The sequence below is a fragment of the Ambystoma mexicanum genome, chromosome 10 (assembly GCF_040938575.1).
Source record: "Ambystoma mexicanum isolate Mex_15411 chromosome 10, UKY_AmexF1_1, whole genome shotgun sequence".
Lineage (NCBI taxonomy): Eukaryota > Metazoa > Chordata > Amphibia > Caudata > Ambystomatidae > Ambystoma > Ambystoma mexicanum.
Window position 1 is genome coordinate 1,646,071,045 of NC_090932.1, and position 288,358 is coordinate 1,646,359,402.

A 288,358-nucleotide genomic window follows, 5' to 3' on the forward strand; every position below is an offset into this window, starting at 1 on the left:
GCAACATTTTTGCTGGTCTGGAAGCTTGGCCAAAAAAGACGGGCATTATACCAAGGCAGCAATCGGGTTTTAGAAAGGGTCTTTCCACTTCACTTAATGGTCTGGTTTTGAGTTGTTTGACAGTGCCGTCTTTCAAAAAAGAGGGAACTCCCCTGTTTGGGGCATGGCTAGACCTTTCCCAAGCCTTTATTACCGATGATAGGAACCTCCTATGAAAAAAAACTGGATGGTTGGAGTATTCCCCCCCAATTTATTAGCAATTCTGAGAGATGCACTCAAACAACTCTATGCGGGTAAGGCTGAGTAGAGCAGGCCTACTGACAAATCCAATCAGGATAGAGAGAGGGGGCCGTCAGGGGTTTTCGTTAGCCCCTTTTCCGTTTATCCTGTTTATGGCAGAGCTTGTGGGGTGGTTGAAAGAGAAAGGTTTAATATCCCCTGTAATTGGAAATTCAAACTGGTTTGCTTATGCAGATGATGTAGTCCTAGATCACTCAAGTAGGGCTGCAACGTCTCTTGCCTGCAGTAGAAAAGTACACGTGAAATAATAATCTCACTATTAATCCATCGAAGTCCAAGATACTAAGGTTTAAACAACCTAGGAGGATAGTGAAGGACTATGTCTGGAACTTGGACCAATTACCTATCGAGTTAGTCTCAGAATTAACCTATTTGGGAGCAACTACCAGTTCTTTTCCAACAAAATGCAACCTGCTACGATCAATTGAATTAAAAATAGTAAAGTCGGGAGTGCAAATGAAAAAAAATAAAACTCAATTTTGCTAATTTTCCTTACTCCTTCTAGTGAGATTCTACATAGGCAAGGTGGTTCCAATAGTTTTTTGGTTTGGACTAGAATTGTCTAGGCATGGAGATTGAATGGGACACAACTGAAGCCAAGCTGTGGAAACGCACACTGGGGTTACCGGATTCTGTCCCTATAGTCTTTGTAATGAATTAGTCCTTGCCTCACTTATTGGTTGCAAAGGAAACGGATGACTTTATATAGATCGTGTTCGATCCTCTCAAGAATTCTCTTTTTGAGGAAATCGCACTAGAGCTGTAAGTGGGTAAAAATTGTTTTTTGTCCGAGTTCCAGCAAAGATGCTTAGAAATATTAACGAAAGCGGGCTGTGAAGTTGATCATCTTCTTGCGAATTCGGATAGGGTGAAAGAAAAGATGAAGCAGAGTGATTGAATCGATAACAGATAGTATGAGGATGGCAAAGAGATCTCCCTATTTCACAATGGTTGATAAGCGACTATCAATGCTCCCTAGCTACCTAAAAAAGTCTCCGGATTTGCGTCTGGGATTAGCTATTCTAAGATTCCATCTAAATCTACTCCCGACTCTAGAGATTCTGGCAACTAGAGATGAAGGGAAAATACTTCCGAGGTGTGACAAGTGTGATAATAGTGATAAGGGAATAGTTCCTTACCTGTAACTCCATTTCTCCAGCATTGGTATCTTTCATGGATTCACATGCTTAGAATATTCCCAGTCGTCAGGCTGGGAATCCCCGGTACATTATATAGACCCTTTCCCGTAGGAAAACTTTTTCGACGCTTATGCGTCCTATCCACCTCGTTTTGTATCATGCGTGCCCGCGCCGTCAGGACGCCATGATATAAATACAGGACCCGCCCCCGCGCTCCCTCAGATTTCGGCCCCCAAAGTAGTGGGGGAACCAGTTTGCATGGCCAGGGGAGGCAGGCGGGCGCATGTGAATCCATGAAAGATACCAATGCTGGAGAAATGGAGTTACAGGTAAGGAACTATTCCCTTCTCCAGCATTGGATCTTTCATGGATTCACATGCTTAGAATAGATTACATAGCAGTACCATCCCGAAAAGAGGAGGCGTGCATGCAAACTCACATACTTTCCTCACAATGCCCGTTCCCTATGGTCATGTACCCATCAGCAATTGTTAACATAGAAAACAAACAATATTCAATCATAATTGCAACAAGATCTAACCCCTCAACCGGGGCTTACCTTATTGGAATAGGTGTCGAAGCACCGCCTGTCCCATCCGAGTATCTTCGGCATGTTGTTGTGACAGGCAGTAATGGCGGGTAAAAGTGTGTGTAGCCGCCCAGGTAGCCGCCATGCAGATGTCCCCCAGAGGGACTCCAGACCACAGCGCCGTCGACGATGCCGCCGCTCTAGTTGAATGAGCTCTTGGGCGTCGCAGAAGAGGCTTCCCAGCTTTGGAATGGCAGCACGAAATGGTAGACGATACCCATCTTGACAGTCCTTGCTTTGAAATGGCTTTGCCTTTAGCGCCCAGACCATAGGCCACGAACAATTGCCTCGTTTTCCTGAAAGGTTGCGTGCGATGAAGATAAAACTTGAGCCCTCTTCACGTCTAATGTGTGTAAAGTGCGTTCCGCTCCCGAGCATGGCTCTGGAAAAAACGTAGGTAAGACAATAGAGGAATGTTTATGGAACACTGAAGGAGCTTTCGGTATAAACTGTGGGTTAGTGGCAAGGACCACCTTGTTCTTAAAAAAATCTTAAGTATGGTGGGTCTACCATTAGAGCTTGGATTTCCGAAATACGTCGGGCTGAAGTGATGGCCACCAGGAAGGCCAATTTCCAAGACAAAAACTTTAGAGACGACGATGACATTGGTTCAAAAGGAGGTTTCATAAGAGACGCTAACACCAGATTGAGGCTCCACACCGGAGGAAATCTCTTCTCGGGAGGAAAACTCCTGAACAGCCCTTTAAGGAAGTGCTTAATCAGGCGGTCGCTGAATAATGGTGCGGAATGTCTTTGACGTGTAAACCTGGAGATGGCGGCCAGGTGTACTTTTATCGACGACACTGATAAGCCCTTTTGAGCTAAGAACAGCAAGTATGGAAGGAGCTGTTCCGGCGTAATCGATTGCGGAACCAAACCTGGTTGATCCCCACACCACTGACAGAAACTCCTCCATTTGTACGAGTATGAAGTGTTTGTGGAAGGTGCTCTTGCCGCTTGCAGAATACGACACTCCTCCGGAATCGTTAGCTGGCCAAATTCGGCGAAGTCAGGAGCCAGGCCGTCAACTTGAGGCTGTCCGGGTCGTGATGCCAGACGATACCCCCCTGTCGAGACAGAAGGGAATAGTTTCTTACCTGTAACTCCATTTCTCCAGCATTGGTATCTTTCATGGATTCACATGCTTTGAATATTCCCCGTCGTCAGGCTGGGAATCCCCGGTACATTATATAGACCCTTTCCCGTAGGAAAACTTTTTCGACGCTTATGTGTCCTATCCACCTCGTTTTGTATCATGCGTGCCCGTACCGTCAGGACGTCATGATATAAATACAGGCCCCGCCCCCGCGCTCCCTCAGATTTCGGCCCCCAAAGTAGTGGGGGAACCGGTTTGCATGATCAGGGGAGGCAGGTGGGCGCATGTGAATCCATGAAAGATACCAATGCTGGAGAAATGGAGTTACAGGTAAGAAACTATTCCCTTCTCCAGCATTGGATCTTTCATGGATTCACATGCTTTGAATAGATTACATAGCAGTACTACCCCCAAGAGGAGGTGTGCATGCAAACCCATATACTTTCTTCGCCAAAGGCCGTTCCCTATGATCATGTATACATCAGTAATAGTTTACATAGGAAAAAACGGACCACATACAGTCATAAAATTCCACAGGATGCAACCCCGCAGCCGGGGCTTACCTTACTGGAATAGGTGTCGAAGCACTGCCTGTCCCATCCGGGTGTCTTCGGCATGTTGCTGCGACAGGCAGTAATGGCGGGTAAAGGTGTGTGTAGACGCCCAGGTAGCCGCCATGCAGATGTCCCCTAGAGGGACTCCGGCCCACAGTGCCGTCGACGATGCCGCTGCTCTAGTTGAATGAGCTCTTGGCCGTCGTAGAAGAGGCTTCCCTGCCCTGGAATGGCAGTACGAAATGGTAGATGACACCCATCTTGATAGCCCTTGCTTTGAAATGGCTTTTCCTCTAGCACCCAACCCATAGGCCACAAACAGCTGTCTCGTTTCTCTGAACGGTTGCGTACGATGAAGATAAAACTTGAGAGCCCTTTTTACATCCAATGTGTGTAGCATGCGCTCCGCTCCCGAGCATGGCTCCGGAAAAAACGTAGGCAACACGATAGAAGAGTGTTTATGAAACACCGAAGGAGCTTTTGGTACGAACTGTGGGTTAGTGGCTAGGGCTACCTTGGTCTTGAAAAATCTTAAGTATGGTGGGTCCACCATTAGAGCTTGAACTTCTGAAATACGTCGGGCTGAAGTGATGGCCACCAGGAAGGCCAATTTCCACGACAGAAACTTTAGAGACGATGATGACATTGGCTCAAAAGGAGGTTTCATAAGAGACGTTAAGACCAGATTGAGACTCCACTCCGGTGGAAATTTCTTCTCTGGAGGGAAACTCCGAAAGAGGCCTTTAAGGAAGTGCTTAATCAGGCGGTCGCTGAACAATGGCGCCGAGTGCCGTCGACGAGTAAACCTGGAAATGGCTGCTAGGTGTACTTTTATTGACGACACCGACAGGCCCTTTTGAGCTAATAACAGCAAGTATGGAAGGAGCTGTTCCGGCCTAATCGATTGCGGGGCCAAACCTGGTTGATCCTCACACCATTGACAGAACCTTTTCCATTTGTACGCGTATGAGGCGTTTGTGGAAGGTGCTCTTGCCGCTTGCAGGATACGTCGACAGTCCTCCGGAATCGTTAGCCGACCAAATTCGGCGAAGTCAGGAGCCAGGCCGTCAATTTGAGGCTGTCCGGGTCGTGATGCCAAACGACACCCTCCTGTCGAGACAGAAGGTCGGGGGTCTTCTGGAATCTCATCGGTTCCGCCGCCGCTAAGTGTAGTAGGTCTGAAAACCACACCTGTCTGGCCCAGTATGGGGCCACCAGAATTACCCGACATGGGTACCTGAGGATCCATTGCAACGTCCTCCGGACAAGGGGAAAAGGAGGAAATGCGTACAGGAATTTGTTCGTCCATGGGAATGAGAACGCATCCCCCAGTGAGTCCTGCTGAGGCCATCTGCTTGCGTACTGATGGCATTTCTTGTTGTTCTTCGTTGCAAATAGATCCATGGAAGGGTGTCCCCATTCCTTGAATACTTGTTGAAGTTGTTGGTCGTTCAGCACCCATTCGTGAACTTCGTTCATTTCTCTGCTGAGAGCATCGGCTTCCACGTTTTTCACTCCTGGTAGGTGAAACGCTAAGATTTGCATGTTGTGTTGCAGGGCCCAGTGCCAGATTTTCTGTGCCTCCGTCGATAGGGACCTGGAACGTGTCCCTCCTTGTTTCCTCAAGTAGAACATCGTAGTGGTGTTGTCCGTCATGACACGCACCACCGAGTCCCTCAGTTGCGGAAGAAAAGACTTCAGAGCCCATCGCACTGCTCTCAGTTCTAGCAGGTTGATATGCAGAGAGGACTCCTGCAAAGACCACTGGCCTTGTACCTGTAACGAATCCAGATGAGCTCCCCATTCGCTCAGCGATGCATCCGTCACCACCGTCTTTTGGAACTCTGGTTCCAGTAGAGGCATCCCTTTCGTTAGATGAGTAGACACTTTCCACCAGCCGAGTGCTTGAACTAGTTGTTCGTCGACGACCAGTCTGTCGGACCAGCGACCTCTGCTCTGAGCCCAACGGTCCGCTAGAAATTCCTGGCAAGGCCTCATAAACAGACGGCAGTTGTTTATTAACGGAATGCAGGACGACATGGTCCCTAGCAGGGACATGTACTTGCGCACAGAGACCTTGGTACCGCCTCTCCATTCCGACGCCTTGTTTTGAAGTTTCTGAATTCTTTCGCTGGATGGTTTCACCAGGCTTGTGTGTGTATGAAACTCCGCTCCTAGAAAGACCAAGGTCCTCGAAGGCTCTACTGAGGACTTGTTGAAGTTTATTGCGAAGCCCAGTTCCTGTAATATGGACATTGTGGCTCGTAGACTGTCTCGTGTTTGTTCCCTGGATGACCCTCTGACTAGCCAGTCGTCTAGATATGGATAGACATGATGACCATCCTTCCTTAAATGGGCCGCTATAGGGGCCAAGCACTTGGTGAACGTCCTGGGGGAGAACTTGAGTCCGAACGGGAGGACCTTGAACTGAAAATGCTTTTTCCCGACGACGAATCTTAAATATCTCCTGTGTCGTGGGCGTATTGGGATGTGAAAATAAGCATCCTGAAGGTCTAGTGATGATAGATAGTCCATGGGTTGCACCGATCTGATAACCTCTTGGAGTTTTAGCATTTTGAATTTTTGGCTCTTTAGCCACTTGTTGAGTACCCTTAGGTCCAGAATGGGCCTCCATGTGCCGTTTGGCTTTTTGACAACAAAGAACCTGGAATAAACTCCTTGGCCTTCCTGTACCACAGGAACTCTCTCTACCGCCCCTTTTCGCAACATAAGCGCCACCTCTTGTCGTAGGATTTGGAGGTGGGGCTGTGTCGAGAATAAAGGAGGAAGACGCGGAGGCTTGTCTTTGAATTGTAGCGCATGACCCATACGAATCGTGTCTAGGACCCATCGATCTCTGGTTATGCATTTCCATCGGTCGAAGTGATGAGAGACTCGACCCCCCAGGACGTTCCGAAGGCCGTCATTGGTTGCTGGTTTGCTTGTTCTTCGTTGACGACGGACCTGAGCCTCGCCGCCTGGAGGATTGATAGTCCCTGCTTCCACGTGCCGACTGGGACGCTCGTCTGAACCCTTGTGAAGAGTACGAGGGCCTGTTAAATCCACGGTCCCTAGAGGCACCAAAGCGGGAGTTTCCAGAAGCACCTCTGAAGGGGCGAAAAGAGCGAAAATTTCTACCCGTTTGAAGGGCGCCGAGGGATCTAGCAGTATCCGTGTCTTCTTTCATCCCTTTTAGCGCTTCATCAACCTTTTCGCCAAACAAGTGCTCCCCTTCGCATGGCATGTCCAGGACTTTGTACTGTACTTCAGGACGGAAAGTAGTACATTTGAGCCATGCTTGTCGACGAAGCACTACTCCATGGTTGATTTGTTTGAAACCAGACTCTGCTAGGTCAACTGCGATATTAATAGCGTGGTTCGAGGCCTCTTCGCCGTCCCGCACCAGTAACATAGCTGCTTTCCGGTGTTCATCTGGCAGGTGTTCTAGGATAGGGGCTAATTTGTGCCACATTTCCCTATCATATCGTGACACGATCGCTAAGGAATTGGCTGCTCTTACCGTCGTCGCACCGACCGAGAGCACCTTCTTTCCAAATGCGTCCTGCCTCCTAGCCTCGCTTTCCGGTGGCGTTGAACATTTTTGCTGGACCCTGGCCTTCCTAGCCGCTGCCGCCGACACCACCGAGTCAGACAGAGGCTGTGATGTTAGACATTTTGGAGTGGACTCCGGAGCTTTAAACTTTTTCTCGATCCGTCCCTTTATGGCTGGTTCCGAGAACGGATGGCGCATCGTCTTGAGACCTTCTTGCCACACGTGGTCAAGGATTGGAATGGCAAATACCGATTTTCTCCTTTGACCCATATGGTCAAAAAGGAAACAGTCTTTCCTCTGCTCCTCAGGAATCAAGCCGAATTCCGAACACGCTTTCCCCATCATTGCATGGAAGGCTCCCACATCATCAGGGGGGGATGGCTGTGTCTGGCTCCTCGTAGACTCCAATTCTACATCCGAATTCCATGTCGGGTCCCTCGACGGTGACAGGGAGATGTCTGACCCCGAATCATCACGTATAGAGTCGGACTCCGACAGCTCACCCTCCTCCTGAGCTCGAGGACGATCTTTCGCCGCCTGGGGAGCCGATGGGTGTTTCGTCGACGGGCGAGCAGTACAAGTTTGCTCGTCGACGGAAGGTACAGACAAAAGTGACGATGACGTCCCAGGTTGAGGGAACTGCGTATCCATCCGTTGTAGTAGCTTCTGAAGAGTATTAAGCACATCCAGAGACAAAACCGTTTGGGGGGTCAGTAACGTGGATGATATAGGTACCATACCCCCGCTCGCACTCGTTGCCGTCGTCGTCGACGTGGAAGGCCTTAAGCCTAAATCCGATGGCTGCAGAACCCTGTCACCTTCCCCTTCCGCCAAGCAGGCCGTGTCTGGCTGCAGTAAGACCTCAGGGGGGATCGGGTCATAGACCTCAGGCAGCCAAGCCATAGACTGAGCCTCCGTCGACGAAGGAATCCCAACCGCTGCTTGAACGGTAATAGGCATCGTCAATGACACTGAGGTCGACGAGCAAGTCGTCGTCGTCGAGCCCTTACACTTCGTCGTCGATTTCGATGCCAACTTCCCGGCTGAAGCTTCCCGACTCACGGAAGACCTGGGACGGTCCCCTGAGGAGGATTTTGACAGCGCTAGCCTCTCCGTCTTAGATGATGAGGAGGAGGAGGGCTTTTTATGTGATGAGGAGGATCCAGCCTGTTTCCCCTTATGCTTGTCCTCAGCGCGAATTTCTGCTGGCCGCACCTTCTTCGATGGAGGCTCCGACTTGCTCCTGGAGGCCGTGGAGCCAACTTCCGAAGCCGGGTAGGCACCCGCTCCGTCATTAAGCCAGTCGACCAGCCTTCTTTTTCGGTCCTTAAGGGTTTTTTGGGAGAAACCCTGGCATATCTCACATGTATCCGCCGTGTGGTGCGGGTGGAGACAGTAGATACAGTCCATGTGGCCGTCTCCTTCATAAACCTTTTTGAGGCCACAAGTTGCACATGGGCGAAATAACGCCTTTCCAGACATAATTCTTCAGAATTTCAACTTCGCTTACGCGAAACAGACAAAAAAATAATAAACAACCTAGTTTTCACTAGTAGTAAACACGAGGATCCCACTACTTTGAAAGACGGTTGAAATCTGAGGGAGCGCGGGGGCGGGGCCTGTATTTATATCATGACGTCCTGACGGCACGGGCACGCATGATACAAAACGAGGCGGATAGGACGCATAAGCGTCGAAAAAGTTTTCCTACGGGAAAGGGTCTATATAATGTACCGGGGATTCCCAGCCTGACGACGGGGAATATTCAAAGCATGTGAATCCATGAAAGATCCAATGCTGGAGAAGGTTGGGGATCTTCCTGAACCTCATTGGCTCCGCCGCCGCTAAGTGCAGCAGGTCTGAGAACCACACCTGTCTGGCCCAATACGGGGCCACCAGAATCACCCGACATGGGTACTTGAGGATCCATTGCAACGTCCTCCGGATAAGAGGAAAAGGAGGGAATGCGTACAGGAATTTGATCGTCCATGGGAATGAGAACGCATCCCCCAGTGAGCCCTGCTGAGGCCATCTGCTTGCATACTGCGGGCATTTCCTGTTGTCCTTCGTCGCAAACAGATCGATGGAAGGATGTCCCCACTTCTTGAATACATGTAGTTGCTGGTCGCTCATCACCCATTCGTGAACTTTGTTCATTTCCCTGCTGAGGGCATCTGCCTCCACATTTCTCACACCTGGCAGGTGGAACGCCAAGATTAGTATGTTGTGTTGCAGGGCCCAATGCCAGATTTTCTGTGCCTCCGTCGACAGGGACCTGGAACGTGTTCCTTCTGGTTTCCTTAAGTAAAACATTGTAGTCGTGTTGTCCGTCATGACACGCACCACAGAGTCTCTCAGTTGAGGAAGAAAAGATTTTAGAGCCCACCGCACTGCTCTCAGTTCTAGCAGGTTGATATGCAGGGAGGACTCTTGTAACGACCACCGACCTTGTACCTGTAACGTATCCAGATGAGCTCCCCATCCGCTCAGCGATGCATCCGTCACCACCGTCTTCTGGAACTCCGGTTCCACCAGAGGCATTCCTTTCGTTAGATGAGTAGAAACTCTCCACCAACAGAGTGCTTGTACCAGTTGTTCGTCGATGACCAGTCTGTCGGACCAGCGACCCTGGCTCTGCGCCCAACGGTCCGCTAGAAATTCCTGGCAAGGCCTCATAAACAGACGGCAGTTGTTTATCAACGGAATGCAGGATGACATGTTCCCTAGCAGGGACATGTATTTGCGCACCGACACCCTGGTACCGCATCTCCATTCCGACGCCTTGCTTTGTAGCTTCTGTATTCTTTTGCTGGATGGTCTTACAAGGCTTGTGTGCATACGAAACTCCGCTCCTAGAAAGACCAAGGTCCTCGAAGGCTCTACGGAGGACTTGCTGAAGTTTATCGCGAAGCCCAGTTCCTGTAAGAGGGACATCGTGGCCCCCAGACTGTTTCGTGTTTGTTCCATGGACGAGCCTCTGACCAGCCAGTCGTCTAGATAGGGATAGACATGGTGACCGTCCTTCCTTAAATGGGCCGCTATGGGGGCCAAGCATTTGGTGAACGTCCTGGGGGAGGACTTGAGACCGAACGGGAGGACCTTGAACTGAAAATGCTTTCGCCCGACAACGAACCTTAAATATCTCCTGTGTCGTGGACGTATTGGGATATGAAAATATGCGTCCTGAAGGTCTAGCGACGACAGATAATCCATGGGTTGCACTGACCTGATAACCTCCTGGAGCTTTAGCATTTTGAGCTCTTTAGCCATTTGTTGAGTACCCTCAGGTCGAGAATGGGCCTCCATTTTCCATTTGGCTTCTTGACGACGAAGAACCGGGAATAAACCCCTTGTCCTTCCTGTGCCATAGGAACCCGTTCTACCGCTCCTTTTTGTAGCATAAGCGCCACCTCTTGTCTTAGAACTCGAAGGTGGGGCTGGGCCGAAAACACTGGCGGAAGACTTGGAGGCTTGTTTTTGAATTGCAGCGCATGACCCATGCGAATCGTGTCCAGAACCCATCGATCTGTGGTGATGCATTTCCATTGGTCGATATGATGAGACTCGACCCCCCAGGACGTCCCGAAGGCCGTCATTGGTTGCTGGTTTGCTTGTCCTTCGTCGAGGAGGGACCCGAGCCTCGTCGTCTGGAGGCTTGATAATCTCTGCCTCTACGTGCCGACTGGGATGCCCGTCTGTAACCTTGTGAAGAGTATGAGGGCCTGTTAAATCCACGGTCCCTAGAGGCTCCAAAGCGGGAGTTTCCGGAGGCACCCCTGAAGGGGCGAAAAGAGCGAAAACTTCTACCTGTCTGGAGGGCGCCAAGAGACCTAGCGGTATCCGTGTCTTCCTTCATCCCCTTCAAGGCTTCATCTACCTTGTCTCCAAACAGATGTTCTCCTTCACATGGCATGTCTAGAACTTTGTACTGGACTTCAGGTCTAAAAGTAGTACATTTGAGCCACGCTTGTCGACGAAGTACTACGCCATGATTGATTTGATTGAACCCAGATTCTGCTAGGTCCACCGCAATATTAATTGCATGGTTCGAGGCCTCCTCGCCATCCCGTACTAGCAACATGGATGCTTTGCGATGTTCTTCCGGCAGATGTTCTAGGATAGGGGCTATTTTATGCCACATCTCCCTATCGTAACGTGATACAATCGCCAAGGAGTTGGCTGCTCTTACCGTCGTGACGCCGACTGAGAGCACCTTTTTCCCGAAGGCGTCCTGTCTCCTTGCCTCGCTTTCTGGTGGGGTTGAACATTTTTGCTGTACTCTGGCCTTCCTAGCCGCTGCCGCCGATACCACAGAGTGACAGTGGCTGTGATGTTAGACATTTTGGAGTGGACTCCGGAGCTTTAAACTTTTTCTCCATACGCCCCTTAATAGCCGGTTCCGAGAACGGATGACGCATCGTCTTGAGGCCTTCTTGCCATACGTGGTCCAGGATTGGGATGGCAAATACCGACTTCCTCCTTTGACCCATGTGATCAAAAAGAAAGCAATCTTTCTTTTGCTCCTCAGGAATTAAGCCGAACTCGGAACACGCTTTTCCCATCATTGCATGGAAGGCTCCCACATCATCCGGAGGAGATGGTTGTGCCTGGCTCCTCGTAGACTCTACCTCTACATCCGAATTCCATGTCGGGTCTCTCGACGGTGACAGGGAGATGTCCGACCCTGAGTCACCTCTTATAGAATCGGACTCCGATAGCTCACCCTCCTCCTGCGCTCGAGGACGATCCTTCACCACCTGGGAGGCCGACGGGCTTTTGGTCGTTGAGCACGCTGCTTGAGCTTGCTCGTCGACGGAAGGTGCAGAAAATATCGACGATGAAGTGCCAGGCTGAGGGATCTGCGTATCCAGACGCTGCAGGAGCTTCTGAAGTGTATTAAGCACATCCAGAGACAAAACCGTTTGGGGGGTCAGCAACGTCGAGGATAGAGGGACCATACCCCCACTCGCACTCGTCGTCGACGTATTGGAAGGCCGTAAGCCCAAGTCCGACGGCTGCATAACCATGCCACATTCTCCTTCCAACGACGACCCCGGCAAGGTCGTGTCTTGCAGCAGGACCTCAGGGGGGGCCGGGTCACAGACCTCTGGCTGCCAGGCCATAGATTGAGTCACCGTCGACGAAGGAATCCCCACCGCTGCTGCCTGAATAGTAATAGGCATCGTCAGCGACACCGGGGTCGACGAGCAAGTAGCCGGCACCGAGCCTTTAGACTTCGTAGCTGATTTCGTTGCCGACTTCCCTGCTGAAGCATCTCGACTCACGGAAGACCTAGGACGGTCCCCTGAGGAGGATTTTGATGCCACTTGCCTCTCTGTCTTAGAGGATGAGGAGGAGGACTTCTTGTGTGATGAGGAAGACCCAGCATGCTTCCCCGTATGCTTGTCCGCAGGGCATTTTTCGACAGGCCGCACCTTCTTCGAGGGGGGTTCCGACCTGCTCCTGGAGGCCGTGGAGCCAACTTCTGATGCCGGATAGGCACCCGCTCCGTCGTTAAGCCAGTCGACCAACCTTCTTTTCCGGTCTTTAAGGGTTTTTTGGGAGAAACCCAGGCATATCTCGCATGTATCCGCCGTGTGGTGCGGGTGGAGACAGTAGATACAATCCATGTGGGCATCACCTTCATAGACTTTTTTGAGTCCACATGTCGCACAAGGACGAAATAACGCTTTTCCGGACATATTTTCTTCAGAATGTAACGTCGCCGAAGCGAAAATACAACCTAATTTCAATTAGCAATAACCACGAGGATCCCACTACTTTGAAAGACGGTTGAAATCTGAGGGAGCGTGGGTCCTGTATTTATATCATGGCGTCCTGACGGCGCGGGCACGCATGATACAAAACGAGGTGGATAGGACGCATAAGCGTCGAAAAAGTTTTCCTACGGGAAAGGGTCTATATAATGTACCGGGGATTCCCAGCCTGACGACGGGGAATATTCTAAGCATGTGAATCCATGAAAGATCCAATGCTGGAGAATCAGACATCTAAACACTTATCAAATTGCCCAGGTACTTGAAGTATGAGGACAAGAAGATTTGGTAGGTTTGTCAATCATGCCTCATGGTAAAATACCAATGAATTCTGGGGGAGATTATCCTCATGTCAAGAGTTTGCTCTCTCCATGGAACTTGTTAGAGCTCTGAGGGAACTTTATTTGATCAATGAATTACCTCAAAAGAGGAGAGAAGGAAGCGTAGACTAAATTAAGCTATGGTGGGATGAACTAGTGTTTTTTACTTTGCTCTTCTTGTGTTGTGTCTAATGAAGTAATTCCTGCAGACTGTAGTCTCGATGAGACTAAAGAGTTTGTGTTTTAGAAATAAGTTGCCTCTTGATGTCCCTTTTTTCCTGCTTCAGTTTTTTAGGTTTTAGACTCAGTGCTGTTTTGTTAAGTTAATAATGTAGGAAGTGGAGTGTGTATATTGTTTGTAAAGTCCTAGTTTTATTCGGATTGTATGCATTTCTTTTTAAGTAAAGTTAAATGTTGGCTACGGCACGATAAATAAAAAAGTTGGTCAATTAAATTATTTTCTTTGATTAATTCATGGCCTATCTTCCCGTCCCCACCCTGTTGCGTCTTTGAAACAGTTTGCTGATTGTATAAGCGTCTAACAAATGACCAATAAACAAATAAACATGATAAAAAAGGTTCTGAAAACAGTTTTCAGTGCAAGGTTCTGTGAAGCTGGGTGCAGTCCGTGTTGCACAGGGCAGTGTCCCACATATTGCACGCTTGCTCAATCATTTGGTGTGTAAGGAGAAGTTCAGAGGTTTCATGAACCAAAAAGTTCACAATGTTAAATGAAAGTCATAGCCTGAGACCAGGTTCTGTTGTAGGTCATAAAACAGACAATTATGTGCCATGTTCACAAGGATTTTATTTAAATAATATAGAAAATGCTTACCTTTCCGTATGCGGTTTCCTAACGTAACTAAACTAGGGTACTAGTCATAAGCCACAATATCCAAAATAAATAGTCTGTCCTCTGTCTAAAATGCTCCGGAAAGAAACCACTGTGGCTTTAGTTCCGATTGCATTGGCATGCATATTTACTGTAAGAGGTTTGTGCGGTCCCTCATATGCCTCCTTGATGGCCGTAACCACCAACCGTGCTATGGAAGCCTTGGAGGCTTGACAGCAAGGCTTTGACCCACCAAAAGGTGACAGAAGGTGCCTGATTTGCGGAAGCAGTTGGTCCTGTCCAGATCGTATCTGAGCGCACCCCTCACGTCCAGACAGTGCAATACCGTCTGAACGTCAACCTTGGGGTCCGCGAAGAATGTTGGTAGCCTCAGAGTTCCTGTAGGCTCCAATGGCCACTAGATAGGTGCGGCATGTGTCTACCTGCACACCAGAGTGTGCAAGGTGAGCAGAGAATGATCGCATGTCGTCCAACGTGCAGGTCAATGGATCGACCTTCGATTCCACCCAGTGACAAAACAAGGTCCAATTGCTTTTGTACTGGCCCCTTGTATAACGTCTAGGTTAGCTTGTGACAGATGGCTCATTGTGACTTGTTCAGAAACCACGCTGCAAGGGGGGCGGGGTGGATGACCGTGCCTCCCTGCTGAGTGTGTCGGTGTGCTGGGCCCAGTGGAAGGTGCACTGAGGCCTGATAGGACAGGCTCAGTAGTTCCGAGAACCATGGCCTTCCTGGCCACCACAGAGCCATCAGGATGATATGGAGGTGCCAGCCTCCCTGATCTTGCAGATTACCCTGTGAACCAGGTGAGTGGGAGGGAAGGCATACACGTTCAGTTTGTTCCACTGGTGCATCAAGTCGGCCAGAGAACCCCTGCCCTGTCAGGACACAAACTGGGGCACCTCCTGTTGGAACAGGTGACCAAGAGATCCACCTGAGGATGGCCCCACTTGTTGAAGATCCCCCTGAAGGACCAGTTCGTCCAACTGCCATTCGTCATTGTTCGCACCCAGCCTGCTGAGCCTGTCCACCTTCAGGTTGGACTCCTCTGGGAAGTGGAATGCTGCCAAGAGCATGTTTTTTTTATATACCAGCGCCCACTCCCAAATGCTGACTGCTAGAGTGCAGAGGGGAGGAGACCTGGTGCCACCCTGCTTGTTGATGTAATACATGCTGGTGGAACGGTCAGTTTGAATGAGGATCGTTTAGCCACTGATCATCGGAAGGAAGGGTTTGAGAGCGAGAATGTCATCAAATCGAGCCAGTTGATGTGGCCCGCCTGCTCTCGACGGGATCATACCCATGGACATTGGCTGCCAAAGGTAGCTCTCCAGCCCTCCATGGGGAAGTCCTTGGTGATGGTGACTTGAGGTGCTGGAGGATGGAAAGGCCTTCCCATCCGCAGGTTGTCCGTGCTCCACCAGACTAGGTCCTGGTGGAGATGTGGGATACTGATCTGTTCCGCGTGGGATTTCTTCTGCTGACTAGTGCAACTGCAGTCACCTCATTTGAGCCTCGCATGCGGCACTGCCAGGAAACATGCCACCATGATGCCCAAGGGGTGTTGGTACCACCATGCTGAGGTCACGGCTCTGCTTAGAAAATAAATGCCCTGTTGATAGCTGCAATCTTGTCCGCTGAGGGGAAGATCCTCTTGGAGCTTGTATTCCAGATAAGGCCCAGGAAGGCCAGACTCTTTGTGGGCGCCAACTGACTTTTTGAGATTGATGGAAAATCCCAGCACGTGTAGTGTATCCATGAGGGTGGAAGTAGTGTGCTGGACTGCCTTCGGAGAACTTGCCCTGATTAGCCAGTCGTTTAGAAATTGGTAGATGCGATGCCCCTGCGCCCGAGTAGAGCTGCAACAGCGTTCATCAGTCAAGTAATGACCCTGGGGGCCGAAATGAGGCCAAAGGGTAGAACCTTGTATTGGAAGTGAAAACCCATCATCCTGAACCTCAGTTAGCTTGCCCCCCACCTGAGACTCGTGAATCTGGATGGGTGTCTCAAGATTTCTTGTCCTCAGAGGCTGGGGCTGAAGAGGGGGACTGGAAAAAGCCCTTGTGAGCCGCATTGTGCTGCTTGCGCCTGTGCTTGCTCGGCGATCTGTCTGGACCGTCTCTCCTGGAAGGCCCTGAAGCCTCTGAAGGATTAACGGGCGGAAGAGGTCCTCCTCCTCATCGATGACCACCAATGTGTCGTGCTGGTCCGTGCAGCCACAGGAGTGCTGGGTGCAGGAAGCTGTGGCGTACCGATTATCAGCGATGGAGGCGGGGCTGCCGTGAATGGGACAGGCATGGGAGTTAGTGTCGTAGGGACTGGCATGGGCGCCTGGGGCTGCGTTGGACCCAAAGGCAGCGTGGCCATGGCAGCTAGCGGCTGTACTGGAGGGAGCATGCCCAAGGATGGTACCCACCTGTGGGGACCTCATGAAAGTTAGAAACTTCTCAGAAAACCTGTCTTCACAGCCCTGAGGAGTGCTTGATGGAATAGGCATAGGTGCAGGCCCCTGAGGTTGCTGAGACCTAGGCAAGCCCTGTCTCGCTGTATGGGGAGAGATGTATTTGCCCTGCGAAATCGAGCAAGTTTGCCAGGCGTTGAACCAGTCCCACCTGGAAACTCGCTCCCCTACCTGGTCTCCAGAGGGAGATTGAGCGAGCTGCCATTTTGTCTGGCCCGGTGGCCATTTTGTCTTGCAGCATGCCACGTGCCTCTGTTGCGGTACTTGCTGTGCTGGGCGGTGGAGGTTGAAGCCTACCCTGCACCTCAGGACGAGGCCTGGTAGGCGGAGTGCTCTCCGCTGAGGAGCCAGTAGTGCTGCATACAGGCGGCCCCTCAGTCATCAGTCCGGTGTTAGGTCGTAGCCCATCGGATTGAGACCTGGTAATAGAATATTGCGGTCCCTCAGCGGAATCATTGGTAGGATCTTCGAAACTTCGGCCTGGTGGCCGGTAGCTGGTACAGCCTCAGTGCTTGTGCTGGTCGTAGGACCTGTTAGGTCCCTCCCACTAGTACGCTTCCTGGGAAAGGCGACGCAGCAAAGAACTGTGCACCTACCTTTGGCCTGGTCTTCTGTTTCACAAACGCTTTTAGGTCCTCTGGAGGCGTCCTTCTGAAGAGCTCCCTCCACCTGGCTAGTCTGGTTGTGAGGGCGTGCAGTTTCAAGAGTGTTGCACGAAATACAGCCGCCCTAGGTCAAGGCCAAGGCAGAGGGTGTGGGGGGGGGGGGGACGTTGGGAAGGGACCCTAGCTGGCTGGACAACCGCTGAAGCACGCCACCATTGACCTGTCTGACAATTGAAAGAGAAAAAAGAAGACAAAAGTACTTCTGCGCGGAAGAGCGTGTGGAATTACTAGGCCAGAGGCCTAACCCAGGAGCGCTGGTGAAAGTGGTCCGTTCCCGTCGACACGGAAAAGAGGACTGAGGAGTGGCACTGATGGACGGAGTAAGGGGAGCACATGCTCCCAGAGCCGCGTCCTCATCTATATTTTAAAGGGGACGATGATTTTTCTGGTGAAAAATGTTCCATCCCTAGCGAGGGACGCCCATACAGTATGGAGGCAAGGTGGTGGGACGTAGGAGTACTATTGATCACTACTTTGCGTAAACAGTTCGCTTTGTTTATTCATTATGTAAGAGGAAAGAAAGTAAGACTAAGCATGGTGGATGAGAACAGAGTCTTTGTAGCCATGTTACTTTCAGGTTAGCTGGTATAAAGCAAAAGAGTGATATGATAGAATGTCAAGAAGTTTGGGGTCATCTCATGGTTTGAGCACCACTTACATAGATTTATGTAATAACAGGTCACAGAACTAGGCACATTCCCCAACAAAATGAAATATGGCGTACACAATGGGATTTAGACACACTAACCTAAACTTTACTGAAAAACATGGAGACAACGAAGAGTTTTAAAGTAGCAATACTGTAAATATGCATTTAACATATATTTTTTGGAATGGAATTGAAGGACTGTCTTTAACAAAATACAGTTACATTATACTGGTCTTTGCCAGACAGGATACAGTTAGCTTAATGAAAGTATCATCCCGATTACTTCTGGTTTGCAATTATTTCAAAACGAAATAAAGTGTCTTCCTAGCACTCCCACACAGGCCTTTGTCACTTAAGAGTGGAGGAGATGATTGCTGCTGTACACTGTCCATTAGCCCCCTTGAACTTGCAAAATAAGGCAGAGGGAGTCCTGAGGGCAAGAAAGGACTGTCAGGGTGAGCTGTGCTTTCATTGAACACAGCAATTTAAATATCTAGCTGTGCTACACAAGTGTCAATTTAATTAGCAAAGCTACAGAATTGCATAGCAAATTGCTATGCGACACAGCTTACTATATGCCTGGGAGGAGCATGGTTATTACTGCCTGTGACTGTCCCTTGCCATACAGAGATCTAATTGGGAATGACCATGGGGTCCTCTGCAAACCACCCCCAGCCCATGTGTCTCTAGTTTCGGGAGGAACCAGCCTCACTTTGTCCACACACAAGACACATTTTTCTCTATGAGATACCCTGCTTTGCTTTGTCCAAGAAACAAACGTGCGCTCCAATGCCCCAGACTGCCAACCACACCCCAAAACCAGCTCTATTTGAAGTATTGTGATTTTCGGGCACATCTATGGTGCCTTACAGTCCGGTCTACGATTGACATACCCATTAGAAAACATGGAAAAACAAGGATTCTATTCCAAACGTTACCATTGAAACAGGATTATGCACATTTGCAACTGATTAAACAACGTATAAGAGTGACATGGGACAAGTTAACATGAGCAATATTTTGAACACCCTTCCCATTCTTAGTTTGGCAATTCTTTATGGACAACTCTCTAGGATGCTGGGCACAAGAAAATTGTAAGAGAATAAAAATGATTAACACAAAAAACTCAAAATATATTTACCATTGAAAACCTTTATTGTTATACCTCAAATAGATACAATATAATGAAACATCATACAAATGATGTACAATATTGCTAGGACAGAACAGCAAAGCCATGTAGCCTGGGAAAAGAAAGTATCTTGATTTCCAAAAAACAAAACCAGGCACAAATCATGGATCATGCTTTAACGAGGTTGTAACAGTCAAAAAAAGCGTCTTAATTCACATTCCCTATTTTGAATATGAATATTATACAGTGGGTTTGATCACACAACTGGTAGAAGTACAATGTCCCACAACTAAACATTTTAAAAATAAGAGAAACACCACAGTAATAAGTTGTTGCACTCCTAGCTTTGTTTGGCATGAGTGCATATACTGCGACTCTTTGGGGATCCAATCCTTTTAAAACACACAAACCGAAAGAAAAAAAAACTACATCGGAGATTTGCTGAGGAAATATGAGAGGGTGAGGTTACATTATTAAGGTTTTACATAGTGCTTGATGAGCAGTGACCCAGTTAATGGCCACTCTGCGAATCGTGTTGATGCAACATGATACATCTTCTGGGGTACCAGCCCCCTTCTACTTTCCAGTCAGTGTTAATGCCTTAAAATCAACATAGTGTTTAGCATACCCACACATTGAAGTACATGAGGCGATAGCCCTCTGGCATACAAGATTTGCACGTCTGGTGACCTAAATTGGAAACTCGGTTATCCCATTTTGACAACAAAGGTCACATTTCTTTATCAAGTCTGTTGGAAGAGGACAGTCATAAAAAAACAATCCCGATTCCTCAAAGACAGCATCCACCTCAGTTTTGTTTCTGTGGCACAAAGCATATCCCACCTAAGGCCTATGAAGCTGTGCTTGAAGAAAGACGGAATACTGCACAAGAGACCACATGGATGGGCATTAGATGTAAACTTCACAAAAACAGCAAGGCAACAAACAGGAAAACGTAACATCTATATACCAGCAAATCTTCAGGAAACGATACAAGTGAACACGCATATTTCACATTTGTAAACGCTAGCATTTACAAAATACTTTTTGTAGCAGACCTTACAGTGGTAAAGTAAATACACAGTACACAAAAACACTTAAAAGAACACAATTTTAGCATTTAGTTTAACCCACTTTTCAGGTCGAGGCAAGCCCAAAGAAATATATTGGTACAAAAGTGATACAAAAAGTGAAGCCTTTATGTAGGTAAGGACAACAATGGCTTAGTGAGATTCCCGCCCCAAAAAAAGAAACAAAAACCTTCATATTATATACAGATCCTAAATTTGTGTAGCACTTTGTGTTCTAAAAAGAAACTTTCAGGAGAAGCCGGCTCACAGTCAGTTTATGAAGTCCAAAGAAAGTGCTCAGAAAACACAACACAAAATGTTAGGAAAACATGCCACATCCCAAAATGTGCACAATTTATTTTTCGATTAAGCTTAGAAAAGGAAATGTACATGACTTTAAAAAGAATATTAACAAATAACTTTTCTTTAAAAGTAAACATCAAATAAAATAACCCCCCAAAAAAGATACGAAGCATACAACAAAAGTGCTCAAGTGGATGATAATGTAAACTCACCCAGAAAAACACATATAAAACAACTTTAAATATAATCTCGATAGTATGTACAGAAATTAGTTAGTGGGAAATGCTTATTTTCTTTCAAGTACATTTTTGGTGAACTGCTGATCAAATAAAGGCTCAGTGACCAGCCCGAACTCTTCAGAAACTGCAGCAGACACCTGGTATACAAATCTTTTTGCTTTTTATCAAACCACAAATGAGCTCCTCTGTACCTCCCTTTCAAAGATGTTAACGACTGCCTCAAAGAAGTCAATGAGTGGCAAAAAAACTAAAATGCAAATAATTCAGAGACAATGTTCTTATTACACCAGTAGTGGCAAGAACATTCTTATGTTTTGAAACCCAGCCATTTTCTAACCGAAAAAGTGGTACCAGCCCAGTCCAGTTCCAATAGCATGTTAACAGCTCAACTGTTAATTAACAAAACAAAAACATGAAAGCTAAATACAACACAGTAAAAGGTTCACGCAACAAATCTAGTACAGCCAATCTGAGTTGGGTGAATACAAATAAAGATTTTATAGCATATTTGGTTGATGGGGTTAGAAGTATAAAAAACATTTAAAAAGGTCAAACGGGAACTGCAGATTAAATATATTTTTGTCACCATTACAAAATCATTAATGGGCAGAGGGGTTTTATAAAGAAAAACTGCTGACATTTTAGAAGATTGTACTTTGCGAAACATGAAGTCACTTCAGATATCATCCTGATAGTCACGTCAAAATAAGACCCTCCAAATAAGACCCTCCATTTGAAAGTGCTGCTGGACAGTGTCACCTATCTTAACTGTGACCAATTATACTAGGACAGCTGTAGTTTTAATGTTTCTTTTATCGTCACAAAAGAAAGGATGCTGCTCCACAAAACGGCTTCCACTTTCCTACTAAGTAACATTTTAGTTTATATTTAGAAGAGATTTTCTTTTGTTATGGAATAGCTACACTTCGAAATTGATTCTTTCAAATGGGAAAGTGTTAGGGAAGAAATCACACCGAATTTCTACTCTAAACATTTTTTTTATAATTTTACTTACATGGTACACATTGTATTGTTTTTTTTTACAATACTAACAATCAATGTACTTAGCTCTTGCCCCTTCCACAGTGCAAGTAAACCTCTCATTATGAAATTCTTAATTTTGATAAGAGAAACTGACTGCACTGAATCAGATCACAAAGCTCCAATTAATTGCAATCATGTCTTGGAACCAAGATGAAGTAGAGTAACTGCTTGTAAATATATTTTAATTACAAGAGAGGAGTTTGTAGCACTTACTACAACAGGGGAAGAACAAGTTACTGTTTTTATCTTGATCCACCACCTAATTCACTTGCACAACGGTACTTTAATAATCCAAGGCTACAGCTCAAACGTTACCAAACTAGTTCCTCTTAATTTCGTAGGGAGGATACGTCTGGATTCAGAAGGTATCCATCAGAAAAAGAATTCCCTAAAAAGGTAGCCTGAATCACCTAATGGATTTTCCTAGCCTCAACACATGAAATGTGCTGACACTGCACAGTGAAACTGTGCATCATCCCTAGAATCATCACTTAAGGTCCAAGCTTTGAACTCACAGATGGGTGCGGATGATGAAAAGTGGCTAAACATTCTTTTATAAAGAATTACTTGTGAGGAAGGTTAACATGTGTTCAGAAAAAGAAACTGGTGGTGCAGGGAAGGACAACCCATCATGAAGACAGCCCTTTCTATAGCAATAAATGCCAATTGGAAGGTTCTGAAGTAAAGGCCAGTTATGCAGGCACACGATGTGCCGGTGCCAAATTATTTATCAAACACAAATTGAGCAACCATTCATATTCCAAAGTATTAAACGTGATAGAGACCTTTTCAAAACTAGTGTTTCGCCTCTGGGCAACCGAAAAGGAAGGAATCCAGGGCTTTTGATGTGGACCAAGAAAAGGTGGTTGAGAGCTTCCTCCTGGCAAAAAGTACAAAAACGTTGTGAAAGTAAGCTACCATGATGGAGAGCCTCCCTCCTGCAATAAGAACCCGTTTCTAACACCTTATGGAATACAAACTGTTTTTACAGCATTCTAACTCAATGGTACCCACAATGGGTATTTTCCCTACTGATATCAAAGATGACCCCCCAACAGAAGCCTTAAGGGGAGAAAATCCTAACATCACACAAAATGTTATGTCTCTTCACTCATTCTGATATTAGTTTCATGCAGAATTGTAGCAATGTAATCAGTCACAATAGAAGCTGAACTAAAATCGGGGTAAGAGGTATGGAGTGTGGTAGAGAGGTGGCATTTCTTTTCAAGTGCCATGTGTCCCCCATAAACTGGCACCGGGAAAACTAGCAATATAACCTGTACTGTTTATTGGGCTTGGCAAAATGCTGTGGAAACTACCACACGGTCTTAAACATAGATCACATCCTGTAGAGGTTCTGTCTGATGTATTTTCCTCAAGTACGGTGAGAAACATCCATGAACAGAGACATGTTTTCAAACCTTTCCTAATGCCAAGCTCCATGAACAGGGCTAGGATTTCATAGCTTGCCCAATTCCAAGCAATCCCACCTGATGTGGTAGAGCATATACATATGGTTTGTGTTCACTTGAACATTTCTTTGTTGGCTGGCAGAGAAGCCATCTGCTAGTGGCATCAGGTTTTTTGCGCTAAGGCAATGACACCTTTGACAAGTTACCACCAGATGAGCACCCAAACCAATCAAAGTGATCTCCATGCTCCACCACTGAAGATGTGATCTCAACTCTTGAGACCCACAACTGTTAAGGCAACATTTTAGGTTAAAAGTAAAGCAAGCAAATATCCAGGGTAGCGGATACCAGTGACCAATATGCAGAAAAATAAACTTATCAGGGACACCGCACTAGGTTGTCGCACCAATTCTGGTGACAACGCTTGGTGGCAGAGAGTCACTCTGGTGCCTGCATGTGGACAATTTTACATTTTTCAGATGCAGTTTGTTTCATGATAAAATGATTCCACAGGAAGAACTGTTCATTAAAGGAATATTAGGTGGATTGTGACCAAACGCTCAAAAGCACCAAGAGTCTTCTTGATCTTTCAAGGTACACATCCAAAAGTAATGCTTGGACGTTTTCTTCCAGTCTGGCCATGTTTCCGCTTAGCATGTGCAGATTCCCGAAATTGGGTTCTATTTTTTTTTTAAATCATGTGTCATTTCCATTTTCATTTCAATAAAATACTAAGTTGATTTAAAGAACACATTTTAGATCATCTGCATACTTAAATGGTAAGCACCCATTATTGTGGGCCGCAGTGGAGAAGTGAAACAAGTTTCCTTGAAAGCCAACCTTTCCCAAGCATGGGCTAACACATTCTTTAAGTCAACACAAGACAGTAAAGAAGCTAAAAATAAAATAACGCAAGCAAGAAAACTTCAAGAATTCGCACACTATACAAAAACAGAGCCACATTGGGATTACCTTCACCTCCTGTGACATGGCTGGTTAAAAATACCAATTAACAACAATTAATGTTTGATCACATTTAAGGTCCTAGTGAAAAGGGCTTAGGTTATGACCTTAAACCATTTTAGAAATACAAATCAGCAATGAAAGACGTGCCAGAGCTAATAGTATTTAACTTCTAGCTCACCGATATAAACTTGAATAACTGATGTCCAGAATTATCACAACATTAAAGTGCAAGAGAGTTCAAATCAGTGTTTAAACATCGCAAAGTATTTTTAGACCTCATGGATGGCAGTTGGACAAGGGAAGCTTGTATTTTGTAACAAAACTAGACGATTTTATTTTAGCTCAAGAAAGTGCATAGGTGTATCTTTTTGACAACATGTAATAACTAGGGAAGTGGGATCAGTTCAGCATCAAGAAGCTTTCGAAATTGGGTTCCAGAAAGGTTAGTGTGACGGTTCACACTATACCACTCAGAACGGCCCTGCTGCAGGAAAGGGCAATTGTATTGTAACAGAACATGCCCCTTGGTGAAAGTCTTAGATGCTGTAAAATACCCCTGTAGGTGCAAACAGCTACCACCTCCCCTAGCACCTGCTTTGAAGTCTGTTGCATCAGGGAAATGGACAGACCCCAGTCTAGGAACCTGGGATTAGTGTTCAATTGAAGAGCAAGGAGAAAGCATTTTCTCGAATCCAACTCCATATTGCCAGCAGGAAGGCAGGGGCAAAGAAGCATCAGCCCAGTGGAGAGGGAACACATGCCCCAACCCCTACACAATTGTAGGCTCATTTCTACTTCACACCTGCATTGCCTTCTCCCATGCTCCCCAATAAGCCTCTGCACCTAGCTACAAAGCAGAGGTAGTAGCTGACAGGGTGCAAGGGGTATGTGGAAGGGAAGAGAGAAGCCCGTGAAGGAATACTGGCACATATTGACAGAGGCCATTTGCCAGTAGTTTGTCTTCTGGTGCTTCACTGTCTGTGAGGAAGCTCCTAAAACTTTAAAAACGAATTAAAAAGGGGGGAGAGATCAGCGAGATAAACTAGAAAAACAGATGTTTGGACAAATCTTAACAGTTTGTTTTGTATACAATGTACCATTTAGATGCCGCTAGCTCCCTGCCCACCCCCAAAAGAGCAGCTACGATATAAAATAAAACCACTGAGGTTTTCTAAAGGTTTCCTATACTTTCCATTTTTTTTTAAACATTTTTTCTTATTACAAAAATGGACTTTGGGAGTTGATTCAACCAGCAAACCAAAACACATTTTTAAAGCTATCCTGTGATAATTTTTCTTTGAAGGAAAATAAGTAATATGAGCTGGAGGATTAGGTGGCGACTGCTTTGTGTCCTGCATTTTGAAGCATTCCTGTTACTTTGAAGGCCATCTTTCACTGAAATGCAAGAAACAGCATTATAATCCCAAACCAGTTCTAACCGGATGCCTCAGAGTGCATCTTAGATCAGTGCATTAAAACCTGGTGGCTGTATGGAACCAGCCATACTCTAATCTTACTGATCCAAGTTCCTAGAACAGTGCCAGGTTCAACAGTTTGAATGTATTAAGCGTTCTCTTGACTACTTAAAGATACTTTGTATACAACTTCTTTTATGATGTTCAGCTGGGTCAGCTTTCTCTACTAACAAGCCCAGTGCATGGAAAGAGGAACGCATTGTATGGAAAAGAAAGTCGCAAAACTCTAAAAAGTATCTCCTCATTACTTAAATTAAATTGGTAGGCTTGGAGAGTAGGTAAAATGTCCCGGAATTAATGATTTCACACTTCATAAGTCTAGCCTGCTTTTCTTTCTTAAGAAAATCTTGGCTTTTCAATCTTTAAAAATTGTCCATTCCTGCAACATTCTACTAAATACTGTTGCAAATCAACTGCCCTCTGAAAGACTTCCAATTACTTCGTATCGTGCAAGCCATCATATACGAACGTCACTTTAAGCAAAGAAAAGACAATAAATGAAAGCCAATTGGGATTATTTTAGACAGTGGCACCAATTTAAGAAAGGCCCGGATTCACAGAGCGTTTTACAATGGGGTTTTGCCATTATAAAACGCTTCTGTGAATTAGGCCCTTGGAGTGTAATACTTAAGATCAGTGATTTCACAGTGGTACAAATACAGAAATGAAAAAAGTAAAGTACAGGGGTTTCTTATAGGATAATTCCCCCAAGTATTGCCTTTTACATCTGGTACATTCGGCTTGGTGAGACTAGAAGATTGTGCCCAATTGGGAATGTACTTTCAAACAATATGCTTCAATAAGTACAAAAAAGTGCTGACAGTACTAGGTTGGATCTACAGAGACATTTTCCCTTTGACATTCCACTTGCAATGTCAACAATACGGGCAGACGCAATGGTAAGGAAAAGCATGCATATCAGTAAAAGGAACAAGTTTTCAAGTTAAAGGCATAGGGCAAATTAAGTTAAATAAAATTCATCTCGCATTGTTGATGTAGTGAACCATTTCTTCAGAACTTGCACATTTTACAAAAGGGAAGTCAAAGTGTTATTTTCTTTTAAACCGCTGTATACACTATAATATACATATAAAAGAGAAACGAGGAGAAACTTCTACATACAAAGAAAAGGGCAGACATGGCCTCAAAACGGCAACGTGAGCTACTAAGATAGTCTGTGAGGTTTGAAAATTCCGTGGAGCTTCAGAAACTCCCAAATTAAAAATCCTTCTTTCCTTTGCACTAGTCATTACAGTTGGTGCCACAAAACTCCATTCAAATGGTGTCTAAAGTGTAATTCATTCCCAGCCATTGTCCTTTATCATGTGTGCAAGTTCGATGATAAACTTTCCTTCTTTGTATTTCTGACTGCTTTCAAAGGCATGCTCCTGGAAAATAGAAAAACAGCTTAAGCGTGTGCTTCTCCATCATTTACTATTTCCAATTCCAATGTTGCTGACTCAATGATATATGCACCATCTAATTTGATTATGGATACATGGCTGAACTACATCATACTGATTGACTAATCCTCCTTATAGCATTATTCAATCTGGGGAGGAGGACTTAACTTGTGGAAAGGTATGGCTTGAATTTGAGAAGAAACAATTGCGTTTTGCACTAAGCTCGCCTGATCAAGAGTTTGTTAAAGAATAGAAAACGTTGAGACAAAAATATCAGCTTAAGAATTTGCTGTATATTACTCACATATTTCCATCCCAGAGTGGTTTTACAGTTCTCGCAATAGATATCAGCTACGGCATGTAGTCCTGTCAAAAGTACCCTTTCCTCTGCTGGACCGCATCCCACATTTACCCTGCAGGGAAGAAAATTATTATGACAGCAGTGCATTAGGATGAGCATAACAAAGAAACAATGTGCTTGTGACAACCGCAAAGGGACATCAGCAGCAATAACATTGCAATCCGACCAATAAAAAGTATATTTACACTAAAGGACACAGGTACTGTTAACAGCAGCAATATCTTAAGAGGATCAAAACACTGCCCCACCCTCCTACCCGCCCCAACCATGCCCACCAACTAGAGTGGTCCAAAACGAGAAGGCCACCCAACCAACGGACCCTTAACCAATTCCCACATGCAAAACAACGCTCACAGACGCCAATTCCTCCTGGTTCTGAACCTGTCCCATCATTCTATCCCCACTAACACACCCAGACCTCTCTTGCAGAGCACGTGAGCACCTGGAGACTGCTCTTGGCAGGTAGCGGTGTGCAGTATAAATCAACATTATTCGGATAGTCATCCCCATGCAGAAGCATACCATTTAGTGCTAACATTCTTAGGCAATTGTCCATCAATATTGCATTTTTGCATCTCTAGGGTTTAAAATACCGTGTGTGGATGCTTTTGGACTTTTTGGCATGTTTTGGTGAGTCTTTCGATGCTACCGCACCGAGGTCTGAAGATTTATGGGCAGCACCCATTAAAGACGAAGTCGTGATGCCTTGCGCAGGGTGAGATGATGGATGTGCATCGGGTCCTGAACCGCAAGATTCGGTAGGTGTTGAAGTTGAAGGGCATGCAGGCGTCGATGGCTTCCTCGATGAATTCATCAAGTGTAGCTTAGGGGTTGTGTGTTTATGAGTAGTGGTATGGTGTGTGTCCTTGTCGCAGGGGTGTGGTCTCCCCATCACACTGCCGGCATGCTCAATGGGGCCGGAGAATGAAATGCGGGAATCTGTAGACTGCGTTAAGCCTACGGTCTCCGAGTCAGACCCGCAGCTGCCGACAAACTCCTTGTCCGAGGTGATGGCACTGGTGGGGAAGTGACTCTCGGCTTGCATGGTGTAGGCTGCTCACCGCTTGGCGCACACCCGTCTTTTAGGATTTTGGGCTAAAAATGTTTGCAGGCCTTGCAACACCGCTCGTCGCGCGATTGCACCCTTTAAGAGTATCTTTCCAGGGGAACTTGCTGCTGCAAGACAGGCAAAATGTAAAGGGTGTTCGCTCCATAACAGAGAAGAGGCAGCCAGACTGAAGGAAAAGAGGGGCAAAGAAGAGGCATTCCTCAAGAGGAAAGTCTGTAGAATAGGACCCCACTCTCCCTACTGTGAGGCTGGTCCGGAGGGCCAAGGCGGAGAAGAAATCCGTCGGTGAGTTGCCATAGATGTAGCATCAGCGAGGCAGGATCAGTCGCCGAGAGGATGTTGAGTAGTCGTTGAGACAGCCGTTGAGGAAAACTTAGCGAGAACCGCTAAGCAAAGACAATGCAATATAAACTCTAGAACCAACTTCGCATTGAGAGACTGACTAGATGGGTGAGAAAATAAATCTGGTGGGACCTCGACGTGTATAGGAATTTGGGTATACTACACGTCACAGATAATGTTACAGTCACGCCCATTTCGATGCCCTTTTTTGAACTTCGAAACATGCAATGCTCCGCAATTACCACTAGATGTACAGCACGTAATTCTAAGCAGCAGATAAAAAATGAAGAACAGCAGAGCAGCAGAGATTATCCTGGAAGGTTATCCAGACTGTGACCATACAAGACTCAGACAGCTAGCCCTCCCTAGCCTTACCAACACTGCCAGCATTCAGCGGTCTGCTAGTAGTTTGCAACTTGAACGTTTGCACCCTGCTTGCATAGTATATACTACAGAATTACAATATGTATACTTACACAGAATTGAAGAGGTAGGCTCGTCCCTGGCTTCCCTGAAAAGACTGGGAGGAAAAAAAAAAGGTTTCAATAGTTTGCACATGAAATGTACTGCTATATAAACTTCAAAGAAAGGTTCACTTGCCAATTGTCCAATTTCATGTAAGAAAACGCTTGAAAGAACTTACTGTAACAATTCCTTTCCAACCTGAACATTCTCCCTAGATCCCTAATGCTAATACGATTACCCGCCAACAGGCCTGACCCCAGACCAGGTTTCTTTTTAAACCAACTAGAAGAACAAATTGCTTACCCCTGGTAATGTTCTTTCAACTGGATGTTCCTCATCTTTGATACTCCGATATCTTGCTTGCAGCTTGGAAACTTCTCAGCAGAGGGCCCAGTGCGTGGTCCTCGAACTTGAGTCCTTAGAGTATGACTGTGACGCTGGTATATATGGTACGCACTGCGCACGTTGCCTCAGTTCGTGTTTTTTCCTCTCACCAGCACAGCAGTCTCAAAGATGAGAATACTTTGAGCGTTAACAGAGAGGAAGGTGTAAACCAGGGAACCTCCTTGCGAGAGGGAGGAAGGATGGGAGGGGCGATGAGGAATACATGGGAGGAACATTCAGTCGAAAGAAAATTACCATGGGTAAGTAATTTGTTCTTTGAATGGATTGTGTCCTCCAACGTATTCCTCATCTTTGATATTCTCCCATAGCAGTGTGTTGCAAGAGGTGGGAAATAAGAGTTTGAATTTTATTTAATTTTGGTTTATGCAGTGTGGATTCCCGGCCAGAAAGGCAGTAATATTTGGCAAATGTAAGCACAGAAGACCAGGTGGCACCAATGTCTTGTAGCAGTACCCCTCTCTGGACGGCTGAAGACACCTCTGGTCGAGTGGGCCCTTAAACCTACGGGAACCTCTTTTCGGGCCAGGTTGTAACATTCGGATATACATAGTATGATCCACGGAGAGTGTTTGACGACGGGGAATATTCTAAGCATGTGAATCCATGAAAGATCCAATGCTGGAGAAACCATGTTGATATAAAAGCTCAAGGCTCTTCTAGGGTAAAGTCTGTGTAATCTCTCCTCTTTAGATGGATGAGGAGGAGGGTAGAAAGACAGTAAGAATCTTGTGTGTCAAATACAATTCTGACACCATTTTATATAGGATCAAAGACTTTCTGGTGGTCCTTCGAAACTTGGCATAGGGACTTACCAACTACCTCAACAGATGCTGTAGGTAGGGCAGGGGTAATATTCTCCTTCCCTCGGCCTCTGGCCACAGGGTTTCCCCTTAGGCCTAGGCTTTCCCTGAGTCGTGGATAAGGCAGCCTGATTCTGAGACCAAGTGCTTGAAGGGTGGACCCAAGTCTTGAAGACTAAGTTCACCCAGAACTCTTCTAGGAACCATTCGCCTAACATGGACAGATGCCCTGACCATTTCTCTATTCACAGCTCTAATACTGGAACATTGAGAGACGGCCTACCAGCTAACTGAGTTTCCCCCACAGATCTCTGGCAAGAACCTGTGGGTGTATCATGGAGGAAGCTACATCAGTAGTACTGGGCCCAGTGTGCCCAACAGTAGAGATACTTACACCTGCTACCTGAACACTATCCTCAGAATATTGATGACTAAGGGACAGGACTGGGATGGGAGAAGAAGCGCCATCACTACTAGCTTCTAAAGAATCCAGTCCATCTTCAGACTCTTCCTCTGTGGGGAAAGAATCTAAAAGGGAAGGACACCCCTGCAATCTTCTGCATACCGAGCGAAGGCCGGAATTGCAGAGTAGAGCACCAGGGTCTTACTCTTAGACCTGGGGGTTCCCTTCTTGTGGTCACTGGCTCCACAAGAACCATCTCCAGATCCTCTAGAAGAAACTTGCGAAGCCTGAAGCTTGGCAAAATCCATCTGGTGATCCCTGTCCTGCCTCAATTTTTTCAAAGTCTAACCTAGCCAAATTCAACTCAAGCTATTTCTCCTTGAGCTCCATAGCTCCTTTTTCAAGTAAAAAATTGCCTTAGCCTCTGAGGTTGCGACAGAATATAGTCCAGAAGATTCACTGTCTTGCTCCTCATCCTCAACATTAGTGGCTGAAGTGGCAGAAACTCCATTACTGTTGCTGGGTCCAGCCCCAGCTCCACTATCAGTACCATTAGTTAGGGGAGGTACAATCTTACTCTTCTCAAAACCAATAACTTTTACAATTAGTTCAGCTTTAGTGCCAGAGCCTGTCCGGCCTCTAACTACATCATGGCTCAGGGTTCTCAACCCAATCTCTTCCTTTTTGACCGGAACCCGCCATCTCTCATTAACTTCCTACCTGCTCTTGCTGTCCCTCCCTACTCTCCCTCAGCACCTGTTTCACCACCTCTGACTGATGTACCCCCTGTGCCCCTCCTCAGAAAACTTTTATGGTGGTGACCGGCTTCACTTCACCACACTTAATGCTTGTTCCGCTGTCAAACATCGACATTTCCCTTATCCTTGAACGAGACGTGGTTCAATGCCAGCTCAGTCACTGCTTTTGACTCCCTGATGGCTACAAGAACATCTCAAAACTTCGACCCAACCGCGCTGGTGGTGGAGTAACCCGGATCTTCCCTGAGTGGGTCCCTTATTCCCTCATACCCCCTCCACCCCTCAGCCCTACTCCTCCTCTGAAAGCCTGGTCTGCAAGCTTGGCATCTCTCCCACCTCCTCTTTGACCATGGCCACTATTACAGCCCCCTGCCCCATATCCTCTTTTCTTTCAGACTGTGCCAATTTCCTCTCTCGCCTGACTTCCACCTCTAAACTCCTTCTGCATAACTTCAACATCCACCTAGATTATTCAATCACGGAACGCCACTCTTCTGTGACCTCTGAACCTCTCAATTCTCCCCTCTGGTCCTACACACTCAGCTGTAAAACACCCTCAATGCCTTTATCCATACTGATCTCTTGCTCTCTACCCTGCTCTCCTGGTCTGACCACACCCTCTTCCCCCCCCCCCATCTGGGACCTCTCAGCCCTCAGACCAACCCTCCCGCATCCTCAATAGGGTATGGCTGTCCGATGAAACGAGTGTCAGTTGCTGGATTCGTTTACACCCCCCCTCCAACTACTGACTCAACTATTGACTCTGCTCTCAACAATCTAGATCTCGCCATCACTATATTCTTGCCCCCGTCACAAATATCAGTCTGAAACCTGCCACCAAGCTGAACACTTGGTACGACTCTGACCTAGTAGCCTTGAAACTCAAGTGCTGAACGGAAGTGGCAGACCTCTAGCTCATCCTCTGATAAACTCACCAGTTGCCTTCTCCAAAGGCTCCATTCACTCCAAGAAGAGGGCTCACATCCAGGCGTGCGTCTCTGGAGCTTCTAACAACACGGCTGAACTCTCAAATCTGCAAGGAACTAGCCAACCCATCTGCAGTCTCTACATCACCTCTTCACTCCCAGGCCCTCTGCACTGCACTGCCCTCCCACTTCACTGCTAAAACTCAGGACATACCCGAGTTCACCCTCTTCCTCCCTCGTACCCCCATCCCGCTGCCATCCACTCTTTCCTCCTTCTCTCCCATCACATCGGACAAGATCACTAGATGTGTCTGCTCTATGAAGGTCTCCCCCTGTTCTTCCAGAACTATTAAGGACAATATCAGCTCCCTTGACCCTGCACTTGCAGACGGAATTCTGTAATCACTCTCTTGTCACTGGGGCTTTCCACTTTTCTCTCAAGCACTCCCTGGTGCGCCCCCTCCTGAAAAAGCCTTCCACCAACACTTTAAGTGCTGCCCCATCTCCCTCTTTCCCTTCCTTGGGAAACTTTTGTAGAAGTTGGTCCCCCCCCCCCGCAACTGACCCAACATATGAAGCTTGTTGGTTGCCTGCACAACCATCAATCTGGATTCCGAGCATCCAGAGACACGGAAACTGCCCTGCTGAACACTTGTGAAGAACTGCTTGCATTGCTTGATTCCAACTCGCATGCTGTCCTTATTCTACTTGATCTCTCCTCTGCTTTTGACACGGTTAACCACTCCATCCTCAGAAAACGGCTGCATGATTGCATAATACCTTTGGTATCTCAGAGCTGGCACTGGACTAGCTGATCTTGTTCCTCACTGACTGTCCCCCAACCGCCCAGGTTATCCTGGGTTCTTTCTCCTCACCCCCCTCTATCTCCATTTGTTGAGTTCCCCTGGGCTCCATCCTTTTGCCTTGGCTCTAACATCTATCGCGTCCCTCTTGCTCACTTTAACTCCCTCCCCCCCGCACTTCGAGTTATGGAGAGGACACCTGCCTCTTCTTCAGGCTACCCTCTGCAACTCTGACTTCCTCCGTTATTCCAGATTGCCTGTACGATATCCAGTCTTGGTGTACCTCCAAGGATCTCTGCATCAATGCCAGCAAGGCAGATTCTTCCTATTGGGACTCCTCTTCCCTCTTTTCTCCCTTCACTCTGGCTACCCTCGATGGGCTCTCGCACGCTCCTTCGTCAGAGCAGAAACCTGGGAGTCATCTTCAACTCCTCTCTTTCGTTCCTCACATCATGGACCCTGCAAGAAGGCCCATTTCCAACTCTACCGCCTCAGAGGCATCCTCCCTTTCCTCATCTTTCCCCAGAAGCTCAATGTCTCCAGAGCTCTGGTTCTCTCCTGGCTGGACTATAGTAACAGCTTCTTCCTTAACCTAGCTTCTCTACCCCCCCCCCCCCCACAGCTAATCCAGAATAGGTCTAAGACTTACCCTTGGCCTTAAGACCAGGGACCGTATCTCTCCAGCCCTAAAATCCCTCCACTGGTTCCAGATTGCTGCAAGGATCAAATTTAAATCCCTTTGCATCATCCAGAAGCGGGCAACCACACTATATGCAACTTCCAAATACTCTCCTTCCAGATGACCCCGATCCTCCGGCTCAAACTCTCTGCTTGTCAAGCGCTTCTCTAAGCAGAGAGCGGGTGGCTGATCCCTTTCCTCTGCTGGCTCCCTCCTCTGGACCAGCCTCCCCCTTTCTCTCCATCTTGAGCCGGATCTCAAGTTCGGCAAGCACCTCAAGACTTTCCTCTTCTCAACTTCCTTCCCTCCCTCCCTCTCCCTCCCTCCTTCCTTCTCGTGCTAAACCCCACAGTCGCTGCGATTGATGGCCTTGGCCCCTATGTGTCCTTATGGGTGAAGGCGCTTATGGGCAATATTTGGAGTAGTATCCTTTGGGTGCACTACAACAACCTTGACCTCCTGGCAATAGGAAACCAACCTTTGGTATACGTCTGTACTACACAGGTTGGTAGCGTGATTGAGCAGCCAGGCTGATCTAAAGAGGGTTCAATGTGAGCAGTAGTGGAGTTACACAGAGATTCACAGTGACAAGTATCCAAATAAGCTCTTACACACAAGGTTTCTTGATTAATTTTAACAGTTTGAATAAGCCGGCTTCAGAAGGGGCAATATAATAGTAACACAAATACACTTCAAAAATACACACTCTTAGTTTATCTAAATCGGAAAACACCCATTTGGGATGGCACACAGACACTTCATACACTCTCAAGTGACTTAAATAACTAGGACACTGTGGACATATATTACTGTTGAAGTTTAGTTTGTTTATTTGTAAAGCGCATCCGAACCCTCAGGTAACTGGGCGCATAATCATGTGTACAGCAGAGTAACATATCTTTTACACGAGCATCATAGTACAACAGACAGAGCGTACATTAGTCCAGGCTCTGAATGTTTACATAAAAGAGTAGAATATACCGAGAAAAGTATGTACAGAGAGTATGCAAAAAGAAAAAAGTTACAGTGGCTAATGCAGACCTGGTTACAGGTTGGTCCTGAATAGGCTGTAGGTGGAGTAAACATTACTACAGGTGGAGAGCGGCGGCTAGCCAAGTCATGTCGGTGAGAGTCTGGCTGTTTAGGCTAGTAGCCATGATTTTACCATGGCTCTGAATGGCCAGAATGCGGCTTCCGATCTAATTGTAGTGGGGAGGGTGTTCCAACATTGTGCTGCAAGCACTGGAAAACTGGAGCCCCCTGCTGTTTTTAGGTTATAATTAGGGATCTTTAGTTGGTGTAGGTAAGGTGTTCTGGTGGGTCTAAAGGGGCAGTGTCTAGAGAATTTGTCAGAAAGGTAACGTGGGGCAGTATGTGATAGGCACTTGTGGGTGATGACCAGTGTTCTTAGCTTAATTCTGTCACGGATCGGGAGCCAGTGGACTTCTTTTCTGACCGTGGATATGTGCGCCTTGCGCGGGAGGTTGAGGGCACATCTTAGTGCATTATTTTGCAGGATCTGGAGTCTGTTCCAAGTTTTTATTGGTAGTGCCCAAGTAGAGTGTGTTGCAATAGTCTAATTTAGACAATATCAGCGCTCTAGATAGGGTGAGGCAGCTAGAGGTGGAGAGGAAAGGCCTACAGGCATTGATCAATTTATTGGTGTATGAGGTAGCTGAGATGGTAGAGTTTATTTGTTTCTTTAGTGAAAGGGTAGAATCGAGGTATACACCTAATGTTTTAACCTCTTTGGAGACTTTTATGATGTTGCCATCAATGGTAAAGGATTGGTACCTTTGGTCCAGTTTGTTGAGGCGAGCCTGGGAGCCTACGATAAGCAATTCTGTCTTATCGTTGTTAAGGCAAAGACTGTGTGTGGCCATCCAGGCTTGGATTTCTAAATAGATACCATTAAGCTTTGCAGCATCTTCTTCATAGCTACCAGTGAGCGTGATGAGGACCTGGGTGTCATCTGCATAATTAGTGTAGCTTACACCCAGGTCGTCAAGACAGTCAAATAGGAGTTTTGTGAAGATGTTGTAAAGTGTGGGAGAGATGCAGGAGCCTTGCTGCACTCCACATGTGATTGGGATAGGGTCCGCAGCTGCAGTGGGGGCGAAGACTCTAGTCGTCCTGTCAGACAGGAATGACTGGATCCACTTGGTGGCATTCTGAGAGAATACAGCAGCCGAGGAGAGGTTTTGAGTGAGGATCTGGTGGTCAACCAGATCAAAGGCAGCAGAGAGATCCAACAAGAGCAAGTTGGCCAGTTTGCCCTTGTCTTTGGCGTCATCCATTTGGATTTTTAGATCCAAGAGGGCAGTTTCAGTCCCGTGCCTTGGTCTGAAGCCGGATTGTCGCAGGCCTAGGAGGTTGTTTTCTTCCAAATGTTGTATTTGGAGATAGGCTACCCTGTCCAGGATTTTGAGAAGAAATGGGACTGTGGTGATGGGGCTGTAATTTGTGGGGATGTTGGGATCTAGGTTAGGTTTTTTGAGCAGGGGTAGGACCCACGCTTCTTTAAGGTTGTTGGGGACCACTGAGTTTTTGAAGGAGGAGTTGATCGGAGAGGTGATGAAAAGGGCTAACTCATTAGCACCATCTTTGATGACGGATGCTGGGCAAATGTCACCTTTGCAGTTGGATGGTTTGAGGCTGGCGATTATCTTGATTACTTCCTCTTCTGTGACTGGTGAGAAGTGGAAAGATGGGCAGATAGGGGTAGTGTGGTTAGTTTTGCTGCTGGGGTTCTGCTTGAAGGCAAGGCTAGCTTTTTTTGCTTCTATCTTGGTTTGTAGGAAGGCAATTTTGTTAGCGAGGGCGAGCTGGATATTGTTACACCAAGCCTGGTCTTTGATGCAGTCCTCTGTAGGGGGCAGTGGTGATTCAAGTTCTCTTAGTATAGAGAAGAGCTCTTTGGTGCCAGATTTGGCATTATGTATTCTCAAGTTGTAGGTCTCTTTCTTAGCATTTAAGATGGCGGTTTTGTAGGTGGAGGCAGCTGAAGCATATTTGTCTTTAGTGGAGAGAGAAGGGAGTAGTTTCTTACCTGTAACTCCATTTCTCCAGCGTTGGTATCTTTCATGGATTCACATGCTTAGAATAAGAACCCTCGGTACACATATATAGTCGTTTTCTATAGGAAAAAACTTCCGACATTTGTGTGTCCTATCCACATCTACGTCCTCTCCGGGGCCGTCCACGCAAGCCCCGTTGGATGTAACGGTATAAAAGGCCCCGCCCCCGCGGGTCCCGTCAGATTTCGGCCCCTCCAAAGTAGAAAAAGGGAAAGCTGCTTATGCACATATCTTGCACATTGCAATCCGGGGAGGCTGGAGGGCGCATGTGAATCCATGAAAGATACCAACGCTGGAGAAATGGAGTTACAGGTAAGAAACTACTCCCTTCTCCAGCATTGGATAGATATATATATATATATATATATATATATATATATATATATATATATATATATATATATATATATATATAAGCAGCAACATATTTTCAGATATAAACATATTCATAATACATAAATAAGATCAAGGAACAAAATAGGCAAGGTAAGAGACAACAGCTTCACCGTATTTGGCTTACCTCATTGAAACAGACGGCGCAGCACTGCCCTTCCCATCTGTACCTCATCCGCTTGCTGCCTTCCCAGGCAGTAATGGCATGTAAACGTGTGTGGAACAGACCATGCCGCCACCTGGCAGATGTCTGTTAGAGGAATTCCAGCCCATAGAGCCGCAGAGGAGGCTGTGGATCTCGTGGAATGGGCTCTAGGGTACTCTTGTAGGGGTCTCCCGGTCTTGGAGTGACTAAAGGTAATCGCCGAAGAGACCCATCGAGCCAGCCCTTGCTTGGAAATTGCCCTTCCTCTCACCGACGGGCCATAGGCAATGAACAGCGGTCTGGTAGTTCTGATATCCTGCGTCCTTTGCAGGTAAAATTTTAACGCCCTTTTGACATCCAGAGTATGAAGGGCTTTTTCCGCCGTCGACGACGGGGACGCAAAGAAAGTAGGAAGGACCAGGGTCGAGTGCTTGTGATAGACTGTCGGCACTTTTGGGATGAAAGTAGGGTTAGTTGATAAAATTACTTTGTCCTTAAAGAATCTCATATACGGAGGATCTATGACCAGTGCCTGTAATTCCGACATTCTTCTAGCCGATGTAATGGCAATTAAGAAAGCCAGTTTCCACGATAGGAACTGCATGGATGAAGAGGACATTGGCTCAAACGGAGGCTTCATTAAGGCAGCCAACACCACATTTAAACTCCACGACGGTGGGAACCGTTTCGTAGGGGGGAAAGTTCTAAAGAGACCCCTCATGAAATGTTTCACCAGTCTGTCACTGAATAATGGTGAAGACTGTCTCCTCCTCGTAAACCTTGAAACGGCCGCCAAGTGTACTTTGATGGACGATGATGACAGCCCACTCTCAGCTAGGTGAAGAAGATACAGAAGAATTTGTTCCGGGGTTACTTCTAAAGGTTGAATTTCGTGTTGGGTTTGACACCACGTACAGAACCTTCGCCATTTGTATATGTATGATTTGTTAGTCGAAGGGGCCCTAGCCGCCTGTAGAATTCTCCGGCAATCCAACGAGACTTTCAAGCTGCCAAACTCTGAGAAGTCAGGAGCCATGCTGTTAAGTTGAGGCTGTCCGGATTGTGATACCACACCGTTCCCTTGTCCCTGGACAGTAGGTTCGGCACTTTCTGGAGAGTTATAGGCCGTTCCAACGACAGATGTAGGAGGTCGGAAAACCATGGTTGTCTCGGCCAGTACGGGGCCACTAGAATGACCCGGCATTTGTACCTGAGAATCCCCTGGATTGTCCTCCGTATAAGGGGGAACGGAGGGAAAGCGTACAGGAATTTGTCCGTCCAAGGAAACGAGAACGCTTCCCCCAGGGATCCTTTTTGAGGCCATCTGCTCGCGAACTGATCGCATTTCCTGTTTTCTTTCGTTGCGAAGAGGTCGATTGAGGGGGGTCCCCCACCTTCCGAAGATTATTTGTATCTGACCGGTGTCCAGCTCCCACTCGTGTATTTGAGTCATTGTCCTGCTCAGGGAATCCGCTTGCACATTCTTCACACCCGGGAGATGGTAAGCTACTAAGGATATGTTGTGTTTCAACGCCCAGTGCCAGATCTTTTGTGCTTCCGCCGAGAGGGGCCTGGATCTGTTGCCTCCTTGCTTTATCAAGTAGAACATGGCTGTCGTGTTGTCTGTCAGCACTCTTACTCTTGATCCTTTGATATGTGGCAGGAATGATTTCAAGGCCCATTTCACTGCCCTCAGTTCCAGCACGTTGATGTGTAGGTGCGATTCGGTCGAAGACCATCTGCCCTGGGTTTGATGATCGTTCATGTGTGCACCCCAGCCCGTCAGGGAGGCATCCGTGATGATGGTGTTCTGAAATTCCGGCTCTTGTAGAGGAACCCCTCTGCCCAGGTTGTGAAAGATTGTCCACCATTGGAGGGATCTGATGACACCCTCGTCGTCGACGAGGATCTTGTCTGACCACCGGCCCGTGGCCTGCTTCCATCTGTCCGACAGGAATTCCTGTAGTGGCCTCATGAATAATCGGCAGTTCGCTACTAGGATGCACAACGCCATGGAAACCAGGATTGCCACATATTTTCTCACAGAAAATGTGCTCTGTAGGCGAAGTTGACTCGTCAGTTGTTCGATCTTCAATATTCTGTCTAGGGACGGTTTCACTATTCCCGAGTGGGTTTCGAATTGAGCTCCCAAGAACTTCAAGCTCCTTGAGGGCTTTAGAGAAGACTTTTCGAAGTTCACTGCGAACCCCAATCGTTGCAGAAGTTGTAAGGTAGCTTGTACGCTGTTGTTGGTCGACGCTGGGGAGGATCCTCTCACAAGCCAGTCGTTGAGGTACGGGTATACATGATGCCCTCTCTTTCGCAGCCAGGCTGCCACGGGTGCTAAACATTTTGTAAACGTTCTTGGGGAGGACTTTAGACCAAATGGGAGCACCGCAAATTGGTAGTGTGTCTGACCTACCATGAACCTCAGAAACCTCCTGTGTTTTTGACACACCGGAATGTGGAAGTAGGCGTCCTGTAGATCTAGTGAAGCCAGAAAATCGTCCTTTTGGACGGATTTGATCACCTCTTGCAGTGTAAGCATTTTGAATTTTTGACTCTGTAGGGTCTTGAGGTCTCGCAGGTCGAGAATAGGGTGCCATTTTCCGTTGGGCTTCTTTACCACAAAACACCCTGAGTATACCCCTAGGCCTTTCTGCGATGCAGGGACTAATTTGATGGCGCCTTTCTGTAACATGAGTGTTACTTCCTGCCGCAAGATGTTTAGATGTGGCTGGGATAGGTGTATTGGTGGACATTTTGGGGGTTTGCATTTGAATAGTAGGGAATGCCCGTACCTCACCGTGTCCAAAACCCACTGATCTGTTGTGATGGACTCCCATTCCTCGATGCAGCTTGACACTCTTCCTCCCAGAACGGTACGCTTCCCGTCATTGCTGGTCTTTCTGCTTGCTCGTCGACGAATAAGTTGGTCGTCTCTTGGAAGACTGGAAGTTTCTGCGCCGGTTTGAGGTCTGAGAGGCGCGTCTATATCCCTGGGAAGGATACGCTGATCTACCAAAAGATCTATCCCTGGTCGCTGAGAATCTTGAGTTTCCAGATGCTCCTCTAAAGGGACGAAAAGAACGAAAAGGCTTACCGCTCTGGAGCGAACCCAACGAGCGTGCTGTATCCGAGTCCTCCTTCATGCCCTTCAAGGCCTCATCCACCTTTTCTCCGAAAAGAAGATCACCTTCAAAGGGCATGTCCAAGACTTTATACTGTACTTCGGGTCTGAAGTTGGTGCACTTAAGCCAAGCCTGGCGTCTTAGAACAACTCTGTTATTAATTTGTTTAAACCCCGAATCTGCCAGGTCCACCGCTATATTAATAGCATGATTCGAAGCTTCTTCGCCTTCTCGAACCAGGGACATCGCCATTCTTCTATGTTCTTCCGGGAGGTGGTCCAGGATAGGTGCCAGTCTGTGCCACATCTCCCTGTCATATCTGGCCACAATCGCCAGGGAGTTAGCTGCTTTCACCGTCGAGGCCCCTACAGAAAGAACCTTCTTTCCAAACACGTCCTGGCGCCTCGCCTCGTTATCTGGAGGGGTAGAACATTTATGTTGGGCCTTTGCTTTTCTCGTCGCCGCCGACGTCACCACCGAGTCCGGTGTAGGTTGAGACGAAAGACACTTCGGTGTAGAGTCTGGGACTTTAAATTTCTTTTCAATGCGGCCTTTGACAGCCGGCTCAGAAAAAGGGTGACGCATGGTATGAACACCTTTCCAGACATGGTCTAAAATGGGTATTGAAAATATTGAGCGTCTACTCTTGCCCATATGGTCAAAGAGAAAACAGTCCTTTTTCTCCTCCTGCTGGACCAGGCCAAACTCCTTGCACGCTTTTTCCATCATAGAATGAAAGGAACCTATATCGTCCGGTGGCGACGGGTGAGTAGGACTCTTTGGTGTTTCCATTTCCACATCCGACACCCAGGATGGATCCCTAGATGGTGAGAGGGATATATCTGACACTGACCCGTGGTCAGATAGGGAGTCCGAAAGCTCACCTTCCTCCTGGACTGCTGGAGTAGTTGGAACCCCGATCAACTTGGTCGGGCGATGTGAAGGGCCGGGCTCGTCGACGGGGGGTGTCGACGGTATAGGTGGAAGCCTTTCGTCCAGCGATTTCAGCAGCGAGTGCAAAGAGGACAGTACCTCCATGGACAGGGTCGCCTGAGAGCTTGGAGGCTGGGTAAACACCTGAGAGCAGGTTGCTCCTGCTGGAAACCTGGCTCGTAGACCGAGGTCCTCCGGGCTCACAATTCTGAAGCCGTCGTCTTCTTTCGAGGCAATCGAAGCTGCCTGTTCCTGTAGCAATGTGTCAGGCAACTCCACATCAAATACTTCTGGTCTCCAAGCCAGAACTTCCGTCGACGAGGTCATCGTCGTCGAGGTTGTCGCTGGGTGGACGACGGCTGAAATCGACTGCGTCAGAGGCAGTGAGGACACCGACTGGATCGTCGTCGACAGTGGGCCTGCAGGTGGTTTAGGCGGTCCCGCCTTCACAGCACTCTCCCTGCGTTTCTCCGAATCTCTACTCGTGGCTGATCTGTGTTGATCGCCCGAGGAGGATTTAGGCCTCTCCTTTCCTTTCTTCAACGAAGTTGACGAAGATGTCTTTCTTGAGTCTTTAGCAGAATCCTTAGAAGAGTGACTTCGTGGAACGTCCTTTTCCACAGGTCGTGACTTCTTAGCCGGAGGCTCCGACGAAGTTGAGCGGCGGGGAGCTCCTGATGTTTTCGCAGAGGCCACGCTGCGCACAGAGCCCACCTCAGACTGAGGGTACGCTCCCGCACCGTCATTTAACCAGGATACCAGTCGTCAGTTTCGATCCTTCAGGGTTTTCTGGGAAAAACCCTTACATATTTCACACTGGTCTGCCGAGTGGTGAGGGTGGAGGCAATAAATACAGTCTAAATGGCCGTCCCCCTCATAAACCTTCAATCCGCACGTGGCACACGGGCGAAAGAGGTTTTCCCGACATTCCGATAAAACTCCCAAACTCACAGGAGTTCGACAATTTGACAAATTCTAGCAGTAGAGACTACGCGAGGAGATCCCACTATCTTTGGAGACGGTTGAAATCTGACGGGACCCGCGAGGGCGGGGCCTTTTATACCGTTACGTCCAACAGGGCTTGCGTGGACGGCCCCGGAGAGGACGTAGATGTGGATAGGACACACAAGTGTCGGAAGTTTTTTCCTATAGAAAACGACTATGTGTACCGAGGGTTCCCAGTCTGACGACGGGGAATATTCTAAGCATGTGAATCCATGAAAGATCCAATGCTGGAGAAGGGGCTTTTCTCCAGCTAGTTTCTGCAGTTCTTTTAATATTACGGAGAGCTTTTAATTCTGCTGAGAACCATTTGTTAGAGTGGGCAATAGGTTTGGCTTTTCGTTGTTTGAGAGGAGCTAACTGGTTGAGGGCTAGTTCTAAAGTATTGTTATATAGGTCTACTATGGCAGCTGGGTTGTTTTTTTGCGTGGGTAGATTAGCTTTACTGATAGGCGCGAGAAGAGGTTTGAGGTTCTCTATAGTGATGTTGCGGTTGTTTCTGGAGATTATTTGAGGTAACTTTGTGGGTCGTGTGGTAGGTGGGAAGCATCTAGGTAAAGAGAAGGTAATAAGATGATGGTCAGTCCAAGCACAGGGAGTGATGTCAGTCAGTGAGAGGTTGCAGTTGGCATCTGCAAGCCAATCCAAGGATCTTCCTTTTGTATGTGTAGGTTGATTAATGTGTTGGGTGAAGCCTAGATGAGTAATCGTGTCATTAAGGGAAGTGGCTTGGTTGTAATTGGGGTTATTGAGTCCCAAGTTGAAATCTCCCAGAATGATGATTTGGGATTTCGGTTTCAAATTGGTAGTGAGTAGGAGAGAGATATCCTCTTCAAAGGTGGAGGGGGTTCCTGGGGGTCTGTATATAATGTGGAGTAGGCTGGTTTGTGTGTCAGATAATGGGAGTTTGACGGATAGAAGTTCGGCTGAAGGTAGGGTTGTGCTGGTTACTTCTCTGATGTTTAGGGTGGATTTTGCAATAATTGCTATACTTCCGCCTATTCCATTTTTCCTGTCAGCTCGGATGATGTAGAGCTATTGTGGGACCGGCCCGGCTGCTGGGTGGAGCCATGTCTCCGTGATGGCGATAAAGTCTAGGTGGTTAGTGGAAATAATGTCGGCAACATCAGTAGCGTGGGCAACCAATGAGCGAGCGTTGATGAGGGCTCCCTTGATAGAGGTCTGTGGAGGGTCCGTTTTCGTGTGTGGTGGCGAGTGCGGTATAGTAGGGTTGTGACTAGGTGAGAGTTCAGAAAGTGAGGTAGGCTGCTTGGGGTTCGTAGTCTGATTGGTGAGCATTCTAGTGAGCTTTGTGACAAGATTAGTACGATAGCTGAGTATCGTTTCTAGTCATGGTCAGTGGGGCTGTGTTTAGGCATGTGGTAGTGGGTACAACAAGGCGAGAACCTAGTCTTGTATTTCTAAGGGGTGTGGGACAGGGTATGCATGGTGAAGGTGGGCGGGCAAATCTGTTTATCCATTCTATTGGAGATAGTAGGTCTGGGTAAAGTGGTGTGGTTGTGTGGGCGCGGAGCAACCGGAGGAGGGTAGCCATAGTTAGAGTGGCGCCTCTAAATGTGGACATTGTAGGTGGCTAAGCTCTGATGATGGGGGCAGTAAAGTTCATAGGTTATTAGCAAGAGTGCAGTAGTAACTACAGTTAAGGCACAACACAATCAAATGAGGTCTATTAGCGACCATAGGGCACAGCACAGATCAAGTGAGGTCTATTAGCGACCATAAGGCACAACACAAATCAAATGAGGTCTATTAGCGACCATAAGGCACAACACAGATCAAGTGAGGTCTATTAGCGACCATAAGGCACAACACAGATCAAGTGAGGTCTATTAGCGACCATAAGGCACAGCACAAATCAAATGAGGTCTATTAGCGACCATAAGGCACAACACAGATCAAGTGAGGTCTATTAGCGACCATAAGGCACAACACAGATCAAGTGAGGTCTATTAGCGACCATAAGGCACAACACAAATCAAATGAGGTCTATTAGCGACCATAAGGCACAACACAGATCAAGTGAGGTCTATTAGCGACCATAAGGCACAACACAAATCAAATGAGGTCTATTAGCGACCAAAGGGCACAACACAGATCAAAACAGGTCTATTAGCGACCAAAGGGCACAACACAGATCAAGTGCAATGCATGATGTAGTGTGGCAGCATCTAGGTCCAGAATAGTGCATCGGCTGCATTAGGTGACTCCTAGGTTGGGCCAAGTAGGGTCATGGATGCAGGTGGAGCAAAAATACAAGACATACATCAAAATATCAGGCGTGTGGATGGCCTTCAGCAATGACAAAGCAACGAGGGGCAGGGTAGTACCATGAGCAGGGTTGCGGCATTAAGGGATGACTGCCTGATAGTGCGGAGTGCAGTTTCAGGGAGCTGATGCCTACGCAGAATGCAGATTGAAAAAGACAAGGGTTCGTTTGAGCTGCTTATAGAAGAGCATACATACAGTAGTACAGGTTTTAAGCTCAGGTATTCACAGTTATGCAGAGTCTTATTGGCGACGGGCTCATATGCAGGATGGCAGAGGCGCCAGTATCAGACGAGGGGGGGAAATCCTAATCTGCTCCTTGACGCTCCATGTCGCAAACAGGGGCCTTAATGTGGGCCTTCGGGTGAGGCCGCCGGCATTTCCGCCTGCCGGCGGATGTGGCCTATTCAAAAGGCTGCTAGTAGCCTAGCAACGAGGCACCAGCCTCGATATGGCGCCGCGCTGCGCCCGGCATCATAGGGTCAGGCAGAGGAGGTCAGGCACGGCGATGTCGTGGACCCGTGCACAAAGCCTTGTGCAAATTCGGGTGTCTTTATGAAGGCAAGGGTGCTCAGGGGCATGAGAGCCTTACCATGGTGGATGGCTCTCCAGAATGTCGTGGTGTGGCTGGATGCCGTGGGTGGGCATCGGCGTGGGCGGGCTCGCGCTCCGGATGCGAGCTGCTGATTGCGGAGGACAGAGGGGCTCCTGCCCTCTCCTCGAGGTAGAAGTTAGAGCAGTACTAGAAGTATGGCAAAGAAAAAGGGTTATTACAATAAAACAAGAGATCACACAAACATTCTGATGCAGGTAATGCATGGCAAATTAGCCCTTTCCTGGAAGGAAGGCAAAACGCACAATCCGAGGCGGGAAGAGTCATTCAGGGAGCCAGGTCAGGCCAAAGTCAATTGGGCAAAAGTCTAGGTGAGCTGAAGCACTTCTTACCAGGTAGGCAAGTGTCTTGCACAATGTTTTAGAAGTCTTTGTAGAAAAGAAGAATTAATGTAGGGCCACAAACTGCTTAGGCATGTGAGGTAAAGAAGCTGTTAGCAACTCTACAAAAGCAACCAAGACAAGACTCAACTGAGATCAAGTAAGGCTAAACAAGAAGTAAGTTCTCTTAGACTGTTCAGTACCTTTGGTTAGAAGAAATTGTCCCAGCTGGATTCTGTTCCTGTGTGCATCTGCAGATCCGTTTGTTACTGTGCCTCGGTCGTGGGGACAAGAGGGAGGACTCCTGGGGGCTCTTGCAACAATACGGGACTGTCGGTGACAGAAAAGGACAAACTTCTATTCAGCCGCACTTTGCGGTTTCAGCTCCTCCTGTCTTAGCAAATAGCACCACCGCTGACTCTTGGATACCATTTTGGACTTTCTTCGCATCTGGGTTCCAGCACTCTGTTGAGGTGGCTCACACTTGTCAATCCTGCTTACTAGGAGTCCGGAGGTTCTTCCAGCAGCTCGGGTCTGACTTAAAAGTGATGCACTCCAATCTGGTGTTCCTCTCCCTGGCACTTCCTGCAGCAGCAAGGAAGTACAACCAGCTCCGAGAGGATGTCCAGACGAGTTCACTTTGGAGTAGATTGGTCCCACCAACTCAAGGGGAGAAGTCGTCCTTGCAGGGCTTCTCTAGTCAAAACAAATTCGGAGTTTCAGCACAGCAGCAGGGCTTCACCGGAAAAACCAACGGTGCATGAGTTGCAGCAGGCGTCTTCTTCAAGTTCTTCGGATTCCTTCGTCCAGTGGTCAACTCTGCTTTCCAAGCCAAAAAGCCTTGCTTTTATGCAGGTTTCTCCCATTCATTGAAGGCTAGGCTGGAGTCGCACAGCAGGGTGGCTGTCCTTGCCGGACAGCCAGCCGGCCAATCACCTTTGTGTGCCTTTCTGTAACCAAGGGGATTAAACACACAGACTTTCAGGCACCTCCCTCACTGCTTGCCCCTGCCACACACTCTGGATGGAGGCGGGTTTCACTTGGAAATCCCACCAAAGACCAACAAAAAGGGACCAAACCTGTTTTGTGCACAGAGTAAATCTCAAGAAGGACCTTTCCAACAGGAAATGGCGAAAAAAGAAGCCCGGGGCCATTTTGACAAAACGGGCACCCATAGGTGCTTTACCAAGGCTGCAATTGCAGCCCGCGGTAAAAACACACAAGGACAGTAAATGGTAAACCACTCAGAGGCACTGGCACCAGTTTGTGGATTGGAACCAGACAGTCCCAGCCCACTTCCTGGCAGCAAACACAAATAGCCCTCCAGTAGCCTGCCAAAAGCTTCTGCTTCCCTGGATACTGGAAGCCCATATAAGGATTTTCCTCTCCTCACAGGCCTGGAAGAAGGCTAAAAGATAAGATGGCCAAAGGACAAGCAAAAAAATCTTGTGGCATGGCCGTGTTTGAGCACTAGCCACAGTTAGTAGCTAAAAACGAAATGCACCTAACAAAATTGCAAAAAGTCACTGCTGCCACCAGCTTGTCCATTTAGCACTCCTAGAGTAACCAAAAATCCTCTGAGTTAGTCTAGGATAAAACAAAATGTGGACCCCATTATACTGCATTGCAAGATGCAATGTAGAATGATAAAAAGTTACCACAAGTGATATCAACTTACTAAAAGTAGTAACAAAGTAACTAGACTAAGGGAAACAACGTTTTCCAGTACTCTGTTTCCCCAGAGCAGATGAACAAAGCCCAGTGTAATGAAGCTTAAAGCTTTACTGCACTGTAAAAAGAACAGGTCAGATACAAAAATAAAAGCAAAAAGTTTGGGAATCTTTCCTAACAGTGACTCAAAAAAGCAAACTCATTGTAACAGCTACTTAGAGGTCCCTTGGCAGGGATCACCTTGGTAGATCCCCAGGCGAAGGGCAAAGGAAGGAATCAGGTGAGATTAAAGCACTCTAAAAGAGCACCACCAACTAATGCCACTGGTACCAAGCAGAAAGACCACCTTAGCTAGAGGCAGAAAGGGAAAGACAAGGGATTTCAGTATGCCCCTTGCTAAAGAAGAAAGGGAGACCTTTTGTAGCAGAAAAATAGCTGTAGAAAGCGATAGTACCAGTCCCAAGCAGGAAGCGGATTTGGATCGGAGACCCTACAAGGGCAGAGGTGGTGAAAAGAGTACCCATAAGCTAAGGGAACCACAAAGATACAGAGATGAACATTATCCTTCACAGAAAGAGAAGCAACAGGGCTTGGCATCCAAGGAAGAGAAGAAACCCGCTAGGAGGGAGAAGAACGCAAAATGATACAAACTGTAGCTTTGAGAGTGGACAATGCCAAACTAGCAATAGCTCTAAACCAGGCTCTCAGGATAATACCAGTGAGTAGACAACCACGGGATTGGTTAACAGTCCTGGGCTATTTTCTAGTAAAATACAATCCGTCTTAGAAGGCATACAGACCTGGACATACGTGGATAACATATGCTGTACATATAACTTGAATGTACACTTAGAGAAGGTGGATTTAATCATTAGGACACTAGTAGCTACATTTTGAAGTCTAAAATTTCCCATTAGAGAAATCCTATTCCTGGAGTTTGAATTATCTGATGAGAAAGGGGACTTGCTCCACAAGACCTGGAGAAAAGTCCACTCTTGCAGAGCCCATGTACTCTTATGCAGTTGCAGGCCATACTTGGTCTCTTAAACTTTGAGCGATCACATGAGGCAGACTATACAGGATTAGTGAAACCACTATATGGTTTGTTGAAGTCCTAGTGAAAAGGTAGAGCACACACGCATCCTGCAACAAGTCTACCAACAAGCCCTCTTCAGGACAGAAAGACCATGATTTAAAAGGAGACCATTTCTTGGTCCAATAGCTTTTACTTATGTAGTATATAACTATGGGGAGACAAAACCCATAGCATACCATTCACATGTCTACACAATTCCAGAGCTGAAATTTGCTCCAGAGGAAAAGCTTTTGGCCGCTGGACAAATGATAGTGCAGAAGGAACGCACCTCAACTGCAAACAAGAGTATGCACATAAACACACTGTTCGTCCAATTGGAGATAGCTACATGCTCTAGTATTGTAAATGCAAAAGGCACCACACTCCAGATTGGTTCAGTGGACCGCAACAACATATTCCTATAAACCAGTACTACAAAGGCATGAACTGGAACAGCCTCTGCATTCAGAAGTAGATGCAACCGTACACGACATCCCACTTTCGATGTTTGCAAATGTACTATACAGTGATGGAAGTGCTGTTCCAGACGTTGGGAAATGGTCCAAGTATTCTGCTGCCTGTGCTGCTGTAAGAGGGCGATTCAACCATAATAATGAGTTTGAACACCAAGATACACAAACAAAACATTTAGGGTATACATCAGCTCAGGTTTCTTGAGTTACAAGGCCTCCCTCCTTGCAATAAAACAAATTGATACACATAAGCCCACTCATATTGTGTCTGATATTGTGTCTGAAACAGACTATGTAGTACAAGGTTATAAGATAAGAACACGTGACTTCATCTTCAAAAGGCAGACTCAATCACCCTTGCGGCGTTAAGCCCATCGGGGTCAAGGCCACTGGCTGTTGGGCGGCCGTTTGGCGCAGGTGGCACGAATACTGGCTGGGAGACTGTGGAGGTCCTTCCTCTTTGATCCCTTCCAAACGCTTCCATTACGCATTCCATTCTCATTTAATTTTGTGGTATCTCATGCTATGTTATTTCTCACCATCAAAATTTAATGTATTACTGTGTTGCTGCTGGTGTGTGAGGCGGTATTCCATTACTCTTTACCCAGGTTCATGCTACTTGAGTAATAGCAACAGTTGAAACCTATTTGAACTGAGTAATTGAATTATTTATTTGCTCCTTTATTTAGATGTTTATTTACTGTAACTTATATTGCATTAGGCCAGTTGCTGAATGACCCATTACACTCTACCAACAGTATGCCACCCATTTTAGAGTTGCGAGCAAAACTGGATGGTCAAGGTCGTGACAATACATCTAGAAAAGCACTCTTACAGAGTCGTTTAACAACTTTACTTCCGAGCGCTGGTCGCGCAATTTCTAAGCGCTCACCTTCAGTGTCTAATGATATTAGATTATGCCCAAGCGAAAGAGCAGTTCTTGAGGGAGAGGGCAATGTTGATCGTGTGTTTTATTCCGCCCAGCCTGTCCCTTCGGTGGCAAGTCTGGTAGATCAGCCACATTGTAACACGAGTTCTGACCCCTCACAGTCAAACGCACCAGGACCCACAAATGTTGAAAGCAATTCAAATGGTGCTCCTACAGACACCACGATAATGGCCGCCTGTGTCTCTGAAGACACGCGAACACTATCATCTGACTTACCGGGTGATAAAATGCCACAACCTGTACTATGCTCTGTTCTAGCCCAACAAAAATTGAGGCAAGCTCATGCGCACTTGACAATGATAGGGGAAATTGAAGAGGAGGACATTGAACTTATGAACCTCACAAATAAAACTGAGGAAGAAACCAATGAAGTGTTATATATCTGCTCAAACACTGGTGACCTAATTCAGCTTGAAGCAGGTGACAAAAGTTGCTCCAGTACAAATATAGAAGCCCTATCGCCTGTGCTGCCCCAGGGTGAAGACCATGCAGTGGAGCCAATAACCTCACCTACAAATAATGTAAACCCTGCTATATGAAGTCTTGGACTTGAAAGTCACCAAACAGACCGTCTATATTGAGCAACTACTTCTAATAAACACAAAGATTGAGTTTCAATCAAGTTGGTCCCGCAATTCCCTAAGCTGAATAGTGACAAACTTACATTCAGCTTTCACGCAAACACTTGAGACCGATTGCATTTCCTCTTTGCCCATGCAGCCGACCATTGAGCCGAACGAGCACGGCTTAATGGCTGTAGAGCTAAGTACAACGCCCAACTTAACCATCGGAGGCCAATCCTATTGCCAATTCTCCTAAGGTGGCAGAGATCTCAACATCTGCCTCATTTGTGGCCTCTACATGTTCTACAGTTATCGCTACTCCTGCGACCACGTTACAGACTAAGAAAGATCGGCCTCTGCAACCCCAAGATACCACAAATATATTTGAAGTATTTAGTACGGTAGCTTCTAAATCCAGCAGCTCACGAGCAACTAAAAAACAAAGTGCTAGTGGCTAAATCTCAGATAGCTAGCTCAAAGTTGCCCACCGGAATTAAAAACGGAAGAATTTAATGGATACGCATATAGATCAGTCTTGTATACTTCCTTCCAAGTCAAGCGCTCATGCGCAGGTTGTAGAGCAGAGGGTTGTTCCAGAGCTGCCACACAAACCATTAGATGACTTGGCGCAGATGGTGACAAGCATTGAAAATCAGCGAGCCTCTCAGACAAACTTGTCGGAGGCAACTCCACCAATGTCTTCTGCCGTGACTGCGATGGCCGTAATTGAGCCCCATGAACAAGAATCCATTGCTCCGGGCATGCCTGTATTGGCAGCAATTCAGAAACAGATCCAAAGCTCAATTGAATCTTATTTAAAACTTCGGCCTAGTCAATCATTGCAGATGTCAATAGGTGAGCAATCTAATTTACAACAGCCAATAATTCCAGTCCCTCATGCCACAGCCCTGAACACTAAATCTAATACTGCGCATAACATAAATATGAATGATCTCAGTGCAGATTGCCTCAACTATCGAAGCTGATCAGAAAGCTGACTGCCATACAAATAATTTTCAAGAAGAGATTAGGGCTTCGGTTGAAGCATATTTAGCACTGAATTCCAAAGTAAATCCAGTTGAAATCATGATCACGCGTTGCAAACGCTCCCGGCCCCAATCTTAAATCTGGTGCCAGTCTCAAGACAGGAGATACGGGATGAAATCAAAGCGTCAATTGAAGCCTATGTCCAGCAGTCAAAGGCCATTAACCAAAATGTTATGAGGGAAAAAGGGTTTCCCTCACTTATGCTCTTACTAAAGGGACCCCAACCAGCCTCTTCTAGCCATCAGGAGAGGTGGGCACGGTCCCCAGCAAGATTGCCAAACCAGACGAGAGATTGATCTACACAGAATAAGGAAAAAAAAAAAAGATCAGACTTACCATCGCTTTATTATTAAGTGCCGGGACACGCCATTTAAAACATGTGATTGAAACCGGTCCAGTGTTCTCAACATCTATGCGGAAATTCCGGCCTTATACGCTAGATCATCGGTGGATATTGAGCAGATTGAATTTATAAACCACACTGATTTGTCCTCGGCCCGGTTATATATACGATCATCCCTGGTGGCAGAGACATTTTGGCAGGCTAGAATGTTCTTATTTGATTTGGGATTTAGTCTAACACAAGAAACCCAATTTGATCCTATGTTGCAAGGCCATATGTCCCGAATTTTTACATCGACTAATAATAATCTACCCCAGCAAGGTTTTTCAGATCAAATAAGGCCTGCATAACTATGCATAGATATGAAAGCCTTAAGTGAGATTTCCTGGAATACTAGAGGGCATTGTCACCTCAATTCCATTTCCACTGGGGAACTGATTGATATCGATATTATAGCCCTCCAGGAAACTTGGCTTTTATCGCCTCCTATCTGGGACTCGCATGTAATTTTGTTTACATCAGCAGAAAAAGGTTTTCTGGGTAGACCTAAAGGAGGATTATTGTTAGCAGTCAAAAAAACAAGTGGTTTCCAACTGAAACTCGGCCAGTCTCCCTCATCATCCTTTCAAGTGGTTAAATTCTTTACCAGTCATCAAAAATTAGCAATGGTAAATATTTATTGGTGCTCCAACACGTTCAAATCTAATGACTTTTTTGATCAGCTTGTGAAAATTTGATTTCTTAGCTCTAGACGCCGGTTTGATGTATATTGTAATCTTAGGTGACCTTAATCTCCATCTCATACCAGATGGGGATGTGGAATTAACAGGTAATGAGTTAACTTTGTCTACAATTATGGCGGAGCGCAACGTTCTCATGATAAACAGCAATGTGAGGGGTGACACCCTCGCTCAGGCAACTTGGCAAAGAGGCGCTCAGCATGCCATAATAGATTATGTATACATCAATGCAAAAGCTGGAGGTGATACAGACCGATCTAAGCGACCATAACAAGATTAAGTTATCATTTCAGATCAGAAAGCCCCAATCAATGCTGTCAATGAATGCAAACATATCAGATGTTGTAGTTAACAACGGGGCTAATAGACTGAAATGGAATCGAGCAAAATTACACAGCCTGGACCAAAATCTTGAAAAAATGCATCAAAGCCCTGGTTTGATGGAAAAAGATTATACACTTGCCATGCAGATGTTTAAACGAATTGACAGTGGTAACGGTTTAATTAAGCAACAACATATCCATTTTTTTTATTCGGATATTAAGTATAAAAAAGCTGGGCTAAGACGTGAAATTCGACAGTTAAGGAAGTCGAATACGGTACACTCTGCAATCAAAATTAGATCATTAAAGCAGAAATACAAAAAGTGGCTTAAAAATAGAAGAGCTAAGCAATATGAATTGGACGGGGCGGCCATGCTGAGGCAACTTGTAGCCAAATCTACTGCTGGCATTTGGGCCCTGCTTAATCATACCTCAGACAACCCCCAAATCGTTACCCAGACTAATTCGATATCGTCTGAAACATGGCAGATGTATTTTCAATACTTATATCTTTCACCCTTTCCTGATATGCGACTGTCTGCATTCAGATATAGCCGCCCATGGGTTTATAGACATTGATGGCATAAAACTCTGCATCACAAAACTGAGCACTTCGAGCGATAGGTCCTGATGGACTACATAATGCTATGCTAAAAATGTATGTCAATGAGTGGGCAGGAATTCTATATCGTATTTTTGCACAAGTCTTTAAATCTGGCTTCATTCCCGAGACTTTGAAAAAGTCCATTATCTTCCTTATTTTCAAAAAGTGTGATCGAGAGGATCACAGGTCCTACAGACCAATAGCATTACTGGACTGCCCGGCTAAATTGTTTGCCAGGCTGCTATTAAATGCATTTAATACTTGGCTGAACTATAGGAATCGCCGAGATCCATTCCAGACAGGGTTCTTACAGGGTATAGGCACTGCAATTAATATCATTACTCTTTCAAGCATCATTCAGAAAACCTACCGGTACAAACAGCCCATGTATTTTGCATTTATTGATTTTAAAATGGCTTTTGATGCTGTCCCCAGAGAGCTCTTGTAAAATAAATTGGCTGACGCCAACTGCCCATGGGAGATTCTGAAATGGATCATTCAATTGCATACAAATACTACGAACCAGGTCAGATTGACAAAGGGCGGATTGTTAACTGCCCCTATTGAAACCGCTAGAGGCCTGAAACAGGGATGCTTGCTGGCATCAGCTTTATTTAATTTCTTTATTTCAGATGTTCATCAAACCTTCGCCAAATTGATCACTGATTCTCCAAAAATCATGGGGGTGCAAATTCAGTGGCTATTATATGTCGATGATATGGTATTAATGCCACACACCCCCAAAGGTTTGCAGAACTTACTTGGTGCCTTGGATCAATATACCCAAGCAAATGGTATAACTATTAACAGTGCCAAAACAAAAATAATCCAATTTGGTACAAGAAAACAAAGTCTAGCCCGGCTTCAATGGCCATTGCAAAATTGTCAGATTTCTGTTTAAATGCTTGTGTATCTGGGCATGATTATATCTAATCAGCGTGCGCATGACCAGTATAACAAACAAGGGCTGATTAAATTGCAAATGTCTATCTCGCAAGCCCGCATTATTAAGGCCAGATACTGTAAATTCTCCATTCTACCTATAATTACCTATTTCAAACTAAAAGTTATTCCTTTTATGGTGCCGAGACCCAAAAAATAAGGACTTATTCTTATTGGGCCTTGAGAGAAGGTCGTTTCTGGAAGCAGGTGTTAAATTTGCCTAATTCTCAACCGTTTCCACTCTTGAGATATGAACTGGGCCTAATCTCGGTTTATGCAACTTATAAATGGAAATGATGTGCACTGCATCGTAAATGTTTATTGAATCAACTGATAAAAGGAATTACTAACATCTCTACTTATCTACTGAATTCATTGGATAACTTCCCAAAAATGTGGCGTTTAAAAATTCAGTCTATTCTAGAAAAGGCACAAGTAGATGCAATCCTGTTAGTGGAGAACCCGAATAGAGCTAAAACAAAAATTTGGGAATCCGACTGGATATGTACTCGCATGGCTTGTGCCAATTACAAATTGTTTTGGGAATTACCAGGTTACGCACTGTAGTGACCACCTTACTCCTAGTCCATAGTCCCCTTTCCTCCATACTTATGGGACATCTCTCCGTCCTGTGGGACGGGACCGAAGCACTTTTGTAAAAAGCATCCACATTTTTTTCAAAAATGTGTCCCTCCTCTTTCCGGCGCGGGGCCCGGCATGCGGCCGTAACCCCGCCCACCTTGGCTCTGCCCCACGCATCGCCCATCAGTCCTTTTCTATCGCAGGGTCCAAGACCCATTAGCAATAACAGAGGAACCTTATTAGGAGGGGACGGCGGGCAGGCGTATGGAGGAAAGGGGACTATGGACTAGGAGTAAGGTGTCACTACGGTGAGTAACCTGGTAATACTCCGTCACGTCATCCTCCATACTTATGAGAGATTCCCAAGCACTCCTTAAAGGAGCTATGGGTGGATGGAAATACCCCTTACTGAAACAGGTTCTTCAGCACAGCCTGGCCAAACTGAGCGCCAGCCCTAGAGCTCATATCGAGGCAGTAATGCTTACAGAAAGCAGATGGGGAGGCCCAAGTAGCTACTCTAGCGATGGACTCCCAGGGAACATACTTCTGAAAAGCAACCGCAGCTGCCTTGCCTCGCACCTGATGCGCATGAATACCCTTAGGTGGTTTCAGCTTTTGGACGGTGAAAGATTCCGTGATACAGGCAGCAATCCATCTGGAAATGGATGCCTTAGACGGCGGCCTGCCCTGGGGTTTTTACCAAAGGTCACAAACAGTTGAAGAACTCCAAAGCTTGGCAGTCCTGTACAGGTAGAACTTAAGAGCTCTTTGGACATCCAGGCAGTGTAGAACCCTTTCCGCCTCCGAGGCAGGGTTCGGAAAAAAGACCGGAAGGGAAATCGACTGATTCAGATGGAATTCGGTCACTACCTTTGGTAGGAAAGCTGGGTTCGTCCGAAGGACTACCTTGTCCTTGTGAAAGACCAAGAAAGGATGCTCCACCGACAATGCCTGGAGCTCACTCACTCTCCTCGCTGACGTAACGGCTACCAGAAAGGAAACTTTCCAGGACACGTACTTGAGGTCAACCGTAGCCATTGGCTCAAAAGGTTTATGGCACAGCGTCGTCAGGACTACATTTAGGTCCCAAGGCGGGTGCAGACTACGAACCAGAGGGTAGAGTCGTATCAAACCAGCAAACTGTCTCTTCACCACCGGGTTAGTTAACAAATAAGAACACCGGTCTGTAGAGAGGAAGGTGGAGATCGCCGAGAGACAAGTCCTGCAGGACAAGACATGAACCCCTGACTCTGCTAGGGAGGGGACAAAGGACAGCACTGTGTCAATCGTCGCCACCCTCGGGTCCAATTCTTTCTCCAAACACAATGACAGAACCTGAGCCATTTACTCTTGTATTGGGATCTGGTCGACGGTTTCCTGGCTGCCTGGATAATGCGCATGTTATCTGCAGACAAACCCAAAGGCTCTAGAGCCGTGAACTCAGGCACCATGTCGCCAAGCTGAGCGATTGTGGGGAGGGGTGCCACATCTGCTGTTCCCCTTGGTGAAGAAGGAACAAGTTACTTACCTGTAACTGTTGTTCTCCAGCATGGGTCTGGCATGGATTCACATGCTCATGAATATTCCCCGTCGTCAGGCTGGGAATCCTCGGTAAAGAAAAAACCAGTATCAGTTTCGTTTCTGATCTGTCTTTCGTAGTAATAACCAATCACTGATCTCTGCGTCATACTGACCACAGCCAATGACTGCCCTCTACCTAAGCCCCGCCTCTGGCAGCCATCTTCAGATTTGGAAGCACGTGAAGTGGCAGTATGACCAAGTGAAGAGCCGCAGAGGGGTAGGCGGGAGGGTTCGCATGTGAATCCATGCCAGACCCATGCTGGATAACAACAGTTACAGGTAAGTAACTTGTTCCTTCTCCAGCATGGGGTCTGGCATGGATTCACATGCTCATGAATAAAGAATACATAGCAGTACACACATGCACAACCACGGGAGGTGGCAACGGCTCAATATTAAGCATCACATCAAACTCAACATTAAGCATCTTACCTCCTCACCAGGCTCACCTAAGGCGAACAGGTTGCGCAGCACTGCTTGGCCGACCCTGGACTCCTCCCTGGAATCCCGGTCGACGCAGTAGAATTTCGTGAAGGTGTGCGTCGACCTCCACGTAGCAGCCCTGCATATGTCCAGCAGGGGCACACCAGATAGGAACGCCGTGGTAGCTGCAATCGCTCTGGTGGAATGGGCTCTCGGACGGCCAGGCAGCGGTCGGTTTGCCAACCGGTGACAGTACATGATACAGCCGGAGAGCCATCTGGAAATGGAAGCCTTCAAGAGAGCCTTCCCCTGATTGACAGGTCCAAAGTTCACAAAGAGTTGTGACGTCTTCCGAAAACACCGTGCGGTCCACGTAGAACTTCAGCGCTCTGGCCACATCCAGCGAGTGCAAAGTCCTCTCAGCCGGCGACGAAGGCGACGGGAAGAACACAGGCAACACCCAGGGTTCGTTGAGATGGAAGTCTGACGGTACCTTGGGCATGAAGGAGGGGTGCGTCCTGAGCACTACCCTCGTGTCGTGAAAAGTCAAGTACCGGGCCTTGCAGGAAAGGGCCTGGATCTCTCCCACTCGTCGCGCGGAGGTGATGGCCACAAGAAACGCTGTTTTCCACGACAGGAATTTCAACGGAGCTGAGTGCAGAGGCTCGAACGGAGGTCCCATGAGCTTGGTCAGCACCACGTTGAGCTCCCACGCCGGGGCCGGAGCCTTCACCGGCGGGAACGATCTGAACAGTCCCTTCATGAACTCTTTCACCAGACGATGAGACCACAAGGACGTCTGCCCCGTGGTTCTGGTGTATCGGGAGATCGCAGCAAGATGGATCTTGATGGACGCGTGTGCCAGTCCAGCTTTGGCCAGCGTCAGCAGGTACGGCAGTACTTGGGGGGCCGTAATCCGTAGAGGGTTAATCTTCTGTGCGTGGCACCAGACAGAGAACCTCTTCCATTTGTGCCCGTAGCATTTAAGAGTCGAGGACGCCCTGGCCTTTGCAAGAAGCTCTCTGCAGTCGGCCGGTATGTCGTATCCTCCAAACTCTAGCGCTGCAGGAGCCAGGCCTGCAGGTTCAGCGATTTCGGGTCGTGGTGGAGGATGGCGCCTCCTTCTCTGGAGAGTAGATCCGCGTCCACCGGCAGCTTGATTGGCGGGGACGCCGACAAGTCCAGAAGGTCCGGGAACCATATCTGCCTCGGCCACGCAGGAGCGACGAGGATCATCCTGCACCGTGACCTCTTGAGCTGGTTGAAGAGCCGGATTAGCAGTGGCAAAGGAGGGAACGCGTAGAGGAACAGGCCCTCCCAGGGGAACGAGAAAGCATCGCCCATGCTCCTCGCCTGGGGAAACCTGCTGGCGAACCTCCGGCACTTGGAGTTCGTCGACGTCGCGAACAGGTCGATCTGGGGTGTGCCCCACCGTCGGAAGAGGCGATCCACTAGATCCTGCCGTAGCTCCCACTCGTGGCACGAGCGCAGCTCCCTGCTGAGTGAGTCGGCGATGGTGTTTTTTATCCCTGCCAGATGAAACGGCACCAGAAATATCCTTTGGGCGATGGCCCAATGCCACAGGTCCTGCGCCTCCTTGGACAGTGCTGGGGACCTGGTTCCGCCCTGTTTCCTGATGTAAAACATGGAGGTGGTGTTGTCGGTGAAGTTCCTCACCACCGTGCCCTTGAGGGACGGAAGGAAGGACCTGAGGGCCCAAAACACTGCACGGAGCTCCAGGACGTTGATATGTAGGGATTTCTCCGTCGGGAGCCAAAGGCCTCTTGCGTGCAGATTTTCGGTGTGCGCTCCCCACCCTTCCAGGGAGGCATCCGTGGTCACTGTCTCCTGGTGGGCTGGGGTCTGAAAGTCCATGCCCGTCAGATGCGCGCGGGTGCCCCACCACCGGATCGCTCGTCGGAAACTCTCGTCGAGTGTGATCCTTTCCTCGAAGCTGCCCGTCGTTTGGATCCAGCGCGCGTCCAGGAACTCCTGCAACGGGCGCATCCGAAGCCTGCACATGGGTATGAGGTAGATGCAGGAAGACATCATTCCGAGGAGGGACTTGATGGACCTCACCTTGGCCGCGTCGGCCACCAACATCCGCTGCACCTTGCCCAGGATGGTCCTGGTCCTCTCCTCCGACAGGGAGGCCAGAAGGGACACTGTGTTGAGCCTCGCTCCCAAAAACAGAGCGTCTTGCGCGGGTACCAGGTGGGATTTTGCGTAGTTCACGGAGAATCCCAGGTCCGTGAGAAGTTGGACGGTCCTTGCCGTGTGGCCCACGGCGAGTTCCCTCGTCCTGGCTCGGATGAGCCAGTCGTCTAGGTAGGGGTAGACGTGGACCCCCTCGCGGCGCAGCTGCGCCGCCACCGGTGCGAGGCACTTGGTGAATACCCTGGGTGCCGACCGTAGTCTAAGGGGAGGGCTTTGAACTGGTAATGACGCCCTTGGACCACAAACCTGAGGAATTTTCGGTGCCCCTTTAGGATGGGAATGTGGAAGTAGGCATCCTCCAAATCCAACGACAACAGGAAGTCTCCTTCCTCCAGCTGACCCAGCACGTGCTGGAGGGTGACCATCCGGAACTTCTGCGCCTTGATGAACTTGTTGAGACGTCGCAGGTCCAGGATGGGGCGCCATCCACCCCGTCTTCTTCTTCACGAGGAAGTATCTCGAGTAAACCCCGGAGCCTCTTTGGGACGAGTTCGATGGCGCCCTTCCTGAGCATCGCCTTTACCTCTAGGAGAAGTTGAGGGACGTGAAGTTCTTTCCTGGCCACGGGGGGGACGCGAGGACACCTTCTTTGAAACTCGAGCGCGTGGCCCCGGGCCAAGGCGTCCAGCGCCCAACGGTCGGTGGAGATGGACTCCCACACGCTGACGAAGCTCGCCAGCCGGCCTCCCACCGGGGTGCTTCGGTGGGGGCCCGACCCCACGGCCGGTTCAATCCTGCTTCGACGAGGCTTTGCCGCCTTGACCTCCTTGGCGACGACGGCGGGGTCCGGTAGACTTGCCTCGTCCTCTGTAGGCCTCCTGAGATGACGAGCGGGCCTCTTGACGGTAGGTGGAGAAGCCGCCGCCGGAAACTTTGGAGGCGCCCCTGCCTCCGCTGCTCCGAAAGGGCGTCCGTCGTTGTTGCAGAACTCCAAGGGCCCGGGCCGTCTCAGTGTCCGCTTTAATGGCCTGAAGGGAATAGTCCACTGTTTTCCCAAACAGGTTGTTCCCATCGAAGGGCATGTCCAGGACTCTGGTCTGAACGTCTTGACGGAAGTCCGTAGCCTTGAGCCATCCACGCCGCCTAAGGCAAACGCCGTTGCCCAACTGGAGGAACCCAGTGTCGGCGATGTCCGTCGCAACGGTAATGGCGTGGTCCGAAGCCATCTCACCTTCCTGCAGGATCTCCAGGGCCTCTGCCCTCTTGTCGTCCGGCAGGAAGTCTAATAGGGGAGCCATTTTGTACCAGAGCGCCCTGTTGTAGCGGGCCACGATAGCCAAGGCGTTGGCCGCTTTAATGGTCGTCGCTGCAGACGAGATTACTCTGCGTCCCATAGCGTCCAATTTCTTTCCCTCGCCGTCCAGTGGGGAAGTCGATGTGGAGGCCGCACCCCCCCCGCTTTCTTCCTGGCCGCCGCGGAGACGACGGAGTCCGGGGTAGGCTGCGCCCGGAGGCACAGGGGGGCCGTGTCCGGGACCCGGTACTTCTTCTCGTACCGGTCTCTTCTAGCTGGCGTCGTGGAAGGGTTCTTGAGGAGGGTGAGGCCCTCATCCCAAATGTCGTCCAACAGAGGCACTGCGAGGACCGTCTTCCTCTTGGCCTCGCGCCGTTGATAAAGGAATCCTTCCTTTTTCTTCTCCTCAGGGCAGAGTTGGAAGAGCTCGGATGCCCTGGCGATCATGGAGTGGAACGATCCAATCTCGTCGGGCGGAGAAGCCCTGGTGGGAGGTGGCGACGGCAGATCCTCGTCGTATACCTCGTCGTCCGTACCCGTCGCTGCCGTGTCAGTCCCCGTATCATCCCCTCGGGTGGACGGGGAGGAGGGCTGGACGGGGCGCGACGGCTGAAAAGGAGGTGGAGGGTGGATCCTTCTTTTCTTGGTAGGGGGAACACCAGAAGGTCCCGGTTCTGGGTCCCCCGACGGGAGAGGTTCCTCCGTCGGCAACGGTAGTCTCGTCCTTATCTCTGAGCATAAGGACTGTATAGCCAACAAAATGGCCGCCGAGTTGTCTTGCGGCGCTGGCAGAGGGGAATCCGACGGGCGAACAGGGGCCCCGTCGGAACCCTCGACGATGTCGTCGTCACCTGCGTCGGGATCCATCCCGACGGGCCGGTCTTCTTCCACGCCAAGGCCGTGGCTTAAGACCTCCACCAGCTCCTCCTCCGAGGTTGAGGCTGACTCTACGACGACGCCCAGCCCCCCCTTTTTCTTCCCCACGGGGGATTTCACGGGGGTCCTATCGATGGGCACGAAAGAAGACTCCCTCCGAGGTGGCAGGGAGACTCTGAGCCCTGAAGTCGCCCCCACTGGTGTAGCCTCCACAGGCTGAGCCAGGGCCGCCGCGACAGTTTCGATAGAGGGCTTGGCCGGATGGATTAAGGCCTTCACCACCTTAGGTGCGCTCACCGCCTTATCCTTGAGGGGGGGGACACTGCCTCGCTCCCCCTCCGCCTTCGAGCTCGACCGGGGCCTCTCCAGGAGCTTTGCCGGGTGCTCGGCCTTCCTCTTACCCGACCCAGAGCGTTGGCTCGTGGTTGATGGTACCGGGGAGGGTGCGCCCTGCCTGGAGACCGTAGAGCCCGACCGTTCGGCGCTCCCGGTGCCAGCGGACTCGCGGTGCTTGGCCTTATGTTGGACCCCCGTCGCCGGGGCGTCCTCAAAGGTCTTAGAAGACCGCTCGGATTTCTTCGTCTTCTTCTCGCCGGACGGGCTCTTCCCTTCTAGCCAGTTGGCGAGACGTTGATGGCGGTCCTTCATGGTCCGCTCCGACATGTTGCCGCAAAACGCACAGTCCTTCTCCACGTGCGTCTTGTCCTCATGTAGGCAGTAGAGACAAAAAGAGTGTTCGTCCTCCTTGAAGACGTTCTGCAGCTGGCATCCAGGGCAGACCCTGAACAGCTTTCCGAGCGTCGAGCTTCCCTTCTCTTGGGCCATGACCGGGCCTGAGAAACTTCTGGAATCCTCCAAAAGCGTAGCTCGACGAAATCTTCACCCTTGAGGGGCGCAGACGAATCCGACACGGGTCCCCGTTGATCGGATGGAGAGTCGGTGGAGCTTGAGGCTCTTTTTGACCGAAAAAAAAGAAGTTTTTGAGAAAAAAACGTGAAAAAATAGCACTAACGCTCGAGAGCAATAGCACGAGGATCCCAACACATGAACGTGCGGTAAAAATCTGAAGATGGCTGCCAGAGGCGGGGCTTAGGTAGAGAGCAGTCATTGGCTGTGATCAGTATGACGCAGAGATCAGTGATTGGTTATTACTACGAAAGACAGATCAGAAACTAAACTGATACTGGTTTTTTCTTTACCGAGGATTCCCAGCCTGACGACGGGGAATATTCATGAGCATGTGAATCCATGCCAGACCCCATGCTGGAGAAGATCGGGAGTTACTGGTAACCTGATCGGCGGACACACCGACAGGTGTTGAAGTTCTGAGAACCAAAACCTGGCCGGCCACCACAGAGCCATCAGTAGAAGAGAACAGTTGACAGAACTCTTCAACTTCCAAATTGCTCGATGAACCAGAGGAAGAGGCGGGAAGGCGTAAGCTCTCATGTTGTGCCATGGGATCTCGAGTGCGCCCCCCAGAGAGGAGGCTCCCAGCCCCCCTCTGGAGGCGTACTGAGGAAGCTTCTTGTTTACCGCCGTGGTGAAGAGGTCCAACTCCGGTGTGCCCCAACGCGAGAAAATCCATGATAGGATCTCTGCCTTCAACTCGTAGCTGACCACTGTCCGCCGGCTAAGGGTATCCGCAGTGACATTCAGCCGGCCCGGGATATGCACTGCAAGCAGCCAGACCCCATGAAGCACGGCCCACTCCCAAATCTGGATGGACAGATCCACGAGAGGGGAGACTGTTTCCCCTTGCTTGTTTATGTAGTACATTGACACCGCATTGTCCGTTCTTATGCGGACCACCTTGTTGACAATGAGAGGTCTGAACGCCTTGAGCACCAGGAAAATCGCCAGAAGCTCCAAATGATTTATGTGCAGGAGCTTGTCCTGAGGGGACCAGAGGTCCGAGACCTGAAGAAGATCTAACGTCGCACCCCACCCGAAAAGGGAGGAGTCTGTCGTGATCATCACCATGGGGGCTGGGTCCTGAAACCCAGCGCCCACTGACAGGTTGCTGAGAGATGACCACCAGTCCAGGTCCACTCACATGGAATTCGGAATCATTATCCGTTTGGAATCTGGGTCCACAGCCCGACGCCAGGAACTCCTAAGAGCCATCTGGGTCCGTCTCATTTTGAGACGAGCAAGAGGAAGAGCCAGCACACACGAGGCCATGAGGCCCAGAAGCCTCTGGAACCACCAGGCCGACATGCTCTCCGACTGCGTAAACATCTGACACATGGCCAACAGATCCGCCATTCTGTCCCCGGTCAGATACACTCGGCAGTCTATCGTGTTCCAACGGAAACCCAGGAAAGTCAGGTCCTGTGAGACCGTCATGGAGGATTTCTGCCAGTTCACCGACAGCCCAAGATGGAACAGGAGCTGAAGGAGAGACTGGAGGTTGCCCGCTGCTGCCAACGGGCAAGGGCTGCGTAGGAGCCAGTCGTCCAAATAGGGATACACATGGATACCCTGGAGACGAAGATGGGCCGCGATCACCGACCGCTTCGTGAAGACATGCGGCACCGAACTGATGCCAAAAGGAAGCACCCGAAACTGGAAGTGCTCCTCTCCCAAAGAGAAACGGAGGTATCTCCTGTGTGGGTTCCAAATCAGGAGATGCATGTACGCATCCTGAAGATCCAGCACGCTGAGCCAATCGCCCACCTGCAACGAGGAGCGAATCTGGCCGGGCGTGATCATCTTGAATTTCTCTTGGGGTAGGGAAAGATTGAACTGGGAAAGGTCTAGGATGGTGCGCAGGCCAGCCTGGTTGGGTTTGGGCACCGTAAACAGCCGGGAGTAGAAGCCCTCCCCTCGTTCTCCAAGGGGAACGAACGGGTTCCACAGCTCTGAGGAGCAGAAGTTTCTGAACCTCGGCCTTGAGGGAGGGAGAGCCCGACAGGTGAAAAGGAGGGTTGAGGGGTGGCTAGGGGGTAAAGGTAAGCGGAAGCCCGCTCGAGCGACTGACAAGACCCATCTGTCTTCTGTGATGGTCTGCCACGCCTCCCAATGAGACGCAATGCATCCTCCCACCGGAGTCTCTCTTTTGGCAGGTTTATCGGTGGCAGTGCCACCTGAACCTGATGAGGAGGCTGAAGAGCAGGAGAAATATCGCGTACGCTGTTGTCTACAGTGGTTATTCCCCGCAGGAGTATCCACTCTGCGATTTTTGCGGTCGAGGAAGCCCCCGGGAACGGTGCGCTGTCACCGACAGGGCCTTGCCCGGCCCCTCAGAACTGTTGGTAGCCTTAGCCTCTGTACGAGGGACCTCAGACCTAGACCCGATAGAAGCCTCATCGGCACGGGCCTCGAACATCCGTTCGGTAACCTCAAGCCCAGCCAAGACCTCGGGGCGTACCCCAGTTTTGTTTTTGAGGGAAGCCGAAAGAGCGGCCTCAGAGCAAGCTCCGGTACCCCACGACTCAGTAGAACTGGGTCTACACACAGCCCCCACAGGAGGGGTCTCGGAGTGTACTCCGGTGATCACAGGACCCTTACGGAGACCCTCGGAGAAAACAAATCCGGTAGAATTATTAGGCCCGACAGGCACCTCAGGGCAAACCCCGGTAACAGCGATCAACGCCCCTCCCGGCTCGAGAGGAACCCGGGAAGGTATCCCCCAGCCCGGGTGCTCTGAAAATTAAAGAACTTACCGGGCGTTTTTTCTTCTCGTCGATGAACGCCTGAAAATGAGAAGGAGGAGTCTGTCCGAACACCTCCTCCCACCGCTCCAACCGACGTTGAAGTGCCCGGACCGAAAGGGAGTCGCAGTAAAAACAGGAGTCCCAACGGTGTTCCGGACCCAAACACTCTAAACAAAGAGGATGGGGATCCGCCCTCGCGAAGCGACGTTGACACGATGAACAGTCTGGAAAATCTAGTTTAAAAGACATACTAGTAAACGAACGCTAGCGAGAGCCAGAGAGGAAAAAAAGGGAACAAAATCTTCCGAGGATGCAAGTGCGTCCGGCCCCGATCGTGCGGAGAAAAGGAATGATGGGCGATGCGTGGGGCGGAGCCAAGGTGGGCGGGGTTACGGCCGCGTGCCGAGCCCCGCACAGGAAAGAGAGGAGGGACACATTTTTGAGAAAATGTGGATGCTTTTTACAAAAGTGCTCCGGTCCCGTCCCACAGGACGGAGAGATGTCCCATAAGTATGGAGGAAAGGGGACGGGACGTAGGAGTATACCCTTTTCAATTGAAATGCTATAATAACAAATTATATGGTAAGGTCACCCAGCCCAAGCCATTGTGATGGCTTTATGAGATTTAGGCTGACTTTATGGTTAACAAATGATGTGCTGAATAGACGTAGCAATGATGGTACTGTTTTGCATTGTCGATTCTGTAAACAGTATGCAGAAACTCAAACATCATGCTCTGAATGTGAAGAATTACTATTAGTCCGCTGTGTTCATTTTAAACATCTATTTACTGAATATCGGGATCTGACAGAGAAATTATGGGATCGATTTTATACCAAGAGAAAGGCAGTGAGATATGCTGTTGTAAATTACCTCCACTAATTGAAACTAGCAATGCATGTACCCTTGAAATGATTGTATAGAGCCTTGCTCAATGATTGAGGAGGAGACTGGAAACATTGTTTAATTTCAGCCTTTTTTCTCTTCTTGTCTTCTTGTTTTAATTATGATTGCATAACTGTTGTCTTATTGTTTCGATGTTCTTGTATTTGTTTCATTTTCCTATTGTCAGCATTTTGTTTATTATTAAGTTGAAAGGTCTCGAGTTTCGTGACCAAAACAACTAATAAAAAAAAAAAAAAAAAAAAAAGATAGTACAGCGAGAGTCTCTATCCCGAGGTCAAAAGGAGGCAATGATGACAGGGAACTACTAAACAAGCAGGATAGATACAAATTAATCTCTGCAGCACATGCAAGTGTAGCCTCAAGCCACTTTGTGATTTCAGCTACTACACAGTTCTTGCAGGATAGATACTCATGGACAGGTTTTGGTACGACACTACATTCTCCATATGTTAACAGACAACAGTGAACAATTTCCGTAAGCCACCAGTAGGCACACTGATGGCACACTCATGGTTGAGTACTTCACGCTCAGCTACAATGACGATCAAATCCGAGCAATTCTATGTGGTCTTTCATTCTTTGACACCAACAGGCTTAAACCAAGCCTCTGCCAACACCAATCCTGGCACCGATTTGCTTAAATTAAAAAAAAAAAAAACTTTCTGCACTAATTTACATGGCCATTTTCTCAAAGAGTATCTCAAGAACAACATTATTCCTTCTGGCCTAATTGTTTGCCATGAACCATGTGTCTTCTTAGAAGACCAAGAATAGAAAACAAACTTTAGCTACATCGCAACTAAATGTAGCCGTGACTTGATGGTGTTTGTGCCCTCCCTGTCTTACACGTGTAAAATGAATAAAAACAGACACTCCCTGGACAGGGAATAGGCACAAAAGAGCAGGCTGCGAGAGTTCAAGGAAAAGTTCATCTAGATCTCCGAGAGCGCTCTGACCACATCAAGGTTATAACACATTTATATAGTACATCGACATCTTAAACATATGATGCTACGTTGGACCTGGATTGGTCAGCCGGGGTGGTGTCTTAGGTGTGGGCATCATCTCTTCCTCTGGGTTGGTGGGAGGATTGACGTCAGACATCTGTGCTCCAGATGGGTGAAGGTCAGGTCGCTGTGAAACATGGTGGTCACTATCTAAGCTAAGAAAATACATTCTGAGTAATGCATGCACTAAATAATAGTTGATCAAAAGACCCTCAGTAGTTTATCATGTCATTGTACAAATCACTCAAGAGTTTATATCTACAACATTTGGGTTATACAGGTCACAGGTTTTATGGGCCTTGACCACTATAATACTGTCATTGAACTATAGGGTTAGTATCACAAGAATCTCAGGTATGTGGCACTTGTTAGTATTGGGCACGATATACTGCAGCAGGGGTCTAATGTTAGTTGGGGTCTGTTGGGTGGGCTTCATAGCATGGTTGGCAGTCTGGCACATGAAAGGAATGCCTTGCAAGGACACAGGGTTAGAATGACAATAAGTTTCAACTGGCGAGGGTAAGAGGGCAAGGACACTTGTGGAGATGGACGAGCTATGTGCTTGGCTCATGTTGGTTCACATGCAGGACAGTGATATCAGAGGAAAAGGGATGCGTTACATTTATTATTTGTTGCAAGCAGCTCCGGCTTCAGCGTGAGAATGGAGCTGCAGAGTTTTCCAGTTAGAGTGGGGACGAGGGTGGGGGCCATGTGCTCCGAGCTTGTGCAGCGGGCACAAGGGAGCGATGCATTTTGTACTATCACAGTGAGACCTGGTTACCAAGATGGAGTCGAAAGGGGGTACAAAAAATGGATGCCCCGTGTCCTGCTTGGTGGTCCCATCTACGCGAATGTAACAAAAAGTTAACATTGCATAAGGGCGAGGGGCGTACCCACCACTAGAGGCACTTGGTCCGAGTTTTGTACTGAGAAGTGATGGTAGAGAGGGGCCCATTGGCCCCTCGCTCCCACCCATTCCCCCCTTTCGTTACATCTAAAGTAACGAAAACTTCTACTTTTTATTCTTTTCATTCTCCCTTTGGTAGTACTCAGCCTCTGCCATAGCCTCGTCCCACGCGGGGGTGCCTTTTATGGGCATCCATGCTCTGCATACACTTCTTAGGCCATTTCCTCTTCTGGCATATTCATCTGGTGTACACATTAAGTAAATACCTCCATCCCCTTCTAGATCTACCCATACTTCTTGGTACCATTGCAACTCTCTTGGTTCTTTTATCTTTGTATGATGCAAATTATCAACTATATCCCCATATTGCCTGTAAATTGCTGTCATCCTGTATTGTTTTCCCCCGTTTGCATTTGTGCATCTATCATGGTAGCTACCGTTGTCGGTCGGCCCTTTGTTACCATCATCATAGCTGAGGTTGGCATGCTTTTCTCACAACACCGTAGTCCCAGTTGGCACACACAAAAGAACAGGAGCACAAAGTCGATGATGGGGATCAGTATTTTCATTGCCACATTTACCCATGATGGTATCCAGCTGAACAAATTGTCGAACTATGTGCTTTCTTCAGCTCCTCCTTCCGTTCTCATTCTCTCCCCTAGATTGTGCACTGCTGTTAGCACATGGGAGAGTGTCCCGTTATCCGCATCTTCAGTTGGCACGAATGTGCAACACGCCCCCCCCAATTTTTCGGCAAACACCGCCGTCCATCGCAGTGAGGAGATCTAGGACATATCTGTTTTACATTGTCATTAGGCGCAGCGCGCTGAGCTCTATTTTTATCACATTGAACCCCTCTTCAGTGTCGTTGGGCAATTGAATGAGCTCCCAGTGCACTAACTGCAACCATTTGACGTTCGCTCGTGCTTGCAGTCCCGGGGCAAGAAGTGAGGCGAAGAATGTCTGCTGATTAAGAGCTTGAATTTCTGCGGATCTCAGCAAAGTGTTTCGATGATTCGGATGAGATGTAATCGGAGGACCTTTTACTTCGTGTCAATCTTTTCTTTAGTTCATATTCTGACAATAGTTCATATGCTGGAGTTTCTGTTCTTATTAGTTGGGGTGCTGCCGATATGCCAGCCGATTGCTCTGCTGCCGATATGCCAGCCGATTGCTCTGCTGACCCTAGGATATGGCTTTCTGGTATTACCATCAGGGCTGTGTGGAGGTTAACTAGAGCACAAGTTCCTTTCCACAATGCGGGGAGGTGCAGGTAAGCTTGTTTGCTGCAGACCCAATACATATCCATTAGTGCAGCTTTGCCTTTCTTCATGTCGGGTATGATTACCGTTTTGTTACATCTCTTTGTCTCCCCCATGTTCACTTTTCCTTCCCCACGGAAACAGTTCATGTGGCACTTCTTTTTGTATTTTGTTGCGACCAGATGGGGTCACATACCTCTTTTATCCATTGCAAAGTGTCATTTGATAGGCCTCGAAGTGCTTCTGCTTTGCATTCGATTGTTTCTTCGTGCCAGGTGTTTTCTGCATCTCGCGTCCCCTTGATGACAAGAAATGGTTCCTTGGGGCAAATTACTCCTTGGCGTCTGCTTGTGCATGTTTTCTCATTCTCCAGCTTTTTCAATGTGACGGTGTGCGCCTGGAACGTGCTCTTTATTCTGCATAAAACCAGATGAATTAAACATTGGGCCTCCGACAAGGGCACTTCCTGTGGTACTAACATGTTCGGTGATCCTGATGCGTGCAGAATGAGTGAACAGGCGCAGCAGCTTTCATTTGTTGCTTGCTTCGCCGTGCAACTCATGTCGGAATACCATTTATTTGATTGATCAGGGTGACGGGGGATCTTCTATTTCGTCTAACCCCAGGTCCCTCCCGCCCCCCTTTTTCTCCTCCTCCCTTCCTGGTTATTGTTTTTCACCCTTTTGTAATGTATTGGAAACATTCCGGCCCAGGTTGTATCATTACTATTCAATATGGCATGTGTATCGTCATCAGTAGCAGCAATGTTGTATGAGGTAGGGTGTATGGTTGTCTGTGCATTAATACTAGTGTTAATTAAATCATTTGACCTATAATAATCTCCATCATATTCGTTATAATCCATAAGCATTACTCATATTTACATTGAAACGTAACTCTGACACACTTGTTGATCCTACAGTGATGTATTCGGAGGGTTGCATCACATCTTGCACGTCATTAACAAAAGATAAAAGTGTATAATACCAAGCTGCGAAAAACAACATTACTGACATCAAAATTGCAGCACATTTCAAAACACATTCAATGTTACTGAACCTTTTAGCCCTAATGGTATCTAGCATTAATTCGTTCTCCCCGATTGTAGGTCGTCGGGCCATTTTTCACCTCGAGGGGCGATATAAATTCGTTAAGCCACCACAATATATACATGTATATACATTCTTCTTCAACTTCATGTTTAATCATCATTTTTAGTCTTGCATGTTCTTTTACTCTATTGCACATGTACTGTTGCTATAGATATAGTAATCGGAACGAAGGTGGGGGAATAGAGTGGGAGAGATAGTTGAGGTGTATGGACAATATGTTGACCAATTAAAGAGGAGAGGAGGAAAACACAGAAAAGAAGGAAGGAGGAGATAAGCCGTGCTTAACAAAATACATATCATTACTTTTATCTCTGCATATTCTCTTTAGTGACAATTTTCTTATTTGTTTTCAACCTCATTTGTGATTCCAGTGGCGCCATCTTGCTCCTCCTGGGGGATTGCACTATCGTGTGCCCTCCTCACATCTGATAAGTGCACCCACTACTTCAATCCCTTTACCTTCACCGCGGTGGGTGTACTATAAAGGACCTCATAAGGGCCATGAAACCTGGGTGAATTCCACCTTCTCACAAAGCTGCAGACGTACACGTGCTCCTGGCATCAGTGGCCCGCTTGAACTGTCTGTGGCCGGTGTGGTAGTATCAGTCGCCACATTTTCAGTAAAAGGCGGTGCTATTTGTCGCGCTATGCTGCGTACTGCGCGTGTTAACTGGGTTAGGTATTCCTTGATCTCTTCCCCCAGCACTGTGGCAGCCCTGTGCGCATCCGAGGCTCTTCTAATCGGTGATACTGGCGTGTGTATTCACCTCCCAGTCACAATTTCGTGGGGGCTTAGATGGTGGTCTTTACATGGTTGCGTCCTGAGTTGGAACAGTGCTAGGGCAAGCAATACACACAGTTTTTCTTCAATGTGTTACACAGCTTAGATAACTTACTCTTTAATAATCCATTGATTTTTTCTACCACCCCATTCCCCATTGGATGATAAATTGAGCATAGTTTGTGTTTTACCCCCAAGAGTGATGTCACTTCCTTAAACAGGTAATTCACAAAGTGCGTACCGTTGTCTGATCTAATGACACCGCATATTCCTCATCGCGAAAACACCTCCCGCACAAGGAACTTGGCTGCACATTTTGCGTCTGGGTGGGGACATGGGCCCGCTTCCACCCACCTTGAAAAGGGGCACACCACCACAATCAAATATCTTGCTCCATTACACCGCTCTCGCATATCAGCATAGTCTATGTGGAGCTCTCTAAATGGTCCTGTTGGTCGGGGCAGGGTGCCGCGCAGTGTTCTTAATGTCATTCCTGAATTATATGTTTGGCATGTTATACATTCTACAATGAATTTTGGCAGGTGCTCTTGCAAATTGGGGACAAACCAGTGTTCCTGGATGTCTGCGGCAATGTGATCTTTTGCTACATGGCCGGGGAAATGCAGCTGTTGGAATGCTATTTCTAGTAACTCTATGGTCATTACAACCTTTCCTGTTGTCTCTTGCCTCCAAAAGAGATCTGTGGCTGATTGTTTACATCCCCGTTTGCTCCACAGTTCTTGCTCCTCTGTGGGCGCTCTTCTTTGTAACTCTATTATCTGCGCTATTGGGGTATTATTGTATGCTTCCTCTTGTGGATCTGTGGTGGTTGCTTTTGCAATGCATTCGAGTGTTGGTGGCACATTGAAATACGAGGCCTCCTTCCCTGCCGTGTCGGCTCCCGCGTTTCCCAATGAGATTGCTTCTGTGTTGTTGGTATTGGCTTGGCATTTCACCACTGCCACTACCGATGGTGCTGCTAATGCATCTATTAGCTCATTCAACAATGTTGCATACTGTACTGGATAACCGTCTGCCCTCCTGAATCCTCGTCTATGCCACCGTGACAACCCTAAGTGCACCGTGGTAGTTGCATAGGCTGAGTCTGAGTATATTGTCACCGTACAGCCTTTGGCTGTGCACAGTGCTTCAATCAGGGCAGTTAATTCTGCCGCCTGTGCTGAATAATGGGATGGGAGGCACTTTTGCACAATCGTCTCATATTCATCTTCCTCCATGCGCACTACTGCCATTCTGACGTGTTTTTCCCCTTTTTCGGGGTTTATTGATGCTGATCCATCTATGAAATATATTTCTCCCTCCCGTAGGCCATTTTCGCTTGCTTTCGGGATGTCATCACCTTCCCCCTCATATGTGGCACAATCGCGTTCCTGTATGTCCTCTGTCGTGCATGGTTCTGTAATAAATGTTGCTGGGTTCACTGTTTTTCACCTCACAACGTGTACGTTGGGGCTTGAAATTATTACTTCATATGCTGTTGCTCTTTGTGTCATTAGTGTTGATTTTGATCGCTCAAGGATGGCGAACAGGGAATGCTCCGCATATAGCGTTACCGAGCATCCCAGGACAATGGTGGCGCTCTTTTCAATCGCGAAGGCCGCAGCTGCGAGAGCCTGTTCGCACACGAAATGACCTTGCATTACTGGATCTAGTGTCCCACTGTAGTAAGCCAATGGTTTGCGACCTAGTGATGCTTTCTGTGTCAGTACTGCCGTCATCAGTGTCCCATTGCAGTGTGAAAACAAGAAAAATTCCCTCTCATAATCTGGGTTCGCGAGGACTGGGGCGTCAGCAATGAAGTCTTTTAATTTCAAATACTGTGTTATCATTTCCTGCGTCCATTTTATTGCCGCTCTATTTTTCTGTGCCTCTTTTAACGCTTGTAGTAAGGGGCGTGTGTATGCCGCGTAATCAAGGATCCATGCTCGGCAATAGTTACAAATGCCAAGAAACCTTTGCATATCTTTCACAGTTTTTGGGATTATTATGTTGCGTATAGCACCTGCTCTGTCTGGGAGTATTCGCTTCCCATTTTTTGATATTAACTGTCCGAGGTATACAACCTCGGCGACACAGTATTGCAATTTTCCCTACGTAGCTAGCACATTCAGTAGTGCTATCGAGTCTTCTCGGCACTTTTCTTCTGTATGGCTACAGAAGAGTAAATAGTCTACGTACTGAATGATGGTGCTCTCTGCATCTATGTTTCCAATGTCTTCCCGTAACACCCTGTTAAAAATGGGCGGGAGTCGGCGATGTTCATGCCTGTTCTTCCCTAATGTGAAAGCTGTCAGGTACTTGGATCCTGGGTCGAGTGGTATGGAGAAGAAAGCATTCTTCAAGTTAATTACAGTGAAACATGTTGATTCTTTTGGCACACTGCACAATATAGATGCCGGGTTAGGCACTAATGGGAACTCTTTTTGAATGACGTCATTGAGTGGGCGGAGATCCTGGATCATCCTCCACGCCCCTCCCTTTGCTTTTTTGATCGGGAAAATCGCTGTATTACATGGGGAGTTTGATGGCACTATGATGCCTTGTTTCAGGAGTGCATTTATCGTTTCCCCAATTCCCTCCTCCGCTTCTCTTGATATGGGATATTGTTTTACCCTCGGCAGTATTGCACCTGGCTCGAGTTTTATTTTTATTGGTGTCACCTCATGTAGTAGCCCTAAATCGTGGGGCCCTGTGGTCCAAATTTCAGGTGCTACATTTGCCATGTCTTCCTCAAATATAGTCAGTGGGGCCTTAATGCTAGCCATCAGTGGGTTATGTACCTCTCTGTACTGGATCATAATATCATATGGTATGCTCATTTCCATTATTATTTCTCCATCATTCTCACCATCAGTGAATAATTCCTCGTCTTTTATATCTCATAGCATTATGTTTGGGTCTATGCATAACACAGTTCTCCACTCGCACCCATGCGCGTCCAGTCCTACGACCACAATACGTTTGCTGGATACTTGAACTGCCTCGATGTCTATGGACATTATCGTGCCTGGCACGACGTCTGTGTGTGCAATTGGGCAGAATATGAAATCTGATGGTGTTCTCCATTCTTTTCTCGTTATCTCTAGCACCGCTCGTGCTAATACCTTGATGCCATAAACAAACATGCTTATATCAATTGGTATTCCTCGCACCACAACTTCGTTCATTACTGTGCTGATCATCAACATGGCTCGTACTGGGCATACTCCTGGTGTTGAACACACTATTCCTCGTTCTGTAAACCAGATGGTCATATTTAATTTGCTTAACAAATCTCTCCCCAGCAGATTGATTGGCACGTCTTCGTGGTACAGTAAGGGTGCGCGCACAACGTTTTTCCCCCACCGTTATATCAAGGTCTTTAGTGTAAGGAACTTTTAAAATAGCCCCAGAGAACCCCAGCGTCTCTAAATTCCTGCCCGAGAGTGGAAACCGCCCTTCCATAATACATGATTTCTCCGCTCCTGAGTATACCATAAAGATAAACTGCTTATTTCCTATCTCTGCCCGCACTAGTGGTTCCTCTTCTGCACATAGGGTGGTGGATAGGACTGGACACGCAAGTGTTCCCTGTGGGCTGTCCTAATCTGAATGTCTTTCTTGCCCTGGCACAGAGAAGACATTGTCTCCAATCACGGTCACGCCACGATACGGTGCGGGCGCACCATTCGCAGAGGTTGCATAGCAATTATTGGTTGCGCTTCCCACTGCATTTAGTCTTGCCATAGGTTGTGGTGGTGGTTGCTGTCCTTGCTGCACCTGAGGTTCGTTATAGCATTGGTCTTGCTGTCTCCCACTTCCCATCGGTAGTCCATAGGGGCTACCTGGGTGTGAGCACCCCCAACTTTGTTCATTCTCCATGGGCTGTTGCCCTTGGAAATACCCTGAAGGCCGCATTCTACAATCTCTGGAGTAGTGTCTCCATCTCCCACAGTTCCAGCATGACCCTTGTGGTCCGCCTCTCATTCCCTGACCACCAAATCCTCTATTTCCCATACCTCCAAACCCTCCTCTCTGGCCACGGTACCCACTTCTACCTCTTGCTGGTCTTTCTTGCCACTGTTGTCCACCGTATTGCTCTTCTCCGTTCCACTGCCCTTGTCCTCCTGTGGCCCGCAGTGCCGCTATTGTTGCTGGTCTGTTTCCCGCTCCTTCGCCCCCCTCGTTTTCTCGGTCTGCGGCTGCGCTGGCGTTGACGGCGGCGACCTTCACTAATTTGTTCTGTACCAGCTTTGCTTCGTCTGCCAGCCTTTTTTTCTGGGGTAGGTGGGCGTATAATCCTCACGGGTTTGTCATTTAGATGGAACAGGAACTCCCCTGACCGCCATTCTTTCTCTTGCCCTTGTGGTATGCGTGTTCCTTGTGATTATACTGATCGCGCTGGCTCCGAGATAGCTTGCGTCACTTCCCCTGCTGTGCTCAATGTTGGCGTTAGATCCGCTATGGATAATGGTGGCACCTCTCGTCCCCCTGGCAGCATTTGGCCCCTATTGCACAATGCTCTTAGCTGCGTTATTTCTATCTGTGCATGCGCTAGCTGGCGGTCTAATTCTCCAGTGAAGTGTGCCAAATTCACGGGGGGTGCGCTTGTTGGGCCATACAAACCTCCTTTATCATAGGGTAGTGGTGCTGTAGCAACTGCTCCGGTTGTGGGTACAGGAGTGGGACATGCTGGTATGTACAGGGGCTCACTATATCCTACTGCTGGCCTTGACATTAAAGGATATATTTTAGTTGTATCGCCTTCAGCTGTAAGTGGTTGTGTACTCGCCCTTTGGCGTTCCGCTTACCTCTTCCTGCGTTTTCTGTGTTTCGTTTGTTCTTTATTTACCTCTGCTGTAGGCGTAACTTCTTCAAACATTCGCCACAAGTCTAGTACTTACCTTCTGTTTTGCAGTTGTTTCCCTTATACCTTGCTAACAAGGTATAATTGCTACTAAATCTAATACTCTTTTGTCGAATGACCCACCTTCTGGCCAAATTGGCGTCACACTGTACCCTTTTATCTCCGTCAACCATTGGTCGTGGTATTTTTGTATTTTCTCACTGTATAACGGAAGGTGCTGAAAAATATGTGCTAGTGGTGTTATTCCCCCCCCCCATGACGATGTGTTTCCTTTCCTCCCTTTGTCTGCACATACCTTTCGACCTCCCTTTCCCCTTAAGCTCTTCTTCACTAGTCTTTTTTCCTTCTAGTTGGATATATACCACGAGTCTTCTCAGTTACTTGCAATTGGTATGCACATATATGTATCAAGATAAATATATCAATCACTTTTCAACGTTAACCTTATAGTTGTTGCATGTTCAAATTCAAGAGTTCATTTTTGCATATTTTGCCACTTTAACCACAATCACAGTACTTGGATATCCTTGACGGAAAAAAAAATGGACAGAACACAAAAGCACATATAACACTTATCATGCACTGCCTGCGCACGTTTTCTCCCTGTTTTTCTCCTTTTTCCACCCCTTTCCTGTTTCGCCTACTCTTTTCATTCACTCCCCACCTCTTACACCCTCTTACTCTTTTCCAAGAATCCTTTCGTACCCAGTACTCGTGCTGACTGGGTGTTGCACCTTTCGAACCCAGTACAGCTGTTTGCTGTGATTCGAAATCGTTATTTTCGTTTTTGAACGTCTTTATCCGGATAAACTACAACACCCTGTGTTTTTGTAGTTCTTTCCGCTTCTTATCCCGCCGCGAGGCGCGCACGCGCCGGCGCGCACGAGACAAGCCGGTCTGTGGCGGTTATTTAAACCCTGGTGTCTCCCCTTACATCAGAGATAGTACGTTGTAACTGTAATTGTTGTAATTTGCTGAAACCTAGAGCTGCTGCATTAGAAGAGTTAGAAGAGTTAAAATTGAAACCAATTCTCAGTGCAGGTTAGGCAACGTTTTTAAGAACTGTTTTAGGAATTATAGAACTTAATTTTAAAATAAGGTGTTTTACTTTCAATTGCCTAAACTGCTTAATTTGCTTAAACTGTAAACGCCGACTGGGTGTTGCACCTTTCGAACCCAGTACAGCTGTTTCCTGTGATTCGAAATCGTTATTTTCGTTTTTGAACGTCTTTATCCGGATAAACTACAACACCCTGTGTTTTTGTAGTTCTTTCCGCTTCTTATCCCGCCCCCAGGCGCGCACGCGCCGGCGCGGACGAGACAAGCCGGTCTGTGGCGGTCCGTGGCGAACAGTGCGGGTGCGGTGATCCCCCTAACATCCGTAACTAAAATATAGGATATGGGGATTAAGGAGGCCCTCGCTGCAATTGAAGAAGCGCGAAGTAGGTCATTATGCCGTTCTACAGCACTCGACCGCAAATTGGGTTTAAACCTAACTCGAGTAAGTACACACGCGGAAATACTGCCAAGTTCTACAAAGGCTAATGTCAGCCCACTACCCATGGAGAAACAACACATAGTAAACGTCTCTCCAGTGGTACACACAGTAATACCCCTATGTAAGGAAGATAGTCATGCTGCACCACTCCCTCTTCCTGACATACAAATTTCCCAAATGATGGATAGTAACATAAATTCTCCTGGGCTAGATATCACTAAGGGGATTGATGGGCAAAACATGCCTAATATGCCATTGCATGCACATCTCTTAGTTCAGAATACAGCCACATTAAATCTAGCGCTCCTCAAAACCAGATCGCTAGTTAAACACTCAATAGATGTCCGAGATTATATTAAGGACAATAACATCGATATCATGTGCCTGACTGAAACTTGGCTGTCGGAGGCGCACGGACCTACGATAGAACAGGTTACCCCATCAGGTTACACCTTTTTCGGTAAACACCGCAAAGATGGACATGGGGGGGGGGGGAGCGGCTGTTATATGTAAAGAGGATTTGAAAATGTATGAATCCAAAATTGATTGCGAAGGATGCGACATCTTACATACTAAATTTATCCCCAATCCTAACTTCAGTATAAACATAACTGTATAGACCACCCAGATTTAATCACAATTTTAATGAACAGCTTATTAATGCTTTAAATACCATTCTATCCACAAACTCAGCCACCATATTAGTGGGGGATTTAAATTTGTGGAAAGGGAATGTTAAAGATAAAAAAGCCAAGGAACTGGAAAAAATGCTAAAATAAAATAACATTCAGGTGCATAACAACGACCCGACACATGTTAAAGGCAACATCCTGGATTGGATGGCGAGTTACAATATTGTCTTATCAAACATCACCACCACACCTTGTATATGGTCTGATCATCTTTTTGTCTCTAGTCTAATACATCTTCCTCCCCTACAACAGCATGAACATGAGCTGCTGCGCAAAATAATGCACAGGAATTACAAGGCACTTACTACAGAAATTCTAACAGAATGCCTGTCCTCACTCATGTCCGCCACAACTGATTCCGATCATCCGGACCACCTTGTGGAAAAATATAATTCCAAAATGGCCATCTTATTGGATTCAGTAGCCCCTATGAAATTAAAAAGTATAAGAAAATCTAACCACAAACAAAAATGGTTCTTACCACAGTTAACTATACTGAAGGCCACTAAGCGACGAGCAGAGCGCGCTTGGCGCAAAGACCAAAATTTGGCAAACAGAGTTATCTGGAAAACCCATGCCAAAACATACAAAGACGCCATTGCGGAAGCAAAGCGGACTTATTACAATGATCAAATAGCTTCAGCTGATAATGACACCAAGGAACTTTTTCGCCTTTTTAGGTCCTGGGAAAAACCGGAAGTTTTAAATCACTCAATTATCCCCACTAAAGAGGACTGTTAGAACACAGAAAGCCTTCTCTGATAAACTTACATGCGCCCAAGATAAAATTCGGAGGCAATTACCTCAACAAACCCTTGAGATAAACCCTACTTTAACTCAAGAGGTCAATTTTAACCATATGATCAATCACACTGAACCACAAGAAGAGGAGCAAAAATCAATGGATACTGGTTTTAAATTCCCTGAAATCACATTGGCAGAGATTGAAAACATCATGAGAGTTATGAATCCTACCAGTTGTCCAGGAGACTTGATTCCATCGAAAATCATATTAGATCATCAAAACATCTTTGCACCATTTTTGTGCAGATTTGTAAACGCCTCTTTCAGGCATTGTACAGTTCCACAAGCCATTAAATCAGTGGCTGTTACCCCCTTCTAAAAAAAGCTGGCTTGGATCCTAAAGATGCTGCTAACTATCGTCCAATTACCAACACTCTTTTCTTTCTGAAACTGGTAGATAAGGTTGCTACCTCTCAACTTCAATCATATATTGAAAACACGGGAAGGTTGCACGAGAGGCAATCGGGTTTCCGCCGCTTCCATGGCACAGAGAGCGCCTTGGTCGATCTCCAGACGCAGATGCTATCACTAATTGAGAAAGGCAGATTAGGCCTGTTAATATTACTTGATCTCAGTGCTGCTTTTGATCTTTTAGATCATAAGATTCTACTACATAGACTGCGGGATACCGGCGGCTTGGCCATTGAAACTGTTAACTGGGTGAGATCTTTTTTAGAGAGTAGAAGTTCCAGGGTGCATTGGGGCGAGGCCTTCTCGGAAGTAGAGACTATCCTTTGTGGCGTCCCACAAGGAGCTTGTCTGTCGCCCTTGCTCTTTAACATTTATATTGCCCCTCTATGCAGAGAATTGGAGAAGTTGGGCTATTTTTTCACCAACTATGCAGATGACTTCCAGTTGTCAATGGAACTTTCAGGTGACCATCAAGCAGACCAACTCAAATTAAATAAGTTATACAGTGTAATAAAAGACTGGATGACCACAAACTGGCTATGCCTAAATGCAGGAAAGACGGAACTAATGATCTACGGGCCCAATAAACCGAGAGAGGGACTAGCTAAGGCTTTCACTGGCTTTCAGGTTGATGATAGCTTTATTGAAGTTGTTGGCAAGGTAAAAACATTAGGTGTTTATATGGAGGCTTCCTTGGATGCAGGCGTACACGTGGATGCTATAGTAAAAAATACCCAATATCATCTACGAGTATTGAGGCAGGTCGCCCCTCTTCTCTGAAAACAACCGAGCCAAACTGGTCAGAGCCGTTATCTTGCCACGACTTGACTATTGCAATGCTCTGTTGGGGGGAGGGGGGGGGCTAGTAGAGAAGACGTACAGCAATTGCAGAAAATCCAAAATGCCTCTGTACGTATAATATACGGTATGAAGAGGCATGAACCCACCTCTAACGCGAGAAGGGAGCTACATTGGCTCCCAGTTTCAGCCAGGATTTCCTTTAAATTATTGACGTTAGGTCATAAATGCATCTATGGAACAGTCCCTAATTATTTGAAGGACAAAATCATGATATATCAACCGGCAAGAAATCTGCGTTCTACAACGACTCTAAGTCTGCAGGTGCCAAGGACTAAGAAAGCCCGTGGAAATGGACGTTCTTTCCCGGTGCTCGTGGCTAAGGCCTGGAATAATCTACCGTTAGGGCTCCGTACAGAGAGCAATCACCTAGCTTTCCGGAAACTCTTGAAGACAGAACTTTTCATCTAACCTACATCTTTGGTTGTCCTCACTGACCTCTCTGCTTGTGATGGAGCGCTTGGATGCCTCAGGGCTTGTAGCGCTATAGAAATTTAATAACATAACATAACATAACAGAAAAAGAATGTTCTGAATAACTACTCAGAGTCTACTCAATATAGGAGACTCCTACTATTTTCTCTGTATCTTCACTTATTTATTCTGCACTGGACGAGACAATGCTACGCGGCGCCGCCGCCTTCTACCCCGTTCGGGCTAGGATACCACTTCTCTTTTTTCTCTTCACTTCTTACAAAAACCTAATGGCCATATAAAGGATAGATCAGAAAAGCCTCATCACTCGCACAGGCCCTACTTTTCCCTATTACCCGTTACCACCTGTCTCCCCCTTACCTTTCCTTTGTAATCTTCGCAACCGGCACTCACGTGTTCAGTCAGGTGACCCGAGGGTCGCCGCTCACAGTCCGACCCCAGTCAGGCTCGCACCCCAACCAAGCCGTGGCCCGCATCGGCGAGCAGCTTTTCAGTCGGGTATTCGTCAACCAGGAACCCTTGACCCTTCTTCGTAGTGCGCACAGGCTGGTTGGCCACGGAGGCGATGGTTTTGCTGGGGGCGTCCCATATCTCGCCGCCGGCCTCGAGGCACCTCTCCGATCACGTTGCAGGGGGTTAGCAAATGTTTGTGCCCTCCCTGTCTTACACGTGTCAAATGAATAAAACAGACACTCCCTGGACAGGGAATAAGGCACAAAAGAGCAGGCTGCGAGAGTTCAATGAAAAGTTTATCTAGATCTCAGAGCGCTCTGACCACATCAAGGTTACACCACATTTAATTAGTACATCGACATCTTTAACATATGATGTTACGTTGGCCCTGGATTGGTCAGCCGGGGTGGTGTCTTAGGTGTGGGCATCATCTCTTCCTCCGGGTTGGTTGCTTGGTTGGCGGGAGGATCGACGTCAGAAATCTGTGCTCCGGATGGGTGAAGGACAGGTCGCTGTGAAAGATGGTGGTCACGATCTAAGCTAAGAAAATACATTCTGAGTAATGCATGCACTAAATAATAGTTGATCAAAAGACCCTCCGTAGTGTATCATGTCATTGCACAAATCACTCAAGGGTTTATATCATCTACAACATTTGGGTTATACAGGTCACAGGTTTTATGGGCCTTGACCACTATAATCCTGTCATTGAACCATAGGGTTAGTATCACAAGAATCTCAGGTATGTGGCACTTGTTAGTATTGGGCACGATATACTGCAGCAGCGGTCTAATGTTAGTTGGGGGTCTGTTGGGTGGGCTTCATAGCATGGTTGGCAGTCTGGCACATGGAAGGAATGCCTTGCAAGGACACAGGGTTAAAATGGCAATACGTTTCAACTAGCGAGGGTAAGAGGGCAAGGACACTTTTGTGGAGATGGACGAGCTATGTGCTTGGCTCATGTTGGTTCACATGCAGGACAGTGATCTCAGAGGAAAAGGGATGCGCTACATTTATTATTTGTTGCAAACAGCTCCGGCTTCAGCGTGAGAATGGAGCTGAAGAGTTTTCCAGTTGGAGTGGGGACGAGGGTGGGGGCCATGTGCTCCGAGCTAATGCGGCGGGCACAAGGGAGAGATGCATTTTGTACTATCACAGTGAGACCTGGTTACCAATATGGAGTCGAAAGGGGGTACACAAAAAAATGGGACCACCAAGCAGGATACAGAGCATCCATCTACGCGAATGTAACCAAAAGTTAACATCGCATAATGGCGAGGGACGCACCCACCACTAGAGGCACTTGGTCCGAGTTTTGTACTGAGAAGTGATGGTAGAGAGGGGCCCATTGGCCCCTCGCTCCCACACAATGGTATTAACTATTTCTACGGCACAACGACTTGGAGACCTGGCACAAAAAGAACTTGACACAGCGGAACAATTGTTTGGAAAGGACACTGGGCGCACACACGTGACTCAAGACCTGTTGGGCCCACACAGGCCAGAACCACTCTCCTTGACCCACGCGCTCCAGGGGGACCAGGACACAAGCCAAGGAGCGCAGGACTGCCGCTCGGGAGGTGTGGTCTGGCCCTGTGGGTCACACCAATGCTGCCTGGTCAAGTGAGACAACACATAGTGAACACTACAAAGAGCCCAGAGGTACAATGTTGGGAAACAGCCTTCAAAAGAGCCTGGATGCCCTTCAAGTTCTCCCCCAGTCTGACAAGTTAACAAATGCAGCGCTGGCATAACAGGTCCAGATCAGAGTCAACTTCCGGGGGTCACTGAACATATATAGATCTGGGGATAATGTGTGGTCATTGGTGTTGAATGCTGCTGGGTACCGAGATGTCGTCGAGCACAGCAAAATAGACTGATTGAGGATTGCGGCTGGTGCACGCGGCACACCAATAGAGGGTCTGAACCACTGGGAACACTTGTGCCACAAACAGAAGGACCCTTGCTTCATTAACATAAGGAGGTAAGGAACCCACAGAGCGTGACCAAGTGAGACCATCATTATCATCGCACTGCATACCTGCCTGCATCCCAGAGCACCCCTCACCCTACGTAATAACGGTGTACCTGACTCTATGGCCCCCTGCTCCCTGCGGAGGAGTGAAACCCTCCTCACCAATCTAGTGACAGTTATCCCAGCATGCATCAGGAGACACAGCTACTCCCCCACGATTACCAGGAGGCGACAACCCTACACAAGCGTATACTGTCACATGCAGTGACTCCCCACTACTGTGAACTGACGCTCAAGATCTTGGACGCAAGTGTCCCCATGCCAATTCGGTAGGTGCGACCCACTGTGGGTACCAAGTGTGAAAGAGGAAACCTCGCTGCACGACCCTAACAGAACCCTATTGTCGGACCCAGGCCCTGGAATCACCATCAACAACCCTGTAAACGAGGACGTCACCTGAACCCCACAAGCCACACGCTCTCCGATTGATATTGTCGCCAGGGAACTACATGAGCGTCAGACATAAATTAGCGCTCTTTGCTTACACCCCCACTCCTCTCGCACACTCCGGAACCACGATGGCGAACAGCACCACTGCAGGAAATGAGCTTTCCGTAGCCACGAAAGGAGACATCACAGCCCTCCTAGGCGAAATTAAAAATCTGGGCACCAACATAGGAGGGAAGATAGACAAAATCACCCAAAGACTAGACAGCATAGAGGACAGACTTGAAGGGATCGAGAACAACCAGGTCTCCATTGACACCGTAGAGGCACAACTGGATCGAAGAATGACTGACCTGGAACACCGAGAAGACGAATTCAAACTCGACGATTTAGAAAACAAAGGAAGACGGAACAACTTACGCATTTTCGGAATCCCGGAAAGAGAAGGAGAAACAGAAGCCGATCTGAAGGAAACACTCCACAATATTATTAAACTCCTGGTATCGGATGATGCTGTGGACGAACCGATGACAGAGAGAATCCACAGAGCCGGTGGCCCCGCAGGAGAACCACGATCGGTCCTTGCCCGATTCCATGACAAAGCCCGCATTCTCGAAAAAGCGTAAACGATCACGCTAGGCGGAGCCCAAATCTAAATATATCAAGACCTATCCTCATTGACATTAGCCCTCAGGAGGATGTGTGGTCCCCTTACAAAGAACCTACAGGGGAAGACTATCCGATACAAGCGGGGTTACCACTTTTCACTCACATTCGAATACGAAGGCACCAGATTCAGGCTGAGATCCGAGAAAGAAATAAAGACATGCATAGCTGATCTCCTCAGCCCCCAGAGAGAACATGACAATCGAGGAGAGATGCAACGAGAAGAACGAGAATGGCGTACCCAGGGCCCCAGGATAAAGAAGGTGAAGGGGTAGCGAAAATTCCGGAGGTAACCTTTCCCCTGAGGGAGACGCCTCAACTTAGATGACTCTGGTAAGACAAATCCAAATAATCTTGCAAGAGGTGCATGGAGAGAGCAACAGAATGTACATAACTCCATGACGGTAACGGGAAAATTCAGGGGGGAACCATGAGAGGGCTCAATCGAAACAGAGATGTCACAATTCGACGAGGGTCGCAATGTAACGGCCCCCATAGGTGGTTCGATGTCAACTCGGTGCAGTCAACCATGTTTGATCGGACGCCACCAACGGGAAATGGGAGGGGGTAGGGGGGAGGACGAGAGAGGGGTAGGGGAAGTGAAAGGGGTCAGGGCAACATTTGAAGTAATCCAAAGCGGTCAACGCAGCACACAACTTAATGCAGACAAGCAACACCGATCACGCATTAAAAGGCATCTTCATGTGAAAATGATTAATAGCTTCAGACATTGACACATGGAGAACTGCTCCTTTGCGAGTGGGGACACTCAACGTGAAAGGGCTCAATTCGCCAACGAAACGATCTCTTGCGGCCAGAGAATTCTGAAGGGCCAAAATTGACATTCTCCTCCTACAGGAAACAAAATACATGAAGGGTGAAGAGAGACGGATCCTAGGGAAACGTGTTGGGATAGAACTATGGGGCGGCTCTGGTTCACTGAGAAAGGGAGGGGTAGGGATTCTCATCAGAAGGGGCATAGAATTTGTGCCGACCAAGACATGGTCCGATGTAGAAGGCCGTGCTCTACTGGTGACCGGACACATTGGTAAGGTCAACGTCACAATTGCGACCCTCTACTCCCCAAATACAGGTCAATCCAGATTATCCTAGGTAGAGACTTTAATCAGTGGGCCGACCCTGTCAGAGATCGAAAACCTGGCAACCCTAATGCGAAACACCAGAATAGAGCCGACCAATCCGAACTGGCAAATATGATGGAAATGTATAACGAGAGGTGTGTGGAGAGATCACCACCCCGACGAACACAGCTATACTTTCTTCTCAACCCCCCACAACACTTCTACTAGAATTGACTATATATATATATATATATATATATATATATATATATATATATATCCAACGAGCTCGCCGACGTAGCATTTCACTCAGATATCCCCGATCACATGGTCAGATCATGATATGGTCCTCACGGAAATGCAATGGGTAAACCTACTAATCAAGAGCGGGAAATGGCGCTGTAACTAAAGCCTCTGGAAAGACACATCCTTTAAAGCTGAACTGGAAACTGAAATCAGTCAATTCTTTGAAATGAACAACAATGGTGAAGTATCCAAACAAACAGTTTGGGAGGCGGCAAAGGCCTCCTGGAGGGGAATCCTAATAAGGATCGTCAAACAAAAGAGCGAAATATTATTGAACATAGATTACGAACTGAAATCCGCCAGATAGAGGATGATATTGGGAAGGGTACAGGAATTGATTACACGAAAATGGATGAGGTAAAAGAGAAAAGGAACAAACTCAAATTACTAGAACATGAACAGATTGTACGCAAACTAAGATTTCTGAAACAAAAATACTACGAAAAAGGAGACAAGGCAGACACACTCCTTGCCGCCAGGCTCCGAGAGCAAAGGGCTGAGCAAAGGGTTTTAGAAATCACCCACACCACACACTCGACCTACTATACCGGAAAGCTTTGCCAATTTTTACGAAACACTATACTCCTCAGAAACGAACCCCGAACAACCAGAAATAGAGACCTACCTGTCCTCAATGACTCTACCTCAAATACCAAGCTTAGATGCGGAATTGCTGGAATCCCCTATAACTGAACAGGAAGGGAATAGTTTCTTACCTGTAACTCCATTTCTCCAGCATTGGTATCTTTCATGGATTCACATGCTTTGAATATTCCCCGTCGTCAGGCTGGGAATCCCCGGTACATTATATAGACCCTTTCCCGTAGGAAAACTTTTTCGACGCTTATGTGTCCTATCCACCTCGTTTTGTATCATGCGTGCCCGTACCGTCAGGACGTCATGATATAAATACAGGCCCCGCCCCCGCGCTCCCTCAGATTTCGGCCCCCAAAGTAGTGGGGAAACCGGTTTGCATGTTCAGGGGAGGCAGGTGGGCGCATGTGAATCCATGAAAGATACCAATGCTGGAGAAATGGAGTTACAGGTAAGAAACTATTCCCTTCTCCAGCATTGGATCTTTCATGGATTCACATGCTTTGAATAGATTACATAGCAGTACCACCCCCAAGAGGAGGCGTGCATGCAAACCCATATACTTTTTTCACAAAGGCCGTTCCCTATGATCATGTATACATCAGTAATAGTTAACATAGGAAAACGAACCACATACAGTCATAAATTCCACAGGATGCAACCCCGCAGCCGGGGCTTACCTTATTGGAATAGGTGTCGAAGCACTGCCTGTCCCATCCGGGTGTCTTCGGCATGTTGCTGCGACAGGCAGTAATGGCGGGTAAAGGTGTGTGTAGCCGCCCAGGTAGCCGCCATGCAGATGTCCCCTAGAGGGACTCCGGCCCACAGTGCCGTCGACGATGCCGCTGCTCTAGTTGAATGAGCTCTTGGCCGTCGTAGAAGAGGCTTCCCTGCCCTGGAATGGCAGTACGAAATGGTAGATGACACCCATCTTGATAGTCCTTGCTTCGAAATGGCTTTTCCTCTAGCACCCAACCCATAGGCCACAAACAGCTGTCTCGTTTCTCTGAACGGTTGCGTACGATGAAGATAAAACTTGAGAGCCCTTTTTACATCCAATGTGTGTAGCATGCGCTCCGCTCCCGAGCATGGCTCCGGAAAAAACGTAGGCAACACGATAGAAGAGTGTTTATCGACAGAAACTTTAGAGACGATGATGACATTGGCTCAAACGGAGGTTTCATAAGAGACGTTAAGACCAGATTGAGGCTCCACTCCGGTGGAAATTTCTTCTCTGGAGGGAAACTCCGAAAGAGGCCTTTAAGGAAGTGCTTAATCAGGCGGTCGCTGAACAATGGTGCCGAGTGCCGTCGACGAGTAAACCTGGAAATGGCTGCTAGGTGTACTTTTATTGACGACACCGACAGGCCCTTTTGAGCTAATAACAGCAAGTATGGAAGGAGCTGTTCCGGCCTAATCGATTGCGGGGCCAAACCTGGTTGATCCTCACACCATTGACAGAACCTTTTCCATTTGTACGCGTATGAGGCGTTTGTGGAAGGTGCTCTTGCCGCTTGCAGGATACGTCGACAGTCCTCCGGAATCGTTAGCCGACCAAATTCGGCGAAGTCAGGAGCCAGGCAGTCAACTTGAGGCTGTCCGGGTCGTGATGCCAAACGACACCCTCCTGTCGAGACAGAAGGTCGGGGGTCTTCTGGAATCTCATCGGTTCCGCCGCCGCTAAGTGTAGTAGGTCTGAAAACCACACCTGTCTGGCCCAGTATGGGGCCACCAGAATTACCCGACATGGGTACCTGAGGATCCATTGCAACGTCCTCCGGACAAGGGGAAAAGGAGGGAATGCGTACAGGAATTTGTTCGTCCATGGGAATGAGAACGCATCCCCCAGTGAGCCCTGCTGAGGCCATCTGCTTGCGTACTGATGGCATTTCTTGTTGTTCTTCGTTGCAAACAGGTCTATGGAAGGGTGTCCCCATTCCTTGAATACTTGTTGAAGTTGTTGGTCGTTCAGCACCCATTCGTGAACTTCGTTCATTTCTCTGCTGAGGGCATCGGCTTCCACGTTTTTCACTCCTGGTAGGTGAAACGCTAAGATTTGCATGTTGTGTTGCAGGGCCCAATGCCAGATTTTCTGTGCCTCCGTCGATAGGGACCTGGAACGTGTCCCTCCTTGTTTCCTCAAGTAGAACATCGTAGTGGTGTTGTCCGTCATGACACGCACCACCGAGTCCCTCAGTTGCGGAAGAAAAGACTTCAGAGCCCATCGCACTGCTCTCAGTTCTAGCAGGTTGATATGCAGGGAGGACTCCTGCAAAGACCACTGGCCTTGTACCTGTAACATATCCAGATGAGCTCCCCATCCGCTCAGCGATGCATCCGTCACCACCGTCTTTTGGAACTCTGGTTCCAGTAGAGGCATCCCTTTCGTTAGATGAGTAGACACTTTCCACCAGCCGAGTGCTTGAACTAGTTGTTCGTCGACGACCAGTCTGTCGGACCAGCGACCTCTGCTCTGCGCCCAACGGTCCGCTAGAAATTCCTGGCAAGGCCTCATAAACAGACGGCAGTTGTTTATTAACGGAATGCAGGACGACATGGTCCCTAGCAGGGACATGTACTTGCGCACAGAGACCTTGGTACCGCCTCTCCATTCCGACGCCTTGTTTTGAAGTTTCTGAATTCTTTCGCTGGATGGTTTCACCAGGCTTGTGTGTGTGTATGAAACTCCGCTCCTAGAAAGACCAAGGTCCTCGAAGGCTCTACTGAGGACTTGTTGAAGTTTATTGCGAAGCCCAGTTCCTGTAAGATGGACATTGTGGCTCGTAGACTGTCTCGTGTTTGTTCCTTGGATGACCCTCTGACTAGCCAGTCGTCTAGATATGGATAGACATGATGACCATTCTTCCTTAAATGGGCCGCTATAGGGGCCAAGCACTTGGTGAACGTCCTGGGGGAGGACTTGAGCCCGAACGGGAGGACCTTGAACTGAAAATGCTTTCTCCCGACGACGAATCTTAAATATCTCCTGTGTCGTGGGCGTATTGGGATGTGAAAATAAGCATCCTGAAGGTCTAGTGATGATAGATAGTCCATGGGTTGCACCGATCTGATAACCTCTTGGAGTTTTAGCATTTTGAATTTTTGGCTCTTTAGCCACTTGTTGAGTACCCTCAGGTCGAGAATGGGCCTCCATTTGCCGTTTGGCTTTTTGACAACAAAGAACCTGGAATAAACTCCTTGGCCTTCCTGTGCCACAGGAACTCTCTCTACCGCCCCTTTTCGCAACATAAGCGCCGCCTCTTGTCGTAGGATTTGGAGGTGGGGCTGTGGCGAGAATAAAGGAGGAAGACGCGGAGGCTTGTCTTTGAATTGCAGCGCATGACCCATGCGAATCGTGTCTAGGACCCATCGATCTTTGGTGATGCATTTCCATCGGTCGAAGTGATGAGAGACTCGACCCCCCCAGGACGTTCCGAAGGCCGTCATTGGTTGCTGGTTTGCTTGTCCTTCGTCGACGAGGGACCCGAGCCGCGTCGTCTGGAGGCTTGATAATCTCTGCCTCTACGTGCCGACTGGGATGCACGTCTGAACCCTTGTGAAGAGTACGAGGGCCTGTTAAATCCACGGTCCCTCGAGGCTCCAAAGCGGGAGTTTCCAGAAGCACCTCTGAAGGGGCGAAAAGAGCGAAAATTTCTACCCGTTTGAAGGGCGCCGAGGGACCTAGCAGTATCGGTGTCTTCTTTCATCCCTTTCAGCGCTTCATCAACCTTTTCGCCAAACAGGTGCTCCCCTTCGCATGGCATGTCCAGGACTTTGTACTGTACTTCAGGACGGAAAGTAGTACATTTGAGCCACGCTTGTCAACGAAGCACTACTCCATGGTTGATTTGTTTGAAACCAGACTGCTAGGTCAACTGCGATATTAATAGCGTGGTTCGAGGCCTCTTCGCCGTCCCGCACCAGTAACATAGCTGCTTTCCGGTGTTCGTCTGGCAGGTGTTCTAGGATAGGGGCTAATTTGTGCCACATTTCCCTATCATATCGTGACACGATCGCTAAGGAATTGGCTGCTCTTACTGTCGTCGCTCCGACCGAGAGCACCTTCTTTCCAAATGCGTCCTGCCTCCTAGCCTCGCTTTCCGGTGGCGTTGAACATTTTTGCTGGACCCTGGCCTTCCTAGCCGCTGCCGCCGACACCACCGAGTCAGACAGAGGCTGTGATGTTAGACATTTTGGAGTGGACTCCGGAGCTTTAAACTTTTTCTCGATCCGTCCCTTTATGGCTGGTTCCGAGAACGGATGGCGCATCGTCTTGAGACCTTCTTGCCACACGTGGTCAAGGATTGGGATGGCAAATACCGATTTTCTCCTTTGACCCATATGGTCAAAAAGGAAACAGTCTTTCCTCTGCTCCTCAGGAATCAAGCCGAATTCGGAACACGCTTTCCCCATCATTGCATGGAAGGCTCCCACATCATCAGGGGGAGATGGCTGTGTCTGGCTCCTCGTAGACTCCAATTCTACATCCGAATTCCATGTCGGGTCCCTCGACGGTGACAGGGAGATGTCTGACCCCGAGTCATCACGTATAGAGTCGGACTCCGACAACTCACCCTCCTCCTGAGCTCAAGGACGATCTTTCACCGCCTGGGGAGCCGATGGGTGTTTCGTCGACGAGCGAGCCGTACAAGTTTGCTCGTCGACGGAAGGTACAGACAAAAGTGACGATGACGTCCCAGGTTGAGGGAACTGCGTATCCAGCCGCTGTAGTAGCTTCTGAAGAGTATTAAGCACATCCAGAGACAAAACCGTCTGGGGGGTCAGTAACGTGGATGATATAGGTACCATACCCCCGCTCGCACTCGTCGCCGTCGTCGTGGAAGGCCGTAAGCCTAAATCCGATGGCTGCAGAACCATGTCACCTTCCCCTTCCACCGAGCAGGCCGTGTCTGGCTGCAGTAAGACCTCAGGGGGGATCGGGTCATAGACCTCAGGCAGCCAAGCCATAGACTGAGTCTCCGTCGACGAAGGAATCCCAACCGCTGCTGCTTGAACGGTAATAGGCATCGTCAATGACACCGAGGTCGACGAGCAAGTCGTCGTCGTCGAGCCCTTAGACTTCGTCGTCGATTTCGATGCCGACTTCCCGGCTGAAGCTTCTCGACTCACGGAAGACCTGGGACGGTCCCCTGAGGAGGATTTTGACAGCGCTAGCCTCTCCGTCTTAGATGATGAGGAGGAGGAGGGCTTTTTATGTGATGAGGAGGATCCAGCATGTTTCCCCTTATGCTTGTCCTCAGCGCGAATTTCTGCTGGCCGAACCTTCTTCGATGGAGGCTCCGACTTGCTCCTGGAGGCCGTGGAGCCAACTTCCGAAGCCGGGTAGGCACCCGCTCCGTCATTAAGCCAGTCGACCAGCCTTCTTTTACGGTCCTTAAGGGTTTTTTGGGAGAAACCCTGGCATATCTCACATGTATCCGCCGTGTGGTGCGGGTGGAGACAGTAGATACAGTCCATGTGGCCGTCTCCTTCATAAACCTTTTTGAGGCCACAGGTTGCACATGGGCGAAATAACGCCTTTCCAGACATAATTCTCCAGAATTTGAACTTCGCTTACGCGAAACAGACAAAAAATAAAAAACAACCTAGTTTTCACTAGTAGTAAACACGAGGATCCCACTACTTTGAAAGACGGTTGAAATCTGAGGGAGCGCGGGGGCGGGGCCTGTATTTATATCATGACGTCCTGACGGTACGGGCACGCATGATACAAAACGAGGTGGATAGGACACATAAGCGTCGAAAAAGTTTTCCTACGGGAAAGGGTCTATATAATGTACCGGGGATTCCCAGCCTGACGACGGGGAATATTCAAAGCATGTGAATCCATGAAAGATCCAATGCTGGAGAAGTCCAGGACGCTATAAAAAGATTAACCATAGGCAAGTCCCCAGGTGAGGACGGCTACACAGCCGGATTCTATAAAACGTTTAGCACATCATTAATGCCTTTCCTAACGGGACTCTTCAATGAAATAATTGAATCTGGGAAACCCCCCTGACTCCTTTACCCGGGCATCGATCAGTTACCCCCAAAGACGGAAGAGATCCCTCGAAATGTGGTTCATACCGCCCCATTTCCCTACTCAACCTTGACGCAAAAATGTACACCAGAGTCCTCGCTGCAAGGTTGGAAACATTAATGCCACAACTCATACACCCTGATCAGGTTGGGTTTATACTGGGGAGACAGGGAGCTGAAACAATGCGTAAGACACTACACCTTATCCACGCGTCCCAAACCATGTCCAATGACCCAGTCCTTCTCTCCATCGATGCAGAAAAGGCTTTTGACAGGGTAGAGTGGGGATTTCTGAAGGCAGTATTACGCAAAGTGGGGATGGGCCCGAGGTTTAGAAAGGCAAAGCACGCAGTATACACGGATCCCAAAGCATCAATATTCGTAAACCGTGAATACGCTAGATGGTTTAACCTAAAACGTGGAACTCACCAGGGATGCCCCCTCTCAGCAATCCTATTCACACTTACCCTAGAGCCCTTAGCAATTACAATGAGAGCAGACCCCATATTGGAAGGTATCCAATTAGGAACAACAGAGTATAGCCCTATAAGAGGTAGCCCTCTACGCAGATGACATTCTCCTTCACGTTACTAATCCCATAACTTCTGTGCCTCGAGCCCTCCTCCCGTTAGAGGAATATGGCAAACTTTCTGGCTTCAAGGTAAACAAAACCAAGTCCACACTTTTCCCCCCTACAAGGACAAGAGGAGGCGAATGCCGCTAAATTCGCCGCCTTAGGTCTCAAAATTGAGCACTCAAAACTACAATACTTGGGGATACAAATTACTAGAAACATGAAGGACCTTTATGAGATGAACTTTCTTCCCATGCTGCAACAGTTGCGAGCTGATTTGTCAAGATGGGATAAGCTCACGATATCATGGCTGGGGCGACTCAATGCGATCAAGATGGTATCCCTCCCCCGGTTCCTGTATCCCTTCCAAATGTTGCCCATCAGAATTCCGAACAGTTTCTTTGCTGAGACCAAAAGAGCTATCGTCAAATTCCTTTGGCGAGGAAAGACACTGAGGATCCCATATAAGACTCTAATACTTCCCAAGGAGAAGGGTGGGGTGGGGCTCCCCAATCTACAAAAATACTATGAAGCTTCACAACTCGGTATTAATTCTGCATCTCTGCAACCATATAAACATCCAATGGGTCAATATGGACAACCACTATTTCCCACCAGCCACGATATCCGAGTGGCTCTGGTCTCCCAAGAGGATAATTCGCAGGAAACTTAAGGATCACCCCATTCTGAGTACTATATGGGACATTTGGACACAGGACAAAAACATGCAACACATCACTACATGGCCTGCCCCCCTTAGCCATCTATGGTCCCCTGGAATCGATGACCATATTGCAAATGTGGGAAGGTTTCAAGTATGGTATGAAGCTGGCTTAGAGAGGGTTGGACAATTGCAGAAAAAGGTCTCCTTTATCCCACTCCCAGAACTATCGGAGGCCCTCAGAATATCTAACTTCCAATATATACAAATAAAGGGTGTTCTCATGAGACGGATGTGGAAGCCCAAACTGATGAAAGATCTCACGCCCTTTGAGAAGATACTAGAACTCAAGAACAGAAATGAAAGGCTTGATATCAGCTACGTATAAAGAACTAATAGAAGGAGGAGGGACCACAGTCTCATTGAAGGGTAGGTGGGAAAGATTTCGGTGAACAGTTCACCCCGGATCTATGGGGGAACGATCTGTCAAGCTGCTACACAAATATCCATTTCGAACCAATATAAACTTCACGCCATCAAACTATTACACAGATGGCAATATGATCATGTTAGACTATCCAAAATGTTCCAAACAACCAACCCGAAGTGTTGGTGAGGATGTGGGGAAAACGCCGACTACTGGCATATGTGGTGGGGATGTGCCCAAATAAAAGTTTCCTGGAACGAAGTCCTGGGATGGATTAAAGAGATTGACAGCATTATCAGAGTAGCTGACCCTCACCTCATACTGTTGGTCTCGAGAAAGAGGAGGATGAATGGACCAGAATAAGAGACCTTGTTCCTCACCTATTACTAGCAGCTCAAGCAACACTCATTATGAAATGGAAGTCTGTCGGTCCCCACCAAACGTGAATGGATCAATGTTGCCACAAACATTTATAATGGAACACATAACATTGTCATTACATGACAGATCATCGCAGGCTGAGGCCCTGTGGATCGATTTTAATAACAAATACCTCTCCAGTGGACTTTTTCGTGGCATAACCAACACTCACGTAGAGGACGAGCAGGAATCGACTTGAATAATATGCTCTGGTATCATCCTCACGTACGCCTACTCTAGAAGTGACCCCTAAAAACACAGATTGTGATCCTCAGTCGATAAACGCTGCAAAGACTAAGCTAAGAACTGCATGACCCACAGGGGGGGAGGGAGTTTGGGGTGGGAGAGTCATGTTCCCATACATGACCCAACTCAGAACATTCCATTTTGAAGTATATGTTTCGAACACACAACTGTTGGGGTTTGTTTTTGTAACTTTAAGTGTTGAAATATAGTTTCTGTAACATGACTCACATTTGTAAACTAAATAAAAACACATTTACAAAAAAAGAAATTCTTTAGAACTATTTGGCTAAAAATATTTTTTTCAAGACCGCGGTAATCCCACTTTGGAAAGTGACACAGGGCTTCGCCTTCCATCTACATTCATACCAGAAGACAGCACTATGCCTGAAGAGATATTAACCTTCGAAAAAAATGTGTACTCAAAGATCTTAAGAAAATTCTAACTAAAGAAGTCATGGAGGTAAAATCTATCATCAAGAAAGACACGCACTCCACTCCCTTGTGAACAACTCAGAGGTTGTAATTAAGCCCGCGGACAAGGGAGGAGGTATTGTTGTCATGAATTCTGAGCAATATCATACCATGGTTATGGATCTATTGAATGTACCAGGCAGTTACTGCCGACTTCGGAAGGACCCTACTAAAGATCTCCAATAGACCATTCAAGAAATCAGGAATTATGCACCAGATCGGGCATGGGTCTCGGAGAAGGAATTTGAAGTCCTCAATATGTCTAAGGGCTCAACACCAAAATTCTATGCCATCCCTAAATACATGAGGATGCTGAAAGACCCCCAGGCAGACCGGTTCTAGCAGACTGCGGCACAATACTGCTGCCAATTTGTCAATTCATTGACACATTTTTACAACCTATAAGCCAAAACACTGCTACTTACCTACGAGACAGCACATCTATTATTTCACTATTTGGGGGCAAACAATTTGACCCCACGACGGCTCTTGGTAACTTTTGACATTGTAGCGCTCTACATCAGTGTCCAAGATGAGGCCATAGATTGCATTCGCTCAAGCCTAGTTCAGTCACCATCAACTTTCAAAGCACCACTTGAATTAATTCTTGAATTGCTCACTTTATCTTTGAGAACTAATTTTTTCAAGTATCAAGATCAATTTATTGAACAGTCATAGGGCTCCGCCATGGGCATAGCTTTTACCCCCAGTCTGGCAATATTATTCATGGCCCACTTTGAAGACAAATTCATTTTTTCAGATCCTTTTCATCAATGTATTGACTGTTGGAGGCGACATTGACAACATTTTTTATCTGGCATGGTACCTTAGACCATTTCAAGAACTTTCTTCACTGGCTCAATCAATGCCATACAGCAATAAACTTCACCATGACGGCAAATAACCATCACATACTGTTTCTGAATCTTCTAATTCAACATTCAAACAATAAATTGATTTGTTCACTATACACCAAACCAACTGATCGAAATACCCTTTTACACTTCAAGTTTCCATTCACGAAACCAAAAGGAAAGTTCGCCATACTCACAATTCCTCAGACTCAAGCGCAACAGCACGTTGTTACTGGACTATGACCGCCATGCCCAATGGCTAACTGACAAGCTCAGGGAATGTGGCTACCCTAAAAAACGAATATCCAACTTTTACAAAAGAGCCAGATTCACTTCCTGTGACTCTTTGAACCTAAACCATCACAAGAGAAATTGGTATGTGCTTTAACATACACCCCAGAAACCTTTTTGATAAAAAAAAATACAAAAAAATGTTGGTCAGTGGCTCAATTATCTTTACCCAACAAACCATTACCTATTTTCGCCATGAAAAGACGAAGCCTGAGGGATCAATTGGCACATGCATCCTCCAAAAAAATCCAACAGATCTACAACCACAAGTTGGGATCTGCGGCCACTCACTGGCCATGTCGAATGTCGATCGATCCTGTTCCGTCTGCAAATTCGTCCACAGGACCAAATCATACACTATTGATGGTAAAATATGGACATTGCGGTTCAATAGGAATTGCAAAACACCTTGGGCGATTTACTGCATTGAATGCCCTTGTGGCTTAAAATATATTGGGAAGACCACCTGCCCAGTAAACACGCGTTAACTGAACACCGGTCTCGTATCAGATGTAAGTCAACCACTTCTCCCCTGGTCAGCCACTATATGGAAAAGGGCCACTCTACCGAAGACATATCATGGTGGATAATAGATGTGGTTCTTTCAGCAGAGAACCAGGGACCATATACTAGTCCCCTTTCTCTCTCCATTGCACCGCAAAGCCAGCTTCCAGATTACAGTCCTCTTTCTTGATCTATTAGGGCTGTGTTTGTAACTGCCAGATCATGCTGTGTACGCATACGCGTTATCACACAGCTGATCTGTTGAAGCTGCGATCTTCGGCGACAACACATGGTACGCCCTGCCTGTATGATAGTTGATCTCCTTTAACAGCACACACACACACGTGAGAGTAGCACTACGTATAGCAAACCGATCCACAGTCCTTGTGTTGGCCCTTATTTCTATTTTGTATACGGGCAAAATCAACTAGTTACATATGTGTCTGGAGCTACTGTCTACTCTCTGCCGTCACCCAACTATTTTTGCCACATAGCAAACCTTTTCATTACGTGGCTCTAAATTCTACATTTAGTTGCTGTGTTTTCCGCGTTTCCTTTAGTTTGGCGCCATTTACCCAATTAAGTTGCTTCAGTGACTCGTGCCTTCCGACATTTCATTTCTCTATGTAACCTTTGCGGTACACAATGTGCCGCCATGCCTCTTGATAACGTTTAGGTAAGTAGCTCTCATCTAGAACTCTGCACTCTTTTATAAATAAAAAAAATTCTGAATGACAATCGACTGCCATTTCTTTTGTTTTTTCCTTTTCCTGGGCACTAGCTGGCTTAGACTACAGATGTGCATCAGCAGTTTGTGCACCCCCGTTTCAAACCATACATCTAATTCGCTGGTGGCACCTTCTTCCACTGACCTAGTCCTCCAGTTGGCTATTTTATTTTGGCTTACCATCAATTATTTACAGACTGATACCCAATTCAGGTAAGTAGTTCTGAAATGTTCCCTTTTCTCTGCGTTCCGAGCACAGCCCAATTCGCCTCTGGTGCCGTGAACTCTCTACGCCCCCGTTTTTCTTCTTGGCTCATGATATCGTTTGATTTGCCAGTTATTTCTATGCACGGTGTGTTCATCTCTGCTAGGACATTGTACCTCCTTAGACCGATCTAATAGCCAGTTGGGACTGTCCTGTGGTTACCCAGTTTCAATGATTCAAATAATTCCCAGTGCTATAAGATACCTGTACACCATCTAAATATTTACTTGCTGCCATATCTTTTAGGGGCTGACCAGAGAAATCCTCTACATGATGATGGTGGTACACCTTAATTCCACCGAAATGCCCACTGTGCCAAATTTTCAGCTTGGGTACTTTTTTGTACTATTAGAATAATAGCGTTTGGCCCATCACGCTTGAACCAACACAGGCAAACGGACGGCGTTGGCACTTCTGCATCAGCCTCAAACTGGCATCTACTAACCAGGACCCAATGAAATGATCTTCTCATTTTTTGATGATACAAAAAGTTGAAATCCACATTTCTTTTGTTTATTTGCCCATGATGATGGTTCAATTATACATTACATATGCATTAGCCAGGGACAGCCAGTTAATTTAGCTGTACATTTTGTATTGGTATAACCACTAACGTCTTTAACCCCTTAAGTGCCACCGACGAGCCCCCCAAATGGCTGGGGGGGGGGCTACACCTCATGCAGCCCTCCCTGAGCCTCCTAGGAAGGGCTGCATGATGTGCCCCCCCCCCCCTCTGTTCGGTGTGGGTGAGGAGAGGGCCACCACAAATGGTGGGACAGGCCCCTCAATAGATGGGGCAGTAGGTTTTGGGCACCATGGGGGTAGATTGGCACACTAATGTGGCCATCTGCGCCAAGCGAAGTTGGGTAAACAAAGAAAATACAAAATTGTAGGCTGCTTTTTAGGGGGGGCTGAGGGGCACCCTACATTGCCGGCAAATGTTCTACTGTAACAGGGGGTGGCCCTCCCCCCACCCCAAATGGAGGGCCCCACCTCATGCATCCCTCCCTGGGGTCAGATGCCCCTTCTAAAGAGCAGATATCTGCCCCCAGGGAGGGTTGCATGAGGTGGGGCCCTCAATTTGGGGTGGGGGGGCGAGTGCCACCCCCCATTGCAGTATAACATTCGCTGCAAATTTAGGGAAGCCCTCAGCCCCCCCCTCCCCGTAAAAAGCAGCCTATGATTTTGCATTTTCTTTGTTATGGTGTCGTAGAGAGCCAACGGGATAGTAAAGCAAGCCTTGACTAAATGCATTCTTTCTTCTGGTGGCAATTGGGTAAATCATGCACCTTCAGTGCATCGTAGCATAAATAACCTACTTTGCCTTTCTCAATGTGAGGGTAAAACCTCTTATAAGTTCTTGTTTGCCGCTCCTATGTGTGATGAATCCTGCAGAGTCATCACTGAATCCCTGGTGGTGAGCTCCTCCCACATTGCCAGGGGACAGCAGCCGCTACATGACCCTGACCCTGGGGGTGTTATTTTGAGGTAGGATCATATGGGGGGGAGATGACTGCCGGAAGATGACTCCTTTAGGAGAGGCGCAGTATTTCTCCCCTCATCCCTTTTGAAGACTGCACTATACTACCTAAAGCGCTAATTGCATATTGACATTTTGTAGCAATAACCATGTAAACCTTCCCTAAACACAAGCAGCATCTCCTATTCAGGATAATATAAGGCACGCATTGCAAACGAATCTCCTTAAAACCCCTATTAATCCTATGGACTCCAACTCCCATAGTGCCTCAGGTACTGAGAGGAAGAAGAGGGACAAGGCGTTAACGTGGATTGACACAATCCAAACTTGTGTGTGGAGTCGGAGAGAGAAGGCGCAGTCCAGGTTAAGGGCAAAGGCAGACATGCTGGAGCAGCCAGGTGCTCCCAAGCTGCCGTCATCAGGCTGTGGTACCAGCGTGGCGAGAAACCCAGAGGAGCAAGGCAGGCACTAGGGAGAAGCAGCAAGAAGAGCAGCAGCAGGGAAGCTGTACCAGGCACGAGGAAGGCAGGATGCAGCCACGTTACACGCGAGTAAATGCGAGAGCAAGAACACTGGAAACAAGTCTGCCAAGCGGGAGACGCCATTCTCACATTTCAACTTCACCGCAGCAGGGTGCAGGAGGTTGGGGATGCAAGGAAACACTGGTAAGTTGTCCCGAAGAGAGTAGGAACCCCGGGGAGTACCAACAAGCAAACAGGCTGTTAAAAATGCCATTTGAATACCGACCAAGTCAATTTGAAAGACTGTATTTGCACAATTCCTAATGCCTGAACTGTCAATATGGGGAAAGCTGAAGCAAATGTGACAATCAAGTGAACGATAAAGAAGGAGCTGAAAGGCAAGATTTGCACACATCTCCATGAATGAAGAATTCATATGGGTAAAGTTGGAGCAAGCATTAAGCAAATACATGTTGTTGAATAAGTTGGAGGTGGAACTGTGCTATACTGAAAGATAAAGAAAGTGAACATTGTAGAAAGACCTGGCAAACAAAACACATCAGGAAACTAACCCTTTTGGAAGAAGATACTTGGCAGGGAAGTACACCAGGGGATCTGCAAGAACTAGAAGGGGTACAGGGATAGGATTTGGGGGTGTTCCTGACAAGAGGGTATACCCGGGAATCCCTAAAGCCTATGACAAAGATTCAGTGAAAGATAACTGGTTGGAGAGTATACCTGGAGATCTAAAGAATTAATTGAAGAATTCCTGGCAAGGGAGTACACCAGGAATCCAATCTTGGTACATACGTAATTGTGAAGAATAGACCTCCTTACATCATTTAAAGCTGAAAAGACTTCTTTTGCCACCTTCCAAACAGTGTCATGGGATGGGGCATTTCTGAGGAATCAGTGTTTGGGAAAAGACTTTTGCCATTCTTAAGAGACTGCTCTTGTGAAAGAAATATCTCAGCCATCATTTGAAACTCAGATCTTAAGAAAGACACTGTGGTCGACTTACCTGAAATAATCCTGGGGAAGGTAACCCCCTCCTGGATTCAAGGAATTATTTGTTGAAAGTTTATCTTGGTTTCTACAACGGTCTCATTAAGTAAAATGTAGATCACTCACCTTGCACCTTTTGATTATCTGATAAGTGTAAGGGTCAGATACAGTTTGGACACAAGGACTGATCCATAGGCAGTGAAACTCTGGTTAGGAGAGGGACAGTGATGCCTTTATCCAACCCCTTTTCTTTAATAAAATGCATGTTGAAAATATTACCTTGTGTCCTCCCCTCATTTCTGATCCCTCGCAAATCTATATGCCGACTTACACAGTTCTTGTAGATCTCTCACCAGCATGGACCAGCTGCTTCTCATAAATCTCCTAAGACTCCATCCTTTGTGATGAAGCACCACGACAAAGACCAGTCAGATCACCCGGAAATATGGGGACTACGTCCTAGAGAAGATCCATGAGAAAGAATCACTTGGATCATGCTACCAACCTTCTGTGAAGATACTGAAACAAACAAACTTCCCAATGTGTCGGTGAGCTGTTTGTGTAGGACATATTACTCTCTGGTGAACTGGAGGATGAGGTGGATGGCGATCTACGTGCCTTTTCTTACTATGTTTCGAACCGGATGATCCGCTTCGAGAATGTGACCAGGAGTTTTTTGCGATGAGGAGACTGTCTAGACTCATCGAAAGTGCGTTTGGAAGGGGTAATGGACTTTTGGGGCTTACCTCTCTCCAGCTTCCCTCTGCCCTCCTTCAAGGCCTTTGCCGTCGTGCACATACACTGGTCACATTCTGAACAAGGATGCTCTGCCCCAAGGCACCACAGACAGACCAGACCCTGTGTGGATCTGTCATGAACATCTTAGCCCCGGAGTGGAGGCATTTTCTGAAGCCGGACCAGGGCGCAGATGGAGTCAATGAAGAGGCCATCTCGTATCGAAGTTTAGAAGATTTTCACAGAACAGAGCGTTGCGTTCCCAAACCTCATGAAGCGTGGAAAAACTGAACTGAGCAACAGACGCTACACGCGCTACTTGTACCCATGATGTCATGACGGTGGCCTCCGAAGGACATTGACAGGTGTCAACACACAACGCCCTCTACAGGGGAATTTTTTTTTTCCCGAAGCAACAATCTGGATATTGGAAATATCAAAGATAGAATACGGGGGAGGACACAATCCATTCGAAGAACAAGTTACTTAACCCTGGGAATGTTCTTTCGACTGGATGTCTTCCCACGTAGTCAACATCTTTGACACTTGTTGTCCAGCTTCAGCTGCTTCGGAATTATATATTTCTTTTGGGCGTTGTGCGTCGATTCAATGTCCCTCGAAGGCCTCCGTCAAGGATGTCATTGAAGGCATATTTACCACGCGTGGCACCCGTTGTCCCTCAGTTTGTTTTTTCCCCTCTTTAACAGCAGAGATACCCGTAAAACATGGGAGTGACCGTACTCCACCTTGATGGAACGGAAGCTGTAATGGCACTGGAAATTCTACTGAGGGGTAGGATGGGAGGGTGATGAGTAATACGTGGGAGGAACATCAAGCCGAAAGAAAGTTGCCAGGGGCAAGTAACTTGTTCTTCAAATTGTTTGTGTCCTCCCACGTATTCCTCATCTTTGAGAGACTCCCACAACAGTATTTGGTTTGGAGCAGAGAGTAGAATTCATATATTTTCATGGACGGAGCGCAGGACTGCCTTGCCAAAAGTACCATCCTGACCAAGTGAAGATTCTTTGCTTTGTGACTGTGTGGATGGAAGACCACGTCGCCGCTTCACAAATGTTTTTCACTGGTACGCCCCTTTGCTGGGATGTAGAGGTAGCCATGCCCCTGGTGGAATGGATCAAACCTTCAGGGGTGTCTTTCCCTGCGAGCCTGTAACATTCTGAGATTGCCAGAATTACCCATCTGAATAAGGTCTGTTTAGTAACAGCCTGACCCAGCTTAGATATTCTTGATATATAAAAGCTTAACGCTCTCTGAGGGTCTAACCTATGTAGTCTTTCCTCCTCCTTGCCAGGATGAGGTGGCGGAGAGAAAGAAGGTAGCAATTTTCGGACCTTTTGGAAGATAGAAAAGGGTGGCTTGGACGTAAGTGCCTTCAACTCGCCCACTCTATGGGCTGAAGTTAGAGCTACCAATAGAATGGTTTTAAAGGTTAAGAACCTCAAAGGACATGAGTGTAAGGGTTCAAAAGGTGCACACATTAGGAACTTTAGAACCAGATTAAGGTCCCAAACTGGAACCTGGAAAGGAGATGAGGAGGGGGCTGGGGAAGTCGCACATTGGTGAGCCCCTTTAGAAATGGTGTCACCAGTGGAATTTTGAAATGGGACCATTCCTCCAAAGAGTGCTTAAAGATGGACAGTGCCGCCAAATAGCCTTTAATATTAATAGTACCAATATGGAGCCCCAGATTAGCTAAAGATAGAAGAAAGGATAAAACATCTGGTGTTTTACATAGAAAAGGATCTACATTCTTTTCCCTGCACCAGTTGCAGAATTTATTCAAACAGCAACCGTACAAAGACTTTGTTCATGGCCTTCTGGCCGAAAGCAAAAGCTCCATTACATTGTCGGGAGGTTCCAATCCTTATATCTCAGCCTTTTAGAAATCAAGCATGAAGGTCGAGTGTTTTGACCTCTGGATGGAAGGTCCTCTCTTTGTGGACGACGCATCTGAGGACAGATGGACATGTCCAGAAGGTCCGGGTACCACGTCCTCCTGGCCCAATCCGGGGCAATTAGGCTCATGTGATTCCCGAACCTTCTCAACCTCCTGATCACGTGAGGAATGATGGGGACTGGAGGAAACACGTACAGAAGAGGAAACTCACAGTCCACTATGAACGTGTCTCCTAGAGTTCCTCTTGGGGGAAATTCCCTGGAGCAATACTGTTCGCTCCTCCGGTTGACCTTGGTCGCGAGCAGATCTACTTGAGGGGTTCCCCAAAGGGTGAAGATCTCTTGAAGGACTTTCTGTGCTAGTTCCCACTCGTGAATGACTGCTCTGCCTGCTCAGAGCATCCGCCGCTGTGTTCTCCTCTCTGGCAAGGTGAACTGCTGATGGGGATATTCCTTCTTGAATTGCCCAGTACCAGCGCTGCATTGCCTCTCTGCACAGTGGTAATGACCCTAGACCTCCTCTCTTGTTGAGGTGGTACATGGCCACTGTGTTCATTTTACTTGTATAGTGCGCCTGACCCAGGGGTATCTGAGCGCTACGGGATAAGAAGACGGTTACATGTTGCAAATCATACAGAATTGTACATACAACATGATACAGTCAGGAAATTCAATTAATGCAGTAGTATGAGCATAAGTACAGTCATGAAAGAGAAATGGGAACATGTATGGGCAGTCCGGGTGCATGACAGAAAGAAGATTGGGTTAATTCTTATTGAGTATCCAAGTGACAACACCAATTCAGAATTTTTCGAATACTTGGATGGATTTGATGTCCTGTGGGAGTGTGTTCCATAGTTGGGAGGCTAGGACCGGGTAACTGGAGCCACCTGCTCTTTTGAGGTTGTATCTAGGTACCACTAGGCAGGAAGTGTTGGTGGATCTCTTAGTGCGGATGGAGGATCTCAAGGTGAATTTGTCAGTAAGATCAGGTGGGGCTCGGTGGTTCAGTGCTTTATGGGTAAGGCAGAGAATTTTTCAGGTCAATTTATTCTTGTATGGAAAGCTATTTGCAAAGTTTTCTGGTTGCTGATATGTGCTCTCTTCTGGGTATGTTTAAGGCGGCTCTGAGGGCATTGTTCTGCAGTATCTTCAGTTTATAGAGTATGGACTTGTTGGCGCCTAGGTAGAGACTGTTGCAATAGTCCAGTTTAGACTGTACGAGTGCTCTGGATAATTAAGGCAACTGTTAGGTGACAGTAGGGGTCTACACGCCCTGATCAGCTTGCCTGTGTAGGCAGTGGCTGAGGCAGTCATGTTCACATGTTTGGTTAGTTTAGAGTTGGCGTTGAGGTAAAAACCTAGAGTTTTTACATCTTTGGCAATGGGTATGTTGTTCCCATCTATGCTTATGCTGGTGTATTTTGGGCCATGTTTCTCTAGGTTGGTAGGTGAGCCGACCAGAAGAATCTCAGTCTTATCATTCAGGCAGAGGCTGTGAAAGGCCATCCATGCCTGAATGATGGTGTGGTTTTGTTGATCCAAGATGCATCCGTGTCCTAGATGTCTGATGGGGGTAGGAGTATCTGGGTGTCATCTGCGTAATTGGTGTAGGTGACACCCAGAAGGTTCAATTTATCAAATAGTGGCTTTGTAAAGATATTATACAAAGTAGGCGAGACACATGAGCCTTGTGACACGTGATAGGAATAGGGTTGGCAGCTGCCACGGGTGAGAAGACACGCATGGTCCCGTTAAGGAATGAGTAAATCCACGTGATGGCGGAGCTCGAGAAATTAGTTGCCGATGCGAGGTGGTCACAAAGTACCTTGTGGTCGACCAGGTTAAAGGCCACCGACAAGTCTAGGAGGAGAAGGATGGCCACTCTACCTTTGTCTTTTAGGTCGTCAATATGGCTTTTGAGGTCAACAAGGGCAGTTTCCGTACCATGTTGGGGTCTGAAGCCAGATTGTTGCTTTCCTAGTAGTTTGTCTCAAGATAGGGTTGCATATTTGCAAATTCAAGACTATCTAACATTTTTAATAGAAACGGGACCGTTGTGATCGGTCTATAGTTTGCGGGCATCGGTGGGTCTAGCGTTTGTGTCTTAAGTAATGGGCGCACCCAGGATTCCTTCAGGTTGCATGGTACAGAATTGATATAGAAAGACGAGTTGATTAATTTGGTGATAAAGGGGCCAGATCTCTGGCCGCATCTTTTATAATCTGTACTGGGCAACCGTCACCTTTGCAGTTGTAGGGTTTCAGTGAGGCTATCATTTTTTTGGACCGCTGGTACTGATACATTGGTGAATTTAAAGCCTGAAGTTTGGTGCGAGGAGGCAGAATTAGTCGCACTAATTGGATAACAGGCTGTTAGTTGGTGTAGTTTGTCGGATATTTTGGTCTGGAGACCAAAGATTTTATTGGCGAGTGCATCTTGGATGCTGGCGCACCAAGGTTTATCCTTAAGGCAAGTGTCTGCGGGTGGGTTGGGGTTTTCCAACTCTCTTAAGATGTTGAACAATTCTTCGGTACTGGAGCCGGCTTGGTTTATTCCATCATTGAAGGTTTCTTTTTTGGTGCGGATAATACCACTTTTGTATGTGGCCGTGATATTTGCTAGGTTAGTTTTGTTCTCTGAAGAGGGGGTATTTTTCCAGAGCGTTTCAAGTTCCTCCTTTTCTGTACGCAGTGATTTAATTTCGGGGGTAAACCAGGAGTTCAGAGGTGCTCTTGGTTGTCCGTCATTATCAGGACATTCTTTCCCCATAGAGAGGGCAGAAAGGCCTTCAGCGCTAGTCTGATTGCCCTCAGCTCCAAAAGATTGATATGTAGTTTGGACTCCGATGTAGACCGACGACCGCTGACTGTCAGATCGTTGGCATGGGCTCCCCACCCCTCGAGGGAGGCATCTGTCACTAGTGTTATCTCCGGCAATGTTTGCCAAAAAGGTTATCCCTTCAGAATATTGTCCTCACAGGCTCATCACATAAGATCCTGTGAGACCCTGCTTGGAACCTGAAGTAGGTCCGACATCTTTCCTGAGAACAGTCCACTGAAGGGATCTCATTCTCAGGCGGGCTTCTGGCACCAGAAAAATGCAGGATGCCATGAGGCCGAGCAACCTCAATATAATCGAAGGCCTAGACTTTGGGCATTCTGAAACTTTGTGTCTTGAGCTCTCATCTCGGGTGGCAAGCTCTTTCCCAAGGATGTATCTAGTACAGCTCCGATGTACTGGAGCTTTTGAGAAGGCGTCATATGGGACTTCTCGTAATTGAGGGAGAAAACCAGTCCGTGAAGAGAGTGGCAGGTGACGTTGAGATGAACAAGGCTTGTTCGGAAGAACGCGCCCTGATCAGCCAATCGTCTAGGTAGGGGTAGACGTGAATCCCCCCTCTCCCGAGACTCGCTGCCACCACCGCCATCAGTTTGGTGAAAACCCTTGGGCGAAGGTTAACCCGAATAGCAGAACTCGAGATTGATCATGAGAACTGCCAACCGCGAACCTCGGGTATTTTGGCACATGAAAATAAGCATCCTGAAGGTCCAATGACACCAACCAATCCTGGAGTTGGAGGGCCTGAAAGATCTGGGAAAGTGTGACCATCTTGAACTTGTCCAAGTATCTGCAGTCCAAGATGGGTCTCAGTCCTCCGTCCTTCTTGGGTATTAGAACAAAAGGGCAGTACCATCCCTTGTTCCTCTCCGCTACAGGCACTGTTTCTGTAGCACCTTTCTCTAGCAGGGTTAACATTTCCTGCACAAGGAGCGGATCTGGATTCCTCAAAGAGTGGTTACCCGGTGGATTGTTCCAAGGTCTCCGTATGAAAGGAAGGCAGTAACTGTGGGCTACAGTTTCAAGAGCCCAAGCATCCAACGTAACGTCTCACCATTCCTCTAGATGCTGCGACAGTCTGCCCACCCTCCCCTTCCCCCCAACTGGTGAACTGTGACTCAAGACCTCGGATAGGTTTTGAGGCAGCTGATGCAGTGGCCGATGGTAAGGAGGCTGCTGCTTGAGCTGGTTTTGCAACTGTACCTCGCCCACCACAAGGACATTTTCTCTGGCCCCTTTGACTGGCCATTCCTCTCGCCCTTCCGACTGAGGAGTAGTAGGGTAAAGATCTACCCTTCCAAGGTTGCCCACTAGGACAAAAAGGCTGAGGTTGCCTAATAGCAGTGCCTAAAGATTACGCTGCCACCTTTGAGGTCTGCAACCTCTCAAGGTCCTTGTTGCCAAAAAGGTGAGACCCGTCAAAAAGGCATGTTGATAAGTCTAAAAATTGCACATCCGGTGCAAAACCAGACTTTCTCAACCACGCAAACCTGCACATAACGGTGCTGGTAACCATGGCTCGGCTGATGCCATCAGCAGAATCCAAACCTGACTGAATAGACTTGCACATGGCCCCTTTGCGGACTCTAACGATGGCTAAGAAACAGTCTGTCATCCCCTTCAGGAATGTGCTCTGCCACCATGGAAATACAGTCCCATAGAGTGAACGTAAACTTTGCAAGGGCACGAGTGGAGTTGGCAGATTTTAGTGCCATGCTCCCTGCAGAGAATACCTTCCTTGCCCATTCATCTACACGTTTATCATCCCTATCAGGAGGGATGGTAGGGTACGCCGGCACCAGGCTCTCCGGATTGGGATGTTTTGACAGGTAGTCGGGCTCACTACTGTAAGGGCAGCACTTCTTAGTTACGTTTTTATCCACTGCCGGATTGGTCTCTGGAGTCTCCCAGTTCCTGACCACCCTTTCCTGCAAGGCTATATGGAACAGTAAAATGGGATCTGACTATGGACCTTTGTTCAAGAATGTAGTAAGGTCATGTCAGGTCCAGTCTTGAATCTTCCTGCAGGAGTGATGCTGGCCGACCAGACCCCCTAAGTCTGTCTGCCCAACAGTCTCTCAGCAGTAATACTACCAAGCGGGCAAACCCAAGGGGAAAGGGGAATGGAGAAATTAAAAATGCAGATCTTCACTGACTCGCACTGATGCCTTCTGGTACTGGATTTGAAGCCTTAGTGTCTGTGGTGATCTAAAATATACAAAGGTTACTATCTGTTTTATCTGACTGTTAATTTTTAATTATTTGCCATCCTCTTCCCAATTACCTGCTGCCTATGCTCAGTTGCTGATCGGCTTTCTGTATTTATTGCTGTTGAATTTTCAATTACTTTTTGTACTTTAGTCTCTCTCTGAAACTGTTCTGCAAATTGTCCATTAACTCCTTGCTTAAACTAGTGACAAAGATTTCTCACACACTTACTTGTCCGTTGAGAAATTCAGCTTTGCCATTAAATATCTGTACTTCCTCTACCTTTTACTAAACTCAATTGAATTGTCTTTTCTCTTGAGCACTTTTCTTCTTTCAGCAATTTAACAGATCAGTTTTTCATTTTATTGCTGAGATAACAGATTTTTAGTCTGAAGTACAGTCTGCTAAAAACCTCTCTATATCTTTTTGACTCCCTCTGTACAATTGATCCGTAGAATGAACTTCTATGGATTTCTACTGCTCAACTTGCATTTAATCTTTATAACTTGAATTCTAAGAATTAACATTACCGACAGCCGCCAGCATAGAAGAACAAGTTACTTCTTACCCTGTAAAGTTCTTTCGACGGGATGTTCCTTCCACGTATTCCTTATCTTTGATAATACGTTTCCAGCTTGCTGGCCTCGGAAATTTTCTGTAGAGGGCGCTGCGTGTCGACGTCCGCCGAGTCGATGTCCCTCGACGGCCACCGTATCGGCGCCGACGTCATCATGCCCATAAATAGCCACGCGCTGCGTCCGTTGCTCAGTTCCCTTTTGTAGTATAAGAAAAGTCATGCCTGAATTGGTTATTGACCTTGAAGGAGCGTAAACTGCAACCACAAGGGAATTATTACTGCAGGGATGGATGGGAGGGGCGATAAGGAATACGTCGGAGGAACATCCCGTCGAAAGAACGTTACAAGGTAAGAAGTAACTTGTTCTTCGAAGGGATTGTGTCCTCCGACGTATTCCTTATCTTTGATAGACTCCCATAGCAGTGGCATGTAATTGGAGGTGGGAGTAAGAATGTTATGTATCCCTTTAGGGATGGACCAAATTTAATACGGCTTTGCCAAATCTGGTCTCTTGACTAGTGGAGGAATCCAGGTTGTAACATTTTTTGAATGTATGTGCGGACGACCATGTGGCAGCCGCACATATGTCTCGGACCGGTACACCTCTATTTGGGGAGCCGAAGAGGCTGCGATACCCCTGGTTGAATGAGCCCTATGATTTTGGGGTGGCTCTTTCCCAGCCAGTTTTTAACATTCCGGAATGGCCAAAATGATCTACCTGGAAATGGTTTGTTTTGTTATGGGTAGTCCCAACTTGTGACCCGAGTATCCTACAAACAGTTGGTCTGCTTGCCTGATCCTAGCCAATCTGCTGATGTAAAAGCTGAGAGCTTGCCTTGGGTCCAGCCTATGTAGCCTTTCTTCCTCTTGGCCCGGATGGGGAGGAGGGTAGAACGAAGGTAAGGTAATTTTCTGAGTAATATGAAATTCAGAAACCACCTTTGGGAGGAAATTAGGCTTCACCTGTAGGACAACTTTGTCCTTGTGGAAAATTGTATGTGGGGGTTTACAGGAGAGAGCTTGTAGCTCGCTCACCCTCCTAGCAGATGCTAGTGCTACCAATAGGACAGTTTTAAGCGTGAGAAATCTCAGCGAACAAGAGTGAAGTGGTTCGAATGGAGTGCCCGTTAGGAAGTTTAAGACTAAATTTAAGTCCCATAAGGGAACCTGGAATGGTTTTGGAGGATACACATTGTTTAATCCCTTGAAAAATTGTATCACTAGAGGTAGTTTGAAATACGATGGTTCCTCCTCAGTGCGCTTGAAGATAGAAAGCGCTGCGAGATAGCCTTTTACAGTGCCAACTTGAAGACCTCGTTTCTACTCTACTTGGCAAACTCAGAACACCGTTGGTGTACCACATGAAAAAGGGTCGATATTCCCTTCTCTACACCAGCTGCGAAATTTGTTCCAACGGCAGCGGTATAAATACTTTGTTGCTGGCCTTTTGGCCGAAAGCAACACCTCCATGACGTCATCAGGGAGGTCCCAATCCTTGTACCTCACCCTTTCAGAAGCCAAGCGTGAAGGTTGAGGGTTTTGGTGTCTGGATGGAGAACCTGGCCTCCCTTCTGCGAGAGAAGATTCTCTTTGAGTGGAAGACTGATTGGAGGGCAGATGGACATATCTAGAAAGTCCGGGTATCACGTTCTCCTGGCCCAGTCCGGGGCAATTAGGATCATGGTTTTCCGGAATCTTCTCAACCTCCTGATCATTTGAGGAATAACAGGGACTGGTGGGAACGCGTAAAGGAGTGGAAACTCCCAATCCACTAAGAACGCGTCCCCTAGAGCTCCTCTCGGGGGAAATTCCGTTCAACAGAACAGATCACACTTCCTGTTGGTGCTTGTGGCGAACAGATCCACCTGAGGGGTTCCCCAAAGGGCGAAGATCTCTTGAAGGACTTCCTGAGCTAGCTCCCACTCGTGGGAGACTGTGCTCTGCCTGCTCAGAGCGTCCGCTGTCAAGTTCTTCTCTCCGGCTAGGTGGACTGCCGATAGAGAGATTCCTTCCCGAATTGCCCAAAGCCAGAGCTGCATTGCCTCTCTGCACAGTGGCAGTGATCCTACGCCTCCTCTTTTGTTGAGGTAGTGCATGGCCACCGTGTTGACCGTCATTATCAGGACATTTTTCCCCTGTACAGATGGCAGGAAAGCTTTCAGCGCTAGTTTGATCGCTCTCAGCTCTAATGGGTTGATGTGTAGTCTGGACTCCGATGGAGACCAACGACCGCTGATGGTCAAGTCGTTGGCATGGGCTCCATACCCCGTGAGTGAGGCGTCTGTGACTACTGTTATCTCCGGCCATGTTTGCCAAAACAGTTCTCCTTTCAAGATGTTCTCTGGATAGGCCCACCATCGGTCATTCTTCCTGAGTATTGTGCCCATTGGAGAGATCTCATTCTCAGGCGAGCCTCTGGCACAAGGAAGATACAGGAAGCCATGAGGCCTAGCAATCTCAAAAAGTCGAAGGCTGGGAGATGTTGAAATTTGTTGACCATCTGCAGAATAGCTTGAGCCCTCACCTCTGGTGGCGAGGCTTTTCCCAGGGAAGTGTTCAGGACCGCTCCAATGAACTGGAGTCTCTGTGATGGTATCATCTGTGACTTCTTTAAATTGAGGGAGAAGCCCAGTTTGTGAAGGAAGTGGCAGACATAATCTAGCTGGATCTGAGCTTGTTCCGAAGATACAGCTCTGATCAGCCAATCGTCCAGGTAGGGGTAGACGTGGATCCCTTCCCTCCTTTGACTTGCAGCCACTACCGACATTAGCTTGGTGAAGACCCTCGGGCGGAGGTCAGCCCAAATGGCAGAACTCGAAATTGATAATGAGAGTCGCCAATTGTGAACCTCAGGTATTTCCTGTGTTTGAGATGGATTGGCACATGGAAATAAGCATCCTGAAGGTCCAGAGATACCAGCCAGTCCTGGAGTTGGAGGGCCTGAAGGATCTGAGAGAGTTACCATCTTGAACCTGTCCTTCCTGAGGAACTTGTTCAATTCGCGTAAGTCCAAGATGGGTCTCAGTCCTCGGTCTTTCTTTGGTATAAGTAGGGGGGAGTACCAGCCCTTGTTCCTGTCCGCTACAGGTACCGGTTCTATGGCACCTTTCTCTAGCAGGTCTATGATCTCCTGCAAGAGGAGCGGATTTGGAACTTTTAGAGAGCTGTGCCCCGGTGGATGACTCTGAGGGATGTGTAGAAAGGTTAGGCAGTAACCCTGGGCAACTGTCTCCAATGCCCAAGCATCTGACGTTATAGCCTGCCATTCCGTCAGATGGTGAGTTAACCTGCCCCCCTACAGGTGTTGTGTGGAGAGGCCTCAGAGTGGTTTGGGGGCGGCTGATGCAGATGCCGAGGGTAAAGAGGCACCTGCTGCTGCGGCTTTAGTACTTTTGACCCGTCCACTTCGGGTAGGTCTTCTTTGGCCTCTTTGAGCCGGCTGTCCTCTGCCTTTCCCGAATGCGGAATAACGGTGAAAGGACTCTCCTCTTCCACAGGTTCCTGAGGGGCGAAAAGGATTTTGGCGGATTGCAGCTCCTAATGATTTTGCCGCTGCTTTAGATGTCTGCAACTTTTCCAGACTGTCATCAGCCTTCTTTCCAAATAACGAAGAGCCGTCAAAGGGCATATTCAAAAGTCTGGCCTGTACATCTGGAGCAAAGCCAGACTTTCCCAACCAAGCATGCCTGCGGATTGTTGTACTTGCCGCCATGGCCCTGCTGATACCGTCAGCGGAATCGATGCCAGTTTGAAGGGACTCACACATGGCATCGTTGCCATCTTTAATAATGTTAAGGAAGGCTTCCTTTTCCTCTCCTTCGGGTATGCAGTCAGCCGCTGATGAAGCACACTCTCACAGTGTGTGACTGAACCTGGCGAGCATACAGGTGGCGTTGATGGACTTCAACAACATACTACAAGCAGAGAAGACTTTCTTTGCCATAGAATCGTACCTCTTGTCATCTCTATTCTGTGGGACAGTAGGGTAAGCGGTCCTACTGCTAGATGAAGTTGCCACTTGGACTACCAGGCTCTCTGGAGTCGGGTGTTTTGATAAGTATTCAGGGTCAGCAGCTGCTACCCTATACTTGGCTGACAATCTTTTATTGACCGCAGGGATAACTTCAGGAGTTTCCCCAATTAGATGTAATTTTCCTTTGTAAGGCTGCATGGAAGGCGACCACAGGGTCCTCCTGTGGACCTTTGTCTAATATGTCTGTCAGGTCATCCTGTTGAAACAGGCGAAGGCGCAGACCAACCCATAAATTCAATAATTCTTGCCATAAGGGTTCTAAAGGGTGTTTCGGCATGTTCTCCTGGGTATAGCTTAACAAATTCCACTTCTGGGGAAGTGTCCAGCCCACTTGCCTCATGTAGTGACTCCTGTAGGTCCTTCAACCTTCTTTCCTCAGAGGTGAAATCCTCTGAAATAAGCATGTGGTCGTCTGCAACTCAAATGTTTCCTGGTCGGAATCTTCACCCTCTTCATAAATTGAAGATAGTCCAGGGTACTCTGACCTCTGAAATGGTGTAAAACCCATCTCTAAGGCAGAAGGAGCCAAACTCGTCATTATTGGGCGAGAAAACGTCGATGTCGTCGACGCCGATGTGACCGGCTTCGAAGGCGCCGAGAACGGCGTCGAGAAGACTGGAAGAGGTCTCGAAGAACTCGAGAGGATCGAGATCCTACTCAAGGATGTCGACGACTGTCTTGGCGTCGTGCCGGAGGCCCTTGGAACCACAGTTGGCTGTGGAGTAGCCTTGGTCTTCTCTTTCATCGGCGTCGATGGAATCGAGTCGATCGACAGATGCGTCGAAGAACCCTTCGACAACGGCGTCGATGGTGCCAATCCATGCGTCGAAGGAATCTTCGACGACAGCGAAGATGGTGCCTTCTTACCCGATGGCTCGTGGCGCTCTCGGGTGGAATGTTTCACCGGGTGCAGCGACTTGCGGCGTTTTTATTTTTTGGGTTTTTCACCCGGGCTATCGCCCTCAGCTGTCTTCGAGGGGGACGAGGCCGCTTTCTCGAAGACGCTTAACATTTTCTTTCCGAATTCCTCCCACTCAGCCTGAGAGCTGTGTTTTGTGGGACAGGAGACCCTTTCTGGGGAAACTGAAGCCGATGAGGAAGGGGATCTTCGCTGTCTCTTTTTTGAGTGTCTTGATCTCGACGAATGGTGGGAGCTACTTCGAGATCTAGAATGGGAATGTTTTCGATGGCGGGAAGACGAATGCCTCGACTCAGCCGAAGAAATCTTCGAGGAGGTTTTGACAGACTTACCTCTCTCGAGCTTCCCCTTGCGCATGCAGTCCTCACACTCCGAACAATGGTGCTCGGCTCCCAAGCACCACAAGCAGATCCTGTGTGGATCCGTTATCGACATTTTTTTACCGCAGCCTCGACATTTCTTGAAGCCGGATCGCGGCATCGTTGGTTCCGATGAAGTTGCCCTTGAGAACGAGTTGGTATTTATTCGAGAAGATATAGAGGGTTATCCTGACTGAACAACGACGTTCCGAGGCCCCGCGAAGCGCGGAAAAATGGAACTGAGCAACGGACGCAGCGCGTGGCTATTTATGGGCTTGGTGACGTCGGCGCCGATACGGTGGCCGTCGAGGGACATCGACTCGGCGGACGTCGACACGCAGCGCCCTCTACAGAAAAAAATTCCGAGGCCAGGTAGCTGGAAATGTATTATCAAAGATAAGGAATACGTCAGAGGACACAATCCTTTCGAAATACAGTTCAGTAAACTCTCATTCAAATTCATTTCTGGAATATCTATGGCGCATCGCGCGGCACAGACAACGTGCGAAGGTCCTTTCCTCGAATGTTGCCTGTGTCCGAACGAGGAATATGCTACATAAAGGAAACTTACATTCGCTCGCGATGAACTGAAAAAGTCTATTTACTTTGTTAGTGTTAAATGAAATTAAGTTTAACACGAGCGATCGCTGCCACATTATTGTTCTACCTTACTCGCACATCTGTTAAAATGTTAACTTGCGCTATTGTTAATTCATTAACACGCGCACTCAGCACAACGCTTGCAGTTCCAAAAACGTGCACGCACAAAAACTTGTTGATTTCAAGATTACTCACACAGTTCTTCTCAATAAATAAATCTTACATTTTAAGTCTTTTCCTTTAGGAGTATCTTTTTCTTTAAAATTCAAAAACTACTTTAAACAATGTAAGACTTCACTTTTAGTTCAGTTGAAGAGAACTTAGCTTGTTTCATTTGTAATCTTTCTTCTGCTTTTCATTATGACCAAAATGTCACTGAAATCTTCTGAGATTGACTCTTCATAAGGATTTTCTCTGGTTCAGGAATAATTGGGTTTCTTGGAGAACTTAATTACAGAACTAATTAAACTGTGACCTGCCTCTAGGGAAACTTGAATGAAAGGTAGTTTAGAACTCTTGTAAGAAATACAAACTACCTTACCACTCTTCCTCTCCAATCACTGTTGCTGAATGGAAACTCCATCTTGCTTCCAAATGCTTCCTGCAGGTTTTCATTAAGGAAAATGTACATATTCTCAATCCATCAATAACATAACCCAAACAACATTCTACTAACACCTTCACTAAAAGTAAGTAAATGGTAAACCTAAAAATTAATGTCTACATGAATCTTTTTAGTGGGTGTTTTCTTAACATAAATCTTTTTGGTGAATGTTTTCTGAAAGTATGTGTTTTTGGAAATCTAGAATATACCATGGAATCCTGACAGGTCGCCCTGTTCATAAGGTAGTGGAGGCCTACTAAAACCCATGTAATCTACCACCTTTGACACGAGCTGCCTGTAGGATGCATCTGCATGCTCCCCAGCCTCTGGTTTCCCAAACTCTAGTTTAGGTGAGGCATCTACTCCACTTGCAGTCAGCACATTTTCATAAATGTCCTTCATCCTGGACACTTCCGCAATGAAACTCTGGTACATTGGGCGTACCATATTGTAGGCCAAATGGGGCCTCTTCAGACTGCTCCTGTTCTTCAAAAATTGAAGAAGAAAAAAAAGGAGACCTTCAAAAAGTCTCTTAGGCAGTGGAACATAGGTTTTGTCAGGAAGTTTAGGATTTGGCCGAATCGGCTTCCACGCCGTAGTAGGTATCGTGGTTTTCTTTATCAGCGCCATTGCTTTAGAAGGGGCGCTCGGCGTCGACGGCACAGCCGGTAAAGATAGCGCAGCTGGCATCAAAGTCTTTGATGTCGATGGTTTGGTGGGTGTCGAAGGTGCCGCCAGCGTCGACATCGACTTGTGCTCATGTCTCGAGTGATCCTTCGATGAAACATTTGATCGAGGCCTTGAAGGCTCACTATGTGGATCTGCCCTTTTTTCTAGGCTCGAGGGCATGCGAGACCTTTCCTTTCCGGCTTCTTTCGAAGGATCGGTAGTAGCATGGCTAGGTTTTTGCTTTTCAGAAATCTTAAGCATTTAAGCCCTTAAGGCTTCCCACTCGGCCGGAGTGGATTTGGGCCAAGCAACTCTTTGTACGCAAAGAATGACGATTCCCCTGAAGAAGAGTGGTGTGAGCCACTCCTTGACCTGGACCACTTGGCCTTCCTCGTCAGTCGAAGGTTTAACGGATCGGGTAGGGAATTTTGCCTAATTTCAGCTCCACCTTCCATTCCCTCAAGGCCTTTCCAATCATAGACTGGTACTTTGAACAGTCGCAGGTGACATGGTCTGCTCTGAGGGACCACAAACCGATACGGTGCAGATCTATCAGGGACATTTTCAATCCACAACCCCGAAACATTTAAAACCGGACTTCGGAGTCGTCGATGTCAATGAAGAAGACACTGTCGAAGATTAACAAAGATGTCACAAGATGTGAGACGCGAAGAATTGCGTCAAAGCCATCGCAGAAAACGGAACTCAGGCCACAGGGCGCTGCACGTGCTATATATGCCTTTGATGACATCTTCGACTGAGGCCTTCGAGGGACATCGACTCAACGCACAGTGCCTTCTGCCGAAAAGGTTTCTTTTTTCCAAAACAGCTGAAGCTGGACAAGTGTCACAGATGAGGAATATGGGGGAAGGACACAATCCACTCGAAAGTGAATGTTGCAGAGAAGCCCGTTAAGGGTAATCGGGTGGTGAAGCCTTTTTAGAAAGAGATACCTGGCAGTAGAGTAAACTAGGGGGTTCTACGTGAACCAAAAGGGGGCTATTCCTGGCAGGAGAGTTTATTTATTGCATTTGTTACACGCCCAAAACAGGTATCACAGCGACGTTACAGAGAGCTTAATAAAACATACATTAATGAGCCTTTACGGCGCAGTTACATTAGAATTTGCGGCAATGCAGTGGTGCAGATTAGAAATATTAAAAAGGGATAAAAAGTAAAGAACAAAGTAATTTAAAATGCAAAGTAGTACACACAAGTACAGAATTATTTACAGGTAGTATGATGGCGGTTATTATTGGTATAGGTTGAATAGCCAAGTTTTTAACCATTTTTTGAAACCCGTGAAAGTTTCCTCATTTTTCATGGTGAGAGGTAGGGCATTCCAGTGTTTGGGGGCTAGATATGGGAAACTACTGCCCCCTGCTCTGGTATTTTTGCAACGGGGTATTGCCAAGAGTAAATGGTTATTATATTAGATCTTCGGGATCTAGTGATTTCTTTTTTGGCAATCGCTAAGGTAGATGAGAGCATTTTTATGGAGGCATTTGAAGGTGATTCAGCAAGTTTTGAAAATTACTCTAGCTTTGATGGGTAACCAGTTGTGTTCTCTTCTAGTTTTGGAGATGTGGTCAGATTCTTGTTCCGAGGGCGGCTCGTAGGGCTTTGTTTTGTATAAGTTGTAATTTATTGAGGTTCGAGATGGATGTACCCAGTAATAGTACATTACAGTAGACAAGCCTTGATAATATCAAAGCCCTGGCTAGGGTAATGCAATTGGTAGGGGTCAAGAATTGGCGACTTAGTGCAATAAGTTTAGCGGTGTAGCAGGTGGAAGATGAGAACGCTGATGTGTTTGGTCATTGAAAGGTTAGCGTCCATCCAAGTAGACTCCTATAGTTTTTACATGTTTCAGTACTGGTATCATAGTACCATCTATGTTGATGGCAGAGTACTCTGGATGAAGTGTGCTTATTTTGGATTGAGGGCCCACGATGAGAACTTCTGTACTCTCATCATTGAGGCAGACGCTGTTTAATGCAATCCAATTTTGAATTATGGCGTAGATTTTGCTGATAGTATCTTGGGTGTAGTTCCCCGAGAGTGGGATAAGGACCCGAGTGTCATCTGCAAAATCGGTGTAGATAACACCCATATCGTCTAGCGCTGAGAAGAGAAGCTTAGTATATGCATTATAGTTTGGGTGAGAGGCAAGAGAAGGATCGAATCAATAGGCCCCAAAACAAAAGGGTCGAAAACATTTTTTTACATTTTCTTTTTTGGTATACACAAAAAAGGTGTTTTTAACAAGAAAAACAGGGGTTGGGGGGAATTCGACCAAAAGGATTCGAAACTATGACCTATAACCGTCTGCAGCTTCTTTGCCTATGGAGACTGTAGAGGTTTGTTCTGCTAGAAAGGATTTAAACCCACGTGGTAGCATCAGTGGAGAAGTTAAAGTTTCTAGCTAGGGTGGAACAGAGTTCCGTACTGTGATTAGGACGGAAGCCCGATTGTCTGGTACCAAGGAGCTGGTTATGTTCCAAGTGTGCTTGGGCTTTGTTGTAGGCTAATTTGTCAAGGATTTGGAGTAGAAACGGGACTGTTATCAGCCTATAATTAGTGGGCACAGAAGGATCAAGGCTAGGTTTTTCTTTTTTAGAAGGGGTGTAACCCAGGCTTCCTTAATGCTGGCTGGAACCAATTTGGCATTAAAGGAAGCGTTTATAAATTTAGTTATAAAATAGGAGTCAGTGTGTGGGCACATGATTTAACTACTTTCGCTGGGACAGCACCTACTTTGCAATTGGAGGCTTTGAGCTTGGATATGGTGTCAAACACTTATTCTTGGGAGACTGGAGTTGGCGCTCTCATTGGAGGTCGGTAGGTGATTAACAGGAGCGGATTTATCCGCTAGAAGTTGCTTTTTGGTTGTCATTTTATTTTGAAGTAGATCAATCTTGGCAGCTAGAGCGTCTTGGACAGTGGTACACCACTCTTTGCTGATATTGGTGGAGTTTGTGGCTGGGGCTGGATTTTCCTATTCTTTTAGGATTGAGAATAATTCTTTTGAGTCGGACACAGCGTTACTGATCCGAGTGTTATAGGCATTACCTTTGTGGGTGAGAATAGCTGTTTTTGAGCTTTTGTTTGCCTGCCGATAGGTTTTTTTCAGTCTTTGGTGTAGGGTGTTTTCTGAAAGTGTGTTTGAGGGCGCTAAAGAGTAATCAGGATATCAAGAGTTTGCAGTTGAGGAGTTTCCTGGCAGGAGAGTGCACCTGAAAACTCACTTTCGAGTTGGTGTTTTGAGAAGAGACTTGGTCGTATTAAGTTCTTGCGTCCTTTGAACATGGTCAACCAGAAACTTTATAAAGACTTGCCTGTCAGCATACTTAAATCTGTTGTGTGAAAGACTGAAAAGTAGTAAAGATTTTCTTTAGCCTTATACCAACATGCATTATGGGAGACATTTTGTGTTGCCATTCTGGGAGACTCTTTACCAATTAAACACAAAAAAGATGCTACAAATGTAGTCCCCCCTGTAACCCACCTCCTCCGGGCCAAAATGAGCCGATGGCCAGTAGGGGTTGTATACTCTTCCACCTATCTAATGTATGTCCAACAATTTAAAGCACTTGAGGACACCATTGGCTCTGAAGTCTTCCTTCAAGAAGATCAATACCTACCCCCAGTCTCTGGCGAATGGCACGGCAAGACATTGTTCATTGCGTATGTTGCCCATTCCAATGCCACGAAGTACCAAACCATACGAAGCCAATCTTGGAATGTGAGGATGGTTGTTCCCTTCCACCACTGTGCCACCAGCAACATCAGCCCTAATGTTAGCATAGTCCGTGGCTTCCTCCGTCCTCTCGCCCGTCCCTTCGACTAGCCCCAGTAATACCTCCTCTGGAGGAGACCTGGCATTTTCCCCAAAGGCCTGCACCCGGGTCTCCCACACCTTCCTCCAGAATTCCTCGATTTTGGGGCATCTCCACCAAATGTGGGATCACGTGCCATCCCTCCCGGCCCGCCTCCAACACTCCAGTGATGGCCCAGGGTAAATCTTGTGTAGACGGGCTGGGGTGTAATGCCACCTGTATAGCAGCTTGTACCAGCATTCTTGTATTTGAGTTGCTTTGGCCACCTTTGGGATCAGCACCTAGAGCCGCCCCCAGTCGTCCCTGGTCATCTCCCTCTCCACCGCTCTTTCCCCATTGTCCCATGTATGACCAAGCTGCCCGAGGTATAACCTCATCTAGGATTTTGTATGAATCAGATATTAAGCCCTTGGACCCATCTTGAGTAACAAGATACTTCTCAAATGGAGTAAGCTGATGGGTAGCTGCTGTTTTGACTTCTGGGTCTTGAAGCCAATGCCGTAATTGAAAATACCGAAGCCGCTCCGTTTCACCCACCCCAAAACATTGCTCGAATTCATTAAAGGGTCTAATGGTTGTACCCTGGAACATGTCCTGCTGTTTGTGGCACCCCCTTCTCTCCATTTAGTGAACGCCTGTGGTTCTGTCGCCGGTGAGAAATTAGGGTTCTGAAATATAGGCGTAAATGGGGACGGGAAGGTCATAATCCCGTCTACTGTTATGTCCCATGTATCTGCCACCACCCTCGTGATATGCTTTGGTCCTATGCTGTCGTGGTAGCCACAGGGCTCGCGCCTCACCACCACCCAGTCCATTGCTACCCACTGGTTTCCCCGTGTCCGGAGAAACCCCCCTGGATGGCCCGCAGTTGGGATGCCTCGTAGTACTATTGAAAATTTGGGAGCGCCGCCCCCCCTTTCCTTCCTTCCTTCCTTCCTTCCTTGGAGACATCAGTAGTATGAGACTAATTCTTGGTCTCTTGCCCTCCCATATAAAATTGTCAGTGTTTCCCAGTTCACCAAAGAAACTATTCGAGACCACCACCGGAAGAGCCTGAAAGAGAGAGCAACCGTGGGAGTGTCACCATTTTCACTGCTGCCATTCTGCCTATCCAAGAAATCCTTATCGCCTTTCACTTCAGGAGGTCCGCTTTGATGGCTAGTTAGCCGCAAACCAACCAGAGTGTGTATGGGTTATATTGATGCTGCCGGGGCGCCATATAAAGGGCAATGTAGCCTTCAGCTCCGCCACCTCCCTGCCCCTCACTGTGAGGTTCAGAAGCTCTGATTTAGTCATATTTATCTTAAGGCCAAAGGCTGCCACAAAAACTGCTAGTATTTCCCTTCATGCCCTTATGGATTCCACCGGATTAGAGAGTGACAGGAGCAGGTCGTCAGCAAAAGCGGCCAACTTATGTTGGGTTCCGCCAAATGGTATTCCTTGAACCTCCCCGGATTCCCTCACTGATTGCAATAGAGGTTCCAGGTAGATTTCATACAACAGGGGTGATAGCGGGCACCCAGGTTTCGACCCCCTGTTTAGCCTTATACTGCGGGGCAAGGAGCCACTCACTAGGAGGCGCGTCACTGGTGAGACAATTAGCCTGAACAAATAGAGAAAGCCCGTTAGGAGTGCATGTGGGTCACTCGTTGCTAACGGACAAAGTCCTTCAAAAGAAATCCTTAAAAAAAAAAAAAAAAAATATCTGTTATTTATGCATTAGTAATTTCAACTCAAATTTTACAAACAATGTAGTGCTATATATTTGAACCAAAACACCCAATGCCTTGGCATTTCTACATATTTTATGGCCGATTTAATTCAAAAATTTTGAACTCTAAGGCTAGTAAAAAACAGACTTGAACAAGCAGTACGGCTTAAATATAAAAGAAATGAGTCTGAAATGCCAATACGTTTCGGATATGCTGTGAAAATAGGTTGATGGAAGTGGAGGGATTGCTGTCTCTACGAGAGGATGCCATGGTTGACTGCAGGTAAATGACCCCCCATGTGGCCATGTGATAACACCAGGATGGGATGGATAACAGATCTCCGATTCAGGATTTTCCACAAAGAGCCTTATGGACCTACTAGACATCAGGAGATGGGTTACAAAATACAATCACAGATTGTGCGCAGGAATTACCCGAGAGTCGGTGTACACTACCTGATATCTGGTGATGTAGATTATATTACAACTGAATTGGGTATTGAGTGTGAGCAGACTGGATCTGGCAGTGTAGCTTTAATGTAAGTACACAAGTGGTAAATGAGGGAGTATACAGGTTCCATGAATAGACTTAGCAGCTAGATGGAGTATACAGGTTCCATGAATAGACTTAGCAGCTAGATGGCGGATTCTGACCTCTTAAGGATTAGCCACCATTGCCATCACCTCTGCGAATTTTGTATGCACCAGAGTCATTATTTACTTAACACAACCTGGGTGGAGGTAAAAATCCAACATCAAGTAAGTCTGGCCCACTAGAGGCGCACCGAATTTAGAGATGTGACTTCCCAGTCCAAGATGGCTGCCGCACCGACCTCACACGAATGCCGGTGAGCCGTCACCATGGAGACGGGTGTTACTTATGACGGCCGCGAGGCGCCCAACCAGTGTTGGCAGTCTGCTGCCCTCCGGTCCGTCCGAGATAGTCACAGTAAGTACAAGTGAGAGATTTTGAACAAACAAAGTCGAGCACATTCAACCTGTGCAGCACCTCGAATTTTGTTTTTTCCTTTTTGTTTTTTCTCTAGACTGATTATACTGACAAGGGCATCCCGTCTCCTAACAAGGATGCGGCCTTGGTTGCCAGGAGAACCTTCACACTTAGAAGCATGTTACTTACACACTCTGCCACTTATGTGGGGGAGGAGAGTAGAATTCCTGATGGTGTGTTTAGGCCATTTGAATATGGGAGAGGGTGGTGCTATGCCGCTTTAATGTTTCAGTACATTTGTACTTCTGCTAAATGTAACAAGGCAACGCCCAAGATTCATATCTGTATGCTTCATATCCATACTAGTATATCTGTTACCTGCCAAACCTTTATTTAACCTTTGTGTAAATATGTATCATGTATAATTGAATATGTAAAATCCAATTATGCAACTTGCAAGCCATGCGCCCAGATGCCTAAGGGCTGGGAGCGCTTTACAAAAACGAAACCAACTACGGGACACAGTGTGTCCCTCTTTTGGGACCAGGTTAGAATAACAGCAACACGACGGTGAGAGGAAAAACAAATACCCTGCGATACCCAGCACACTGGTACGGAAAGAAGCTGGGTAAGTGCCATTTGTTGCATTTGCAAAGCCATTATGTGTATAGATTACTTTACCACAATGGTGTTCAGTAAAGGAATAGTTTCTTACCTGTAACTCCATTTCTCCAGCATTGGTATCTTCCATGGATTCACATGCGCCCGCCGGCCTCCCCGTAATGCAATCGTCTTGTATATCTAGGTTTCAACCCATTCTGCTTTGGAGGGGTCGAAAGCTGAAGGGAGCCGTGGGGGCGGGGCATTTATGCCGCTACGTCCTAGTGGGGCATGCGTGCGCAGGCCCAAAACGACGTAGATAGGACACACAAGTGTCTGGGAAACGGCTTTATAAGCGTACCGAGGGTTCCCAGTCTGTCGACGGGGAATATTCTAAGCATGTGAATCCATGAAAGATACCTTCTTCAGCATTGGATCTTTCATGGATTCACATGCTTAGAATAGAATGCACAGCAGTGATCCTGAAAAAGGGGAGGTGAATGCAATCCAGCACCCTCCCAAGCATATGTATAGCGAACCACGCTTACGTAGGATGCCAATTTAAAATGCGCAACAGTACATGCACATATATATATAATACATTACTCACCGTAATCGTATTTCTGATGCTTGTATCTGCTTAAATTCACATGATGTGCATAGGCCATGGAAGCTGCGGAGTATTAGTTTGTTTTTCAAAACTTAAAAATGGGCGTCAACACAGGGCGTGCCAGTAATACTATCCCTAGTGTGACGTCCACTGTACCCATGATCCCTCACGCGTCTAGGACCCTCAGACTGCATTTTTTCTGACATGAGGTAGAATGAGGAGTAGCGCGAGTACAGATATTCCAAGCAGATAGATAGATAGGTAACACTACAAGCATCCATGCGCCTTTTCTCAGAGGGGAGGAAGGGTGGATCGCATGTGAATCTAAGCAGATATAAGCATCAGAAATACGATTACGGTGAGTAATGCATCCCTTCTGAGGCTTGTGGAATCTGCTTAGATCACATGCTGTGCATAGATTAGCGAGCAGTACCTGAAGGAGGTGGGATGTGAGAAGGTTCATGAGCAAATAAATGTCTTAGAACCGCTTGTCCCACTTGTGTATCTGTCTTGGAATGGGTGTCAATGCATTAGTGCTGAGTAAGTAGCTGCTTTTCAAATGGTGTCAAGGGGTACATTTGCAATGAAAGCCAGAGTGGCCCCAATCCCTCTTGTAGAGTGGGCTCTCGGCGTGAAAGGCAGAGTTTTTTCAGAAAGGGAGTAACACAGCTGGATACAGTTAATAATCCACTTTGAGATGGCACCTTTAGAGACGCAATCCCCCTCTCTGCCTGTAGCTACGGAGACAAACAGCTGGTCTGTTTTCCTTAGCGGTCTGGTCTTGTTTACATAGTAGAGGACCGCCCTATGCAGATCTAGGGTTTGTAGTTTCAGCTCAGCCGAGGTTTGTGGATCTTGGAAGAAAGCCGGAAGCTCGATGGACTGGTTCACGTGGAATTTGGAAATCAACTTAGGTGAGAACCTAGGGTGTGTGCGTAAAACCAGTTTATATTTTTGACAGTAAAGAAGGGATCTTGCACTGACAGTCTGAATTTCACTGACCCTTCTTATAGATGTAATTGCTACTAAGAAGGCCATCTTATAAGTTAGGTGTTTGAGACTGCTTTTATGCATGGGCTCGAATGGGGGGCCCACGAGTTTAGATAGCACCACGTTAAGGTCCCATCCTGGTGGTGGGTTTGAAATAGGAGGGTGAAGTCTCTTTACTCCTTCCATAAAGGCTTTAACTACTGGTACTTTCCACCACAACACCTTGTTATGGGAAGTGGTGTATGCCGACAGGGCTGCCAGGTGTACCTTCAGTGAGTTAAAAACCAGTCCTGCATCCAGCAGGTGGAGCATGTATGTAACAATAGTGGAAGGATTGCAATCAACGGGGTTGATTTGTTTATTCTGGCACCAGATAACAAATCTCTTCCTTGTGTCAAAGTAGCAGTGCCTCGTGTTTGGCTTCCTAGATTCTTTTAGGATGTCCATACACCTCTGTGGTAAATTGAGATGTCCGAACTCTATGACCTCAGGAGCCATGCTGCCAGGTTAATTGAGTTGGGTTGAGGATGCACTGTTTGACCTTGGTGCTGGGACAGTAGGTTGTACCAGGCCGGAAGTATGATGGGTTCGCACACCGCTAATCTGCGTAAGTGTGGGAACCACAGTTGTCTCGCCCACATGGGAGCAACCAGGACGAGCATCATAGATTCTCTGTTCATCTTGTTGACAACCTTCCTGATGAGTTGGTGGAAAAACTTACGCAAACATTCCTGACCAGTTCATACACAGGGCGTTCCCCTGGGAGTCTGGTTGGGGGAACCTGGAAGCAAATCCTGGGCATTGTCTGTTTTCACTTGTGGCGAATAGTGGGGAAACCCCACTGAGAGAAGATCTCTTCTACGACTTCTCTGTGCAGACACCATTCGTGTTCCTCTGGGAGGGGGTCTCTGCTCAGAGCATCTGCTAGAGAATTTGAGATCCCCTGGAACATGTCACGATGACAGGAAGATGTTCCGTCTGAGCGCCCATATCCAAATTTTCTGGGCAAGCTTGGACCGATTTGGCGAACGAGTCCCTCCTTGCTTGTTCAGGTAAAACATGGCTGTAGTGATGTCCGTCCGGATTTGCACTGACAGATTTAGCAGGTAGGGCCCGAACGCTTGAAGCACTCTGAATACTGCCAGAAGCTCTAGCAGAATGATGTGATTCTTGGCCACTGAGTGAGACCGGAGACCCTGAGCTGTGTGGTGGAGATGGTGAGCTCCCCACCCCGTCGGGCATGCATCGGTTGTGACTACCACCTGTATCTCGGGATCGTAAAAGGGTTTCTCCTTGGACAGATTTTCTCTTGTCCACCAGTGAAGGCTTTGTACAAGTGTTGGCGAAACGACCACTAGATCGTCCCACTGACCACTTGCCCGAGACCACTATTTCGTCAACCATTCCTGCATGGGGCGCATGCGCAGACGCGCGTGGGGGACCAGGTAAATACATGACGCCATCATGCCCAGCAAACGCATTGCTTTGCGTACCGTTATGTGGCGACCGGATTGATATTGTGGAATTTGCAGCAGTATATTCCGAATTCTCTCCTCGGAAGGAAAGGTCCACCCCTCTTGAGTGTCTAGGATAGCTCCTAGGAACTGTTTGGAGGTGCTTGGCACCAGATCCGACTTTCTCTAATTTATTGAGAAGCCCAATTCGAACAGGAGGTCGATTGTCATTTGAATGTTTGTTCTGCAAATTACTGAGGTCTCCCCCGTGATGAGCCAGTCGTCCAGGTAAGGGTACACCAGGATTGCCTCCCTGCGTAGATGTGCTGCCGCCACCGCCAGTACCTTGGTGAATACCCTTGGAGCCGAAGCTATCCCGAAGGGCAGTACCTTGAACTGGTAGTGCAGATTGTCCACCTTGAAGCCCAAGTACTTTCTGTGCGCTGGGAACATGGAAATATGAAAATAGGCATCTTTCATGTCCAATGTTGCCATGGGGTTGGGGGGGGGGGGGGGGGGAGAGATTACCTCCTGGAGAGTAGTCATGCAAAACTTTTGGGGCTTGACATACTTGTTTGCAGGCCTCAAGTCCAATACTGGGCACATTGTTAAATCTTTTTTGGCACAAGGAAGTAAGTTGAATAAATACCCTTGTTTACCTGGTGTCCCGGGACGAGTTCTATCGCGTCCCTTGCTAGCAGATTGACGATCTCCTCGAGGAGGATCTTCTGGTGGTCCAAAGAATGTATTTTTGTCGTGGAGGATGGTTTCGGGGACGCTCCAACAGTTCTATGCAGTACCCTGGAGATACTGTGGACAGCACCCATCTGTCTGATGTGATCCCTTCCCAAGCTTGGGTGAAGTTGGAAATGCGTCCCCCTACTGGGGTTGTGTGAGAAGGTACCCTGAACGGAGCGTCACTGTTTTGGTGGAGGCGTGCCGCCTCCTCTACTGGGGCTGCCTTTACCTTTACCACGTCCTCTTTTATTACCCCTGCCGTAACCCTGGGTAGACTGTTGGTTATTATTGTTCCACGGTGTACCCTGCCCCTGGGAATAGTTAGATCCTCTCTGGGAATTTTGGCAGCGTGGGCGACGAAAATTGCCATTCCCTCTCTGATTAAGGGGTTTATCGGCTAGTTGGCCTAGGGATTTGAGTGTCTCATACTCGCCCTTGGCATATTTCAGCGTGTCCTCGACCGCCTTACCAAACAGATCCGGCTCCACCGGTTTATCTAACAATGATGCTTGGGTTTCAGCTTTAAATCCAGACTGCCTTAACCAACCGTGTCTCTTGATAACAGTTCCTTCTGCTATCAATCTGCCGGCGTTATCCGCGGCATCAAAGGTTGCTTTTAAAATGCAACCGGACACGGCTCTTCCCTCCGCCGAAACTCGTGCCAACTGCCAAGGGTTCTGGGGCAGAGTCTATGCGTGCCACGACTTCTTCCCACTGATGGCAGTTAGCAATCCATGCCTGGTAGGCGGAAGTGGAGGCTACTTTCCTGCCCAAACCATACAGTTTCTTGCTCTCCTTGTCGGGAGGAGCTTCGGACGATGACAAGGGTGTTCCAGCCCTCTTACGGGTGTTTGTAACGACCAGGGAGTCCGGCTTCAGATGTCCCCTTATATACAGTGGGTCTGATTGGGCTGCCCTGAAAAAAGTTTCTCAATCCTGGGGTTCACTGCCCTGGTGAGTTTAGGATTTACAAGTGAAGGGTCTATTCTCCTCTGAATAGATTTAAGGATAGGGATGGCCTGAGCAACAGGCCTCCTTTCTCCCACTAACTCTTCGGCTAAGTCCCTCTCCTCTTGAGCACCCTGGGTGTCAATGTGGAAATGTTCTGCTGCTCGAGACAGAACTTCATTCAGGAGAGGTTGGTTGTCGACAGGGGAGTCGGTAACCGGGGGTTCCTTCTCTACCGGGGAATCTACTCTGTAGGTTTCAGGGTCTTCCTCTTCCTCTTTTTGGTCCTCATCATCCCCATAGTAGCCCGTACCAGTTTGCTCTTCCAACATGCCCAAATCTGGATCCTCACAAAACGATGTCTCTCCTTGATACTGAGAGTAGGGCTGTACATAGAAGGGGTCCGAAGACCGTGTTGGTGTTTCAAACCGGGACTTTTTACTTGGATGTATTGGATCCTTAGAGCCTGAGGGTGCTGACCCGTCGGGAGTATAGGAGAGAAAGTGTTCAGGGTTTTTAGTGTAAAAATCTGCCAATGATGACATCCTTGACATAACCCTGTCTATGTCATCACTAGACCATTCTCTAGAACTGAGAATGACCCTTTCTGGGACTTTCCCCACCTTATCCTGACTAGACTTACTGGTTTTAGCAGGGGTCCTAGGGATAACAGAAGACTGGGACTTGTCTGTCTGTTTAAGTGGAGTGAAAATTTCGAGGTGTGTAAGGAGGATGACACTGCTTCCTTTGTTGTTTTCCCCCCCTCCCCGTGGGCGGAAGAGTGTTTTCCCTGTCCGTTCGCCCTTACAGAGCCTTCCGAAACCTGGCGTCGAGGTTCGGGGGTAGTGTCCCTATCCTTAGAACGTGGAGGTAGGGACTCGGGAGCCGCCGTTACGCGGTCTGCGGGTGCTGATTCATGGAGTGCGGTCTGGGGATGGAAGTCGGCTTCGGACAATCGAACTTCCGTTACCTTGGGGAGCGAGGCACTCTTGGCAACAGTGGACGATTGCCTGGAGTCATGCGGCAATCTAGGGCAACAGTGGACGATTGCCTGGAGTCATGCGGCGATCTAGATCGAGAACGCCCAGAGGACACCGATTCGGACCGTTCTCTATGTGCCTCTTTCCGAGAACTCGACGTGCGCGTTGAGTCTCGGTTGGACTTCATGTGCTTTGTGGAAGTGCTGTGTGTAGCGCTTGTGTCGCCGGGGGTCTTCCCCATAGCCGCCTTGCCGGAGGACCTTCCGAGGTCGGGGACTTGCGCTCGGCTGTCTCTTGACGCCACGTTGCCCTCGCCGTCGGAAAGCACGGCGTCGCTGCCATCGCTGAAGGCGCCCTCCGCTGCCATGGCCTCCTGACGCCTGGCAAGGTGGGCCCAACGCTTGATCGAACGGTCCTTAAGTGCCTTTGGTTTAAACCTACTACACGCTCTGCAGTTCGCCTCGGGGTGGTCCCTCGGCAAGCAGAGATTGCACGTGGCGTGCCCGTCTACCCAAGGGTACTTGCGGTTGCACTTGGGGCAGAATTGGAAAGGGGTACCCTCCATACGCACCTTGTGGCAGCGGGCTGGTAAGTGTAGGAATATATAAGAATGTACCTATATACAAAAAGAGTGTAGAGTATGTCCACCCCCCACTCTCCCTACTTGCAGGGCCGAGGCAAGAGGCCGTCCGAGGCCCGGGCCGAGGCCAGAGGCCGTCCGAGGCCCGGGCCGAGGCCAGAGGCCGTCCGAGGCCCGGGCCGAGGCCAGAGGCCGTCCGAGGCCCGGGCCGAGGCCAGAGGACGTCCGAGGCCCGGGCCGAGGCCAGAGGACGTCCAAGGCCCAAGTCCGTCGTGCAGCTGTCGACGGTGGAATTCTTCTCCGGGCCGGCGTCGAGTGTGGAAGTTCGGTGACTCGACGTTGGGGCGGAGAAATGGGTAATTATAACTATTTATCAAAAGTATGATTAACGCCAGGGAACTTCGCGAAGTGCTTCCGACCAGTATGGCGGAAAAAAACAATCTGAGGGTCCTAGACGCGTGAGGGACCATGGGTACAGTGGACGTCACACTAGGGATAGTATTACTGGCACGCCTGTGTCGACGCCCATTTTCGAGTTTCGAAAAACAAACTAATACTCTGCAGCTTCCACTAGATGTCGGCCTATGCACAGCATGTGATCTAAGCAGATTCCATGATATAGAGAGAGATATATAGATATATTATCTCTCTCTATCAAAATAAGCACAGACACTTCTTGAAAAGGGCTTACCTTATTGAAACAGATGGCGCAAGACTGCTCTTCCCATTTGTATTTCGTCCACATGCTGCAGTTCGAGGCAGTAGTGGCGGGTAAACGTGTGAGGCACTGACCATGCCGCCGCCTGGCAAATAACTGTCAGCGGGATTCCTGCCCACAACGCCGTTGACGACTAAGTTGCCCTTGTGGAATGAACTTGGACGCCCTTGTAGCGGTTTTCCCGCTTTTGAATGACAGAAGGCAATCGTCGACGAGTCCCATCGGGCCAGTCCCTGCTTTGAAATTGCTTTTCCTTTTGCCGAAGGACCATATGCAACGAAGAGTTGTTCCGTAGATCTAAGCTGCCGAGTCCGATGAAGGCAAAATTTTAGAGCTCTCTTGACGTCCAAGGTATGTAGGACTTTTTCCGCAGCCGATGAGGGGGTCGCGAAAAAGGTGGGCAGGACAGTGGATGAGTGGTTATGATAAGCCATAGGAACTTTTGGAATGAAGAACAAGTTACTTCTTACCTTGTAACGTTCTTTCGATGGGATGTTCCTCCGACGTATTCCTTATCTATGATATTTGTATCTCCAGCTTGCTGGCCTCGGAAAAACTTTTTTCCCCAGTAGAGGGCGCTGTGCGTCGACATCCGTCGAGTAGGTGCTCCTCGACGGCCACCGTATCGACGCCGACATCATGCCTATAAATGGCCACGCGCAGCGTCCGTTGCTCAGTTCCGTTTTGTAAAGTAGTTATTGTATGAATGGTTACTACCCTTGAAGGAGTGTAAACTGCAACCACAAGGGAAATGTTACTGCGGGGATGGATGGGAGGGGCGCTAAGGAATACGTTGGAGGAACATCCCATCGAAAGAACGTTACAAGGTAAGAAGTAACTTGTTCTTCGAAGGGATTGTGTCCTCCGACGTATTCCTTATCTTTGATAGACTCCCATAGCAGTGGTATGTGATTGGAGGCGGGAGTAAGAGATGCCATATTACCCTTTAAGAATGAACAGAGTGTAACACAGCTTTGCCAAATCTAGTCTCTTGACTAGAGGAGGAATCCAGGCTATACAATTTGGTAAAAGTATGTGCGGACGACCATGTGGCAGCCGCACATATGTCTCTAATTGGTACCCCTCTTTGAAGAACTGTGGATGCTGCGATACCCCTGGTCGAAAGAGCGCTTAGATTTTGAGGGGGCTCTTTCCCTGCCAGTTTGTAGCATTCCAGAATGGCTAAAATAATCCATCTGGAGATGGTTTGTTTGGTTATTGGTAATCCCAATTTATGTCCTGCGTAACCTACAAAGAGTTGGTCTGCTTGTCTAATTTTAGCAAGTCTACTGATATAAAAACTCAAGGCTCGCTTAGGGTCCAGCCTGTGTAGTCTTTCTTCCTCTTTCCCCGGATGGGGAGGAGGATAGAATGAAGGTAAAGTAATCTTCTGAGTAATGTTAAATTCCGAAACTACCTTTGGGAGGAAGTTAGGCTTCACCTGTAGAACTACTTTGTCCTTGTGAAAAGTTGTATGAGGAGGTTTACAAGATAGGGCTTGTATCTCGCTAACCCTTCTAGCAGATGTTAATGCTACCAATAAAACAGTTTTGAGGGTGAGAAACTTCAATGAACAAGAGTGGAGTGGTTCAAAGGGAGCACCCTTTAGGAAGTTTAAAACTAGATTTAAGTCCCATAAGGGAACTTGGAATGTTCTTGGAGGGTAAACATTAGTTAGACCTTTCAGGTATTGTATTACCAATGGAATTTTGAAATACGATGGCTCCTCTGCAGTGCGCTTAAAGATCGATAGCGCTGCGAGATAGCCCTTAATAGTGCCAACTTGAAGGCCTGAATTTGCCAAATAAAGTAAGGATAACACTGCAGGTGTACCACATGAAAAGGGTCCGATATTCTTTTCTCTGCACCAGCTGCGAAATTTATTCCAACGGCAGCGGTATAGAGTTTTAGTTGCTGGTCTTCTGGCCGAAAGCAACACCTCCATGACGTCATCTGGAAGGTCCCAATCCTTGTACCTCAACCTTTCAGATACCAAGCGTGAAGGTTGAGGGTCTTGATGGCTGGATGGAGAACCTGACCTGCGAGAGAAGATCCTTTCTGTACGGAAGACTAATTTGAGGACAGATTGACATGTCCAGAAGGTTCCGGGTACCACGTTCTCCTGGCCCATTCCGGGGCAATTCGGATCATGGTCTTCCGAAACCTTCTCAACCTCCTGATCATTTGAGGAATGACAGGGACCGGAGGAAATGCGTACAGAATTGGGAACTCCCAGTCCATTACGAACGCGTCTCCTAGGAGCTCCTCTCTGGGGAAATTCCCTTGAGCAAAATCTGTCGCACTTCCTGTTGATACTGGTGGCGAACAGATCCACTTGAGGGGTTCCCCAAAGGGCGAAGATCTCTTGAAGGACTTCCTGAGCCATCTCCCAAATCGTGGGAGACTGTTCTGCCTGCTCAGAGCGTCCGCTGTCAAGTTCTTCTCTCCGGCTAGGTGAATTGCCGAGAGATTCCTTCCTGAATTGTCCAAAACCAGAGCTGCATCGCCTCTCTGCACAGTGGCAGTGACCCTACGCCTCCTCTTTTGTTGAGGTAGTGCATGGCCACTGTATTGTCCGTCATTATCAGGACGTTTCTCCCCCGTACAGACGGCAGAAAAGCCTTCAGTGCCAGTCTGATGGCTCTCAGCTCCAACAGGTTGATGTGTAGTCTGGACTCCGATAGAGGCCAACAACCGCTGATGGTCAAGTCATTGGCATGGGCTCCCCACCCCATGAGTGAGGCGTCTGACTACTGTTATCTCCGGCCATGGTTGCCAAAACAGTTCTCCTTTCAAGATGTTCTCTGGAGAGGCCCACCATTGAACGTCGTGGGCTACCTTGTCCAGAATCCGGAGGAGATCTGTCATCCTCCCTGAGAATTGTGACCACTGAGTCCTCAGTGCCCACTGAAGGGATCTCATTCTCAGGCGAGCCTCTGGCACAAGGGATATGCAGGATGCCATGAGGCCTAGCAAACTCAAAAAGTCATAGGCTGGGAGACGTTGGGCATTTTGAAACCTGGTGACCATCTGCACAATATCTTGAGCCCTCACCTCTGGTGGCGAGGCTTTTCCCAGGGACGTGTCCAGGACTGCTCCAATGAACTGGAGTCTCTGTGATGGTATCATCTGAGACTTCTTTAAATTGAGGGAGAAGCCCAGCCTGTGAAGGGAGTGGCAGACATAATCTAGTTGGATCCGAGCTTGTTCCGAAGAAACTGCTCTGATCAACCAATCGTCCAGGTAGGGGTAGACGTGAATCTCTTCCCTCCTTAGACTTGCAGCCACAACCGACATTAGCTTGGTGAAGACCCTCGGGCGGAGGTCAGCCCAAATGGCAGAACTCGAAATTGATAATGAGAGTTGCCAATTGCGAACCTCAGGTACTGCCTGTGCTTGGGATGGATTGGCACATGGAAATAAGCATCCTGAAGGTCCAGAGATACCAACCAGTCCTGAAGCTGGAGGGCCTGAAGGATCTGAGAGAGAGTTACCATCTTGAACTTGTCCTTCCTGAGGAACTTGTTCAATTCTCGTAAATCCAGGATGGGTCTCAGTCCTCGGTCTTTCTTTGGTATGAGAAAGTAGGGGGGAGTACCAGCCCTTGTTCCTGTCCGCTACAGGTACCGGTTCTATGGCACCTTTCTCTAGCAGGTCCACAATTTCCTGCAAGAGGAGCGGATCCGGCACTTTCAGAGAGCTGTTCCCCGGTGGATGGCTCTGAGGGATGCGTAGAAAGGGTAGGCAGTAACCTTGGGCAACTGTCTCCAATGCCCAAGCATCTGACGTAATAGCATGCCATTCCGTCAGATGGTGAGTTAACCTGCCCCCTACAGGTGTCTTGTGATGGGAGACCTCAGAGTGGTTTGGGAGCGGCTGATGCATTTGCTGAAGGTAAAGCGGCTCCTGCTCCTGCTGATGCGGCTTTCCTTCCTTTACCCCGTCCACCACGGGTAAATTTTCCTTAGCCTCTTTGAGCCGGCCGTCCTCTGTCTCTTCCATATGAGGAATAATAGCGAAAGGACCTTCCTCTCCAAGAGGATCCTGAGGGACGAAAATTAGTTTGGCAGATTGCAGCTCCTAGTGACTTGGCTGCTGCTTTTGATGTTTGTAGTTTTTCCAAACTGTCATCCGCCTTTTTACCAAATAGGGAAGAGCCGTCAAAGGGCATATTTAAAAGTCTGGCCTGTACGTCAGAAGCAAAGCCGGACTTTCTCAACCACGCATGCCTGCCGATTGTGGTACTTGCCGCCATGGCCCTGCTGATACTGTCAGCAGAATCAATGCCAGTTTGAAGGGACTCACACATTGCATCTTTACCATCTCTGATGATATTTAAAAATGCGTCCCATTCTTCTCCTTCCTGTAGGCAGTCAGCTGATGATGAGCACACTCCCAAAGAGTGTGGCTGAACCTAGCAAGCGTACAATTCTCATTAATAGATTTTAAAGCCATGCTACAGGCCGAGAAAACTTTTAGCCATGGCATCATATTTTTTATCATCCCTATCCTGTGGAGCAGTATGGTATGCAGATGTACTGCCTGAGGAAGTTGCAGCCTGGACCACCAGACTCTCTGGAGTAGGGTGCTTAGATAGGTATTCAGGGTCAGCAGCAGATACCCTATATTTCGCTGACAACTTCTTGTTAACCGCAGGGACAACTTCAGGAGTTTCCCAGTTAGTTAAAATCTTTCTTTGTAAAGCAGAATGAAAGGGAACCACAGATCCTCCTGTGGACCTTTATCCAGAATATCTGTGAGGTCATCCTGTTGAAAAACAGGTGAAGGCGCAGACCAACCCATGAACTCCATAATTCTTGACATCAGGGTTCTATAAGGGGTTTCAGCATGTTCCCCTGGGTCTTGTTTGACAAATTCCACTTCTGGGGAAGTGTCTAGGCCACTTGCTTCCTGTAATGCATCCTGAAGGTCTTTCAACCTTCTTTCCTCAGAGGCAAAAGTCTCCGGTTCAGGTGATGTGGTCGTCTGCAGCCCAAAAGGCCTTTCTTGATCAGAAGAACTAGTTACTCTTACCTTGTAACGTTCTTTCGATGGGATGTTCCTCCGACGTATTCCTTATCTTAGATATAAATCCTTCAGCTTTGCTGGCCTCGGAAAATTTTTTCGCCAGAGGGCGCTGCGCGTCGATGATCGCCGAGTCGATGACCCTCGACGGCCTCCGTGCCGACGTCGACGTCATCCTGCCTATAAAGGCCGCGCGCAGCGTCCGTTGCTCAGTTCCGTTTTGTAGTCCCCAGTAATGTTTTTGGATTAGACTAATCACCTTGAAGGAGCATAGGCTGCAAACCCACAGGAAGTCATACTGCGGGGATGGATGGGAGGGTCGATAAGGAATACGTCGGAGGAACATCCCATCGAAAGAACGTTACAAGGTAAGAGTAACTAGTTCTTCGAAGGGATTGTGTCCTCCGACGTATTCCTTATCTTAGATAGACTCCCATAGCAGTGGTATTGTGACTGGAGGCGGGAGTAATAAAAGTTATGTTACCCTTCCAGAATGGACAGAGTGTAACACAGCCTTGCCGAATCTAGTTTCTTGACTAGAGGAGGAATCCAGGCTATAGAATTTGGTAAATGTATGTGCGGACGACCATGTGGCAGCCGCACATATATCTCGAATTGGCACCCCTCTTTGAAGGGCTGAGGATGTTGCGATACCCCTGGTAGAATGAGCCCTTAGATTTTGAGGAGGCTCCTTTCCTGCCAATTTGTAGCACTCCAGAATGGCTAAAATAATCCATCTGGAGATGGTTTGTTTTGTTATTGGAAGGCCCAACTTATGTCCTGCATAACCTACAAAGAGTTGGTCTGCTTGTCTGATCTTAGCCAATCTGCTGATATAGAAGCTCAAGGCTCGCTTAGGGTCCAGCCTGTGCAGTCTCTCTTCCTCCTTCCCCGGATGAGGAGGAGGGTAGAAAGAAGGTAATATAATCTTCTGAGTGATGTGAAACTCCGAGACTACCTTCGGGAGGAAGTTAGGCTTCACCTGAAGAACAACTTTGTCCTTGTAAAAGATTGTATGTGGAGGTTTACACGATAAGGCTTGCAACTCGCTAACCCTTCTAGCAGATGTCAATGCTATTAGCAAAACAGTTTTGAGGGTGAGAAGCTTCAATGAACAAGAGTGTAGTGGTTCAAAAGGGGCACCCTTTAGGAAGTTTAAAATTAGGTTTAAATCCCATAAGGGAACTTGAAAAGGTTTCGGGGGATAAACATTAGTTAATCCTTTTAGGTATTGTATTACCAATGGAATTTTGAAGTATGAAGGCTCCTCTGCAGTGCGCTTAAAGATTGATAGCGCTGCGAGATAGCCCTTAATTGTGCCAACCTGTAGGCCTGAATTAGCCAGGTAAAGTAAGAATGACAACACCATAGGTGTACCACAAGAAAAGGGTTCAATATTCTTTTCTCTGCACCAGCTGCAAAATTTGTTCCAACGGCAGCGGTATAGAGTTTTAGTTGCCGGCCTTCTGGCCGAAAGCAACACCTCCATAACATCATCCGGAAGGTCCCAATCCTTGTACCTCAACCTTTCAGACACCAAGCGTGAAGGTTGAGGGTCTTGATGGCTGGATGGAGAACCTGACCTTCCTTCTGCGAGAGAAGATCCTCTCTGTATGGCAGTCGAATTGGAGGGCAGATGGACATGTCTAGAAGGTCCGGGTACCACGTTCTCCTGGCCCAATCCGGGGCAATTAGGATCATGGTCTTCCGAAACCTTCTCAACCTCCTGATCATTTGAGGAATGACAGGGACCGGAGGGAACGCGTACAGAAGTGGGAACTCCCAGTCCACTACGAACGCATCTCCTAGAGCTCCTCTCGGGGGAAATTCCCTTGAGCAAAATCTGTCGCACTTCCTGTTGATACTGGTGGCGAACAGATCCACTTGAGGGGTTCCCCAAAGGGCGAAGAATTCTTGAAGGACTTCCTGAGCTATCTCCCACTCGTGAGAGACTGTGCTCTGCCTGCTCAGAGCGTCCGCTGTCAAGTTCTTCTCTCCGGCTAGGTGAATTGCCGATAGAGAGATTCCTTCCTGAATTGCCCAAAACCAGAGCTGCATCGCCTCTCTGCACAGTGGTAGTGAGCCTACGCCTCCTCTTTTGTTGAGGTAGTGCATGGCCACTGTATTGTCCGTCATTATTAGGACGTTTCTTCCCCGTACAGACGGCAGAAAAGCCTTCAGCGCTAGTCTGATGGCTCTCAGCTCCAACAGGTTGATATGTAGTCTGGACTCCGATGGAGACCAACGACCGCTGATGGTCAAGTCGTTGGCGTGAGCTCCCCACCCCGTGAGTGAGGCATCCGTGACTACTGTTATCTCCGGCCATGGTTGCCAAAACATTTCTCCTTTCAGGATGTTCTCCCGACAGGCCCACCACTGAAGGTCTCGGGCTACTTTGACCGGGATCCGAAGGAGATCTGTCATCCTTCCTGAGAACTGTGACCACTGAGTTCTCAGTGCCCACTGGAGGGATCTCATTCTCAGGCGAGCCTCCGGCACGAGGAATATGCAGGATGCCATGAGGCCTAGCAACCTCAGAAAGTCGTAGGCTGGGAGATATTGGGCATTCTGAAATCTGATGACCATCTGCAGAATATCTCGAGCCCTCACCTCTGGTGGCAAGGCTTTTCCCAGGGAAGTGTCCAGGACTGCTCCAATGAATTGGAGTCTCTGTGATGGTATCATCTGTGACTTCTTTAAATTGAGGGAGAAGCCCAGCTTGTGAAGGAAGTGGCAAACATAATCTAGTTGTCTCTGAGCCTGTTCCGAAGATACAGCTCTGATCAACCAATCGTCTAGGTAAGGGTAGACATGAATCCCTTCCCTCCTTAGACTTGCAGCCACAACCGACATTAGCTTGGTAAAGACCCTCGGGGCGGAGGTTAGCCCAAATGGCAGAACTCGAAATTGATAATGAGAGCTGCCAATTGCGAACCTCAGGTATCTCCTGTGCCTGGGATGGATCGGCACATGGAAATAAGCGTCCTGGAGGTCTAGAGATACCAACCAGTCCTGAAGCTGGAGGGCCTGAAGGATCTGAGAGAGAGTCACCATCTTGAACTTGTCCTTTCGGAGGAATTTGTTCAATTCCCGTAAGTCTAAGATGGGTCTCAGTCCTCCGTCCTTCTTCGGTATTATGAAGTAGGGGGGAGTACCAACCCTTGTTCCTTTCCGCTACAGGTACCAGTTCTATGGCACCTTTCTCTAGCAGGTCTAAAACCTCCTGCAAGAGGAGCGGATCTGGAAGCTTCAAAGGGTTGTTCCCCGGTGGATGACTCTGAGGGATATGTAGGAAGGGCAGGCAGTAACCTTGGGCCACTGTCTCCAGAGCCCAAGCATCTGACGTAATAGCCTGCCATTCCGTCAGATGGTGAGTTAACCTGCCCCCTACTGGTGTTCTGTGAGGGGAGACCTCAGAGTGGTTTTGAAGCGGCTGATGCAGTTGCCGAAGGTAAAGTGGCTCCTGCTCCTGCGGGTGCGGCTTTCTTTCCCCTACCCCGTCCACCACGGGTAAATCTTCCTTGGCCTCTTTGAGCCGGTCGTCCCCTGCCCCTTCCATATGAGGAATAGTAACGAAAGGACCGTCCTCTCCACGATGATCCCGAAGGACGAAAGGTATTCTGACGGATAGCAGCTCCCAATGACTTGGCTGCTGCCTTGGACGTTTGCAGTTTCTCCAAACTGTCATCCGCCTTCTTTCCAAAGAGGGTAGAACCGTCAAAGGGCATATTCAAAAGCCTGGTCTGCACGTCAGAGGCAAAACCAGACTTCCTCAACCACGCATGCCTGCGGATTGTGGTACTTGCCGCCATGGCCCTGCTGATACTGTCAGCAGAATCTAGGCCAGTTTGTAGGGTCTCGCACATCGCATCTTTACCATCCCTGATGATGTTTAAAAATGCGTCCCTTTCCTCTCCTTCTTGGAGGCAGTCAGCCGCTGATGAAGCGCACTCCCAAAGGGTGTGGCTGAACCTAGCGAGCGTACAGGTCGCGTTAATAGACTTTAACGCCATGCTACAGGCAGAAAAAACCTTCTTAGCCATGGCATCATACTTTTTGTCATCCCTATCCTGCGGAGCAGTGGGGTATGCAGATGTGCTGCCTGATGAGGTTGCAGCCTGTACAACCAAGCTCTCAGGAGTAGGGTGTTTTGACAAATATTCAGGGTCAGAACTAGCCACCCTGTATTTTGTTGACAGTTTTTTATTTACTGCCGGGATAATTTCTGGCGTTTCCCAGTTTGTCAAAATCCTTCTCTGTAGAGCAGAGTGAAATGGAACCACAGGATCCTCCTGTGGGCCCTTGTCCAGTATGTCAGTGAGGTCATCCTGCTGAAAGGCAGGAGAAGGTGCAGACCAACCCATAAATTCTATGATTCTAGACATCAGAGCTCTATATGGAGTCTCCGCATGTTCTCCTGGGTCTGGTTTGATAAATTCTGCTTCAGGAGAAGTGTCCAAGCCACTAGCTTCCTGAAGTGCATCCTGAAGATTTTTTAATCTTCCTTCCTCAGAGGCGAAAGTCTCTGGCTCTGGTGATGTGGTCCTCTGTAAATCAATATTCTGAATCCTCCCTTTCCTCAAAAATCGAGGTTAAAGGGGGATACATTGGTTTTTGGAATGGTATAAACCCCATTTCCAATGCAGAAGGAGCCATCATCACAGGCCTTGAAAACGTCGATGTCGTCGACACCGACGTGAAAGTACTCGAAGGCGCCGTGAAAAGCGTCGAGAAATGTGTACTAGGCCTCGAAGAACTCGAAAGGATCGGAGTCCTGCTCGAGAACGACGTCGACGTTCTCGGCGTCGAGTCGGAGGTCTTTTGTCTAACCGTTGGCTGTGGAGTAGCCGTGGTTCTTTCCTTCACCGGCGTCGATATCGGCGTCGACGTCGGCGTCGACTCGATCGACTGATGCGCCGATGAATCCTTCGACAACGGCGTCGATGGCGCCGACCTCTGTTTCGAAGGAGTTTTCGACGATGGCGTCGATGATGCTTTATCTCCCGATGGCTCGAGGCGCTTTCGGGTTGACTTTTCCGCCGGGTACTGCGACTCGCGGCGTTTAGATTTTTTGGGTTTTTTACCCGGGGTATCACCCTCAGCTGTCTTCGAGGGGGACGAGGCCGCTTTCTCGAAGACGCTTAGCATCTTTTTCCTGAATTCCTCCCACTCAGCTTGCGAGCTGCGTTTTGTGGGGCAATGAACTCTCTCAGGAGAACTCGACGAAGATGACGAAGGGGATCTCCTACGTCTCTTCTTCGAGTGTCTCGATGTCGACGAGTGGTGGGAGCCACTTCGTGATCTAGATCGAGAGTGTTTTTTATGGTGAGGAGACGAACGTCTCGACTCTACCGAAGAAGCTTTCGAGGAAGTTAAAGTTGACCTACCTCTCTCGAGCTTCCCCCTACGCTCCTTCAAGGCTTTCGCCGTCATGGAAAGGCATTCCTCACACTCCGAACTCTGGTGCGTGATTCCCAGACACCACAAACAGACCCTGTGAGGGTCCGTCAACGACATTTTCTTCCCGCAGTCTCGGCACTTTTTGAAACCGGACCGAGGGGTCGTCGGGTCGGAGGAGGATGCCATCGATATCGAGGTAAATAGTAGTTATTATATACGTTATCTTGACGAGAACTGAGCAACGGTGTTCCGAGGCACAACGAAGCGCGGAAAAACGGAACTGAGCAACGGACGCTGCGCGCGGCCTTTATAGGCAGGATGACGTCGACGTCGGCACGGAGGCCGTCGAGGGTCATCGACTCGGCGATCATCGACGCGCAGCGCCCTCTGGCGAAAAAATTTTCCGAGGCCAGCAAAGCTGAAGGATTTATATCTAAGATAAGGAATACGTCGGAGGACACAATCCCTTCGAATCTTCCCTTTCTTCATAAATTGAAGTTAAGGGGGGATGCTGGCCGGTGAAATGGTATAAAACCCATCTCTAAAGCAGAGGGAGCCATCATCAGTGGCCTTGAAAAGGTCGATGTCGATGTAAAAATCCTCGAAGGCGCCGAGAAAACTGGAAGAGGCCTCGAAGAACTCGAGAGGATTGGAATCCTGCTCGAGGATGTCGACGACTTTCGACGTCGTGTCGGAGGCTCTCTGTGTAACCGTTGGCTGTGGCGTAGCCGTGGTTTTTTTTTTTTTTTTTTTTAATCGGCGGCGACTCGATTGACGGATGCGTCGAAGAACCCTTAGATAACGGCGTCGATGGCGCCGATCTATGCTTCGAAGGGGCTTTCGACGATGGCGTCGAAGATGCTTTACTTCCCGATGGCTCATGGCGCTTTCGGGTCGACTCTTTCGCCGGGTGCTTTGACTCGCGGCGTTTAGATTTTTTGGGCTTTTCACCCGGGGTATCACCCTCAGCTGACTTTGAGGGGGTCGAGGCCGCTTTCTCGAAGACGCTTAGCATCTTTTTTCTGAATTCCTCCCACTCAGCTTGAGAGCTGTGTTTAGTGGGGCAATTTACTCTTTCAGGGGAACTAGAAGACGATAAAGGGGATCTTCTTCGTCTCTTTTTCGAGTGTCTAGACCTCGACGAGTGGTGGGAGCCACTTCGAGACCTAGACTGATAATGCTTTCGACGGTGAGGAGACAAATGTCTCGACTCTACCGCAGAAACTTTCGAGGAACTTAAAACTGACGTACCTCTCTCGAGCTTCCCCTTATGCTCCTTCAAGGCTTTCGCCATCATGGATAGGCATTCCTCACACTCCGAACACTGGTGTTAGATTCCCAGACACCACAAACAGATCCTGTCGGAGGAGGAAGCCATCGAGTACTAGTCGGTTTTCTCAAGGAAATATGAATATAAATCGACTGACGAACTGAGCAACGGTATTCCGAGGCACACGAAGCGCAGAAAAACGGAACTGAGCAACAGACGCTGCGCGTGGCCATTTATAGGCATGATGACGTTGGCGTCGATACGGTGGCCGTCGAGGAGCACCTACTCGACGGACGTCGACGCACAGCGCCCTCTACTGGGAAAAAAAATTCTGAGGCCAGCAAGCTGGAGATACAAATATCATAGATAAGGAATACGTCGGAGGACACAATCCCTTCGAAATGAGGATTCTTTGACAGAACTACTTTGTCCTTAAAAAAAACCTTAGGTACGGAGGGTCCATGACCAACGCTTGCAATACCGAGATCCGCCTAGCTGATGTTATAGCTATTAGAAAGGCCACTTTCCATGACAAGAACTTAATCGACGATGTGGCCATTGGTTCAAAGGGTGGTTTCATTAACACTGCTAGCACCATATTAAGGCTCCACGTTGGTGGAAAACGTTTACCCAGAGGGAACGTCCGGAACAAACCCCTCATGAAGGGTTTCACCAACCTGTCACTAAACAAGGGAGATGACTTCCTTTTCCTCGTGAACCTAGAGATGGCCGCCAGGTGTACATTTATTGATGAAAAAGATAATCCGCTCTTCGCTAGGTGTAGCAGATACGGCAGAAGCTGTTCCGGAGTGACCTTTACAGGTTGCACTCCTGTCCGTCATTGACACCACGTACAGAACCTTCTCCACTTACACTTGTATGACTTGTTGGTGGAAGGTGCTTGGCTGCTTGCAGGATCCTCCGACAGTCCGACGAAATGCTCAAGGCACCAAATTCTGAAAAGTCAGGAGCCAAGCTGTGAGACTGAGACTGTCTGGATTGTGATGCCACACTGTTCCCTCGTCCAAGGGACAGGAGATTGGGAACGTTATTGGTTGATCCACTGACAGGTGAAGCAGGTCGGAAAACCACGGCTGCCTCGGCCAACACGGTGCCACTAGGATGACCCTGCACCTGTACCTGCATATCCACTGCAGAGTTCTCCGTATCAGAGGGAACGGAGGGAAGGCGTAGAGGAACTTGTCCGTCCACGGAAAGGAGAACGCTTCCCCCAGAGAGCCTTCCTGTGGCCGCCTGCTGGCATACATTTCGCACTTCTTGTTCCTCTTCGTAGCGAAGAGATCCAGCGGAGGCGGTCCCCATTTCTCGAAGACCTTCGACAACTGAACGCTGTATCTCCCATTCGTGAATTTGGACCATATTTCTGCTGAGCGAGTCCGCTTGCTCGTTCCGTACCCCCGGAAGATGATGAGCTACGATGGATAGATCGTGTTTCAGAGCCCAATGCCACACCTTCTGAGCCTCGGTGGAAAGCGTTCTGGATCGCGTGCCCCCTTGCTTCCTCAAGTAAAACATCGCTGTCGTGTTGTCTGTCAATACTCTCACTATGGACCCTCTGATGTGCGGCAGGAACGACTTCAGGGCCCAGCGCACTGCTCTCAGTTCCACAAAGTTGATGTGCAGGAGAGATTCCCTCCGAGACCAACAACCTTGCGTTTGTAGAGTGCCCATGTGTGCTCCCCAAACTGTCAGGGACGCGTCCGTCACTATGGTTAGCCGTAACTCCGGCTCCTGTAGGGGTACCCCTCTGGATAGATTCTGGAAGCTTTGCCACCACTGAAGAGCTAGTAGGAGCTTGTCCGTCGTCGACGGTTAGTTTGTCCGACTAGAGCCCTTGGGCCTGCGTCCACCGGTCCGCCAGAAACTCTTGCACCGGCCTCATGAACAGGCGGCAGTTGCCCACCAGAGGAATGCAGGACGCCATAGCGCCCAGAATTTACATATATTTTCTCACTGACAGTCTGGTATTGATTTTCAGCTGACCTGCCAATCAATTTGAGTTTGGTGATTCTGTCGAGGGATGGCTTCACTAACCCTGACTGGGTCTCGAACTGTGCGCTCAGGAACACCAAGCTTCTCGACGGTGTTAACGAGGATTTCTCGAAATTTACTGCAAACCCCAGCCCTTTTAAGAGGTGCATGGTGGCCTGGAAACTTGTGTAAGTCGACATAGGGGAGGACCCCCTCACCAACCAGTCGTCGAGATACGGGTATACATGATGGCTTTGCCTTCTCAGCCAGGCTGCCACCGGTGCCAAACATTTCGTGAACGTTCTGGGAGAGGATTTCAGCCCAAAAGGAAGTACTGTGAACTGGTAGGGAGTCCGCCCTACCACAAACCTTAGGAACTTTGTGTCGCCGACACATCGGTATGTGGAAGTACGCGTCCTGCAGGTCCAGAGACGCCAGAAAGTCCCTTTCTTGAACTGACCGGATCACTTCTTGGAGCGTGATCATCTTGAATTTTAGGCTTTTCAACCATTTGTTTAGATCGCACAGGTCTAGAATGGGACGCCACTTTCCGTTTAGTTTTTGAACCACAAGGTATCGGGAATAAACCCCTTGACTCCTCTGACGACAGAACCAATTCACCTTTTTGTAGCATAAGTGCTACTTCCTGCTGCAACACGCTCAGATGGGGTTGAGCTACAAACGCCGGTGGAATGTGCGGAGGGTTGCTTTTGAATTGCAGGGAATGTCTGTGTCTTACAGTGTCCAACACACATTGATCCGTTATTTGCTCCCATTCGTTGATGTAGCACGATACCCTGCCTCCCAGAACGTTCCGATGCCCGTCATTGCTGGTCCTTGTTAGGGAGAATCCTCTGTTTAGGCTGAATTTCCTAACCTAGTGAGTCCCCCAGCAGCTTTGCTGGATTTTTGGGGTTTATTTTTTTCTCCTGCCAAGAGTGAGACTCTTTTACCCTCACTCTTGGGCATGATCTGAGTGTGTTTCTTTGAAACTAGATGTGTTTAATGGGCTATGGGGTCTTTTACTCCATAGGGCTTCATGTGTTTGTTATGTGTGTTACACAGCATCCTCAGTGCAGAGACACAGGGGTGTCATAGTGACCCCCCCCAGTAGACTCCATACCCTGGGACTGACTACTGTCTCCCAGGGCATGTAAAGTCACCATTGACTTTACTAGTCTTAAATTCTGAACAGAACCAGTACAAACCATAATATTGTGGACGTACTGGCTGGGGCAATTCAATTGCCCCGGGGTCTGTTAGTCGAGGGGGCACGTCTCCGTCCCCCCTGATCGAGTTTTGGCTGGTGGCAGTGGATACTACTTTTTATATTCAACCGCGAATATTTTCCTATGGGATTTCCCATTGTTTTAGGCTACTATCTTTATTTAATTATTTACGGTAGCCTCGAACATACCGCCGGTTTATTTAATTAATATTAATTCTCCGGTTGGTATTTTTTGCCAAAACTTGATTCTAAAATGGCGTTTGTGTTCTCTTCTGTGACTCCAACCCAAGTCGAGCCCTTTGTTCCACTTTTTGGTGGGCTTCTCCACAGAAGCCCTCCAAAGTGGTGCCACTCTGTCTGGGGTACTTAGGAGGGGTGGAGGGGAATTTAGGCACCCTGGACTGAGTGGCCTATGCAACTCAAGTCGCACTCCATCCTGATTGGCCCAAGTGGTTGTTTGAGTGACAGCTAGGCTGCGTGAATGGGGGTTTGCTGCATAAAAGCAGGGCTTTGGGGACTGGAACTTCAGAAGTCGCCACAGGACCCAAGAATCCGATGAGGGAGAAGCCAAGCCGACCTGCCACGACACCACCACCGGTGGAGCCCTGCTGGACCGCCTCACCACTTTTCCCAACGACAGAGGAGATCTCCCGCCGGAGAGTCTTCTTCCTTTGACTGGTGGGGATAACCAGTTTCACCGTCTTTTCGCCTTCCCGACGTACCTCGTGGCCGCCTTGCCTGTGCCAAGCACCCCGGCAACCAGGATACCAGGTTTTACCACGACCGTGAATCAAAGGTACCACCTTTAACCGGAAGACTCCGCGGCTGGTTTCTTCCCTGGTAGTGCAACGACCTTCATCTTTCCTCCAAGTCGAGATCTTCTCTTCCCCTGGACGACGACGCAACTTGCACCCACTACCAGGAACAACTACCACCGCTGGAGGATCCTTCCCACTTAAGGTACCGTGTCCCGCCTGGCCTCCCTTGCTACCGACTGTACGGGGTAGATTTAGCCCCCGGCTTTCCAACCTGGGTTAGCCTGGGACACCCTGGCTAAACTTTCCTAAGCCTCTCTAAACTCTTTTTTAACCCTCTGCAAGACTTTCTAAGCCTAGCGTAACTGTGATCTTGGGCGCATTTTGTGCTCTGCTCTCTCTAAGAGTGGGCCCAGCCTTTGGACTTTGGCTCACCAGTGACTTTTGCTCTTCTGCCTTGCTATCAGTGTTCCTGAATCTTAGAGTGGTGTACCTTTCCATATTCTGTCTTTTTCCCTCCCTTTCCCACAAACTTAGTATAGTGCAATCTAGTTAAGCGCTCACCTCTGTATGAAAATAAGTGGCGTTTTACTGTGATTTATCCGATAAGGGAAAAGGGGTGTATATATTACAATAGTAACTGTGTTTAGAACATTTTACAATAAGAGTGCTGGAGTGTTTCAAACTGTGTTTTTTAATAAATAATTATATACTTGATACCAAAGCTCTGGTCAGGGTTTGCTTGTATTATTGTATCTGGGTACCTATTGTGTATACTTTGCATACTGCCTAACTCTTCTTGAGGGAAGTCTGACTGCTCAGCCACAGCTACCAGGTAAATCTGGGTGGTACAGACTGCTACCAAGTGGGTTTACTGCCAACACCTGTAGTCTTAAATCTTTTGCAGTGGTCCCTAAGGGAACTGCACAGGTTTCTGCCTAACAGTCCTTGGTCTGCTTATCCCTCGTCGATGAGTAACCTGTTTTCTTTTTGGGGGCCTGGTAGTCCCGGCGTCATTTTGCCGCTTGAGAAGCCAGTCTGTATCCCTGGGAGAGGTATGCTGGCCTACTGAACAATCTGTCTCTCGATGCCGAGAATCTGGAATTTCCTGATGCTCCCCTGAAGGGACGAAAAGACCGGAAACTTCAACCACTTTGAAGGGCCCCCAAGGAACGCGCTGTGTCCGAGTCCTCTTTCATGCCCTTCAGGGCCTCGTCCACCTTCTCGCCGAACAGAAGGTCTCCCTCAAAAGGCATATCCAGCACCTTGTATTGCACATCTGGTCGGAAGTTGGTGCATTCAATCATGCCTGCCTTAAGAGAACCACACCGTTATTCACCTGCTTAAACCCCGATTCCGTGAGGTCCACCGCGATGTTTATGGCATGATTGGAGGCCTCTTCACCTTCCCTGACCAGTAACATCGCCGCCTTGCAATGTTCTTCCGGAAGATGCTCCAGCATGGGAGCCAGTCGGTGCCACATCTCCCTGTCGTATCTGGCTACTATGGCCAGAGAATTGGCCACTTTCACTGTGGTAGCACCTACCGACAGCACTTTTTTGGCGAAAGCATCCGGTCTTCTGGCATCACTTTGCGGGGGGGGGGGGGGGGGGGGGGCTTCGTGCATTTGTGCTGGGCCCTCGCCTTTCTCACCGCCGCTGCCGACACCACTGAGTCAGGAGTTGGTTGGGAGGTAGCCTCTGGAGCCTTACATTTTTTCTCCAGACGACCTTTTATCGCTGGTTCCGAGAAAGGGTGGCGCATGGTCTGTAACCCCTCCTGCCACACATGATCCAGGCTGGGTACTGAAAACACTGACCTTCTCCTCTTTCCCATGTGGTCGAAAAGAAAACAGTCCTTTTTCTCCTCTTCCTGGGCCAGCCCAAATTCTGTACAAGCCTTGGCCATCATGTTGTGAAATGACCCAATGTCGTCCGGGGGAGACCGCTGAGCCGGGCTTCTCGGGGTTTCTAATTCTGCTTCGGACTCCCAGGTTGGATCCCTGGAGGTGGAAAGCGAGACATCCGATAAGGCTCTACTGTCCGAGTCCGAATCCATCAGCTCTCCTTCCTCGCGGCGTGGAGCCGAGAGGTCTCCACCCGCTGGCAATGCCGTGGGGGTTGACGGAGGTGGCCGACGTGACGGCCCCGGTTCGTCAATGGCCGACCTAGCCGGAGTTGCTTGAGGTAGTCTGTCGTCCAGTGTCTTCAGCAACATTTGCAACGTGAATAAGACCTCCAGCGACAAGAGTGACTGCGGATTGAGCAGAGGGGGTAGACCTCGGAATGCTCCCGGAGAGAGGCCTGGTAATCCCTCGTAACCCGAGGTCTGCAGGGCCAGCTACTCGCACATCCTCATCTCCCGAGGACACCGACAAGGCCTGTTGCTGCAGTAGTGTCTCCGGCAAAACTAGGTCGTATAGCTCTGGTCGCCAGGCCTCTTGCGGGATCTCCGTCGACGAAGCAACAGCTGGCCCCGTCATCGTCGTTACGGTCTGCGGTCCAAGAACGGTTGAGACCATTCTGTCAGTGGCAGAGAAGTGGTCGACGACTGCCCTGCCATCGACGATGGTGGTCGTGCAGGTCCTTGAGGCGTTCCCGCCTTTTCCGAAATCGACCTGTGCTTCTCTGCATCTCGACTCGTGGTCGATCTATGATGAGGATTTAGATTTTTCTTTTCTGTCTTTCTTCGTTGAAGATGAGGATGACGAGGCTTTCTTCGACGAAGAGTCCCTTAGAATGGCTTCTCGATGATTCCTTTTCCGCAGGTCGCAATTTCTTCACCGGGGGTTCCGACGATGTCGAGCGGCGTGGAGCCCCTGAAGATTTAGACACCGAGGCCACGCTGCGTGTGGAGCCCACCTCCGAAGGCGGTATGCCCCCGCTCCATCGTTTAACCATGCCACAAGTCTTCGATCTTTAAGAGTCTTCTGGGAGAAGCCCTTACATATGTCGCACTTGTCTGCCGAATGATGAGGGTGTAGACAATATATGCAATTCATATGTCCGTCCCCCTCGTACACCTTCTTCAACCCGCATGTAGCGCACGGGCGGAACAGCGCTTTCCCTGACATCAGGAGAAACTCCAACAGCACAACCTAGACAAAGTAGTAGTAGACTACACAAGGTGCTCCCACTACTTTGGAGACGGTTGAAATCTGAAGGGAGCCGCAGGGGCGGGTCATTTATACCGCTACGTCCTAGTGGGGCATGCGTGCGCGGGCCCAAAACGACATAGATAGGACACAAGTGTCGAACGTTTTCCTATGGGAAACGGCTTTATAAGCGTACCGAGGGTTCCCAGTCTGTCGACGGGGAATATTCTAAGCATGTGAATCCATGGAAGATCCAATGCTGGAGAATAGTGTTTACTTAATTACAGGTTAGACTCTACGCCTGTGAATCAACAGACAACGTAGGTTAGCGATACCTCATTTTTATCTAGCATTTTGCTTAGTATCTACAAAAAGTTATTGAAATGAACAATAAGGTATTACTTGCTGTAGGTTACAGAGGAATATTCAATTTTATTTAACATTCAAAAGACAGCTCATAGCCCTGAGGAAGGATATAACCGCATATCTGAAACGTGTTGGCATTTAAAATGGAAATTTTAGACTTCATTTATTATAATTAAGCTGTGTTGCTGGTTCAAGTCTTTGTTCTTTACTAACTTTTGAGTTCAAAATTGTCTGAAAGATATCAGCCATAAAATATGTTCACAAGTCCAGGCATTGGGCATTTTGGTTCAAATGTATAGCACTACATGATTTGTGAAAATGTGATTAAAATGACTAACGCATGTACAACGGAATAGATATTTTTGAGGATTTCTCCGAAGGACTTTGCCCGTTAGGAGGGCATGTGGGTCACCCGTTGGCAACAACAGGCTTTCTCTATTTGTTCACAATTGCATGTCTCCTTAGGCCTGGGGACAATTCCCACGTGCACCTGAAATCCGAGATAAGGGATTGATTTTGGAGGTATTTTTGGAGTATTAAAAAGTTACGCTAGCCGACAACCTTATTGCTCCTCCATTCCACTTTTTTTTAACAAAATTAGCCTGAACCATATGCAGAAAATTCCCTCCCAGTCCCATCTTTTCCATCATTTTGAACAGGAAGGACACTCCACACAGTTGAAGGCCTTCTCTGCATCGAGGGATAGAAGAACCGCAGGAGTGGAAGTCTTTTGGGCTTCTCTACTAGGTGCCCCACTGTTCTAATATTGTTGAATGTCGGCCTCTTAAGTACAAAACCAAACTGGTCGGGTGGATTAAGGATGTTTAGAGCCCCTCTAGTCTATTGGCCAAGATCGTTGTATATATTTTAGCATACACATTTATTAGGGCTTTCGGCCTATATGATGTACACCTTTTGTGTGGTCTTTATTGGGCTTGGGAAGCAATGGATCTTAGCCTCCTCCATGGATGCAGAGATTCGACCGGCTTCCTGGAAGTGATTAAACAGGCTGGTAGGGTGCAGAACCAGAGTTCTCACAAATGTTTAATAGTTAACTGTGAAACCGTCCAGCCCTGGCGCCTTATTGGTGGGGAGGGCCGCTACGACCTTCCAAACCTCCTCCAAGGTGCTCTCCTGTCCCAGCGTTTCCCACACCCCCACTCCCAGCGAGGGGGGAAGGGGGCAGAGGATGAACCCCATCCAAAAAGTCCACCTATCCCTGAAGTGTATTTTGGGATGTGTACAGGCCCTCCTAGAAGGTTGCAAAGCACTCCTGGATCATCTCTGTACGGGAGTGCTGGTTGCCCTGGTCATCCCTTTTATAGCGGCAATGGCATTGCTACCGACTGCCCCCCTGAGCAGACGTGCCAGGAGTTTATCCGCCTTGTAGGCCTTTGCGTAAAAAAAGCGCTGGCGCACAAACAGTGACCCCTCTGCATTTTTAAGTGCCCGCAGCTGCCTATCCTTCTGGGCTTTTAAGGCGATACACTCCCCTTATTGTGGCTTTGAAGGCATCCCAGCAAACACTCTCCCCCATAGCTGAGGGCTTATTCAGAGCAAAGAAGTTATCCTCCAGAACAAGATCTCGCAAGATTTCCCCTGGTACCCTCCAGCTCAAATCCCAGGTCAGCGTCCTGGCAGGCGTAGGTCCATTGTGACCATTGCACAGTCAGCAACTCCAAGCGGGCCTACCTCGATACCAGAGACTGCAGGGGGGCAGAAACCCAAACAGTGGAAGGATGGGCCCTTGGAGTAAAAAGTAAAGCCCTGCCAGTTACCCCGGACCGCCCTCCAAATGTCACAGTCCCAGGGAATCAAACTTGTTCCGTAATGCCAGCGTGGCCTTCGACAAAATCTCCCCCCCCCCCCCCCCCAACCCTCCCAGCAGAGCTATCTAACTCTCGGGACCAAGCCAAGTTAAAGTCCCAAGAGAATCATGTGGCCTTGCGCAAATTCGCCCAGGACGTTCAGTAGCTCCCCCAGAAACACCTGCCCTACATTAGGGGCATAAATCGACGCGTATGTGCCCCCTGCAAAGTCCCCTAACACCAAGACATCTGCCACCTCTATCTGCCCTAGTGGATTTTATCCCAAAGTCCATCCCATCCCTGATGGCCAGTGCCACGCCACATTTCTTTGTTACACTGGAGGCATGACAGACTCGGGAGAAGCCTGCAGCCTTAGCCTTGCCAGATCTTTCTTCAGGCAATGTGTTTCCTGAATTGCAAATACATCAGGGGTGGTTTTCCTGGTAAACTGCCCCCATTTTTCCCTCTTGAGAGGGGAGTTAAACCCTCTCACATTGTGTGTGACCATTTGAATGATCAATAGATCGCTTCCTCCATCCTTCTCTCCCATTCCGCCTCTGGTTTCTACTCCTCCGCTCCTTCCAGTTCCCCCTCTCTGGCCCCCTGAGATTGCCCCTTCCCCTTGTCCACTCACTGGCCCTCCCCCCTTCCGCACTAACCCCCCCTCATCTCCCGGCACCGATCCCACACTTCCGGTTGCTGTTCGTCCCTGCCCCCCCCCCTTCTCTTTTCCTCACTTCCCCCCCATAAACTCTGATGTAGCCCACCACCGCTTTTATGCAGGTCTACTTGCTTGCTGCTAGCCATCGTTCTGCAGCCCTCCTCATCTGCACCCACACCCCCATTTTCAGTGCAGGAACCCGCAGAGTGGCCTTTTCCTGCCGTCGTCCATTCCCAGGGGTGTGGTCTTGGTAGATTCCCCACCTGGAAAGGTTGCTCTTGCTGGGGTCCTTAGTTTGAATCAAGCTGTAGGAGGTCCATTCCCTCCTGGGCAGATGAGATGCGCTTTTGGCGTTCCCTCCCATTCAAAAACAAGACCAAAAGGGGAAGGTCCATTTCTGCTGGCCAGCTCCCTTACCACCGGACCCATCAGCGTGCTGGCTACCAGGTCTTGAAACAAAGATATTGAGGTGCATCAATAAACCACTGATTCCTGTGCCCTTGCTGCTTGCAGGACCGCTTCCTTCTGCGCATCTCTGGAAAAGGCTGCTAAAACATCCCTTGGCCTGCCGCTGGAACCTCTTTGCCATTCTGCCAGTTCTGTGGATCCGGTCCGGCTCAATTTTTTCTGAGTTTGTTTGCCCTAGGAGGGATGCAATAATCCTTTGGGCCTCCCCCTTCAGACCTTTTTCCACAACCGCTGCAGGACAATTTTTGACCCTTACATTAATCCTCCCCAATCGTAATCAAAGTATCCTGCTAAGACCTACCCTGTAACCCACCATAAACCACAATCAGGAACCCAGAAAATGGGCTCCTCGACATAGTGTTGAGCCTAAGAATAAAGACCCTCTGAGCGTGCCGATCATAACTTACTCCGGTCCAACCTGTGAATCTACCTCAGAGTACCGCTACCGCGAAACATAGGGACGATCACTACCAGCTCATCCAGTCCAAGAAAGTAACCAGAAACAGTGGGATCCTAAGAGTAAATCATCCACTCCAGACACTCACCTTTTCTACCACTATGCTCACGCTCCACTTTACACCAAACAACAATGGAGCGCAGCTATACCCCTCAACCAATTTCAGCCTAGCTGCACACAAACAATTCTCCATGAACACCTCAACAACCTGTTAGAACACAGCTCTACACCACAAACAAAAAAAAAATCGGCCTAGCTGCACACAAATGTCCTAGACAGGCCCAATGCCACCAGAATGCTCCCACTACCACTGGACCTAGTGTTAAGATGCAGCCACCATCACACAAATCACACTGGCTGCAAACATATTGAATGCACCCAAGCACTAACTTCTACCCAGCTCTCTCGACTGACCTGGACTGCGGCACCCCCAAGGGCGTTCAACCCACAAGCACTTTGAGATCATACCAATGATACATAGTGTTATATAAATGCCAAATAACAATGCTGGATTTTGTCCGAGGGCCAGTCAAAGAAGGAGACACGGTTTTGGTTTGTGACCCTTTCGGTTCACCACTCCAAACTCTCTATGATAATTCTTTTGGACTCTTCTGCCACTTTTGACATTGACCACGTCTCCCTCCCCTTCTTACTCTCTGACCCCCACCCCTCTCCTACCTAGGAAGACTCCTCATTGTTTGGCTTTCCCCGTCACCTTTTTGTGGATGACACTCAAATAGGTTTATAATTTGGCGCCTACCCCTGCCATCTCAGAACAACATTATGAACTGTCTAACCTCATGGTTCTCTGTTGCCTCATGCTGAATTCTTCAAAAACGCAAGTCATCTTTCTCTCTGCTTCCAATGCCAAACCTAGCCTCCCTGCTCCAATCTCCTTGCTGCCTGACCTTCTTGCTCCCTCTCTCAAGTCTCTCAATCTTTAGGGCCCCTTTAATAGCCACCCACTACTGGAACAATTCCTCACTGCCTCTGCTGCTCATTTTAACCTCAACATTCGGAAAAATGTATCTTTCTTACAAGCCACCCTACAAAAACTCTGATCGCCACTCCTGTGCTCAGCAAACTGGACTACTGCTCAAGCCTACTCCTTGGCCGATTATCTGCTCTTTACTTCCTCTAGACAAAGTCCTCAACATTAATGCACGCACTTTCCATAACCTATCTAGATCGTCCTCCACTTCTACCTACCAACAGCGTGCTGGTTGGCTCTCCATGCACAACCACCATCTTTTCAAGTTCCTTCTGCTAGTTTACAAAGCAATCAATGGTCTTGCTTCTCAATATCGGTCTGATCTCAGTTTACTGGCCACATCTTGTTCTCACTGATTCTACTCAGCAGTCGACCTCAACGTCCCATACCCTCCCTGTGCCTCCTCTTGCTTCTGGTCTTTCTCCCCCATTTGCCCCACTCCACTGGAACCCACTGCCCATAACATTCAAAGGCAGTCCAACTGTGGATCTCTTCAAAGCACAGCTTAAACTTCACTTACTTGCTAAAGGAGCTCCCCTGCCCTCTACCCGATCCTCCCTACCTGACCCCACTACTGCCTCTAGTGGTGATTAATGTGGTGTTGTAGATCTAAATAGTACCTCTTTAGTTTGAATCAATTGCCCCTGTAGGTTAAATGCTACCTTTGTAAGTCACCGTTTTTCTTCAATATACATTTTCTTCTGTTTGGTTTGTCCCTGGTATATGTCCCACTTTTTGTACACCCTGAAACTGGCTCATCACTTGTTCTCATCTATGTGCTACTGCACAGGCACCCTTCGTGAGAATGCCTCGGACATTTGTAAGTGTGTTACTGCAAGTAATTTCTGTTAAAAATGATTACTGTTCATCAAATAAATACATAGTTGGTGCCACTCAGTCTTAAATGATGCAGGATTCAGAAGAATAAAAAAATACCTTAGAAATTAACTCATCGTGATTGGCAAGGTGTGCTCTACAGTGAATGCAGCTGTAAGTTCTGTGACAATTTGGCAGATAAGCCTGAAACGTTTTTGATTTGGTCATCTTCACCATTTCCACCGGTGGCTCTTCACTCAGCTCAGGGCTGGCACTAGAAGAATTACAACTTTGCTGGACTCTTTGACAGAAGAAACACTGGAAAATGCAAGCAAAAGCCGTCGTTGTTCTGGAGTGTGTGTGGCACTTTCCACACAGACGCCACAAGAGAAACAGACTACCTACAAAAGAGAAGAAAGGATCAGAAACCCTAACGCAATGACAGAACGCAATGACAGAAATTCACTGCAGTATCACAAAAAGATGCTTGAATAAACATCCAACTACGTACTCCCCATCCAAGTTCGCCATAATATCTTCATTATACTCCCAACATCTACACACGTGCATGAATCCAGACCACGTGGTAATATAAAGATTTCTGGAATTTATCCATGAAAATTCAGCCTATACTTAAAACAATTTCAATTGCCTTCTTTAGTAGATGAGTATTAAAGCAGACTGCAAACATTTGATCTGCTTTGAAACGCATTGCATACAAAGAACCAGAAATACAATTTTTTTAAAACGACCCTTAGTAAATAAACAAAAGGAGGGTGAACACAGTTTGTAGATCTGGAATAGTTACTTGCATGTGATTCATCCTGGGCATGTTCATTGAATTCATAATTACTAGGTCTCTCATTTACTAGTGTGTGCCAAGATCATGCACAGGGGCAGAGAAATCTCTTCAATAACAAGCATAGCAAATAACTTTGATTTTCCAATCGTTACCCACCACAATGCATTAACCTAAGGGGAGCAAGTGCTTCAAGCTAAAGGAGTATTGCACAAACGTATGACCTTTTCAAATGGCACTAGCAGGGGTCGAAATTAGGATTTCATGAGCAGGAGCGAAAACTAGATCTGGAGTATTGGGCATCACCTAGTAGGCAGGAGCTAACTCTATAGAACCAGGTGCTAGTATGCATGCTGCAAATGTAAGGTTTATGTGAGAATCAAACTTGGAACTTTTTACCCATTGTATACAATCCATGATGTTGATGTTGCAAATGCCTCTTTATACACTTCCCAAATAGAGAATGTTAATGTTACATTAGGTATGAGTATTAGGCACCAGATCTATTTACTACAATTTCTTGTATACAGCACCACATGCTTGTGGGAGCCGAAAGTAGCTCCTGGTAGCTGTTGGTGTCAAGCTAACGGGGGTCTCAAGGGATTGAAGCTTAAAGTAAATAGCTCCCAGAAATGTCAAACCCGGTTCTCGAGGGAGTGGCCGGGTTAGGTCAGGAGGATGGGTAAGAGGGCAGAGGGAGCTCCCACTTTGGCAAGTAAGTGAACTTTAAGCAGAGCTTTGAATAGTCAGTCGGACTGTCTTGGATTGCGATGGGCAGCAGGTTACAACAAAGAAGGGAGAAAGAGCGGAAGCAAGAAGCGGCACAGGGGCATGGGATGTGTGTGCAGTAGTGAAAGGAATGATTTGGTGAGTAGATAGATGCACTTAGACAGGTACTGAAAAGCAAGGGCATTGCTAGCTCTGTAGCATAGAAGGAATTTTAAAGGGAGCAGTTGGGCATGGAGAGCAAACCAACATAGTGTCAGTAGGTAGAAGTGGGGGCTGACATGGGTAGGTTGTAAAGATTGCAGGTAGCAAAGGTGAGGACTTCTAGCACGAGGAAGTAGGGTAGGGCAAGGAGTAGCAATGAACAGTAGTATATCTTGCAGAGCACGAAGGTGATTAGTTTTCATAGGGATGCAACACGAGTCACAAAGTGTTGTCACTTCTCCCCAAGGGATAGGGAGCCCTTTGCCATGAGGCTAGGGGGGTGCAGCCGTTACCCAATAGTCCCCCTATGGGTCTTTTAATGCAGGAGGACCTCATGGGGAGGGGCTCCACCTCTGGGGACAGGGACGATCACCTGGGGTACAACCAACTGAATGTTGTCACTCCCCAATATTCCCTAGCCCTTCCCACTGATCAGAACAACTTTAATGAAAGTCAACCAATTTACTGTTGCCATACCAGAGATAAACAAATACAAAAGGAACTAGGATGAATAACACAGGAGACATGAAGGCCATTTACTGTGCTTGTACGGGGACGAGATGGCCCCAAGGAGATACAATGAGTCAGTTGTTAACAGAGAAACCTGCAAGCCAGGGGAAGGGAGGCATTTGCCTTGCATTTTGTATTGCAAGAAAACATTATTTCAGATGCTATCCAGGCAACAGGGGAAGTGAGCCATTCTGTTAGTTTATTCTTTAGTTATAGTGTTAAGGCTAGAAGAGGTTTATTTTGACAGAGCCTTTTGTATTAGTTCTGAGCAGGGAAACACCTCAGGGAGATGTTGGATAGTGATGGATCATATTTATATACACTAATAACTGATGACAAGGCAAGTCGGAGGCCTTTACTTTATATCACTGGCTTTGTATTCGGGGAAGCCCAAGTTTGATCAAACATCAAGAAACCTTGGCCTACATATTGTCGATTTGGGGTGGGGGTGATGCAGCGGGAAGAGGACCAAAAATCCCATGATTCGTTCATACCCTCTCTGAAGAACCATCCCAATAACCTGTGAATCTAAACAGAGAGCTAACATGGATTAACTACCAATAAGTGGAGGAAGATGGTGTCTATGTTCTCTGTGGTAGCCTGCGGCCCAGAATATTTGAACCTCAAGCAAATGTTTGGTCACGAAAAATAGCTTGATGACGTCAGACCAGCCCACGCCCAAACTTTATACATCAATTTCGTACTGGTTGTTTACATTTACAGATTAGCACCAGCCGCTGGAGGACACCCACGGTCACAAGTTGTTCATTATGTGGTTGAAAGCCACCTCCATTTAATGTTAATCTGTGAAAGACTCAAATGTTTAAGGACCAGGTACCTCACATCATTGTTCTGCACAGCATTATATGTTTCGAGAGGCCATGCATTTTTTTTAAGTCAACATCAAATTTGCCCGTGGTATATTATGTTGCCAAGTATGTGCATCGAGCATGGCTTAAGAGGAATTGAGCAATGACTAACTTAGTGTAACACTGCAGGACATGGTATCTACCATCCCCAATAGAGGATTGTGCTTAAGCGGTTTTTATCCATGTTTGAGTGCTAATTTTATCTTTTGAATATTTCAACCTAATCAAATGTTTATTGCAGATTTGTATACGATTCTATAGAGGTTTACAACTGTATCTGTCTGTAAAACTGTTGAATTGTGATTTGTGTTTGAATCCATTGACTCTGGCGAATAAAGGTTTTACAGCAACTAAAGAAAGTCTATAAGCAAAAGCATGCCACCTTTGTCAGCTTCCTTCGAGTGAGAAATTGACACATTTCCCAAATGTTGAGAAGGTTAATGCGAGGTGCAGAGGCATAAATGATGAATTGCTGCAGTCAGTAGTCGCTATCAAACAGGGCTGCAAGGTGCGAGCCAATGAGACAAGCAAACAAGATGGTAGGGATGGCATTGGAAGCGAGGAGAAAAAGGCAACTTCAATTTTTGAAGCCTTCAACAAAAGGAAGTGCATACCAGTGTTACAGTGAGACAGTTGGTAATCCGTTCTGAGAAGGTTGGGGTGAAGGAAAGGAGAAAAAGATGAATTGTCAGCAAACAGGTGATTGTTAAAACCAAATGACAGGGTAAGTCTTCCAAGGACAGAGGTATAGAGGGTGAAGAGCAAAAGGTCCAAGGACTGATCCTTGGGGAGGGTGTTGGGGGGAGAGGAGAGTTGGGTCCGAGAGGGGTGGGGTCAGTTCCATGACATTTTGAAGAAGTGAACTTCCCCAAGTAGAAGATAATCCAGACAAGAGCAGATCAGTAAAACCCAAGGTCCTAGCGAGTTAGGTGGGCCGAGCAGAAGTGGACAGCATCAAGAGGGGCAGAGTGGATCAGAATAGGAGAGTTTAGAGTGGTGGGCTTCAAAAAGTTGAAGAAATTCATGAGTGCAGTCTCAGTGGATTGTTTAGTACGCATACCAGATTGAGGTGGATCTTCAAGGCCATTATCCTCAAGGTACTTAGGGATCCAGTTGAAGACCATCAGCTTAAGGACCTTTGAATAAAGGGAATGAGGGAAACTGGGCATTTGGGTCAGCAGAGGGTTTATTTAAAGAGGTAGGGCAGTTTAAGATTTGAAGGAAGCAGGAAAGAGTCCAGCAGATGGAATGGTTAAAGAGCTCAAAGAGAAGAGCGGGTAATTGGGACTGTTTTTGGTGTAGTATGCTACTGTTCAACCTGTCAGTAGATCCGGACTGCACACAGTCCGCTTGGGTTCCAAAGAACAGGTCACAGGTCAGAATACCAATAACGACTATAACAGTGACAATCAGTAATTTTGGGCTACCTCAATTTCAGAGCAACTCTTTAGAGAGAAATTAGGGGGAAAACAGACACCTGACCAGCTGATCGAAAGGACGTTTTAAGAACAGAAGATGATGGTCAAGTAATATCTTAAGTCTTGTGCAGTCATAGCCAGAGCTATGGATAGCGCACACAATGCATGAATGTGCTAAAATGTGTTCTGGCCGACAAGGAAACTACCTTTACAGATAACCCCCATACGTATGGGTCACGTGACAAAACCAAATGTCCTAGAACTGGAAGGGTTGCCGCCAGGGGAAAAAACGAGTTGCAACTTAAATGAAAGGCTTACTGAGCAAGGCCACTTGCAGGAGGTCCAGAACAATACAACACCTTAGTATTTTTGAGCAACACATAAGCGGCAGGAGCTTTTGAGAGTGCTTTGAGGCCATAACTATGGCAGGCGGTGCTTTACAAAAATCCAGTAACAAAACATAACAGAACTCTTCAGGGGCTACAGCACCTGGTATAGTGACCAGTGACAAAACCTCAACCATTCGCTTCTGTACCCATTGCACGTTTAAGCCTTTCTGGCTGCTTGAAGTTCCCTTCCAAGAGTTCCAGGGTACCTAGGACGAACACTTCCAGAAGTACAGCAATTGAGAGGGGGCAAGAACTGCCCACCCCGACCCCCAGCTGCCTTCTCACTTTCCACCCCCCACCACCCTGAGGAAGGACTGGGAGAAAGATCAGTCCTTCTGGGGCCAGACAATATGTCCAAGAACCATGCCCTGGCGTGCCAATGACACATCGGAGTCAAAGCAACGTGAGCGAATATCCATTTGGCGACAATTTATGATAAAAAAAAAAAAAGAAAATCGACTAATGCATACATTTAAATATATCGGAGCATGGAATGACAGCAGCAGTGCGAGGAATCCCATCTCTCTAACTCCCACCCTCTCCAAGTTCTGCGTTAGTCGCCTACCTACATTGCTGGAATATCTGGTTTAGAAGGGTACATTTCCACTATGATTGGCCTGAGCAAGCTTGCTAAGCTAGTCTGCTTCCACACGATCTATACCCAGTAAATGAACACCTTTGAGGAAGACCATTACTGAAAGGCCCCCTCCCAGATCGCCTCTGCCAGCCTGCATGATTTGGGGACCAGGTGTCACCCTGCTTGTTGATGCAATACGTACACATATTGTCCACCTGAAACCTTACCATTCCCAAAATGGGTGAAGGAAAGCTTTCAGAGCAAGGACAAACCCCAACTAGGCTTGAGACTCCACTCCACACCCAGCAACTCGCCCACTACACCTACAATTAAGGAAACCAACAAGAAAGATACCAACACTACGAATGTTGCACCCTTAAAAGGAGCACTACTCTGTCAGATCCGTTGTCGCCCACCCCACTGAAATTACCAACATCATCCTCTCAGCAGATCTCGACCTCCTTGCCATCACTGAAACATGGCTACACGAGGCAGCCGGACCTTATCTAACCCTTGCCGTTTCAAACTACTCCATCCACAGAGTGGACAGAGTTAATGCTTGCGGAGGAGGTGTAGCATTCATCTTCAAATCCTCACTTGACCTCAAATCCATCACCCCCTCTCCACTTGAATCATGTGAGCACCTCTCTATCAAAATGCAAACCACCCCTAAGAGCTCTATTAACATGCAACTTATATACAGACCCCCAGGTCCCACAGGCACATTTGAGGAGATTTCACCTCATTAATAGCCGAGAATTCCAAGCCTTCCTCACAAATCATCATTCTAGGAGACTTAAACCTCGGGTACAATGACCCTAATGACACGCACGCATCATCCATCACCAACGCCTTAGCAGAACATAATTATACTCAAATCATCACACTACCAACACATCAGAAAGGCAGAACCATTGACTGGATCAAAGCCTACAATTGCAACATCATTTGCAAAACACCCCAACTTCTTGCATGGACAGACCATCTCCTTATACCATTCACATCAGCATTAACAACCCCAATCCCAAACAATCCCCGCTCGCACCTGCCTGTCAAACCAGAAATAAGCGTAACATCCCAGCAGACACCCTCACACCACTAGTTCTCCCCCTCCTTAATTCGCTCCCCACCTCTGCTGACCTTAGCCTCCTTGTCAGCACATACAATGACACCATGTCAAACGCCATCACCGCTGTGGCCCCTCTGAAGTCACGAAAAGGCAAAACCTAGAACGCATCTGAACTCTTGGTTCACACCGGAACTCAAAATACTCAGAAAACAGAAAGCCAAGCTGGAAACCCTATGGAAAACCACCCCCTCTACCGAAAACAAACCTGATGACCTTCTCCTCCCACTACAAAAAAGAGATAATCCGTACTAAGAAGGAAGCCTACAATGTAAGAATTGATAAGGCAGGATCCTCTACTAAAGAACTCTTCACCATCTTGAAGGAATTAGAAAAGCCTAACCCACCTACAGACACTTGCGTAAAAGACAAACCCTGGTGCACTGGCATCCAAAATGCCCTTGCCACAAAATCTCTGGCCTCCAAACCAAAATTGAGGCTAAACGACTACAACTAACCAATAGCAGCTCCTCTACCCCTAACACATCGACCCTTTCCAACACCTCTGCTGGCTTCATTTTCAAACAGGTCACCATACCGGAAGTCCAAAAGATCATAGCATCTCTCAAACCCGCAAACTGCAAAGGGGATAGTTGCCCTGTCCGCATCATCAAAGATGCTGCAAGAGACCTCTCTCCCTTCATCTCCAAACTCACATCTTTTCTTCTCCACCAAATCTATACCCGACAATCTGAAACAATCATGGGTTCTCCCACTCAAAAAAACAATCCTTAGACCCAGTCATTCCCACAAACTACAGGCCGATCACCACGGTCCCCTTCCTGCTAAAAATCCTCAACAGAGTGGCATACTTTATTTCGGCTTGTGTGTGTGCCACCCTGCCCTCCGAGTCACGGATTTGGCATATGGGTGCCCTAGGGGCTTCCCGCTTGTATAGCCAAGCTAAAAGTTTACCTGGTTTATCCCCAAGGGCATGGCTCCTTTCAATATGTTTTTTGTAACTAGGCTTACTCAGTTGTTTCCAATACGTTAGGCTGCGTTAAGTCATCCCCTTATTGATCCACCAAGACCAGATGGGTTATGTGCCATGGCAGACCATCTCCGAAAACCTGCGTAGACTACACCACTTCATATACAGCACTAGCGACAGGACTGACAAATGTGCTGTGGCGTCTCTTGATGCCACTAAGGCCTTTGATTCAGTTAGGTGGAACTGGCTGTACGCTACCATGAAGAAAATGTGGATTGGGCCAGTTTTCTTATAATGGACCAAACTCATACACAAGCCCTATGGCGAGAGTGCGCACTGGAAAAACATTCTCTGACAAATGGCAGCTATATAGGGGCACGCGACAAAGTGTGATGCTTGAGCTAAAACATGGCGCTGCTGCGCAGTGCATTCTGGGGGCACTCGGAGCCATAATGGAAATTTATTCCATGCCTCAGTGAAAAGCTGCACTTGCTTTGCTGAAAAACATGTTTTCAATGTTATTCATTGCTGAGCCTAGTATGCAGGCCTCAGCCAAGGACACAGCGCTGGGAAAGCTGTGATTCACAGGTGCCGACTGGTACCAGGTATATAAAAAAAAAAAAAATATATAAAAAAAAAATTAAAACATTTTTTTAAAAAAGGTTTTGTTATGGCTTGCTATGCTTACGCCAATGTCTCAGGATGAGTTATGGAATTGTTTTCCGTGGTGCTTTAGGAGAGGGAAGCGCTTTGCTCCTTGGGGTTACTGTCGGCTGGCCCGGCCGGCAGCCAACGGTCACTCATCAATGTGCAAGCGCTAATGACAGAAGGTTCGAGAAATTGCCACCCCTTTTGAGGAGTGCATATATGCGGAGCTCTGGAAAAGTCAGGTGGGAAAAACACAAAGACCTCAGTCGGAGGGGGGACGCCTTGTTCCGACCTTCCTGTGGGCTGTTGTGCTCTCGACCTGACTGTTACCGGGGTCTTCCAGCCGCTTCTGGCGAGATGAGGGATTCAGTTACACCCATGGTGATGTATTCTTTTTAATTCACTACCTTTTCTGTGATTTATTTCTGTGTTATCACTTGTTGCTTATGTATGCTTAACTATGAATAAATAGCCGTATAAAGTACTCAGTATCCTCTAACTGCGTGTCTGGTTGTGAGTTATTGTTGAGTCTACCTGCGTTCAAAGTATTTGCTCTGCTCTGCAAATGTACTGGTGATAAATAACTGTCTGTGCACTCTTGGCGAGCAATACACAAGGCTGCCCTCTATCTCCCATGTTATACATCATAGCTACTGAACCGGTGGCTGCGTATCCAAGGCAGGAATATGGAGATGGGGGCATAGTAGTAAATGGAGTGACCCACTTGGTGTCGATGTATGCAGATGATACGCTGCTATACCTGAACAACCCAGAACACATACTGCCATACATATTGGAGACGTTAGATGGGTTCCAGGGGTACACAGGGATTCAAATAAATAAGGAAAAATCAGGTCTCTTTCCCCTAGCTGCCCTAGGTGCAGTTAACATTGAGAAACTCCCGATCATGGCCTTTCAGTGGAAACCCACCTCCTTTAAATGCCTGGGAATAACCATTCATCGCAACCCTGAAACTGAACACGCACTCAACACGATAAAAGCCCGAGAGAGACTTGAGAGATCAACGGTCTTCTGGAGCAAATTACCAGGCGGGTAGGGCCGGACTTCTCAAGATGCTGGCATTACTACGACTGTTACACTGCTTTAGTAACATCCCATAAAACGTTCCACCAGGGACCTAGATACAAACTGCAGAGGGTTCCTGTGGAGGGGAGGTAGACAGAGTTGCACTTCAGGTGATGCAGAGACCCTATGAAAAAAGAGGCCTGAAAATACCCAATTTTGAACTGAATTACTTGGCAGGGCAACTGCGACATGTGGCGAATTGGATGGCTGACGAGATCACGATGGACACAATGCTCCTACAGCCGGCCTTTCCCACGGCTGCTCCTAAGGGATCTACTCTGGACCCCGCAAAAACTAATACTAAACTACCCCTACTTGGCAAAATTTGGAGTTCAGCTCTGGAGACGGACATGTAAGGCTCTGAAGATAGCAGACCCCATCTCCCCGCAGATCCCCGCTGCAGCGATCATGGCGGATAGATCCTGGGGTCAGAGGGAAGTAAGAACTAGGTGGGAGCCCTGCGGAGTAGCTACAGTGGGGGGGTTCTGCTGAACAACCAGGGAACCCTGACATTCTCCAAATTGCACGAGACCACGGGGCTGCCTGTTGGTCAGTTTCTGCTCCACAGAGAAGTGATAAGGGAGCTTAAGACAAGATGGCCTGATATAGGCAACCAAACAACATAACATGAAAACATTGAAAGCTGGTTAAGTGTTACAGAAGGGGGCCATGAAATCTCGAGGCTCTATGAAACACTAATGAACAGCACAACCAACGACAAGCTCAGAAGCAAAGCGAAATGGGAGCAGGAACTGGGCTTAGAGTTTGAAGACGAAACATGGGGAACCATAACCCAGTATCACAAAAAGGTATCCAGGAATGCCAGATTGCAGCTCATACAATTTTATATCACCAACAGAGCGTACCTCAAACCTGAAGTGATCTCCAAGTTCAAGGGAGCGGGAACCAAGGTATGTCCTAAATGTAATGAACCTAGAGCCAGAATGACTCCCATGTTTTGGGGATGTCCAGTGATACGAGCCTTCTGGACACAGATAGCTGTAAAGGTGGAAGTAGCGGACATAGTACTGGACATACACACCCCAGCAGCAAAGATTTGATGTACATTCTTGCAAAGAGACGCATAGCCATGGGGTGGAAAAACGCCAGGAGTCCAGGTGTGGCACAGTGGTGGGAGGACCTTCGAAAGTGGGTGGCGGCGGAAACGGGGGCAGGGGAGAATGCACTCGGGGAGCAGAACCTAGACTTAAGCAAAGACTTGCAGCAGTGGGTGGCGCTCACAGCGTCGTTGCGAACCTCGACTTTGGACAATAGTACTGCAGATGAAGCAGGGAGTCCGCAATTGGCAGATGTATTGATGGAACCCTAGAACAGAAGGTGGATCTGGGAAAGGGGGGGGGGGTGAATTGGGGGTTGTGTGTTAATGGAATAATGCAATGATGATCAAAACAGTTTGGTTGATATATTGGTTGTAAAATCCTAAAAAAAAAAAACTAAAAAAAAAAAGTATGGAGGAAAGGGGAAGTGCCGTAGGAGTAGGGAATAGTTTCTTACCTGTAACTCCATTTCTCCAGCATTGGTATCTTTCATGGATTCACATGCTTAGAATATTCCCCGTCGTCAGGCTGGGAATCCCCGGTACATTATATAGACCCTTTCCCGTAGGAAAACTTTTTCGACGCTTATGCGTCCTATCCGCCTCGTTTTGTATCATGCGTGCCCGCGCCGTCAGGACGCCATGATATAAATACAGGACCCGCCCCCGCGCTCCCTCAGATTTCGGCCCCCAAAGTAGTGGGGGAACCAGTTTGCATGCCCAGGGGAGGCAGGCGGGCGCATGTGAATCCATGAAAGATACCAATGCTGGAGAAATGGAGTTACAGGTAAGAAACTATTCCCTTCTCCAGCATTGGATCTTTCATGGATTCACATGCTTAGAATAGACTACATAGCAGTACCATCCCGAAAAAAGGAGGCGTGCATGCAAACTCACATACATTCCTCACAATGCTCGTTCCCTATGGTCATGCACCCATCAGCAATTGTTAACATAGAAAACGAACAATATTCAATCATAATTGCAACAAGATCTAACCCCTCAACCGGGGCTTACCTTATTGGAATAGGTGTCGAAGCACCGCCTGTCCCATCGAGTATCTTCGGCATGTTGTTGTGACAGGCAGTAATGGCGGGTAAAAGTGTGTGTAGCCGCCCAGGTAGCCGCCATGCAGATGTCCCCCAGAGGGACTCCAGACCATAGCGCCGTCGACGATGCCGCCGCTCTGGTTGAATGAGCTCTTGGGCGTCGCAGAAGAGGCTTCCCAGCCTTGGAATGGCAGTACGAAATGGTCGACGATACCCATCTTGACAGTCCTTGCTTTGAAATGGCTTTGCCTTTAGCACCCAACCCATAGGCCACGAACAATTGCCTCGTTTTCCTGACAGGTTGCGTGCGATGAAGATAAAACTTGAGAGCCCTTTTCACGTCTAATGTGTGTAACGTGCGCTCCGCTCCCGAGCATGGCTCTGGAAAAAACGTAGGTAAGACAATAGAGGAATGTTTATGGAACACTGAAGGAGCTTTCGGTATGAACTGTGGGTTAGTGGCAAGGACCACCTTGTTCTTGAAAAATCTTAAGTATGGTGGGTCTACCATTAGAGCTTGGATTTCCGAGATACGTCTGGCTGAAGTGATGGCCACCAGGAAGGCCAGTTTCCACGACAAAAACTTTAGAGACGATGATGACATTGGTTCAAAAGGAGGTTTCATAAGAGACGCTAACACCAGGTTGAGGCTCCACACCGGAGGAAATCTCTTCTCGGGAGGGAAACTCCTAAACAAACCTTTAAGGAAGTGCTTAATCAGGCGGTCGCTGAATAATGGTGCGGAATGTCGTTGACGTGTAAACCTGGAGATGGCAGCCAGGTGTACTTTTATCGACGACACCGATAAGCCCTTTTGAGCTAAGAACAGTAAGTATGGAAGGAGCTGTTCCGGCGTAATCGACGGCGGAACCAAATCTGGTTGATCCACACACCACTGACAGAAACTCCTCCATTTGTACGAGTATGAAGTGTTTGTGGAAGGTGCTCTTGCCGCTTGCAGAACACGACGACACTCCTCCAGAATCGTTAGCTGACCAAATTCGGCGAAGTCAGGAGCCAGGCCGTCAACTTGAGGCTGTCCCGGTTGTGATGCCAAACGATACCCTCCTGTCGAGACAGAAGGTTGGGGATCTTCCTGAACCTCATTGGCTCCGCCGCCGGCATGTGCAGCAGGTCTGAAAACCACACCTGTCTGGCCCAATACGGGGCCACCAGAATCACCCAACATGGGTACTTGAGGATCCATTGCAATGTCCTCCGGATAAGAGGAAATGGAGGGAATGCGTACAGGAATTTGTTCATCCATGGGAAGGAGAACGCATCCCCCAGTGAGCCCTGCTGAGGCCATCTGCTTGCATACTGCGGGCATTTCCTGTTGTCCTTCGTCGCGAACAGATCGATGGAAGGATGTCCCCACTTCTTGAATACGTGTTGTAGTTGCTGGTCGTTCAGCACCCATTCGTGGACTTCGTTCATCTCCCTGCTGAGGGCATCGGCCTCCACATTTCTCACACCTGGCAGGTGGAACGCCAAGATTAGCATGTTGTGTTGCAGGGCCCAGTGCCAGATTTTCTGTGCCTCCATCGACAGGGACCTGGAACGTGTTCCTCCTTGTTTCCTTAGGTAAAACATTGTAGTCGTGTTGTCCGTCATGACACGCACCACAGAGTCTCTCAATTGAGGAAGAAAAGATTTTAGAGCCCACCGCACTGCTCTCAGTTCTAGCAGGTTGATATGCAGGGAGGACTCTTGTAACGACCACCGGCCTTGTACCTGTAACGTATCCAGATGAGCTCCCCATCCGCTCAGCGATGCATCCGTCACCACCGTCTTCTGGAACTCCGGTTCCACCAGAGGCATTCCTTTCGTTAGATGAGTAGAAACTCTCCACCAACAGAGTGCTTGTACCAGTTGTTAGTCGATGACCAGTCTGTCGGACCAGCGACCTTGGCTCTGCGCCCAACGGTCCGCTAGAAATTCCTGGCAAGGCCTCATAAACAGACGGCAGTTGTTTATCAACGGAATGCAGGATGACATGGTCCCTAGCAGGGACATGTATTTGCGCACCGACACCCTGGTACCGCATCTCCATTCCGACGCCTTGCTTTGTAGCTTCTGTATTCTTTCGCTGGATGGTCTTACAAGGCTTGTGTGCGTATGAAACTCCGCTCCTAGAAAGACCAAGGTCCTCGAAGGCTCTACGGAGGACTTGCTGAAGTTTATCGCGAAGCCCAGTTCCTGTAAGAGGGACATCGTGGCCCCCAGACTGTTTCGTGTTTGTTCCATGGACGAACCTCTGACCAGCCAGTCGTCTAGATAGGGATAGACATGGTGACCGTCCTTCCTTAAATGGGCCGCTATAGGGGCCAAACACTTGGTGAACGTCCTGGGGGAGGACTTGAGACCGAACGGGAGGACCTTGAACTGAAAATGCTTTCGCCCGACGACGAACCTTAAATATCTCCTGTGTCGTGGACGTATTGGGATATGAGAATATGCGTCTTGCAGGTCTAGCGACGACAGATAATCCATGGGTTGCACTGACCATATAACCTCCTGGAGCTTTAGCATTTTGAATTTTGAGCTCTTTAGCCATTTGTTGAGTACCCTCAGGTCGAGAATGGGCCTCCATTTTCCATTTGGCTTCTTGACAACGAAGAACCGGGAATAAACCCCTTGTCCTTCCTGTGCCACAGGAACCCGTTCTACCGCTCCTTTTTGCAGCATAAGCGCCACCTCTTGTCTTAGAACTCGAAGGTGGGGCTGGGCCGAAAACACTGGCGGAAGACTTGGAGGCTTGTTTTTGAATTGCAGCGCATGACCCATGCGAATCGTGTCCAGAACCCATCGATCTGTGGTGATGCATCTCCATTGGTCGATATGATGAGACTCGACCCCCCAGGACGTTCCGAAGGCCGTCATTGGTTGCTGGTTTGCTTGTCCTTCGTAGACGAGGGACCCGAGCCGCGTCGTCTGGAGGCTTGATAATCTCTGCCTCTACGTGCCGACTGGGATGCACGTCTGTAACCTTGTGAGGAGTATGAGGGCCTGTTAAATCCACGGTCCCTAGAGGCTCCAAAGCGGGAGTTTCCGGAAGCATCCCTGAAGGGGCGAAAAGAGCAAAAACTTCTACCTGTCTGGAGGGCGCCGAGAGACCCAGCGGTATCCGTGTCTTCTTTCATCCCCTTCAAGGCTTCATCTACCTTGTCTCCAAACAGATGTTCTCCTTCACATGGCATGTCTAGGATCTTGTATTGGACTTCAGGTCTGAAAGTAGTACATTTGAGCCACGCTTGTCGGCGTAGTACTACGCCAGGATTGATTTGTTTGAAGCCAGACTCTGCTAGGTCCACCGCAATATTAATTGCGTGGTTCGAGGCCTCCTCACCATCTCGTACTAGCAACATGGCTGCTTTTCGATGTTCTTCCGGCAGATGTTCTAGGATAGGGGCTAGTTTATGCCACATCTCCCTATCGTATCGTGATACAATCGCCAAGGAGTTGGCTGCTCTTACCGTCGTGGCGCCGACTGAGAGCACCTTTTTTCCAAAGGCGTCCTGCCTCCTGGCCTCGCTTTCTGGTGGGGTTGAACATTTTTGCTGTACTCTGGCCTTTCTAGCCGCTGCCGCCGATACCACAGAGTCTGACAGACGCTGTGATGTTAGACATTTTGGAGTGGACTCCGGAGCTTTAAACTTTTTCTCAATACGCCCCTTAATAGCCGGTTCCGAGAACGGGTGACGCATCGTCTTGAGGCCTTCTTGCCACACGTGGTCCAGGATTGGGATGGCAAATACCGATTTCCTCCTTTGACCCATGTGATCAAAAAGAAAACAGTCTTTCTTTTGCTCCTCAGGAATTAAGCCGAACTCCGAGCACGCGCTTTTCCCATCATTGCATGGAAGGCTCCCACATCATCCGGAGGAGACGGTTGTGCCTGGCTCCTCGTAGACTACCTCTACATCCGAATTCCATGTTGGGTCTCTCGCCGGTGACAAGGAAATGTCCGACCCTGAGTCACCTCGTATAGAATCGGACTCCGATAGCTCACCCTCTTCCTGCGCTCGAGGACGATCCTTCACCACCTGGGAGGCCGACGGGCTTTTAGTCGTCGAGCGAGCTGCTTGAGCTTGTTCGTCGACGGAAGGTGCAGAAAATAGCGACGAAGTGCCAGGCTGAGGGATCTGCGTATCCAGACGCTGCACGAGCTTCTGAAGTGTATTAAGCACATCCAGAGACAAAACCGTCTGGGGGGTCAGCAACGTCGAGGATAGAGGGACCACACCTCCACTCGTACTCGTCGTCGACGTATTGGAAGGCCGTAAGCCCAAGTCCGACGGCTGCATAACCATGCCACCTTCTCCTTCCACCGACATGGCCGTGTCTGGCTGCAGTACGACCTCAGGGGGGACCGGGTCACAAACCTCTGGCTGCCAGGCCATAGATTGAATCGCCGTTGACCAAGGAATCCCCACCGCTGCTGCCTGAATAGTAATAGGCATCGTCAGCGACACCGGGGTCGACGAGCAAGTAGCCGGCACCGAGCCTTTAGACTTCGTAGTTGATTTCGTTGCCGACTTCCCTGCTGAAGAGTCTCGACTCACGGAAGACCTAGGACGGTCCCCTGAGGAGGATTTTGATGCCGCTTGCCTCTCCGTCTTAGAGGATGAGGAGGAGGAGGACTTTTTGTGCGATGAGGAAGACCCAGCATGCTTCCCCGTCTTGTCCGCAGGGCATTTTTCGACAGGCCGCACCTTCTTCGAGGGAGGTTCCGACTTGCTCCTGGAGGCCGTGGAGCCAACTTCTGATGCCGGATAGGCACCCGCTCCGTCGTTAAGCCAGTCGACCAACCTTCTTTTCCTGTCTTTAAGGGTTTTTTGGGAGAAACCCTGGCATATCTCGCATGTATCCGCCGTGTGGTGCGGGTGGAGACAGTAGATACAATCCATGTGGGCATCACCTTCATAGACTTTTTTGAGTCCACATGTCGCACAAGGGCGAAATAGAGCTTTTCCGGACATATTTTTTCCAGAATGTAACGTCGCCGAAGCGAAAATACAACCTAATTTCGACTAGCAGTAACCACGAGGATCCCACTACTTTGAAAGACGGTTGAAATCTGAGGGAGCGCGGGGGCGGGTCCTGTATTTATATCATGGCGTCCTGACGGCGCGGGCACGCATGATACAAAACGAGGCGGATAGGACGCATAAGCGTCGAAAAAGTTTTCCTACGGGAAAGGGTCTATATAATGTACCGGGGATTCCCAGCCTGACGGGGAATATTCTAAGCATGTGAATCCATGAAAGATCCAATGCTGGAGAATGTTAAATACATTTATTCATTCATGCTGGTGTTGGCAATCAGTGCTAACAATGTCAAATGTGATGCTGATTTTAATGTGTATAGCACACATGACATGCTTCTAGGCGCTCAGCAATTTATCAAACAACTCATGTTAATTTTTGCATGCAGCAGCTATTTGCTAAAATAGGAATGTGTAAATGTTCTCGTTTGTGCCACCAATATAGGCAATCTTTATGGAATTATAGCTCCAAGTATGTGCATTAATGAATTGAGGGGGTGGCATTAAGAATAAGGAGTCCGAGAAGACAATTTGGCTCACATCAGTCGGATTTACACTTTGCAGAGGAAACATTCAACTCCAGGGTGCTACACATGTCCCTTGGTAAGAATGCACACTGTCCCAACAAGGCAGGGACTCTTTAACAAGGGACAAACGCGGTCACTTGGTTCAGATAATATAGTTAAGTGACTAAATAACGCACATGCTTGTAAACTAGAAACCCACACATACACTTGCTGTTTGGCTTCAGCAAAAGGCGATGAGCAGGAAATTGTAGCTTCCCCTTTCCAGCCGTGAAACCCAACCACAAGTGGCAACTTCCTTAAACGCCTTTTCGCGCCATTCGGATCTGATGAGCAGCCATGGACAGGAAGCATGACACCAAAATACATGCGCACAGTTAAAAGTGTGTGGAGGCGAGTGATGTGCTTTACCTCTTCAGAAGCCCACTTAATATAATGGAGTTGAAGCTTAGTGAAAGCAATTGACATGCTTGCCTGGTCAATAAATGGAAGCCCAATTGCTATGGTAGAGAAAACCAGGGGAGACAGACAACGCCTGTCTCTTGAGCTTGCACATAGGTATGTAGTATGCTCAAAGCAAAGGCGCTAGACTTTAACCTTCCAGGTCGTGGAAATGACGCACACATGCTAGACAGAACAAGCCCCGTCTTAAGATATAAAGCATAGGCTGACGGGGCAGCAGGACGGAGGTTCACAACGTAATCAGCAGAACTCAAGACGTGTGGGCTGGGGAGATCGCCATCATAGGGCCCGGCGCAGAGGAAGCCATGGTCGGTGTGTGTGCTGCACATCTTGCCCTAAAGCGGGAGTTGAATGTGAAGTCGAACTGTGTGCATTTTGAGATTAAAAGCATTAGGTATGTTACACCACTCCATAGCATAGCTCAACATAATATAAATCCCATGTCACCCGAGCTGCTAAACTAAAATGGTTACTTGTTCTTTTCTCTATTAATGTAAACCATGCTCTTAGCTTACACAACAGTAGTTTTCATATGTAATGGTAATGTGCTATGTCATAGTTGCTTTTGTTATAGCTTGCGCAATGCAAATGAAAGCTTGTAGGAGATAGATTTTTTAAAAATATATTACAGCTATTAACCTGCTATTCTCAGTGTCAATTGCATATTTGTGCGTAATGCTTCAGAATGGTGTCGGAGTCCAAACGTCACACAATTTCCTGGCTGTTTTATGTTAATTTATGCTAATGGGCGCAGACACTGAAGAAGGTTGTCCCAAGCGCTAGGTTAACTCGTGGGGTACGTATTAGTGTAAAAAATGACTTCTGATTCATGTCCACTTTCCACAGCCTCACCTAGGGTGGAGGGTAGGGGCAGGAATCAAGCTTGACTGCAAGCAACCAAGTCAAACCACCATATCATCTGAATAAGAAAGCATCTTGACCTCCTTTAGTCAAAATGTCAAACCCTTGATTCTTTGTTCATAGCGTATGTAAGTGGCCAATGGCTCTAAAGCAATATTGAACGAAAAGGGAGACCAGGGACAACCCTGTCTCGTTCCTCTTGTGTGAGAGAATGAGTCACCCAGTTCATTATTCACCCGGATGCTCACCCTTACTGTATTCTGAAGACAAATGGCAGCCCTAAGGAAGTGATTTCAAAATCCCATCCTCTGCATTGTAAACTTTAAGACGGCCAATTTACTCTGTCAACCGTCTTCGCTGCATCCATGAAAACTAATACTATAGTTGTCAATGATCGTCCTTATATCATTCTACTTGAGATGCATGCATTAAGTTCCCAATACATTTTTCCAGTCTATTCGCCAATATTTTTGCAAAACATTTTTACATTAAGTAATGAGATGGGCCTATAATGACCACATTTCTTGCGATCCCTCCTCCCTTCCTTTTGGATCAGGGTGATCAAAGCATCTCATTGATGGACATAGCTCCGCTTCTAGTATAAAAATAAAATAATTTACTTAATATGGTAGCAAAAATTGCACTAAATGTTCTATATATAGAACTTTACAGTAAGGCCATACAATCCTGGAGATTTTCCAACCTTAAGCTGTTCAATTGCTAACAAAACTTCCCCAACCTCAATTTGAACGTCCAAAGACATGCTATGCTCCGATGTCTGCTTAGCGATATCCACAGTATCAAATAATTTCCACTAGTTCACAATGTGAAGGAAACACATTGTCTGTGTAGGTTTCATAAAAGGTTTTAAAACTTACACATATATCAACATTTCTCAACATCAAATGACCATGTTCATCCTCAATACTCTGGATACATGATTTTTCTGCTAACCCATTCAATCCATTAGCCAACAGTCTCCCACTTTAATCTTCACATTCCCAATACCTCCGCCTCCCCAAAATAATAGACCCTGCTGCGATATTTAATTAGTTTTACTAGCTACCGTTTCTCGAACCATCTCAAATCTATCCTTGATTTTCCCAGATGCATACCTCTGCTGTAGAAGTGCTTTCAATTCGCCCAAAAACAATTTAAGATAGGAGGTTCTAATAATCTACTCTCCCCTCACCGCTGCTTTAAAAACTATCCCTCGCCATCCTGGTGCTTGCAGATCCAACATTTTCCATTAAAAAACAATTCTATAAACACTCGAGTACCCGTCACAACATCAGTCTCTCCTAAAACTCCCACTTTTAGATCCCACCTCAAAAAAGAAGATACCTCTCTATCACTATCCAAACAAAGATCTACCAGCACGTGGTCCGAGATTTCCCGCTCCCTAATGTCCACACTAAAGGTCATGTCTATCAGAAATCAATATATAATCAATTCTAGAGAATGAGTTATGTACCAGGGAGTAAAATGTATATTCCTTAAAGGGACGGATGCATGACCCTCCATATATCTACCAAGTCAAAAGTCCAAAGGAGAAGTTCAAATTCTCTACATATTCCAAGATGTGTGTACCTACATTGGCTAGTGTGGTCTATATTGTGATCAATAACACAATTTGTCACCTTCTAATAAGATAGTTTCTCCATGCATCTCACGTAATAGTCGAATAATTCCATCAAAAAAAGATCTTTCCTGGTGAACAAGTGCCATAAACACATCCCAATGTGATTGCCGTCCCACAGTATTGAATATCTGCAAATATTATCCGGGCCTCACCATCCATTGTCACTTTATGAACTTTAAATTTCATACCTTTCCTAAATAAAATTTGGACTCCTCTAGACCTCGTGGAAGAACAATCGGTTAATTCCCTATGATACCTGGAGTTGATTAGACCTTGCTTAACCTCATCAGTTAAATGAGTTTCCTGTAGAAATATCACATCTGCTTTTTCCCTCCATATCCTTGCCATCACCCTTCTCCTCTCTCGGGACAATTCAGCCCTTTAACATTCCAACTTATAGTCATCAGTACACTCATTTTCTATTCAAGCACCATTTCATTTGAATTTCTAGTGGTAATTGTTTCTGTCATATAAACTTCCCCCAAGTGAGTAAGAATTACCAGGTTACTCACCGTAGGGACCACCTTACTCTTAGTCCATAGTCCCCTTTCCTCCATACTTGTGGGACATCTCTCCGTCCTGTGGGACGGGCCCGGAGCACTTTGTAAAAAGCATCCAAATTTTTCAAAAAATGTGTCCTTCCTCTCTTTCCTGCGCTGGGCCCGGCGCGTGGCCGTAACCCTGCCCACCTTAGCTCCGCCCCACGCATCCCCCCTCAGTCCTTTTCTTTGCCAGGTCAGAGACCCATTACCAATACAGAGGAACCTTATTAGAGGGGACGGCGGGCGGGCGTATGGAGGAAAGGGGACTATGGACTAGGAGTAAGGTGGTCACTACTGTGAGTAACCTGGTAATACTCCTACGTCCCGTCCCCTTTCCTCCATACTTGTGGGAGATTCCCAAGCACTCCTTACAGGAACTACGGGTGGATGGAAATACCCCTTACTGAAAAAGGTTCTTCAGCACAGCCTGACCAAACTGAGCATCAGCTCTATAACTCATATCGAGGCAGTAATGCTTACAGAAAGCAGATGGAGGCCCAAGTAGCTGCCCTAGCGATGGACTCCCAGGGAACATACTTCTGAAAAGCAACCGCAGCTGCCTTACCCCGAACCAGGTGTGCATGAATACCTTTAGGAGGTTTCAGCTTTTGGACAGTGAAAGACTCTGTGATAAAGGCGGCAATCCACCTAGAAATAGTTGCCTTACAAAAAGTTAAGAACTTCCAAGCTCGGAAGTCCTATCCAGGTAGAATTTAAGAGGTCTTCGGACATCAAGACAGTGTAGAGCCCTCTCCGCCTCAGAGGCGGGGTTCGGAAAAAAGACCGGTAGCGAGATCGATTGATTCAAATGGAATTCGGTCACCACCTTTGGCAGAAAAGCCGGATTAGTTCGAAGGACTACCTTGTCCTTGTGAAAGACCAAGAAAGGATGCTTCGACAATGCCTGGAGCTCACTCACTCTCCTTGCCGATGTGACAGCGACCAAAAAGGACACTTTCCAAGACAAGTACTTGAGGTCCACAGTAGCCATCGGCTCAAAGGGTTTATGACACAGCGCCGTCAGGACAACATTCAGGTCAAATGGCGGGTGCAGATTACGAACTGGAGGGTAAGGGTAAAGGCGTGTTAAACCAGCGAAATGCCTCTTTACCACTGGGTTAGCCAGAGAGTACGAACACTGATCCGTAGAGAGATAAGCAGAGACCGCTGACAGGTAAGTCCTGCAGGACAGAACATGAACCCCTGACTCTGCTAAGGAGAACACGAAGGACAACACCGCCTGAACCGTGGCCCCCCCCTTTGATCCAATTTCTTCTCTAGACACCAATGACAGAACCTGAGCCATTTACTCTTGTACTGAGATCTGGTCGAAGGTTTTCTGGCTGCCTGGATAATACGCATGTTATCCGCAGACAAATTCGGATGCTCTAAAGACCTGAACTCAGGCACCAAGCCGCCAAGCTGAGCGATTGTGGGGAGGGGTGCCACAGCTGCTGCTCCCCCTGGTGGAGAAGATCAGGAGTTACCGGTAACCTAATCGGCGGATAAACTGACAGGTGTTGGAGTTCTGAGAACCAAAACCTGGCCGGCCACCACGGGGCTATCAGTAGAAGAGAACAGTTCACCGAGTTCTTCAACTACCAAATTGCCCGGTGAACTAGAGGCAGAGGCGGGAAGGCGTAAGCTCGCGTGTTGTGCCATGGAATCTCGAGAGCATCCCCCAAAGAGGGAAGGCATACAGAGGAAGCTCCTTGTTCGCCGCCGTCGCGAAGAGGTCCACCTCCGGTGTGCCCCAACGCAAGAAAATCCATGAGAGGATCTCCGCCTTCAACTCCCACTCGTAGCTGACCACTGTCCGCCGGCTGAGGGCATCCGCTGTGACATTCAGCTGGCCCGGGATGTGCACCGCAAGCAGCCAGAGGCCATGAAGCATGGCCCCACTCCTATATCTAGATGGACCGATCAACCAAAGGTGCCCACAAAAAATGTGTGCGGAAGGGGTATCGGAGCATTTCGGTCATAAACTGACCGATAAGGATGCGCACAAGGCCGAGAAACCCGCCCTACACCTGAGGCTGATGCCGCAGCTGTAGGGGTAGCGTTCGAAATGGCCGTCGCGGTCGTGGCAAGAATGGGCGCCATTTTGTCATCACCTGAGGGGAACTGCGGCACGTGAGGAAGTGAGGCAGGGGTCCCCGTCGATGTATCAAGGGTCTCAACTTTAGCCTTAACATAAGGAAGCTCGGCAGAGCCGGTACTATAAGGCCTGGAATGTTTCTGCGACATACCAAGCGCCAAATTAGCCTTCTCAGGAAGGACCTCAGCGCTGCCGGTAAAAGAAGAATTTCCCTTCTTTGCCCGCTCAACAGATCTGGTGTAGCCGCAAGAGCAGGAACGGTAAGAAACAACCTTCACCGATAAGGCCTTGCCAGACACTCAGAAATGTTGGTAGCTTTAGCCTCTGTACGAGGGACCTCGGACCCAGGTCCGGTAACAGCCTTACTCGCGCAGGCCTCGAAGATCCGTTCAGTAGCACCAATCCCCACCAAGGCCTCGGGGCGCACCCCGTCATAAGAGCCAGTCGTCCAAATACGGATACTCATGGATACCCTGAAGATGAAGATAGGCCGCAATCACTGACATCTTCATGAAGACACGCGGCGCCGAGCTGAGCCCAAAAGGAAGCACCCGAAACTGGAATTGCTCCTCTCCCAAAGAGAAACGGAGGTACCTCCCGTGTGGAGCCCAAATCAGGATATGCATGTACGCATCCTGAAGGTACACCACGCTGAGCCAATCGCCCGCCTGCAACGAGGAGCGAATCTGGCTGGGCGTGATCATCTTGAATTTCTCTTGAGGTAAGGAAAGATTGAACTGGGAAAGGTCTAGGATGGTGCGCAGGCCAGCCTGGTTCGGTTTGGTCACCGTAAACAGCTGGGAGTAGAAGCCCTCCCTTCGCTCCCCAAGGGGAACGGGTTCCACAGCTCTGAGGAGCAGAAGTTTCTAAACCTCGGCCTTGAGGGAGGGTGAGCCCGACAGCTGATAAAGGTTTGAGGGGTGGGGTAGGGGGTAAAGGTAAGCGGAGGCCCGCCCGAGCGACTGACAAGACCCATCTGTCTTCTGTGATGGTCTGCCACGCCTCCCAATGAGACGCGATGCGTCCTCCCACCGGGGTCTCGTGCGAGCACGGAAAAACCTCATTTGGCAGGTTTATCGGTGGCGGTGCCACCTGAACCTGATGAGGAGGCTGAGGAACAGGAGAAATACCACGTACAGTGTTGTCTACGGCGGTTATTTCCCGCAGGAGTGTCCACTATGCGCGATTTGCGGTCGAGGAAGCCCCTGAAACCAGAAGAAGGTCGACTCTGCGAGGTTTGAAAGTAGCTTTAACCAGAACAGACCTTCTGAGTGCTATCCTTGGTTTTGGTGAGTGAGCTCTACCTCAGTAGAAGAATGAAAAAGCTCCTTACCATTGAATGGATGGTCCAAAACCTTGTCTTGCACTTCCTTCGAAAACTTAGTGGCATGCAACCACGCTTGCCTCGAGGTATCAACCCCGAGCATCATGCCCCGAGTCGAGGCGTCTATGTGATGAGCTGCAGACCCTGGCATCGGAAAGGCCACCTCTGAAATCTTCGAACTTCTCGACCAGAATGTGCTCCTCAAACTCCGACAGACCTTTCCACATCCGCATGTTAGCTCCCACCAAAATCAATTTGGCATTGGCCTGCCTGAGCTGCAAGGCCGAATTGGCAAAGATTTTCCTCACTAGGGAGTCCAGGAGCTTGTTTCCTTTCCCAAGACCTGAGTAGCCCTCGCGGAAGAGAATGCTGCAGGTCTGGACTGCAACATGGCCTCAGCCACCACTGTGGAGGAGGGAGGCGGACAAGACGACAAGGCCACTTCCTCCGAAGAGTGCAGCCTGTATCGCGCGTCAATAGTCCAGAGTGTGGCTTTTCCCAGACCCTGGGGACCTCGGCCAGAACGTCCTTCTGCAAGAACAGGCCGGTATGCTCCAGAGGAGACAGGGTGAACGCCCCAGAAAGCATGCCCTCCTGCGGAGCGGGTGCATCGAGCACCCGAACATCCAAGATGCACATCATGTCCAGTACTAGGTCATGAAAAGCTCTAATCTTTTTATTGACGAAAAGTCCCGAGTGTGGCTTCTCCCAGACTCTTCGGACGTCAGCCAAAACATCCTTCTGCAGGAAAAGGCCGGTACGCTCCAAAGGAGACAGGGTGAACGCCCCAGAAAGCATGCCCTCCTGTGGAGCAGGTGCCTCGGGAACCGGGATGAAATTCATCATGTCCAGTACCCGGTCATGAAAAGCTCCAACAGAGCGTGGAAGGTCCTCGTTGTCCTTCTCGCCTTGAGGGTCATCTGACGGTTCAGGATCCTGCTGAACCGTGTCAGGCACTGCCTTGTCCACTGGGGACAACGGTGGCAAAGGCGGAAGAGCAGGGGCAGGCACCACGGGCAAAGGAGGCGTCGGCGGAACCACCAGAGGAACGGGTGGAGCCGGAGGCGCTGGTGGACAAATTTCCTTAAAAAGCCCTTTGAAATACTCCCTCATGGGGTCGGCGCGCATAAGCGCTTGAAATTTACCGAAAAAGGCGCCCTCAGGAGATGGCTCTGGAACCTGAGGAGGCCAAATCCAGGGACGTAACAGAGAAGGGTGCCATGCCGGGCCCTCCGCCGACATAGCCACATAAATCAAAGGGGCTGCCCCTGCAGGCAACTAAACATTGTGCGGAAGAGGCATCCGGGCGTTCCAATCATAAACGGGCCGGTAAGGATACGCACAAGTGACCTTATGTTCACCCAAGGGACCGAACCCTACACCAGAGGCCGATGGCGTAGTTGCAGGGGTAGTACCTAAAATGGCCCCGTGGTCGTTGCGGGAACGGCCGCCATTTTGTCTTCATCTGAGGGGAACTGCAGCACGTGAGGAGGTGAGGCAGGGGTCCCAGTCGATGGATCAGGGGTCTTAATTTTAGCCTTAACATAAGGAACCTCGGCAGAGCCGGTACTATGAGGCCTGGAATGTTTCTGCGGCCTACCAACCGCCAACTGAGCCTTCGAAGGAAGGACCTCGGCACTGCCGGTAAAAGAAGAACCCGGCCTCAACAGATCTGGTATCACCACAAGAGTGGGAACGGTGAGAAACTGCTTTCACCGACAAGGCCCTGACCGGCCCCTCAGAACTGTTGGTAGCCTTAGCCTCTGTACGAGGGACCTTGGGCCTAGGACCGGTAATCGCCTCATCGGCACGGGCCTCGAACATCCGTTCGGTAAACACAAGCCCAGCCAAGGCCTTGGGGCGCACCCCGGTCTTGTTTTTAAGGGAAGCCAAAAGAGGCCTCAGAGCAAGCTCCGGTACCCTGTGACTCAGCAGTACTGGGTCTACACACAGCCCCCACAGGAGGGGCCTCGGACGTTACCGGTGTACACAGGCCCCTTACAGAGACCCTCAGAGAAAACTCTGGTAGAATTATTAGGCCCGACAGGCACCTCAGGGCGAACCCCAGTGACAGAGCGATCAACGCCCCTCCCAGCTCGAGAGGAACCCGGGAAGGTATCCCCCGGCCGGGGTGCTCTGAAAACTAAAGAACTTACCGGGCGTTTCTTCTTCTCGCCAACGAACGCCTGAAAATGAGATGGGAGGAGCACCTCGGAACACCTCCTCCCACCGTTCCAACCGACGTTGAAGAGCCCGGACCGAAAGGGAATCGCAGTAAAAACAGGAGTCCCAGTGGTGTTCCGGACCCAAACACTCTAAACAAAGAGGATGGGGATCCGCCCTCGCGAAGCGACGATGACACGAAGAGCAGTCTGGAAAGTCTAATTTAAAAGACCTAGATAGACTAGAAGACGAACGCTAGCGAGAGCCAGAGAGGAAAACAGGGAAGAAAATCTTCTGAGGATGCAGTGCGTCCGGCCCTGATCGAGCGGAGAAAAGGACTGAGGGGCGATGCGCGGGGCGGAGCCAAGGTGGGTGGGGTTACGGCCGCGCACCCAGCCCCACGCAGGAAAGAGGAAGGACACATTTTTGGAAACATTTGGATGCTTTTTACAAAGTGCTCCGGTCCCGTTCCATAGGACGGAGAGATGTCCCACAAGTATGGAGGAAAAGGGACGGGACGTAGGAGTATAACTGTTACCATCTCATAATCCACAACTCTCTATTCTGAGCCATATTTACTATCAGACTGGATTTCCAAACAGTAGACAACACAGACAGGACAGAAAAGAAAAGAAAAAGCAACAATACATCAACAATTAGTTTAGTCTAGAGCAGAGGTCTTCAAACTGTGGGGCGCTCAGCCGCATCTGAGTGTGGGGGGGGCGGCGGGGGGCGGGGGCATAGTCGCGCGCGAGAGCCCAGCATGAAATGTAAAGAATTTGAGGAAACGGGCAGGGGCGGCTTACATGGTCAGACTGGACCATAAAAACGGTCTCAGGCACCAATGAAATAGTGCACAAGGGGTTGTTTTATTTGTTCATTATTATATTTAAACAATATATTCAGCAACAATGGTCAAAACTACTAGCTGCATAGTAAAGTAACTCGAACTGGCCCACATGGTCCAAAAAATTGGCCCATTTTACTGGCCTACACTAGCATTTTTTGGTACGGGCATCGCCCTATTGCCCTATGGGCCAGGCCAAGCCTGGCAGCTCATCCAAAATGGGCGGCCAGGCCAAACCTGGCGGCTCATCCAAAATGGGCAAGGGACGTCCAGCCAGTGGCCCCCACACCCATCATGGAGGAGCCAGTCCAGTGAAAACACCGAGCACTCCCTCAGCTGCTTTTTCCAGCTGAGGTAGTGCTCCTGGGCTTGCTCAATTGTCAAAGGGAAACAAAGTTTCCCTTTGACAGTTCAGTTCCCCAGCCGCACATGCTCACTGAGCCATGCAACGCTGGGGGCGTTTTACTTCGCCAGCCTTGCATAGCTCATTGGAAATGCTGGCTGGGGCACTGCATGTCTGTATATGAGAGGGGGAGCTCCTGCGCCCTCTCGCACATACGTACAGAGCAACCTGGAGCGAGGCATTTCAGCACCCACACGCAGGCCCCTGCAGGAGGTACATTCATGTTCTCTTTTAAATATCTGTATGGATGCGTGTTCGTATGAATGATAGAGTGATTGCTGTGTGAGAGTGTGAGTGTGAGTGTGAGTGTGAGTGTTGGTCCTTTTGAGCTGAATTTGGCGAGAGCGGAGCAGTGGGATGTGCAACAAAGGCATTTTATAATTGCCTTTGTTGCACAATCCCCCCTACCCACCTACCAAAATCAGCTCTCCTGAGGTGCTGTGGAGCCCATGGGACAGGGATGGTATTTTTTTTACTGGATATCCATCATAGATGCCCAGTCAAAAAATACCCCTTGGCCACCCAGAGCCAATTGCAAACCTTTTGGCATTTTTTTTAATTTTTTTAAGTGTGCTCCAAAATGCAACTTTTTAACCCATTATTTAAAAACAATTCAAGAGCGGACAATCCCCCTACGAACCCCCATTAATTGGTTCAGGGTCCCTATGGCATTTAGTTTTTTTTTTTTAAAAAAGGGAAATACTGATGCCCCTCCACTTAAAAAAAATAAGAGAGCCCAGGGTCTGTGTGATGGTGTAGGGAGAGCCCAGGGGCTAGGTAGGAGTGGGACGAGGGAGCCCAGATGCTGTGATGGGAGCAGGTGGGGGAGCCCAGGGACTATACTGGAAGTAGGGTGTGGTGACGGCGCACAATAGTTCATAGCCATATGTACATACTGTCCATTTGACATTTTTGGGGGGCCCGGCGTGCCCACATTTTTATCGAGGGTGGCCAAAAAGGTTTGAAGACCACTAGTCTAGAGCGAACTCCCAGACAGTAAGTGAGCAAAAACCTCCCCAATATACAATGAATTCCGAACCATGTGCCCCAGTTACGAATGCCCATCCCAACAGTATCTCACAAAAACACTCTCATACTGCCAGTCACTAAAGTGTTAGCATCATCACCCAGATTCCTACTACCACCTCAAATGTCAACCTGTATACAATTTACACCAAAGGAAAATCTCCCATTAAAGCATCTGCAAAGCTATACAAATAACACCTTCACAAAGAATAGTTGTATGTAAATATGCTCGTCATTTGGTTGTCCTCACACTTAAAAGCTGAACAACCCCCAGGCCTGCCCCAACTAACTATTATGAAAGGACCTGCTGTACTACGAAAGTTATTGCTCATAAAATTGCCCCCAAAAATAAAACCAGAACCTTCTTAACGTACATGACATGTCATTGACAAGCATTCAATGATGTATGATTAAAAAGTGAATGCTTAGAACTAGTTTAGGCTACTGGTTCATCCGAGTTGCGTAGGCAGGAGTACGGACATAACCATTATTTGCCAGTATTTAATTACAGGTAATGCCTAATAAATCTAGAGCACACGAATATTGCATCCGCACAAGTTTCCATACGCGCTCATATCAAGTCAATGAATATGAAGCAACAAGTCTTTCAAACCTTGGAGCACTTCCCAAGCAGCAGCTCGCAGGTAAGACCCCGTGAAAGCAGCGTCTCGCGCTGGCCTTCTTCACATCTTGGAACCTTATATAAAAAAGCATCAGGTGCACTCTGCACCTTCCCTCTCCAACCAGGAAAGCAGCGTCTCGTGCTGTTTTTTCCCCCATCTAAGCCCAATATTAGTGAAATCAGGTGCACTCTGCACCTTTCCCCCTCCCAAACCCACTGTTAGCATGTGCCACACTAGTATGGAATTCTGAACTTTAGCTGGCGTTGCATCTAGACAGAAATGTGACGGTTAGCATGTACCGCACCTAGATGGAATCCCACAATTGCAAGGACAGCAATGCCAACTAACCAACCAACAATTCCATCCCTCTGCATACACCTCTCAAACTATAACCAAACACAACCACAAGCCTTAAATGCAGCAATCCGCACAAACTTCACAACAATGCAACAACAAAACTAACCACACAGACTACGGACCATAAAACACCCCAAGCCCAGCCAACGGACCCACCGGGCTGAGGCTGCCAACAGCACATCACTGCTCTCTTGCACTTTTCCAGCTTATTCCCACTAACCCACCCCCTCTCCTCCCCTTTTTCAGAGCCGCCAGGGGACCACTTCGGTGGTGCTAGCGCGCGGTATAAATGTCCTTTAACAAGTTACAGGCCGCAAACCGCATTCAGCCAGCTTTCACGTCATATCACCTCCCAGGTCCCATTTACTAGATCACTGGTACCTGTATCCTAATTGACCCTGTATGAAAAAAATAATACAAAGAGCATAATATCAGCTCAGCAATGACCGCCAGGTCAAATAGTAAAGGGTGTAATCCTGCTTTCGCTGACTTGTATACTGCTAATAGTGCATACAGAAACTAAACAATGCCACACAGAACTGCAAATAGTCTGACGCCTTCGCGCAAATGGGTTGCGGCTGGATGCATATGTCCTGAAAGTCTCCAGTATTCCACGCAGTGCGTTTCCATCGCTGTGTGAACAGTCATTGTTCTGGTGTCTGATACGAACAACTGAGCATTCAAACGCATTACGTGATACAGGCACCATGACATAGCTGCTCACCTCAGATTGTAATTTTCATGTCTGCTTGAATTCCAACGTCTGACAATCTCCGACTGGCCACCTTCTGAATATACACTTTCAAGAAAGCTCTTAAGGCACGTCCCCTCAATCATTCAGGGGGGTAACTTCCTGGTCTCATCATAGCTCAACATACTCCTCCGTCACCATGCTCATCAACAGTGTAGGGTCCCTTTCTCAAATAAGCCTCTCCGTGCTCATATGCTGCATGCGCTTTATTTACTTTGAAAAGCACAAACTTCAAACGGTTGCAACGACCGATAAACATGGTCAAATATATATTAATAAACAACATTAAAATAAGCATAAATCCTCAGAAAATTTGAAATTCCATTCCGGAAATTAAAGATATATCGCCTATTTTTAGCATTTAATCTTCTTCTTTCCTGTTGCCCCATCTCTCTGTATTGCCGATTCCTCCACTGGCTCATCATCAAGATCAAAGAGAAACGCTTCTGCACACGATCTATGAAAGAGTGTATCTGGCCATTTAGTAACACTCTGATAATTGCAGGGTACACCACATAATACTTCAGAAGAACAAGTTACTTACCAACTGTAACGTTCTTTCGATTGGATGTTCTTCCACGTATTCCTCATCTTAGATATATATCCTTACCTTCAGCTTTGCTGCTTCGGAAATTTTTTCTCTCCACCAGAGGGCGCTCCACTCAAGGCGACCATGTCCCTCGGCGGCATCCATCTAGTGTCGACGTCATCCGTAGTATAAATGCCTCGAGCGCGCCCGTTGGCCTCAGTTCTGTTTTTTCGTATCAGAGCCCATGTATTATAAACAAAGGCGTGCCTCTTATTGACCCAAGTGTAAACCACGTAAACTGTACTGTGGGGTAGGATGGGAGGGTCGATAAGGAATACGTGGGAGGAACATCCAATCGAAAGAACGTTACAGTTGGTAAGTAACTTGTTCTTCGAATGGATTGTGTCCTCCCACGTATTCCTCATCTTAGATAGACTCCCAAAGCAGTTTTGTATTGGAGGCGGGAGTACAGATGCCTTTTAGTCATGTACCGAATGTAGTACAGATTTGGCAAATAAAGCTCCTTGAGATGTAGTTGAGTCCAAAGCATAATGTTTGATGAAAGTATGCATGGATGACCATGTGGCTGCTGCACAAATATCTTGCACAGGGACACCCCTCTTAAGTGCTGTTGAAGTTGCTATGCCCCTAGTTGAATGAGCTCTTAAGCCCTCAGGGGGATCTTTTCCGGCTAGCCTATAACACTCTTATGGCTAAAATTATCCATCTTGATAATGTTTGTTTGGTTTCGGCTAGTCCAAATTTACGGTCAGTGTATCCCACAAAAAGTTGATCACACTGACGTATCTTTGACAATCTTGAGATGTAAAAGCTTAGAGCCCTTCTGGGATCTAGCCTATGCAGTCTTTCCTCTTCCTTACATGTGTGAGGAGGAGGGTAGAAGGCAGGTAGAATTATTTTCTGTGACAGATGAAAGTCTGAAACTATTTTTGGCAGAAAAGATGGTTTAACTCGAAGGACAACTTTATCTTTATGAAAGATGCTGTGAGGAGGACCACTCGAAAGTGCCTGCAACTCACTTACTCTGCGGGCTGATGTCAATGCAATTAAAAGTACAGTTTTTAATGTAAGAAGCCTTAACAGACAAGAATGTAAAGGCTCAAAGGGTGCACGTCAGAAATTTAAGTACCAAATTTAAATCCCACAAAGGAACTTGAAAAGGTACTGGTGGAAAAACATTGTTTAAACCTTTTAGAAATTGTATTATTAAGGGTATCTTAAAATAAGATCTTTCTTCTGATGATAGCTTGAAGATAGATAGCGCTGCTACGTATCCTTTTATTGTCTTAACCTGGAGCCCCAGATTAGCTAAATGTAATAGAGAAGATAATACCATTGGAATGTCACATTCAAAAAGGATCCACATTCTTATCCCTGCACCAGTTACTGAATTTATTCCAACGACACCGGTACAAAGATTTTGTTGCTGGCCTTCTGGCCGAAAGCAACACCTCCATATCATCATCCGGAAGGTCCCAATCCTTGCATCTCAACCTCTCAGAAGCCATGCGTGAAGGTTGAGTATGTTGACCTCTGGATGGAGAACGTGACCTCCCTCTTGCGAGAGAAGATCCTCTCTTTTTGGAAGACGTATTGGAGGGCAGATGGCCATTTCGAGAAGGTCCGGGTACCACCTTCTCCTGGCACGATCCGGGGCAATTAGGATCATGCTTTTCCTGAACTTTCTCAACCTCCTGATTACCTGAGGGAACGCATATAGAAGAGGAAATTCCCACTCTACTACAAATGTGTCTCCTAGAGCTCCTCTCAGGGGAAATTCCCTTGAGCAGTACAGTTCGCACTTCCTGTTGACAATGGTCGCGAACAGATCCACTTGAGGGGTTCCCCAAAGGGCGAAGATCTCCATAAGGACTTCCTGAGCTATCTCCCACTCGTGAGAGACTGCTCTGCCTGCTCAGAGCATCCGCCGCTGTGTTTTGCTCTCCTGCTAGGTGAATGGCAGATAGAGAGATCCCTTCTTGTATTGCCCAGAACCAGAGCTGCATTGCCACTCTGCACAGTGGCAGTGACCCTATTCCTCCTCTCTTGTTGAGATAGTGCATGGCCACTGTGTTGTCTGTCATCATCAGGACATTCTTTCTCCGTACAGAAGCCAGGAAGGCCTTCAGCGCTAGTCTGATCGCCCTCAGCTCCAAAAGGTTGATGTGTAGTCTGGACTCCGATGGAGACCAACGACCACCGATTGTCGGATCGTTGGTGTGGGCTCCCCACCCCGTGAGTGAGGCGTCCGTCACTACAGTGATCTCCGGCCATGGCTGCCAAAAAGATTGTCCCTTGAGGATGTGTTCTATGCAAACCCACCATTGTAGGTCCTGAGCTACTCTGGTTGGAACTTGTAAGAGATCTGTCATTTCCCCTGAAAATTGGGACCATTGAGTCCTGAGGGCCCATTGAAGGGATCTCATCCTCAATCTGGCCTCTGGCACCATAAAAATGCAGGATGCCATGAGGCCGAGCAACCTGAGAAAAATCGAAGGCCGGTAGATACTGGGCATTCTGGACTTTTGTCACCATCTGAAGAATGTGGTGAGCTCTCTCTTCGGGAGGCGAGGCTTTGCCCGAACGAGTATCCAAGACTGCTCCTATAAACTGGAGCTTCTGTGATGGTATCATGTTTGACATTTTTAAATTCAGAGAAAACCCTAGTTTGTGAAGGAAGTGGCAAGTCTTGGATAGATGATCCTGGACTTGTTCTGGAGAACGTGCCCTGATCATCCAATTGTCCAAATAGGGGTAGACATGAATCACCCCTTTTCTGAGACTCGCTGCCACTACCGCCATCAACTTGTTGAAAACTCTTGGGCGGATGTCAACCCGAAAGGCAGAACTCGAAACCGATAGTGAGAGTGAGAGTTGCCAATCGCGAACCTCAGGTACATTCTGTGCTTGAGATGGATTGACACATGAAAGTAAGTAAGCATCCTGAAGGTCCAATGAAACCAACCAGTCTTGAAGTTGGAGAGCCTGAAGGATCTGAGAAAGAGTGGCCATCTTGAACTTGTCCTTCCTGAGGAACTTGTTCAAGTTTCTCAAGTCCAAGATGGCTCTCAGTCCTCCGTGGTCCTTTGGAATGAGGAAATATGGGGAATACCAACCCTTGTTCCTCTCCGCTACAGGTACATGTTCTATTGCAACTTTCTGTAGCAGGGTTAAAATTTCCTGCAACAGGAGCGGGTCTGGATTTTTGGTACAGTTGTATTCCGGTGGGTGATTCTGAGGTTTCTTTAGAAAAGGAAGCCAGTAACCTTGGGATACTGTTTCCAGTGCCCAAACATCTGAAGTAATGACCCGCCATTCTTTCAGATGCTGTGAGATCCTGCCTCCCACTGAGGTCTTATGAGTCAAAACCTCAGAGTGGTTTTGCGGCAGCTCCAGCAGCGGCTGAAGGGACAGATGCTGCTGCTGGGGCAGATCTAGCGCCTCTTCCTCGCCCCCGAGGAAATTTTCTTTGCCCCCTTTCATTGGCCCGTCCCCTTCCTCTCCCAAATGAGGAGTAAAAACGAAAGGGACAACCCCTCCAGGAAGATGAGCCTGTGTAGGGGCGTTGCTGAGGTTGTCGTATAGCGGCACTAAGTGACGTTGCAACTGCCTTGGAGGTCTGCAGCTTCTCCAAACTTTCATCTGCCTTGCTGCCAAACAACCTCGAGCCATCAAATGGCATGTTAAGGAGTCTAGATTGAACATCTGGTGCAAAACCTGACTTCCTTAGCCACGCAAATCTGCGTAGCACTGCGCTAGACTCCATGGACCTGCTGATACTGTCAGCAGTGTCCAAACCTGCTTGAAGGCATTCTCCCGAAGCCTCCTTACCATCCTTAATTATGGCTAGGAAACCATCACGTTCATCTCCTTCCGGGATGTGTTGAGCTGCCGCTGACATGCAGTCCCACAGAGTATAATTAAATCTATACGAAGTTATGAATGAAAGAGACCAAGAAATGTGGTTAAAAGCAATGGTTTCAGAATTCCATTGTATTCCCGCGCATATTTAGTAGGTATACATATAGAAGTGAATTAATTCAATCTCTCACAACTCGGCTGGTTTGAAGGTGTGACTCCACCCTCAAAGTCGTTATCACCGGGGTGTCTGAACACTCTGCACCCAAAACACATTTGGGGATGCAGAGAGAGTATATCTAGAAAGAGTAGTAACACTGATGTATTAAATGCAGAGAGACTACTGGTATCTGGCCTCTCGTAATATTGATAAAAGAGGCGCGCGACATGCTCGTTGACACCACTAATACGGTAACATTATGCCAGTATTCGTCCCGACTGTGAAATCATCATCTTACCTAACGGAACGGGCAATCAGATTTGATGCCGCTCGATAGGCCTCAATAAGGCTAACACTTCTGGTTAGAAAAATAAGTTTGTTCTTTTTCAAGCAGAATTCTTTTCTTAAGAGTATTGTCATTGCCTTTTATCGTCACGAGGATTGTCCATTTGAATTCATCATAACTGGTTTTCTCTCCAAAGTGTTTGACCATAGGTGCGAGGGCAGTTTTGTTTTTAATGCAGCTTCTATGCTCAATAATCAGTGTTTTTACCTTTCTAGTGGTTTTCCCTATGTTTTGGGCATATGATCATGTAGGCAACATGATCAGAATTACAATTCGAGAAAGATATTTGTCTCCAATGTTTAGCTAATCCAATATCTATCTGGTTGGATTTAGAGGTTAATAAAACCATGCATTGTCCACACGGGTGGTGACCCGTAATTCGGTCCAACCCCCAACTTCTGGTGCGACTTCTCGGGTTCTGGTCTAGACATTCTTAATTTGCTACTGTTTACTCGATTTCCAATTGTGGTGGATTTTCTGTAAGCAAAAAGTGGGCATTGAAGATTGGCTGACGATTTCTCAAAAAACGTCCATTGTTTACGAACAATGTTAGCGATAGTGAGGCTATGGTTGGTAAACGCGTTAGCACACACTATCCTGTCCTTTGTAGGTTTTTTGGTTTTCCAAAAAGGGCTTTCCGGTAATTGATTGCCCTTTTGAGGCTTTTCTTATTCGTTTTTTCAAATAATGCCTTTCTCTAAGTTTGTTAGTCAAGGCCATTGCCTTGTCCTCGTAAGCTTCTTTGTTGCTGCCATTTCTTTTTAGCTGTAGAAACTGCCCAAGGGGCAAGTTATCTTTAAAAGGTTTAACGTGATGGCTGTGGTAATGCAAAAAGGGAATTCTTATCTGTGCTTTCGTGGTAAGGTTTTAGGTGGCCTTCGTGATGAAAGATAGTCAGATCTAGGAAATCAATCTCATCCTTTTTAATAGTCATCGTAAATTGAGCATGAAGATTGCATTGATTCAACCATATGAGGAATTCGGCAGCTTGAGCTTGCACGTCTTTCCAAACCATTATTATATCATCGATATAATGTGCCCACGATGAAAGGTACTGTTCAAAAGAATGGTTAGTATAAATGCTTTTTTCCCCCGAAAAACTCCACAAACAGATTAGCTAGGGTAGGTGGCCCCCATCGCCGTTACTTCTGTCTGTTGGTAAAAGCACCCTTGGAATTCAAAGGTGTTTCTGGTAAGGGAAACTTCTGTGCACCAAAGTATAAAAGACGTGGGTACCGGTTCTTGGTCGGTGCGGGTTACAAGGATTTCCTCTATGGTTTCTAGGGCTTCACGATGAGGAATGTTGATGTAAAGAGAATATCTAGATCAATCAAATATTCAATTTCCTCAATGTATGGCAAATGCTCAAAATGTTTGATAACCTCTTTCGTATCTTTCAGCTAGGATTTCATTTGGACTACATATTTAAGATAATGATCCGCACATTGAAAGCAGTTCAAGTATAGAATTAATGCCAGCTATAATCCATCGACCTGGTTGATTAACAAGAGTTTTTTTAATTTTTGGAAGACAGTAAAAAGTGGGAGTCGTCGAATCAGTATTTATTAAAAAAAAAAAAAATGACATTCTTGTTTACTCAACCAACTGTGATCTTTGGCTTTAGTAACTTTCAATTCAATCATGTTAAGCAGCTCCTTGGTGGGGTCTTTGGCTAGTTTTTTTTATAATACTAGGTGTTATTCAATTGCGAGAGGCATACGTTAATATGACAATGCATTACTTACCGTAAAAGCATTTCTGATGGTTGTATCTGCTTAGATTCACATGCTGTGCATAGGTCAGACATCCAGTGGTCACTGCGGAGTACTGCATTTTGTTTTTCGTAGTCGAAAAAGGGGACGTCGACAAGGCGTGTCTGTAACACTATCCCTATAGTGACGTGCGTTGTACCCACACTCCCTCACGCGTCGAGGTCCCTCTGTTTGTATTTTTCTGCCCTGAGGGAGCCTTCTAGACGTGAGTGAGTACAGAAAAGAGAGAAATATAGAAAAGGATGTCTATGTTCCTTCCATCCGAGCGGGGAGAAAGGGTGAGCGCATGTGAATCTAAGCAGATACAACCATCAGAAATGCTTTTACGGTAAGTAATGCATTGTCTTCTGATGTTTGTTAATCTGCTTAGAATCACATGCTGTGCATAGACTAGCGAGCAGTACCCGGAGTTGGTGGTGGGTTATGAGAAGGAACAGTAGAGAAAAGATGTCTTAATACTGCCTGTCCCACCTGGGAGTCAGATCTAGAGTGTGCATCTAGACAGTAGTGTTTTGTAAAGGTGTGCACAGAACTCCAGGTAGCCGCTTTGCAGATGGACTCAAGGGGAACATTTGCAATGAACGTTATGGAAGCCCCAGTGCCTCGAGTGGAATGTGCTCTTGGCTTGAAGGGTAGTTCTCTCTTAGCAAGAGTGTAACAGAGTGATGCATTGAACAATCCATCTAGATATAGTGGACTTTGAAACTGCATCTCCTTCTGTTCCTGCTGCCACAGAGACAAAGAACTGATTAGTCTTTCTCAGTGGTCTGGTTCTTTCCATGTAGAACATGACAGCTCTGCGTACATCTAGTGTATGCAGACTTTTCTCCCAAGCTGGAAGGGTTTTGAAAGAACGTTGGTAGTTCTATTGACTGGTTTACATGAAATTTCGAGATGAATTTTGGTGCAAACCTTGGGTGTGTGCGTAGAACCACCTTATCCTTGTGAACTGTTACGAAGGGGTCTAGTACAGAAAGAGCCTGTAGTTCACTTACTCTCCTAATGGAGGTGATAGCTATTAGGAAAGCAGTCTTAAGAGAGGTCTTTAAGAGTTGCCTTGTGCATGGGTTCGAAAGGAGGGCCCATGAGTCTAGAAAGTACCACATTTAAGTCCCATCCGGGAGCTGGGTTAGCTATCGGAGGGTGTATTCTCTTTACCCCCTCCATGAAGGCCTTGATAACTGGTATCTTCCACCACTACACTAAGTTGGGAAGTGGTGTATGCAGAAAGTGCCGCTAAGTGGACTTTAATGGAATTGAACACTAGACCTGAATCCAGTAAATGGGTCAAGTACAGTACAATGTTAGTGGGAGAGCAGTCAACCGGGTTGATGCTCTTACCTCTACACCAGATGACAAATCTTTTCCACTTGCTAGAATAGCAGTGGCGAGTATTAGGTTTGCTGGCTTCCCTGAGGATGTCCATACATCTCTGCGGGAGTTGTAAATGTCCAAATTCTATGATCTCAGGAGCCAGGCTGCTAAATTCATGGTCTGAGGGCATGGATGCAGTGTCCTGCCCTTGTCCTGTGACAGCATGTTGTACGGGCAGGGAAGTTTCACTGGGGGAGATAGGGACATCTCCATCAAGTGAGCGAACCATGGCTGCCGGGCCCACATTGGGGCCACTAGTATCATGGTAACCTGCTCCTGGTGCATCTTGTGCACCACTTTGTTGAGAAGGGGAGTCGGGGGAAAGGCGTAAACAAATTTCCCTGACCATTGAATCGACAGACCGTTCCCCTTGGACTGGTTCTGGGGGTACCTGGAGGCGTAACTTTGGCATTGTGAGTTCTCCAGAGTTGCGAACAGGTCTATTTCCGGGAATCCCCATTGCGTGAAGGCGTCTAAGACGATGTCTTTGTGCAATTGCCATTCGTACTCTTCGGGCAGGGGGAAGTCTCTGCTGAGTTTGTCTGCTAGCAGATTGAGTTCCCCTGGTACATGTTGTGATAGTAGGAACATGTTGTGTTTGAGAGCCCACTTCCATATATTCTGGGACAGCTTGGACAGTCCTGGAGAGTGAGTGCCCCCTTGCTTGTTGAGGTAGTACATGGCTGTGGTGCTGTCTGTGGACCATCACTGTCTTTCCTTGTAAGTGTTCCTGAAAGGCCTTCAGTGCTTTGAACACCGCTAGTAGTTCCAGCAGGTTTATATGCTTGGATGCTAAGCTTGGAGTCCACACTCCGTGAGCAGTCTGATGGGATAGGGGAGCCCCCCATCCTGTAAGGGATGCGTCTGTGGTTAGAGTGGCTTCCACTGCGGGTGTGGCAAAAGTTTTCCCTAATAACAGGTTTTCTTTTGTCCACCACCGAAGCGAGAGAACCAAGGCCTGCGAGACCACCACTAGATCCTCCCATTGTCCGCTGGCCTGACACCACTGGCTGTAGAGCCACTTGCATTGGGCGCAGGCGCGCGTGAGGTACCAAATAAATACATGACGCCATCATCCCTAGCAAGCGCATTGCTTTGCGTACCGTCACCTCTCGACCTGCCACATAATGGGGGATCTGAAACAGCATGTTTTGGACCCTCTCGTTGGAGGGGAAGACGAGGCCGTCCTTTGTTCGAATTAGAGCCCCTAGGAATTATTTGATTTGGCTGGGGTCTAAGCTGGACTTCTTTTCGTTGATGGAGAAGCCCAGTTGGGACAAAAGGTCTACAGTCTTTTGGGTATTGGAGAAGCATGTTTCGTAAGAATCCCCTGTTATGAGCCAGTCGTCGAGGTAAGGGTATACCGGGATGGATAACCTGCGCAGGTGGGCCGCTGCCACTGCCAGTACTTTCGTGAAAACCCTTGGTGCAGATGCTATCCCGAAGGGTAGTACTCTGAACTGGTAGTGTTTGTTCTCTATCTGGAACCCGAGGTATTTTCTGTGCGCTGGCAACATTAAAATATGAAAGTATGCATCTTTCATGTTTAGTGTTGTCATGTAATCCCCCTGTGATAACAGTGGGATTACTTCCTGCAAGGTCACCATACGAAACTTTTGGGGTTTGACAAACTTGTTCGCAGGGCGCAGATCTAATACAGGGCGCATGGTTAAGTCCTTTTTGGGTACAAGAAAGTACACTGAATAAATACCTTCTGTTACCTGAGATAGGGGGACAGCCTCTATAGCTTCTTTTTTCAGTAGCTCTTCTACTTCTTGAAGAAGAATAGTGAGGTGTTCCGGTGTCATGCGTCGGTTCCGTGGGGGTCTGTACTTCGGGGAACCGTTGAATTCGATGCAGTATCCATGGGTTATGGTGGATAATACCCAGCGGTCTGACGATATTCCCACCCATGCTGAAAGGAACAATGTTAGCCGGCCCCCGACCGGTGATGCATGGGAGGGGACCCGAATCTTCGGGTCATTTGTTGGTATTGGGCGTGGAACCTTTGGGGCTGGAGCCGCGACCTCCTCCTTTGCCACGGCGTTGGCCTCTTTGACTGAACTGGGTGTTGTTAACCTGGTTAGAGGGCCAGTTGGTAGCAGAGTAAAATTGCTGTTGGTTTTGCTGCTGGCGTTGGCCACGAAAGGAGCGTCTATTGCCATAGCTGCGTCTGTTAGGGGGCCTAGAAATTTGGTCAAGAGTCTTGATGGTATCAAACTCTTTCTTCGCATGTTCTAGGGCCTCATCAACTGCTTTCCCAAACAGATGTGTTTGTTCTATGGGCTTATTTATCAGGGAAGCCTGGGTTTCCGGCTTAAATCCCGAATTGCGCAGCCAGACATGGCGTTTGAGAAGTATTCCCTGAACTAGGGAACGGCCAGCCGTCTCTGCGGCATCTAAGGAGTTCTTTACGATACCCTGGTTTACAAGAGTTCCCTCTGAGATTATAGCTAACAGGCGTGAACGCAGGGGTTCTGGTGCGTCCTCTGCTTCGCTGCGCATCTTGCTCCACTCTGCATCTGCGTAGTTAGCTAGTAGGGAATTGTTATTTGCAATCCTAGTTGAGAAGGCGGCGGAGGTCGTGATTCTCTTCCCAAGTGCATAGAGCTTCTTGCCCTCTTTGTCAGGGGGTGCCTCACTAGTGGATAGTGGTACCCCCGCTCTTTTTCTTGTATTAGTAACTACGAGGGAGTCCGGAATAGAAGGTCCTCTGATGTACAAAGGGTCAGAGGACGAAAGGCTGAAGAGCTTTTCTATCCGAGGGTTGACCCCTCTGACTAAGGCCGGATTGGAAAGGGAAGGAGTTACTCTTCTCTTTATAGAAGCCAGGAGCGGAATAGACTGACTAACAGGGGCTTTTTCTTTAATAACTTTCTCTACAAAGTCTATGTCAGGAAGAGTCTCCCCTGTGTCTATTTCAAAATGCGCTGCTGCCTTGCGCAATAGTGCATTAAGTGAAGGTTGGTCATCTATGGGAGAGGTGTTTCCAATAGGTGAATCCTTGGGAGGAGAAGGGTGAAAGACATCAGGGTCTGAGTGCACTGATGGGGATTGCCAAGGCTGCACTGATGGGGATTGCCAGGGCTGCGAGGTAGCTGTGTCTTCTTCAAAAGCTCCTGCACTAGTGTAAGTATCTTCTTCAAACCCCTCTTCCTCATGTTCTTCCTCTCCACCCAAACACTCATCTTCCTGGAGGTATTGCTCCTCTTCAGTGAGGTCATATGCGTCTGTAGAAGGGGGAAACAGCCTAGGAATCTTGACCCTAGGGTCATCATGGGCCCATTCTCTTGGTCTTTTGGGTGTGGGTGGGTTTTGGCTTCTCAAAAACCTTTCCATTTTCTCCATACAAGAATGGAGTCTTTCAAGGGTCTCATGGGGGACCCCTGAATAGTCTAGAGGGGGGAAATCAGTGTCTTCACCTTCAAAACGCTTAGAACGCTCCCACAACGTCGAAGAAAGGTTTCTGTCGCCCTCTGAAAAGCCCTCCGGTAGTTCAGAAGTGCCCTTAGATAAAGGGGGCAGTTCCTGGCTACTCTTGCGCTTTTTCGGCGTTTCCATAGCTTTTTGTGCAGTATTCGACGTTTGTTTCGTCGTCCGCTTACGTTTGTCTTCGGAAACAATTCTCGCCAGGCTCTCGACAACGAGTTTGTCAGTAGAGGGCTCTGGTGTCGACGTTGCCTGCGTTACGCGTTGTTCGACGGCCGCTCTATGGAGCGTTACGTCGGATGATTTTGAGGTAGCGCCCGTGTTTGATGAAAGCCCAATCGCTGGTCGCGGCTGCGTTTGCGGGTGGGGCTTGAGACCCTTACGGTCTGAGGTAGACGCCGGAGAGCCCTGCGTCCCCTTCGGCGCTGATGGATCCTTCGTCTTCGACGAAGAAGAGCCGTGGGTTGTGTGCTTAGGCCTATGGGGTCTATGTGCGTCCTTGTCGCTGGGACGTTCATCCCCATAAGCAGGGCGTGAGCCGAGCCCGCCGGGTCCGGGGACGGACGTCGAGGAGCGCGAGCGCTCCTTCTGGGGGTTAATGACTTCCGTAACGGACGTCGAGTTATCACCCTCCTCGTCACTTTCTCTAACAGCGGCGGCGGGTGAGGAAACTGACTTCGACATAGCGTAGTCCGCCCACCTCTTAACTTTTCGTTCTTTAAGAGTTCTTGGTTTCAAGAGCTTACAGGCCGCGCAGCTGTCCTCCTTATGATCGAGGGGCAAGCAACGATTACAGAGCTTGTGTTTGTCCTTCCAAGTGTATTTGCCCCTACAGCGTGGGCAAAACTTAAAAAGGTGTCCCCTCCATAGCTGAGGCAATAATAACTGGTGATAACAACCCCAAGGGAAAGATAGGGGAGAAAGAAAGACATTCTCAAAGAGAAGATAAAAGTTCGAACCCCCATTCTCCCTACTGTATGTTGGCCGGCGAGGCCAGGCCACGTGTTCGGCAGCGCCGAAGGATCTCCTCCGTCTCTTCCCCTCCGTCGAAAACTTGCTCGGCGGAGAAACAGCTTCACAGCTAACGTCGAGGGGAGGGATCTTTAACAATATAATAAGTATAATTAAGGACGGAGGTCCGTAGTAAGTATTTGCAATGTCTCTCTAGGAGCTCCGCGTAAGGCGACCAGAAGCTGGGCGGAAAAAAACAATCTGAGGGACCTCGACGCGTGAGGGATTGTGGGTACAACGCACGTCACTATAGGGATAGTGTTACAGACACGCCTTGTCGACGTCCCCTTTTTCGACTACGAAAAACAAAATGCAATACTCTGCAGTGACCACTGGATGTCGGACCTATGCACAGCATGTGATTCTAAGCAGATTAACAAACATCAGAAACTTGATTTTGTCCACCATCATGATGCCACCCCCTTTATCTGCCTTTTTTATAATGATACTATCATTTTTTGAAAAGGGAATCAAGTGCCTCCATTTCATTGCTATTCAGATTATGGAACATTGCGCAATTTTTCTTTTCCAGTTTTTTCCACCACTGCCAATACTCTTTTTCAAAAATGACAGATGGGTGAAGGCATACATGTAGGAGGACAAAACCAGGAGGGATTTTTTTAACCCTGTATGGTTTATAATCTGTAGTTCGTCGATTTCATTAGTTTGATCAGCAAATAAATTCCTTGAGATGGATTTTGCGCATCAATTTTTAGAAATCACTGCGGAAAAGAAAAGGATCATGCTTTATTTGAGATCCCGAAACCTAGACCTTTTTTCAAGACTTGATGTTCTGCTGGCGTTGGTTCATATTGTGAAAGTCACTAGAAGCGAGTGCCGCTCGGTGTCTGGTGTTGGTCGCGGTTGTCCGGTTCACTGCTGTTGTTGCTGAAACTGTAGGAAGTAGCACAAAACCGAACCAGTCTATTACGATTGTTAGGACCGTTTCCTTTACGATTAACTCAATGTTACGCTGACCTGGCTGCCACAGGGGCGTCGGTCGGACCCGGACTGCTGCAGCCTCCACCCACGTGATGCGTAGTGCAGCGATAACTGACTGGATCTGCCCTCCTATTCTTGTCTGCTTGACCCGTAGAAATATTCTCCTACAAGTGGAGAGATGGATTTAGCCACCAGTTACTTCGCTGGCCTGAAGATATTGGAAGAGTTGTAGACGAATCTTGACTCCAAAAGGTCCTGGCGGAGAGCCATAGGTATATAGTACGTAAGAATTCAAAATGTCTGGAATTCACTCCTGTCCAATTCCTCTTTTTATCTTGCAGCTTTGACCCAATAAGAAGATTGACAGCTGAAAGCGCTCCGGTAAAAGTCTGTTACCCAACACTGTCCAGTAAATAATGCCAAGGGTTAAACTTGCTGCTTTCTCCTTTTCTTACAGGTGCGGCATAAGAAGATGTGGCGTGCTGATGAACAATACCTCCGGCGGTAAAATCAGGTAAGCATATGGCGGCTAAAGAGATTGTCTCTGTCTGTTCTCTCTGCTCACCTTGTTGTTTCTTGTCCCCCTTCGGTGCCGGGATTCGGCGACGTAAAGATGGAGACAGCGCCGGATCGAAGAGATGCTGCGTGGAACGGCGAGTATGGCGCGGCGCTGCTGCTGGCGATGCGACGTGTTTAAAACAAAGTCTTTCCTCTGGTTTGAAGATGCGATGAATCCGGGATCAGGTAATACTCTTGTTCTAACCTTTGCTTCTTTCCTTCTTTCTAGGTGCTCCAGGTTCGAGGCGGGCGTGGCAAAAGGCTGGATGGTGCTGCTGGCACGGTGAACGTTACGCTACTGAATGCAGAATAACGCGAAGCGTGTGCTGCTCTTCAGGCGTGGTTTAAATAGCCTCCAAAGTAGTCCCAGGTAGGTATTCCTCTCCGACCACACCCGAGTAACAAAATAGTCCCAAAGGTAAAGTAGTCCCTTCCAGGCCTCATACGGGCTTGGATCTTCTTGCAGCATGGTCTGCATCAGGCAAGTGTGCACCTATGAGCCTGGCGCCTATGGCGCCAGGACTGATGTTCCATATGAGCCTGGCGCCATAAGCGCCAGGACTGAACCCAGACAGCCCCTAGCAGGGGTTGCTGGGTTTTCTCAAGGCAACATGATGCCTGCTCCCGGGGCTGATGGACGTGGTCTGGATGCCCGGGGGTATGCATCATGACACGCAAGTCATTTTTTACATGGGGTTTGACAACAAAGATTGCAACTACCTCGTTTAGTACTTAGTTCAATTTTCCTCAAAATAAGGTCGCGTTTCCACCGTTGTTCAGTTATTAAACTTCATTTATTAAAACGCTGTTGTATTGTGTAGGGTATAGGGGAATTGGAATGGCTACCAATGCCAGACACGGAGCGGCAATCGCTTCTAGTGACTCACAATACAAACCAACGCCAGCAGAACGATGTCTTGAACAAAGTTCTAGGTTTCGTGATATCAAAAAAGCATGATCCTTTTCTTTTCCACAGCGATTTCTATAAATTAAAGCGCAAAATCCATCAAGGAATGTCTTGCTGACCAAAGGAATGAAAATCAACGAACTACAGATTATCAACCATACAGTGTTAAAAATTCCCTCCTCGTTCGGTCCTCCTACATATACGCTACACATTCACCCGAATATCATTTTTTTTTCAAAAGCGTGTTGGCAGAGGTGGAAAAACTGGAAAAGAAAAATGTTCCTATGTTGCATAATCTGAATAGCAATGAAATGGAGGCACTTAATTGCCTTTCAAAAAATGATATAATTATAAAAAAAGGCAGCTAAAGGGGGTGGCATCGTGATAGTGGACAGAATCAAGTATATTAATGAATGCCTTCGCACAAATGAATGAATAACACCAAGTCTTATAAAGAAAACTAGCCGAAGAGCCTACCAAGGAGCTGCTGAACACGATTGAATTGAAAGTTACTAAAGCCAAAGATCTTGGTTGGTTGGTTGAGTAAAAACAAGAATGTCAGTTTTTGATAAATACTGATCGACGACTCCAACTTTTTACTGTCTTCCAAAAATTCCCAAAACTCTTGTTAATCCACCAGGTTGACCGATTGTAGCTGGTATTAATTCTATATTTGAACTGCTTTCAAAATTCACAGATCATCATCTTTTATGTAGTCCAAATGAAATCATATCTGAAAGATACGAAAGGTTATCAAACGTTTTGAGCATTTTCCATACAATGTGGAAACTGAGTATTTGATTGGTCTAGATATTATATCGCCTTACACCAACATTCCTCAACGTGAAACCAGAGGAAATTCTTCTAACCCGCACCGACCAACACCAGGAACCCACATCTTTTATACTTTGGTGCATAGCCTTACCAGAAACTTCTTTGAATTCCAAGGGTCCTTTTACCAACAGACAGAAGGAACGGCGATGGCCCCAGCCTAGCTAATCTGTATGTGGAATTTTTCAAAAACTACTAACCATCCTTTTGACCTTATACAATGGTGAATACATGATGATGCTTAAAATTACAATTATGTGCTCTTTACTTTGGATATTCCGATTCATGCCTTTACTTTCAATGCACTATGCTTTTGTGGGTGGCGATCACTTTCATTTTGTTGCACTATTTTTTTTGTTAAGACAAGGGAAATTGAATTTTTTCGTTGTTGGAAATTGCCCAGATTTGAGAAAGGTGCTGTGTCGCTGAAAGTTATCACAAAGGGTCACGTTTTTGGAAACATTGATCACCACAAAATAAAAATCTTGTGAAACTTTTACTTTTTGTGGCGCATGAGAAATATGAAACAATCATACCGCTTTATGTTAAACGGAGTGGAGGTATTTTCTCTGTTGCAATTTCATATACATGCGACAACAGGGTTGTACTACAAGTGACCATAGGGCGCCGAGGCCTATAAGTTGGTTTCCCCCAAGAAGTTCCTCATAGCCCTTCAACATAAAAGAAGTAGCTTTCTCAGACCTCGACCAGCTGGACAATGAGTCGTAGGGCTCTTCAACTTCAAGCCTCAAATTCAAATGATAACCCCGAAGACTAATCTAAAAATTCAACAAAAAAAAGGAACAAAACATTTTTTAAAAATGGACTTGTGATGATCAAACTTCTGTAAAAGACATTGCAGTATCCCAAGCGGCAATAAAAATCAACGAACTGAAAGATAATAAACGAGCTCAACTCTCCTCATTCTATAAAGTTACTGAAAAGACCACCACAAGGCAAACAGTGACAGGTCCCACTACAAAGGTTACTTTAGGCCCCGTCATCCCAAACATGCACTTGCATCCACCAAAATTTGAGTTAGGGACTTTGCAAGTAGCTTGTAACACTCACCCAAATATCTCTACTAACACGAAGGACGGAGCTCCCCAAAATTAGTGCTCTCCTCTGAATCCATCTCCTGTAGTGATAATCTCAGAGATGGACTCTTTGATTGACAAATCAAAACAGTCTATCTTGGACCTAGATAAAGAACAAACTACCAAGGCCCTCGCAAACATGATCAAAGCGACTATGCTGGGGATTTTGCCAGGTTTCCACAATTCAAATCATCCAGCACTATATACACTCCGCCCCCAATATCTCATCGTTACCGTCGAGATCTGAAGGGTACAGAACCTGCAGAAAATAATACATTGTCACACATTTACCTCCCTTCTAATCGGCTGAAGGGAGATGTTACAAGTAATCGGGACCAGGGATCTCACCCACCAGACCCAAGGGAGATTATGCAGGGATCAGGGGAAAATATAACCGGTGACAGGGCCTCGCTACCCAAACATATAAATGATAGCAATTTGCGCAACATTGAATGACGCAAAATTGCTCACCCATATCTCCCTAGTATTCTTCTGTACAATCTTTGTGATCTTGGAGGGCCCCATTCTCTTAATCGTGCATGTGTCTTGTCCCTGCTGAATGAAATCCCACGACAGATTAATCTCGTCGGCAGATCTCAAACTAGTGGATTTTGTCTACCCTAGCAGATTTGACCATGTGAGAATGGTTTTAAACTCTAAAAAGATTTTTGAAGCAATACTTGGAGACGCAGTAGCGTATGGGCTATGATATACTGGTTTTTGTTACTGGCTCAGGAAACCAATGAAGGGGAGGGGACCCCTACAATAATCTCCAAATACGTGGCCAAGAACCCAAGGAAAGGAACAATGCTACTTCTCAGCTCCAGGGAGTGTAAGAGCATAAGTGGAGGTGGTTAGCTCTCTCAGAGAATCGATATCCGAAATAAAAGCATTACAACAAAAACTAACTCACACCTATAACCCGACCATGGAACATCCTTTCGTGGAATTCCCAAGGTCACTCCAACTTCCTGACTTCAAAAGAGTATATCAGGTAAATCTCTGTTTGACCTCAATGATGATCAAATATAAGGGGCTACATGTTATTGTGGCTGGAGATTTCAACGCCGAAATAAAACCTGGATATGGTGCAACTAATAAACTAGGCCCATTTACACCACATAATTTAGCTAGATGTTTGGGTCTGAATAGGAAACTCGCTCACAGTTTGATCTGGCGCAATTTGTTCAAAAACTGGGGTCTCTTTCACGTAAATTCCCCATTTAATCCATCCTCCGAAGTCTGCACATGGACCAACTGCTCCAAAATGTCTTGTACAGACGATGCATTTATGTCAAAGAAAATGCTGGATGCATGTGTCAAATTTGAAGTAGTGGACTCTAATTTCAGTGACCATATATTTTTGGAAAGAACATTGAAATTGGAATCAAAGTTCTCAGACTCTGGGAAAATGGCCAAAGACATGAAAATAAACTCTAGGGACAAGCGAATTACATGGCATCAAGGTAATGTCGATAAGTTAACTGCCACTTTCTTTCATGAACATCATAACTCCTGGAATAAAAGACAATGCACGTTTTGCGTTGACTTATTCCCGGAATATTAAAATCAATGATTGTACATTCTATTAAGAACACTGGCAACTCCAGTTCCCTCGCCCCCCGATCACATGTCTACGATCCACTAGTTAGATCGAGGGAAAACGCTTCAACCGAAATATTAGAGGGATCCTGAATTCCCCTACAGACTGATCACTTAAAGAGAAACAAATTTCATTTTTAAAACCGAAAATGAAAAATTGGTTAAGTAACCATTAAGCAAATATGCTTCAAGCGGATAACGAAGCAATGCTGAATGCTCTAAGAGAGACTTCCAGGCGTCAGTTTTGGTCCTCAATAAATCACCTGGACTGTACTCAGATAGCAACACAGTCAAATTCCATTCTGGGAAATACATGGGTTGAATATTTTACCTCTTTATTCGAAGGTAGAGCAGTATTGCCGGAGGATTTGAAGTTAGTAAAAACTCATTCTTGGGACTGTAACTTCACCATGTTGGATATTGAGCACCAGATAAAATCTTCCAGCTCATCAAGGGCTCCAGGACCAAATGGGCTGGCAAACGTGGTATTAAAGGCCAACCCAGAGATATGGGCAAAAGGGCCCTTTCTTTTATTCTTAGACATAAAAATGACTCAAACCATTCCCGTTTCTTGGAAAATATCGTACATTATTCCTATCTATAAGAAAGGGGATAGGCGGCTTCCTGCTAACTTTTGCCCGATAGCCATAATGGACGCGGAATCTAGATATTTGCGGGCTTAGTATTAAAACATGTGGTTGAATGGACTGAGTCTTCCCATATACTATCTAGTAAACAATTTGGTTTCTGAAAAGAAATGGGCACCGACACTGGAGGTTTATTATTCACCCTTCTTTTGGAAAAGGCCTGTAAATCAACTGCCCATCCAGTTTACATAGCCGCTGTTGAGCTCTCCTTAGCTTTTGACAAAGTAGATCGAGCCTTATTGTGGAACAAGCTTCCCAATCTTGGGATCCACTGAGGGATACTTGGCATACCAATTCATCTCCATGAGGGCTCGTTAATTCAGGTTCAACTTAATTTACAGGGAGATCTATCGATCCCGAATAAAAATAATGGACTTCGCCAAGGCGGTTTATTTGCCCAAACCCTTTTTAATAATTTATATGTATCGGATGCTTAGAAGATCTTCGAAGGCAACTTCCTTATCTCCCCCAAAATTGAGGGATTCAACACCAACTAGCGTGCATATGCAGATGACTTCCTTTTAATAGACGGCACTCCGATAGGCCTTCAACGCAAGTTGGGTGATTTTGAAACATACACTAAAGAGAATGGCCTATTACTTAATGAAACAAACAGTTATGTGTTTAACTAACTACAAAAAAAGGGTATCATTTAGATGGGAACTTAATAAACAAATCCTCTTTAGAGCAAGCTCAATGCATTACCTGGGTTTTCCCGTATTTGATTCTACTAAGAAATTCGTTTTGGAACTGTATTCTGGACAGGTTGCCCAATTTGATATCGTAAATGAAAAAAGTAGTACACAAATACTGTAAATATTCACTTATCTAGATTCTACAAACTAAAAGTCCCAAAATGTATTTATGCATTAGAGATTCTACCTTTTTGATTTCTCTTCTACTCTTGAAGAAGTTGGAAGCAAAATTTGGCGCCAGGTGATTTATAACTTACCCAAGTGTGTGCCTCTAAATGCTCTGCGATTTGAGATGGGACTTCTGTCACTAGAATGCATGACTCAATGGCAACGATTGGTACTGTATAGAAATCTGATTATGATTGATCAGAATAATCTTTACGCTGAATTAGGTGCGAAACTAAATAGGGGATGCTCGAGTCCACTTGGCTCCTGGCTTTACAAATAGATGGTCTCAAAAAAAAAAAAAAGGAATCGGCTTGAATCATAATTCTCGGATGTCAAATCCGATTAAAACTAAACGATTCCTTCAATATCATGATTGGACCCTTACTATGGATAGTCTAAAAGCATTCAAGATGTAGCACCAGCTCGTTCCCGGCAGGAAACTTATGGGAACCCCAGAATCTTAATTACATAGGTTTCCCAATCATATTCTTCGCATTGCTTATTTAAGATTTCGGTTTAATGCGTTACCGACAGGGGAGATAATAGAAATTAGACAGGGTGAAAAAGGAAAACATTCCTTGTCGTTTTTGCAAAAGCTCTTTTATACAAGAAACCTTCAAGCATCCCCTGCTGGAATGCGAGAACATCAAACCCCAGCGAGTGAGAGCTTTCATAAAGTTTGTTCCTAACCCAGACTATGTTCATCTTGACACGCTCTGGTGGGAAATGCTGCATCAATTCTTGTGAAAATAGCCACAGTGAAATTTCTATTGGAAGTATGTGGTTTGTGTGTAGATATGAGGCAAAAAGATTTGAAAACTGATAAAAGCTTAGAACTCTCCACCCAATTGGATAATCATTAATTGTTAAAAAAGAATTTGAGGCACACTCGAGTAGAGTTAGATCACGAATCATACGTCCCAGCATGAATGAGGGCGACTGAGCTTGTGTTGCCACCTGACTTATTTTTATAGGAAAGGAGCGAGAACTGTTGGATCTAACTGTCACAACAGGCTCGTTTTCTGAAGTGGGCCTTGTCGGGTGCAACGGCTTCAGAAACCTCCGACCCGCTTGAGGTAGAGTCTCTGAAGTATCGGCCCTTGATGAAGGAATCTTGGTTGGCCTGTTAATAGGTTTAGCGCTCAATGGAGGGAGCCTCAGGAACAGTGCAGGTAAGGTTAGCCCCTCAAGGGTGAACCTCAGGCCACCAGTGGCAGTTTTTAACCCTTGCTGAGGGGAACACAGGCTCTGGCCGCTGGCCTCAGCCTTGTTGGCATTCATTTTTTATTTTTCTTGATTAATAAATAACCTTTAACATACAATAAAAGAAGAAACGGGTACATACACTAAATATTACAATTCAGTAAAAGGAACAACACAAATGTCAATTCGATTCCGTTTCCCCCTTCCTCAAACAGGAGCAACAAATTGCCTGTCCCTCTGATAGTACTCAATATTTGACCAAGATATTCCTGGTAAGAACAAGGTCCCCATCGAAAACGCAAGAGAAAGAATTCTCTCATCAGGGTAAATTGCAAGGAAAGGAGCAAGAACTCCACACTTCTTATGCTCACCCGCAAAGATGTTTCAGGGAAGGATATGAATGACATGCATTACTTACCGTAAAAGCATTTCTGATGGTTGTATCTGCTTAGATTCACATGCTGCGACTAGTCCGACATCCAGTGGTAACCGTGGAGTATTGCATCTGGTCTTTCAAGAATCAAAAGGGGATGTCGACATGGGTGTGCCTGTAACACTATCCTTACGTGACGTGTAGTGTACCTAAGATCCCTCACGCATCTAGGTCGCTCCGATTGTATTCTGCCAAGAGGGCGCCTTATGACTAACGAGAGTACATAAGAGACAGAAAGTATTAAGACGTCTATGTTCCTTCCACCCCAGCAGGGAGGAAGGGTGGCCGCATGTGAATCTAGGCAGATACAACCATCAGAAATGCTTTTACGGTAAGTAATTCATGTCTTCTGATGTTTGTCAATCTGCTTAGAATCACATGCTGTGCATAGACTAACAAGCAGTACCCGGAGTTGAAGGTGGGTTGTAAGAAGGAACACTAGTGAAAAGATGTCTTAGTACTGCCTGTTCCACCTGGGAATCAGACCTAGAATGAATGTCTAGGCAATAGTGTTTTGTAAAGGTGTGTACCGAACTCCAGGTTGCCGCTTTGCAAATAGAATCAAGGGGAATATTTGCAATGAATGCTATGGATGCCCCAGTGCCTCGAGTGGAATGTGCTCAAGGCTTCAAAGGCAGTTCTCTCTTAGCAAGATTGTAGCAGAGTGTAATGCAATTGACAATCCATCTAGAAATAGTGGATTTTGAGACTGCGTCTCCTCTGCCTGTGGCCATTCAAATGAAAAACGGATTAGTTTTCCCTTAGTGGCCGAGTTCTTTCCATATAGAACATGACAGCTCTGCATACATCCAGTGTGTGCAGGTTTCCTTCACAAGACGAAGGATTCTGAAAAAACGTAGGTAGCTCTATTGACTGACATGGAACTTGGAAATGAATTTAGGCGCAAATCTAGGGTGAGTGTGCAAAACCACCTTGTCTTTGTGAACTGTTACAAAAGGATCTAGAATAGAGAGTGCCCGCAGTTCACTTACTCTTCTAATGGAAGTGATTGCTATTAAAAAAGCAGTCTTGAGGGCGAGGTTCTTAAGACTTGCTTTGTGCATGGGCTCGAAAGGAGCTCCCATAAGCCTAGGTAACACCACATTTAGGTCTCATCCGGGAGCTGGATTAGAAAAGGGAGGGTGAATTCTTTTTATTACTGCCATGAAGGCCTTAATCACTGGAATCTTCTACCATGAAACCTTCTGTTGTGATGTTGTATATGCTGAAAGTGACACCAAGTGCACTTTTATTGAGTTGAAGACCAGGACTGAATCAAGTGAGTTAGGCATAAGACAATGTGAGTGGGAGAGCAGTTGATTGGGTTGATGCTCTGAGTTACACCAGATGACAAACCGTTTCCATTTATTAGAATAACAATATCTAGTGGTAGGTTTCCTAGCCTCCCCGAGGATGTCCATACATCTTTGAGGGAGGCGCAGGTGTCTGAATTCTATGACCTCAGGAGCCAGGCCGCTAAATTCAGTGTCTGCGGGCATGGGTGAAACGTCTCCTCTTTGTCTTGCGACAACATGTTGTACGGGCAAGGCAGTTTGACTGGAAGAGATAGGGACATCTCCATCAGATGAGCAAACCAGGTTTGGCGGGCCCACATGGGGGCCACCAATATTATTGTGACTGGTTCCTGGTGCATCTTGTGCACGATCTTGTTGAGAAGGGGGGTGGGGGGGGGCGGGGGTAGCGTAAACAAATTTCCCTGATCATGTTATCCAGAGTCCGTTCCCCTTGGATCGGTTCTGGAGGTATCTGGAGGCGTAATCTTGGCGTTGGGCGTTCTCCAGGGTTGCGAACAGATCAATCTCTGGAAAACCCCATTGTGCAAAAAAGTTGGAGACAATGTCTCAGTGTAATTGCCATTCGTACTCCCTGGCCAACGGAAAGTCTCTGCTGAGTACGTCTGCCAGTAGATTGAGTTCCCATGGAACATGTTGTGATAAAAGGAATATGTTGCGTTTGAGAGCTCACTTCCAAATGTTCTGAGACAGTTTGGACAGCCCTGGAGAATGAGTGGCTCCTTGTCTGTTCAGAGAATACATGGCCGTAGTGCTGTCTGTAAGGATAAGGATAGCCTTTCCCTGTAGTTGTGTTTCGAACGCTTTCAGTGCTTTGAACACTGCTAGTAGTTCCAGCAGGTTTATATGGTTGGACGCTATGTCTGCCGACCAAACTCCGCTTGCTGTCCTCTGGAGCAGGTGGGCTCCCCACCCTGTAAGAGAGGTATCTGTCGTTAGAGGGGGTTCTACAGCGGGGGTGGTGAAGGATTTTCCTTTTAAGAGGTTTTCCCTCCACCACCGCAGCGAGAGAACTAGGGCCGACGAGAATACTACTAAATCGTCCCACTGTCCGTTGGCCTGACACCACTGGTTGCTTAGCCACTCTTGCATTGGACGCATGCGCAGGCGCGCCTGAGGAACTAAGTAGATACATGACGCCATCATTCCTAGCAGTCGCATAGCCTTGCGTACCTTGAACGGATAATGTTTGTTTTCTATCATAAACCTGAGGTACTTTCTGTGCGCTGGCAACATCCAAATATGAAAGTATGCATCTTTCATATCCAGAGTTGCCATGAAATTGTTACGCTCACCTGATATCCCCGGGGGCGTCTGGAAGGCTCTGGAACCCTGGATTCGTAGTTGCCCAGTGCTGAATAATGAATCTGCAATTACAGAAGGGAGGATTTGTGATAACTGTCTCTAGTGGGTGAATCTCCCACCTCCCACTGACCGTTTCCCTTCCCACTGGGTTCTTTTCTCACCTTAGTTATTTGTAGGGTGAGCTATCCATCCCGCGTTTCTTGTGCAGGGGCGCTTGATGTTTGTTGGCGAGCTGCCCGAGTTGCTTCACTGGTGCAGTACGCCTTCCTTGAGCCCAGGCCTGCTGTGACCCCGAATCTGCCAGTAGGCAGGTGGGTTTGTTAATTGTAAGTCTCTTCTGTTTATGGTGGGAATTCGTGAATGTCATCTCCTTCTTTTCTTTGATGCTGGCGTGCCGGATGGAGAGGCACGTTTTCTGGGTAAGAGAAAGCGCGAAGCGCAGCGCCTTTATTGTCTTTTAAAGCTAACCTGTGTTTTCTTCTTCTGCTCACAGGCTGCTGTGGTGCTGCGAGTGGATGAGAGCGCGATCGAAAAAAAGGCCCCCGGAATCCGTTAAGGTAAGTACAGCGCTGTGCGGTTGTTTAATATTGAAAGTGAACCTGAATATGTCCCTTTTCCTTTGCAGATGTTGCTGTGGTGCTCTGGATGGAAGCGTGGCGTAGTGCGATGGAATTCAGGTAAGACTGATGGAATTCTATGTTTTGGAAGCGCGCGTTCCAATATTGTTTTTCCCTTTCTCGTTATTGCAGGTCGCAATGTTCGAACAGCGGGTGTGGTAGCTGTTCGCCGGAAGTCCTTACTTAAGCTAGTACTCACAGGTGAGTGATGTTTCTTCTCTCGGTTTCCACAGATTGCAGCCCAGTTGAGATGCCGAGTGCTGGATGGTGTTCTCAGGTAAGGCAGACTAATCTTGTTCTTGCAGGATTACAGGAAGATGCTGAAGACCAGGAGCTGGGCACAGTGGGCGTCACGCTGCGGGTTGCAGAATAACTAGAAGCGGGTTCTGCAGTCAGGGTGTGGTTTATATGGCCCAGGTAAAGTAGTACCAGGGAAAGTAGTTCTAGGCCTGCCACACCCAAAACACTAGACCGCATAGCTTGGTTCTTACAACTAGACTGTGTGGTTGCTTCCATGTTGGATTTAAAGGCCTATGTACATAAATGGGTCCTAGTTTGAACAGCCCTTCCTTCCTACATATGGACTGGCTCCAGGAGCCCTTTTGCAGTGGTTTTAAGGCCCTCAGGGTTCTGATGGGAGCCTGCTTGTGGCACAACGTATGCCCCCTCACAGTGGTCAGGACAGAAGTCCCCCTGTGTGAGCAGGGGGAATTCCTTCCTACAGGGTGACCATGCGAAACTTTTGTGGTTTTACAAACTTGTTTGCAGGGTGCAGGTCTAGAACAGGACACATGGTTAGATCCTTTTTGGGTACAAGGAAGTACACCGACTAAATACCCTCCTTTACCTGTGATAGAGGTATGATCTCTATGGCTCCTTTTTGTTCCAGTATCTCGACTTCTTGAAGAAGTATGCAAAGATGTTCTGGGGTTAGTCTTTGTTGACGTGGAGGTCTGTATTTTGGGGATTGGTTGAACTCTACACAGTACCCGTGGGCTATGGTTATTAGTACCCACTGGTCGGTGGTTTTACCCTCCTATGCTTTCAGGCATGATCAGCCGGCCCTCGACCGGAGAGGCGTGGCAGGGGACCCGAATCTGAGTCATTTGGAGCCTGAGGCAGGAGAGCCTCTGGGGGTCGCTGTCCCCTTTGGGGGTACGGGGTATTGTAAGTACTGGTTTCTTGCGGCAAGTTCCAGTGGTTTCCAGGAGGGTAGTGGTGATGAATGGAGTGTTGGCCACGAAAAAACCTTCAATTTCCAAATCCTCTCCTTTTGGAAGATCTTTGAGTAATCTGATCTAAGCTCAAGTGTTGTGTTCTTTTTTCGTGGTCTCCAAAGCCTCATCGACTGCTTTTCCAAACAAGTTGGAATCTTCCACTTGTTTGTTTATAACAGCCACTTGCGTTTCAGGTTTAAATCCTGAATTTCGCAGCCAAGCATGTCTCTTGGGGAGAATGCCTTGAGCGAGGGCTCGGCTGGCTTGTCTTGGCAGAGTCTAAAGTGTTTAAAATACTCTGGTTGACTTGTCTGCCTTCAGAGACTGTGGTAAATAGGTGTGTCCACAGAGGTTCTGGTACCTCCTGTAGGCTTCCTTGTATTATGGCCCATTGCGCATCTGGCCAATAAGGTAGTGTTATTGGCGATGCGCGTGGAGTACGCTGCTGATGTGGTAACCATTTTCCCCAGGGTGTACAGTCTTTATCCCCTCTTTGTCAGGGGGAGCCACGCCTGTGGATAAAGGAACCCCTGCCCTTTTTCTTGTGGTAGTGACCACTAAAGAATCTGGGGTAGGATGACCTCTAATGTAAAGAGGGTCGGATGGCGAGGGGCGAAAAGTTTTCAATCCTTGGATTTACGCATCTTGTAAAAGCAGGTGTGGCCAAGGATGGAGCAATGCGTCTCTTAATCGAATTGAGAAGTGGTATGGCTTGACTAGTAGGCGGCTTTTCTTTGAGTATATCCTCAACAAAGTCAGCGTCAGGCGCTGCCTCTTCAGTGGCAATTTTAAAGCGGTCAGCTGCTTTACGTAGCATCACATTAAATGTTAGTTGGTCATCAAGGAGAGGGATTCCTAGTAGGAGTATTCTGAGGGGAGTCCAAAGCCAGGATATCCAGGTCTTGTGGTTCTGGAGATTGCCAGGGTTGTGGTTTACCCACATCTGACTCCACTCCCCATCCTTCCACGGGCTCATCCTGAATGGGCTCCTCGAGTTCCTCTTTGTCATAGAAGGGATTCTCCTCTACCCTAACTGGTGGGGTGTCCTCTTCTGTAAGGTCATAAATTATGATTGTCCTCTTCTAAAGAGGGGTCAAAAAGCCTTGGGTATTTGGCTCTGGGGTAGGCAGGACTTTCCTCTTGACCTTGTGGGTCCAGGTTGTTCTGCACGCGAGACAAACTCGTCTAGCCTTTCCATGCAGTCCTCGAACTTTTCCCCTGGTCCAGACTGAAGATTTAGAGTGGTCTAAGGGTGGAAAGGTGTCTTTTTCTAGGTCTTCCATCGGAAAAACGTGTCTAGCACTCTCTTCTGTCGAGAAACGTAGAGCTTTGTCTCTCAGCGTTGAAGAAAGTCCTTCCTCTCCCTCAGAGAAGTTCTCTGGCGGGACCGATGAAGGTGGGGTCTGTCTGTGACTTACTCTGTCCTACGAAACGTTGTCGTTAGATTGCGACGGATGTTTGGATCTTTCAGAGCCCACCGGGGGTTCCCTAGCCTGCCGTTTATGTGAATCGGCGGCTACAATCCTTGTCAGACTGGCTTCGACCTCCTCACCTGTCGGGAGGTGCGTCGGTACGTCTGCCAATTGTACGGAAGTCTGTTTCTGCAGGATTTGGGCCTTGCCTTTATCGGTCACCGTAACTTTCGACTGTGCCTTCTCCGGAGTCCTTTGTCGTCTCCGAACGCTTTCCTCCGATGCGTTTCGATGGAGCTGTGAGTTTTGTGGGTAGCGCCCTTTGTTTTGGAATGCCCAGTCAGGCGCGTAGGCGGCTGCGGGGAGGGCTGCCGATCTCGATCGGTGGGTATGACCGGAACTACCGGTCCACCCGTTGGCGCTGGTCTTTTTCGACAGTCGAAGAACGCCTAGGGGTTGTGTTCTCAAGTGTCTGTCTTTGTTGCCGGGGTGTGATCTCCCCATGGCAGGGCCTACGCTGTGCTTATCCGGGCTGGGGACAGACGATGCGGAACGTGAACGTTCAGTCAAAAGGTCGACAACCTCCGGTTCGGAGACTTGGTAGTCACTTTCGCCATCGTCACAGTCGGTGGTGGCAGCTGTGGGTGAAGTCCCGGCCTTGGACATACCGTAGGCTGCCCACCTTTTAACTCTACGCTCCTTTAAAGTTTTGGGGCGGAGAAGCTTACAGGCTGCACACCCTTCCTCTTTATGATCGAGTGGCAAGCACCGGTTACACCGTCTGTGCTTATCCCTCCGTGGGAATTTTCCCTTACAAATAGGGTAAAATCTAAATGGAGTCCTCTCCATAGCTGAGGTGACCCAGAGTGACTTTGACCGACAGGCAAAGAGTGAAGAAAAGGAAGTATTAGAGGAAATGTCCACCCAACCCCAACCCCACTCTCCCTACTGTATAGGCCGGCCGAAGGCCCGGTCACGTGGCCAGCAACGCCGACAGATCACTTTCCGTCGAAATTGGTAGGTTTTCGGCTGGGACTGGAACAGCCGTCGAGACAATGGACGGAAGGGGGTAATTTTAAATGTTCTTTATAGAACAACTCAACCAAAGGTTGTGGGACAAAAACAATATTCTTTATGAACTCTGCATATGGGCGACCAGTTAGCTGGGCAGAAAAAAACAATCCGAGGGATTTCGACGCGTGAGGGATCTTGGGTACACTACACGTGACGTCACGTAAGGATAGTGTTACAGGCACACCCATGTCGACGTCCCCTTTCGATTCTCGAAAGACAAGATGCAATACTCTGCGGTTACCACTGGATGTCGGACGATGCACAGCATGTGATTCTAAGCAGATTGACAAACATCAGAAGCATGTTAACAGTACAGGTCCAGTCATACAAATACGAAAATAGTTTGGCCGAGTCTGATCCATCTTGCTGGTATTGACGCTAGCCCCCAAGTAGGGAACATAGGGCAGACCACTGTATCCATGTTAGCCCCAACTCGCAGATCATCTAACAAGTCCCATCAAAGCTTGAGTCAGAATGGCACCTCCATTGACTGAAAATCCCAGAGAGGAGATCCCCAGCCCAGAGTGATCTAAAAATCATTTACCGGTCGCTGTCATTTCTCTGAGATGAAGTCTTGAAGGTGCTTTGAAGCCGAAGCCAGGCGGCTTAAGACCTCCTCCGAGCTATAAAGTTAATGCTAAAGTGCAAACCGAAAATGCAGCACAATAAAAACACCACCGGTGCTCAGTTCCCAGACACTCTAGAGTCAATGGGGGTCCACAGCAGTGCTATTGGTATTTTATTTCTATCGCGCTCCTACACAAGTGTTTCAGAGCAACACAAGGCATGGGAGGGGAGGAGAACAGGGGAGAACAAAACAGCTATCTTACAGAGGAGAAACAGATAAATAACAATAAATAATAAAGGCAAAAGTTGTAGTCCAGCCAGCAATTTGCAAGTGCTAGGTTTAAAGGCAGCAGACAGGGTAGGTCTGATAAGTGCAGGAAGAAAAAGCAGTGGGCTGTATGGGTACAGATACAGAACCCAGTGCAAGGGGTGGCCGGAGGCAGTGCAGGAGGGTGGCAGGGTGAGCAGGTACCTGGGCCCAGAGGACAGAGGGTGGCCAGGTGCATGGTGCCAAGAGAAAAGATCAGCAGGGGAAAGGGGGAGCGAAGGCAGAAGAAAAAGAGGATGGTCTTGAGGTGCTTCCGGAACCAGAGATGGTTCTCCTCAAGTTTTAGAGTGGCATGGAGGCTGTTCCAGTGGGAGGCCCCAGCCGAAAACGACTGACCCGGAGGAAGATGGAGGTAGAGGAGCGAAGAGCTCGAGAGGGGAGGTATTTGCGGAGGGATATCTGCCTTGTCCACAAGGTTTCTGGGCCCTGGGTCCAAAATACCTTCAGAGTGTTTTGAATTTAATCCTACTGGGAGCCAATGGAGAGATTTCAGAGCTGGAGAGATACGATCCCAGGGCTTGAGGCCAAAGACAAGTCTCGCAGTCTTGTTCTGGATTAGTTGCAGAGAGCGAAGAGTAGAGACAGGTAGATTTAGAAAGAGGCTGTTAGAATAGTCCAAGCTAGTGAGAACCAGAGTTTGGGATACCATGAGCTTCTGGGGGAAGGAGAGGAACGGCAGAGTACCTCTGACGCGGCAAGTGCAAGACAATCAGGCTACAAAGATTTTATGTCCCGGCAGTAGAAGGAACACTCGACTGCAAGGCCAGAGACACAGGGAAAAAAACATTGTGTGATGGACAAAGAAAAAGGGGATGGAAGAAAAATACAGACAAAAAAGGACCAAGGGGTGAAGCCCGGAGGTGGAGCCTGATGCCAAGCAGGACATTTGGTGCAGACAGTGTTCCGTGTGGCAGGAGCACCTACAGTTCCCTCACCCCTGTTGAGCGGCAAGTCTCTCTGCGCTTTCCTCTACGAGGGAGGTCCCTCATTCTACAAAAACACCAGCTCCAAGCAGAGCTAAGCAGAGTGTGGAGAGAATGTTCAGCGTGGCAGGAGCGGCTACACTCCATTTTTCCTCGAGCTGCAAGTCTCATCGCTTTTTTTCTACGAGGGAGGTCCCTCATTCCACAAAGGTTCCTCATTCCAAGCAGAGCGTGGAGAGAGTATTCCATGTTCCGCGGCTCCAAGGTTCAGAGTGCTCGAGGAAGCACAGCGTCGAGTCTCCCGGAAGTGAGCTACTTGAATTAGGTGTTTGGTTTCTGCATCCTCCCTCTTGTTTTTTTGTAACAGGGAGGGAACTTAGCCTTGCTTAGCTGGGTATTTGGAAACAAGCGTGTGAAGCATAGAAAACAATTGCTTAGTACCACTTGAGTAGACAACTTCACTGTGTGATCACAGTACCAGAGCAGAAACTGCTGGGAATTATCACTTTGATCCACGTGGGTCTCGGTGGGTAAGGCAACAATCTACATCAACATGAAAAGGCAAAGCAAAATGCTACCACCTCGGAAGCACATCTATGCAGACAAGGAACTGGAAGTAGCCCCAGTCAAGTCGGGAACAGGGCATGTACTTCCGCCCAAGTTAAATCACAGTTTTTCACGCACAGAGCGGTGAAATTGTATAGTCAACCCGTTACTTCCGACAGGTCAACCATGGACAGAATGATGCCGGGGCAGAGGAATTAAACATCCAAGAGCTAGAAATTTCAGGGGTGGTGCTAACCAACGTAAAGCTCCTCTGATGGAAGAATGCATGAGTTGCAAAAATGAAATCAGGGCAACAGAAAGTGCATACGATCGCCTCAGCGTTTCTCAGGGCCTCTTTGTGACTCAAGAAAGAGGCGATAGCAATTCAGGACACTCTACAATGCCAACTTACTCTGATGATCCTTCCTTCGCAAGGAACGATCGCTCTTCGCTTCCATTTCAGGGTGATGGTTCAAGCAGTCGGGAGGTACCCGAGGCGGGCATGAGTTTGCTGGGGACTTGCAACATTGTCCTTCTATCATTTATCAGATGGTTTTAACTTCAAATGCAATGGTGTCATACCAACACCCTGATGGAAATTAAAAAAACATCTTGTGACGTATGAGCCACTGGTGCATACAGAATTAAATGATCCACAAAATGTAAGTACCTGGGAACCCTAGGGATAGGATATTATTTGTGTCATGACCACTCAGTCTGGACTATGGAACAAGACAACAAAGAAAGTGGACCCCGTAAAACGTAAATGTGAAACCAAAATATACGCAAATTAAAGAGAAGAAGAAACTGTTCTGGGGTGGGGGGAGGGAAGGAGGGAGGATTGGAAATTGGAGTCAATGTTTAAGTTTGCGGTTCATTTGGAAGAAAGAGGGACAAATGGGGTATAGCTGGTTGTAACTTGATCCAAAGGTTCTCTGTATGTTTGTGTTATATAAAACCTAATTAAAAAAAAAGAAAATCTTTCCACAATAGGGCATTTTACATCTTGTTCCACGAACACTGGGACTATGACCTCAGATTCAATCATACTGGGAGACCTGGGTACGAAATGTTCCGTGGATGAGCAGATGGAAACTAGGCGTTCTGTGGAAACACAATCAGATAGTCTTAGTATTAGCACCCATGAGAATCAAGCCCAAAAGAGGGGGGGTCAAATAGGATTGTGCATAAAAAGTTGAAAAATATAAAAGGAAATTGGCCAAAGGGTCACGGAAGTGCCTACGGAACATCTGCTTATCAGCGTATAAGAGAATAAGGAAAACCGCGGACGAAATTATGACCGTACCAACAGTGACGCCAGATGACTTGGGAAGAACTCACAAATCGCCTGTCATCGTTGTTACTGGGGAGACTTTTTGTGATCTAACGACTAATAGCAATCCTTCTTTGACTCCAGGCGCGGGACAAGCTGCACATTCACACCATAATTTCAAACTAAAGAAAAAACAAATTAGACATTGGGGCTGCGGTGCATGCAGGGGCTCCGGAGAGTGCGCGGAGCCCAAGGTCATTTAGTACCAAGACTCCGGGTGCCTAACTAATGAGACTGTTGTATCGAGTATGAGCATCCCATTGCAACACACACCCGAACAGGCAGGGTGGCAGTAAACCAAATGTGATATCAGTTGGGGACCCGCATGCAGCATGGGATACCCGTGCCTGGAAGGAAGGACGAGGCATTCGACAGGAGGGTGTTTAGCAAACGGTAGCAATTTGCCCCATCATCTTTTAATCTGCATTTGACGAAGACAAGGACGTGCCCTTTAATGAACGCCGTGCCCCGGCGCTGCTCTGCGCTTACCCGTGACTGAGGTTAGACCCTTCTTAAAAAATAAAATGAACACATTTAAAAAAAATCCTTTGGCTAAATTAAGAGACTACTTCAAGTTTAGGCTCAACGGTCTACTGACGCTTGATGTACTAGGGCTCAAACTGATTTACTAATGTGTACTGTTCTGTCTGACATTGAACGTGAGGATGACAACTTTCGAAGCATTTATTAAGTCCACTTCTGTGATAATATCTGCAGGCTTATGGCATAGGCTTATGGCGACTGCTCATTTATCGCTCAGGTTAGCACTGGTAAAATTCTTGGTGTTCATTTTTTAAAGAATTGAGGAGGTGATGATTGGAGCTCAAGTAGATTTAGAGAAAGCAATATGAATTTAGGTAGCTGTGTGATTTTTCTCTAAATGATATGAAAAGGTGTTTTAACATCAATTGTGCGGTTATAGATTAATTCTTAAGAATGTGTATTAATGAAATAAGTCATGTGAAGCGATTGTATCGGGTAAGAATAGTTACTGCTCAAAAGACTTTTTGAGGTGCTACAAAAAATGCTCATAAAGCGGGCTATGGCTCTCTAGAAATAAAATGAAAATAATTTTTAAAAACAAATATGGAAGAAAGGGGACGTGACTCAAGTAAAATGTTCTTGGCAAGTCAGTATTTACATAGTTTGAGAGCGCGTCTTCTGTGTTTGCAAACAAATTCGGTTCTCTCACCTAAACAAGAAATATCAGCAAGTTCCATTCTGGAATACCACAGCAGTGCGTCTAGTAAATCAGCCATTTGTTGATCATTTAAAGCAGCCTGCTGGCCATTTCTTATTATGGATGGATCACGGTACATTGTGACAATCATTCAAAAGGACATCACCAAAGAAGTAGATGCCTAGTTGTACAACAATGAAGCGGTCATGTGCAGCATAGCAACATAGAACATCTAGAAGATCATAACTCAGGGGCGTCTATTACTTAGCAAGATTCCAAAGAATGCCGGCCCTTTATAACTCTTATCTAGGATTTCCAGCCCATATAGCCATTTGTGTGACTACAGTACAAAGATATTTAGATTAGGAATGGCTGACTCAACTTCACATGCCTAGTCATTAACTGGAATAGCGTATGTTGTAATGTTCTTGTTGTACATTACTTATCAGTGTGATGGTGTCAGTGGAATTTGATGGGGTCATGTGGCTGTTGGTGTTGTTTGAACGATGTGTGGGGTGGACAGTTAAGAGTGACCTGAGCTGGTGTGTGGATGGGACAGCGTTTTCCCTATGCTACACTAAGAGTTATAGTGTACAATTGAGCACAAATAAATGTATACTTACCTGGTTTCCTGCGCAGCACAGAGACTGGGCCGGGCAGTCACGCAAACGACGTGGTGCCTGCTGTGGAGAGGCATGTGTCCGTGCAAGGAGGTGAAGAGGGGTGACAATGTCCAGGCTTGTGGGGTCAAGAGGGTCCTGTTCGAGCGGAGCAGTGTGCCTTCAAGCGGGTGCTGCCAGTGGAGGCGAGGAGAGCAGCAACAATGCTGTTGGGCCATAAGAAGGTGATTGCAGGGTACGAACTTGGTCAGGAGGGAGATGTATCCCCGTCCGCTATTGCAAAAGAAATTATGTCACCAACGCAAGGCGGAGCAGCGCCATTGTCTCGACTGAACACAGCATCGCTGTCGAACGTTGCGTTTCAGTGGCAAGAAGCATAACTTCCATTAATGGAATGGAAAGCAACTAAGAGAATTGTGTTTTCATTGCCGGCAACTTGGGAAGTACGGAACATTTTGCATTGCTGTTTTGTGCTTCTGGCGCCTGGTCTAGCTAGGAAGGGGATAAAGAGGGAGCACTCGGCTATCAGGGAATTCTCAGTCGGTGGTTGCGTTCCTGAGCCAGATCACAAGAGGAGAGGTTTATCGCATGATTCCCTGGGCAAGGGGAAGTGTCCCATCAGTATGGTGGGTAAACCTGCAAGTGAGGAGTTTTGTGAAAGATGCAAAATATTTGTGGGAGCTGTATCCAGACCTCTGGGGCTTACATGTTCAGTTGAATGCCCTTACAGTATCAGAGAATTGAAAATTGAGGTGCTTAGTTGTCTGGGTTATGCCTGTGATTTTTGTGTTGGTGTTGTGGCCTCTGGGTTAGTGTTCTTTAGTGGGGTTAGACATTGGTTGATTTTGTCTAGGGCGAGTGTTCATGTTGTGGGCCAGGTTACCCCCCCCCCAAGCGCTCTAAAATATTGCCACGTTTTATTAGGTCTTGCTTTATTATGTTAGGTTTTACAGAGTTGCTGTGCCTTCATTTTCATTTCCTTTCTAGGGAGAACGGACTTGTGCGTGTGGGGTGTTTATCTTGTAGGACACTTTTTCCAATGTGCCTGTCTTTATGGGACAGTAACCCGGTTTTCCTTCCAGGGGGCAAACTTTGGTCAGGGGGTATGTCCTCATTTTCAGGGTGGACATTTCCTTGCTGTACAACCATTCAAAGTATGTTGCAGGATGACGTTCAACAACATTTTTTTTTTTGCACTCATGCTGTTGTGTTAGTATGGTCTCGATTTGTTTGTGTTCAGTGTGCAGGGTGGTGTTGGAGTGTGACTGTTGGTTACAGTCGGGGAGTTCGTGTGAGGGGTTTTAGGCTGTCGGTAACAGCCAGAGTATGACTGTTGGTTCCAGTTGGGGTGGTTGTGCGAGTTGTTTTAAGCTGTTGGTTACAGCCGGAGTATGACTGTTGGTTACAGTCGGGTGTTAACTGTGATTGTGGTCGGAGTGTGTCCTACCGGTGTTACCATGGTTGGTTACAGTGGTGGCGAGTGTGGTTGGTTGTTTAGTGTTGTTGAACGTGCGACTAGGAGTTATTCACTGTTAGGCATCTGCTATCTCCTGTGCCCGGTGGACGCCATTGGTTATCTACATTGCAGTGATTGGTTAGCTTTGTAGGCTCCCTAGCTTTCAAATTAGTTGTTTCCAATCGTTTTGGGTTTTTGTCTGTGGTAGGTGCACTGCTCATGTGGCTGTTTTGTGCTGGAATCAATCAGGTTGTCTGGTGAGAGGCTTTTCCATCTGCCGTTTAATCCGTTTCTCACTTGTTGTGTGTTTGTACGCAGGTGGGGTTGAACGGGGGAGAGGTGCAGTAATGCATTTTTTGCGTTCCTTCTTACTGGTGTGTACGAGGAATGAATCGGGGGAGAAGTGTAGTAATGTTCTTGTTGTACATTACTTATCAGTGTGATGAGGTCAGAGGAATTTGATGGTGTCTTGTGGAATGCTGGTGTTTGAATGATGATGTTAAGGTGGACAGTCAAGAGTGATCTGAGCTCATGTGTGGATGGGCCAGTATTTTCCCTGTGCTACACTAAGAGTTCTAGTGTACAATGGAGCATGAATAAACCTATGAACTTCCATTGTTTCCTGCGTGGTGTGAAGCAAAAGAACCCCACCGAGATTTCTTCACATAGCTTGCCAAGAGCAATATCAAGTGTCTGAGATGATGTGGCACAGTTTGTATAGGAACCTACACTAGTACCAAAACACCCTTTTACATTTAATTGACTGTATATGCTTTGTTACTAAAACTTGTAGCGCGCACGTTCACCCGAGGGTATCTTGGTGCGAGAATGTGCACAGCACGGCAGTAACTACTCCAGGACTAGATAAAAAGCTCTGTTTTTAGCAGGCGACAAAAAAGCAGATTATTCTCGGTCAGCCTAAATTGAAGCGGGAGACATTCCATAATTTACTGGCAGCTACCGAGAAGGCCCGGCCACCACAAATTTGGGGACCTGAACCAGGCAATTGTTACCGGATCGCAGGGCACAACGTGGAACATAGGGTTGAAACTTGTCGCAAAGAAAATCAGCCCCCACCTGATGGTAAGCCTGATGGACAAGACAGAGGGAATTAAAAGGCTATTCGCCGTTTCACTGTGAATCCATGCATAACAGGAGATGCGGTGTCCTCACCCCCCGACTGACTGAGAAGGTACATGGTATACACATCCCACACCCGGCTAACACTTTGATGTACACCCCGCAGTGCACCGCAACGGGTCTCCATATCATTACGATACAATATATCTCTAGACCATTGTTCAGCCGTCGGACTCTGCCTCCGGCCCCACCCCATAGCCACCCGGCGTTTCGCTAAAATCAAGAGGAGACCCACCAATTTCCTAGCTTCCTTGGGTATCTGTTTCATATATCCCAGCAGGGCTTCTACAGGATCCAGCGCGAGCCGCTGCCCTACGATACCCCCAATTACCTCAAACACTTGTTGCCAGAAGTGCTCCAGCTCCACACATTCCCAAGCCACATGTAAAAAGCTCACCATCTCCTGGCCACATCGGAGGCATGTCCCTGACCTCTGAGGGAAGTAACCCTTTAGTTGAGCTGGGGAATAGTAACCTTGATGTAGAAATTTAAAATGAATCAACTTATAGTTCGAATTCACCACCCCTTTCCTAACCATCATGCAACAGTATTCCCAGATATCCACTGGAATTTCCCGCCCTAGAGATCTCTCCCCCGACCCCTTCGAGGATAGGACAGCACTGGACCGGCCTTTCAGAGCCAATCCATACAGTTCAGAGAGTATACGCCTCCCTATGCCCCCCCCGATCACATCGAGCAACATGGCAACCTCAAGCAGTTCAGGGAAGGAAGAGAACAGCCTCTGTAGTGTCACCCTCAACCTATAGTACAGAAACACGTCTAATATTAACATATCTCCCTTTTCCTTCATTTGGACAACAGAGACGAACCTCCCCTCAGGGAACAACTCCCCCATGTGTTAACACCCAACCGTTTCATCATAGCCACATAACAAGCCTCACTAGTCAGGGGGATCCCTGGAATGAACAAAGGTGGGAGTTTGGGCGAATAGAGAAGGCCCCCGCTAGAAGCTCTCTCCAATGACACCCAAGCCCAGCATGTCAGTTCCACCACATTCCGAGGGGTCCGGAAGCGGCCCGGGGCCATCAGAATGACCGACCTCAGCAATGCAGGGGATGCTCACATACAAATCTTTTCAGTAGTCGAGTCTACTAGAGATAAGAGAGGCCACGACCATAGGACAAAAATGGGGCGGGGCAAAACCTTCCAAACAACCCTCAGTAGAAAATGCCCAGTTTGCCAAACTGGGCCAACCTGCACAGCCATAGACAGAGATGCCGAGAAATGAACCCCCAGGTTCTTCACAACCGTCATTGGACTAGGAAACTCACCCAGTGAGGGAGGCCAAAAGGCAGAAAACCAGGAGCAGGAAATAGAGGAGGTACCAACCACCAGAACCTCAGTCTTGTCCCTGTTCAACTTAAGCCAGTTGGCATGCATCCAAACCCCCACGGCCGACAGTCACGCAGGCAAGACGACACCACTCCCGGTCTAGATCTTATCGGACCAGGATCTGGGTGTCGTCAGCATATGAATAGCATCTGAAGCCGAAGGAGCAGAAGAGGCCAATCAATGGCTGGATATAGATGTTAAACAACAATCGGGGACAAGGCGGATTCCTGGGGAACCCCACAGAAGAGAAAGTACAGAGAAGAAAGAAACGGAGAAAGACCGATTGGCCCCTGTCAGTCAAGAAGGAAACCATGCCAGGACCAGGCCCGAGAGGCTGATGCAGCAGCGAAGAAGTACAGCCAGTCACAGAAGGTGATCCAGTGGAGCTCATCTCGGGGTTAGTTGGTACCACTAACCCAAGGGAGGAAGTTGTCCCTTCTGGAGCTTCTCTGTCAAATTGGAGTTTCAGCACAGCAGCGGAGCTTCACTGGGAAATTCAAAGGTCCAGGAAGATGCAGCAAGCTTCATTCACTGTTTCTTCGTCGGGCGTTTCTCCCAGTGGTCTACTCTGCCTGTAGTCCCAAAACCCTCGCCTTTTAAGCAGGTTTCTCCCATTCATGCACAGCCAAGGCTGTCGATCAATCTTCTATGGAGCTCTTAACCACTGACCTCTCCAAAGCTGGCCTTGAATGAAAGGCAGCTTTGAACCTCTCCAGAGGTTCTAAATTGCATCAAAATAGCCAATTATGGCTGATCAGGAAGTTCACCATCTTGAACTGGGAGAATGCTTGCTGACTAACATGAAGGTCAAGGAAATTATTGTGCATACAACCTACACTTCACCCAAAAAACTTAAAAAATAGAGCCTTAGTACCCAGGGACCCGACACCCTCGCCCTCGCCTTTTCCATTTATGCACAGCCTTGGCTGTCGATCACACAGCAGGGTGGCTGTCTGGAAAGGACAGCCAGCCAATCAGGACTGGTTGCATTCAGGCACTCCTAGAGACAAAGGGACAAAGGACAGAGGAGTTTCATTTCTGTGCTAATTCCCTTCAACCTTAGAGACCCCAGCTCTTTTGCTGGACTTGGGACTTTTTAATTTTAACCCTGGAGTGAGACCTTTTTCCTCACTCGCTCATGTTTTTTGGCCTGATTTGGATAATGTGTTTCCACCGTTTTTGGAGTCTGACAAACTCCATACGCAACTACCTTTTGTATGGTGACACACAACACATTCAGTGCTGTGTCAGAGAAATCCTTTAGATTTCTCATAAGGTTTAAATACCTTTTCTTGTGTGAACTACTGTACCCAAGAATAGTAAAGCGAAATTGACTTTACTTACCTTTTTCTCTTTGTAGGGCCAGCACACCACATCTTATGTGGAGTGCAGGGGGGGGGGGGGGGGGGATTACCTAGTAGCCCCGTATCCTACATTCTCATGTAACATTTTTTTATGTTACCCTCAAAATATGAATTGGCTGGTGGCACTTTTTCCTACCATTGTGCTTTTCTACCGCAAGCTGAATCCTCAGATGCAGTATAGCACCCATGGGTGACCATTTTGTCAAAATGGATGCAGTCTTCTTTTTTCGCCATTTTCTGTTTGTGAGGTCCTTCTTGGGTTTTACTCTGTGCGTCGAGCCAGGTTTGAGCCCTTTGTTCGTTTTGCCTTTGGCAGGCTTAAGCCCTGAAGCCCGCCTCTGTCTCAAGTGTGTCCAGAAAGGCAGATGTGATGGAGGTTCCCGAAACTCCTGTCCTTTGTCTCCAGGAGTGCCTGAATGGAACCAGTCCCGACAGGACAGCCACTCTGCCGTGTGATCGACAGCCTAGGCTGTGCATGATGGGAGAAACCTGCTTAAGGGTTTTGGGACTACAGGCAGAGTTGACCACGGGGAGAAACACCCAACGAAGAAACCATGAACTAAGCTTGCTGCATCCTCCTGGACCTTTGAATTTCCCGGTGAAGCCCTGCTGCTGTGCTCAAACTCCTTTTTCAATTCAACAGAGAAGCTCCAGAAGGAACGACTTCTTCCCTTGGGTTAGTGGGACCAATTAACCCCGAGACAAGCTCCACTGGACCACATTCCCTGACTGGCTGTACTTCTTCGCTGCTGCAAGAACCGAGTGCCAGGCGGATGAGAAATCCGTAGTCGAGTGCAACGTCTGAAATCCGGCCAGAAGCACCAGGAGTCTCCCAAGGACTCTCCAGAAGCAGGACGACCAGAGCTCGAGTACCCTCACCAGAGTGCAGGACCCAAGGAGAGAAGGAAGCCCAACCAGTTTCCGAGATCCGCGACGGTGCTCTTTACTAAGCGCTGAAACGTGAAGTGCCGCTGCACCGAAATGAGCCCATAGCTACCGACGACCTCCAAAGTGCAGCCGCAGGAGCCCTCCAGGCGGCCTCCCTCTTGTCCCCACGACTGAGGCTCAGGAACACAGGGTCTGCATCGCTGCAACACCACTCTTCTAAGCAGAAGTATTGTTTAGACTTGGGGTACTTACCTCACTGACTTTTAGTTGTACTTTTCTCAGTTTGGAATTGCATTGGCTTACCTTTAGAGTTGATTCCAACTATGTTTGCACAGGCTTAAAAGCTTGTGACCCTACAAGTGATTCTACCAACTCTCTAACTTTGTGCAAGACTTTTTTTTTTAAATTTAAGAAGTGCTGCGGCTCCATAGACTGTTTCCAATTGACTTTGGCTGTCCTGGCTCCCTGCAGACTCTTCAAGCCCATTGACTTTGGTATTGTTTGTCCCTCGTAGGTGGTAACTTGTTTCAGACGGTTATTGCTGGGAAAGTCTTGTCTAGATTTTATTGGAAGGTAAGTGTCCTCATATCTACTGAGAACCTTTTTAACCGTTTTCCTTCCCTAAACCTTTCCTTTCTGCAACCTCAGCATCTGACAAGTATAACTAGTGCAAAACATAAAATGCCATTACTGTCCTTGTGATTGAAGTCACCTCAGGGTGAAGGAATTGTGTATGAAGCATATCTAAAGATTATCCACTAACTTGTTCTGAAAATTACATTTACATTGTTAGACAATTTGCCTTAAAGAATGCTCATTTAAAAAACTGGATGTTAAATAAATAATTATTTACAACTGAAACCTTGAGCGCAAGCGTTACTTGGTTACTTTTATTGTCGAATTTCATTGCTATAGCTCGACAGCTCACATTTACCCCTCTTGAGATAGGCCTGGCTTCTCAGTCACACTACCAACTTGTGTAGTACAGACCTATACCAGAAGGTGGGTTACATAATACCAAGCAGATAAGTGCTGTGTAGTCTCACAGAGTCTGGCTGCATCAATTCTTACCTAACAGGCCAGGCGGGCGATAAACAGGGGGTGGACTACAGTATCAAAGGCCGCTGATAGATCAAGTAAAATCAGGGCCTCCACACCTCTGCCATCAACCAGCTGGCCATATCATCCATCACTGAAACTAGGACACTCTCAGTCCCTCTCCTGGGCCGGAAACCAACCGAAAGGGGTCAAGCATGGAGGAGTTCACCAAAAAGGCAGATAGAAGAGGTGAAATTAGGGATTCAAGTAGTTTCATAAAGAAAAGGTAGCAATGAGAGGACGAAAATTCGAAAGAACTGAGGCATCCAGGGACGGCTTCTTCAGAAGAGGGATCACAATAGCTTGCTCAAGTTCTTTGGGAATGAATCCCGAACAGGAGAGATTGATAGCCTGAGTCACCAAATGGGTGAATGTTGGCATAAGACCCTTTAAAACAAATAGAGGAATAGGGTCGGATGGCGCAGCACATTTTAAGCGAGAAATGGCAGCCAATATGACCTCTTAACACCGGAAAATTAGACCAGTCCGAGGTAGCAGACAGAGGGATGACAGCAATCAACGATCCTGCGTCAGCCTGACAAAAGTTGCATATGGCAGGGAATGCTTTCAATTTTGGAATGGAAAAAAGTGGCTCAGGCATCACACTGCGAATGAGATGCAGGAACAGTGGGCAAAAAACGAGCAGTAGATGAAAAACGATTTAACAATTGAAAAAAAGCTCCTTAGTTTGATGGAGACCTGTTTCTATCTGTGAGGGGAAAACCCACTGTTTGGCAATTTTAATAGCCAGATGATAACGTTTGGACGGGGACAAAAAAAACAATGTATCCCCTAGGTTATAAGACGGACGCCACGATCAAGGGATAACCGACGCATAGGTTATATATAGGCTTGCTGCCACCAAGAATAGCTTCTTTTCTCCCAGGACTTTCCCTCTTTGGCTTCCCAATAGGTCTCAAGATTAATCCTTAATATGTTCCTATAAGCATCTGAAGCCACCACTGTATCATAGCATCAGATAACATTTGTCTCCAACCCAACAATAGCTCTGGTAAATTAAAGACACTTTCTACAGGGTACCCCCCCTTTCCTTCCTCAGAAGCTTATTTGCTTAACCAAAGTGGCAAGTGAGAACTTTGTCTTGGCGGGTAAGAAACGGTGTGCATATATGTAGAACCAAGGGGGGGGGCGAGTGACATTGTTTGCTTGGCTAATAGCTGGATATTTTTAGCCCTGTCCGAGATATCTTGTAGTGGTGACTTTCACCAACCATTCCAAAACTTAAGCAGCTCGCAACAAGTTTCCTCTAACTGTAAGCAGTTACTTACCGTCTATATATGGCTGCATGGATTGCCTTTAGAAGACAGGCTTCGAATACTAAGCCAAGCCATAACATCGACCTAGAGCCTAGTGGCACCAGTTGTCACTAAACTCTCCCAGTGACAGTACTTGGCCTGGCCAATATCCCAAGAAATGAAGCAACTTACCTGCAAAACGACATTGCTTGTTTTTTGCCCAACACAGCCATGTAGTTATTTATTAAGAAATATATTGTGTGGGCATTGCCTATTGAAGGTTTTAATGTGCTTACTGTACCTTTTATCGAGTGCCACCCCCCCCCCGTTTAACCTTCCTGTTGCACCGACTTAACCACAGAGTCAGGTGGACTGGCGGGGCCACCCTGTTGCATAGATGTAGACTGAATCGTCACCACGTGAGCAAAAGGCATAAAGAGGCCTCTTCCTAACAGCGACTGAGAGATTCGGCATTGTGTCAGCAGGAGCTGTGGGTATCCTCTCCAGCTACAATGTAGGATACTAGTTTTGGGTTTGGAGACAATTTGGCCAATGTACAACTTCTGGCAAGGGCATGATAAGAGATTACACTAGTATTATAGCAGCAAAAATGATTCTGTAAATTTACGTGCAAGATTTCTAGATTAGCTGCAAGTCTCTAGATCTGAAAACAAGTAATTGTATTTTAAATATTCTATAGCGACTCATGGCCAACACGCATAACGTACCGTGCTTTAAGGCATTACCAGTGCTGAGAATTAAGAGAATTAAAAAAAGAAAAATCACTCTGGTAGTCCACCTGCTGCAGCAGTGGGTGGCGTGGGAGGGGGCGAGGTCTGAGCAAGGGCAGGGCAAAGTGTTGAGTTATGGCAGGCATTGCCTTGTAAAATGTATACAATGCAGGGCTTCACAAATCCACTTTGCAGCTCACACAACCAGTCATTTCACCTTTTATCTCAAACCAAAGGAATAAGCAGGCATACTACGAACTCGCGCTGCAGAATGGTATAGGAGTAACTACCCTGACCAGAAGCCTACAAATGTTTCATTTCAAGCAGTCTGTATTTTATACCAACCCCTTGTTGACTTTGGTGGCATTGCCCATTTAGCCCACGGCACCTCCAGCAGCACTGCCACGCACCAAGATTGCCAGGCAGGGCAGTTTCTAGACAATATAGTGCACAGGGCAAAACACCAGAATGCACCCCACACTGCGATCTACAACACTCCAACCTCAATTTAACATACACACACAAGTACTTGAATGACAAGCTAATAAAACCAGCTTATCAGTAATAGGTCATCACACAAAGTAGACCACATTGAAAAAAAGATTGTTATTAGGTCATGTATATGTTCATTGCCTAAATAAAAGCTTGTTCAGGTCTGCCTGGCAACTACACAGCAGGTCTAGGGTACAGGAAAACTGCAACCCTGCAGGCTTCATATGACAGGGGGACTCCTGAGAGTGATATGTGCGTGAAGGAGAACACATAAGCACAGAAGGATCCGGTGAAAAATTGGGAGGTATGCAACCTAGTTCACCCCCAGGCTGCAAACAACGAAAAAAAGGCAGGTTAGACCATCATCTACAAGGAGAACAAAAACTTTACAGCAACCCCCCCCCCCCCAACAGACCCTCCTACCCGTGTTGGCCAGAGAACAGGAGACTAACCTAGAGTCTGCTCGTGCTGGTTGAAGTTAACAAACAAGTGCATAGACAGGAAAGGTCCAGATGCAGACAAGGAAACCAACAGAAACGCAGAGACCTACTCCGGATGGCACAAGGACGCAGTCTACACAGCAATGTTCCAGCAGAGGTCCTCCCAAATGTTCAAAAGGAAATTCCTTCACAGTCCAGGTACAAAATATATACCAGCAATCATAGGCAAACCAGGAGATCCAAAAGCAGTTCCAAGAAGGCAAGCAGAGTTCAGAAACAAAGCAGAACAGAAAGCAGCTACTCACGGGGCTTAGAAACAGCAGTCTGTGACGCTGTTGAGAAGCACAGAGCAGACTTCATGGTGCGCTTTCATAGTGGCAGGACGTGGGTTTCCCGGTGTATGCTGCCCCGCTCCATGCATGCTGACATCAGCACCTCTTGTTGCAGAAGCATGGAATCCCTGGAAAAGTGGACCCGCAACAAGGGCCTTGTGCCAAACACCTTGACAACCGCCAACCTGCGTACTTATGTGTTGATGGCGGGGAGCAGCTAGCTTCGATAAGTCCCAGATTTTGCTGCTGCAAATATTGTATTGCTGCTGTGTAATCCATGCGTAGGATTACTTACTCATGTCTAACAAGAGCTAAAGCCATTAAACGCTGCAAAAAAGTATTTGTTGTAGTTCGGGGCTCAAAATCTGTCCTCACCACTAGCCTTTGGCTAGCGATAATTTACTCTTGGCAAATAAGAAATAGTGGTTGTGTGTAGATTTAGAATGGAGGTAGAAAGTGAGTTTAAGGTTTGCTATTAGCTTGAAATGTTTATCTTGCAGTTTAGTTCACTTCAACGCAACAGCAACTAGCTGCATTTATTTAAAAAAATACAATATCACCAGGGCAGCCTACACATTTAGAAACAAAAATGTGTGACTACATTGGAACAAAGACATGTTTACTATCTACAAGTCATTATTATTAGCTTGGTCTAAACAACTATACTAAACCACGAGTCACGCTTATAAAAAAATATGTTTTATTTTCATTAGTGTACACTACGAACTGTGGTGCTTCTAGTGACTCCCAATTTGGCATATAAAGCACAGTGGGATGAATGCCAGCTCTCCACATGCAACCAGCACACCATTTGCCAGGAGTAAAATGATCACTCCCAAATGACCAGTGCACATATTGTTACTGGATATATAGCAGACCCAACTTAGTCTTCCTGTGGCTTGTATCCATGTAGAATCACATGCTTTGCATAGGACGCTTTCTAGTGGTTAGTCTAGAGTATTACATGGTGTCCACTGCCGAAGTAAAGGAGTACTGGCAGGGGCGTTTCTGTCACGCTTATCCCTACGTGTGAAAGTTTTGGTTTGTAGTCATTGCATCAAATTAAATAGCATTGAATGCCTTACAATCGAAAAGCATTCAATGCATTTTTTTTTAATGGAGGGTCCCCCAGACCCTTTTTGTAACCTTTAAAACCCGTTACAATCAAAATAAACCCTTTACCTTAAAAAAATGCATCCAATGCTTTTTTTTCGATGCATTTTTTTCTATGGTAAGACATACGATGCCATTTAATTCGATGCAATGACTAGATACCAACCTTTCCATAATGCGCCATGCATCAACATCCTCATTCTTTTTCTGACAAACTAGTTGCGCAAGCAAAGGAAGAAGCGAGTAAGTGTGCTTCTTCCCCCCCATGTGGGGAGTAAAGGTGGGTACGTGGTCCTAAACAGACAGGGTCACACTAAAGCTAATTATTGCTAAGCAACATCTGCCTCTGTAGGCTTATTAATTTGTTTTAATCATGTTTTCCCCAACTTGTTTCACTGTAGGGCCGAATGTACCACACAAGTTCCATACAGGAGGACGAACTATCCATGGGATGAGCATGTGGCAGGGACGTCCGTCCGTGAATTGGAGTTTAAGAAGAAAAAAAAAAAAAAAACACAATTGTGTTTTAAAAAAAGGTTTACTTTTATTTATTACTTTTCTACTTTAACACGCAATACACTGCCTTTTAACATTATCACCTTCATTTATTTGAATTATGGGACTGAAATGTTTCATGTTCAAAATAGAAGCTGCACGTATCATGATGCTAAGACAAAGACCAGAGGCTGCATACATTTGAAATGACAGAATTAGTAGCGGTTATGATGTAGAGAACCGTTGATGTAAATAGTTCCATTCCCTAGGTTACGCTTTTGTGTATGGTTCTGGAATCTCCATTCCAGAGCCATACACGAAGATGTTTGGATGTTGAAGGTTGGCCTCCTGGGGACTTCCTCGCAATAAACTTATTGAATCATATACTCATAAGTATGATTTGTATTCTTACAATTGGCGACGAGGATGGGATTTCGGAAGGGACTCCCCAGCTGCACATGCAGTTTCTGATGCCCTGGTCGTGACCATCAAATGGTGAGGCGGTGAACATATATCGAATCCCATGCGTGTTATTAAGAATCAGGCAAGGCATACAAGTGCGGCGCTGGTTAATTCGGAGGCCCATGAGAAAAGTAGGTATTTTTAAAATAAACCCTTTACCTTAAAAAAATGCATTCAATGCTTTTTTCGATACATTTTTCTCTATGGTAAGGCATTCGATGCCATTTAATTCGATGCAATGACTCAAAGTTTCCATGATGCTCCATGCATCAACAAACATCCTCATTCTTTTTCTGACATAAAACTAGTTGCACAAGCAAAGGAAGCAGCGAGTAAGTCTCTGCTTCTTCCCCCCATGTGGGTAGGAGTAAGGGTGGGTATGTGGTCCTAAACATATAGGGCCACACTAACGCTAATTACTGCTAGCTATTGTCATGGCTGTATTTTGTTCTGAAATCAGCATTTTCCAAAAGTTCTGGGAGTAGCCATTCTTTTTTCTCCACAAATTTGGAGAAACACTTAACTCGTGTTCCATGTACTCTTGTAGCACATCAGCAGGTGATTCAAGCTTTGCTTTGTTATCACAAACACTACACAGTTTGATTGCATTTTGCTTCTGTCCTCTTATGTTCAGTATTTCCCCCAGTATGAATAATGTTGAGGTGCACTCTTAAAAACTAATTTCTAGTTTCACAGTCTGGCCATTTCATCAGGTAGTTTGGTTAAAAAAAAAAAAATAAAAAAAATATTATATATTTCTTGTGCACTACCAGGAAGCTATTCCAGGGCTTGATTTGGCAGGAATTCTCTACAGTTCTAATCCAATCCCTTACTTCAATTTCTTTTTTAACTTTTCAGTGGATTGGAAATCAAAGATTCAGTACAGGTGTCAGCCTCTTCCATAATTTGTTTTGCTTTTTGCTCCAACAGGTCTAGCATCTTCGATTTATGGAATAATAGATGCAATTTGATGTCCTCGTACAGGGATTCTTCCAGGGGAAAGATAAGCCTGTACATGGAAAGTAGCTGCCAGTCAGCCATTGTCTCCAATGATTTGAGGCCCAATTCAAACCTGAGGCCCAACATTGGAAGACTTTTTGACGGCCCGAGAGTCCCCTTCCAAATCAGGCCTTCGACCATTTGCCTGTTCGTATCCCATAAAGCTGGCTTTGCCTCTAGGCCATTTAGAATCACTGGTAATATCTTTGCTGTATAGAATTTTTGTAGAGGCTTAAGGGAGAATTTGCATAATTTGTGATAAATCGTCATCTGTGGCACTAGTATATCTGTTTTTTTCCCTTATATCCTCTTCTGTTTTGCATACTGATGGGAAGGCGTATACTACATAGCCTAAATATAATACCTCCTCTACTCTCGGGATGACCCGATCATCCAGTGCCCAACATACAGGCTTTACTTGTTTCCGTGGATGCTTAAATATTATTACCCTAGATTTCTTTGGGTTAATAATTAGGCCATTTAGTTTTGCATACTCGCTCAACCCATTCAGCAGACCCATCCACTGCTGTCCTGTCTAACAGAAAAATATTGTCGGCGTAGGCGAGCCAGCAGACCTTCGTTGTCTTAAACCTTGGACTCGCCAACACCTAAGACTACAAAAAAGGACCCATATCTGCCAGATATAAATTGAAGAAGAAAGGTGCACCCAGGCAACCTTGTCTCACTCAAGACAAGTAAATGTCTTAAAAAAAGCTTGCCCCACCTGCAAGTCAGCCTGTGTCACTATATACTAGTATGGCATGAAAGTACGCACTGAGCTCCAAGTGGCAGCTTTGCAAACGGTGTACAAAGTGACATTACAGCAAAAGCTAATGCTGCTCCAGTACCTCTTGTGGAGCAAGCCTTAAGAGTTAACTGCGAGTGTTCGTGTGCTAGCCAGGATATCGTTCCCGCTCTGCTGTAATGAAGCAATAGCACTCGGGTTCTATTGCTATTAGTAGCACGGCACGTCGTACCGGGGTACTAATAGAAATGTTTCTCGAGTTGAGAAACGGTGCTGCAACTCTTTCTCGACTCGAGAAACAAAATGCCCATAAGGAGAAAGAAAAGGAACTGCGAGGTACACGCGCCGTGTCCCTCATCAGTTAAATATTTCCTGGCCGGATAACGACCCGGTGAGGGCCAATCAGAATGACCCTCGCCAGGTTCTAAGAAACAAAAGAACTGATTGTTTTCACAGAATCTCCGTTTGGTCCTAACAAAATATGGCTGCTCGTCAAGAGTATGTCGTTTTGCTCTCCTCGTGTAGGTATTAAATAAATAAAAAAGAACAAAAAAAAGCTATTGGTAACCAAGTTGATTTACCTGAAATGTTAAAATAAACATCACTACTAAACGTGGGTGTGTTCCAAGTAAACCTCTCTTACTTACTGCTACAAAAGTTAAATCTACTAAGTGAGCCAACTCTCCTAATAGATGTATAGGGTATTAAAAAAGCAACCTTGTAAGTAAGGGATGTTTTATGTATGGACTTGAAAGGGGGCCCCCGTGAGCCAATTCAAAAGTGTATTAAGATCACATCCTGGTGCAAGATGTGCCACAGGTGGATGCATACGTTTCATCCATTCCAGGAACATTTTAACAAGTAGCACTTTCCACCAGGATAAATTCATGTGCGAGATAGTGTATGCTGCTTTTAAATGTACCTTTACGGGAATAGAGAGTAACCCAGAGTTCAACAAATAAAGATGATAGGTGTCAATGTTTTCTGGAAAGCAAACAATGTTTCTAGAGTTTGGTCTTCTTGCCTCTTGTATGCCCTATGACTTTCGGCACCAGGATGCCAAGTTCATAGTTTGTGGATTGGGATGCATTATTTGTTGATGTTGTTCTGTTAATTGTTAACTAGGCGGTTGTAGCGACTTGAGAAGTGGTGCATGCCACCCTCGTCACATCCAAGTTGAAACAACAAGCATCAATGTGAATTTCTCCTGGAATAACGTGCGTACTCCATTAGCAAAGCACACAAAAAAAGCAAAGCGGCCCTAGTTGTGAGTATGTAAATGGAAAGGAGGGGCATTTGGAATTGGTATCGGTCACAAGTGCGTGTCTTGCTAACCCCGGGTTTTGAAGATACCGTGCATGTGTTCAGATCCTGCTTGTATTCCTGAGCTTCTCAAGCGCTGCTAGGCAGTTGTTGATTCCCGGTGAATGTCGTTAGGACCCAACGCAAAGTCTGCTGGGCGATTGGCAACAGTGTTGTAGAGTTTCATTACTATTAGCGTTGCTATGGACAGGCGTAGCTGGGGAAAAAAGCAGCCATGTGCGCCTGAAGAGATTTCACTCTATCCTGAAAAGGGTAAGCCATCGACTGTTATTATTGCTCTAAAGAAGTTTGTGATGTAGGAGGAGGTTGGGCTTGACTTCTGCGCATCTGTTGAGGAACCCACCAGATGCAAAAGGCTGATCGTGGTTTGGGTATTTTGATGACATGGAGCAGTTCAGTTTACTGTTATGAGCCAATTGTCCAGGTTTGGGTACACGTGAATCCCAAGTTTGCACAGGTGCAAGGCTACCACTGCTATTTTCTGGGCAAACACACAGTGCAGACATCGCCCAAAAAAAGAAGGACTTTAAACTGAAAAGGTGGCCTTCCTGGGCTATTTCATGCTCAGATTTGCAATGCAGGAATAGAAATTATGATTTGACAAGCAGGAGCTAAAAGCAGTTCCCGAGTATCCTGCATTAACAAGTGACCAGGAGCACAGCGTTCTGCAAATGTAACAAGATGCAAACATATCACTTTGTCCTTCATTTATGGCCCCTTGTGTTTTAAATGTAATGTAGAAATGTCCTAATGCTCTTTTAAGGATTGCCCCAAGCGTATAGATTTAAATCCACCTAGATGTGTTTGATCGACATCACTTGGCCCGAGCAGCCAAAAGTAGCTCATGGTAGCCTTTTGTTATCAATCCAACTAGGCTCTTCTAGGCCAAAAGCAGGAGTTAAATAGCTTCTGCGCCCCTCAATTTGGAACCCTGCCAGGTAATCCTCTCTTAACAGTGGGATGACTTCCTCTACAGCGGTCATGCACACTTTTGATAGTTGACAAGAGTATAATTGAAGTCCAAAATGTAAACGTTTGTACCAAGTACAGCATGTAGTCAAGTGCCCAATTGTAAACAGATCAAATCCCTGCTTAATCAAAGGATGTGATTCTAAGCAAATAATTATTAAATCACAGACTTAGGATACTTAGAACAGATTAAGTAGAAATTATTTAAAAAACAAAAAAAATACTGCCATAATGGTGCAGATGTAATGATTATATGAAACGTGTGTTCTCTAATGCCAATGTAAGTGGCCCTGGCGGAGTTCCACATTACTTGAATTGACAGGCAGATATAGACTCAGCGCACCAGGGGTTGCACTATAAGACTAATAGCAGTAACATTCCATTTCCTCAACGGTTGCTGTCAATCAAAGTTGCTTGTGCCGTCCATAGTACTGGCCCATGAAGAAGAAAAAAAAAAAAAAGAAAAAATGAAAAAGAAGAAGTGCTAGGTAATTGAACAGCGTTTGCCATTTCCTTGGATCATCATCATCTGGTATAGGTGGGTAGGTGACTAAGACGAAGGGGAGGAGGGCATGGTTACAATCTTGATGTGTGCAGATCTGAAATTGGGCTCTGTGGTGCACACGGTTCTGGTTGCTAAAGATTGTGTGGTTATCTGGTGTTCCCGACAGAGTGGTGTTTAAGGAGGGTGGACAGATGTATCTGTGGTGCGTTAAAGTAGTGTCTAGGGACATTTATGCATCTTCGGATGCTGTGCGCTTAGTTTAGCCTTTGTGGCTGTAGTTGTCAAGGTTCATAGTATAATGGTTTTGAGGATGCTACGTCAGATGGCAGTATACCATGGTACACATTCAGGGCCCACGTTTTCTAGACAGTTGCTCAGGAATTGCTTTCCGACCCCCACCACTGACATTTCAAAGAGAATCCAACGGTAGCGTCACTCAGTCTCACATTGGATTATGACAACGCATCTGGACATGCACCATGAACAAGCAACTGACTAATTCAACCAAACACCACAACATTAGCATGATGGCAGCTACCACTAACAGTTTGCCTTTCAATCCCTTCATGTATTAGGGTAATGCCACTGGCCTAGTGTTCTTTTAAATTGAACCGTTTGCAGCCAATTCGACACTAGTTACGAAACGTTCCTTAGTGAGACTCAGAAAAAGGTCCCATACAAGAAGGTTTTCCATGCCCTCAGTCTCTAATGTAGCGCCCTCCACCACGATTGAATCGTTAGTTCCCCCAACCTCCCGAAGTATAGGTCTGGTTGTGACCCTGGCAGCACACATGGCAAACAATTCAGGAGTGGGCCTTTCTGCTAATAAATTCTCAGCTCTCCTTAAATGGTACAGCCGACTGATGTGCAAGACAAATGCGTTATCCTCAGCAGGGGCCTCCCTGCCACCCTCTGTCTTGAGCGTGATTCCTTGAGATCCAGAAACTTCTCAAGACTTTCCTCCTTCTGTTTCCTGCTCTCCCGAACAGCTTGCCGACTGGCGTAGAGTCTCACAAGTCCCCGACACCCCCGCCAGTCCTCTCGCACTCGCCTCCGGGCCCTGCACTCGCGTTCATCATCACTGCACTTGATCAATGACCCAAGAAAGTGGCGTTTCTCTGCACTTACCCCAGTCTCGACCGACTGGGTGCATTTGGACCCCACCCCCCAGGACTTGTCCACACCCATCTCATCCTCTATAACCGTATGTGTACTTGCGCGATCCGAGTGCACCACACCTGAAGATCGTCTGTCTGTTCTTCCTTGCATGGCGACACCTTAATTGCACTTGGAAAAACTGCAGAATCGTCCTCAGACCTATTTGCTGTTATCTGTTAATTGTACTATATGCACTCACTCTGCCTGGGTAGACTATTATCGTTTCAAAATGTCAAGGGCTCTGAACGACTGTTTTTCCCCCCTTGTTCCCTTCCTCGAGCGCTTTGAAACACATGCCTTGTGTATAGGCACTTTAAAAATAAACATTACTATACTTATACGGGTTAGGGACAAAGGCAGTTTGCAGGCACTGAGTGACATGATGAGTAGGGGCAGCGCAGCTATACATTGGGAGGTACTGGAGGATTTGATTTGGGCACCATCAACTTGAAAGGTGGGCATGTATTACGAAAAAACCTTGTATTTTCTGTGGGCACTGGCAGTATTAACATGTGTTGTACAGTAGCAATTCTGCCATGTATTGTTGAAACCACCCTCATTGCTTTCTTTTGACACAACCAGAGAGAAAGGGGGGGGCAGTCCTCATTAACAGGTTTGGGCAGGACCTGCTTGAAACTGGGGAAATGCTGGCCTATATTGCGAGAGACTAAAATGATCTGTGTACGGTTGGCGAACTTTCAGCTATTGGAGCGTTTCATGAGTAATTCTGCACAACCGAGTATAACTTCTACATCTATATCCAATTTTTCTGCAAAATGCACGATTTGAACCCATGATTTTAAAACTTTTTTTAACTAAGGAAAAGCACCCCCAAAACCGTGCTGCAATTAGGTGGGCCTGGTGGTTACTCCATTGTATTATATTCGAACTCGGGTCTGAAACCATTGGCTCTTTAAATGTTTTGGACTGCACCTCCCATCACCACTATTCATCATAGTGACTGGTGTGGAATCATGGGAGTTGTAGTCTAAAACATTCGGGGAGCCACTGGTTGCAGATTCCTGTATGAACAACACTACCAGGTGAACTGTTTCAGAACAAGGTTGTGGGCCAAAAAAAGAAAAATGACTTTTGGTTCCCAAGGATGTGAATGCGTTGCAGACCCTTCCTGCTGCAAAGCAAGCGCCTGGAGTCGAGGCGATTAGTTCCGATGCGCGTGCTCGCCCGTTTAGCCCAGCACCTGCAGCAGCTGCAGACAGCGGTGTGTTCTTGTCCGAGTGGAGCACCATGAAGGTAACGGGAAGTCCCTTGGACTTTTTCCATAGTTCGCCCCACACGCATGCCGCCGCGCTGGAGGGAATTCATTTGTATGTATCAAAAAATGCTGTCTGCCAGTTCGCACAGTGCGATGGAAATGAGAAGAAAACTAACCAAAACAAGAAATGAAAAGGCCACGGGGGGGTGGGGGGAGGGCTTGTCATTTGCGAATGTTGATTGACGGAGTCCCGAAGATATTGGATTGATCGCTGGTGCTCCCATCCGGTCTTCCTCGAGAGGAGGCACTCCTGCTTGCCCTGCCTGCAAGCGCACGTCTCGCTTACGCAGCGAGGACGCCTCTGCAAAGGAGACGGCGCGCGCGTCTGCGGGGCATCCGTGCAGCTCCCCCATCTAGTCTCGGTGCTGGGACTCGCCTCCAGTGCACGGGCGCACGAGGTCATCTTCCCTCTCGGCCATGGTTTATACGGGTCAGGAACTCAAAACGAATGCATTGAGGGGAAATGAATCATTCCCGGCAGCCAATCGGGGGCGGCGTGGGCGGGGCCAGCCTCTCCGGGCCGTGCTGTAAACAAACAGTGCCAGGAAGGCCGAGCGTGCGGCTGAGCACCGCAGTGCGCGACTCCGCAGCGCGGGCGCCCGCGGCCGCCAATAAGACCCCGGAACTCCCTGCTCAGCCTTCACCCACCGCCCCCACAGCTCCGAAACAAGCCTCACAGATCCCCCCCCAGTCCCATAACCAGCCTTCACTGACCCCCCCAAAGCCCGATACCCAGCCTTCACTGATCCCCCCCCCCCCCCCCCAAGTCCCATACCCAGCCTTCACTGATCCCCCCCCCCCCCCCCCCCCCCCCAAGTCCCATACCCAGCCTTCACTGATCCCCCCCCCCCCCCCAAGTCCCATACCCAGCCTTCACTGATCCCCCCCAAAGCCCGATACCCAGCCTTCACTGATCCCCCCCCCCCCCCCCCCCCCCAAGTCCCATACCCAGCCTTCACTGATCCCCCCCAGTCCCATACCCAGCATTCACTGATTCCCCCCCACCCCCAAGTCCCATACCCAGCCTTCACTGATCCGCCCCCCCCCCCCAAGTCCCATACCCTGCCTTCACTGATCCCCCCCAAGACCCATACCCAGCCTTCACTGATCCCCCCCAAAGCCCGATACCCAGCCTTCACTGACCCCCCCCCAAATTCCCCATACCCAGCCTTCATTGATCCCCCAAAAAGCCCCATACCCAGCCTTCATTGATCCCCCAAAAAGCCCCATACCCAGCCTTCATTGATCCCCCAAAAAGCCCCATACCCAGAATTCACCAAACACCCCAATCGCGATACCAACTGATCCCCCCCAAAGCCCAATACCCAGCTTTCACCGACTCCCCCCAGAGCTCCATAAACAGTCTTCACTATACCAAGTTCCAGATGGATCTTCACTGACCCCCAGTATCGCACAACTCCATACTCAGCCTAACTCCCATGGCCCCCATTGCCAGACTTCCCCGACACCCACCGCCACCCCCAGAGCCCCATACTCACAAGTCGCTCACCGCTTTCGGATATTTTTTCTCCATATGCACCATTCCGTGCCCTCCCACTGCGGAATCCTCGCTCGTCTGTCCTCTCGGGCTAATTGTTACCCCCCACCCCCCGATCAGAAACATGTGCAATGCTCTCCCTTTCTATGCCACCAAAGAGCCCAACACTCACCCCTCCGTTCCTTCCCGTCAGGCTCCTCTCCGGACACCGGCTCCCCTCACACCATCCTCCTCTTCCTCGCACCGACCTGACTGCCCCAGGGCGCGTATAGGTCGGCGGCAGCGGCGCGCTGGTCTGGGGCCCATTCACTCCCCTCGCCGTTCCCTTCTCCTCATAAACTCCCGAAGCTCCGACTGTCCCGGGCTGCCTGCGTGTTAATGCTCGAGCCTGGGCTCGTATCAGGGTCACGCTCCCCAGGCCGGGCTCCGCGCAGGCCTCCCTTTCCTCTTGTTGGCGATGAAAGTAGCTTGAAACATTCTAACCCCGGTCAAATATTCGCAGCGCACTCATTCAACGTCCCCTTTGTTTTTGTTTCTGATTCTCACTGGAGAAACGGCGGTTTCAACTGTCAACGCGCGCGCGGCCGTGCACCCTCAGCCGAGCCAATCTGCTGCTCTCCATGGAACGTTCATTTCAGAAGCGACTGCTGATTGGGCCGGCGGCGCGCGCTGTTTTCCGCGCGTAGCCGCTGACATTCTGAACACCTTCTCCTCCAGCTGAGAAGGCACTTCATTGGCCTGGTAGGTATCCGTGCGGCCACGAGCGCAGAGTTCCCAGCTAACCAATCACCGATATAGTGTCCGGTCCGGTTAACCAATAAAAAGTCAGAGGCGGGGCAAGCGCACGCGGTTCTCTGTAGACAACAAAGGGCTACTTGTTGGTGGGTGGGGCGTGAGGCCTTGGAGGCAGACTTGACACCGAGAACCGCCCCTTCTCCATTTCCACCGTGTAACACTCGAACTCGTCTTTGAGCACGTGTCGTTGCAGGGCGGGGCGGATGGGGAAAACAATGAGGTATTCTGATTGCTGCATCAACAATTGGCTAAGCCAACTGTCAGTCAATCGATGCGGTCCGAATGGGGGCGGGCTGTCTCACGTAAACAAGGCGAAAGGGCAGTGATTTCGCAGCGCAGGATTTCTCCCTTTTCTGGCCCCCTTTTATCAGCCGTAGAACAACAGGCTCGTGCCAGTGGCTGCCTGTTCGCCACGAGGCCCTTGTCGTGAGAGGCGCGCGGAGTCGGGCACGCGCCGCAAGCTGTGGTAAACAGCGGGCGGCGCGTGCCCTGCGCTGCCCGCCGGCCGTTGGCACGCGGCGCTCCTTTGTTGTGACGGCACGTCTTTTCTTTTTGTCAGACTCTCACCAACGTCTCTTGAATTATTATTTCGGCACGCTGGCACGTCTTTTCTTTTTGTCAGACTCTCACCAACGTCTCTTGAATTATTATTTCGGCACGCTGCCTGCCCCCCGACCCCCCCCCCGTTCTAGAAAATAAATCGGCGTCATCGTGTTAAGAGGTTATAAAGCGTATGTTCACCAAAAGGTCTCTGTGTGCCAGCCCGCTCCAGCTGACAGAAAAAGACTCGAAGGCGCGCGAGTAAAGATGGATGTTGAGGTGGCAGATGACGAGAAAAGAACGAGACGTGGGGGCTGCTTCCATCCTTGAGCGGTTCATGAAGATCAACTGCCAACGGAGGAGAGGCTTCTATAACATGCCAGTGAATAGAAAATAAAGAGTGACACTGTTAAGTTGTGGGTTTGAGGTTATAAATAACCACTCGGGAGCCTTGTTCAGTTTAGGTAGGTTTAGTAAGTTTGTAGGAACACAGGTAAGTACATTAGGAATAATACAGGATAAGTTCATAGGATAGAAGCATCCACCGGTCCCCTTTCTCTTAGGCTTCAGTTCTCAACTGACTCTCTGTGGAATCAGAGCAGCTTCACGCAATAACATTCCTCAGCCAACACTCTATATTCCACACTACAAACCCACACACACATAACAGGGAAAGACCAGAATAAGTAAAACCCAACAGGCACGTGTGGTGGAATTGAGGTTTCTTATGTTCATTGTGGTTCATCCGGCTTCCAGTGGGCCGGTCGCCTGCCTCTCGTGCCAACGTTTTTCAGCAGCTGGGACTGGGAGATTTGGCCACAAAAAGCGTGAGAATGAAATGTTCCCTTTGGGGTAAGAATTAGTTTAGGAGGGAGGAAGTAAAAACACATCACATTTCAGTTACTCTTCTGTTGTAACCTTGTGGACATATGCAGTCCTAGCACAGACCAGCTCAGAGCGGGAATGATGAACATGGTAAGCTCTGTTTACATGTATACAGTTATGAGCTCCAGTTACTCTTCTGCTGTAACCTTGTGGGCAGAGGTAGTCCTAGTACAGACCAGCTCAGAGCTGTTATGATGAACCAGGTAAGCTCTGTTTACATATATACAGCTATGAGCTCCAGTTACTCTTCTGTTGTAACCTTGTGGGCAGATGTAGTCCTAGCACAGACCAGGTCAGAGCTGGTATGCTGAACCAGGTAAGCTCTGTTTATATATATACAGTTATGAGCTCCGGTTACTCTTCTGCTGTAACCCTGTGGGCAGAGGTAGTCCTAGTACAGACCAGCTCAGAGCTGGCATGATGAACCAGGTAAGCTCTGTTTACATATATACAGTTATGAGCTCCAGGTACTCTTCTGTTGTAACCTTGTGGGCAGATGTAGTCCTAGCACAGACCAGGTCAGAGCTGGTATGCTGAACCAGGTAAACTCTGTTTATATATATATATATATATACAGTTATGAGCTCCGGTTACTCTTCTGCTGTAACCTTGTGGGCAGAGGTAGTCCTAGTACAGACCAGCTCAGAGCTGGCATGATGAACCAGGTAAGCTCGGTTTACATATATACAGTTATGAGCTCCAGTTACTCTTCTGCTGTAACCCTGTGGGCAGAGGTAGTCCTAGTACAGGCCAGCTCAGAGCTGGCATGATGAACCAGGTAAGCTCGGTTTACATATATACAGTTATGAGCTCCAGGTACTCTTCTGTTGTAACCTTGTGGGCAGATGTAGTCCTAGCACAGACCAGGTCAGAGCTGGTATGCTGAACCAGGTAAGCTCTGTTTATATATATACAGTTATGAGCTCCGGTTACTCTTCTGCTGTAACCTTGTTGGCAGAGGTAGTCCTAGTAATGACCAGCTCAGAGCTGGCATGATGAACCAGGTAAGCTCTGTTTACATATATACAGTTATGAGCTCCAGGTACTCTTCTGTTGTAACCTTGTGGGCAGATGTAGTCCTAGCACAGACCAGGTCAGAGCTGGGTATGCTGAACCAGGTAAGCTCTGTTTATATATATATATACAGTTATGAGCTCCGGTTACTCTTCTGCTGTAACCTTGTGGGCAGAGGTAGTCCTAGTACAGACCAGCTCAGAGCTGGCATGATGAACCAGGTAAGCTCGGTTTACATATATACAGTTATGAGCTCCAGTTACTCTTCTGCTGTAACCCTGTGGGCAGAGGTAGTCCTAGTACAGGCCAGCTCAGAGCTGGCATGATGAACCAGGTAAGCTCGGTTTACATATATACAGTTATGAGCTCCAGGTACTCTTCTGTTGTAACCTTGTGGGCAGATGTAGTCCTAGCACAGACCAGGTCAGAGCTGGTATGCTGAACCAGGTAAGCTCTGTTTAAATATATACAGTTATGAGCTCCGGTTACTCTTCTGCTGTAACCTTGTGGGCAGAGGTAGTCCTAGTACAGACCAGCTCAGAGCTGGCATGATGAACCAGGTAAGCTCTGTTTACATATATACAGTTATGAGCTCCAGGTACTCTTCTGTTGTAACCTTGTGGGCAGATGTAGTCCTAGCACAGACCAGGTCAGAGCTGGTATGCTGAACCAGGTAAGCTCTGTTTATATATATATATATACAGTTATGAGCTCCGGTTACTCTTCTGCTGTAACCTTGTGGGCAGAGGTAGTCCTAGTACAGACCAGCTCAGAGCTGGCATGATGAACCAGGTAAGCTCGGTTTACATATATACAGTTATGAGCTCCAGTTACTCTTCTGCTGTAACCCTGTGGGCAGAGGTAGTCCTAGTACAGGCCAGCTCAGAGCTGGCATGATGAACCAGGTAAGCTCGGTTTACATATATACAGTTATGAGCTCCAGTTACTCTTCTGATGTAACCTTGTGGGCAGATGTAGTCTACTAGCACAGACCAGCTCAGAGCTGGTATGATGAACCAGGTAAGCTCTGTTTTCATATATACAGTTATGAGCTCTGGTTACTCTTCTGTTGTAACCTTGTGGGCAGATGTAGTCCTAGCACAGACCAGCTCAGAGCTGGAACGATGAACCAGGTAAGCTCTGTTTACATGTATACAGTTATGAGCTCCGGTTACTCTTCTGTTGTAACTTTGTGGGCAGATGTAGTCCTAGCACAGACCAGCTCAGAGCTGGTATGATGAACCAGGTAAGCTCTGTTTACATATATACAGTTTTGAGCTCCAGTTACTCTTCTGTTGTAACCTTGTGGGCAGATGTATCCTAGCACAGACCTGGTCAGAGCTGGTATGATGAACCAGGTAAGCTCTGTTTACATATATACAGTTATGAGCTCCTGCTACTCTTCTTCTGTAACATTGTGGGCAAATGCAGTGCTAGCAGAGACCAGCCCAGAGCTGGTATGATGAACCAGGTAAGCTCTGTTTACATATATACAGGTATGAGCTCCAGTTACTCTTCTGTTACCTTGTGGGCAGATGAATCCTAGCACAGACCAGCTCAGAGCTGGAACGATGAACCAGGTAAGCTCTGTTTACGTGTATACAGTTATGAGCTCCGGTTACTCTTCTGTTGTAACCTTGTGGGCAGATGTAGTCCTAGCACAAACCAGCTCAGATCTGGTATGATGAACCAGGTAAGCTCTGTTTACGTGTATACAGTTATGAGCTCCAGTTACTCTTCTGTTCTAACCTTGTGAGCAGATGTATCCTGGCACAGACCAGGTCAAAGCTGGTGTCAGGAACAGTGGGTGGAAGATATGGAACCGTTGGAGGCATTGACATACCACTGTTAAATTCTAGTCCTCACCTAACATGGCGGAGTTCCCTATTAGACTCGACTGCACCCCCTGTTCGGTGCGTTGTATCTGTATTTCCTGCTATGATGCTCTGTTTACTCCTGTAGTATATGTTTACCTTCTCTCAATCCTCCTAGTTCTTTGCCAGTGTTCTATTCTTGCTAGTTTTCCCTGCTGCCTGCCTTCTCGCCAGTGCCTTCTGTGTTTCACTCCTTTCTTTCTGCCTCTCGGTTTGTATCGGGTGTTAGTCTCTCTCTCTTAGTGTTCGTTCTCCATTTCCTGCTTCTTGCCCCGCAGCATGTGCTTTCCTTCGGGCGCTTGCGGCTTTATTTCTCTCCTCCGACTTATTCCGACTTACCTGTCTGCAGCGTCTTTCATTCCTCGCCTCTGCAGCTTGCACCCACCTTCGGACGCCTGCGGCTCATTCCTCGCCTCCCACTTATTCCGACAAACCTTTCTACGGCGTCTGCCATTTCCATACTAAAACTCCTTACTTTACCTTGCTTTCGTTTCCTTCATCTATTTCTTTTTCTCCTTGTCAGAACAGCTGTCTATTTATTTATAGCTGTTCTTACCAACCTGCACTCCGCGTACCTCCCCTCTTCAGTTGCAGTCCTTCCTTTTTTCCCAGGATACAGCAATTTCCTATCTGTTCGTATTACTTCAGTATTACCTCCTCCATCCTACCTTACTTCGGATCTTTGACCCATAATAAGGATACTTGAGCACCTAGCTGGACGGAAGTGTTTTCATCTGCTGCATATTGGTCTTTGGATATACCTGAACCACCACCTCTTACCTTCAAGATCTCCAGGGTTTTTTCTGCCTTCCTGCCTTCCGGCTTTTTCCCTGGGAGTGAGGCTGGCCCCCCGGTGTCCCCCGAGGGCAGGTTCCCATCTCTGCCAAGGTGACCTCCGGAGGGGCCAGACCTTATTTACGCGAGCGGAAGGTCCGGACACCCAAGGCCAAGGCTCCCAACAAGAAGAAGGACCGTAGAAAGACTGAAGCTGCTCTTAAGGATCTAACTTCTGAGGATTCAGGTGAGGAGAAGGGGGAGGTAGAGCTGAAGCCTGACAGCATACAACGCCCCTCATTACCCATGGCGTCCTTGGAGCAGCATCAAGAACTAGTGGCGGCGATGTAGAATCTTACCGCAGAGCTACAAGCCTTGAGAACGGAGAATATTGCTCTCCGACAACAGGTGGTCTTACACCGAGATGATCACGGCAACTTGCCAACTATGCCGCTTTCCTTTGGCAAGTATGATGGTCACCCTGGAGGGCTTAAGGACTTTCTTGACGCCTGCAAGGTCTACTTTACTTTCCGGCCCAATGCATACGAGACAGCTAGATCCAGAGTCAGTTTCATCATTGCTAACCTCACAGGAAACGCTCTATCCTAGGCTACCCCCTTGGTCACCAGTAGTGACCCTTCCTTGAGTGACTATGACCGTTTTGTAGAGGCGTTTAAGGAGAGGTTTGACAGACCCGAAGTGTTATACTCCTCATCGGAAGCTATACTTGATGTTCGCCAGGGAAACACAGATGTTCAAACATATATTTCCTGCTTCCTGAGATTAGCAGCCAAGGCAGACTGGCCAGACTCTGCCCAACAGACAATATTCAGACGAGGTCTCCATGATGAGATCAAGAATGAGCTTACACGAGTAGCCCAGCCCACATCCTTCCAGGATTTGATGACTTTGTCTCTCCAGATACGTCAGCAAGAAAGAAGACAACTTCGCAGAACTCCTCAGGCTATCAGTTTACCCTCTCCGTCCCCGACTACAAGGTCCACACCCTCTACAGATGAACCCATGCAAATAGGAGCTACTCGAGGACCCCTTACTCCAGAAGAACGAAAACGTCGTTGAGACTCCGGATTGTGTATGTACTGTGGTTCCTCGAAGCACTTATTAAGAGACTGTCCAGAGGTACCGCCTACATGGAAGAAAAACTCCAACCCCCGATCTGCTGCAAGGGAAGTTTTAGGGGAAATACCAAGTACCCTTGCTACAACTCACGAACAATAGAGAGTACAGAGGAAAACAGTTTGATGGTCTTCAGAGTCTTTCTGTAGTTGTCCGAGTCTGGTCCTACAGAGGTGTTGGCCATGTTAGACTGCGGAGCAGCCGGTAACTTCATGGACTCCAACTGGGCAATGGAACACCTTGTCTCTACAAGACCTAAGTCAAGGCCAATTCCGGTAGAAGGTGTAGATGGGATGCCTTTGTCCTCATGCCCCATAAAGAGAGAGACGATTCCTCTGAAGATGAGAATGGGCCACCATGAGTAGTATTTGGTTTTTGATCAAATTAGAGCAGCTCACTTTCCCTTGGTGATCGGAATACCTTGGTTAAGAAAGCATAACCCTCACATCGATTGGACTGCCAACAGGGTGAGCTTTAACTCGCAGTTCTGTAAATCAAACTGCATGAACCTATCCACCACCAAGGTATTATCTGAAGAAGGAACCCATACCACCGGTCCCCTAATAGTATCCTCAGTCCCACTCCAGTATCAGGACTTTTCGGAGGTGTTCCTGGACACCCTACCCCGACAATTACCTCCACACAGGGCAGAAGACTGCTGCATAGACTTGATTCCAGACGCTGTAGTTCCTTTTGGGCGTATGTACCCCTTGTCACTCCCAAAAAGGAGTGCCTTCCGAGACTACCTTGATGTCAATCTGCAAAACGGGCTCATCCAGGAGTCTAAATCCTCTTGTGGAGCCTCCTTATTCTTTATTCCCAAGAAGGACTCAGCTGAATTACACCCATGTATTGACTACAGAGGCCTTAACAAGGTAACCATCCGAGAACGGTATCCCATGCCGTTGATACGGGACATGTTGGAGGCTGTTCAAGGAGAGGTTTACTTTACCAAGCTTGACTTGAGAGGTGCTTATCACTTCTTAAGAATAAGACAAGGGGACGAATGGAAGAAGGCCTTCCGTACCCCTTTTGGACTATTTGAATATAGGGTAATGCCGTTCGGCCTTGTAAATGCCCCAGCCATATTCCAGAGATACATGGATAAGGTATTCGCTGATATGGTATCTTTGTCGGTGGTGGTATACCTAGACGACATCTTGATATTCTCCAAGACATTATCGGATCATAGGCAACTGGTCAAGCAGGTGTTACAGCGCCTACAGTTCCATCAGTTGCTGGTCAAGCCAGAAAAGTGCCAGTTCGAAGCTACTTCTGTCTCCTACTTATGATTCATCCTGTCCAAGAAGGGAATAGAAATGGATCCAATTAAGGACAAGGCAATCAGGGAATGGAAGGAACCTGTCAACATCAAGGAGTTACAAAGTTTCCTGGGATTGGCTAACTTTTATCAACGGTTCATTCCCAATTTCTCTAACACGGTGCTCCCACTCACTTCTCTACTTATGAAGAGTGTCAAGTATACCTTTGATAAGGAACCTAGGGAAGCCTTCCTTACGCTCAAGAAGAGTTTCACCACAGCACTCATATTGGTCCAGCCGGATCAAACCAAACCATACATACTGGAGACTGATGCTTTAATAGGGGCAGTAGGGGCCATCCTGCTTCAGAGATCAGACTACGGATAGGAACACCCAGTGGCATACTACTCTAAGACCCTGATGAGCAGTGAACGTAACTATTCGGTACTCGAAAGAGAGCTATTGGCAATTAAGTTGGCTTGCCAAGAGTGGCGCCATCTCTTACAAGGCGCTGCACACTGCTTTATCATCCATACAGATCACCGTAACCTTCGGGTATTACAGCAAATGGAATGCACCAATGCACAACACGCCAGATGGTGCTACTTCTTCCTACAGTTTGATTTTGTTATAACCTACATTCCCGGAACAGAAAACAAGAAGGCTGATGCCTTGTCACAGAGTCTCAGGGGAAGGCTCTGGTTCCTACCAGGGTCATGACTTGATCTTTCCTGAACTTAAGATTTTGGCTTCTACTTTCTCTTCAATTCAAGAGTTGATTCCGCAGTATCAAACCTGCACCAATCTACCTTCCACGATCATCCAAGGAAAGGATGGGTTATATTATCATGAAGAGGCTCTGTACATTCCCACCAAAAAAACTCCAGAAACTAGTCCTTTCCTGGTGTCATGATACTCCCTTAACAGGACATCCTGGTATTAGGAAAACCTATGAATTACTACGTAGGGGGTTTTGGTGGCCTACGATCAGAAATGATGTGTGCCAGTACGTGTCCACCTGTTCCGTTTGTGCTTCCAACAAACATCGGACGGGTAAACCTCTAGGACTACTGCAGCAACATTCGTTACCAGAACGCCCCAGGGAACATATTTCTATCGGTTTTATAGTGGATCTTCCCCAGTCATATGGCCAGACAGTGATCATGGTCACTATTGACTCGTACAGTAAATTAGCCCACTTTTCTGCCTTCAAGCAGATTCCTTCTGCCTCACAGACTGGTGCGGTTTTTCTTCGAGATATAGTTCACCTGCATGGTTTGCCACGCACCATAGTTTCTGATCGAGGACCTCAATTTACCTCTAGATTCTGGACTTCTCTCTGTCAGATCCTGGGTATCCACAGGGCTCTTTCCTCGGGTTATCACCCGCAGAGCAATGGACAGACTGAAAGACTAAACGCCAGCCTGGAGCAGTATCTGAGATGCTTCTGTAGTCCCCAGCAGGAAGAGTGGTATCGATTTCTTCCGCAAGCTGAGTTTGCCTATAATAATGCCTTACACACTTCGATTCAGATGAGTCCATTTTTTTGTACTTATGGGTTTCATCCCCAACATCTGCCCCAGCTTAGTTCTCCTACCAAGATTCCGGCTTTGGACGGAGTATTGAAGGACCTACACAAAGTACATGAACTAGCAAAGAAAGCACACTTGGCCAGCCAACAGTCACAAAAGAGATGGACAGATAGAAACAGAAGCTCCAATCCGGAATGGAAGACAGGACAATTAGTCTGGTTATCCACCAGATTCTTACCAAGATGGGTCCATACCGGAAAATTCTCCTCACGATTCCTTGGGCCTTTCCCCATTGTACAACAGATCAACCCAGTGGCCTATAAGCTCAAACTCCCTCACTATCTCAAGAGAGCGCATCCAGTCTTCCATGTCTCCCTACTAAAGGAGCATAAGGATGATCCCTTCCAAAGACCTGTCCATAGAGGGCGTACTCAGGTGGTCCAGATTCCAGACGAATACGAAGTGGCCTATCTGGTTGATTCCAGATACCGTAAGGGTAGGTTACAATACCTGGTTCATTGGAAGGGTTACCCTGTTGAAGAAAGATCCTGGGAAGCCACATCCATGCACCCTGGCTGTTGAAGAGGTTTCACCAACTCCACCCGGGTAAACCCGGGGGCCCCCCGAGGAGACGGGGGTATACTGTCAAGAACAGCGGGTGGAAGATATGGAACCATTGGAGGCATTGACATACTCACTGTTACATTCTAGTCCTCACCTAACATGGCGGAGTTCCCTAGAAGATCCGACTCCGCCCCCTGTTCGGTGCGTTGTATCTGTATTTCCTGCTATGATGCTCCGTTTACTCCTGTAATACACGTTTACCTTCTCTCAATCCTCCTAGTTCTTTGCCAGCGTTCTATTCTTGCTAGTTTTCCCTGCTGCCTGCCTTCTCGCCAGTGCCTTCTGTGTTTCGCTCCTTTATTTCTGCCTCTCGGTTTGTGGTATCGGGTGTTAGTCTCTCTCTCTTAGTGTTCGTTCTCCATTTCCTGCTCCTTGCCCCGCAGCGTGTGCTTTCCTTCGGGCGCTTGCGGCTTTATTTCTCTCCTCCCACTTATTCCGACCTACCTTTCTGCGGCATCTGCCATTCTCTTCTCTTCAGCTTGCACTCTCCTTCGGACGCGTGCAGCTTTAATCCTCTTCTCCCACTTATTCTGACTTACCTTTCTGCAGCGTCTGCCATTTCCTTACTTTACCTTGCTTTCGTTTCCTACCTCTATTTCTTTTTCTCCTTGTCAGAACAGCTGTCTATTTATTTATAGCTGTTCTTACCAACCTGCACTCCGTGTACCTCCCCTCTCCAGTTGCAGTCCTTCCTTTTTTCCCAGGATATGGTGATTTCCTATCTGTTCGTATTACTTCAGTATTACCTCCTCCATCCTACCTTACTTCAGATCTTTGACCCATAATAAGGGTACTTGGTCACCTAGCTTGACGGAAGTGTTTTCATCTGCTACATATTGGTCTTTGGATATACCTGAACCACCACCTCTTACCTACAAGATCTCCAGGGTTTCTCTGCCTTCTGGCTTTTTCCCTGGGAGTGAGGCTGACACCCCGGTGTCCCCCGAGGGCAGGTTCCCATCTCTGCGAAGGTGGCCTCCGGAGGGGCCAGACCTTATTTACGCGAGCGGAAGGTCCGGACACCCAAGGCCAAGGCTCCCAACAAGAAGAAGGACCATAGGAAGACTGAAGCTGCTCTTAAGGATCTGACCTCCGAGGATTCAGGTGAGGAGAAGGGGGAGGTAGTGTGATGGTTTCTAATGTGCATTTCGTCTTCCGACCTATTTCCAACATGGCCGCCACTTCTGCACTAGGAAATCGTCTACTCCACAGTCTAGTTGAGACTGATTCCAAGATGGCCGCCACAGCGGTTACCATCGCTAGCTTACAATGCAGGATAGTTGTTAATTCCCAGGAAGCCTTGCAACCTTCCACCATCACTTCCTGTTCACTCCCTTATAATCCAGCAACAACAGAAGGAAGATGCGTTGCTACTCTCTCAGGAGCCGGCACACACTTCGTAAGTTCGCCTCACTAGGATTACGAAGACATTTCCTCTCAACCATTTTTTGTCTACTTTACTCACCTTCTTGTTCTCCATTCCTCCCTTTTATTTCAGAAGGCTTTACGGAACCTTTCATTTTCATTTCCGGCATTTCCGGGATCGATTCTACTTCTAAGCACGCTTAGACCCGGAATCTCCTCCATACCTCCCTCCAGGGAGTCTCTAGGTACTAATCTACTTTTCATCTTCTTCAATCACTCCAGGCTATCGGACTTCTGTTTCTAACTCCTCACCCTTCCTTTATAGCAATACCTTGTTGGGAACCTCCAGATTTTCCTCATCCACTCAGGCTGCCTCAAAAGGACTTGGAAGTAAAAGGGTAGGCTTTCTACTAGTTCATCCTACTCTTATAGAACTAGATACATCCACCCTAAATCTTACGGGTCTTTTCTTTCCCTCATCATAGTGCCCTCTTACTTTTGTAACACGACGGAGATTCCTTACCTCTCCACTCTCTTCATGTTTAGCACATGGTAAGCTCTCAGAACCCTCTATAGGAACTTCTCCTTTCCTTACTTTCAGGAATAACTGTGTTCATTTTTACCTACTATATTTAGCTCAGTTTCAAAGGCCTCTCGTCTAAAACAGCCAGAAAGAATACCCAGACCAGCTCTCACCGGGTCTCCACAGGAAGACAACGCCCACCAGCAGCTCTTCCAGGGTTTTATCCCCCATGAGGGTTTCCCTCAGAGTTTCACAAAGGACATGCTTTTGCAGGTCCTTTGAGGAGTTCTCAGGGGGATTTCTCCTATTCTTCGAAGATCCACCAGGGTTTCTTCAGACATTTGTTCACCATATAAATCCCAAGGTAGGTGGTTTTTTTGTTTCTTCCCAGTGTATTTTGGAACAATTTTGTTGTCTTTACAAAACAGTTAACAGATAGATCTGAAGCCTGACAGCTGGTATGATGAACCAGGTACGCTCTGTTTGCATATATACAGCTATGAGCTCCAGTTACTCTTCTGTTGTAACCTTGTGTGCAGATGCATCCTAGCACAGACCAGCTCAGAACTGGTATGATGAACCAGGTAAGCTCTGTTTACATATATAGAGTTATAAGCGCCAGTTACACTTCTGTTGTAACCTTGTGGGCAGATGTAGTCCTAGCACAGACCAGTTCAGGGCTGGTATGATGAACCAGGTAAGCTCTGTTTACATATATAGTTATGAGCTCCGGTTACTCTTCTTTTGTAACCTTGTGGGCATATGCAGTCCTAGCACAGACCAGCTCAGAGCGGGAATGATGAACCTGGTAAACTGTGTTTACATGTATACAGTTATGAGCTCTGGTTACTCTTCTGTTGTAACCTTGTGGGCATATGCAGTCCTAGCACAGACCAGCTCAGAGCTGGAATGATGAACCTGGTAAGCTCTGTTTACAATTATACAGTTATGAGCTCTGGTTACTCTTACGTTGTAACCTTGTGGGCAGATGCAGTCCTAGCACAGACCAGCTCAGAGCTGGTATGATGAACCAGGTAAGCTCTGTCTACATGTATACAGTTATGAGCTCTGGTTACTCTTCTGTTGTAACCTTGTGGGCAGATGCAGTCCTGGCACAGACCAGGTCAGAGCTGGCATGATGAACCAGGTAAACTCTGTTTACATATATACAGTTATGAGCTCCAGTTACTCTTCTGCTGTAACCTTGTGGGCAGATGTAGTCCTAGCACAGACCAGCCAAGAACTGGTATGATGAACCAGGTAAGCTCTGTTTACATATGTACAGTTTTGAGCTCCAGTTACTCTCTGTTGTAACCTTGTGGGCAGATGCAGTCCTAACACAGACCAGCTCAGAGCTGGTATGATGAACCAGGTAAGCTCTGTTTACATATATACAGTTTTGAGCTCCAGTTACTCTTCTGTTGTAACCTTGTGGGCAGATGTATCCTAGCACAGACCAGGTCAGAGCTGGTATGATGAACCAGGTAAGCTCTGTTTACATATATAAAGTTATGAGCTCCAGTTACTCTTCTGCTGTAACCTTGTGGGCAGATGAAGTGCTAGCAGAGACCAGCCCAGAGCTGGTATGATGAAGCAGGTAAGCTCTGTTTACATATATACAGGTATGAGCTCCAGTTACGCTTCTTTTGTAACCTTGTGGGCAGATATATCCTAGCACAGACCAGCTCAGAGCTGGAACGATGAACCAGGTAAGCTCTGTTTACATGTATACAGTTATGAGCTCTGGTTACTCTTCTGTTGTAACCTTGTGGGCAGATGTAGTCCTAGCACAGCCAGCTCAGAGCTGGTATGATGAACCAGGTAAGCTCTGTTTACATATATACAGTTATGAGTGCCAGTTACTCTTCTGTTCTAACCTTGTGGGCAGATGTATCCTGGAACAGACCAGCTCAAAGCTGGTATGATGAACCAGGTACGCTCTGTTTACATATGTACAGTTTTGAGCTCCAATTACTCTTCTGTTCTAACCTTGTGGGCAGATGTATCCTGGAACAGACCAGCTCAAAGCTGGTATGATGAACCAGGTACGCTCTGTTTACATATATACAGTTTTGAGCTCCAGTTACTCTTCTGCTGTAACCTTGTGGGCAGATGTAGTCCTAGCACAGACCAGACAAGAACTGGTATGATGAACCAGGTAAGCTCAGTTTACATATTTACAGTTTTGAGCTCCAGTTGCTCTTCTGTTGTAACCTTGTGGGCATATGTATCATAGCACAGACTAGCTCAGAGCTGGAACGATGAAGCAGGTAAGCTCTGTTTACATGTATACAGTTATGAGTCCGGTTACTCTTCTGTTGTAACCTTGTGGGCATATGAAGTCCTAGCACAGACCTGCTCAGAGCTGGAATGATGAACCTGGTAAACTCTGTTTACATGTATACAGTTATGAGCTCCGATTACTCTTCTGTTGTAACCTTGTGGGCAGATGTATCCTATCACAGACCAGCTCAGAGCTGGAGTGATGAACCTGGTAAGCTCTGTTTACAATTATACAGTTATGAGCTCTGGTTACTCTTACGTTGTAACCTTGTGGGCAGATGCAGTCCTAGCACAGACCAGCTCAGAGCTGGTATGATGAACCAGGTAAGCTCTGTCTACATATATACAGTTATGAGCTCCAGTTACTCTTCTGTTGTATCCTTGTGGGCAGATGTATCCTAGCACAGACCAGCTGTCACACCCCCATCCACATCCACAAGCCCTCCTATTGCATCCCGTAATTCAATCAATATACGGCAGAATCATAGTACACAACAAGACACCACACGCACCAATGCACATTCTCGCCTTCAGGTTTGCCGACAAGGGGCTGGCCGAACTCTGCGACGCTGGTTTATGCCTCGCTCTCCATTCCTGCATTGGCGGTTGCCGTGGAGACGCGCCATGAGCATTCCGCGTCTCCGCTGCCGACGCTTGGACGTTCTTCCTCCACGCGTCCAATCGCGTGTACGCCAATCACGTGTATGAGTCACGTGATCACTGGAGCGAGCGTTCAAAAGTGACGCGCGAACTTCCATCCACGCTTCACAGCTGATCTTGGTTGGACTACGGACGCTGCTGTCCTTGATCTTGGATTTTTCCTTTGGATTCCGAACCGCTTCCTCTCTTGTACCTCGCCTGGACCTGCTTCTTCCTGGTTTTGACCTCGGCTACTCCCACGGACTGCCTCTTAGATTTCCCTTGTTTGGTACTTTGTCTTGAACCGCTCTCCTTGGACCCGACCTTGGCTTTTCTCCTGGACTGCAATTGGATTATCCTTTGGTTTGAACTCAGCTCTCTGCATCACGTGCCATCTAGTTTGGCTTACAGTACCAGGTTCCGTATCAGGTGGTGATTTCATCCTTCAAGTGCTTTGCCAGGCTGCAACCTTGTCGTCAACCCTGCCGGCCCCTCAGACAGACACCCTACATCACATTCCAGACAACCACTCAGGGTAAGCTCCTTATAGGTAAACATTTAGGATTGTGCACAGGGTGTAATTGTTATCTAACCCGCATGTTTGCCTCACAGTGGTCAGTGGAAACATCTTCCAGCATTCCTGGTTCCGGCTGACGACATTCACCACCTGTGGCCTCAAGGGCTGCTCGGACAGTATATTGACTGTTTGTTCGAGTGGAACTTGGGGACAGAGGTATCATCGCCTACACGACCATCAAGTCTTGACAGACTGTGAAGCCACTTCTGGTCGTTCAGGCGATGGAATCCGCTGCCGGGGATCCTGTGGCCACTCTAATGCAAGCGGTTGCATCTCTTCGAACGGAAGTGGCGGCTGCCACAACCGCGATTCATCATCGCTTAGACACCATCCAGAGCAACCGCAACCCTTTACCGCCAGATGCCGTATTTGGGGATCCAGCACCGCCTACCCCGGGGCCCTCTGCACCACTCACACCACCTACTCCTGTGGTATTGCCCTCTCAGTTTCCTTTGGCATCCCCTGAGAAGTTCCAGGGGACCCCAGAAAATACCGTACCTTTATCAATCAATGTAAGCTTCATTTCCTTTGTCGGCCCTTAGTCTTTCATGATTCCACCACAAAAGCCGCTTTTCTGCTTTCCCATCTGTCCGGGGTTGCCGCTACTTGGGCTAATCCTTTCCTTGAAAACAATCACCCGGCCCTTTATGATTTCGACCTCCTGGTGAGCGAGTTGGCAAAAATATTTGACACCAGGTATAAAGCCCAGTCCCGGGACCTGGAGCTGCTAGAGCTATCCCAAGGCAGACAGTCTTTGATAGAATACATCACACATTTCAACCAGTTGTCAGCTGAAACCTCATGGCCAGAAAACAAGAAAGCCGTGGTGTTCTACAAAGGTTTATGTAACGCTATGAAGGACGCTCTTTCTGTTGTACCTTCCCTTCCTGACACCTATTCAGATCTGGTAGACCTAGCCCTACAAGTAGACGCTCGGAAGTCTGAACGCCGGATGGAGTCAGGCCTTTCTGTAAAGTCCTTGCCCTCTATCCCAGAAGGTGCTGGGGAACCCATGCAAATAGGAGGTCTCCGAAGCCCTATTACCCAAACCGAAAGAGAGCGTCGAAGAACCGAAAATGCATGCTTCTATTGTGGTCTCAGTGGACATTTTGTCAAGGAGTGCCCTCGACGTCCAAAGAACAAGGCTTCGGGTTGTCAGAAAGCTCGCCCTTGAATACGGGGGACAAGGCGAGCTCGGTTTATAACCCCGGGGTTCCTTCATTCGGTCCAATAAGGCCAGTAGTCGTTCAAGCGGTTCTTCAACCGGCCAAAGAGTGTTCACATGAAGTCCACATCGCCATTGATTCAGGAGCTACTGGTTGCTTCATCGACATATCATTGGCCAAGTCACTGAACCTTCCTCTAGTGACCAAGATACACCCCGAACCGGTCCAGACAGTGGATGGGTCCTCCCTCGTATCCGGGCCGATCAAGCAACAAACCGCCCTAATGGACGTGACTATCCAGGGCAACCATAAGGAACAACTGTCCTTTGATCTGATATCCACACCTCAGTTCGGGATAATCTTGGGTCTTCCCTGGTTGAAAAAACATAACCCTCTCATCGATTGGGGTACTGGTCAGGTTTCATTTGAATCTGAGGTATGCCAACATTTTTGTCTACTGGATGACGATGTTCTCATCAGACCCGCAAGGGCACTCGGGGGGCTACGCATAGTGGTTGAGAGTCCTCCTGAAGGGGCACACACAGTGGGAGCCACTATGTCAGGGGTACCCCCGGAATACCACGATTTCCATTCGGTTTTTGACAAAGCCTCTGCCGAAGTACTACCACCCCACAGACCATATGATTGTCCCATTGATCTGATCGATGGGGCAATGCTTCCCAAGGGGCGCATATATTCGCTATCACCATCAGAAGAAATGGCCCTGAAGGAATACATAGGTCATGCTCTGCAATTAGGTCACATCAGGCCTTCTTCATCCCCTGTGGCTAGTCCCATATTCTTCGTTCCGAAGAAGGAGGGAGACCTCCGTCCATGTATAGATTACAGACGCCTGAATGCGGTCACCATAAAAAACCGCTACCCTCTCCCACTCAAATCGACCTTGCTAGACAAGTTGACCAATGCTTCTGTATATACCAAGTTGGATCTACGGGGAGCATACAATCTGGTCCGTATGCGCTCTGGTGACGAGTGGAAAACGGCATTCTGCTCCCGTCAGGGCTTGTATGAGTATATGGTGATGCCTTTTGGCCTTTGCAATGCCCCTGCCACTTTTCAACGGTTCGTAAACGACATATTCAATGATATTCTGGACATATATGTCGTAGTATATCTAGATGACATACTAATCTTTTCCCAAACTATGGCCGAGCATGTCCTTCATGTTAGGGAAGTACTCACACGACTTAGGAAACATTCCTTATATGCCAAACCTGAGAAATGCCTATTTCACACAGCCAAAGTCGAATTCCTGGGGTTTCATATATCCCCTGGGGGGCTGACTATGAACCAGTCCAAGGTCCAAGCTATCATAGACTGGCCGATCCCTGTCACTGTGAAACAACTGCAATCTTTTTTGGGGTTCGCTAACTTTTATCGGAGATTCATCGCGAATTTCTCTTCCATTGTGGCACCCCTAACCGCATTGACCAGTCCCGCGGTGTTGTTTGACTGGACCTCTATACATCAGGTAGCCTTTGATACCCTCAAAACCTCGTTCACCACGGCTCCTGTCTTGCAACACCCGGACCCAGAACTCCCGTATGTTGTGGAAGCAGATGCCTCCTCATTCGCTTTGGGGGCCATCCTGTCCCAACCATGTCCCTCCACCGGAGCGCTACACCCGGTGGCCTACCATTCCAGGAAATTCACACCGACCGAGACACACTATACGGTCACCGAAAAAGAGCTCCTAGCTATCAGGGATGCTTTGCTGGTCTGGAGACATCATCTCCTGGGAGCAAAGCACCAGACCACAGTCTACACTGACCACAAAAACCTACAGGACCTAGCGTCATTGAAATGTGTTAACAGTAGACAAGTTCGTTGGCATCTTTTCTTTTCTGCCTATGATTTCATTGTCAAGCATAGACCTGGGACGATCCATGGAAAAGCCGACGCCCTGTCTCGTTCACCAGGGGGGGTACCCCTTCCTTCGTATCCTGAAATGCTTCTAGGCGAAGGCCATGTAGTTTGTGCTTGCACACCACCCCCACCTATGTTGACTGCTATTCGACAATGGGTTGCACTACGTCCCCAGATACTAGCCGACTGGGATCCTGACATACAAGACGGCTTGCCTTTTGTTCAAGGGAAGCTATTCCTACCCACCAATGATACACGTAACCAGGCTTTGGAGTGGTCCCATAATGCTCTCATCAATGGTCACCCAGGTCAATGACGAACCCTGGAATTATTGAAACGCTGGTGCTGGTGGCCATCGATGCGACGAGATGTGGAGACTTATGTCAACACCTGCTCTATAGGCGCACAGTGCAAAACACAGAGAGGCCGTCCATTGGGATTACTACAGCCCCTGCCCCCAAAACCTTGGCATACGGTGTCCATGGATTTGATAACGGAATTACCACGTATTCGGGGTTATGACACAGTTTGGGTAGTAGTGGACTCATACACCAAAATGGCCCGCTTTATACCATGTAAAGGCATCCCCACCGCTCCTTCCTTGGCTCAAATGTTCTTCAGGTCTGTTTTCTGTATGTTCGGTCTGCCATGTGTCATTGTGTTGGATCGTGGAACACAGTTCACGTCATGTTTCTGGGTGGCCCTTACCAAACTGCTGGGTATTGACGCACGCTTCTCGTCGGTTTACCATCCCGAAAGCGATGGTCCGACCGAAAGAGTAAATCAGGCCCTGGAACAGTACCTACGTTGTTTAGCCTTGCAATTTCAATACACCTGGCTTGATTCCGTACATTACGCAGAATTTGCCTACAACAACACCATGCATTCATCCACTGGGTTCTCCCCTTTTTACTCACTTTATGGCCAGCATCCACGTACTCTCCCTTTTTCTGATTCTGACTTTTCCAATACCCCCGCACTACGGACCGGGAATCCGGCGGCAAATGACTGTGCCCGGGATCTCGCTTCCATACATGCTCAAACCCTTGTCCATCTCCGGGAAGCACAAGAGTCGATGCGGACAGCCGCTAACAAAAGGAGAAAGGAGGCCCCTTCATACTCACCGGGCGATCGGGTGTGGTTGTCTACGCGTCACCTGCGCATACCGGGTTCACGTAAGCTACTACCCCGTTTCGTCGGCCCATATAGGGTCTCCAAGGTCCTGAATCCGGTTGCTTACCGTCTTGCTGTCCCCACTTTGTGGAGACTGCACCCTGTTTTTCACACGTCCCTTCTCAAACCCTGCCCTGATACCACTCGCATATCGTCCACTCCCGGTCCTGTTCCACTGGCCTCCCAGGAGGATTATGAGGTTAGCGCTGTTTTGGGGTCCCGGGTTGTTAGAGGGCAGTTGCAGTACCTGGTTGATTGGTTGGGCTATGGTCCTGAGGAACGGTCCTGGGTTCCGTCTCCTGACATCCATGCTCCGTTGTTGGTGGCTCGGTTCCACAGGGAGTACCCTTCATGCCCACGGGGTCGTGGGCCTTTGAGGGGGGGCTCTGTCACGCCCCCATCCACATCCACAAGCCCTCCTATTGCATCCCGTAATTCAATCAATATACGGCAGAATCATAGTACACAACAAGACACCACACACACCAATGCACATTCTCTCCTTCAGGTTTGCCGACAAGGGGCTGGCCGAACTCTGCGACGCTGGTTTATGCCTCGCTCTCCATTCCTGCATTGGCGGTTGCCGTGGAGACGCGCCATGAGCATTCCGCGTCTCCGCTGCCGACGCTTGGACGTTCTTCCTCCACGCGTCCAATCGCGTGTACGCCAATCACATGTATGAGTCACGTGATCACTGGAGCGAGCGTTCAAAAGTGACGCGCGAACTTCCATCCACGCTTCACAGCTGATCTTGGTTGGACTACGGACACTGCTGTCCTTGATCTTGGATTTTTCCTTTGGATTCCGAACCGCTTCCTCTCTTGTACCTCGCCTGGACCTGCTTCTTCCTGGTTTTGACCTCGGCTACTCCCACGGACTGCCTCTTGGATTTCCCTTGTTTGGTACTTTGTCTTGAACCGCTCCCCCTGGACCCGACCTTGGCTTTTCTCCTGGACTGCAATTGGATTATCCTTTGGTTTGAACTCAGCTCTCTGCATCAGGTGCCATCTAGTTTGGCTTACAGTACCAGGTTCCGTATCAGGTGGTGATTTCATCCTTCAAGTGCTTTGCCAGGCTGCAACCTTGTCGTCAACCCTGCCGGCCCCTCAGACAGACACCCTACATCACATTCCAGACAACCACTCAGGGTAAGCTCCTTATAGGTGAACATTTGGGATTGTGCACTGGGTGTAATTGTTATCTAACCCGCGTGTTTGCCTTACAGTGTTCAGGGGAAACATCTTCCGGCATTCCTGGTTCCGGCTGACGACATTCACCACCTGTGGCCTCAAGGGCTGCTCGGACAGTATATTGACTGTTTGTTCGAGTGGAACTTGGGGACAGAGGTATCATCGCCTACACGACCATCAAGTCTTGACACCAGCTCAGAGCTGGAATGATGAACCAGGTAAGCTCTGTTTACATATATACAGTTATGAGCTCCAGTTACTCTTCTGTTGTATCCTTGTGGGCAGATGTATCCTAGCACAGACCAGCTCAGAGCTGGTATGATGAAACCAGGTAAGCTCTGTTTACATATATATATATAGTTATGAGCTCCAGTTACTCTTCTGTTGTATCCTTGTGGGCAGATGTATCCTAGCACAGACCAGCTCAGAGCACACAGTCACTACAATAAACAATATGAAGTTCTGCTCCAGCTCGTAACTCAGGAGAATGAATCCCTTCGCCTGGATGTAAAGTGTTGCAAACACTCACAAGTTCTTCAAAGCAAAAGTTCCATAAAAGTTCTGGGCTTTTTGTAACCCAAAAGAAAATAAAACAGTTCTACAGGATGCTCGTGGGGCTAGGATAATGACTCCCTTCTTCTAGGCGGTCCCCCAGTGTCTCTTACAGTTCTCAGGAATACTTGTATTCCCTTTACAGAGGTTTTCACAGGCTCAACTTTTATGTTCTTTATTCCTTCCCCACTGGGATGGCGAAGATCCTCCCTGAGTCCCTCCCAACTCTCCAGCACCACACTCTTGTGGTACTTCCCAGGGAATTGTGTTACAAAGTGGTTCACTACTCCATCGGCTTCTTTATGGTTTACAATCTCTCATCTTCCCGGCCCCCTCCAGGATTTATACATGTTCCTGTTACCTTCTCGCAGGGAACTCTTCACCAGTTACGCCAGTGGTCGTGGGTCCACTGTTTCTGCTTCATCCTCTTCCTTCACACTTTCTATGAGCCCTGCTTCTCTATACAGCCAGTCACTGCTGGCAGTCTCCACGTAGTTGTCAGACCCCTCGGTCCAACCACAACAGGTCATGCCACAACGACAGTCTCTTGCACTCTTCACACATCTGCCTACAGAGCTCTGCTGTAGACAACAGTAGTAGGTCTCAGCACTGTTGTCGGACTCGACAGTCCACTCACTACAGGTTGTGCCACCACCTTGCTGTCATTCCAGGGTCACAGTGCCGATTCCCAACTGACTCGCTAGATGCTTTTCATGTGTCCCGCTGCTCCTTCAGCTTTTGAGTCGTGCCTCGCTGCAGTCCCCCGAAGCCCAAGTTTAGCCTTTCTGGCTTCAATGCGCCCCGCTCGGTTGCTGGGTTCTCCTTCTTTACATACAACAGCTCTCGGCATACCAGAACCGCACAGGCCATCGCCGGATGGGCCAGAGGATGATGAATAACCCAGTCCTTCTTTGCTCTTCTGTTTAAATAGCGGGGACAGCCCCAGCGTAACATCAGTTCAATTCCAAACAGCCGAATCGAGCCTTCTTCCCACTCGATTGTAGTATTCTCAAGCTTTTCTTCACCCCTGTACCTATGAAACCAGGGTGGTTTGATATTTCACAATAACGCATAGTTTCGGACATGATCTTATGCGTAGAAGATTCAGGCATTAACATCAGCCTGCAGGGTTAGGGTTTAAAGGGGCTGTGCTTCCCAATCGCATCCTTATCCCCGGGATAGGAGTCCCTCTCCATTATATCCTCTCATATGTTACCACTCCTAGGGGGACTATTGATTAGTGGCCTCGCCTTCCTAGCCTCATGGAAAGAGGTCTGGGAGAAGTGACGCTATCTGAAGAATCGTCGTATAACCTTCTCCTTAGGTTTTCGGCTTCCCCATCTAAACCTATAAAAAATCGAGACTAGAAATCAGCATTTCCCTGTTCCCATCCTTCCTGTGCTCGAGATGAAAACAGAATGGCTGTAAATCTGAAAACCAGCGCATAATGTGAGGGTTTGTGTCTTTACGTGGACTAAGCTGGGTCAGGGGGGAGTGGTCTGTCACCAATTAAAACTTGCCACAGGTACGGTAATATCCCAGATGTCCCAAAGCCCACTTACTCGCAAAGGCTTCCAATTCTATGGCGGCATAATTTATTTTACAGTGAAACAATTTTTGACTCATATAGAGGACTGGATTTTCTATCTCATCATGGATTCATGGTAAGACGGCCCCAAGACCAACCTTCGAAGCATCCGTCTGCAGAATAAACTCTTTATTGAAACTGGGTACCTTAAGTACTGGTTCATTGCAGAGGATACGTTTAAGAGTGTTAAAACTAGCCTGGTCCTGTTTGTCCCACTGGTTTTTCTGCAATTCAGTGGTCTTTAGTTTATCGTTCAAGCATGATGTGATGCTCAAATAATTCAGGATAAACTGTGAAGGTATCATGAAGCAAGACACAGACAACAGATTCAAAATTCAAATAAAACCTCTTTATTAACTCAAATGTCAGGATGGTGTACGGTCTCACTAGCTCTTTACTAAGGTGAGACTTCCCTACCTAAATAAACTAGGATAGTCAGAGTCAGTAAGTTCAACTTAAAAGTCTGTCTGTGTCTGAAACCTCTACTTGCCCTCACAACTAAAGCTAAACTTTGTGTAGGGATGTCAATAACCAAATAAATAGTGTTCAAACTAAAGTTATCAGCTTCTTCCAGCTCCAGGCTTGCTCTTCGCTCCCTTCCCCAAGTTCAAGACAGTCCCACAAAATGGTTTTGTGGTTCCCTTCCCAAAGTTCAACACAGGTCCAACCCAAAAAGGTCTTGGGGTTCCCGTACCCAAGTAAGTAGTTTTCCAGGCTTCAAATTCACAGTCAGATCAATTTGTTTAGTTTTCATTTCTATTACTTGAACAACTTTAGGCCGACCAGCTTCAGCCTCTTCACTTCTCTTGGTTTACTCCAAGGAAGGGTTCCTCATTCTAGGTGCAGTTTTCAGACAACACAGTGCACCCTTCACAGGTCACGCAGCCATGACACTTTACAACAGTTCCTTCTTTCTTATAGGACTTCCTTGACAACACAGGATTCCCATCTGCATCTGTGTTATAAGTTCACTTATCCTTCTGGTTCACTTTAATGGCTTCTTGCCCTCTATCAACATGTCACCCTCACCCACTTCTCCTGGTTACCACCTTCCTTTTCACACTATCCAATAGTGTTTTGCTTTTTACTCTTTTCACTTCGATTACTAAATGCTGTCTCTTTAAATTCATCTTGTTCGCAAATCAGCATCACTTTCAGTTTAATTCGTGCATTATTTTCATATCTTTTCTTCCGTTCATCATTCAGAACTTATTACATGCTTCTCAACTTGTTCGGTATTCAATAGTTCATGTTTGGTCTCCCGATCCCTTTATCAGTATTCACAACTTATCACGTGTTTGGCAATTTGTTCGGTATTCAATAGTTCACTTTTTGGGCTCCAGACGCCTTTTCTTCTGTATTCTTGCTTGACCGGCATTCACCGTTACCCACACCATGCCCCTGGAGCCCCCAGCCTGAGTGAACCTGCCCTGTCACTCACCGTTGTGCGGCCGCTCCTCCAGGTGCTCTGGTTTCTCTCTGGGTTTCTTGCTCGCTCCACTCTGGTTTATAGTGATAATTTCGAAAACAGAAATCTCGAAAATCAAAATATCGAGAAAAAAAAAAGTCGCATTTTATTTTCATTACGTTTTTATTCGAAATGGGGGGGTTCCCCCCAACCCCCCTTTTTAAATTTTTTTTTTGTTTTACCTATTTTTTTTTATTCCCGGACCCCAAAATAAATATATAATAAAAACAAAAATTAGATCTTTTTTTTCGATATTATGTTTTCGACATTATTGTCTTTCGATTTTTTTTTCTTCGAAATTATGACTGACCACCTTCCACTCTCACTCCCGAGGAGCTCCGGCGAGCTGTGCTCGCTCTCTCTGGTCCTTCATGCTGTGGTCGGCAGCGTCAGGGAAGTCTCTGTGTTCCACACTCCCAACGGGGAGCACGCAGCATTGGGCTCTGCACTGCTCCAGACCCTCTCGTGGCCCGCAATGGCCTTGGCGACGTCCTTCTCCCTGGCCAGTATTCTGCCTGCTCCACCTCTATGGCTGTGCTTTCTGGACCATCTGGTTCACTGCTCTGCTGCTTCTGTCTTTTATACACCTGTAGCCATTTAGCAAGTTGCAGGTGTGAACACTTAGTTCCAATTGCCTAACCATAGTTATTGAGACATGCCTGACCCATACAAGATTATGTGACTTTGGGGGCGTCCCACCACGTATATTTCTACCAACTCACATCAATTCATGTAAGAATTTTATGTCTTATAACCAATTTTTTGATTGGCTCTGTATATGCATTTCACAGCAGTTAATAATAAATTCCCATTCCCGGGCGCCTGCAAAAAAAATGACTCCGGCGGCAACCGTGCCGGTTTTACCAGCATGGCCACCGCCAGAGTCATAAAGAGGTTTCTTGTGCTGAGCTTTCAGAAATCTATATAAAATCTCCACAATTTATCTGGTTTCATGTCTAGGACTATTTGCCATGGACTTTCAGAAGGTTCTATAATGTCTGCCTCCAACATCTTCTCCACCTCCCTGAGTATTATTTTCTTTCTAGACTCTGGGATTATATAAGTATGAAGGTTAACTACCTTCCCTGGAGGAGTTTGTGTATGATGTTGACAGTTCTTAACTCTTCCTGGCTCTTCACTAAATACATCAGGGAATGGATCCAGCAGATGTTTTGTATCCTGTTGTTTTTCGGGAGGTACCTCCAGAGGGAATCAAACAGTATTCTGCAGCCTCCTCAGACAAGAGGGCCGCCATAACCACTGAGGTTTTCTCAACCGGGTCTTCCCTCCATTCTTTAAAAGGTGTATATGATATATTCTGTCTGGCTGTGACACACAATAATTAACTGGCCCCATTTGTTCTAAGGTCTCATACGTGCTGTGCCACCTTGAGGTCATTTTGTGCTCTGAGGTTGGTACTAATACCAGAACCTTTTGCCCAATAGAGAAACACCTTTCTACTGTCTTCTGGTCATAATATTCTTTTTTGGCTCCGTCTAGATGTTTATGCACCAGGTTTCGGACCACAGTAATGTGTTCCTTTAGACGTTTGGCTGTCTTAGATAAAGGAAGGACAGCCTTCTCACGTTCTACCCAAGTTTCTCTGAGCATATCTAGGATGTCTTTTGGGTCCCGACCATACAAGAGTTCGGAAGGATAAAAACCTAAAGAAGTTTGGGGAGACTTGCAGATTGCAAAATTACCTATTGTATTAAATCCCCATTTTTGCCTTCTGCCTCAATCAGCTTCTAGAGAATGTTCTGTAGGGTCTGATTTTATCGTTCCACAAGCCCATCTGTTTGTTGATGGTATATAAAGTTAAATGTTAAATGTGAAAGGTATTTGTACTGCGCACCGTCACCAACGGAATTGGTCCCCAGGCGCTCTGACGGATCTGTAAACGATGAGGTGGGATGGGTTAGTAAGGTGAAGAGGGAGTAGGATAGTGAGAGGAGTGGTGTTCTGTTAGCAGCTTCAACTCGGTATACACTGGGTGCTGAGCTTTGGTGCGGGTATTGGATCGGTGTCAGTCCGCGTGTGCTGTTGCTCCAGCATATGTGTTGTTGCAGTGTTGTGAAGTGCGTGCGGCTTGTTGTGCGAGAGATGGTTGTGTGAGTTTTTTGAGTGAGAAAAGTATGCAGAGTTTGAGCTTATATTGGTTAGTGGGTTACCTGACCTTTAGCATGCTAACATTCACAGTTTTGTCTAGGTGTGGCACTTGTTTGCCTTCATAATCCTATCTAGATGCGGCGCAGGCCAATGTTCAGAATTCTATCTAAGTGTGTACATGCCAATATTCACAATTCTATCTAGGTGCGGGCATGCTAACATTCAAAGTACCATCTAGATGCGATGCAGACTAATGTTCACAATTCTAAGTGTGGCATATGCTAGTCATTCAGGTTTCGCCTAGGTGCGGGCATGTTAACATTCACAATTCTATCCAATTCTAACCAACAATCTTTCAACCAATTTATTTTTCTTTCCTTTTACAGGGAGGTTCCTATCTTTACACATTTCCTTCAGTTGATCTACTGTTAAAATGATCAGGGCCTCTTGTTTGTAGTTATCCATATTAGGCATGATAAAATTGCTTTTCTAGTGGTGCTTAGCCTTGTGAAGGTTACTATCTGAACAAAAGTAAAGCAGAACTCTCAATGTAACAACTATACAATTTATCCTCACCGCCTGCCACCAGTGTTAGGCAATGTTTGTATGCAGTACCCTCTGGCACCCCCACACACAACCAGGACCACAGGTGTAAGCAAAACCAACCCTTGGTTTAAGTCTGTATCACACAGTTTCTGTTAGCGAGCCGAGCAGCCAGACCCATCCAGAGGACGTAGTGTAGTAATGTGAAGTATTTCTTTCACTTCGGTCATGAGTTTCGACATAAATGTACTCCCTTGGTCGGTGAGAATCTCCTGAGGAAAACCGACCCGTGATAAGAATGGTATAAAGTATTTTGGCATTTGCTGAGAGGTGTTACTCTTCATCAGACACACTTCCTGGTAACAGGTTGCGTAGTCAACAATGGCCAAAATATACTTGTTTCCTAATCAGGATAGTTCTAAAGGCCAACAATATCCATCCCTATTCTTGAGAATGGGATTTCTATAACCGGAAGGTGCTGTAATGGGGCCAGAGGAACATTGGCCTGAGCTGTTTTCTGGCATAGTGTAAATGTGGCAACAACGTTTTTAACATCCGCATGTACACCTGGCCAGTAGAACCTGGGTATTATTTGGCTCTATGTCTTGGTAATGCCTAACTGGCCAGATGTCAGGTGGGCATGCGCCATTTCTAAAACAATGCAGAGTTGACTCCTAGGAACAACCAATTGCATCCTCGATATTCTATCAGGTGTAACATCTCCTCGGTAAAGGAGACCTTTTTTTATAAAGAAGAAGGGGCCCCCCTTTTTCCCTTTATTTTCCATTTCTTCTTTCTCGGGAATGGCCTGATGAAAATCCTGAGTCAAAATCGGATTGTTCTGTTGTGTGAATGCTAGGTCAGGGACTACTTCTGTGTCTTCATCAATCTCATCAAGCACTTCAGTACTAACAGAAGCATCTTTGTTTGTCATTGTATCTCTCCAGCACTGAAATCTCTCCACTGGCTCCTGGTGACTGCAAGGATCAAGTTCAAGGCCCTTTGCATTGTCCACAAGGCTTTCTGGGGCTGGGGACAACACTACATCCAACTCTCTCTGCCAAAATACCTTCCTTCTGGAGCCCTTTCCTCAGCTACCGCCAACTCCCTGAGGCTCAGCCACTTTTCTAGACAGAGGGCCCCATCACGAGTTGGGCGCCAACCCCGGTGGTATTACCGCTGGGGCTATTAGCCCTACCGCCAAACCCCCCAGCGCTATTAGCGCAGGAACACGGGTTTGGCGGAACGGTAAATCCCCATTCCCCATTGGGCCCAATGGGGAATGTTTGGCGCTATTACCGCCGAAAATCGGCTAAATCGCAGCAGATTTGCCCCCAGCTCAGAGCTGGGGGTAAATCCGCCAAGCCTGTGATTTGGCAGAGCCTTAAATGTGGCAGTAATAGCGTTACCGCTGCATTTAAGGGTTACCACCAAACTTGTAATGAGGCAGATAGAGTGGGGGTTAGATCTCTCCTCTTCAGGTGCCTCCCTCTGAAACGGCCTCCCTGCCCCTCTCAGACTTGAGGAAGATCACCTGAAGTACCAGAAGCACCTCAAGGCCTTCCTTTTGCCTCTGCCTTCTCTCTCGCTACCCTGCTTACTTACCCATCTGCTGCGCCGACTGGTTGCCTGATACTGTAACGCTCCCCTGATTTCCACGGAGGCGCTGGGCTGGACTGAGCTGTCGCCGTGTCTTCTAGTGTGACTCGTAGATCTCGGCCTTCTCCTAGGGCTGGTCCCCTTCTCACGATGTACTGGACGTGTAGAGTGAGGTGTCTGCAGACGGAAGAACAAGGATTTAGGAACTGGATTGACTGAACTTCTCCTTCCTCAGTCCTCTTATTCGAACCAAGGGCGTGGCTTGCTCACCTTAGATATATTAAGGCCGGGCTCTCCATCCTGCGTCTTTGCAGGGGCGCAAGTACCAGTTACTTCACTGGTTCACTGACAATCCTCTTGATTGCAGAGGTTGATGCTGGAAGATACCGCCGTTTACCGCACGAGCGGTTTCTTGATAGTTATTGGAGCACCCTTAATTTAGTCCCTTGCTCAGTCTCAGGGTGTCAAGATTGAAATTGTAGAGGAACGATGCAGCGAGCAGGTGAGTAGGAAAGATGACCGGTTGCTGTCACCCTTTCTAATGTCTCTCTTTGTCCTGCAGGTTTAGGTGCAATGGACGCTGATGAATAAGTGCCCAGGATCGTGCAAGCGCGTATGTACGAAGAAGATGAAGCGCGGTGCACGTAAGTAAAATGACTGCTGTTTGTTTCAAAAGCACGCCTTAATGTCTCTTTTGTCCTTGCAGATCGTGGATGCAGAGAGCGTTGCTAGATGGATGCCGGCGAACGTGCGAGCGCGTAAGTAGAAAGTTTATGGTTGGTTTAGAATGCGCCTTAAAATGTCTCCCTTTGTTTTGCAGATGCCGGCATGCAGCGCTTCTTGAAGTTCAGAACGTGCGGAGCGCAGGTAAGCAATTCAAGAATGCAATGCTTAATCAAGTCCTTTTCTTTGCAGATGTCGATGGGGAGCCGAAGAAAGCGGCGGGAGGCTTTGGAAGATGCCGCCGTATTTGGTAAGTAAGAGCGCTGCTCTCGAATTGAATTCTGCTAACCTGTTGTTTTGTCTTGGCAGGTGCAGCTGAGGATCGGATCTCTAGCAGGTAAGGAATTCGTTTTCACAGGAACTGGAGCTGAAGAATCTCAGGAAGACTGGAGCTGACACGGTGAGCGTCCTGCTGCAGATGCAGAATAACGCGAAGCACGTTTCATCAATCAGGTGTGATTTAAATAGCCTTCTGTAGTGCTTAGGTGTCTTCTTCCACAGCCTCGCCCAGGTAAGAAAAGAGTTCCTGTGTTCTGATTCCAGGGAGTGGCTCCTGCCCCACCCAGACAGGAAAAGTAGTTCCAGGCAGAGAAGGATCAGAAGACCATCGAGCTGGTAAGTAAGCAGCATGGTCTGCTGCAGGTAGATCCACCCAAGCACTCTTAAGCATTATGAGCCCGGCGCTTCCAGTGCCGGGACCGGTCATCTTTATGAGCCTGGTGCCCCTGGCGCCAGGACAAGGTCCAAAAGGTCCTGATAGGGACTGGCTGGTACCCAGGATCAAGATTATGGGCGTGCTTCCAAGGATGTGAGGCAAGTCCTGACCCCTTGGAAGCAGGGATCATGACAGATACCCTCAGAGTCTCACTGGGTACCAGGCTCCTCCTTGACTAGTTTTGCTTGCACTACCTCTTGGCCTACCTCGCACTCAGGGGTTGTAAGCTGTAATCCCCACAGCCCCCTGCCTCCAAGCACTTACCTAGAGCCGTTCTGCCCCTGCCCTGTTCGCACTTCTGCTTTCTCGCTCCTTTGCACTTCCCCCTCTAACTCCCCATTACACTTCTCATCGTCACACATTCGCAATCCGAATGAAACAAGGCTTAGTAGAATATTTTGTCTTGTCTTCCCTCCCTTGTCTTGTGGCACCTAGAAACACTTGTGTACAGGCGCGTTATGAATGCCAAATAATATCATATCATTGGGGTAACCTTTTTAGGGAGAGGCTTGTTGGCTTCCCCAAAACCTTTAGTACCCCGTTCTGTCATTCTTTGTTGTGGGACATCCGGCTTCGGAAAAAGGGCTGCTTCTAGTATACTCTGGGGTATTTTGTCTCCAATTGTTATGTGGTAGGGTTTCTTCCCATGATTATGGAGCAACATTTTTACATCCGGATCGATCAATCCCGCTACCACATCTAGTCCATGCCTCCATGCCAAGCCAGACTTTGATGTACCTACCTTTCTGGGGGGACATGATTTAGCCTGTGGGTATCAATTGGCATTCGCCTACCATCACCACTGTGTCCTGACTACCACTTAGATTGAATCTGATGGACTCAGGGGGTGGCTATTGTAGGGTCGGAGGCTATAGTGGTTTACTTTGTAAATCTACTTTGTCAGTTGGGCAGGATCCCGGTTCTGACACCATTTGCGGTGACAATGAATGACAAGACTGACCAAACTCCACCTTACATGGACCGAACACCCCCAACCGAACTGCGACTTTCTACTGGAAGCCCTCAACACCGCCCTTTCAGCCTCCATCGACCGACAAGCGCCTCTGAAATAGCACACCTACAAACCAAAACCACCAGAACCCTGGTACATGCAGTAACTCAATCTCAGCAATAGAGTCCTCAGGAAACAAGAGAAAACCTGGCACAGTTTAAGGGCCGCATCCAACCTGGTACTCCTCAAGGAACTCTGAGCAACCTGCCAACAACTCATCAACACAGCCAAGGCCTTCTACTATCAGAACAGCATAGCAGAAGCCGACAACAAAAGCAGAGCACTCTTCAAAGCGGTCAAGCACTGTGTCAACCCGCTACCCGCCCCTGCCATACCACACTCCATCAAAAAATCCACCGCCATCAACACCATCTTCATCAACAAAATCAGTAAGATTCGCCAGCACATAGACAACACCAGCTCTGCATCCACAGACCCACTTCACATCCCTCCTCGTGAAAACTCCACACCCTGGACAACATTGAAGACACTCTCGACAGATGTCCTGGTAGACTCTCCCTGCAGAAGATTTCCTTCCCTACCTGGAGATCATCAACAGCTCCTTAACTCAAGGCACCTTCCCATTGACCCTAAAAACAGGACAAATCCTCCCTCTACTGAAGAAACCCACTTTGGATTCGGACAACCTAGGTAACTATCGCCCCATCACCCATCTTCTCTTCCTAGGTAAGATCATCAAGAAAGCAGTAACTGTACAACTGCAGCAACACATCGACAACAACAATCTCCTCCAAACCTACCAATATGGGTTCAGACCCAGATGCAGCACAGAGATAGCAACCATACAGGTGGTCGACAACGCCCTCTACATCTTTGATGATGGCCACCCCTGCCCCCTGGTTCTACTCAACCTCTCGGCCACTTTCGACACAGTAGACCATGAGGCGCTTACGTACACCCTACATCAGTGTATGGGGATCAGCAATCTTGGCCTACGCTGGTTCAAGTCCTACCTCGCCAACCGCCAGCAGTTTCGTCAGATGGACTCCTCTAGGTCGCCAATGCTACCCGTCACCTGTGGTGTTCCGCAATGTTATATCTTCTCCTTAGTGATCTTCAATCTATGCATGGAGCCTCTGGGAGCCCTCCTAGCCACACACAACATCCATATCCACCAATACGCTGACAGCACACAGCTATACCTCTAGATCACCTCCATCAAGGACATCCATAGGCTCAAAAGCTGCATCTCTCTGATCCAGTCTTGGATGTCCATTGCATACTTGAAGCTCAACCTCTCCAAGACCGAATTCCTACTCCTCACCAACAACACGAATACCCAGACATGGCTATCAAGCATGAACTCTGAGAGATTCACACCTGAGCTCACCTCCTGCACCAATTCCCTCGGGTTCCACATCGACAAACACCTGTCCTTCAAGACACACCTAGCTAAGAAAACTAGGACAACTTGGTTTCAGCTCTCCCTCCTGCTAAAAGTCAAGCCCTTCCTCCCCCCGGACAGCTTTAGATCCAGTGTTCAAGCACTGGTCCTATCCCACCTGGATGGGAGCAATGCAGTCCTGGAAGGCCTCCCGTCATCCTCCCTTGTGCCCCTGGGAAGTGTCCTACACACAGCTGCATGCCTTATCAAGGGTCTACACAGATACAACCACATCACCCAGGCCCTCATCGACCTTCACTGGCTCCCGCTGCATGCACAAATCACCTTCAAGTCTTGTTGCATCATCTATAAGGCAGTCGTTCTCAAGTCACTCTGCTACCTTGCAGAGAAACTCAGCATCCTTGGCGGACAGTGCACCACCAGAAGCCAGGACATGTGAAGATTTGAAATCTGCTGCTACAAAAGGAAAAGGACCAGAAAACAAGCCTTCTCTGCCTACACCCAAAGACTATGCAACTTCCTCCCCGTTACCACCAGACATGCCCCCACGCTCCTACAATTCAGAAAATAACTCAAGACCCACCTCTTTAAGGAATCTCTTCGCCTCAACACCTAGGCTATCACATCTACCCTCGCGCCACTTGACTCGCTAGAGGCCACCTGGCCCTCTCCTTCCTGCCACCCGGTACAGCTGTACCCCGTCTCTATGCCCTTCTGTATCCCACCCCTGCTGTATATCCCTTCTGTTGTTACCTCTGAAAAGCACCCTGTTATGCATCTGTACTGTTGTATACCTCTGTAAAGCACTCGGTTGTGTATCTGTAATGTTGTATATCTCTGCAAAATGCTCCTTTGCTTCTCAAAGCTAGGTCAGCACTCAATAAATATCATAATAATAATAATAAAAGTGGTGCCATGATGGTTGCTATAGACGTTTATTTAACAGAAAAATAAACCTATCTGTCCTCAACTCTGATGGGGTTTACCTACCTAAACTAAAGAAACTCGGGTGCTCATCAGGAAGTCTGTGTAAGTCCAAACTAAAAGGCACGTCCAGGTCCAAAAGGCTCCTATGCTATCGCAGTCACTACAATAAAAAATGTAAAGTTCTGCTCCCGATCGTAACCCATGGGGTGCAGCAGTGCGGGAGGATCACCTGGATGGGGAGTCCTCGGGGACTGGAAGTGGGACACTGATGGGTGAGACGAGGTACCCCCATCCTTATAACACCTTTTCCCCATCTTACCCCCGTATGATACGCAGACGCTTTGCCCCCCCTTTTCTCTATCCTACGCTACTGTTTTTATATACGTCTTTACAAAGATATTGCACAAACAAAAACACGTCCTTGTAAAAATCGTTTTCTTTTAGATTGTAAACAGGAATAAAATACATTTTAAAAAAATAAGGGGATTTGGGAGTGGAGCTCAACGTTCTTATCCTGGATTCCACAGAGAAAAGGTTGGATGACTCTTGGGAATTTGCTGCATTGGATCATACCTCGATTAAAAACTAGAAGATCGGCAGAAATTAGGAGTCGAAATTAGGAGTCCTATCCCAAGGACAAAAAGACACTCTAGTTGAGAAGATCTGAGAGCCCTGCGAAAAAAAAACATTCAAGGGAATTGAGCCAATGCAAGTAGAAGAGGTCTAATGGCAGACATAATCAATCTTGCCGGTAATAGGTGCCAATTACAACCCACACAAACATGCAAATACCGGCATCGCGAACCCGGTAATAACGGGCTACATGATGCCGACAAAACAGGCATCGCGGACCACCCGCAAACAGCAACCAAGATACAAGGCAGCTGCCACAGGTGCACACAATCTCCACAGGTGGAGTCAAAGGAGGCTGTGCCAGTATGAACTGAGCACACCCACACACCACAACCCCCCCCACAAGTGTAGGCAATGTAGAGTGGCCCAGTACAAAAGGAGCACACCTACACACCACAACCCCTTCCTACACCAAAATGCTTCCACTAGCATTTGCAATCATGGCGCAGGAGGACATGCCTATACTGCTACAACTACAGCAACAACAGCAACAACAACAACTACAGCAGCAAGAACAGGCAGCACAGAGGAGACGCAGGAGGAGAAGGAGGGTGAGACAGGGCCAGCAATTACCACCAGCGCAGCCACCAGCGCCTCGTAGGCAGCCACCAATCCCTCGCACCAGACCCAGCCCATTCAACCTAACCCCTGAGCAGATCCACACCCGGTACCGGTTGGACCGTGACACCATCACCACCATAGTGGACATGATACAGTACGACATTGCCAGCCACATACAAATACACACTGCCATCCCCCCACTACTAAAGGTGGTGTCTGTGCTACACTTCCTGGCCACAGGCACCTACCAACACACAGTGGGCCAGCTGCATGGCATTTCACAACCACTATTCTCACGCATGCTGAACCAAGTGCTGGATGCCCTCCTGAAGCACGCAAGCACCCACATATCCCTACCACGGACTGCCCAGGAGATAGCCGAAACCAAAGTAGGCTTCCATGCACTGGCAGGCATGCCCAATTGTGTTGCTGCCATCGACTGCACCCATGTGGAATTGGTAGTCCCCCATGCCATAGAGGCGGTGTACCGCAATCGCAAGCAATACCACTCCATCAATGTGCAAATGGTATGTGACTCCAGCAAGATCATCACGCATTGCTGCGCCCGATTTCCTGGATCCACACATGATGCCACGGTCCTGCGCAACTCCACGCTACCCCGTCACATGAAGCGAAATGCCGGACCATGTGCCTGGCTGCTCGGTAAGTTGCACAACAGGCCCATGGCCATGCTGTGGGGTACTCATATGTGCGGATGCAGAAGGGGGGGGGCTACTGCACCCGGGTGGGAAAGGGGGGGCTACTGAACCCAGGTGGGAAAGGGGGGGTTAATAGTACACCTGGGTGGCAATAGCCAGTGAGTGGAGAATGAATGCAGAGCTAAACACTCCTCACCTGACCCAGCCAAACGGTACATGACACTTCACTGGGCCACATATCACAAATAATGCATATCGATGAGAACAAGTAAGAGGCACAACTAGGCCATCCTGGTGATGGCAAGCAATGCATGAATGAACAGGATGGCATGTGTGTTAATGTGGGCAGTGTGACCATGCATAGTAAATAATGAACAGCATGAATTGGAGTCAAAACATTGTTGCACTACCACAGCATATCTGCCTCAGCATGCATGATTACACCCTGCATCATCTATTGAATGCCAACCAGACTACCACACCTCATGACAGTACAGATTGCACTTAGATAACATTTGTTTCATGCTTACAGGGACATGTGCATGGCCACACCAAATAGCTGCCGCCATGACTGTGCTCCCTGAATGTGGCAGTTCAGAGTGACACACACCTATTCGAATCTGCTTGCAGGTGATGGAGGGTATCCCTTGAGGCCGTGGCTACTCACCCCTGTGCGTAACCCGCAGAACATCCATGAGGAGGAGTACAATCGTGTCCACGCCCGTACCCGTGTTGTGATTGAGCATACCTTTGGCCTGTTGAAGGGGCGGTTCCGCTGCCTCAGCAGGTCTGGTGGGGCACTCTTATATAGGCCTGAGAAGGTGGCAAAGATCACCATGGCCTGTGTCATGCTGCACAACATGTGCGTCTGGAGAAATGTACCACTGCCACCTGACATGCATGGGCCGGGTGAGGATGATGAGAATGGAGACAGAGGTGAAGTAGCCCCCCTGCCAGTACGTGATGCACGGGATGGCTATGCTGTACACCAAGAACTAATTTACGAATACTTCTGAAATACAGGGACTATGAAAGACTCGTGTCAGTCAGACACTGGGCCAATGTGGAAATGCACACAGGGAATGTTGGGAGTTGGGCACTGAACACCGTACCACATTAAATGGATGCACACAAAAATAACTATGTCCAGCCATGGATTTTTCTTATCACAGCGTGTGTATTATTTACAACAGCAGAAATGTGCCCACTCCCCCCTCCCAGACTCCCCCAACAAACTCCCTGACCCCCCAACAAACTCCCTGACCCCCCCAACAAACTCCCAGTCCCCCCCAACAAACTCCCTGACCCCCCAACAAACACCAACACCCCCAATAGACTCCACAAGATGCACCCCTTCACCCCCAACCTTGTGTCCCACTACCATTGTCCCCCCACACTACTTCCGGGACTTCTTCCTGTCCAGAGGCGGCATTTCAGTGTGCCTTGCATTCCTACGTGTGTGGCGCACTGGGCTGGTGGGGACAGATGAAGTTGGTGTGGAGGTAGTAGGTGATTCGCTGGCAGGTTCCACACCTCCTGCAAGCCGTGGCCGCTGCATAAGAAGTAGCATTGAGGTCAGCACCTGTGTCACCGCCCCCAGGCAGTCCCTCATTAGCCGAGTCGATGCATTGACAGCGGCTGTGTTTGCTTCGATGGCCGCTGTGGTCCCTGCAATTGCTGTGGCAATACCCCGCCTGGTTTCCTCCACGTCTGCTATGTACTGGCGGAGTAGGTCTAACATGGCCTCCTGTTGGGCCTCCACCATCGACAATCGTGTCTCCAGGGTTCTGGAGGGGGCTGGAGTGGTGGGTTGTGCAGTCACGTGGATGACATTTTCGGGACTGGACTCCTCAGAGGTGGGTAGGTCACAGTCATGAAGGCAGGGATCAACTTCACTGCAGGTGGGTGACTGCAGGTGTTGGGGCGAGGGGGTGGGCACGGGGCGCGGGGTGGCCGGGCATATCACCTCAGTGTCTCCCTCAGGCTCCACACTGGCATCAAGTTCTTCCCCAGTGGAGGCGGGTGCTTCCAGGGACTCCCCTTGGAGAGGTGTGGGTGTGGCCTGCTTGTCTCCAGCGGAGGTGGTGGTGGTGGTTGCCCTCTTCTTACGGTGTGAGGTGGATGCCCTCGCAGTTGCCTCCTGGGTTGCTTCTTCCTCATCAGTGCCTGGGGGGGTAGAAGAAATGCAGGGCATCAGTGATGGTGTGACATGGCAGTGGCGGTGCTGTTCATTATTCATTTGATCATGCTTTCATGTCTTACAGGTGTGTCACGCAGGGTATTCAGAGGGGGCATGTGAGCATTCACTGCATGGCAGGTGGCATGCCATTGATTTTGGGTTTGTGTGAAGTATCACATGGGCAAGCGCCAGGTGTGTTGGCTGTGTGTTGGTTAAGGGATGGGCACTCAGCATGCATTTCAGTGTGGTAGCGTTTGGCCCGCCATCTGTATTTGGGTATGGTCATGTGGGTGTTGGGACATGCATTGCCTTGCCTAGACTCTCTACCACTTCGCTTGTGCTACTTCATGGTCTCCCCTACAGGGATCTGCAGGGTCACTCGCCTCCTTCCGTGGTTGATGCCGCACCCGTCTCCATCTCGCATGATCCCTCGATGGACTCAGGACTGATGAATCTGCTGGCCGTCTCCTCCCAGGGCATAAATTTGGCAGGGGGGTGGGCATCCCCGCCTGTGGCCATGGCCTCCCTCCGATTGGTGGCCATGATATTGCGTACCCTCAACCGGAGGTCATCCCACTGCTTCCTGCAGTCCCTCACACTGCGCGGGGTGGGACCTACTGCTGATACCTTGCGGGCTACCTCCTGCCAGATTTGCCACTTTTGTTGCTGCACCTCCCGCTTCTTGTCGTGGGATTGTATTGTCTCTGCATGTGCAGCTAGAGTGTCCACTAATATGGTGAGCTCTGCGTCTGAGTAGCGCTGTTTACGCAGCCGGGGGTGGTCTTCCTGGTAGCCTTTGACATCCTCTATGGATTTCCACTGTGCTCTCCGATTATCGGCTGGTGGTTATGGAGGATGGCAATGGATTGTTTTTTTTAAGATGGCCGCCAGCCCATTTCCCGTTCCTGCGCGATGACGTAATTTCCGGGTCAGTTTTTTGGCAAACACGGTATTACCATGCCGGTATTACCATGCCGGTATTTAGGGGTTGGTATGAGGCGATACCGCTATGGGCGGGTCCCGCGATGCCGGTATAGGGGAGTTGGAGGCCCTTTAGTGGCATGGCGGTATTGCCACTACCAGCATGGGGGGACGCGCATGCTCGCGCACTCGTAATCACTCGCTATTAGCGGGTTCATATGAGCACGGACCCGCTCATTCCGGCATGCAGGTAATGAACCCGGTTTTACCGGGAAACTCGTAATGAGGCCCATTGACCCAAGCAGTTGAGCCCCAAGAAGCGTCCGACTCCAGTGAATCCAAGCCCAACATCATGAAAGAGTTGCTGAGGACCTTGGTTAAGCGTCAACGAGCAATACATAATACAATACATAAATAGGACCAAGATACTCTAACAGCACTACAGGGCATGGTCATGGTAAGACAAGGACAATCAAGGCACCTCCAACTATATTACACAAATAGAGAAGCGGGGCAGACCCTGCAGCCTTGTTCACACATTTTGTAAGAGTGCCCGAAACTGCGGGTTATGATTGAGATCTTTGGACCCTCTATATCACCACTCTGCTCACAGGTGAGGCATATAAAGCTTTCCAAGCTTTAAATGGAGACGGAACTGCTCCATACAGTGAACTCTTGTCACAGATGGCCTCAAATATTGCTCCAAGATTGATAGAATGCTCAAGGGATTTTATTACCAGAATCTAAATACTTGGTCTTTCCTTGATTTGGAGACTGCGATTTAGAGAAAACAAAAGGCTTTTTCTTACAGTCCTTCGACTTCCTGCGGGCTCCCTCCACCCTAACCCAGACGTCCCTATCACCCACGATTTCTGGATGCTAAAGATCAATACACCCTACTGTCTAAGTTGCGCTCTCTATCTGGGAGGACATAAAGGCCAAGGCCTCCTCTAACTCCCTCTGGGACTCCTAAGGGTCCCTTACCTTCTAGCGTCCCTTGTCCAAAAGGGTTGGTATCAATGGATTTCAAGATGGGCCTGTATTGCCTCTGTTACTCTCCTTTCTCTCTACCTGTTACTCTTCTCCCTGATCTTACACCTCCTTATTCTCACCCTCTTCTATTCTCTCACTCATCTCTCAAAAACAGTCACCACAGATCCGAAAAAGTCCAATTGCAGCCTTCAATTAGTTTAGTGTCATCAGACCTTAAACTGGTGCTGAAGCCAAGATTGAAATTCAGGTTTTTAGTAACAGAGTCGAGACACAGACACAAATCTGGTTGAGTACCTGATCAGTATGCCTGTGAAATCGGTTGTTAGGATTGTACTCTGCAAAAAATATTTAAACACAGCTTTTTGAGGTTCAAAAGGTGTGTGCCTTTTATATTTTGCCAGAAATATTATAGGAAACGCTCCTCTCTGCTGGGTTATTTTCCAGGTGTTTATGAATGATCATCTGAGAGAGAAATGTTTATTGGTGGGTGGGGAATGAGAACGCCACACCTAAAACTCCCCTGGTCACTGGTTGGATCCCACAGTAAATTATTTCTACCACTGGATGGTGTTTTGTTCCCCCTTCCCATGTTTGCGCATCACATGGGAAGGAGTGCATTCATGCAAAAACAGTTTTGCACTCACGACTAGAAATGGAAACAGAAAAGGATACTTGTACATCTTGTTGCATACTATGGGCCAGTAAGTGAGCGAAACAGAGACAAGATGTCGGATTGCGCTCTGTAAGGAACTCATGGTGGCAACAGTAAAGACAGTTAGAAGTGATCACAATTCAATGGTGTTTATTGAACAATGAATGCAGGGTGGCAAAACATCTAACCTAAACCTATATCTAAGATGGGAGCAAGCGTCAACCATCAAATGACAAATAAAGCAGTCCTAGTGGCATTGTGTCAAAATAAAAGGGCCTATACAAAAAAACTATTACCAAGTCCTTACAACTAATTACAGAAAGAGTGTGTGATAGGGTTACAACAAAGAAAGAAGTGTTCCAAATAATAGGTCAGGCTGTGATTGCCAGGGGTCACCCTTCCCCATGTTTTCAGCACAGGACAAGGTGAGACCTTGGAGCACAGCACACGCTCGAGCGTTCTCAGCACAAGCCAACAGTTCCGTTCCAGCTATCAGGTTCTTCGATGGTAAAGTCTCCGTGCATTAAAAAGTCTCTTGCCTTGGAGGCCTGATGTATCCAACAAACAAACACAAACAAAATGTTATTTTCTCAAGTTCACGTTGGGTGATGGCTTCACCCTTGAGTCCCCTTCTTCCGAGCGCCGACCCCTCACGTATCGTATTCAACCAATCAATTGAACAGTTCTTTTCTCAATGAACTTTGGGTGATGACTTTTCACCCCTGGATCTCCCTCGACCGGGCTCAGATCTACTTGACAAGGGGGAACAATTCACTTCCCCTGGTCTTCCAATACCTTTTACTTTCATGAGTTGTAATGTCTTTTTAAGCAGTACTTCAGGCTTTGTCTCTAATTGTCAGCTTCCCTCTTCTGGGTTCACTTTTTCCAACTTCTACAAACTGTTCACTGTACTTCGGGACCTTGGATTGCCCCATTTTTGTTAGCATCCCTCCGCCCGGGTTCACTCTTGCCAACCTTTTACCAAACACTACGTGTTTGGTAAAAGCTCACTATGGGACTTTAGACTTCCTCCCGTCTCGTTAGCATCCCTCCGCCGGTTTCACTCTTGCTAACTTCTTCAAACAATCTCTTCAAGTGCTCAATTCATCAAGCGGGATTAATTTCCCTTTCTTCCACAATCATCTGTCAGTCAAAGACTTTCGACGGTACAGGGGATTTTATGAGACTTCTTTATGACCACTTTGACCTCTTTGTGCCTTTTCCCAAGGTCTTCTGGTTAGGGTAGTTTCTTACCATCGGGTAATCACCTAGAGTTTCCCGCTTGAGCACTCACGTGGTGCCGGACTCCTCTGTTGCTGGTTTTCCCCTCTCTCGTCAATTGTATCTTTTTCTTCCAATGTTCAAATGAGCTGTTGGCTACTATTCGTTCGACACAGATCGGTTTCTTATCGATTCTCATGTCGACTCACCGGCTGTGATGAACCGCTTGCCTTTCTTTATCTTTGGCGTGAAGGTCGGTACCACTGAGACCAGCATCCTTCCCTGGCTTGGTTATCAGCGGAGGAGGGACTCCTGTACCGTAGACATCTGCTGCAACACACTCTGGCTATTCTTCATGGTCTTATGTTTCCTTCTGTGCAGGATTCACAGGCCTTGGTCGGAAAGGGCAAGGTTGCTTCTCTCCTTGTCACTCTCTCGGTCTGCACCGTCTTTCTCCTCCTCTTGAACTGCTGTGCTGAGTTAGCTCTCATGTTGTGCGGTCTGCCTTGCTCATCCTGTGCTCTCGTGCTCCACCTTTTATCCCTGTGGTGAAGGGAAAGGGCTGTCATGTGTGTGTGATTCAGGTTAATTGCCTGACCCTTGTGCCAGTACATGCCAGGTAAACACCTCTGGGGTTAGTCTGACATCTTCCATGGGTTAAGAAAGTGTTTGTGTCAAAAAGAAAGGGTTTGTCATGAGAAATTATTCTTCGTTCTAGGGGTGTTAGTAAAATCAGAAGGGTGAGATTGGTAGGTTTTGTAAAGCAGACGGGAATGATCGGGATTAATATCCTGAAATAAACAAGGGGGATTGTGGGAACGGTAGTGTTTCATCTGAGTCGACTGGGTGTTTGGGAAAGAATAACTATAGGGATGGGGAAAAGAATGTTCGGGAGTGTTCGGGTAAGAATAGTCAGAGAAACGTGGAGAAGAACGATTGGGAGTATTCGGGCAGGAAACAGGGATTCTGGGAGAGATGGTTTCTGGGTGAGATAGATTCAATGGGAGGAAGGGGGGGTAAATGTATTACAGCCTACAAAGGCCTCAGGGATGTCGTCCTCCTCTCCTCCTTCCCCGGTATGATACCGCGTCTCACGAGGGTATTCCTCCGAGCACAACCCTGCGCTCCCCTACCCAGATGCTCCTCCCTTGCTCGTCCATCCCCATGGTTGGGATCTGAGAGAGCCAGCCCATGCCTGGCCACCTGAATAAGGGATTTTAGAGGTCTACTCGGGAGAATACCTTCAGATTTATCACAGCTCCACCAGAGACTTCCCGCTCGAACGCAGTAGCAGGCCTCTTTTTTACACCATCACGTTCCCTTGCAGACTCTCTCCCTCTCACTCCCATTCACTCCTCTCACTGGTCTCATGTCTCCCTGCTCCACTACGCTCTCCTCCTTCTACTCCCCCTCCAATCTTCCTCTCGTCTTTTTCTCTCCACCTTTTCCTCTTGCCTTTGTAAGGGTGCAAAAGTGATACTCTGACACAGAGGGGTCATCGTGGTTGTCAAAGACTTTTATTAATGTGAAGAAAAGAAAAGAAAACCCCATCTTGCTGTAACTCTAAGAGCGGTTTGCCTGGTAAAAAGAAAATATTAACGTTCCTGTCAGGATGTCCAAAAGCAAAGTGCACAGTCCTATGTCAGAATCCCAACTCTGTCCCTCACCCTCTATGTTAAACCAAATCAAAAGGGATATCTTCCTAGTCCACACAGACGATTCCCTTCCCCTGGTGAAAGTTAATTCTGGGTTTCAAAGTTCTCAAAGTTCAGTGCGAACTGGTGAAGAAAATGTCTCTCTTTCCTTGTCCGTATATTTGGGTCCCAGACCCCGGTCTCTACCAAGTACTGCAGCGAAGAATAGTGGGTTGGATGCCATCAAACTGTAGTGGGTCCCTGACCCTGGTTGGCAGACCTGGTTCCCTTCTCTACCAGATGAAGAGGAGTGGTTACTTGTACCCTCTTGGTGAACCCCAACCATAGGCTTGGGGACCCCCAACCATAGGCTCAGCCATAGATACCTTTAGAGTCTTGGCTGCAGCCGTCTGGTTGGTCACAGGGTTCGCTGTGTCTCTCTTCATCTTGCCAGCGCTGTTGAGATCTCTCTGGCGTGTTGCAGCGGCTATGCGGCTCCTGACCCTGTTCGGCACATCTTTCTCCGCCAGACCTTGTGGTCCTGCAGTTCTGCGCTTCCAGCACTCTCCCTGGCCAGCCTCTCAGTTCTCGGTCTCTTGGCGTGCCCTGTGGACACCGTGCTTCAGTGCTCTGGTCTCTCCCGGCTGTTCTCCGTGGCGAGAGTCCGCCGCGCTTTCGGTGCCTCCAGGGAGGATATGCTTCTCGGGTGGGTCTGTTGTCAGTTTTTATGTTGGCATTCAATAAGCTCTGTAGTTGGAGACTAGACCGTTAATGCAACTTCATTTGATTAATCCCTGTGTATCCGCACCTCTTCCTCATCACAGTTTTTTGGCTTGGATCTTCATGATAGCTACCTCTGTTCTTCCTTGTCTTAGTCTTTCCCACTTCTTGAGTCTTATAAAAGTACATGGGATAGGAGGGTAGGGATGGAGAGAGTGGGTGTGAAAGAGAGGTGTAGGTGTTAGGCAGATACAGTGTTCTCCCATAATAGTCATCACTGGTCCCACAGGGGTTTCCCCTCACATGAGATCCACCCGCTGAGTACCATCCCCAGGGGGACTATCGGCTAGTGGCCTCATTACCCTGGCATCATGGGAAGGGGCTCCCTCTACGGAAGTAGTGATGACATTCTGGGACTCGTCAGATACCCTTCCCCTTTCTTTGTGGCTTCTCCCACTGGAGTTCCTCCTAGGGTTTTGAGGAATGGGGTTACCACCTTGAGGTTCTTTTTCTCTTTGGATTTTCCAGTCCCAGATGGGTAGATGCTCAACTATCTCTTCTTCCTCACAGGTGTCTATAGGGGAATACTTTCTGTTAGGGTTGCTAATGTTAGTTATTATTTAACAAAACTTAGGGAAATTGGTAAAGGGTCCACGTCTGGATTCCCCTAGTAACTTAGGGTGAGACCCAAAGTTACTTAAATATGCAAAATGACTTCTTCAGGGAGACCGGAAATGGTGGTGGAGCTCATGAGGATTGAAATTGAGACTGGAGTCCTGATGTATACCTCTTGGTCTCCATGCACGCATGTTACCCTGATCAGCTTACCCTTTTTTGTTTCTTATGGCTGTATAATGTCAGCTTGTATGGCAGTCTGCTTCCAGAATTAATTAGTGCATAGGCAGGGCTACCATGTAAATTAACAAGGGGGTCCGGGGAGTCCCTCTGCCAGACATTAGTCCTGGTTTACGAGCGACTTACCCACAGTCTTTAGCTCACTATCTTTCACAGAGAAGAAATATCCCAGACATATCAGCACCGAAATACTAGGCAATTCTCCTCTGAACAAGAGTACCAACAGCATCCCCAGACACGTGTTTCAGTCTGGTTGGACCTCATCAGTAAGAGGAGCTGCATCTCTCTAAGAGTAGTGAGCAAGGGGTCCACGTCTGGATTCCCCTAGTAACTTAGGGTGAGACCCAAAGTTACTTAAATATGCAAATTAGCAAGGGGGTCCTGGGAGTCCCTCTGCCAGACATTAGTCCTGGTTACGAGAGACTTACCCAGAGTCTTTAGCTCACTATCTTTCACAGAGAAGAAATATCCCAAATATATCAGTCTTTGTCCTGCCCTGGGGCAGTCCAGCACCGAAATGCTAGGCAATTTTCCTCTGAACAAGTGTACCAACAGCATCCCCAGACACGTGTTTCGGTCTGGTTGGACCTCATCAGTAGGGAGGATCTGTGCCTCTCTAATAGTAGTGAGCAAGGGGTCCATGTCTGGATTAGGATGAGACCCAAAATTACTTAAATATGCAAATTAACAAGGGGGTCCTGGGTGTCCCTCTGCCAGTCATTAGTCCTGGTTACAAGAGACTTACCCAGAGTCTACCATGTATCCTGACTGTCTCATGTGTTTGAAACAGATCTGAGACACAGAAGCAGTTATTTATGGTCTCAATTTTCCCTGTTGGCGTCAGTAATAATCTCATACTTTTCTCCTACCATCCACCCTACCTCCATGGGTTCTTCTCTCTGTTTTCTTCAGGAGAAACAAGATGTTATAAAGGCTACAAGGTCTTTTCTTTCTATGTGCATGGGTCTTACTTTTCATTTAACCGGGATGTATCTGTGATCTTCCTTCCATCCACTTTCTCTTAGACTTCCTTGTCCTACATTTCTATACTTTCCCCTGGCAGTTTCTCTATGTATTACCCTGTGATCTTTAGTGGATGTTGGATGGGAAGTGGGTTTTACTTCCTTCTTTCCCTCCTAACTTCGGTGGAGGTTCCTTCGATGTTTGGCTGCCTTGGCATGGACTTGTGCGGCATCAACAGCAGCAGAAAAGGAGGGTTTATTCAGTTGTAGGACTGCGCTCCATAAGGAGGGGGATGGGCGATTGACTAGGTGTTCTAGGGATAGGGTTTCCTTAAAAAAAAGAAAAGGCGCTAGGGAAGAAAACAAAAGAGAGCGAGGGATGTCCCTTGCACCCCGCAAAGCAATTCATTAAAAACCCTGGAACCATCTAGGGATAGGGTTTCCATCACTTCAGAAAGGGGTTTCTTCCCTTGCCAAAGATACAAAGGGCCTCATCACAAGGTGGAGGTAAAACTCTGATTTTCCCGCCCGACTCGTGATTGGTGGAGGATTTGCCTCTTGTGTGAGTCTGTTGTCAGTTTTTATGACTGCATCAGTAAGGTCTGTAGTTAGAGACTAGACCCTTCATACATGTTCATTTGATTGATCCCTGCGGATCTGCACCTCTTCCTCATCACAGCTTCTTGGCTTGAATCTTCATGATAGCTACCTCTGTTCTTCCTTGTTTCAGTCATTCCTACTTCTTGAGTCTTATAGAAGTACATGGAACATGAGGGCAGGGTTGGAGAGAATGGGGGTGAAGGAGAGGTGTAGGTGGGTGTTAGGTGGATACCGTATTCTCCCACAATAGTCATCACTGGTCCAACAGGGGGTTTCCCCTCCCGTCAGATCCACCCACCCCCAGGGGACTATCGGGTAGCGGCGTCACCTCCCTTGCCTCACGGGATGGGGCTCCCCCTACAGAAACAGTGACGACATCCTGAGATTCATCACACCACCTACTACCTCTGGTCTTCCCCTCCTGTTTGCCCTCTTTCCTCTACCCAGCTCCTGTTCCATCTCTCCCTCTTTCCTCTCTCTCTCTCTCTCTCTCTGTCTGTCTCCCTCTCTCTTCCCACCTCTTGTCTCTACTGTCCCTCTGGTTGTCTTACTCTAATCTCCCACCTGCCTCCAGCCCCAACTCTCTACTACTCACCCCTCTTACTCTCACCCTACACCTTCTTCAGTCTATACCTTTCACTACTCCACTCTCTAGTCTCTCTGTCTCTCGCCCTCTATTCTCCACTCTCTCACTTTTCCTCTTCTCCTCTACTACACGCTTACACTCCCTCCACTACCATTCACACACCCATCCTCTATCAATCACAGCGGCACTCTTTCCACTCTCTAACACACAAGCACACACACACACACACACACACACACACTCACACACACAATACTTCAGCTACACTCCAATCCGGCTGCTGTACAGATTTCTCAACACTCCACTCCACCTTCCGTCCTCCTTCTGATCTCTCGGTCCTCCTGCATGCTCCATAACCTCACCCGGAAACCCACACCCTATGCAGTCGTCTCAGGCTTTTTATACCCATGTCTTCCTGGTTTTCCTTCTTCCTCTCCTCCTGCTGGCTGTTCGCTCCACCAGATTCTGGGGTCCACTCATTATCTTTTGTTTTCCATGGGGTTGGATCATACCATTGAAAAGACACAAAAGCCCCTTTTAGACCTGCCCCCTTTTGCTCTGCGACAAATTCAACAGTCTCTGTGATGGCCCCTGGGAGGTTGGCTAGCATCTCATTGTTTCCGCCCTGCAGTGAGTGCTGAGAATTTAGGCCAGAATGGAGGGTGCATAACCTTGGGTGTTTGAAAGGAGTGCCACTCATCACATTCACAGGGGGTTCGGGGGGTTCAGTGACTGGATTCCTCCAAAACCTGGCATTCTTTCTGGTAGGCCTCCTACGCCAGGCTGGTTGGGGAACGTATTCCCCCCTGACTGGGCTATTTGGGAAAGTGCTTTGGATAAGGGCCGTTGTGGCTGTCTCACTCTGCTGGAAACCTGCGTTCTTCAACCTACGGTTCTGCAGACTTTGTGCTTTTGTGACGAAAACGAGTGTGGTCATACGGACTTTGTGCTTTTTTTCCAAAACTTTATGTGTCACTGAGAGCTGACACAGACTGTTAGCCCGCCTCTCGCCCAGCCCAGCCTTACCCAGCATTCTACATAACAGCTGTGCGTGAGCATTTGTGCACGCGCATTTGGGAAAGTGCTTTGGATAAGGGCTGTTGTGGCTGTTAGGACTGATTAGGGCGAGTTGGCGTGTCTTCACGCATTCAGCTAAGTCTTATAAACTGTATACGCTTTAAGTTGTGCCTAGTTAGTAGGTTTATTTATTATGGTTCGAGGATTGTACACCCTTACTACTGACATGCCTGTTAATATCTTGGTATCCTGAGCCTCTATGACACTTAAATCAACACCTGCTAAAGCTTCTCCTGCTATAGCCAGCAGAAAAAAACTAACGGGGTCTCGTCTTTTGTAGTAGAAAGGAGACTTAACTCAGCAGATATACGTGATTTTTGTTCCCCATGTGAGCTGCTGTCGAAAGAAATCAATGGGGACTGCCCGCCTCCTTCAGAGAGTAATCAATCCCCCATAATTATTCCAGACAGTGCTGTGCAGCTACGAACATCAGTAAATGTTTCACTTGCTGATACACAACTGGTTTCTGGCGCTATGCC

The 288,358-nt window shown here is 47.7% G+C and overlaps 1 protein-coding gene across 1 annotated transcript; it reads right to left on the reverse strand.

The window, feature by feature from the left end:
* Window positions 1-19,088: 19,088 nt before the first annotated feature.
* YPEL1 (yippee like 1) lies at window positions 19,089-240,467 on the reverse strand. The gene is made up of 5 exons (XM_069620061.1): window positions 239,957-240,467; window positions 154,735-155,015; window positions 29,249-29,292; window positions 27,305-27,413; window positions 19,089-26,985 (listed from the first exon to the last, which is right to left on the reverse strand). The coding sequence occupies exons 2-5, from the start codon at window positions 154,849-154,851 to the stop codon at window positions 26,896-26,898; spliced, it is 360 nt and encodes a 119-aa protein (XP_069476162.1). The 5' UTR covers window positions 154,852-155,015; window positions 239,957-240,467; the 3' UTR covers window positions 19,089-26,895.
* Window positions 240,468-288,358: the final 47,891 nt, after the last annotated feature.

Excerpts from the sequence above, each read along its gene's own strand:
- YPEL1 (XM_069620061.1), bottom strand. The coding sequence starts at position 154,851 with ATGGTGAAGATGACCAAATCAAAAACGTTTCAGGCTTATCTGCCAAAT. Across the intron at positions 27,414-29,248 it reads GCCTACCTCTTCAATTCTGT|GGTAAATGTGGGATGCGGTC; the intron begins GTAAGTATACAT and ends TCTTCCCTGCAG. Across the intron at positions 26,986-27,304 it reads CCACTCTGGGATGGAAATAT|GAGCATGCCTTTGAAAGCAG; the intron begins GTGAGTAATATA and ends TCTATTTTCCAG.